The sequence below is a fragment of the Vigna angularis genome, chromosome 4 (assembly GCF_016808095.1).
Source record: "Vigna angularis cultivar LongXiaoDou No.4 chromosome 4, ASM1680809v1, whole genome shotgun sequence".
Lineage (NCBI taxonomy): Eukaryota > Viridiplantae > Streptophyta > Magnoliopsida > Fabales > Fabaceae > Vigna > Vigna angularis.
In genome coordinates this window covers 9,371,461-9,626,930 of record NC_068973.1, presented here as the reverse complement: position 1 = coordinate 9,626,930, position 255,470 = coordinate 9,371,461, and the positions used below count along the sequence as shown (strand labels likewise).

General features: G+C 31.7%; 15 protein-coding genes and 1 long non-coding RNA gene across 24 annotated transcripts; 6 read left to right on the top strand and 10 right to left on the bottom strand.

Moving 5' to 3' along the window:
• Nucleotides 1-28,031: 28,031 nt before the first annotated feature.
• On the top strand, nt 28,032-30,483 carry LOC108332203 (expansin-A10). The gene is made up of 3 exons (XM_017567390.2): nt 28,032-28,226; nt 28,323-28,635; nt 29,729-30,483. The coding sequence occupies exons 1-3, from the start codon at nt 28,097-28,099 to the stop codon at nt 30,036-30,038; spliced, it is 753 nt and encodes a 250-aa protein (XP_017422879.1). The 5' UTR covers nt 28,032-28,096; the 3' UTR covers nt 30,039-30,483.
• An 11,246-nt stretch (nt 30,484-41,729) lies between these two features.
• On the top strand, nt 41,730-42,877 carry LOC108330678 (chlorophyll a-b binding protein P4, chloroplastic). The gene is made up of 3 exons (XM_017565188.2): nt 41,730-41,988; nt 42,087-42,502; nt 42,593-42,877. Exons 1-3 carry the CDS (start codon nt 41,783-41,785, stop codon nt 42,727-42,729), a joined length of 759 nt encoding a protein of 252 aa, XP_017420677.1. The 5' UTR covers nt 41,730-41,782; the 3' UTR covers nt 42,730-42,877.
• An 11,686-nt stretch (nt 42,878-54,563) lies between these two features.
• On the bottom strand, nt 54,564-57,728 carry LOC108331899 (cyclic dof factor 3). Its single transcript, XM_017566902.2, has 2 exons — nt 57,326-57,728; nt 54,564-56,191 (listed from the first exon to the last, which is right to left on the bottom strand). Exons 1-2 carry the CDS (start codon nt 57,533-57,535, stop codon nt 54,953-54,955), a joined length of 1,449 nt encoding a protein of 482 aa, XP_017422391.2. The 5' UTR covers nt 57,536-57,728; the 3' UTR covers nt 54,564-54,952.
• A 21,140-nt stretch (nt 57,729-78,868) lies between these two features.
• On the bottom strand, nt 78,869-79,788 carry LOC128196358 (uncharacterized). The gene is made up of 3 exons (XM_052877015.1): nt 79,653-79,788; nt 79,491-79,558; nt 78,869-79,233 (listed from the first exon to the last, which is right to left on the bottom strand). Exons 1-3 carry the CDS (start codon nt 79,735-79,737, stop codon nt 79,108-79,110), a joined length of 279 nt encoding a protein of 92 aa, XP_052732975.1. The 5' UTR covers nt 79,738-79,788; the 3' UTR covers nt 78,869-79,107.
• An 11,056-nt stretch (nt 79,789-90,844) lies between these two features.
• LOC108331311 (GDSL esterase/lipase At1g74460) lies at nt 90,845-92,829 on the bottom strand. Its single transcript, XM_017565966.2, has 5 exons — nt 92,558-92,829; nt 92,208-92,338; nt 91,769-92,008; nt 91,327-91,576; nt 90,845-91,227 (listed from the first exon to the last, which is right to left on the bottom strand). The coding sequence occupies exons 1-5, from the start codon at nt 92,793-92,795 to the stop codon at nt 90,983-90,985; spliced, it is 1,104 nt and encodes a 367-aa protein (XP_017421455.1). The 5' UTR covers nt 92,796-92,829; the 3' UTR covers nt 90,845-90,982.
• Nucleotides 92,830-95,109: 2,280 nt separating this feature from the next.
• On the bottom strand, nt 95,110-96,276 carry LOC128196191 (protein RKD1-like). The gene is made up of 4 exons (XM_052876423.1): nt 96,182-96,276; nt 95,935-96,083; nt 95,496-95,836; nt 95,110-95,355 (listed from the first exon to the last, which is right to left on the bottom strand). Exons 1-4 carry the CDS (start codon nt 96,274-96,276, stop codon nt 95,110-95,112), a joined length of 831 nt encoding a protein of 276 aa, XP_052732383.1.
• Nucleotides 96,277-106,104: 9,828 nt separating this feature from the next.
• Nucleotides 106,105-108,069, bottom strand: LOC108330766 (protein EMBRYO DEFECTIVE 514). Its single transcript, XM_017565309.2, has 2 exons — nt 107,591-108,069; nt 106,105-106,700 (listed from the first exon to the last, which is right to left on the bottom strand). The coding sequence occupies exons 1-2, from the start codon at nt 107,984-107,986 to the stop codon at nt 106,341-106,343; spliced, it is 756 nt and encodes a 251-aa protein (XP_017420798.1). The 5' UTR covers nt 107,987-108,069; the 3' UTR covers nt 106,105-106,340.
• Nucleotides 108,070-124,492: 16,423 nt separating this feature from the next.
• LOC108343943 (uncharacterized) lies at nt 124,493-150,477 on the top strand. Of its 8 annotated transcripts, none has more exons than XM_052877012.1 (10): nt 124,493-124,589; nt 124,811-125,079; nt 125,552-125,623; nt 126,439-126,527; nt 126,894-127,050; nt 148,026-148,103; nt 148,184-148,263; nt 148,656-148,701; nt 149,245-149,484; nt 150,070-150,477. In XM_052877012.1, exons 2-9 carry the CDS (start codon nt 124,816-124,818, stop codon nt 149,248-149,250), a joined length of 792 nt encoding a protein of 263 aa, XP_052732972.1. In that variant the 5' UTR covers nt 124,493-124,589; nt 124,811-124,815; the 3' UTR covers nt 149,251-149,484; nt 150,070-150,477. The 8 variants fall into 8 exon arrangements, with proteins under 8 accessions (XP_052732972.1, XP_052732970.1, XP_052732966.1 ...); XM_052877010.1 differs by having other exon boundaries at nt 148,184-148,273; nt 149,245-149,472; nt 150,070-150,476; XM_052877006.1 differs by having other exon boundaries at nt 148,184-148,273; nt 150,070-150,476.
• On the bottom strand, nt 141,733-142,367 carry LOC128196357 (uncharacterized). Its single transcript, XM_052877014.1, has one exon. It carries the CDS (start codon nt 142,341-142,343, stop codon nt 141,792-141,794), a length of 552 nt encoding a protein of 183 aa, XP_052732974.1. The 5' UTR covers nt 142,344-142,367; the 3' UTR covers nt 141,733-141,791.
• A 3,113-nt stretch (nt 150,478-153,590) lies between the features above and the next one.
• LOC128196190 (CLAVATA3/ESR (CLE)-related protein 45) lies at nt 153,591-153,881 on the top strand. Its single transcript, XM_052876422.1, has one exon. The coding sequence runs from the start codon at nt 153,591-153,593 to the stop codon at nt 153,879-153,881; it is 291 nt and encodes a 96-aa protein (XP_052732382.1).
• Nucleotides 153,882-154,477: 596 nt separating this feature from the next.
• On the bottom strand, nt 154,478-158,714 carry LOC108346067 (probable arabinosyltransferase ARAD1). 2 transcript variants are annotated; one of them, XM_017585012.2, is made up of 3 exons: nt 158,502-158,714; nt 156,968-158,379; nt 154,478-155,210 (listed from the first exon to the last, which is right to left on the bottom strand). In XM_017585012.2, the coding sequence occupies exons 2-3, from the start codon at nt 157,934-157,936 to the stop codon at nt 154,689-154,691; spliced, it is 1,491 nt and encodes a 496-aa protein (XP_017440501.1). In that variant the 5' UTR covers nt 157,937-158,379; nt 158,502-158,714; the 3' UTR covers nt 154,478-154,688. The 2 variants fall into 2 exon arrangements, with proteins under 2 accessions (XP_017440501.1, XP_017440500.1); XM_017585011.2 differs by having other exon boundaries at nt 156,968-158,714.
• Nucleotides 158,715-162,022: 3,308 nt separating this feature from the next.
• Nucleotides 162,023-162,480, top strand: LOC128196356 (uncharacterized). The gene is made up of 3 exons (XR_008248580.1): nt 162,023-162,110; nt 162,210-162,331; nt 162,416-162,480. It is a non-coding gene; the product is annotated as an uncharacterized LOC128196356 (long non-coding RNA).
• Nucleotides 162,481-162,719: 239 nt separating this feature from the next.
• Nucleotides 162,720-163,368, top strand: LOC128196355 (cysteine-rich receptor-like protein kinase 10). Its single transcript, XM_052877005.1, has 2 exons — nt 162,720-162,864; nt 163,003-163,368. The coding sequence occupies exons 1-2, from the start codon at nt 162,721-162,723 to the stop codon at nt 163,348-163,350; spliced, it is 492 nt and encodes a 163-aa protein (XP_052732965.1). The 5' UTR covers nt 162,720; the 3' UTR covers nt 163,351-163,368.
• A 6,403-nt stretch (nt 163,369-169,771) lies between these two features.
• LOC108344967 (gibberellin-regulated protein 6) lies at nt 169,772-171,112 on the bottom strand. Its single transcript, XM_017583512.2, has 4 exons — nt 170,905-171,112; nt 170,715-170,750; nt 170,454-170,505; nt 169,772-170,299 (listed from the first exon to the last, which is right to left on the bottom strand). Exons 1-4 carry the CDS (start codon nt 170,971-170,973, stop codon nt 170,118-170,120), a joined length of 339 nt encoding a protein of 112 aa, XP_017439001.1. The 5' UTR covers nt 170,974-171,112; the 3' UTR covers nt 169,772-170,117.
• Nucleotides 171,113-195,624: 24,512 nt separating this feature from the next.
• Nucleotides 195,625-196,473, bottom strand: LOC108345349 (mini zinc finger protein 3-like). Its single transcript, XM_017583946.2, has one exon. It carries the CDS (start codon nt 196,128-196,130, stop codon nt 195,858-195,860), a length of 273 nt encoding a protein of 90 aa, XP_017439435.1. The 5' UTR covers nt 196,131-196,473; the 3' UTR covers nt 195,625-195,857.
• A 34,408-nt stretch (nt 196,474-230,881) lies between these two features.
• On the bottom strand, nt 230,882-232,651 carry LOC108344827 (myb-related protein 306). The gene is made up of 3 exons (XM_017583336.2): nt 232,258-232,651; nt 231,960-232,089; nt 230,882-231,772 (listed from the first exon to the last, which is right to left on the bottom strand). The coding sequence occupies exons 1-3, from the start codon at nt 232,388-232,390 to the stop codon at nt 231,091-231,093; spliced, it is 945 nt and encodes a 314-aa protein (XP_017438825.1). The 5' UTR covers nt 232,391-232,651; the 3' UTR covers nt 230,882-231,090.
• Nucleotides 232,652-255,470: the final 22,819 nt, after the last annotated feature.

Genomic DNA, 255,470 nt, shown 5'->3' with positions numbered 1-255,470 from the left:
AGGTGAAAGGTCAAAAATTTTGTTATACATAGAAGCCTCATTTGAGTACTAAGTTTTGAGAGATTGTTTTTCTGCCAATATCTTTGTGAGAAAAGTTTGTCATTTCAAAAGCCTGTTACTCAAAAGTCGATTACTTAAAAAGGTATGTCTTACAGAGGGTCAAATATGGGTTTTAGAGAAGATTCAAATAGTAGTAGTGATAGTTGTCATATTTCAATGTCATCGAATGCTTCATCATCTTGTACCATGGGTGTGGAGATGGAGGTGATTATTGAGAACATGAAAGACCTAGCTGAGGAGCATGCTGAGTCCCGACTACCTAGAAGGGAAGGGTATGAATGGGTAAATCCTTTAGTTAGAATCAAATTTTCAAAATTTAGGTGGTTTAAAATTTTGAATTCCTAGTTGAACATCATCCATGTGTTTGAGATAGGAGTTTCCGAGGACACAGTCTCGCTTAGGAGGATGAATGTCACTGATAATGCCCGTCATGGTCGAGAAATGTATGAAGAGGAATTCTTTTTGGTGTATATAGCTTTTTTTTTCTTCTTCTTTTTTGTAAAAGGTTAAGTAGTGAGACCGAAGACTTGTAATTTGAATTGAAATGAAGGAAGAAAACTTCTTGCCATCTTCTTGTCTATTTTATGTTTGCATAACTTTTAATTTTTCTATAAACTTTGAATAACGGATTTATATATGAATGAGTAGTATATTCTATGGTTACCGTATAATTGTCTTGTTGTAAGAGAAGTCTGAACTTTGTTTATTGTTGAGGTTCAACCAGGACTGTCTAAGTAGGCAGCATGGAACTGCGTGAAAGATTCAACCAAGACCACCTGGATAGGCGACAGGAAACTATATAGAAGGTTCAACCAAGACCGCTCGGGTAGGCGATAGAAAATTGCTTAGAAGGTTCAACTAGGATTGTCTAGGTAAGCGATAGGGAACTGCATAAGAGGTTCGACCAGGACTGCCTAGGTAGGCGGTAGGGAACTCCTTAAATTCTTGCAAAATATTCAAAGAAAAGTTTATTATTGAATGTAGAAACCCTTTTTTTTTATTGATGAAATGTGTTATTCAAACCTTCTCGGCCAAAACTCCTCCTCAGGAAAAATGACCAAATATAGAAAGAGTACACTCAAGGTTACAAGCAATCAGTTATCTACAAGTTCCTAACTGAAATAAAACTTTAAACATCTCATAACACGAGCTTCCTTCATCGTCGTGCCTTATGAAACACTTAAGGTGGTCAACCTATATTAATTCTTCAACCTTATCCATAAGCATAGTGCATTCATCTCTAGTTTGACCATTATTGATGGTACTTACAATATTTGTTCATGTCAGCATTCGACGAGTTTTGAGATTTTCTCGACGGGGATATGAAATCTAACTTCAATATTAGTTCATGTCTACATTTAGGTTTCTAATTTTCATGGCTACTTTATTAAACCTTTCAAAAAAGGTTTATAGAGACTGCCTTTTTTCTTGTCTAACATTGAGGAATGCAAGAGAGGTAAGGTGATGATGGAAGCTTGTGGTGAAGTGTGTTGTAAAGGACGACACCATCATATTGAAACTGTCAACGGACATGACGACATCATTAGTCGAGTACAAATTGACATGGATGGTGTAGATGACAACATGCTCATGTAGATCAGTTCTACCATTTAGGAAAGGGGTATCAATAATGTCGTTTGTGAATGGATGTTGGTGGGTTCCTCCTACTATTGAGGAGTGGTTTGTCTTGAAAATAGGATTGTACTCACTTTCCTCTACATTACCATGAACAATGCTAGTGTAAGGTGGAGTTTTCTACACTGAGACCATGATATCAAGGGTTTCTTTCTCCTTTCCCTTGTTAGTCGTTTCCTTCCTCAAGACATCCATATCTTTAGCACTTCTTTTCTTAAACTCAGTAAACTCCTTATCATCTCCGCTTGAGCTCCCAAGATAGTGGATATGTTAGTTGAGGAGGGTCCAACTTCTCTTTCTCCAACAATCCTAGTTATTGTGAACACCATAAATGATTTTCTTCACTGAATACAAGTCAGTCCCACAATGGGTGTCAATTGTTCTTACATAGCCGAGTAAGTACCTTGCAAAGACTCCCATGAACTCTCCAAATGCTTCTAACCTTTAAATTTTAGAGTACTCGTCCTTGTCTTAAGTACTCATTCTTCTTGTCATGGATAGAGTGTGTTTTTGCAGAAAACACTCTAATACTCAAATTAGTCTCTCTCGTCAAGAAGCAATAAATGTATAATTAATGAAGATGTAATTAATATACCTCGTAAAATATACTTTTTTATATTTATGATTTATGAGCTTTTTTACCTAGATGGGTCTAGACCTATTGATCCAAATACTTATTTATTTTTTAATCATTATAATTAATCATAAATTATAATATTAAGTGTCTTGTATAATATTGGATTCATTGAATAAAAATGAACCAATTATGTATCAACTTAGTAATTCAACATATACTCACCTATTACAAAGAGTACTCAAAATAAATTTTCTTATTCAATTTTTGGATGTCTCAGTTTTTTAATTCAATTAATACCCATCAAATTTATCTAAATCTACAAGTATTTCTCTCTTAATACAACATCAATTACAATTTCTTTGTCGTCATTTCATATTTCCTTGGATTGGTATAACTTTTCAATAATGTAAACTTAAAATTCTTTTATTATATAATTTTTTATGGCTTAATACCCTATTTTGTCCCTAATTTCGCTCGAAAATGTCAAATTAGTCCATCCTTTAAAAAGTGCGTCAATTACGTTCTTACTTAATAAAATTTATATCAATAAAATTCATTCCGTTAAATCCGTACAAACGGCGTTAATTATTAAAGTAGAAGAGAGAGAAAAATAATTAACGCCGTTTGTACGGATTTAACGGAAGGAATTTCATTGATATAAATTTTATTAAGTAAGGACGTAATTGACGCACTTTTTAAAGGATGGACTAATTTGACATTTTTGAGCGAAACTGGGGACAAAATAGGGTATTAAGCTATTTTTTATTTTGTGGTTCAACTATTTAACTTATTTAAGATTTTTTCAAGTTTATCTAAATAAATTATTTTTTTAATATTTGTAAAAAGCAATACATATTTTAAGGATCATAAATTTCAATTATATGTATTTATCTTAATTGCATTTATATAATTTATATTTAATATTTATATAGTTATAATTTTTATTTATTATATAAAAAATATTTAATTAATGTTTACAACATATATAATATGAATATAAATATGGCTATTATCCAATGAGAACAAATATAAAATATAAATTTTATATCCAAATAAAAATATTATATATAAATTTTTATTTAAAAAATAAAAGAAAAATATATTTACAGTTCAGGTAATGCATATATCTGATGAGTATTAATAATTTGTATATTATTAAATAATTTTTTTAAAAGAAATAATTTGTATATTATTATTCAAATAATTACATAATTACAAGTTTTCAGCATAAAAATAATAATATGAACATAATTTTTATTGGAAGAAAATAACAGTAATAATACTCACCTAGCTAGGTCCAAAATAAATAGACACGTTTAACTTCTTCCTTTGAGATATTGAAAACTTGGAATATCAATTTTGATAAAAAGCAACATTTGGGGTCCCATTTGTACCTCTAAAAGTGTCATCCAGTGTCAATGACACTTGATCAAGGGGGGATGACATGAACACTTTATAAAATATACACTAGCAGTGGGTATAAATATTATAATATTATATTTCCATTCAATACAAACAAAGAAAAATTATTATTATGTCTGTTAGATAAAAAGCAAAAGATAAAATATAAGACATAATAAAAATCAAATTTACAATTGAACAAATTAAAGTGTACCCCTCTCGAATTCTTTGCATAACATATAGAAGAATGCATTATTTATTTAATATGATTTTTTGTTAACTATATGTAATTTATTATATTGTGGGTTATTTAATTTATTAGATTATGTTTAAATTGGTAGAGAAAAGTTTGCTATCAACACTTTAAGGAGTTTAATTTGGTAAAGTTAAGTTTCAAATTTTGACTTTTATGAATATAAAACAAAAATTTCATTTTAGTTCTCTGTAGGAGTGCAATTTTAAAATAGTTTATCCACCTTAGTTACATAGTCCAACTATGCAAATGGTGCAGGCCACGTGCATTACACTGTGTATCTGATATACAATTAATTTCTGACTTTTTTGTCCTCTTGAAGGTTAGAGAGATATATATCTGTGTCCAGTGAAGATAATTTTTTCAATGATTCAAAAGAAGGAGAAAAAGAGAGCATATAACTTGCATATTTTTATTTTGATAATAAATATCAATATTTCTTGTATAAAAATTTAAAATGTTTAATATAAAAATAGTAGAAAAAACCGATGAAGAAAAACAGACCTAGATCTTGTCACAGTACATGGTTTCATGTAAAGTAAAAGCCAAGAAAAGCTGAGTCACTCCTGAGTCAGTCCTATCTTATTTTTCTGGCACATTCAATCCAATATATATTACAAATATATGCAGTGTACAACTTACCTTTGTCACAATAAAATCATGAAACCTAGGCTTTGTGGGGTCCACACCAATTTTATTTTTTTGTCCATTTATATTTTAACAAGATCAATTATTATCATCACATGATTTTTTACATGTTTTAGATATACTACTGGTATCTATCTTTCTAACTTTATTTTGAAAATATTAAAATAATATAGATTGTACATCAGGTCTATGTTTCTTTTTTCCGCTTCTGCACATGCATTGTGGTTATTTACTTTGGTACAGAAAACCGCAGAAATTAGGAGACCCAATAAATCTCTGCTAAAAAGGGAAAGTAAAAACAATATCACAAAAAGTTGATATAACAAGTGAAAGCAAAATGATAATTGGATGTCAAAAGTTGGCCAGTTTCAACTTTGATGGAAGTATGTAAAACCTAAAAAAAATATGTTAGTATTGATGGTGGTTTAAAAATAATAAAACTCTTATTTTAATATTAAATAGTTTATTTATAAATAATTTTGTTATAAATAATTTTTATTAATTTAAAATATATCATTTATTTAGAAAATATTTTTTTAGAGTTTTTATTTTTTTAAGAATTCTAATTTTTGAATCATCTTTTTTATGATTAGAAAGTATTTAAACAATCATGATAACGATATTTACGTTCCTATCCAATCAGTTTTTGTAATAGAGCAAGTTTCAGTTCTTTTTTCTCTTCGTTCTTTATTTGAGACCATGCATGGAGATTTCTATTGCATGTGTACTTTGATATTTCCTTTGAGTTCCTTGTTGATCAGAGGTCCTAAGGACTTTCCTTAATATCTTCTCGATGTTTCGTAATTGTATTTATAGTTCATTGAGTCGGAAGCAACGAGGTGCAGTTCTAGAACTTAATAGACAACTTTGTGAGGTAAGGGAAATTAGTTTAAATCGAGTTTACTTATTAAACAGATTGTGATTCATGAGTTAATGATGATGATGTGCTTAAAATGTATTATTAGATTGAATGGTGAATTCTAATATGTTAAGTTGTTGAAATTGTTATGAAATGATGTGAAAATATGTGAAAACTGGTGTGTAATTGTTATGCAGAGATTAAAAGTGATTTCTATGAGTTATAAAGGCACTTTGGTTGTATTATACGTTGTTTGAAACTATTGAATATTGTTGAATGGTACTAAGTATAGGAAAGAAGTAGGTTTTTGGTCTAAATTTAGAGGTTTAAGGGGTGATTTTCTAAATTTGTGGAGAACCATTTATATGGTCCTTAGTGACTTGTTTATGATGAAAGTTAATTGGTATGTGATGTAGGAATGAATGATAGTTATTATGGTGAAGTCAAAATGGTATTTCAAAGGTGTTTTGGAGGTTCCAATAGGTAAAGAGATAACGAAAATAAATATGGTAAACTGCATGTGTAGGTCTGTCTTTGGTGTGATTTACAACTGTTTTGGGTTGGGAGAATGGTATAAAACTGATACAAGAGTATTTGATGATTCATGGGTGAAGTTGACTTGATTTTTGACTAGATTTAATGGTTTTGATATGTGAAATTTTGAATTAGATGTTCTGGACTATTTATGATGATTGAAAGTCTATTATTAAGTCCATTAGGACTCATTCAAGCCATTAGTCGTAGAATTTAAGTGTTACAAGAGATAGAATTGAGTTTGGTACGATTTAAGGTAGTAAGTTGGTTTGAAGTGGTCAATTTGAGTTAGATGTACGTTTTTTGAGGTTTCTTAATGTCTATAGGGTCCTAGAGATTAATTAAAGTTGTGGGGAAAACGTTCAAAGTTATACTAATTGATTATGCAATATTTTATGTTTTAATCGATTATGACATTAACTTAATCAATTAAAACAAACACTTTAGCCTAATTGATTATGACACTAACTTAATTGATTAAAACAAACACTTTAATCTAATCGATTATGTTAGTGACATAATCGATTAAAATTATAGTGCATCACTAACAAACTTTACCTTCAATAGGCCATAACCATCAAAAGGCACTAATTCAAGTAACTCTAACTTCCTAAAGGGAGGATGTTTCTTGAAGGATATTATAGTTTGTTTATCAGCCATGCAATGAGAACATTTCTCCAACCCTTCACTCTTCAATGCTAAAAGAACATCCTTTTTAACTAAGCAAGCAATTAAGTCTATTTTCACATATATGACCAAGCCTTCAGTGCCACAAAGATGACTCTATATACACGACATTCACACTCTCTTTAGCAACCAAAACTTTTATCCAGTAAAGCTTAGAGTTTTTCTCCCCTTTGACCACAATCAAGTTACCTTTGGTGAGCTTCCACTTTCTAGAACCAAAGTGGTTATCATATCCCTCATCATCAAGTACTTACATAGAAATCAAGTTAAAGCGAACATCTAAAACATGTTTAACTCCTCTAAGCAACAGCTGCATCCCTATGTTGGTTACATCACCAAAACCAATAACCTTAGACACCCCATCATTACCCATCTTCAATACTACAAAATCACTAGATGTATAAAATGTGAAGAACTCCTTCTTGGATGTAACATGCAGTGTAACACCATTATCAATTATCCACATGCTCTCATCGGATACAAGATTAATAGTGTCATAATCACGAAGATAAACAAGGTTACCACATGTAGTAGTAGTAACATGATCACCATCATTATGATCTTTTTCTCTTTGCTAACCCTTTTTGTCTTTGCTATTTTTCTTCCACAAAAAAACAGTTCTTCTTTATATGTCCTGTTTTGTAACAATGATGATACTCTATATTCTTGAACCGAGATTTGGACTTGCTCCTGCTTACTTTTATCTCTACCACTGTTTATTCTTTCATTTGGCTTTTTTCCCTATTCTCTATAACAAGCACTTATGAGTGAGATGAAGTACCATGTGTCTTCCTTCTCATCTCCTCATTAAGTGCACTACTCTTTTCCATTTGCAAAGAAATATCACCATTATGGGTAACCCTTATCATGAAAACTCGAAATGTCTCCCACGAATCCGATAAAGAGTTTAATAGGAAAGTCCCAATAGATCATTGTCAAATTTTATACCCACTTATGCTAATTGATCATAACATCCTTGAAATTCACTCAAGTGATTTAAAATAGGAGTTTCTTCCTTGTACTTCAACTCCACAATTTTTTTCAACAAGTATAATTTATTAGTCCCTTACTTAGAAGCATACAAGGACTCAAGCTTATCCCACAGACTTCTCACATGTGTCTCATTAGCAACAAAATTATAAACATTATCACCAACAAACTGTCTAGTAAACCTACATACCTGTTGATGTTCAGAATCTCGGCTTATTGGAAGAAAAAACAGGAATATGAAATTGTTTCACAAATAGCAAGTCCTTCATATTGCCCTTCCATAGGTGATAATATTCTCCATTCAAAGAAATCATTTTAGTATGTGCCTTCATCATTCATCTAACAAGTCCTTCATGTTGTCCTTCTATAGGTGATAATTTTCTCCATAAAGAAATCATTTTAGTATATGCCTCCATCATTCACGCAAGCCAAACAGTCCCTTAACCAAAGAGCTCTGATACCACTTTTATGGGAAAATGGGCCAACAATAACAACTCAACAAAGAGCAACGGAAATTCAATCTCTCTTCTTGCAAGAACCTGCGAAGAGCACCAAAAATAAATAAAGCAAAAATATAATCCAAAGCACAAAGAGACACCAAAATTTTTAACATGGAAAACCCCTCAATGCAATGGTAAAAACCATGAGTCGTCTAGATAAAAAAAAATCCACTATGATTAATAATAGGATACAAAAGAGTCTCCTATAAAAAAACTAAATCGTGTTTTGAATCAGCCAAATTAACTAAGCATACATGCTTACAAATGAGAACAAAAAACATGAAAATTTTCCAAAGTAAAATTGTTGATGTGAAGCTATTTTCTCCCAAACTAGACCTTCAATTGACAATCTGAATGGTCAGAATGAAGAACCATACGTCTGGAACCCACTGTCCAAATATTAGCCGGATCCAACGATGAACGACTTCACAACGACGAAAATATCAGTGTAGACTTTGTGTTATGCAGAAAAAACTTTCTTTCTTCCTTTCTCTCTCACTTGACTTTTCTCTCTCTTCAAATGACTATTTTGCACTTTACTAATCTGACCCCTCTCCACTAAAAGAAAGTGAGACATAATGGTCTAATTTATTTGGGCCTATTTTTCACATAGAAAGGGAGCCCAATAACCCAACACTTATATGGTTGAGCTCAGTTCTCATTGGTGTTGTGTCTTCCTAGTGAACTCTCTCCCTTTATTAATTTAACAAGTGGTACTAGAGCTTATGGTTAGCTTGGTGACCATCCCAAACGAGTACAATATGGTTTATGTATCGAAAGTTTTCTTGGTCAGGGGAAAGTGTACCAATGTGGAGCCTTAAGGTTTTAGGTTGAGAGTGGTCCAATCTTTACCTTTGATTCAAGAAAAAGTAACTTCCTAAAGTAAGATGCAAGATATTGCTCCTATAGGTAGAGGAAGATGTTTAAAACATGTCACCAAATTAAATGTTTTTGTTTTATATATAGTATGTCACCTTTAAAGTTTTTTTCATTACCAATGCTACTTTAGAATAAACTACCTCATGTACCAAAGTGAGGAACCATGCCCTTAATAAAGGCAACACAAGTAATGATGACTTCCAAAAAATGTAATGGAGAGATATCTTTCAAAATAACATTCAAATTCGGTAGATGCATTTGTTAGTAACAAATGCCCTTAAAAATAGACTATAACTACATAAAATAAAAACAATTGAAGCTTAACAAAATAATAAGTAAATTTAATAATAATAAATAAAGGAAGACAAAAATCTTAGAGAAGTTAAGAGTCATAACATTGGTTGTTATGAGAGGATGAAACAACTCCACTTCCATACCGAACTCCTCTTAATACTTCAACTCCTCTTAATACTTCAACTCCTCTCATTCTGTTACTAATAAATTATGAAGTTAATTGAAACAAAATATTATTAATATACACAGAAACATAATTACAAACAAATTTTAAATATAAAATAAAGCAGACTGGTACGTGTGAAAACCTTGCCAAAAAACTCAAACTCTTCATTGACATTGATACTATCAAATTGAGTTATAGTGGTCCTCAACCAATTTTGAGCACAAATAAGTGCTTCATTATTGGTGGACTTAAAGAGCTTCTAAAAGCATCCCAAACTTACGCCTCGTACCACTACACCTCCTAACAACTCCTTCATTTCTCCCTACAATAGCTCCTAATAGCTTCCTTCCACCTTTCTTCCATCATCATTTCTTCTCTCCATCTTTTCTTCATTCCATTATAGCAAGCACCTGCATTGTCACAAAAGCCTTCATCTCCTTCTCTTTTAAGGTAATATGAGTTTGTTTAGGTTTCAATATTTTTTACGGTGTAGAGCATATCTTTCTCTATTGTAGTATGAATTTTTTAGGATTGAAACGAATTTAGAACTCGGTTAAGTGAGAAAAATGAATTTCGAAATCCAGTGATTAGTGTTCACCAGATTTGGAAAGTCAGTGGTGGTAGGGAAAATTAGATCAGTTCACTAGATTTCGAAAACCAGTTGAGTGAACATTCACCGAATTTCAAAATCTGGTTTGTGTGAAAGGCGTCCACCAAATATGGAAAGTCAATTTGGGGAAAACTGGTTCAATTCATTGGATTTCAAAATCTAGTTGTTTTAGTCTTCACCAAATTTTGAAATTCGATTTGTGTCAAATGTGTGCACTAGATTTTGAAATGCATGGTGTTAGCAAAAGTGAGAGTGTTCATCGAATTTCAATATTTGTTTGAAATCCAGTTTATGTGTGAAATGTTGGTGCACTGGATTTGGAAATGCGGTGGTGATTAGGTATACCAGTTTTCAAAATTCGATACGTGCAATCAATCACCAATGGATTTCCAAATCTGGTGAAACCAACCATTTCACAACAAGAGTCGAGTTTCGACATTCAATGAACACTGATCGCCAAATTTCTAAATACGAAGAAATATGTGATTACCTAACTTAAAAAGTAAGAGATGAGGCTTTCAGTGTACCAAATGAAGGTGTTGCTTCACGTTGCTATGGAAACATGATTCGCAAAATGAAGAGAGGATGTGGAGTGAAGAAATGATTTTGAACGAGGAAAGATGGAAGGAGCTAGGAGAACTAAAGGAAGTTGTCTTGAGGTGTAGGATATTTTGTGGCATAACAAAGTAAAAGGAGGTGAAATAGGGTTTCTACCCTAATCAATGGTCAAAGGTTAATTTAGTCATTTCAGAAAATTTAGAGGTGTTAGAAGAAAAGCATGAAGTGCTGGAATAAGCCATATCCACTTATTCCTTAGAATCACATATAAGGGGGTGGACCTCATTCACATTTCTAATAATACATAAGCAACCATTTAACTTGTGAGAACTTAAAAAATACTTAAGCAATGGTGATTTTTATAAAAAGAGCATATTAGAATATTTTAAGGGTGGGACCCCTTGTTTGACAATGCCATAAGTTAAAATGATATGTCTAAAGGAATTTTATTTATTTGTTAGGCCAAGTGGAATAAGAGCTTCTTCTGCCATCCACTAAGAGATTTTGTGCAAGATTTCAATTGTCCAAGTCAATCCATAAAATTAATACTGAGTATAGAAATAATTATTATTATAAAAATTGTAAAATATGCATGTTGAAATTATGGTTAACTTATCTTTTCTTTTTGTGTGTGTTGTGATGTATCACATACAATTGTATGTTATACATTATCAGAAGATAAGACAGGTGATATTCTTTCACAATAAAATAGCTTAAAATTGGTACAAATATCAGTGAGCTACATATGTACAGTATCTTTATGTTTTACATATTTTCTCTAAATTTACAATACATTCATGTTTGTTAAAATTAATATAATAACTTATGAATAATATTATAATACATATGTAATGTAATATGTAGTGGTATGTTTAATATAAATTTGAAATACTTTAAATTAGTATTAATGAGTTTATGGGATATCATATAACTTATAATTTTCATAAGATTAAATTAGATTAAAAATTTGATTAGATTTATGGCTATTCCTTCGTGCACCCCATAACTCCTTCATCCGCCACTGTCGTTTCCACTTTCACTGTTACCACCACTGCAGAGAAAGGAGAAGAAGGGGAGACTGTTGCAAAGGAAAAAGGGTATGCGAAAAAAAATCGTTCTAGAAAGCTCTTTTCAGAACATATTTTATGTGTTCTGAAAACCTTTTTCAGAAACATTTTTCATCCAAAAAATTCTTCCCAGAAGTCACTGCATGTCTTAGGAAAATTTTCAGAAATCTTATTCTGAAAAAACTTTTCAGAATGTATCACATGTGCTTCAAAAATCTAATTCCAGAAATTTAGTTTCGGAAATCTGATTCCAGAAACTTTCCTTTCTAGCAATTTTTCTCAGAAAAATTTATTCTCAAAAGCCTATTTCGAAACTCTGCAAAATATATATTCTGAAAATCACTTTTTCTGGAGAATAAAATGGTCATTTTGAAAATTTATAAATGTTCGCGAAGAAATTGTGGAGATACACGTAGGAAAACGTTAGAGTTATTAGGTCATATATTGGCCATTTCGTTTTGAACTTTCAATCACGCCTCCATAGAGTGTAAAAGATAAACTGTCTCTAGCCACCGTGCTTACATTGCCACTCCTAATGTTGTTTTCACCTACTTTTCCGCGTGTTCTATCATGCACTCATGGAAGAAGTTTTCTCAAATTCTACTTCAAAAAAAAGCTTTTAAATCTGGAGATCAAAAAGGAACATTTGAATTGCATAGCATAATTGAAAAATTATTTTTATTTTGAATTATGTAATTTGAAAGTTTCTTTCAGATTGTCCAATTCAAAAATTACTTTTGAATTACAAAAGTCGAAAGTTAATTTCGAATTCATATTTAACCCATATTTCTGAATCTATAGCTATTTCGAATTCTTAATTCTTAATTTAAAAATATAATATTAGCTTTGATTACAATCGGGTACACCTTTATAAGTTCTGATTGCACAATAAAAAAATTAAAAAAAAGCTTCAAACTAAAAAAAATGGGGAAGAAAATTATTGGCTTGCAAAAAAAAAAACCGGTGTTTCACCCTTCACATCCAACTCTTCGTCTACACCTCCAAAATTTTCTAAAATGTCCAAATTATCTTGTAATTAAGAAGTTTTTAATATTTAAAAGATAAAAAATAAAATGGTCAAAGATTATTTTTCTTAAGTTGTCAGTATGCCCAGATATTTTCCCCTCATACTTCTCTCTTGCATTTCAATACTCTTTGTATCTCATCTTTTTTTTCATTTGGATTTTTCTCTCTCCATTCTTCCAGTAGAAAGGTCATCTTATTAATAAAAATTTTTATATCAATTTTAAATACCAAAATCTTTTACTAAATAAAAGAAAAATTAATAATTTATTTTATACAAAAAATTTAACAAAAAAAGTATAATACAATAAATTAAACATTTATAATTAAATTATAAAATCATAAAATAATACTATAAATTATACATTTATAAATAATATAATCAACTTACAAATAATTTAAATAACTATAAATGTAATTTTTTATAATATAAAAATTAAACATTTAAAATGCATTGTTTATATTAACAAAATTTAATAATTATAAATATTAAGTTAACTGGTTTTATTTATATTATTTTATAAAATAATTCTATTGTTAAATAATATTAATAAGGAAGGATGCAACAAACATAAAGCAATTTAATAATGCATAATATTAATAAAGCAGCATGCATCAAGGAAAAAACATGAAAAAAAGAAGATTAATAAAGCATCATGCAGCAAACAGAAAACAAGTAGAAAAAATGTAAAAGAAAAAACAAATATACAATAATCGGATCTGGATATCCGATACCGCAATTATAATGTTGATGACCGATTACTTTTTCTGGTATTCATATCCATACATATTTTCATTTCTATAATATTTATATTAAATTTAAAAAATTTATAAAAACTAATTTTTAACCACTAAAAATAATCTAATTAAATTATAAATTCATAAAAATTGATACATAAATTTAAAAGTAATTATAAATTAATAAAATAATTAAATAAATAATTTACTAAAACAAAAATCGAATTTGCATATCCAATTGCTACTTTATCACATATCAACTGATAACCTCTCACTCGGATTTTTTATATCCGATACACATATTTCAAATTTTATTTTTTCAAAAATATTTTCATTAAATTTAATAAATTCATAAATATTATTTTTTAACAATTAAAAATTTTCTAATTAAATTATAAATTCATACAAATTGATACATAAATTTAAAAATAATTATAAATAAATAAAATAATTAAATAACTAATATAATTAAATTTTATATAACAAAGCATATTAAACATTCAAATACGTGAAGGTTTTTTCAATTCTATTAGTTGCTGATGTGCTTTTCATGCAAGTGAAATAAATTAAAACAAAAATAAATTAGTAACCTTCCACCAATGCAACCAGCACACCACCAGCAAATAGGCATCCCAACCAACAATGCAATCAAGCAACAACACTCCAACCAACACTCTCTCTCCACATGATAGGGTGAAATGAAGTGTAGTCAATGCTTAATATACAATTTCTGAACAAACATAAAATTAATAAATAATCATTTCATTAATTACAGATATTTTTTAGGAAATTGGAGGTGGAGAGTGAAAAGTTTGGAGGTATAGGGTGAAACACCCAAAAAGAATTGGTGTAAGGCCCGGCCTCAAGGCTGCAACTTCAAAGCCCATAAATTGTTAGGTTTTTCCTACAAAGCCTACACATACAAAATAGACTCACTTTTTGGCGAGTTTGTACGCGTCTTGCATGGTGGTTTAGTGGATTGGGCTTAGATAAAGAATAAAATAAATAATTTGAAAACATAGTTTTAAGATGAAAATTTTCATCCATTTTAAAAATCTTACAGTGATTTATCAAATCAAAAAGTGCTTATTCAAATGATAATCTTAAGCCACCGAAAAAATAATTTTCCAATCATGTTTACAGTATTATATAATTTTATATTACAGAATAATATTGTATTATCATTCAACTATCATTAAAGTAGTTAAATTTCGTCTCTATAAATATATTTTAAAATTTTATTTTCATTTATTTTAAATACCTTATTTATTAACATTATTTTATATACTAAAATGTAAAAAAAAAAATTAGGTCCATTAGTTTACCATGTAGATGAATAAGATGTGAGGGTGCGAGTTTTAAACTCATTTAATTTATATATAATTTTGTTTCATCCCTTTATTTATTTATATATATATATATATATATATATATATATATATGCCTCCACTTTTACTGTTTGAAGTATAAGTTATCATAGGTTTTAAATATTTTCTACTAATGCATAATTTGGATTAATCTCGCACAATAGGTTTCGGTTTAGAAAAAATCGAAACTTATCAAAATCTATTAACATTTTCATAGTTTTGGTAAACTTATATGTCTTGATTCAAAGGAAATCGAGATATAAAACTTATATCACCTCGGTTAAAGTGAGAAACGATGTCTAAACTTATGTAAAATTTCATTTGTCCCTTTGCAAAGTAGACTTTTCGCCTGACACTCTTTTGAAAAGGAGTTACTGTCTCGATTGATTAGAGAACCGAGGCAGAAAGTCTCTCTGCACCCTCTGAAATTCACTAACATGACAATGCAGTCAGGACATACGACATTGGTTCCAAACAGAACCGATGCAGTATATCCTATACGACATCGGTTCCAAGCAAAACCAAGACATATCTCCTGTCCAACACCTGACAGTTTTGATTTTTGAAAGTTCCAATTCCTTTTGTCAAGCCCTATGGCTTCGATTCTGGGGGAGCCGATGTTAAAACTATTTTATGCCTCGGTTTAACCGCAAAACTGAGACATATAGGTTGAAAATAATTTAAAAATTGTCATTCCATATTTTATTTTTTTCGGACAACTTTAGGCATCGATTTCATGAATAACCGAGGCAATAAGTTGTCTATTGCCTCGATTAAGTAAAGAACCAAGGTAGTACCTTTTTCGATAGTGTAAAAATTGTTAACCTATTGTTCATTCTTCTTCCTCACGCTGTCTTTCGTTCTTCTTCCTCGCGTTTCTTCTTCCTCGCGTTTCTTCTTCCTCACGCAACATTGTCCCTCGCGAAGAACCATTGTCTCAATGCCCTCATTGTTGTTGCAAAGGCCAACATTTCTGCTTCAATTTGTCTCGCGCGAACTGCGTTGCTCATTGCTGCCACCAATCGTTCGTCATCGCCACGGCCCCAGGTTTCTCTTTATTCATGATCATCAATGAAGAATATGGATGTTTATTTATCAACTTTCTTTAGTTCTTTAATTATAGCTTTGTATTAGTTATTTGCTCTCCAGTAACATATATGTAAAATGCTTACCTAGAAATCTTGAATTCGATTTTTAACAAAATAAGTTGGCATATTGTTCTTCAGATGAATTGCTTTTGTCATTTTATCATATTCAACCTTTAATGGATAAATGGAAAATTTCTAACTGATTTTTCTGGCTGCTCAGAAGTAGCAATATGCAACTTTGGAATTGTGTTATTGTTAAAGTGAAACACATTTCAAATTCCTCAAAATGACTTTTATCTAACAAAATAAACTTTAGCTAGTCCACCAAACTTACTTTTGCTTCGTTACTCATAACAAATTATTTATTCCTACTTTGAATTGGTATTCTACAATAATTTTTGTATATAATTGAAATAATTGTGTCTTATGCAGATATTCAATTCTACTACTTCAATTCTACAGAAGTCCCTTAAATACATAAGGAAAACACTTGCAAAATATGTAATTCAACTTTATAATAGTATATAGATATTAGGATATAGTAAGGTCTACATTAGCATATTTATGATCAGGTTAACTTTGTACATTGGATTGATTTATGCTTCTAAGTTGATTTATGATTACAATTCTTTGTATATTGAATTGATTTATGATTTATTATAATTTTCACTAAAAATATGCTTTTGGACTGTTTTGGACAATTTTGAAATATGCAGGTTTGTTTATGTAGTTGGGATGGTTGCAGAAATAAACCTATTTAAAAAAAACACGTAGAAGAGGCGTCGATTGTGACCATAACCGAGGCAGTATGCTCTTTGTGACATCAGTTCTGGCCACAATAGAAGCAGAAAGGCTGACAAAAAAAAAAAGGAAAAAACCCCACTACTATCTCAGTTCAACCCCAAACGAAGGCATAAGACCTCTATCTACCGCGTCGGCTCACCAGCAATCGAAGCCAAAAGTATGGCGAAAAAGCATAAAAAAAGGAACATCATCTACTGCCTCGATTACATTTGAACTGAGGCAAAACCATACACTTTTTTGAACCAAGATAAAAACCTACTACTTTTTACCTCACCTCTTTATACCTCGTTTGCGGAACCACTCCGGATAAACAAAAATAATCGTTTTTATTTTCTTTTACAGCACTAGTGTTCATTGATGTCAAAACAGAATTGTAAGATTGGTGCTCTTTCTCATTATAATTTCATCTGCAAATTAACATAAGTAATAAATATAAATGAAACAAAGTTAATAGAATTAAAAAAAATTTAAAAATTATAAAAAAAAAGCAAATAGTTAAGTTTAAAAATATTTTAAACATTTTTTACTTTCTTTCTTAATTCTTTTAGACTAATAAAGATTATAATAAATCACTTAAACAAAATCAAATAGAAAAAAACTGATAATAATTTGAATTTATACATAATTTTTTCATATTTTAGAGCTGAAATAATAAAAATATTATGATAATAAATTATTATATATAACAAATAAAATGTTTTTATGCAATAACAATATTATAAAAATAAATAATAAATAAAGATATTAAAATTAAATAAAACTAATTAAATGTGTGTTCTATAGATTTAATACACTGAATAAAACGTACAGGACAACAAGAAAAATACTTTAAAAATTTAAAAAAACTTACCAAATATCAAATTAGTCGAAAATACTAATTATTTTAGTGAATCAAATTAAACTATAGAACTAAGAATGAAATAAAGAAACAACCGTATGTGTGTGAGTAAAATATATATATATATATATATATATATATATATATATATATATATATATATTATTTTTTATTTTTTTCTTCCTGAATATCTCTACCAAGAAAAGTATGAAAATCCAATTAATAAATAATTAAATCTTTTGCAACGGTCAATAACGAGAAAAGTGTACACATTCACCAATGTTGCAACGGGAGTAAAGGTTTTATGAAAATTTTAACCTTGAATTTGGTTATTGATAGCAAAAACTAATCTGACCTTGTATTGTTGGTAGATTTAAAAAAATCCATTGGCAAGGAAAATCCTTTTTACTAACAATCCAATCCAAGTATGGTTAAATTGGTGAGCTTGAATTTCAAGTTTCATAATCTGTTGTCAAAGTGATTTGTCATCACCTCTTTAAATGACTTGTTCAACGTTCTATTGACAGTTACTAAGAATTTTCGATAGTATTAAGATAAAATATTATTAGTAACAAAATTTTGAATAAAAGGAAACATTGAAGAGAATGTTAAGAGGAAATATAGTCTTTCAAATAAAGTGGTGTTTGATGAGTTATGCTTCAAATATGGTTAGAAGATATTACTATGGTAGAATGATGATTTTAGATATGTAGTTCTCGTACATAAGGAAATTGGCATAGAATTAACTTTTAACACCATACAAAACTTACTTTTACATAAGAGTCTATCTTTACCTTATTATTAACATAGTGCTCATTATATATATATATATATATATATATATATATATATATATATATATATATATATATATATATATATATATATTACAAATTATCAAAAATATCCACAAGATAAAACTAAAAGTGCTAAAATATAATAAATAATATCTATAAGAATAATAAATTATCGAAAATATCCACATGATAAAACTAAAAGTGCTAAAATATAATAAATAATATCTATAGAAATAACATATCGTATGTAATTATATGCTTAATAATAACAAATTATTCTTATAATTTATGATTAATTAATATTCTCGTAATAGAAATATAATTTGCAACTACAATTCTTTCTTGACTAATGTAACATTCCAAAAATACAATTTAAAACTATATAATAGAATAATCACATCGAATAATATTACAGATCAGTCTTACAAAATAAAGAACGTACGCTTGTGGTCGAACGACCTTACAGAATGACAAAAAAGCTAAAATTGTACAAAATAAGCAAACTCCGACCAAACGGTTTACAAAAGGTCTATACCGGACGGTCATACAAAAGAAAAGGAAAAAGATGATCGAACGATCATCTTACAACTAAACTAATATACTGACCGAACGGTTCTACTATTCGGTCTTAACTTCTACCTCAACTAAATTTTCTTCTTTCAGCGCTTCTTCCAGCAGCTCGTCTCCTTCTGCTCACATCCGCATGGATGATCATTGCAACAAAAAGACAAATGATCGTACAAAACAGACAAGACAGGAAACATAGGGTAAACTTATGTAATTAAATTCAAGTATCAACATAGATTTCACACAATCCAAATAAACAAGATAGTTCATTCACTTATACATGCAAAGCCTAAGACTAGACTCTGACTGTCCGGACTGTATGAATTTTGTGTAGCTACGACGTTCGTGCACCCGGATGATGTAGTAACTGGGATACCCTCAACAGTTGCCACCCGAGGTTAGTCCTATCTGTCCAAATTAACCATAAGGACTAGGACCTCCTGCCATTCTCACTCATGACTTACCCTTCTCTACATGAGAACGAGTAATCACAGAATATCAGGATGAACCGCCAGCTTAGCATGCCCACATTCATACTTTACCAATTTTCAATATACATTCATGAGCTATTCCTCCCCGGAACGCTCGTTCATAATCCAATTCATTTCGTTTATATCATTTTTCATCATCTTTCATTAATAAGACCTCAATGAGATCAATTTGAATAAACGTCTCTAAAGATACCAAATTCCTAACGTTAACTTCGACTCTGAACGAGACCGAACGCTTAGAGTGAGACCAAAGGTCTCCAATTCCAAAAACATATCAGACCCGAGGGAGTGAACATCAGGTTATAGAAAAACTGATTACCATAATATTTCTCGAGGACGCATAGAACTAAATGTTATTTACTAGGTGAGCCAATTGAATGAACTGACTCACGAGAGTTAAACCGAACGCCAACAAGCCTAGGCCAAGTACTAAAACTCTAGGCTGGAACCAATTTAAACAGACACTGAGGGATATCAAATAAGGGTATTTAACTGGATCTGGTGAATAAACTGAACGTCAATAAATATGCTTAGTCTTTGAATGAGTTATACATCAAGAACAATCAGAATGCCAGTCAAAGATCGAGCACCGAAAAGGGCGAATCCCTATTAAGTTTGGACAAACGTTCTTATTATCAATATATATTACAAAAAGGAGAATGAGCGCCTGGTGTAAGACCGAACACTTACTCAGCACGAGCGCTTGGTGTAAGATCGAACACTTACTCAGCACGAACGCTTGGTGTAAGACCAAGCGCCACTAAACTTATAGAAGAAAAGCTTGATAAATATATTAAGATACCACTTAACTAGTATTCAAGAATGAACGATCTATGAAATCAAATGTAGGTATACTCAGATTTTCCATCAACACCAAGGAATGACTATTCTTGGTTGCACACTTATAGAAGGTATTACAAAACAAAGACGCTCGTCCTCAACTAGGATTCTTTCCAGATGAAAGGATCCAAGTCCAACCGAGTCTACTAGAAAATCGAACACTCAAAGTCCATTCAGTGACGAACATAAATTCTCATGTGGAATTACATACTTATCAGTCTTTACATCAATTCATCTATTTTCATACATTCACACATCCATAAAGTCAAACATATCAACAATCATACTTCATATTCATTCAGCAATTCAACAAACATGCATCCATTCAAGACGAACATAAAAACGAACATACAATCAAATTATATAAGCTTCCCTTACCTCTAACGTGACCGAACGCTTCCCGATAATGTATATGGTTCACCTCTATACGTCCTTCTACTCTCAACGTTCGACAATCCAAACTATACCAAGTGAAAATCCAACACTATCAGAATCACTCATTTGTGAAGGGTGATCAACACATGAAACCAGAACTTGGTTTGCATGTAAAAGAAAACGCACGACTAAGTGAAGAGAAGAACTTACCAGTCTAGAACCCAAAACCGGTTGGCTCAAACTGAAGCTCTTGACACTGGAGGAGTAAAAACGGTGCATGAATGGTGATCGGAGGAATAAAAGGTGAGAATTTCTTAGAGAGAAGTAAGAGCTTTTTAGAGAGAAGGAGGAGAGAATGGAAATTTTCAGAACTCTGGGGAAGAAGGGTGCATGAAGAGAGTGACGTGAAATTCTGAAACTTAGAATTTTCCTTTCAACGTCAAAACGAACGACCACTCAGCTACTCACACCTGCCTTCCATCATATGAGTTTCGGACCCTTCTTGACACATGTAATCCACTAACACGAACATTGAGTGGATTTTAAGGTTTCTGACAACTAATATAAATGTTTTTAAAATTATAAAATTAGTAAATATTATAGACTTTTTCAAGACATTAATAAGATATTTTTAAAGAAATTTACAAATAAAAACATCAGAATTTTTTTAACATGTAAACTTATTTATAAAAGGTCTTCTAAACAAATTCTCATCTTCGTAAGCTATAATTGAAACATAGAAACAAACTCAGTCTTTTTCTTCTTTCATATTTTTCTTTCTTAAAACTCAATTGAATAAGTTTATCAAAACAAATACATATTAACGAAAAAGAACTAAAATAAAACTGCTTCAACTATATATTTTATCTTAAATAGTTTTACATGCCTTTTATGTTAAAATAAATAACCATCGGTGAAAATCAAATTAAAGCAAGAAAGATTGAGTGAGCAACAAATTATACATATTTTATTTAAAAGTTTGTATAATTTAAAACTGATTTCCTATATATAATAAATATGAATATAATAGTTGTGCATGTGGTGCTACGTGCACAGCCACAGACCCACCACCTTTAATTCTAATTCTACCTTCCAGCTTCACTATCCAACACGTTCATCTATCATCTTTCTTACACATTTTTCTATCACTGTCACATCATTCAAGGTTTGCATTTTGTTTTTCTTCTTTTCTCTTTCACTCTCATTCTACCATTAGGCCAAAAGTAAATAAATATTATTGTATCTTTTGTCCTTTACATGTAAGCAGATTAATATGTCTTAGTATAATTAACTGTCAATGAATTTAATAACACAACAAACAAGAATGACCGTAAATAATACTGCAGAATTGGTGAGGTTATCAGAAGAGAATATCAAAAAGAAACAAAAGGAAGGTTTCGGAAGGAGAAGTACTTATAAAATACTATAACAGGAAAATACCACTCACATGGTGGAGATTGCTTTTGCTCTTTAAATTGTTTTGTTAAGGAGTGAGGTCATTCTGTTTATTAAAACAAAATTAAATATTTAATATTAATTATTTGTTTATAGTTTTGAGCAAGTATGACTTGTGTTGTAAGCTTCTTAATTATTTTAATTATAAATTATTTAAGAAACTTTTTCACATGCTACTGCAAGTTGAAATCCATGCTGTGAATTAAGCTTTCAATTGAAGCTTTGAATTGTAGTTGGGTCAAATAAATGACAGTGAAAAAAGTGAAAGCAATAAATGAGTCAGAGCTGTTCCTTTTTTGTTCTCTGAAGTGTACTTCCTTCACCGCTTCACCCACGTGCTGTGTTACCCCCATTTGGTTCTCATGCATTCTCATCTCTATTTTCTTTCTTTTCATTTTGAATACTAATTTCAAGTGTTTAAAACTAAAGTCATTTAATTTTTTAAATGAAAAATCAAATAACATTTTTATTCTATAATATGGGACAAATAAAATTAGTCATAAAATATTACTCTCTTTTTTATATTACAGTGTTGTTTGAGGTTTTCTTTAATTCAAACTAGGTGAAATATTTACTTTTTCTATTTTTAATGAAATTTTAAGTAATTTTCCTATTATACTTTTTTCAGATTTTTTTTTTTATTTCAATGTGCATTCATATTCATTATTTTTTCTCTGTGCAACTGTTTCTTTTTCGTATTTAAAGTAAGGGTATAATTGAGAAAAATAATGTTATCTAGAAATTAACAAAACAAAGAAATACTATTTTTTAAAAACTAATAATTGAAAAATAATATAAATAAAATTATTTTTTATAAAATAAAAATTTAAATAAGTTGCACATTATAATCTTAAATAAATTAATTTATTTAAAAACATTGGTTTCAAAAAAATACATATATAAAGTCAAATTCTAAAAAATGTTTGAATTGTTAATGTCTTCTTCATCAATAAATCAATTAATTTTAATAGAAATATCTAAACAAAAATTATTAACAGGTAAAGATATTTGGTATAGGCATTCATCAGTTAATAAATAAGTAATTAAAATACTAAAACTTGTTACCATTCATACATCTATTTTGTACCTATTTATGAATTTTATTAGTAAATATCTCTTCTTTTTTACCATAAATAGTGTATGAATTTATAGGTTGAATGGAAAATTTGAGTATGATTCTATGTAGAAATTGTATCTATGAATATTTACTGGTCTGAATATTCAGTTAGAAACATAATTTCCTGGTTTTAAGACCCTCTATCTCATGGAAAGTAAGGAACTACTAAGATCACCTCTCTTCCAGGGATCATAGATTTATTATGTTGACTAAGACATAATAACACCACTCTCGGATTGAGACAAATGAATTAAAAAATAATAATACTAAGAATTAACAAATTAAGGAAAATTGAGAAAGCACTGATATAAAAAAAAGTTATGTGTATTATTTTTTATCTTTAATATCCTAAAATATTGAACATCAACTTAATATCGGATGATAAAAAAAAAGGCATTAATTGATGTTGGAAAACAAAGTTTTTCGACGTCGTATAGCTTTAAGCGACACTCTTTTTGTTTAGCAAAAGTTTATTGGTGATATCGAATGTTAAATACATATGTTTAACATCAAAATTTATTTTCCGACGTTGTTTTAGTTAGGCCATGTTTTTCTTGTTTTGTGAAATTTTGTATCTAGAGTTGACATTAGAGGGTTTTCGATGTTTGAAGTTTACTGTATGACGTTTATTGACGCGTTAAAATGATCATTTTCAACGTTAATTACTAAGAAAAAAAAATGTACTTTTCGATATTTTATGTGTATTTTTTTTAATAAAAGATTTAGTTTTACAATTTTAACAAACCTGAAAAATAGAAATTTAGTTTTGACATTTCATTTACACAATTCATATGAACAAAGTTTGAACTAATTATGATTCAAACTATATATTAAAGCTATAAAAATTCAAACTTAAAACTAAAAGTATTAAAACACAAAGTATTGAAACTAAAATATTGTATGCCGTAACTCTATTTCTCTAAAAGATATATTATTCATTTTTGTTGTATTTTCATCATTGTGACCTCTATTTTTAGGGATGGATTGTTAGACCGTTGTAAAAACAAAACAACTTTACTAAATTTGCATTCTAATGTTCAAAGTTGAATGTGATTTGTAAGATGTGAAAGATATATTATTATCTCGCTCCAATCATCTCTAGTCCCTACTTCAATGATAATCTTGATCCAAGATATCATGTAGTATTTGCATGCCCCAAAATTTGACTGTTTGTTACACTAAACATGACAAATAAAATAGTCAAAGATCAAAATTAATAAGTTAAAGATCAATGAAGCTCAACCTTTGGATAGACTATTTGAATTTGTTGTGCTTTGGGCCTACCCACAACTCTAGTTAAATTTGAAACATTTGAAATATATGTTAATATATTAATATCATAATGAATTGATATGAAAGAATGTAATACTTACATTTGTAACAAGGATTTCAAGTTAGGTTTCTTCTTCCTTTGTAGGGAACAAAACCATACAACTTGGCATTGTCTTGGTATGATCACCATCATTTGTACAATGAGTAAGACATACCCATCAATGTATGGCGTGATGTACATCTCTCTTTTGGACTGAGTCATCCATGTTTGCATATATGATTGCTTGAATTTTATTGTGTTTTCAAATAGTTGAATGGTGTGAGGTTCAAAAATGTCCTGACTTTGGTTCACAATGATAGTGTCCATATATATAACAATAAAGTTAAAGTATATATATTAAAAAATTAACAATTTGAATATTTAAAAAAGGAAGACCATGAAAAATCTTACATGCATCATAGGTGTATGATTGAAATGTTTAATCTCATTTCTTCACCAACGATTTTAAGTGTATCATTTAAAATAATATACAATGACATATGACAAGTTTATGAAAAAAGTTTACTGGACTCTAACGAGTTTATATAAACTCTCGAGTTTGACAATGTTACCAAAAATTCAAAACTATAAATCTTACAGAGACATGATAGCACATGAAAAACAACAATGGACTATAAAGAACTTGAATGAGAAAAGATAAGATGTTAAGGTCATATAAATATCTCGGGGAAAATACATAAATAATATTTATATTCTATTAGGTATTATTTCTACTTACTTAAAGATAAAATCTATGTTGTTAAGATATTTAATGACTAAAATACTCTTAGTTTCTTTGTTTATGACTTAAGATTAGGAATTACATAATGTTAAAATATATATTATAACATAAATATTCACTTGGATATCAACATCATCCTATATAACCAATTTCAAAATCCAAAACTATATGAGAAATTAAAAATTATCATAAGAATCTCTCTTACCATTAAATGGGTAAAAAATAATACAAATAGATGTTGGCTAAAATAATATTAGACCCCACATCAAGATTCTAAAAGAATTATAAAAATAATAATATTAAGATTAAAAAATTAAGAAAAACTAGATAAATTAAAAAATATCAAGATAAATCTAATTAAAATTAATATAAGGTAATATATAAATAATGGAAATTAAACTCTAAAATAAAACTAATTGTATATGAATGACAACACGAGATGAGTGATGTTGGTCAATCATAGACCTACTAAAAAAATGTGGAAAACTGAGTATTTTAACTTATTGAGCCGCTTAAATTTGTCTCACATAACCTGGAACCTTTCCAGGACAATGACAAACTGATACACATTAATTTAAATTTTTAAAATCTAACTCCATCAGTATAACATATTTTGTATTTCTTTTAAGCAACTTGTTCATTTATGTTTCTTCTTCCATCTATCAAAATTAGTCGGCTCAGATTTAATTCATTCAAAAGTAACTCCTACATTAAGGTTTCAATCCCTTCAAAGTCATTTTTATTTTAATAGTTCTATACTTAAAATTATAAATTATAAAATTGTAAAAATAATTTATTTTAAAAAATAAGTTTATAAAAATATTATTTTTACTAATTTAATTAAATAAAAATAAAATTTACAAAATTCTTATGGGAACGCTAGCTAAAATGTTATAAAAACGGATCAAACAAATTAACTTGCATTCCGTAGTTACCCTTTAGAAGTTGTCAAACTCAAAAAGCCCACCATGTTACAACATTGATTGAGTTCTTAGAGGTTGTTGTGATTTTCTGCGTGTCATAAATAATTAGTGTGACTGAAATTCAAAGTTTTACACAAAATGTGAAACCAAAAAGGCTGAAACAATAAGTTGCCCTTGAACTTTGAACTTTGAATATAGTTATGGACGGAGCAAAGTCTGGTGAAAGGTATTAATTGTTGCTTTGAATGTCAATTTACAGCCCCAATAAAATTTACATTACACCTCCCAAGGGAAAACCATACTATACCTATCACTCTTTTTCACTATTAAAATTCAGGTTTTATAGTTGTTTATAAAATATTATCCAATATTCAGTTGTTACTTTTTTTTTATTGTGTTTGAGTTTATTTAGATGTATTTGTTTCTAAAGTGTAAGATATTTTAATTCGTTTATAGTATTATACGTTTTTTCTATTTTTTTTTCTTTCAACTAGATGAATTCACTCCTTTGTCGTGTTGATGACTCTGTCTATTTTATCTTCATGCCTAGTATCTTCTAATATTTAGTTAATTTCAAAATTAGGAAACTTACAACTATTATCTTCAAATAAATAAAAACTTGGATTTAAATCAAATCGGTTTTCCTTGTTTGTTTCATATTGTGTTCCTCTAATAAAAAAATTCATGACATATAAATTAAATTTTTTCCCATACTTTTTAGCAGTTCTGTTTTTAGAATCAACCCATTTTCCTCAAAATGTGAGATTGAAAAGTGAGAACATCATGTTTATTCTGAAAACTTATGATATTTCTTATAATAAAACAAAGATTAAAAGTAATGCAGGAAGAGAAGAAATAGTACCAAATTATTAGAAAATGATGTTAGTAACTCCTAATATAATATTAGGCATAAGTTTTGTTGGTTTACTAGGTTCTTCTGTAATAGCTAACTCTACTAAAATATCCATGTATGACAGTTATAGAAATTACTTAATGATAACGCAGATTACAGATTACATATATTTCATCAGCTTTCATGCATTAATAAATTCTAATTCAAGAACTCTTTCGGTTGCTGTGGCTAATAAAATAACTTTGCTTCGAATAGAAAAACAATTGTCAGCTTTCTGGATTCTGGTAACTTAACTTTAAACCGTTAATGAAGAATATTTTGTTCCATTATTCATTTCAGGTTTAAAGGACTACTTCACATTCACTCTAGAATATTTCAGAAAAAGTGATCATTGTTCTCTCACACAGGTAAAAAATTGACTAGACTAAGTTATCAAGTAAAACAGAACTACACCAACAAAGAAAAAAACCCTAGCTGATGCTGAATTCCATGTTGTGATCATATTATTTGAGATCGTTATATTACAAAAAGATATAGATTTTTTTATAGTGTTAGCTGAAACAACTCCTCAGATATCAGAAAAAGAACATAGTTATAACATGAATGTGATAAAAAAAAGTCATTTATATGTTCAATCATGTTCATCATACCATTTATTGAACTTTTCACCAGAAAATACACTACAAAAATTTAGTAAGAATGAACAACATCTAACCTGAAACTTAAAAAGCAACAAATTTCTTTCTTATATGCACCTTAATGTTGCGTCCCGTTGTAGAAAACACTAATAAAAGAGAACTTAAAATCCACGTGGCAAGAGGAACAGTGCCTTGTCCCTGCATAGAAAAAATGAAATAGGTGCTTATATTTGGCGGTTTTGGTCCACACACCTCACAAATGTGTCAGTTTGTTGGCATGACGTTGGTTAAAGCAAGAAAGAACCCTCTTTGCTCCCCAGCAACATCTATTTATATCTTACCCATGCTCCTTTCATTTTCCTCATCTTTCATACTCTCTCTCACTCAGATATTTTGGGAGGCTAGAAAAGATGGTGTTTTTGGGGCTTCTCTTGCTGGGATTCCTTTCTCTGGCTACACCTCTCTCTTCTGCTTTTGATTATGGTTGGATGAATGCTCATGCAACCTTTTATGGAGGAGGTGATGCCTCTGGCACTATGGGTGAGTTACACTTCCTATACTTATATTATGTCATCCACACACAATTCTATGATCATACAAGAAACAAAAATATTTACTTATTTTACTTTGGTGCAGGTGGAGCATGTGGGTATGGGAACCTGTATAGCCAGGGTTATGGAACAAACAGTGCTGCTTTGAGCACAGCTTTGTTCAACAATGGTTTAATTTGCGGGGCATGTTTCGAGATTAGGTGTGTTGATGATAAGAATTGGTGTCTTCCACGGTCAGTTGTGGTCACTGCAACCAATTTCTGTCCCCCAAACAATGCCCTCCCAAACACTGCAGGAGGATGGTGCAACCCTCCCCTTCACCATTTCGACCTTTCTCAACCTGTCTTCCAACAAATTGCTCAATACAGAGCTGGAATAGTACCTGTTGCTTACAGAAGGTACTCATCATTCATTATGTTTTATTCTCACTCTGTCATTTTCTAAAATTTTATAACAGTTAAAGAACTGGAGGATGTCTATGTCTATCTGTGTAACTAACAGGCTAATGATTAGGAACTTATGTAAAAGGAAAATATATTTTTACACTCTTATCTAACACTATTCTTTATTATTTTTCACTTTTTTTACTAAATATAAAAAATTACATTTTTATTGTCTATTCTAATTTTACATAAAGTGCCAAATATTATCAAATATCACATAATTTATTTTGATGCACAATAATACACAAACTTGCTGATTTTTTTTAATTTTTACAGTTTTGTAATATTCACTATTTAAAAAGTTATAAATAAAAGAAAAGAAAAAGTAGAGTAAATTTGTTCAGTTTCAAGTCTTAAAGTTTAATATGTTTCTTTTAATTTAAGATTCTAATAAATCACATTATTTTTTAATTTAAAAAAAATGAAAGTATAATTAAATTTGTTTTAAGTTTGCAGGGTATTTTGAAATTTCATTACAAAAAAAAATTGTCTGCCGAAAGCTTTTCTTAGGCCTAATAAAAACAAAAGTCATATAGGCACTGGACCATGTCTGAAGCATAGCATAGAATCTTTCCTTCTGTTCTGATGATACACAGTTACAAATAAAGTCAGCAGAAGTGCAGACTCTTCATATGTGAGCTTTTCATTTCATTATTCTAGTAGCTCTTGTTTCTTGTTAAGGGATTTTTGGATGCATAAGCATGTATTTTATAAATTGTAATATAGGTATGTGGAGAATAGAATTTATTGGTTTCTGTTATTAAGAGGCTCAGCATTAAATAAGTGTTTCTTATCCAACAAGATTTTTTAAAGTTGACAAGCTGATGGGGTGTTCAATGGTATACAGCCTTTCCCATCAAAAGAAAACAGTTTAGATAATTTTGAAGTTTGTCAGATTCTTTGGTTTTTAAGTTTTTGATAAATAAACTATGTATACCAGCCCCCATCATGTTCTAGTGATTTGTGACTAGGAATATATTCCATTTACCAAGTGTGACTGCATACTTTTCTGGCCAAAATATTGATTTTTTTTTACTTTTATTATTAGGGTCCCTTGCCAAAAGAGAGGGGGCATCAGATTCACCATCAACGGCCACTCATACTTCAACCTAGTCCTAATCACAAACGTGGGAGGTGCTGGTGATGTTCATGGAGTTTCCATCAAAGGTTCAAGAACAAATTGGCAACCTATGACCAGAAACTGGGGACAGAACTGGCAAAGCAACACTTACCTCAATGGACAAAGCCTCTCTTTTAAGGTTACCACCAGCGAGGGATGCACCGTGGTCTCTTACAATGTTGCACCGCCAAGTTGGTCCTTTGGCCAAACTTTCAACGGCGGCAACCAATTCGTTTAAACACATAACATAAAAATTTTCTTATTTAATACTACATTATGTCTTACAAAATTGTTTAGGTTTAATTCGGTTCGTGTTTAGTTTTTTCCAATACTGTATCTAAGTATATAACAGTAAAAGGAAGTAATATGGTATAGGAGTTGAGTTATAAAGGACTTGTTTTAGGATGGTCCTAGGAATTTAAATAAATTTGAATTGGGTATGTTCTGCCTAACATTTGGAAAAGCAGAGTTTAGGTGGTAGGGGTGAATGTTTTAAAGTTTACCACCCTAGTTTGGTGTTTGGTCTGTGTCGTGCACAAACTGAAAATGGAAAGCGTGGTGTTTTGCTAGCTTAGCAAAAGAGAATAGAATAGAAAAGAGCATTTTTGCTTATAGGAAGCAAAACATTATGTTGTTTATTGCATGTGTGACATGTAAGGAATATACAATTACGTTTCTCCTGAGTTCTAAGTGTTACTTTTAAGTGTCTAAATGTTGGACTTATGTGGATTCTGATTTATCATTGGCAGTGGTTATTATATTGCTTGTTCCTCCATTTCTTTATTTAAGGTTTGTGTAGCCTTCTTTTTCAATATAGTAACCCCAATATCCATTAACAAAAAGTCATCCATATAAAACAGAGAACCAACACAATAGCTACAATACAAATGAATAAAAATCAAACCCTTAAAATTTACCCCAAATAGCGAATAAGAAAGGATAGGTCTCTTTCTATTTCAATGATCATCAACCACCTTCATATCTTTGAAATTATTAACTAAATGTGATTTTTTTTCTTATTCCCGTTGTCAATTCTGTTAACTTTCACAGTTCTTTTTTATCAGCAAAAATAGCATTGTTAAATGTGAGAGCATCTAAATCAATAATTGGAGTCATCAATTTCTTTTTAGGAGAAAGATTGTTTCGCACCACCTTTATTAATACTAAAGTTATAATAATAAAATAATATACTAACACAATAATAATAAAGTATCACAGTTCTTTCTTTTAACTTATTCAATAAGAAAAAAGTTAAAAAATAATAATAATTTGTATACTGCATTTTTCTTAAGTATATAAAATTTTAAAATTAAATTATAATTATTAATTTTAATTAGGTAATTTTATTCTGTAAGGATAATGATCTTTTTAGATTATTTTATTATTGACATTAACTAACTAAATAAAGACTTAATTAAATAATTAAGTTTATTTTTAATATATATAATTTAAAATTTGAAAAATAAAAATGTTGTAAAATTAGAAAAATTAATGAGCTTCTTCTGATAGGATAAGTCTGAAAAAGACACTTTGCCTTCTTGATTATAATGTCATTATAATTAAAATCAAGATTTAAAGCATAAAATTATAACGAGTTAAATTAACATAATAATGTTAGTATAATAATATCAGTATAATCGTCAAACAAAATCATAAAATCGTATAAATGATCGATTTTTTTCCCGCTACTTGTTTATCTTCTTAAACAAATGTATTTCATTCATATAAAATTTAAGATTAATTAAAATTTAATATAATTAAAAATTTATTATTATGGGTAAAAATAAATACAACTAAAATTCACATTTTTTTTTCATTTAACCAAATTAAAATTTAATACAATTAAAAATTTGCCTTAATAGTATTGTTAGTTCCAAGGATCACCCAAGATTCACCTTGTTCAATGAATTTAAATTAAAAGAAAATCCAACTAAGGTTGATAAATGAGTTTTTAATTATAATAAAATTCAAATATAATTACAATTAAAGGGCAACTTTTCCCAGAACATTAAAACTGAATTTCAAGCAATTAAAATAAAACACTCTTTACCATCACACCCTTACAACTCTATTGGAAAGGGTTTTAAACAATTCAAAAAGTGATTAATTTAGTAAACTTTGGATGAAGTATTGACATAGGAATTGATTTTATTTTAGTAATTTGTCATTTTCTAGGGATAAGTAAAATTTAATATTAGTATTAAATTTCATAAATTTTATAAACCCATTTACGATCTTAATCATAATCATATATTTTAAATATATCTTGAATTAACTTCTTCAACCGAAGTGAAAATTGATCAAACCAACCCTTTTATTACTTATAAATGATAAAAAATAACTTTTTTGTTGATACGTTTTATTCATGTATTATATTTAAATATAAAATTTTATTTAAAAGGATAAACCAAAAATAAGACAAAAATTAGCTATATATTAATATATATTAATGATTTAATTTATGTCATATGCTCGAAAATAAATTAGTATAGATTAAAATTACTAATTTTATTAATATCTAGTTAAATGTTAACTAACTAGAAAGTTAATATTTTTTTAACACTTTAAAATTTAGGAACTTATTTTTCTATTAAAAGGATATTAAAAAGCAGGGTGCATGCTTTATGTTTCGGTTATTGGGGCTGAGACACCAAACTCCTTCACAAGTTATCTTCTTGCCATTCGATCTCGCTCCAAGCTCCGTTGTCACACTCTTCCGTCCGGAAGGAACAATGTCAAAGATCCTCTGATGCCAAAGTCAGTACAGGAACCGTTTAGCGATTCAATGGAATAGTAATGAATGTGCAGTAAATACAACCTATCTACCACTTATCTCTGACTTGTATTTATAGTTTTCGCCATGGACTTGGGATTAGTGAAAAGTTAATCACAATCCAATTCTAGCCTAATGTCCCTAATCACTATTTACCTTAATCCTAGTCTCAATGACCTAGTTCACCTATCGACCGATCTTGTGCAACCATCCGGTTAGGTGGGTGTCGGCGCTATTATCTGGACCGCCTAGTCTGTACGGTACATAGTTGTTACTCACCCGAGTGGAAGGATGAATGGTCGAGTAGAATAGCGCGCAGTGAGTGTTTATGCAAGTTGTCCAGCAATGCTATTAGAGAAGTAAAAAAGATTGAAGAAACGCCGACGGTTGGGTCGATATCGGTGCTGCTCTCTGGACCGTCCGGTCCGTATGGTACACAAGCCCCCCAAGCCCTAATGCACGCAGTGAGCGTTGGGTTTAATTACGGGTGTGTAGGCTCTAGTTGTTGTCCGACCGTCCTCGTCATTGGTTGGGTTGGAGGGCGTCCAACTTGACTACTGGGCCGATTCTGTTGGGCTTCTGCTCACCAATTTTTGAAAATGGATTTGGGCGAGAATACATGTGTCGCGCGCATAGAGACGGAAGTTGAAGTGGCCCCGTATCTGAACCGTTAATCATGATGATTTTTTACGGTGAAGATGCATCGACGGTTACAAAATTTTTTCCTATAAATTTGAGGGTGAGGACGTTGTCATTTTCACTTCTTCTTCTCCTTTCGTTTTCAGAGCATTCTTTTTTCTCCAAGTAATAAATGGCAGTCGTTCATGTTGAGTCTTCTTTGGAGTCGTCGGACAGAAGCGGCGAGAGGTCGATGGGCGGTGATGGCAAGCGTGGTTCTTCTCCGAGCTTAGTGTCATCCTCCTTCTTGGAAGAGTCCACCTAGTCACCGGGACCGAAGCCTAACTCCCCCACGGATGCGGATAAAAGGATTATCTTCGGGATACCCATCCACCTTCTCAAGGGTGGTATTCTAGTAGATGACGCGCCATTAAAGCCGGACGGTGACGGGATTGTAATTCCGGGGTACGATTGGGCACCTCACGATGCCAGCTTGTTTGCGTAGGAGTATGGTACAAAAAAGGCGTTAACATGGAGAATCGGCCGGCTCTACATCGTCAGAGACGTGGAGGATTCCCGACTAATACGGGCGGGAGTCAACCTAAGGAATGAGCGAGTTTATCACGAGAAGGGATCGAGTCTGGACGATTTCTTCTTTACGTATGCCAATTTTGTTGATCAACTCTGCATTCGGGTGCCTTTTACTGAATTTCAAATGGTCGTTCTTCGGGAAATGAACGTCGCCCAAGCACAGCTACATCCGAATGCTTGGGCAGTCGTCCAAGCGTTCTTGGAGATGTGTTTGGCGATTGGCATAACCCCGACGATTCCGGTTTTCTTCCATTATTTTTACTTTCGCCCGCCCCCAAAGGGTGGTTGGGTTTCTTTAACGTCTGTCAAAGATAACCCTATTTCGTCCTTTCTCTGATTCGTACAAGAATTTCAAGAATCAATTTTTTAAAGTCACAATTGACGAGGTTGGCCGCCACGAGTTTCATGATGTGGCAGGAAATCCCTTGTTCCCTTTTTATTGGACAAGGAACCCCAAGAAAATAAAAGCTTATTCGGTTGGTACGATGAACCCAGTCGATTTGGAAGTCGTTCGCATCATCGACGCTCTTCCCCGCCGCCTCTCTACCCGCAACTTAGTCAAATGCCTTCATCATGAGGATTGTGAACGAAAGGCATTCGGTATGGTATTTTATGTTCATTTTGTTTCTTTCAATATGTTGGTGTTAACGTAGCTAAATTTTCTTGTTTTTTCCAGATGCTGTGTATGTTCCTCCTCCCCGCAAATCCAACTTTATATCTTCAAGGAAGGGAGCCGGAGGTAGTTCTTCGAACGCTCCCGTCCTCCTACCATCAAACGTGCGTCTTCTACCAGCCGGATGCCGTCAATTCCTCCTACTGGCTCTAAGGCTACTCTAGTTGTTAAGGTCGTGGTTTCTCCGGGCGTCACTGCTACTGTTGGGAGCGAGCCCCCACACAGCCTTCCGGCCGTGTTTGTAGATCCCTCATCTGAGGCGGCCACCACCTCTACCCAACCCCTTGTGAGGAAGAGGAAGGATCACAAAGAGGGGGAACGATCCGCCTCCAAGAAGGGGCGTAAAGAAAAAGAAGGATCCTCCTCCCGGTCTGCTTCCAAGAAGGGTCGTAAGGGCAAAGAGGGGTCCTCCTCCCTGCCTCTGTCGAACGGAGTCTTCAGCCACGAGTTCAACCTCAGTGATTAGATGAATTTTCACAAGAGTTCGACACACCGGTCGTTGATCGAGAACTTGTCGGAGCCAAAGCTGACAAATGCTATGCTGGAGATGTCTACCCGGGTGACTTCTCTTGCTTGGTATCTCAAGGAGTTTGCTGACCGCAGGGGAGATGAGAACGTCCAGGCCGAGCTACTCGCCGAAGAAGGTTTATGAGGATCTTCGGGCGGCCATGGAGCAGATGTTGATTGCTCAGGAAGAGTCCAATAAGAAGAACGACGAGCCCCAGGCCGAGCTTTATAAAGCCAGGAAGGCCTTAGCCAAGGCCTCGAATCGGCTTCGCGACGCCCGAGCCAATTATGACCGGCTGGTGGATGAGTGCGGGTAACTAAAGGTGGTAGTTGCCTGCCTGAAGAAAATGGAGGGGGACTCCTTCAAAAGAATCGGGCACTGACGGACGACTTGGCTATGGCTAAAGAGAAGATATCCGAGCTGGAAACGGGTATCGTTTTCGAGCACGATGAGGGTTTCAACAAAGCTCTTCGTCAAGTGTCCATTTTGGCAAGGATCCGAGAGCCCTATTTCTTAGGTTTTGACATTGAAAAAGATGTCTTCGATGGGGTACTGGTTCTTCTTGATGCCCCGGCTGCCGAGGAGGCACCGTAGGAGATAGAGGACCCTCCACACGTCGGGGTTGGCGATCAGGAGGTGGAAGTTGAAGACGTTAATGATGCGTCTGATGACGCCGAGGAAATCGAAGCCGCCATGGGTGATGATGATGGCCGTGGGGCCGAGTAATTTTTCAAGTAGTTGGTTAGGGGGTTTTGCTTTTTGCTTTAAGTATTTTGATGTAATTGTTCATGTGGCCGGTCGGCCAACATCTTGACCTGTTTAGGTGTTGGTCATACCGTCCTATGGCTGAATTTTTGTATATCCCCTACACATTAATTCAATTTACTCTTCAATTTGCCTAAGTTGTTATTATGATTTCACCGCTCGTTCGTCTTTATAGTTTTACTATCTTTCATTTCTCTGGCATACGTGCTAGATGAATCGTTTTCGTGAGAGAAAATTGTACTTTTGCCATTCTATGGGAGTTGGCATGATCGGGCGGTAGTGGTTCTATGGGAAGAAGGCACAAGTCATCGTCTGGCCAAGTTGATAGTGGTTTTATTTGGAATTCACCGTTCATCAACTTGGACTTTCAGATGTTCCGAGCGGTAGTGGTTCTATTGGGAGAACTCGTCGTTCACCACCCGGGCCAAATTGATAGTGGTTCCTTTGGGAACTCGTTGTTCATCAACTTGGACTTTCAGATGTTCCGAGCGGTAGTGGTTCTATTGGGAGAACTCGCCATTCATCAACTCAGATTTCTATTTGATTAAGTGCTTTATCGGATCATGTCTTTATCATAGAAATTTTGGCCAAAAGAAAAGGGGAACGCCCTGTCATTGCATTCATCATCTCAAAAGAAAAGATACAATCAGAAATGAATATTAACTAAAATAAAACTTGAGGTGAGTGACATTCCAAGTGTTTGAAATGGGGCGTCCGTCTGGTACAATAGTGGCCCTGTTTCCCAAGGCTTCTAAAATTCGGAAAGGTCCTTCCCATTTGACTGCGAGCTTGCCATGAGCGGTCGTCCGTCGTGCTTCTCCAGTCTTTCTCCACACCAAATCACCATCTTGGAAGTTCCTCGGCCGAACCTTGGAGTTCTATCTTCTCTCCACCATTCGCTTGCACGCTTTAGCCCTTAACGTCGCTTGTTCCCGTCTCTCCTCCAGTGAGTCAAGCTCTAGCCTTAACTCTTCATCATTCAACTGAAGGTCCTCTATCTGGCGTCGTAGAGAGGGTTCTCCCAACTCGACTGGCAACATGGTGTTTGTACCGTATGTCAAGTTGAAGGGCGTTTCTCCGGTCGTTCGGTGCGGAGTACACCGGTAGCCCCATAACACTTATAGGAGCTCATACACCCATGCTCCCTTCTTCTCCCCTAGCCGCTTCTTCAGCTCAGCTATGATCGTCTTGTTCACGGCCTACACCTGACCGTTCGTCTAGGGATGTCATAGTGTGCAAGGTGTGCGGTGGGGCGTGCGTGCTATTGGCGTGAGCCTGGCAGCTGAAACACCTTTGAGCAAAGACCTTAGTATCTTCCTCCATGGTTGGCCAGTAGTATCTGACCCGCAGTACCCGAGCCTTCAGAGATCGACGATCGATATGGAATTCGCAAATTCCATTATGGAGCTCGTTCATAATATATTACGCTTCTTTCATCCCGAGGCGTTTAAGGAGGGGAGTTGAGAACCCCCTTCGATACAGGTCGTCTCCTACCATAAGATAGCGAACAATCTTCTTGGCGTTGGCTGGTTCCACTAGCTGCCCTACGTCCTACCGGGCCATTAATGCTCAAATCTTTGTCCGTTAATCCCCAACATCATCTCTTAATACCGTCAAGCATTCCACTGACGCTTGGAGCAGGACTTGGCGGATGATGGTCGTTAATTGCCCTTTCCCTCTTCCTGTACTTAGCTTAGACAGCATATCCGCCGGGCTTTGTCAACGCGGTTGCTTTGTGGGAATACCGGAGGAGGTGTTCTTCTTTCACCTGGAACTCTCCGTTCATATGCCCTATAACCAACTAAGAATCTGTCTGGCACACCACCTTCCAGGCCCCCATATCCCTTGCCAGTTCTAGGCCAACCACTAGGGCTTTGTACTCGGCCTGATTGTTGGGGGCTTTGAACTTGAAAATTAACGAATGCTCCAGTAGAAAGCCGTTGAGGCCCTCTAAAACCACACCTGCCCCGCTCATAGACCGTTATGACGCGTCGTTGGCGTACAAATTCCACTCATCATTGACCTCTAGGGGCAACTCTACTACAAAATCGGCCAAGTGTTGGCCCTTAATTGATCCTCTCGGCTCATAACGTAGGTCGAATTCGGATAGCTTGACCGCTCATCCCACCATTCGTCCTGCCAAGTCGGGCTTCCTCAATATTTTAGAAATGGGGAAATCCGATAGGACGACGACCTGATAACTCTAGAAGTACGGCCGAAGTCTTCCTAAAGCATTCAATAAGGCTAGGGCGACCTTTTCTACTTGTTGATATCGTGTTTCGACCTCCTGGAGGGTCCGACTTATGAAGTACATGAGCCTAGGCTCGGGTTTTTCCTACAACAGCACGACGCTAATTGCTGACTTAGAGACACCTACAAAGATCTGTAAATCTTTCCCTAGCGTCGTGCAGTTCATCACTGGTGGATTCATCAAGATGGCCTTGACATCTTGGAACGCTTGTTCGCATTCTACATCCCATACTAAGTTGGTCCCCTTATTCATCTTCCTCAGCACCGGTCGTACCCTCTCTGCCAGCTTAGGGATGAATCGAGATAGTGCCGTGAGCCGGCCGACCGACCAACCTCTGAACAACGCCAATTTATGGGACATGACCGAGGGATGGATCCCCGGCATATCAGCGGTCATCTAAGAAAATAGGTCTCGATTCTTCCAGAGAACGAAACGAATCTCCTTCTCCAATTCAGGCTCCAGCCCACGAGCCATAGCGGTGGTCTAGGAAGCATCTTTTCCTATCAAGACCAGTTGCGTCTCCCCGAGGGGCTCCAATCGATCTTCAATGTTTTTTCGTGGGTCAAGGTTTGCCAAAGCCACCTTAGATCCACTCGGCCTCCTCCTCACCGTGCGGGTATGAAGCTTCAGGCCTGCCGCATAACATTCCCTAGCCGTCTTTTGATCCGCTCGGACAGTGCAGATTGTCCCTTTGTTAGAGGGATACTTCATCGTGAGGTGGGGGGTTGACACGATTGCCCCGAAAGAATTAAAGCACGGCCGACCTAGGAGTACGTTGTAGGAAGTGTTGGCTTCCACCAACAAGTATCTAACCTTCTTCTCGTTGGTATCCCGACCGGTGCCTAGTCGAGTACGTAAATCAACATACCCCCTAGTGTCCACTCTTTCGCCCACGAATCCGAAAATCTGCTCGTTGTATGGGACGATGAGGTCGTTCGAAATATCCATATGCTGTAAGATTTTCCAGTAGAGGATGTTCACAGAGCTTCCCTGATCAATCAACACCTTACTTACACTATAGCGGGCAATCTTCGCTGTTATCACCATCAGATCATCTTGATCAGGGTCAAATGCATGAAAATTTTCGACTGAAAACGTAATGGACGACATCGTCCATCGGGGCTTAACCACCGCTGGACTGATCGGAGGGCCCGCACATGACGTTTGCGGGAGGATGAAGAAGATCCTCCTCTGGCGAAACCACCGGATATTGTGTTGATATGTGCCCGCAGGGGACAGTCGTGGCTTCTGCTACGACTTCTACTTCGCCGTCTCTCCGATTGTGGGTGATCGGTTCGGTCATTTCTAGACCTTTCTTGTCTCTCTGGCTTCCTTGGGTTGGTCCGTCGTGGACTCGGTCGATCCACAGGTACACGTGGTCGGTAGATCCGCACATCCTTCTTCAGTTGCCTCCCACGGATTAACTCTTCTATTTTATCCTTCAAGGTCACACACTCCTCCGTGGTGTGGCCCATGTTTTTATGGTACAAGCAGTGTTTATTATCGTCCGCCCCCGGCGGAGTGGGTCATCTCTTTGGCTCTAGAATCAACTCCGCACTTAAAGCTTCTTGGAAAATTTTCGCCCGAGGAGCGTTTAAAGGGGTGTACTATTGGAATCGCGGTCCCCAAGGTGGTTCTCTTTACTTAAACCCTCTAGACTTCCCAACCGGACCGCCCGATTTCCCACCGACGATTTTCTCTCCTTTGCTCTTCTGATTCTCCTTCTTGTACGATAGCTTCATCTCCTCCACCCTTATCTCATCAGCCGCCCTCTCTCGTAGTTCTTCCATAGTCTTGGGCGCCCGTCGGCAAACACTATCCTTAAATGGCCCGCGCTTGAGGGCGGGTAGGATGTATTGCAAGGCGAGTTCTGGGCTCAAGCCCTTTACCCGTCGGACGGTCTTCTGGTAGCGATCCATGAACGCTCTCAAAGTTTCTTCCTTTCCCTGTTTCAGGGTGACCAACTCGTTGTGTTCGTCTTGATCTTCCATTGCGGCCTTGTCGCGTTCCTTAGCCTGCTCTCCTTCCCCCTTCTCACCTGCCCCCTCTCGGACAATACGTGCCGAACATTCAACCCTGACGGCTATGAGTTCTGCCTCATGACGCTGCTGCATCTCCTCCATCTTCTGTTGTAGCATTCAGATCATCTCCACTTGGTCGTCCACACTCATGTTTCTCGTGGTCACCATTGGGTTTTGCAAGTAACTCGGCCCCACGATGGGCGCTAAAATGTTTCGGTTATTGGGGCTGAGTCACCAAACTCCTTCACAATTTGTCTTCTTGTCGTCCGGTCTCACTCCAAGCTCCGTTGTCACACTCTTCCGTCCGGGAGGGAACCTGTCAAAGATCCTCTGATGCCAAAGTCAGTACAGGAACCGTTTGGCGATTTAATGGAATAGTAATGAATGTGCAGTAAATGCAACCTATCTACCACTTACCTCTGACCTGTATTTATAGTTTTCGTCATGGGCTTAGGATTAGTGAAAAGTTAATCACGGCCCAATTCTAGCCCAATGGCCATAATCACTATTTACCTTAATCGTAGTCTTAATGACTCAGTTCACCTATCGGTCGATCTTGTGCAACTGTCCGGTTAAGTGGGTGTCGGCGCTATTGTCTAGACCGCCCAGTCTGTACGGTACATAGTTGTTACTCACCCGAGTGGAAGGATGAATGGTCGAGTAGAATAACACGCAGTGAATGTTTATGCAAGATGTCTGGCAATACTATCAAAGAAGTAAAAAAAATTAAAGAAACGTTGACAATTGGATTGATATCGACGCCACTCTCTAGACCGTGCTGTCCGTACACTTTCAAATGGGAAGTGTCTAAAAATAATCCATGATTGTAAGTTGTAACAAAAAAGCATATCAACTAGTTGTTTGAACAATAAAAAGTGAGGGATGATACCTCGTTACTCGGCAAATTTAATAATTAGTGTATAAAATGAGAAAAAATATAGACCTAATTAAGTTTTAAGTTATTTATAAACTTAAAATATATTTTTATAGAGTTCTTATTAATTTTTTTAATTTATTGAATATTAAAAAATTAGCCTTTTTAATTAAATTTTATTTTCTATTAATATATTTTTAATGTATTATCCAAGTTACTTATCCCAAACCTCCTGTACAACAAAATTTAGATATGTTGCATTTGGGTGAATGAACTTTGAATTCTTCAATGTTCATATAAATAATTCAACTTTTACTGTTCTTCCTCTTTAGTATATTGATTTGTTTTCTAGAACTTATGAAATATAATATAAATTCATAGAAACTAAACGTGAAACCTACCACACTTATAGTTTTTAATTATATATCTTTTGGTAATGAAACTTTTAATTACTTAAAAAGTTATTTTAAAACATGTATTAGGAATATGTTGGTAGGAATAGGATTCTTCCTTCACCGAAGTAAACCATTGACCTGGATATATCTTAGCTAGAATCCACCCTAATGGCAAGCCATAGAGCCAGGTGTCTATCAATGGTTGGGTTAAGGTGATATTTCAACCCTCTCATCCATCATGCCACGTGTCACTCGTCGACCCCACAGAATCTTCTCCTAGCCAACAACAGCGAAGAAATGGATTTGTGGATATATCACTTGATAAAGGGATAAGCCAGAAACGCTCCTGAACCGTGCGATCAAAAAAATCGCACAAATCAACGGAGGAACGCCAATAGAACATGTGAGCCACAGGAATGACTCCGAAAGGAAAGTAATACATATGAAATAAGACTAAGCCATGCACAAAACAAAACAACCATATTTTCCCATCTCTCTTCCACTGTCATCAACATGGCCACCGTCACCACCCAAGCCTCCGCCGCCATTTTCCGGCCATGTGCCTCAAAATCTAGGTTTCTAACCGGGTCTTCCGGTAAACTGAACCGGGAAGTGAGTATGAGGCCAATGGGGTGTCCTCCTTCTGCTTCTTTCAAGGTTGAAGCCAAGAAAGGAGAGTGGTTACCAGGCTTGGCCTCCCCAGCTTACCTTAATGGCAGGTAAGAACTGATGATGTATAGTTTTATGTATCTATTCTTCTTTTTTCCGATGAAAAGGGATTCATAATTATTAACTGGTGTTTTTGTGATACTGATAGTCTTCCCGGTGACAACGGGTTTGACCCTCTGGGGCTTGCTGAGGACCCAGAGAACTTGAGGTGGTATGTTCAAGCTGAGCTTGTGAATGGACGCTGGGCCATGTTGGGTGTTGCAGGAATGTTGCTTCCTGAGGTTTTCACCAAACTTGGAATCATCAATGCCCCTCAATGGTATGATGCAGGGAAAGCAGAGTACTTTGCTTCATCTTCCACCCTCTTTGTGATTGAGTTCATCCTGTTCCATTATGTGGAGATCAGAAGATGGCAAGACATCAAGAACCCTGGCAGTGTCAACCAAGATCCCATCTTCAAGCAATACAGCTTGCCCGCACACGAGTGTGGATACCCTGGTAGTGTGTTCAACCCCTTGAACTTTGCACCTACTTTGGAGGCCAAGGAGAAGGAACTTGCCAACGGTACATGCTCTGTTCTCTCTTAATCTATTTATCTGTTCATTCTTTTTGTAGAACTCTGTAGCTAACCTTGTTTGGTTGTAATCTGTGTAGGGAGATTGGCTATGTTGGCATTCTTGGGATTCATAGTTCAACACAACGTGACAGGGAAAGGACCGTTTGAGAACCTCTTGCAGCATCTCTCTGACCCATGGCACAACACCATCATCAACACAATTCGTGGCTACTAAGTTTGTATCCAATTACATGATGATAAAAGCCTGTGTCCCTCTCGTGTAATCCTGAATGGGTGAATTTTGAGACAGATTTGGGCATGATTGTAATGATCCTTCTATTTTCATGTACAGAGGAACTGAGATGGTTTTATATTGTGGTTTAGATCCAAGCCAGTTAATCAGTAATTAAGCATCATATTTTTTAAGAACAAAATCAAAATTCGAATACAGTATTTCCCAAGTATGTAAAATTGAATTCCGGATTTTACAGAATTTTAATTTATAACTTGGATCACTACATCGAATATATGAACTCTATAGCATGATATACAAGTCTGTTCACACTTCTGAAATATATTTGTGGCCAAATTCTAGCCCTACAAGTCTTGTAGAATAGATATAGTTTGTTAACACATCTGGTGGCTAAAACTAAATATCAATCCCAGCAAAATGAAAAATTCTAATTTGAACCGATGGGGATCTTCTAGCTATGGAGAAATTCTCCAAGCTCAAGGCCTAAGCCAAATCTGAAAAACAATCATGAGTCTGGTGAATATTCTCCCACCTATTTTCGAAAATTGATTTTTGTATCTCTCATTTTCTTTTCTTATACTCATCTCTTAACAAGTTTTTTTGTATTAATTCTTCTAAAACACCCTCTTCCTAGAAACTACTTCTAGATGCTACTTTGGTACTGGGTAAGTATCCCATAGACTAATTTCTAAAATTAACAATTCTTGGTGACCATATATTTTTACAAATAATTTTGGGAAATCAACTTTTGGTCTATCCATCTTAGCGATCAACACTTTTACTACGACTAACCTCAAATCTCATCTTAATTTCTTCTTTTTATAGAGGCAATTGATTAATTGTGATAAGCTATCATATTTTTCTCATTTCATATTTTCATATTCGTGTCTAATCTTATGTATAATTTAACCGAGAAGATGTAAAAACATCTTTAGAGATATATAATTTGTATATTACTTTCATAACTTAATGGTTTTAAGAGTATTCACTCAATTGGATTATCTAGTAAAATACTTTGATACAATTAATTCAAAAAATTATGTTGAGTTTTATATATAATTGGATCAAATCTAACCCAGTTCAAACTAATACACTCTTATACATGTTGATGATAAGTTTGGTATGAATAATTCATAAGTGTGAAAAATACTTGTTATTTATGTTTATTAAGATTCTCAAAATTGTAATTATTCATTAGTTAGGTTTTTTTCTCGTAAAAAAATGTAATAGTTATTAGGAAAGTTAGTATTAGCTAACTATACAAGAACTTGATACATTATTGAAGATTTGTCAACATTTTCTCGTTGAGTTAGTCATGACTTGCTTAGTTAAAAGGAAGGTCACTCACTCAACGAGCAGAATGACTCACTCAACAAGTGGGATCAGTTAATAAAGCATCAATTGAGTTTTGCTCAGCGAATGCATACATGCTCGCTGAGTGAATTATATATTTCTATAATGGTTATTAAGTCGAAAAAGAAAGAAAACAGGGAAAATAGAAAAGTACGAAAATCATTCCAAGAATTGGACAGAGGCTACTTCAAGACATTAAGACGTCATTCTTCACCAAATTTCGTCAAACGTGTATGTTTTATATTATTAGGAGTAGCTAATTTAATCTTTCATTGAAATTGAACGTAATGAACTCACTCTGATGTAATTTTTGTATGCAATATATCTATGTTGTTCATATGCTCTTTCTTAGTTTGACTATCATGATATGGAAGTATAATGTAATTTGAATGTTTATGAGTTTTGGAAAATAAACTTCAATATGGATATAAGATAGAGCAACCAAAAGGAGTCATACTAGGAATGGTGTCAATTCTTCTAATTATTCTTAAACATATGATTTTAATACAAATTATATGTTAAATGAATTAAGAAATTAACAATTTAATTTAATTTAATATATATATATATATATATATATATATTTAGAATTCAATTCTAAAGAATTAAACTGAGTATACCTTGAATATGTAAATAACATGATATGTAGCAAAATTTTATTATAATGTGATTCATGGAATCCCATTCTAATAAAAGTTCTTTTCAATTTTCTATCATAATTTTTTTAATTTTTGTTATTTCAAATCAATTTCTATGAATTTAATCTTTTAAGTTGACTTTGATAAATAATTAAGATTAGAGTTTTGTAATATAGAAAATTTAAGAGAAACAAAACTCTTAAAAATATTTATCCTCAATATAAAAAAACATATTTAAAAACTTTCACCTTATGAAAACATAATTCCTCTCCTGCAAAAACAAAAAGTTGTCTAAAAAATTGTCTACATTATAAAATGTACTGATAGGCCCTCCCAGCATAGACCGAGCGAACGTTTGGTATAATGCCGTCCGCCCAAAGCCGAACAACCGCCAAAGGTTGCATGTCCGTCCAGGAATCTGGACCGAACGAGCGGCCAACCATTCAAGAAGTGGACGCCCGCCCAAGGTTGGTGTGTCCGCCCAATAGTCCGGACGACTAATACTTGGGGTCGGACGGTCGTGAATGGGGGCCGGATGCTCATTTCTCGTGGTCACCACTGGGTAACTAAAGTCACACGGCCCCACGGTGGGCGCCAAATGTTTCGTCTGGATCCGGGCGGACCCTGTTAAAACACACTAACTTACTGTTGAAGACGGACAGGCGCACGATGAAGATGCACGGACCGAGCGGACGTCCTGCTGAATCCCACGAACCGAAGGAAGCGGCACTGGCGGGCGGCACAAAGATGGACAAGCGCTACTCCTCGCTCCAAACCGGGCGGACGTCCTCTAATCCAGACGCTCGCTCTCTGTTCCTTGCCGAGCGGACGTCCTCCTGCTCCAGACGCTCGCTCTCTGTTCCGAGTTGGGCGGGCGTCCTCCCTCTCCTAGCGCTGCTCTACACTCCCAGTTGGGGAGGGGCCGGGTACCTGCTAAAGGCACTCCGACGCTCAAGTCAGTAATATGACAGAGCGATTGTGATGCGTGTATGCATCGTTATTCAAGTTAGTCCAGAGTTCATACCTGAGACCTTTATTTATAGTGAATTGTAATGGGCTTTTACCTTTTGGGGGCCTGGGAACGGCCCAATAATGCCTTAATCTTTATTTAGGACTTTAACGTGTCATTAGCATTTAACCGTGTAATCAGCAAAGTGCGTCGGTTGGGAATGATGGTCGGTCAGGGATGTTACCCTAGGTGGGCGTCCAGCTCTTGGGTGGACGTCAAATCCTTGGGCGGACGTCAAATCCTTGGGCGGACGTCAAATCCTTGGGCGGACGTCCAATCCTGGGCGAACGTCCCATTTTGGGCGAACGTCCCATTTTGGGCGGACGTTCTACTTTGGGCGGACGTTCTACTTCGGGTGAACGTTCCACATTGGGCGGACGTTCTACTTTGGGCGGACGTTCTACTTCGGGCGAACGTTCCACATTGGGCGAACGTTCCACATTGGGCGGACGTTCTACTTTGGGCGGACGTTCTACTTTGGGCGGACGTTCTACTTCGGGCGAACGTTTCACATTGGGCGAACGTTCTACTTCGGGCGAACGTTCCGTACGGCGTCCTGCACTCCCTGGTACATAAAACAATTTTACCTACAAACGGAATAATTTTTAATGACCATTTTGTAGGTGAGTGATTAATTGCGGTAGTTCAAAAGTTAATGTTAAAAAAATGTATTAATATTGATGTAACTTATTTGGAGCTAAACTAGGAATAAAAGGTTGATATTTCATAAAAGTTGGAAACATCAATTATTTGAAGCTTTAAGACTGAGATGTGCGAAAGGAAAAAAGTTATTAAATTTATTTACTAAATTTTTAGGATAACTTCACTTCAGAAGGTATAAGTCTCACCTTTCCAGTTAAATTTTATTTTTATTTATTACTTTCAATTCATGTCAAACAAATCGATGTTCTTGATTTTCAATAAAATATTAATTGTTATGTTAAACATGCTTTTAATTCTAATAGATTATCGGATTTTTATTTAGTAGTTTCTAATTAATCATTTGAAATTTTCTGTTCCTAATAACTATTTATTTATTTTATTTTTCCCTAAAGGATACCAAACACTTCATTTCACTATTTAAAACACAATCTAAATCACTTTTTTTGGAAAAACACAAAAATGACATATTTTAGGGACAAAAGGATTAAACAATATTATAAAAGGGACAAAATAGAAATCCAATAATTTATCAAAAATTTAAATCTTAATTATTTTATTTCTAATTTACCCCTAATAAATTAGGTCGATATTTTTATTTGTAACCAGAGCTAACTACATGAATGTGAGACAATAGACTGGTTCATTTAATCGGAATCCGTGGAAGACAAAGATCTAATATTTACGGATCCTTTTAATTTTATTTAATTTTTGTCCAATATATGTAATCCATAAACTAAACGGACTTGTTCTTTTTGTTAAATTACTACGTATTTAAAATTTATAATAGTGAAGATATATTATAAGAGTTTCATTTGAAATTAGACAATGAACTTAAAAAACATATGGACTTCAAATTTTTTTAAAATTTAATTTATTGAGATTTTTGTTTTCACAGACTGACCCTTTTTAACCACAGGTTACTTGGGGGTGGACCCTTTTTAATGAATCAATGTTAATGGGCCTTGGGCCATGTTAGGGCTATGGCCATAGAGTAACGGGCCTTTTTTCTTGCACTTACCTTTTCTCTTCCTGCACCCACATAAATCCCATAATCACCAAATTATCTCATTAAAATTATAATAAAATTGTAAAAGTTACTCCTGCAACTATTCTTTTAAATATATTATGGATTAGATAATCTGAAAAGTATTTTCAAATTGAAAACGCATTTTGTAATATGTAATTCGTAATACATTCAAAAATTAAATTCTAAAACGTATAATCTGAAATACATTTTTAAATTAGGAAATACTTTTCAGATTATATATTTTAAAATACATTTAAAATAATTATATTTTAAAATATAATTTCTGGAAATTATTTCAGATCTAGAAATTCGTTCGGAATTACAAAATCGAAATGTATTTAAAAAGAATTATATTTTAAAATATATATTTCAATTATCTAAAAATATCTTATGAATTATATAATCGGAAGTGTATTTAAGAAAAAATGTATTCTGGAAATGTGTTCCGAAAGTATCTTGTTTTCCTCTCATATGGTTGGTGTGTTTTGATGAAAAAAGTCTTGGAAATTATATTTGATGGCGGTGTTGATGCAGGAGAACAGACCTCCATTGAGTTTGCATTTTTAGACATGTGGTATAAGTACTGTTAAAATTCCACATGTATTCATTCTTCTTCCTCTCTATATCCTTCATGTCCCACTGTAATCTCAGGCCTTGCCCAAAAATCCTTCATGTTTTATTTTTCTCTTCCTGTGAATATAAATTTTCCATTTTACTCTTTGTGTAAGAACAATTGTATTCAATAACAACCTAAATGAGTTAAATAATTGTGTATGTCAAAATTTGTTATTTCTCTCTTTGGCAAACACTTTTTATATCATACCTTTTTTTACACACCTTAGTTGTTTGAGTAAAAGTAACTATTATTTAAAGAATATTCTATTTAAGGAGTGACTGAATTCTAAATAATACTCTAAATTGTTTTGTCAAGAAAGATTGCATTTCAAATAATTCTCAGTTATTAATTTGAAGTGGTTGAATTTCAAATAATCTCTAAATTGTTTTAGCTAAGAGTGATTAAGATCCAAAATACTCTTCATCTAACTTGTAACTTTATTTTACATGGTGAAAATTGATTAATTGATCAAGAACAAGAAGCATTATGTAAACTTGAAGTGTAAATCCTTTTGTCCTTATTGCATTTAATAGCTTTATACTAACAACAAAAAAGAATTTTTATGAACTAATTATCAAAAACACTAGAAATTAATTTTGTTTAGAAACATTAGCCGTACATTTTACATCTTTGTAGGGACTTGTTACAAAATTGGCAAGGGAATCAAATTGTACAAGTAATAAAGTAAATAAGTTCACATAGATTTTCATTGTTCAAAAAACTATGTTTATTCACTAATTAAGGCTAAGAACTTTAAGACAATGAAAATTGTTGATGTGTATGAAATAAATCTAAAACTAAGAAAGTAATAAAATTTATGAAATTACAAAGACTTCACTATGGTTATATTTCATGCATCAAATCAATGTGAAAAACACTAAATAATATACTTTTAAATTTTACTCTAGCATTCACACCAGTATTTAACAAGTCTCAATGTCTTAAAGACAAGTCTAAACTTATTAATAAGAACCCTAATGTCTTAGACTTTTCTTGTTAAAGTTTTTGCATTAAGCATTAAATATGGATGTTAAGAATGAACAATGTTGAACTCTATGTCTAGATGGTCAATCAATTAGTTGTTCTATTTTAGTTTGAGTTTCAACATCGTGTCCAATAATCAAACGCCCATAAATATGCAAGCAATCAATTCATGTAGTTGAGATTGAGAATAGAACACAAGAGTAATGGAAAATAAATATATTGAATAATAGAAATCACTAAGATTGAAGATACATTAAGTTTAACCTCGTGAATAAAGGAGTTAGATACTCTTAGACATTTTGAATACCAGAAAAGAATAATGAGCAATGTCTCCAACTTCTAGAATGAGTCTTTGTCATACCTCTCTTAGAGTTAGTTCCCTGTACTCTAAGGATATGTCTTTCTAACTCTATCAAGCCTCCTATTTATAGGATCTTGGCAAGTTTGCTCGAATTGAACTAAACTTGAAATTTGTATTTGATTTTTATAATTGAAGTAATTAAATCGATTGATCATTGATTTTGTTGAGATATTTTTCAATTTTCGGTGATTTCTATTTATTTGATTTTTATAATTGAAGTAATTCAATCTGTTAATTACAGGTTTTGTTAAGATATTTTTCGATTTTAAGTAATTTTTATTTATCTACGTGATATTTTTACAAATAAGAAACAAATATTTCTATTTAACAATTTGTTAAATAAAAATCTTAATTATTTAAAAAGTAATGATAAAAATTCTAATAAAAAATGAAAATAAACAAAATAAAAACAAAGATAATGTTAATTATCAAAACTATCACCACATCTTTTACACCACCGTCAACCACTGTTTTGTAAAGTGAAACCTATTATGCAGGGACATGCCTCAGAAGTGCACAACCCATGTGCTTGCACTTGAATTTTATCTGGGAAAATGCGAGGTGGAAAAGTAGGAAAAAGTGCAAAAGAAATTGGAATAAAACCAAACAAATCCTACCTCAGAACCTGGCCATATTTTTTACATTGAAACCTGTAAATTAGTGACAAGTTTCAGGCATATCACTCAAAGTTGAAGGTGGATAACTTTCGCTTTCTTCTAATAAATTCCTTCTTTAGTAAATTTAAGTACCCTTTTTGAGTTAATTGAGGATTATCTCAGTTTAGAATTTAAGAACAAAGTTCTCTGGTATATTAGTAAAAGAACCAGTTTTAATTCTGTGTTTTTGTTTATTCTTATACTAAAAAAAAACTATACTGTATTGACATCCAACTATGTTAACTTTGATTTAGATCCCATGTCCTTGACGAACAATTTGAATGTAAAAATACAGCATTGTTGAAGCTGGATTGACAGTGATATGGCATTTGCACTTATTCTTCAGGTTTAAGATGACATCATTGCTCTTATTGAAAACAAGAATTTTGGTATCTCAAGTAATAAGACATTCTGTCTTTTCCATTACACTGTATAGGGATAAGTCACTAGTTTAGTTTTGCTACTAAAATTCTGTACTTACACGTGCTGAGCTGCAGAAAAAGCTCGAAATGAGAATTATAAATCTGATAGCGAAAGGAATAGAATGGAGTTACCTTTTCAATCTTGAAGGATATAATTCAAACAAATATTTAAATGGAACAAACACCAATTCGAAAGAAGAAAGAAACTAAAACTTTGAATTTCATATGGGCAAAACCTGCAGTATTGGCAGAAATTGTTAAGTGGGAATTTCTTATCATGGTCATTTAAAAAGGTATTTGACATGACTAAAGTTCTGTGAATCATGTTGAAAGTATACTTTATTTGAACATGTTCATACGCGTTAAATGCTGATTAGTACATTTGGTAGGCACTATCCAATAAAATATTCACCCCATTAGAGAGAACTTATTATAGTAACACAGGCATGACAGATTATTAATTAGATAACTAAGGTACAAACATGCCATACGAAATGCAGAACCTCGTATTTAAGATCCAAAGAGGCAGAAGAGTACACGGTTTTGGTGTAAATCTAATGTAGAAAAGGTTGGCAACAATATGCTCCAATGATCATTCGAAGTTATTTGCTGTATATTTTTTACAACTTGGTTTATCAATCAGTGGAACAAGCCATGTATATTTTTTTAATGCTTTTCAACCCCTTTTTCTGTTGCATCAATGTGCCATTCTGAATTAAATGAATCAGTGTGCCACATATTGAGGGAAATTAAAAGGACTACTTGGCATTCTTCTTTATTGACTTTTTGTCAAAAAGCAGTGCTTCAAGTTCTCCTCACTTTCTTCAATATGCTTTTTTCTGCTAACATTTTCTTCCCTTGCCTTTTTCCTTTTTGTGACACGATTCCGTTTTAGTGACATCTGAATTCATGGTCACTGGGGTAATATATCTCAGTGCAGGCCAAAATACATTTGACTTGACTAATTTCATAAATTTAAAAGTAAAAGTAAGCTTTGACTTTGTTACTAACTGATAAATAGTGATGAGATATGAATGGGAAAGAACCTTAATATTGTACTTGAGTATAACACAATTGGCCTAATAAGGGGAAACAGATGTTTTACATGAACACAAAAACGGTGGTGAATGGTTGACTTGAAGTGGTAATGATCAATCCTTTGGTAAAGAAGATGAGAAGGTGATAAAAAACCAATTAGCATGAACTAATATGTTGATACAGTGGGTGCCTAACACATTCAATGCAAAAAACTATTATGGTTCATCCACTATATGTTATATTCAAATCAATTTAATATACAGATTCAGGAAAAAGCTGTAGTGGGAAGCTGACTCCAAGTCCATTGAAGTTGACAATGGATTATAAAGAGGGATAAGAGCATGAAGCAATGATTCTGAAATTGCTTTTCTATTAAGTCACCTTTATAAGTGGCCATGCATCCTAGTCTAAGTGTTTCTGCTATATTCTTTTTATTATAATTATATTTCAGATGACCAAAAGAGAGGTGAAAATGGCTTAACAACTTCATTGGTCAAACCTTATAATAATAAAGAGTGTTATGCACTTTAGGCCAATAGAAGAAAACTGGTAGGGCCAATTGCATTGAACTATCAGCAAGTGTGTATGAAGCACTTTCTCCATATGCCTGATCAGCTTTGCCATAGTTTATCATACTTGAACAATGAATGACTAAAGGGCAAAGATAACGAAACCTTTCCATCTTCATTTTCCCTTCTTTCTGACACAAACTCACTTTCTGCTTCAAAACTAGTTAAATTCATTATTCATTACTGAATTTGGTAATTTAGTGCATATGTCAAATATCACTTCATGGTCCAACTTTAAACTGAAATTATTTAGATATCTGTTTTCATTTTTAACCTCTTAAACTGAAATACTTTTAACTTCACACGAATAGTAAATTTGGCAGTGCCTTTTGCTAGTTTTATAAAAAGTTTTTATGATTTTTTTATATTAAAAAGAGTGTAAAAGGAAAAAGAGAGTAAAAAATGGGATTTTCTACATTGAGAGAGAAAATTTGAAAATTTTGAACTAGATATCATTAACCTAAAAAAATTAAAATAATTTTATAACACAGTCAATTAAAAAATAACCTTGATTGTATTTTATGAAAAAAAAAGAGAATAAATTAATATTTTTTAAAAATTATTTAATTTTTTAAATTAAATATACTTAAATAATTAATCGCAAATGAAGCTCAAAAAACTTTCCCTTATACAAATTATAAAAGGTAAAAGTGTATTACAAAATTATTTAGTGTCTTTTGTTTAACATTATTTGATTACATGTATATTGAGAACTTTATTATTAGACATTTTCGTACTTGCATCTATTTTTTTTTTAATTATAATGTTGTGAATAAATACGAGCATTGAATCATCACAAGTGACACAAACCTTCAAATATGACATTCAATCAATCTTTGAAATTGAAACATGTGATTTGGTTAATTAAACAATTATGCATCCATGTATAAATTTTGAGGAGATATATGTATTGCATGTTGTGGATTGAAAGAATACATTTAAAGCAATTGTAAACAAAATTATCCATAATAATTGCTGAAGTAACTTTTTTTTTTCGCATGGGTGATGTTAATCATCTCATTGTCCCAAACGAGGGTGGTAGGAATGATAGATATGTTAGGGAAGTAAAAGAAAAATGAAGAAAATGTAAGTGTCATTTTCATTGGAGAGTGAGGAAAATTGGAAAGAAAAAATGGCTAATATAGTAAAGGTGTGATTGTGGCTGTGTGGAAGGAGGAAAAGGGGGTATAGATATAAGAAATTGATGGGAAAGTTTTGATTTGGCGATGGCTAAAAATTAATGATGATGCTTACTTGCAATGATCTGTCTGTGTAGTTTTGGTTGTAAATTGAAATCTGGCATAGATATATGGAGGAAAAGGAATGAAGAATTGCTTTCCTTGAGAAAAGGAAAAGGGCAAAAAGGAAAAGATAAGAAAAGCCAAAAGTAACAGAGGGAAGAAGATATAACCACTGTCTCATTTTTTTCGCATTTAAGGGTCCCATCCCAACTCATCTTATTCGGAAACTGTGGCTTCTATTACATTCAACCTCAAAATATCTTTGTGTTTTCTTCTCATAACACTTATTCATTAATAATATCCACCACAATTCTGTAATCACTATTTATAAAATTCTCCAGAAGAAAATATTATTCTATTTTTTCTGTTCAAAAATTGTGTAAATCCCAATTTCCGCATGGATCATTGGGGGAGAGAGAATGTTTTAGGCTTTTGTCATTATTCATCTTAAATAATTTGTGCCAAAATTTTAGTTTTAATACTTTTCTATCCTCTGTTTACGAGGACGAATGTGTAATCCATTATCACAGAATGGATAATAGTTTTTTTAATAATTAATTACACCTAACATATAATTGTCATTATCACAAAATATAAATTTGTATTACCAGAAAAATATGTGACGAAAATCAAATAGATATTTTCAATGGACAGACGCAAATAATAAATACAAATATTTATTACTTGTTTATTATTAAGGTATGTACGTTTAATAATTATTAGTAAATTTTAGATAAACAAAATTTCTTATTGTCGAAATCTTTCCTGTAACACAGTAACAGCAAGTGAAAGAAGTATCCTTCTTTTTTCAACTTTACAACATAATTGAGAGAAACTATAGTAGTGGTCCATATTTTGTGCTAGTTGTTAAGATCCTTGGTGTAGAAAAAGTAGAGCTAGCTGGCATATTTTAGATGCAAGTTTATCCTGACGACTCCAAAGGAGGGTTTAAGTGAAAAGATCTTCATTCTCATTCCGTTATATCTTCACACTTCATCACCATGCAACTCTGGGAAAAACCAATGCTGTCTTCACTAACTTTAATCTTTTTTTAGCTTTCTAACAACACACCTGCCATATCACTCTCATTACATTATCCACTAGCTTCGCATATTGCCCTCTTCTGTTTCTATAAATTTTATTTTTACCTCTTTTCAAAAAGCAGATGCTTCATAATAATAATACCTCTACTCACATATATAGCAAAGCATCCACAACTTTCCCACAAACAACCAAACATCAAAAACAGACGCAGTCTCATTTTCCATTTTCATATGAAAGATCAAAATACACTAGCTCTGAATTTTTATACATGGTAAAGACCTTTTTCCATCTCTAGCAAGTATTTTCACATATATATGTACATCAACTCAAACTCACCAAACTAAGTACATAAAAAGGGAAAAAAAATATATATATAGTGTTACTGACATGAAAGAGAGAAATTAGTTGCGACTTCCCAGCTCCACCAACTAAACCCTCCTAGTAGATTAGTTCCTCCTACCGATGCTGACCAAATCAGAGACTACCAACCTTCGCTTCATGTCCAAACTCCCATTGCTGAAAGATGGTCACCGTCTCCTACCAAGGTTGCTCTTCTTCTGTTTTTATTGTAACTGCTGACTGAATCAAGAGTTCCCGTGAAAGTTAAGGGATCTAGACAAGGCTGCAGGGTTGGCCCTCAACACAGGAGAGGTTTCAATGACACGGTCTTTCTCTTCTTTCTTTGATTGGAACCCCTTGAACATGCCACCCCCACTCACACACTCGTTCTTGATCCCTAAAGTTGCCCATATTGAACTCTTGGCTGCCTCACTGGGGTCATCGATTCTCAAAGTTTTGGGCACCAAAACAGACCCGTTTCTCTGCCTCGAGGGTTCCTCGTGGACGTGCTCTTGCTTCGCCAAGTCATCGTCCCTGGAGTGTTTCCCGAGAGTGGGAGAATTTGGACCAGAACCCGGAGACCTTGGAGCTGGGGCAGCATGGTGTGTGGGAAACCATGGAATGTTCCAAAATGCATGAGGGTAAAATGACATGGGAAACCCTGGAGGGCACATAGCAGGTGCTGAGGGAACCCCGGAGTTCCAAGGATAAGCCCAAGGAACGGTGGAGATGCACGGAACATGGTGATGATGATGATGTATGAAACTGTTGTTGTTAGGCACCAATGATTCTTGTGACGTGCTTTTCCCACTTTCTTCATTGGAAACGGTGATGGATGATGCACTCGAGCAGTCATCATCTTTGTTTCTCTGATCCTCCATGGAGTGAAACCCGTTTCTTGTTTTCTTCTCCGCGAGGTTCAGGACTGATGCCATGGAATCACAAATTGGAGGGTCTATACCAAAGCTGAGGACTCTCCCATTGGGCTTCAAAAGATGAGTCGCGTTTGGGGAATCGATTCTTGCAGCTTGAAGTGCTTCAGAGATTGTGATATGGCGATAGTGAGAGGCTGAGTTTTTGTTCTTTCTCCTCCCTGCACCCACCGGCACGTTTCGCATGGTGCCCCCGGCGGTCCAGTACCTTTGGCACGCTTTGCAGAAGTAACGTGGCTGGTTCACATTGTAGTTGTTGTAGTAACAGAATTTGGTGTCCATGCTATTGCAGCGAGGACATGGAAGAATTTTGTCTGGTTTTTTCAGCGTTTTATTGTTGTTGTCTGGTGAGTTGTTGGTTTCAGTAGCAGCAACTGTTGTGGTTGGATCGGTTTGATCGTTTTCTGACTTGTTGGATTTTGACTTTGCAGATTCTTCGTCTATGGAAGGTGTGTTTGGATTCTGAAGACCCTCTGCGGTGTTATTAGAGTCTGCAGCATTTAGAGGAAGATCAGCTTCTTTCGTTTTCTCACTAACTTCTTCTGCAGGATCCTAAAAATTTGCCAGTGTTTTTATTAATTAATGAAATGCATACTTTGGGATAACGAGTAACAACAAGCAAACACAAGCTGATTCACAGAGTTAGGAGGTCAAAATTTTGTTTTTGTCATGTTCGTACCGTTTTACTAAGATGTACTCACTCGCAAATGACATAAATAACTCCAACCACAAGATCAAGAAGGTAGGAGAAAAGTAAAAACATTCTGTTGCTCCATTTTTAAAACAAAAAATGTATCTGTGTTTGGTGTATAGAGTAGGTTTTCTTCACTGACGAAGAAAAGCATGTAATTCGAACAGGACCAATGAATTTACCCATTGAAAGTTGTTCTATTTCGCGATGTAAACATATATTTTCTAGAACACGACAGGTACGAAGATGATGAAAGCAACAATCCTTTTATAAATTCTGGAATTGAAGAAGCTACCTTGGTAGATTATTACGATTGAAAAACGTTATATCTCAGCTAAGAAAAGTCTAAAAGTGAAAATTGGTGCTTTTAACTCAGATGGTAGATTATTAGCAGAAATATTTGACTTGCAGTATGAGTGGACTAAAAGTTAACCGTGTTCACAAAAAAACTGCTCCACCAGTCAGTTTACTCAACAAGAAAAACAATTTGACCTAAAATTAAATGCCCAGGTTACTCGGGCATATTGAATCAGTTCTAAAATGAAAAAAAAAAAAACTCAGAAAATTACAGATTAAAAAAAAAACTCACTTCCCCTTCTAAATAAGGGAAGGATGCACAAAACCTGAAATTAGCTCGGTTTTGCAACTGAATACAAAAATTCTATGTATTTTACAATCGACTCTGCTTCGAGCACTCTGTTTCTGAAGTCCAGATCCCATACACAAAAACCGAAAAATAAGCAACCCCAGACAAAATATAATAATCCTAAATTTCAAAATCCAAAACAAAATTATGAACTAATATTTTAAAAAAATAAAAATAAAAATAAAAAACGCACACAAAACCGTTTTACATTCGAAAACCAATACAGAAAAACTTGATGCAGAAAAGAATTACTGGGGAAGAATTTGAAAAGAGGGAAACTTTGGCACCCGAACTGAAAAAGGAACCGACCCATGAATTGTTAGAACCTAGGTGCTGTTAATCACGTTACCTTGTCTTTGTTGTCATCATCTTCAGCCTCTGAGTCAGCAACGTCGTCATCTACTTCTTCTTCTCCTTCTTCTTCTGCGTCTCTGACAACATCCACCGGCGGCGGTGGCGAGGGGGTGTGAGCGGCGGCAATGGTCGGAGCGTCGGGTTCTCCGGAAAAGGCAATCTTCTGGCCGAAGAGCCTAATTGCAGGGTCCTTATTTTCGAGCATTTTCTGAGAATTGAAACGGCAACGACACAAAGGAAAACGCGCGAGGTGGTCTGCGTTAGGTTTACGTGTGTTATGATTGAAGCAGGGTGGTTGGTTACTTCTACTACTGCAGGTGTTGTGTCTGTTATAGTGTGTTCGGTTTTTTTGAGGTTTGGGTTTTGATGAAAGTTGGAAATGGAAGCAGGACGAGGTGGATTTTGATCCGTTTAAACGAGTGCAGGGTGCCACGTCACAGAGGGGTTTTGATTCATGGCCACAAGTTTTTGTGGCTTGGAATAGATTTTCTTTTCAAGTGTTTGATTCTCTGAGTTGCACTCTCTTTCTGTGCACCCCACTCGCCGCCACGTCAGCGTCTTCATCGAGGGTACCGCAGTTTTAGCCTTCGTGAAACATTTTTATTGGTTGCTTTGTTGATAATATTGTCCAACCAAAACTACGCTACATGGACTTCTTTCCCTCTCTCTGTCAAAAATTTAATAAATAAATTGAACATGATTGTATTATTGCTTTTAATAAATTATTATTTCAGTCCCATTTTATTCTTTTACTTTTAGCTTTTTTTAATTTTGAAATACATCTTTCCTTCAGAAAAATAATTTGAAAACAAAAAATGGTTTTAGTTAGCATTTGGAGAACAAAAACTACACATTTTAAAATTGAAGAGAAAAAAAGCGGACGATTAAATCAAAATTTAAATGTTTTAGAATAATAAAAGAATATATACTATTAACTTTTTTAAAAGAAAGGTGTATTTTTACTTTAGAGTGTATTGAAAAATGGTTTATTGTAGAATTTAATATTTTTTGTTCAACATTGGCAACGTTGGAGCTAAAATCTAAAATTTCATGCTAATTCCGTAGACTTGATCCCTAGTAGAGAGTTGGTGTAGAAGGCTTTTTATCTTTTCCGTATATAAATCGCTAATGATAATTAATAAAATATATTTAAAATGTTTTTCAATTGATTGATAAGGATAAAATTTTATATTGACAGTGTGAGTATGTAAAAAGTAAATTATTTATCTCAATAATGCATGTTAACATTTAATATATGTTTTTACCAAAACTGTTGAGATGAAAAGAATTCTTTTTACTTAAAAAGTGATAATAAAAAAGTCGTAACACTTTAGTTAAATTTTATTCATGAAAAATGCAAAGAGATACAAATTTTAGAAGTGTGAAAAGAAAGAAAGAAAAAGTGATTACATTCTATCTCTTTTTAATTCTCAATAATCTCTTTTGAGACTTTTTAGCTTCTTTCATAATATTTAATTAAGAGAAAAAAAAATTAGTGGCATATTATGGTATTGTATATGCTGATTCTATACCAGGAGTTAAATTAATAGGGTTGGCGGTTAGGAGAGAACCCAAAACCCCAAAAAAGTGTTAAAACCAATAAAAAAGCGAAATAAATTAATAGTTAATAGAGTTGGCTATTTGATGTTATTGGAAAGGCAATAAGATGTCGCTATTGAGAACAAATAAGATTATTCCGTGATATTGAAAGAAGCGTAATCATATTTTGCGTTCATTATTTTACTTGAAAATAAACAAAATTCCTGCAACAACTCACTTAGCAAAAGAATATATATATGTAGTTATGTGCACAACAAGTGTCAAATAAAAGGCTCAACTTTATATCCCTTTGTCTAACTCCAACTCTATTTGCCATGCCTAAAACACTTTAATTAATTTATTAATATAAGTAGCGTATACAATCACTTACTTATCACTTTTTAATCTAAAATATTATATATAATACAAGTATTCAAGCTCTTTAAATTATTAATATATGTTGCTGGAAAGAATTTTGTTGAGAATATTTATTTGATTTTTTTATTTAAATCATTTTTTTAAGAAATCTTTTATATCTATCATATTTTTAAAAGTTCTAAAATCTCAACCGTAGGATGATGTTCTTACAAGACCGATAGAATATAAAAAAATTTCACAAATTGTTATTTTATATTTAATGAAAGAAATAGTTATGATTTGTAGAAGTTATAACTTATTCAGAAGGATTAGATTTATGGAAAGCTATATAAGAAAATGATATAGTTGATTTATTATTTAAATCAAAATGAAAAAAAAAATTGAATTCATATTTATTTATTTATGTTTCACTGATAATTCTTATTAAGATCGTGATCCTAAAGTTATTAAAAGAAATTTAGAATTATTTAAAAAGAATGTCGAGGAAATGAGAAGCGTTAAATGTGGTATAGAAGTTTGAGTTGTAAAGGATAAAAAAATATTAGACAATTAAGTAATTACATTTTGTAACATCATGTGTTACAGTTAACAAATTGACAAAATGTTGGTTTATGGATAGTAGTTGTATAAACTACGTGTTTCAAAGGTAACAAATCAAATATTTGTTAGTAAGAATTGAGAATGAAAAATAACTTGCTGTGAAAGCTGAAACAATTGACATTAAAATTTCAAGTGTGAAATTAAATTTTTATGTCTTATATGTTTATGAAATTACTCAAAATTTGTTAAGTTTTACTTGTTAAAGGAAATTTATATGGTATCCTTTGAAAACAAAATTAAAGATACAAGCTAGAAAAATTCAAAGTTCATATAAAAGATATAAGTTTTATTTTAGATTTCATTAAAGAGGAGTTATTCACAAATGAAAATGATATATAAGAGAGATAAAAAAAAGAATATCTTGAAAAAGTTTAATGTCAGTGAAGAAATTAGATGACTTACATTCTAATTTTCATAAAAAATCCAACGTTACTACATGAAATCCACAATAAACAAAGAAAATGATAAAACATAGAAAAACAAAGTATTTAACTATTTGTAAAGGATATAATTTGTATAAGATGCTTAGACAGTGGTTTTTATGAAGTGCTTAAAAGAAAAATGTTTCAAAGAGCAAAGCAGTAAAACACATATTTTATACTAGTTCACTCGGTTTAAGCTACGTTCAGTTCTCTCTTAATAACTCTTAAAGAGCTCCACTAATCCTTGAAAAGATTATACGAGTTTTACCTCTTCAGATTTACAACGAGTATTCTTACCAGTCTTGGTTCACCTAATCAACACGACTAATCTAAGTTTAATCACTCCTGGTTTACAACTATTCTCACCACTTATGGTCTCAACCTTAAACAAGACATTTAGTCTTTTTAACTCAACTGAGTTAAACACTAAGTGTTTGAATTCTCTTCAGAATTTACAACACAAACAATGTTATGACCAAAGGTACAAATTGATAATTCTCAAAAGAGAGGGTGATTTGTTAAGATTTTTCTCTTCTAGAAAATATATGTATTCAAACTATATATGAGCATGGTAAACTTGTTTGTTCATGACTTCACTATTCCATTCTTCTTTTTCTTCTCAAGCTTTAATACTATGTAGCTTTTCTTGAAAATCATTAGACAAAATAGTTGACTTCAAAAGAGTAAGTAATCTTTAGATTGGAAGTCAAACTTTAATCTACTTTGTAAAGGTTCATAGATTTTTCATAACCTTTAGCAAAATCGAACTTGTATGATGTGACAAAGCAGAAGGGTTCAAGAAAAACATTCCTAGAATGTTCTTCATCTCTCATAACATCTTTTCTTGGATATAGTGATTTTGATCATATCTTTCTACTTTAGTAATCTGCACAAATATAAAAAAAAGGTATAAAGCATAGAAGCACTTTATCATACATGCATTAAATATTTTAAACGTTGATAAACGTTAAACCGTATTGTATGTTAAAAACATTTTATCATTTGTCATGTCATTAATAAATGCATCATTTGGTAAAGCATACAACATGTATAATCATCAGATGGTATAAAACGTTATATGCTTTTTTAAAGGTTATTTAAGTGTAGCGTTTAGCGATCATATGTTAGACAATGTATTTTTTTAGACCTTTTGCTTGAGTTAACATTGTATTGAATAAAACTTTCTTTCAACTTTAGTGTTATAAAATAAATAGACTTTCTTGTTCATAAACGCTAGCTTGTTACTCATATAGTTTATTAAAGAGAGAGACACTTTCTTTTCTTAGATGTTGTTCATAAAATTAGTTCATTAGATAATTTAATCTAGAAAACTTTATTCATATACTTGATTTTGTATAAAACAGATGTTAACAAATATTTCTTTCTTAGATGTTATTTCTTTAAAATGATTTTTCATACCATGCGATTTCGTTTAATGTTTTTTTGTTAATCTTTAAAGTTTGAGTTGCTTAAATAGTCTATTCTCCAAACAATCTTGTTTTAACAAAATATGACCCCGTGAAATTAAAAAAAAAACAATAATTGCAAGAAAAAAAATCAAGTAAAAACAAATTTAAAATTCAAATAAACATATATTAACTAAAAAGGAAATATTTATTTAATATCTTATTTGTTTAAATTAATTTTTTGGAAAAATTTTAATTTTAGAAATATCATTTGTATAAAGGAAAATATATTTATTTATTATTTAAATTTAAAAAATTAAGATTAAGATATTGTTAATATTAAATATCTTTTGTTATATATATATATATATATATATATATATATATATATATATATATATATATTACATGAATAAAATAATATGATAAGTTTATTTATATAACATATATCTTATATCTATATTTTTTTTCAAAAAGTTAAATTTCCAACAAGTTGGTATGCGAATATATAGTAACTATGTATTTTGTAATTGGTTGTTATATATTTGTTTTAATATTGTGAGACATTTAGTACAAAAACAAACGTACAAATATATTTTTGGCGTTTGAATTGCTTAAAAAGCATGTTTTTAAGAATAATTTAAGTCAACTTTTTTCACAAAAATATTCATATGAAAGATAAGAATCAACTTCCTCGTCACAGTGAAAAAAAATTATTAAAAAAAATTATAATAAATCAGTTAATATAGTAATAAACTAATTTTTTAGTAAGAAATATTACCTTTTGGTTTAAGAAATTATTTAACTATTTTAAATAATATTGTTTATCAGTTAAATAAATATTAATTATTTTTAAAAGTCGTAATTTTTGAGATTGGTTGTTTTGAGAAATCTTAACTTTGGAGAATATAAAAATATATACCCGTTCCAAACTGCCTTCAATAAAAGTATTGGATCAATCCCGACTCTTTTGGGATCGTGGTTTCCGACAAAACATGCATAGGCTTAAATTCTCGTTCACCTTTCAAATTTAGATATGAGACAATAAACATATAACAAGTTTTTACTGGTTTGTCTAAATAACACATATTACGTTCAATTCTCAATTAACTTATTAAATTTTACTATGCAAACTAATGTTATAAATTATAAATCAAGTATTATATGGAATATAGTTACTCTTGTCTAAAATCTAATTATTATTTGAACACTTAGTTGTTCATTTATGAAAACTTGAATATTTTGTGGAACTCAGCTACTCATGGTTAACTCATTGAAAATTATTTGGAACCATTGGTTAATATAAATTAATGTTTAAATAATTATTCATGACTAAGACATTAAGTATTTTTGAAGCATAACTATTTTTATTAACTAAACAAACTAAGTTTACATAAAGATTTGATCAAGTAAATTACACGTGTTTGCTGACTAGAGAGTGTTAGCATCTTATAACATATAAAGATATGATATCTCTTCTAGTTTATACAAAAATGTTTTCCACAAGCTCTAAGAACACAAAAATAATTTAATAACATTTCGACACTTACAAATCATGTTCGTCTTTATGTTTTTCTTTAAAGGATAACTTTATATAAAGTTTGATAAAAGAAGTTATTGAAAACCCCTCTCTAGGGGTTTTTAAACTTAGATAGCTTCATCTTCTAATATATAATGAGTGTGGATATAAAAATGCATTAAATACGCTTTATTCAACATAAAAAAGTAATATCTTCTTCAAGTAACATCTTCTTCAAGTAACATCCTAATAATTAACTATATTTACTAGTCCAAAAACAGCATATAATTGTCACCCGTTCGAAGTCTAACAACTGAATAACCAACGTCGTTAAAAATGATTGGTGATATTTTTGTAAATAAATGCAATTATTAGACGTTGTTTAAAATTGTAATTCAACATCAATTTGTTATATTGGGTAAATTTTGCGAAAATGTTTGGCGCGAAGGTGAAAATGTATTTACCTATGACATCGAATTCCCTAGAATCAGACGTCAAAAGGATATAAAACGTCGAATTGTCCAACGTTAGACGTTAAAAGGTAAGTGAATTCAATAAAAATTTAAGCGAGAGATTGAAAATTCATTCACTTTATCTTAGCGCGCGATACCCTCTTCTCTATTCAAACTTTTATGGAACGAAGTTTGACGACCATCACATGTAATCTTTCTTTCATTTGTTACAAATGCATGTTAATTAACTACTTTAATTAGGTATGATTTTTGTTTGTTTTGACCGATTATTTTCGTGTTCTTGTCCTTCATAGGCGCAATCTGCTTTCTCTCTCACGGGTGACAATACTTTATTTTGACGAACCCACTTTTGAAGGTTAGTTTTGTTTTCGTTTTGAAAAACTTATTTGTTGAACTTGTTTTTTTTAAAACTTGTTTGTTGTTTTTGTTTAGTTGAACCTGTTTGTTGTTGTTGTTATTGTTTGATTGAACTTATTTGTTGTTTGTTATTGTTTGTTGTTGATACTATATTACACGTTCATAGTTCGGGCTTTATAAAATATCAAAAACTGAAATTTGTTGTTTTTCATCGAATTGTTCCATGTTCGACGTCAATTTAACGTCTTTCGATATGACGTCGATTTCAAATTCGACGTAAAAGACTGAGAAACAATGACATTATATGGTGTTTTTGTATTAGGAGAGAGTTTTTACTCAAAAAAAATAAAAACAAATATTGTACAAGACAAATAACTCAAATAAAGATACAATATTGTGTCAATATGGTTTTTAAAAGAAAATAAATTTAACTTATATTTCAAGTGATATTAATGTAGACTTATACTTTGTTAATTATATAGATCGATAGAAGAAAATCAAGACATTTCTTTCAAACTAGTGATAAGCTTAAAATATATTTTGTTAAAGACGACATATACTTAAATATTATATAACTTGTCGTTTGTTAAAATTTGTACTTATGAGATGGAACCAAGACTAAGAATTGTGTTACCATATTTGAAACAAAGTAATCATGTCTCGCAAAACTTTTTTCCCATAATTTATGATCTTTAAAAAAAACATTTTTCATGTTGTGTATTTTGTTGTACTACTTAATCAAAATTTCAAAATCCTTAAACTTTATCCTAACATACTAATTATCAAATTTTACTAATAGATATTATATAAATTCTTACTTAAACATAATAATCACATATATAATATCCTTTTAAATAATATATATTTTTTAAATCATATTATTTTAATGCATAATATACATGTGTATAATTATGTAACTTCACTAGTAAAATTATAAAACCAATGAATTACGCAGAGGAAAGATATTATATTTTTTATTCTCCTTCCTTGAAGATATTTTGCTCTATTATTATTACACGCACATATATATACACCTTTGTAATAAAATTTATTCTTAATACATTGTTAGGGTAAACGATTTTATATTGTGAATTAATTATACTACTTTAGATATAACTTTTAAAACATTACTATGAACGTTAATATTGTTATGTACGGTATACATCGAGTTTTTTTTTTTTATTTTAAAATATTGGTGTCTTCTTTCACGCAAACCTGTTTGTTCTCTGAAGTTCTGATTCTCGATAACTGGGTTTGACAAAGCAAATGATTTGTATATTTAGAAAAAAAAGGAAAAAGAAAGTTAGAAAAGTTACACGTTAGAAGATTAGTGGAAAATTAAACAAATAAAAATAAAAAACTATTTATATTTCATTTAACTGAATAGAAAGAACCAAAAATAGAAAATGATTGATGTGCCTTTCTCTTCTTCCACATCAGCTCCACCATTTTCCAACTCAAACTTTTCCTGTTCGACCTTATGAAAGCCGCTGGGTTTGCAACACGTGTCCAACAAAAGGACACGTGGTGGTCATCCGTGCAAGTTTCTTCTGACCACTGGGTGGCTTTAACAAAGTACATTCCTTAAACGGGACACGTGTCCCTCTTAATGGGAGATTATAATATAAAGGAAAGTAATAATGGTACACGTAAGGAAAAGAAAAGGTAGTGTGCTAGAGGTCAACAAGTTTCGCATTTGTTTCTCTCTTATACTTATCTTCATACAAAATCGATTATTACTTATTTTTTTAATCTCTTATAGAAATGAGTTTTTTATTTTTTATTATTGTTTCGAGCTTATGTTTGAAAAGGAGGACATTCAAGTACTCAAAATTGATTTTGTAAGAAAAATCATATATTTCTACAAACAGAAGTCTTCGTAGGTATACTAAAAATCATATAAATTATGTTAAGGTGAGGGAGAATTTAAATTAATTAAAGAAAGATTAACACGTCTAATTCAGTAGTTTGAGTGATTAAAAGTGGGTTTGATAATGGTTGGGGCGGCCTCATGGGCGGTTGAGCCTCATTTAACATCCTATTTAATATTATGAATATGCTAAAACTTTGATGTGATGCTCACCAACAGCTTTTAGTTAATTAAAGATTAGTAAATTAACGAGAAAGCACAACGTTCAAACTATGCAACTTCGTGTGTGAGAATCAAACCTAGGACCAAGTATCATTCCTATTGTGGAGTTGCCTCATTCTTCCCTTTTTCGTTGTTTTCTGACCAGAAAACACCAAAAGCTTTTGTTTAAAATTAGTAATTAAGTACTATACCTAATTACCTTTCTCATCAAAGACCCAAAAGAAACGTATCCAGAAAAAAAAAACTCAAAAAAATACTTAGCAATGTGAGTTTGACCATTGCCTAGTAAATGTCGAATCTAATTCACATTTTGTATAAAAAATCTGTGATTGCAAGAGTAAGTGGTCAATTTACTTCGGAACTTTACAAGATTTTTATTTTAGTTTGGGTCTTATAGATTAGTGTATTAATAACGTTATTTAAAAGAATTTTTTATTAGTTAATATTTATTTAGCTCATCTAGAAACTAATATTTTTAAAGCACAACAAAACAAATTGTATTGAACATGCATAGTTATGGGTCATTAATACCCAAAACTTTGGGCCCACAAGGAAGTTGATTCCACCACCCCACATTCTTCAATGCACCATCACATTTTTTAAAATTTTCAAAACTATCCTTTATATTTTAAAAAATTCTACACCCTCACTTCTTTTCTTCAACGGATGTCGACATCCGTTGAAGTTTTCGAAAAATCCTTCAACGAATATCGACATCCCATTTTTCAAGTCTTCTACGGATGTCGACATCCGTTGTAATAAAATAAACCAGTTCAATTTCAATGTCGACATCCGTTGTAACAACTTCACGCCTTCCTTATATTCTCTTTTCATATAAAAATACCGTTGGTTATTAGCATGACTTCGAGCTCAGTAATGCAATAGTTTAAGATACAAGTTAACAAATAGAATATTTGGAGAAATTGCTAGTGTAGCATTAATAATATAATAATTTTATTTGTTGGTGTAGCATTAATAATAGAATACAAGTTGACAGTTATAAAATTTTATTTTTTTATTTCGTGTTGCATTAATAATATAATAATTGCTAGTGTAGCAGCAATTAAAGAACAACTGACAACTTAATGAAAAATAATTTAAGCAAAGGTAATATAATTATTTTTCAGTAATATTTTGCCACTTCAAATCAATGAGTTAGTATCAAATGGTTAGGGAATAAATATGCCCCAAATTAAAGTTTTATTGAATAGGTGAGAGATATGAAGTATTCTCTTATTCCGGCCCCCAAATCTTTCTTTTCTTTCTTCAGTATAAAAAATAACCACATCTTTGCCATAGTCATTCAACAGATACCATGTGGAATACCTGACTGAAATAGATATGGAACATGTCAGTTTTGGTGACAAAATTCTGTAAAGGGCATAAAACTTCAAAATTGAGAGCTGGATGGAATTATATATCATTTTTCCGAAGGCTGATTTGGTAACAAGGGGATTTTTATTCTTGTCGTTCAACTCACCATTGGTTAAACTAGTGGAGTACCTAAAATTGTCAGGAGTATGCATATTTTATCTTCATCGGATGTCAACATCTGTTTAAGGCTTGAAAAATTCTGCAACGAATGTCGACATCCGTTAAAAGATTTTTCAAGCCTTCAACGGATGTCGACATCCGTTGAATTTTTGAAAAATTCTTCAACAGATGTCGATATCTGTTGAAGAAAGGTATTTTTGGTATATGGTGGTACAGAGAGCAATGTGAGGTGGTGCATGGAGTAACCCTCCTAATTTGTTACTGGCTTGCTACATAACAAGCATTACTCGGTTGGCCATTTTTTTCTCCACCCACATAATTTTTATGTGCACCCCATTATGGTGGTTGAAAAGATAAAATTGTCCTCTGTTATTGTCATCTCACCGCGACATGTAATTGTTGTTGTTGTCACCATCTCCTTATCATTGTTGTTCCTTGTCTAGTTGTTACATTTGTTTAAGTCTTGTGTCGGGATGGGAAGAAAGTGTTCCAAATTTTACATTCAGAAAATTATTTTCTTATGTAAAAAAATGATTTTCAAAATTGTATAATCTAGAAGTCAATAAAGTTTTTGGACTACACAACGCAAAAATAAAAAAAAAAATGACTTTTAAATTAGGCAATCTAAACTTTTATAATGCAATAAATGACTTTTGGATCGTTCAAGACAAATTATATAATCAAAAAGTAAAAAAAAGGTTCTTAAATGCAGAATCTAGAAGCCTCTTTATACTATAAAATGTGCAATTCAAACTTTATTTTTTAAAGATAGAGTGAAGTTTTTCATATTTATAAGCATGTAGAAGGAAAATTGGGGTGCGAAAAGAAATTATCTAATATGCTATTGGAGCATCGGCTTATGCATATTAGTAAGCTAGCTTCTTCAACCATTTCTTTATGCACCTCATAAATTTTTAAAATTCTATGTTAGTTTTGTATTGTAGTGGCTTCTTGAGTATTTTACATAGTTCATGTTCATGATTGTGGTGTTACTTGAAATGTAGAATGAACATTGACTTCTTGGATGTGTGGTGAAGTAAAAATAGTAACAAAAGTGAAGGTTTAATTTTGTAGTTTTTCTTTGATTTACGATTTTGAATTTAACTTTTGGATTATGCAAACGGGAGACCTTCCAAATTCTTGCACAATTCAAAACATTATTTAAAACATTTCTGAGCCATGGACTGTTCAATTGAAAGTCAAAATTGACTTTTAGATTTCGTAATGAATATATTTTAGAAGTCAAATTTAGCTTATTGTGCAATCTAACATACATATGAAAATATGAAATGCATTATAGATTGGATAATTCAAAACTTAAATTTGTATTTTGGAATGTGAAATTTGAATGTCATAAATTGACTTTGGAGTGCATAATTTGAAAAAAAAAATATATTTAAGTTCTGGATTGTACAATTTCAAAGTTAAACTAATGCAATTTTTTAAAACTTTTTTTAGGTACATTCTTGTTTAGTGAGAAAAACATTACATAAGTCATATAATTATATTATAATGTATTTGTGTAGGTATTTGATATGCAAGATAACTTACTTCCATAAATGTATAGGGTAATATTTAGAATAAGTTTTTGTAATTGTCATTTTGATATGAGTCTAATACAATAAATGAACAATAAAGAAGAAAAAAACGTGTTGTTAGGATGTAAAAGGGATGATGAACATATAATATATAAAAAAGATTTACAATTTTTGTAATTGGTACAAAAAATTGTACTTGTCCATTTAAATTATGGGGTAAAGAAATTATAAATGAAGGAGGAAAAGGAAATTGAAAGTAATATGTGAGACTCAATCATAGATTAACTGATACATTAATAGGTCATTCTTATGTTGGTAGGTTTAAACCTAGCGAAAAGTCCATGGTCATTGAAATGACTAATAGTTTAGGTAAGCCAACAAACATTTTACTTACTTTGAAGGAGAACAATGAACACAATGTGACTAAAATCATGAAAATGTACAACATCAGGTATTCTTTTAGGAGATCAAAAAGAGGGTGCAAAACTAAAATATAGCAATTGGTGATGTTGCTAGAGCGTGACATGTATATTTAGTATAATAGGTTTAATTTCCTCACAATTTGTTACAATTATTTTGGACACATCTCGATTCATTAATGCATTTAGTATTGTGTTGTTGATGGATAACACATATAAAACCAATAAGAAGTTTCTCAATATATTTTTTTTTATAATAACATACTATCTCCCTTACATGTCACTTTAACTCTGAAAATTTCATTTCAAATTTAGATCCCAAAATAATTTTATTCTAGAAACAATATAATCACATGTAAAAAAATTAACATGTTATCAACATATGATACATTTACCTCTTTCAAAATTTTTATACACACACTTATCAATCTCATCAGAAAAACATTATGAACTTTTTTATGTCATTGTTTTGTTGTATGTTTTGGTTCATATAAATATTTTAAAAGTTTGCATACATTGTTCTCTTGACCAGGAGTTACGTACCTTTCAAATTGAGTCATATAAATTTTTTTCCCTAGTTCATCATTCAAGAAGGTTGTCTTAACATCTATTTGGTGAATAACTAATTTATATATTGATGTTAAAGCTAACACTCAAATGGAGAAAATCCTAGTGACAAAAATGTATCAAAGTAATATATGTTAGGTTTAATGTAGAGTCTTTCGGTAATCTTGTCTTATATTTTTACAAGGGTTCTATCAGCATGATACTTTTTCTAAAGATCCACTTTCAACCAATGAATTTTGCTTCTTTAGGAAAATCTAATAAGGTTTAGGTGTTATTTTTCTTAAATAAATCAATTTCAGTCTTAATGGTCATATCCCAATGTTTTACATCGAGAGCACTAGTAACATCTTAAAAACTTATTGGATCATTTTCAATTTGGAACATGTAAACACATTTCCAAAATAAGTTTCTTTTATTTGTCTTTTACTTCTACTCAAATCTTCACACAATGCATCACTAACAATATTTATATGTTGGTATGATGTATCCTTAACCTTTAAAAGAAAAACATGTTTAAAGAACTCAACATTGTTCGTCTTCATTGTAGTATTATGATACATTACATCACTTTTAAGAACAAGAAACCTACAAGAAACATTATCTTAAGCATAGCCTAAAAACATACAATCAAAAGTTTTTGGAACTTAGTTTCCTTTCTTAAGATCTGGTAACACTAATTTAGCTAGACACTCCCACAGGCCATATGGTTTTTTTATCATTTTTCTTATGATGTATTGCATTTTATAAAAAAAAAACATGTTATAAGAAGTACTTCTCCCCAAAGATTATTAAGAGCACTATAATTAATAAGTATATCATTCATCATTTTCTTAAGAGTCTTATTTTTCCTATAAGTTACTCTATTATATTCAAATGAATATGGTGGATTTACTTGATTAATAATACTTTATTTTACACAATAATCATTAAAAAAAACATATTCACCACATTTATATGGTTTGATCATTTTAATTTTAATTTTAAGTGATTCCCCACTTCAATTTTGTAAGTTAAAAATATATCAAACACTTCATTCTTATGTTTGATTAAGTATATTTTGTGGTGCTTAGAATAATAATGTATAAATTTCATAAAATATTTTTTATCACCTCTAGACAAAGTTTATTTTACATTAGCAAGATTAGTATGACGTTTTATTAAATAACATGTTTTCTTTCTTATTTTAGATTCTCCATATATATCACAATTTTTACTTTGATTTGCATGGATCTTAATTAATTCTACTCATTGCAATTTAATAACATATGAAGAATTTATTTCGTAATTTGGCATGCCACATATCATATAGAAACTCCAATGTTACTATCCACTTATTTGGCCTTCCCAGTTATGTTCTAGTGCTGGTTTTTGAATTTTAAAGAAGAACAGTCACAAATTTGGACCAGTTTGTGTTGGGATATGTTCCAGTGCTGGTTTTCACTTTAAATGAATACAAATATTAGAAATTAATTCAGGGAAAGGAGAACACATTCATAAGAAATATCATTGTTCTTTTATCATCATACTGTTTCTAAAAGAAGTACTATTATTAGTTTAATCAGAGATCCGTTGTCATTTTACCATTAAATAATGTGATATAAGAAGTTAAAAGATCGATTTCAATCGATTGAGTTGGTTCACCATTTGTAACTCCAGAAATTTTAATTCATAAATGGCTCTTTCACACTGCCAACTGTATTAGTATTTTTAGTTTACATTGATAAATTAATAAGAATCACTTTAATATAACAAACACAAAAGACCTAAGCTTTCACATTAAACCAATGTTAAAGTTTTCCTTCATAGTCCATTTGGTAATTTTTGAGATTAAAGTGCATCTTCCATAGAACTCCAAAAGATATGTTTTTATATTCAAATTAAAAAGGTCATTGAATCAAGAATGTAAAAAAAATAATAATTAACTCAATTAGATAACTATGGAAAAATTTATGCATCAAATCAGAAGTAAATGTCAAAGTTGTCCTTTACATTTTGTCTGGTGTTTGCAAAATCAAACTATATTTTCAATCGTTATTCAAAATTTACATTTTTACATTCAAATTAAAGATAATCAAATGAAGAACGTAATGAAAAAAGAATCAATGCAATTGGATACTTGTGGAAAATTTTATGCATAAAACAATCAATGGATAACGACTGATTGTTAAGCCTGTATAAAAACTCCAATGCTACTACCCACTTATTTGACCTGTGTTCCCAGTTATGTTCTAGTGCTAGTTTTTGAATTTTAAAGAAGAACAATCACAAATTTGGACCAATTTGTGTTGGGATATGTTGACTTTGTTCATGTTTATGGTATATTAGGAGCACATAACCTTGGTTTGAGCATGAAGCTTTGTTATATTAAGTTCTCTTAAAGCTATACATAAACTTCAATGTTGCTAGCCACTTATTTGGCTCGTAGTCCTAGTTATGTTCCAATGCTGGTTTTTGAATTTTTAATGAAGAAAAATCATGAATTTGGACCTGTTTGTGTTAGAGTACATTGACTTGTTTAACTTTGCGGTATATTGGGAGCACATAATCTTGGTTGGTGCATGAAGCTTGGTTGTATTATGTTTTGTTAAGGTTGTACGAAAACTCCAATACTGCTACCCACTTATCTCACCAGTGCAATAAAGGGAAAAAACAGCGGTTATTTTCGTCTATATGCATCGGTTCTACAACGGAGGTATATACAGACGAGGCAAAAAATCACTTTTTGCCTCGGTTCAGGACCGAGACAAAAAAGTGTATGTTTTAGTTTCGGTTCAAATGCAAGCGAGACAGTAAAGTGTGTTCCTTTTTTTACTATTTTTTTTTGTCAGACTTTTGGCCTCGGTTGTTGATGAACCGAGGCAGTAGAGAGGGATTATGCCTCGGTTTGAAGTTGAACCGAGGCAATAACTCTTCCCAACAAATCCACCATACAACCATAATGCTCAATCTGAGGCACAATTGAGTAATTACCAACCATCGATTGGAAATGCAGAAACCCATCTCTCACTAACCCCATATGCGTACAACTAGACAAAATCCCAACAAATGTAACACCATCAAGAGCAACATTCACTAATACAATAAAGAAAATGTAATTGTCAATTAAATTATACTAAATTCGATTCCATGGTGGAGTGAATTTGTACAGTTGAAATGAAAGCAACATATTATTATGAAAGTAAAACAGAGCTCGACAATTATCTGGACTTCAAGCTTTCTCTGTTGAGCTACGTCATTACTTCAACTTGAAATGATAAATGAAAAAAAGCCATTACCACTTTGATTGCAGTTTTCTTATCCAGTTAGGGAAAGAAAAGAAAACAAACCCAAGAATAAGGACTAACAGTATGCAAAAGTTAACACTTATACATTCTAAATAGAGTTTAAACACCAGAACGATGAACAACAAAGTTAACCAAATTATCAGAAGTGATTATGACATTTGTGGTAGTGAAAGAACTTAGCAAAACATACCTTCTCTTGAACAAGCTTATACTCTGATAGCTAATTGTAGGTGTGTTTCAACTTCTCATTATTTGCATTAATCTCAAGGAGGTCAGCTTCAAGTTCTTCAAGATTAACCTAAACATGGACAAAAAATTATTACCTGATACTGTATTCATGAGAAGAAGAACGAGTGACAAAAGTTTCATAGAATGTAAGACCTCCAAAATTTCCAGAGAAATAATCAAGTATCATCTTACTTTATTTCCACACATGTAATTGCAAAACCAATGACACAAACAGAATGTACAAAATAATAAATTTTGTTCTTCAACAAAGTTTGAAATGAAATTAATTTACAGTGATGCTTTCTCCTAATTTACAGTGAGCAAACAGAATGACACAAACAAAAATTAATTCACCAGAGTTTGAAATTAATTGCAAAACCAATGACACTCTTTGTTTCCACTAATAAAAGCAAAAGGAAGTTGAAAAGGTCAAACTTACAGTGATGCTTTCTCCTACGAAAAAGGCCAAGCCACTTGAGTCTAACATCAATATCATCCTTAATGTGCTTGGAGCTCTCAATTTCCTCAAGGGACATCTTAGCTAGATCCTCAATCCCACCTTCCATGAACATCTTCATGGGATCTCTCTCAAGCTTCAACTTTTCTTGAAGGCCGATGCCCCCTTGTACTCTTCCTTCAAAACCTAGTACCCATCTCTCTTCTCCACTTCAGGCTCCAACCTCGACACCTCCACCGCATCTAGAGCAGCTAAAGCCACCGTTGGTGTGGCATAGAGCAATGTCTTGGAGTGAGAGCTGGGGCAGCATGGAAGGGCCAGAAAATTGGGGATGGGCACAGAGCAATGTCTTGCAGAAAATTGGCCAAAAATCGCCAAACAAAACCCTCCGTCGCGGCAGAGACGGGGAGGCAAGCGAAGAGCATGCGCTCGAGGGCAATGGCGATGGAAGGGTTTTCGAGCAGGAATCACTTAAATTGGAGAGAGGACCAGACGCCAAGGAGAAAGGTGAAAGAGGCGATGGCAGCCACGACGACGGAGGAGTTGAAGGCATCGAAGAGGGAGGACGAGGCGGAGAGGAAGAAAGCGACCTGGGCGAAGATAAGGGAGAACCACACGGTAAAGAAGGCGACGGGCTTGAGGCTGAGGGCGTCGAGGATGGCGACGACCGGGGTGCCACCGAGGACGACGAGGAATAAGGCGGATGGAATTAGGGCGATGGCGATCCGGTAGTTGTGGGTGAATGATGAGGGGGGTTTGAGGGATCTGGAGGAGGCAGAGGAAGCGGAGGTGGAGGAGACGCCATTGCCGTGGACTTGACGCGACGGCCAAGGGTGGGAGTTGTTAGGGTTTAGGGAGGAGGAGAAGGGTGGGAGCGCTGTTGGATAAGGGTAATGTGAGGGTGAAATGCGCGAGGGGTAATGGAAAGATAGGTATATTGCCTCGGGTCCCAGTGGACCGAGACATTATCAAAGTGTTAGGCATCGGGTGGGGTTTGAACCAAGGTCATATTATTTATATGTCTCGATTCTTCTTAAACCGGATCAGAAAAGTTAATTTAAACTACGGAAATGCCACTGTCTTTTTATAGATTTTGGTTCTGCCTTAACTGAAGCCTATTGTGCGATTTCAAATTTAGTTTTTTTACTAGTGTCTTGCATGTGTTCTAGTTAAATTCGTTTTTCAATTTTTAATGAAGAATACAATTACGAATTTGGACCACTTTGTGTTGTGATATGTTGACTTTGTTCATGTCTATGGTAGATTATGTATCTTTTTATGTACAAGGAAATAGATTTGGAGTTATGTATGTTAATTTTGATATGCCATCTTGAATTTCACTGAAAAACCTCCAAACAAAGAGCAACGAATGAAAGAAAAGAAAACAGTACAAAGGAGACTAGGTTTTCCATCTTGAAATTGCAATAGAGGAAGCTATCTTTTCCACCCACAACTCGCGTTTGAGAAGAAGTCTAAGAAAGTCACCAAAAACAACCAACTCGTCTTTGAAGTACTGCATAACAGAGAATAAGAAGAAAACAAAGCAAAACAAAAGAAACAATGATGAAATCTGGTTCTCACAAGTGAGGGCAACAATCACCGGAAAGAACCAACAAAAATACAATTTACAACTGAGAATAAAGATTTGGAAGATTTGGAACCAAGCTCGTCACCTAGATTTTGCGAAAACGAAAAGTCAAAATTTTGAGACAAAAAAGCATCAAGCCATTACATTTGTACAAACTTCATTTTCTACGTCAATATAGTAAAAATTAAAAAATAGACCAATGATAAAATGACATGTGTCAAAATGTTATAAAAAATCTGTGTAAACCTATTATTTTCCTATTTTAAAATGATATGAGAATGTTGTTATATGAATCATTTGAGAGTGTATAATAATGTGAGAATCTTTTACCTTTTGTAGTACCCAATATTTCTACTCATATATTATGGACAAGAGTTCGGAATTCTCAACTCTTCAAAACGTGCCATGTTTCATGGAAATTAACTTATGTGCTAACATTAGTTTCAGATGACGCTTAGCACTAAAATCCCAGCACTCTTGTTTTGATAATTAATTAAATCAGTAAGCAACTGCAATGTGGATCTGTTTTATAATGAATTCCATATATGGCATTATTGAATGCAAAAATGTCATTAATATCTAAATAATCTCTGAAAGAGGTGTTGCTATTACATGCTCACAGGTGTACCATTGTGTTCATCACTCATAATTGTATACATGCATCATTGTTTTCTCATGCAAAATATATAATATATATATATATATATATATATATATATATATATATATTCAGAAACAACGAGCTTTGATACCATTTCCTTTACTAAGAGAATCCCACTAGCTTCATACTTCGACAATGAATATTATTTTATATAGCATGGAAAAAACAAAGACAAGCACTTTACATTTCACTTTCTCCACCGATCACAAAAGCACGTTTGTATTATACACCATGCGAGATATTTCTCAAGGCTTTTCAGAAGTGATATGATTACGAAAAATAAAAAAGTGTCTATTCATTCAACTCATATATCCTTCGAAATTGGTTATGTGATGCACCACCAAATGGTTTTCCATTGTTATATTTTCGTATCCCTTCTAGTTTCGTCGTGAAAATCAATTATAGTAGGAACTTTTAATATTAAATGAGGTGTACATTATTTGGCTTCAATCTAATTTTCACTCTGGGATCCACGTCAAAGTTTTTCTACAATCAGCACTTGACATAACTTAGCTTAAATTCCATTCTGGGTAATTTTATAAACGCAACCCTTATTTAAATAATTTATGTAAACCGACATTCATATACAAATAAAAATAATGAGGACAAAAAGAGACACACCCTTAATTATTAGCGCAATGACGTCTAGAAAGACAATCTTTCCCTAGTTCCTTTCGTGATCCGTATCATTTTATTTTTTTAATGATTCAAGAAAACTTTAGCTTCTTTTCAGTTGCATCCTTAATATTTTTGGCTATTTCTGTGAGATGAGAAACCATTAATTGGGTGGGATATTTGTTAATGGAGTAAAAGATTTACATTAATGTATAAGTTAAAGTTACTAAAACTGTTTCCAAACTTATTTGCTAATAGAAGGTTTTGGTTTAGATAGAGAAGTTTAATATCTGAACCCCCAATTGGTCTTATCGATGCGAGTATTAAATGAAGTCCTAATTCATTGAGATTACATGATACAAAAGCTATTAGAAATTTACTCTTACGAGCAGCAAGCAACAAATTATAAACTTTTGTAGATGAGTTGATGTTTTTGTATATTTCATTGTATAGAGTATTCTTATAATTTAACTGCTAAAATTATAAAATTATACATTAAAAGAAATTTATATATATACATATGTGTGTGGACGTATAAGAGGCTGTAGTAGTTGTAAAACATATTATAATAAATCTGATTCTTATAACCATAAGAGAGACACGATTATCAACTCTTTTCCAAGAAAAGATAAATAATTAGTGGTGACATGATGGCATAAAAATATCATTTTGTAATTGTATGTGTATTGATTAATTATATATATATATATATATATATATATATATATATATATATATATATATTTATAACCGTTTGTAGAATTTTAAGTTGGGTAAGAAAATGAAGAAGGATGGATCTTGATAAGAATTTTGGAAGGTTAAATGATATATACGTAAAATTTATATATTTTTGTTTGATCATTGTTAGGAATATAGTAAAAGTACATAATTTAATATTAAAATCTTCTTAAATGTTTATGTAAAAAAATATAATTTTGAAGTTGTATTTGATATGAATTTATTTTTATTTTTTTACATATTTAAGTCAAATTTTTCCAAAAATTATAAAAATAAACAAATTAAAAAAATAATTTCTGATAATGGACATAGTCATAGACTCATGATAACTTCAAAAACAATACTGTGAAGATTTCACACAATTTTGTAAATTTCTGAAAAAATGAAGTCGTCTCAAGAAAAAGTTGTGTGGAGTCATGCGAATTTTTTTTTAAGTCGTCAGGAGTTCACACAACTTAATCCATCATCAATAATTACTTTCTGATTTGTTCCATTTTCATAATTTCTTGGCAAATTTGACCTGTAAAAAATTTCCCTCATGCAGTAATTTCAAATTTGACGATGTTTTTCACTTGTTATTATTTTTTAATGTTAAGAAGGGACTCTTTTAATTAAATAATTAGTTATTAGTATTATTTTCTCTCTTTTCTTCTGCAGCAGCGTTCCGGTAACGATGGCGGCAGCAATGGAAAATCAATGGTGAAGGTTATTTAAGTATTTTTCTTCATATTAATAAACTCTTAATTTTTCTTATAACTTAACTTTTTCACTAAGTAAAATTAATAGGGGTTGTGGTTATTAAAATTAAGAAAAATAATAATTTGCAAAGAACTTAACCATGACAGAGTGGTAGAATATGTGCGTATGTTATTATTATCTTAATTTAATTTAGAATTAATAGTTAGAAGGTGAAAATAGAAAGAAATTAAATGAATGCAAATATTAGAAATTAATTCAGGGAAAGGAGAACGCATTCATAAGAAATACCATTGTTCTTTTATCATCGTACTGTTTCTAAAAGAAGTACTATTATTAGTTTAATCAGAGATCCGTTGTCATTTTACCATTAAATAATGTGATAGAAAGAAGTTAAAAATCGATTTCAATCGATTGAGTTGGTTCACCATTTGTAACTCCAGACATTTTTAATTCACAAATGGCTCTTTCACACCGACAACTGTATCAGTGTTTTTAGTTTAAATTGATAAATTAATAAGAATCACTTAACAAACACAAAAGACCTAAGCTTTCACATTAATCCTACTCTTTCACATCATACATACACATAAGTGCTTCTGAAATCGACTTATCATGTGTACTTAGACATAATAATCATAAACAGTATGTTACTTATAACCGCTTCGACATTATAAGATGATAACACGCGACATTTGTTCACGTACTATGGATATGGTGGCTTTGGAGTGTGACGACCATTAGCCCCAGATGGAGGGTAGTCATGGAGTTCAATGTCCATCCTCTCACCAATAGTTGCCTCTACCTGGTGCCACTTTGTACCACTAATAACCTGTGACATGGAACATATGAGCTTCTTTCTACACATCAATTAACATTCATGTGTCTTAAACAAGGTTTTAAACTGTGCCTGTACTTGTGATTACCAAAGTTGTAAAAGAATGTGACTCTGACATAATCATAGTTAGATGTAATGATTACAAACGAAAAATCTTAATATGACCAAATTCACAATTTTGAAAGACTTTCTGAAACAGTGATTTCAAGTATCAGGACATGAGGTTTGTATATATATATATATATATATACCTTGTGGTTGTGAATATTGCCCCCAGCAAGATCAAGAACCTTAGGATCTTGTGTAAGGCTTTCAGTTCCTGTTTATAAAGAAGAGTTAATTAAGAAGGTGAGAAGAAAGAAGAACATCTGTAGTAGAAGAATAAAATTGGGAAGATGATGATGTAGGTTTACTTGTAACAGGGACTGCTTGAAGGCATGCAAAATGAGAGAGTCCTAAAAGGACTAAAAACAGGAGGTGAAAGAGAGTGCCCTTCATTTTCTTCAAGAAAAAGCTCTTTGTTGTGTTACTTCAAGCACACAGGTCTCATTATTTATACATGTAGATTATGGATATTTTAGAACATTTGCTAATCAGTATCTGAAGATGGAGGGGGCAATGGTACTGCCAAATTTCAACGCGTTTCCACTTTGAAAAGGTTTCATGAGTTAATAGTCATGAAATTATACTTTTTTGTGGACATGATGAAATTGTTATATGTAAATATATTAAGTCAAAATGACAGCAAAAAGTTGAGGAGCACACAATGGAAAGTGGAATATGACAAAAAAATGTTGGGGGGCACGGTGGGGAAAACCAACCTGGTACACTAATCCAAGTCAAGGTTATGTGAACATGTTTATAGTCATGAACCTATATTCCATTCTGAATAGTGTGCAACAGTAAAAATAGGTATATATCCATGAAAATGAATAAAAGATTCAGCACATCGGATTTGCACTTACATTAAGTCCACTCCTATATAACAAAGGTATAAGGCCAACAACTATGGCACGAAATGTGGCAGGGATTTTCCCAAATTCAAGCGTGAGGGAGTCTCTCCATTAGATCAAGATGAAGTTAAAAGTGATTTCATCATGAATTTATTAATACTAAATCTATTTAGTATTTATACACTTTCAATTCTCATGAGAATAACTTGATTATTTATGGATAATCAAGATCAAAGTTATCTTGATGCAATAGGTATGGAAGAAAGTATAAAATCTTTTGTCGAAAAATATATTTGATCTTACAAGCTTACTCATAATATAAAGTTTGAAATTGGTTAGTATATAGTAGACTGTTAGAGTACGTTCATGCATTTTGTTGAAGTTCAACACAACCTTTAAACTCATGGTAGAGTGTCTTATTTTTTAACTATTATGGATGATTTATTGTTTTTATCTATTAATGTTTATGTTACTAGTTTGTTTAAGTCTTTTAGAGAGAACTTGCAAAAACAATAGTTTATCTGAGCAAGAGTTTGCAATGTGTTCTAACCACTCACATCTTCATGAGATTACTAAGTTGAACCTGATATAGAATGTAGACAAATAATAAATTGAGAGATGTCAAAATTTAATATATTAAGATTTTAAATTAAGATGATATCAAAATTTCTTATATGAATTAACTTATCGATACCGAAGAACTTCAATATGTATCAACTATCTTCCCTATGTTCTCTCGAAGAACCAACACGAAGCAACAAGACTATTTTTTTTTTTTTACTTTTTTATATCAAGTGCATTTTTTTAATAATAAGGTGTTTTTCTAGGTAACTGCATGATGTGTGGTGTATATATATATTTTTTCTGATCATGTCGTGTGGCCTAAGTTTGAGAACATTACATTATGAGGGTAAAGAGGGTTTAGGTTGGTGATAAAACAAAAAGGTTGTTGTACCTCTGACTGGTGCTAATTGCACATTAACCTGAGTTGGTGGAAGTCATATTCAATACTTGAAAAAGCTTGAATATTCAAGTTCGGCTCATGCATGTTATTCCGAGTGGGAACAATACTTTTCTCCATTATAGCATATAGGACAATTTAGCAACTCTAATCATCACCACCAAACATTAGAGATAGGATGAACGATGCTACTCCAAAACTTTAATTTCCGTAGTTACAAGAGAGAATTAACACTCGAGTACATGAAAATCATTTCCCAATTTATACTAAGATATAATTGTTTAAAACTGTTATCACGTATTAAACTTCAATTATGTTACACAAAAATATGGAAACATTGTCATTGTGGATTGAAATTTAATAATTGTCATTTGTCAAATGGTTGGTAACTGGCTAGATAAAGTTATAATAACAAGCAAGGAAGAAAAGGGTATGTACTAAACCCATAACCTTTGGAAATAAATATGATGAAGTTCTGAGAAATTCATGGGTACTTTATTGGAAGATAGTAAATTAAGAAAGTGGATTTTGCTTGTATCCACACTTGCTTTTAGAAAGACAAAAACAGCATCAAACCAACCTAGGTTAACACACTGCTTTTTGTCTGCCTACTTTTAGAATGAAAAATAATAGTCAACTTCCACGAAATTCCTACTGAAAAATGTGAAGAATCAGATCACCAACTTTAATTCAACAGTTGTTTAGAAGAAAAAATATATAACGAAATGAAATAATTCTTTTTAAGTTAAAATGATTTTATATAAAAATTAAAATTAATTTTATTTTCTAATACTTTTTATAAAAACCTCTCGTCAAAATTGATATTTACTCCTATTAAACTGATGAAACAAAAGATAAAATAAAGCCATCCCAGAACATTAGAGTTGTATTTGCGTGTTAAACTTAATCCCGTGGTTTTGATTGCTCACTTTATTTTATTTTCTCTTCTGTTCATAAAAAACTCGTGTTAAACATTATCTTTTGAAGCAGCTCCAAGTATAATTCTTGATAAAAAAAAATCTTAAAATAAAAACTAAAAGGTAATATTCTTAACCAATGTTGAGTCTAACAACTTCTCATTAAATGGATAATTTTCCAGATTTCTCTTATTTTAAGTGTTTTCCGAAATTATCTTTTAAAAAAGAAAGATCAATCTTGCTTGAATAAAGATGAATATAACTAACATGTGGATCTTGATTCGTTTTTTTTTTTTTATCAAAATAACGAAATATTATTTCTTTAACAGTACTATTTTTTTTTTTACAAATACTCAAATTTGTCGAACTTTCAAAATCTCAATCTAAAAACATTTTAAAGTATAAACATTTCACAAAGACTTGTTATAAGTAATATTCCTGTATATACACTCATCTTCATCTAAATATCAAAGTCCAATCATATTCGTAATTTATCAAATGTAAAAACAACTTAATATCAAATATGCTAACGATTAGTTAGAGAATACATGTATTACTCAAATTCACAAATACAACTTATATTTAAATGAATTTATTATAAATTTATATAGATTTTATCTTTCTTAGATAAAGAGACTGTGGTTACACTAAAGCTTGGTTTTTTTCCAACACAAATGAGTTTTAACCCTCTTCTATACGACATGTATAGGTATTAGATATAAAACGTATTGGATATCCAATAATATGTCTTATCTCAAAAAAGAAAATATAAGACATGAAAAGTTTATACTAATATAAAAAAGATTTTTGACGACAGTTAAAGAAGTATTTTTACTACGACTTTGAATTCATCATTGAATGGTTCGTTGTTAAAAGTTCGATCCAAACCACAAAGGTTATCATACCATCGTTATATTTTCAAATCATTATGAATTCTAAATATCATTGTTATAAAGTTAATTAAGAAGAGAAAAACCAAATTTATACCAAGATATATAATAATGGTTGTGATGTCAATCATCGTTAAAAAATAAATATGACGACAGATTGTACTAGGATTGTCATTATAAATGAGTTTTTTTTTTTTAAATATAAAATTTACAATTACATTATATCGCAATACTGTTAGAAATTTGCATAAACACAACAATTTTCAAACAGTTTAAATGATATAAACCTATAAAGGTTTTAATAATAACTATCTAATCTTCCACACCAAACATTATATAAAATAACTATAAACTAATTCTAACTTTCTACTACTCTAAATTTTTATACCTAACAAGAAAACACTTTGCACAAACTTTTTAAACATAAAATAATGCTTTTGAATCCATTGGAGATGTTCACTAACAAAATTATCTAAAAGTAAATTGAAATTAAAATTAGAATGAAATTATTTTATATGTTTAGTAATAGATGTATCATATTACCTTATTCTAACCACTTTGACTTTCATAATGTTGTCATGCATGACGTAATAGTTACAGTAATAATCATTAATTTGTTTATTACACTATGTCATAATAAAACTATTTAAATAAATTAAATGATAATATAAAAAGTAAATAAATGATATAATATTATAAATACTTTGAGAAAATTTTATGTGACTTGTTGAGTTATGATATTTGATTTATCATTTAATATGCTTTATCTATTAAAAGCACTAAATAATAATATTTAATATTAGAAAACATTACATTGTATCTTGAAAGTCAATGAAGTAATAAAATTTTCTTAAATTAGACTTATCTATCTATCATATTTTTTAAATGATTGGACTTTTTATATAAAAAACAAAATCATACAACAGCACAATATGGTATTGATATAACAAGTAATTGTCAATAACGATTACATTTAAAACCAGTTAAAACATCACTAGTGCAATCAGGATATATCGCCTCGGTCATTTTCACTTATACACACCGGTTCTACGACCGATGCATATTCAAACGAGGTAAAAAGAATGGATTTTTTGACTCGGTTCTGAACCGAATCAAAAGGTTTCAAATTCTGACTCGGTTCACAGACAACCGAGGCAGTAAATTTTTTAATTTTTTTATTCTCAACCGAGATCAGTGTTCTTACGTTTGTTTATTGTTTATATGGTTAAACTTCTTCCTCTTTTCTGCAATTTTTTTCATCCATGTCTTTGCACAAAATTACTTTGACAATAAACTCAGATGTCTAAGAATTTGACAATAAACTCAGATGTCTAAGAAGGAGAACAGGAAGCAGAGAGAGCAGACGGGAATCCAAACCAAAATCAGAGATCCAAACCAAAAACAAAAAATCAGAGATCCATTTCACCATCCACCTGCAAAGAAACAGAACCAAAAACCAAAAATCAAAAACCGCCATTGCAGCCGCCGTGGCGGGCTCCCGCCGCACCGTCGCGGGCTCTCGCCGCACCGTCGCGAGCTCCCTCGCCGTGCCGTCGAGATCTCTCTCGCCTCGCCGCGCCTTCGAGATCTCTCTCGCCTCGCCTCGCCGTCGAGATCTCTCTCGCCTCGTCGCGCAGTCGGAGCTCTCTCGCCTCGCCGCACCGTCGCGAGCCGTCTCGCCTGGCCGCACCGTCGCGAGATCTGTCCTCGTCGCACCGTCTCATCTCGTCACCGTCACCGCCTCGTCTCGTCAGATCTCGTCTCGTCTCGCCTCGCCTCGCCGCACTGTCGCTGCACCGTCGCCGCACCGTCCTGGGGATGCAGAGGGAGAAGTCATCTGGTGAGAGAATGATGGAGTTGAGGGAGAAGGGACTGGAGAATGGGAGGGGTTGCAAGAGAGGAGGGAGAGGAGGGAGGGGTTGCAGGAGAGGAGGGAGGGGATGAGGGAAAGTGAAACGTTAAATGAAAAATGGGAAATGAAACATTAAGGGTCTCTCGTCTCGCCTGGCACACTGAAAACCGAAAAGTTGCAACACGTTACGCCTCGGTTCTTTTATTAACCGAGGCCGTAACTGGAAAACGTGCAGTCCTTGTACCTCGGTCCTACATCAACCGAAGCAGTATCAGATCTTTATGCCTCGGTCCTTCATTAACCGGTGTCGTAAATTTTTTATGCCTCGGTTGTTTGTATACCCGAAGCATATAACTTCATTTTAATTTCCAAACTGCCACCGCGTCTTTAATGCTTTGGTTTTTATAAAACCGCGGCATATATCACGAGTTAAAAATGGATTTTTTTACTAGTGCATATTTAAAATGTAAAAAATATAACTTATGAAATAATAATAGACTTAGTTAATTATATATAAAACAATTTAAATTTATCTATATTAATGAGATATAACATTGTTAATGTACACTAGTATTTTTATAGAGTTTTATTGATTTAAAAGTATATATATAACTCAAATTTCAAACAGTAATTACATTATTTTTATTCTTTGTGTTACAGATAAATAGAGTAATATGTTTACGTTGTTGATTATATGATTTGAAATACTTTATCTAAATTTTGGAATTAGGTTCTGTAGACCGTCAATTCTAGATTGTGTTTATGTGCATCATGAAGAGTTTCATAACATTGTTATAATTCCTATAATAGATATTAACTAGTTTTCTCAAATAACACCATTTTTGTATTTTCTATTGTTTCGGTTAAATTGGTCTCAGGGTTGGTTGTCCTTCTTTATTCTGCTCTCTTTTAATTGTCTAATGCTCTCCGAAAACGTAATCTACTTCGATGGGTGGTTGACCTGGAAAAGATACTCCGACGCTCAAGTCAGATATCTTTCGTAAAGAGGTCTATATTTTATTATAATAGATTAAGATGTTTTTACCTGTACATTAACCCTACTTTTACCTGTACATTAACCCTATATAGGGGGCTTATGACAATCAAGCTCATTAATTAATTCATATTGGATATGGCAATAATGTCGTATATTCATATTTGATACGGCAATCAAACTATTAATATTTAATAATATACCTGCTAACTGCCCATAAAATACAATATATTTTCCACTGATATGGTCAACAAGTGTATTAATTAGTCATTAATGACATCCATCTTACTTGACTCACAATCATTGAATTATCAGTCGGTGTAGATGGTTATCTCCTAGGACGGTCGGCTACGCATGTATAGTACACCTATAATAACTATATTCCAAAATAACAACTTTGAACCTTTTTGGATGATTTGGCTACGTATAACAATAACATACTACTCTTTTCCTACAAAACCTATTTAGAGATACTTTATTTGTATAAATAATTTGGAATATTTTAAAAAAAAATTGTTGTTCAATATAAAATTTTAAAACTTTAGTAAATTAATTTTAATTATTTAAAAGATAAATAATTTCGAATTTTATTTATAAAAGGTAATGACTTGAAAATTTAAATATTTTATCGTTTTCTAAATTTATATTTACTCACTAGTGCAGAAATCACTTTAGACGTTCGTTATTTTGGACTTTTTATGTCTGACCCATACCCGACGTCTATATGGGTGACGTTGATGGGACGTTTGACTGTACAGGTCGGACGTCTAAAACCCTGGAACGAGTTTGGCCTTTGTAATTCATTGGACGTCTCTGTATACACTGACAGACGTCTATAGACGTCTGATGTGGCATTAACAGACATCTAGTGGGTATTTTTTTTTTAAATTGATTTATTTTTGCGATAAAACTACACCTGAAAAGCAGAAAATTGTCCCAGAATATTATAATATAATATATAAACTCGTTTGAAGTTAACAAAGTACTAAAAAACAATCCAAAACCTAAACTATCAAAAGTTAAAGTTAAACTAAATGTAAATATGTTCAACAACAATAAAAATCTTCCTATCTAAGTCTATCTTTGCAAAAGATAAGTTGTCCACTCTTGTCTCATCTTCTTAATTGCGTCCTTTGGTATAGCATATGTACTCTTGAAGTGCTGCAAAATGAAGAAAGATGCATTATGTACCTAAAACAACAAAGTTAAGTTGTTAGAAACTAAGAATCTAAATAAGTTAAGCATCATTACCTCATTCCAGTTATTTGTAATGACAACTCGAATGATGGTCTTAATCCAAGACATGACATAGTAGCCACATTCCCATGAATATAGCTGCTTGTTACACTAAAATGACAAACTAAATAGTCAAGCATTTAGATCATTCAATAACTAGTAAAGTAATTTAGAACTATAAATGACTTACAACCTTTGGATACAAGACGGATACTAGCTGACCTCGGTTTTTACTCATTACTCTATTTACATTGAAAACACAAGGTAATATTAATATAACTATATTTATGATAAAAATTGAAGATCAAAATGAATTTGAAACATAAAAAGAGAAACACTTAACCTTGAAGCATGTTTCTCAAGTCATTTTTCATCTTCCTGTGCAGTGAACAAAACCATACAATTTTACATTGTTTGGGAATGATGAGCATCAGCTGCTAGTGAGACCTATCATGATTCATAAATAGTTAGTAAACTAATTAAGAAAACTTTAATGAAATTTTACATAAAGCAACCCGTACCCATCAATGTATGGCACAAAGTATATGTCTCTGTTTGACTCAGTCATCCATGTTTCCAAATACTTTTATTTGCTCTCAATTGTGTTACCAGAAGGTTGGATGGTCTGAGATTCAACAAATTCGTACATGGAAGACTGACCTTGGTCCACAATGACTATGTCCATGTACCTAAAATAACAAAGTTAAGTTGTTAGAAACTAAGAATGTAAATAAGTTTAATATACTTCGAGTCCCATTGGACATAAACTTTTCTTGGCCTCCTAATGACGAATAAGTAGAGTATTATTTTCTGGAAGCATCTTCTTCAACAGCTCCAACAACTCTGTGAAACTTTTATCAGTCCATCTATTCCTTGCTTTTACACTAAACAACTTCAAAGTTGCAGACAGACGTGTAAAGTTGGGGTATCCTGGAAACAACGGTTGCTCTGAATCATGTTTAAGAGAATCATACAAATTAGTTCTTCCAAAATTATCTTCACCAACATCACGTATCATGTCCTCTAAATGATCACTCATCCATTCTTCCACATAATTTGTTCCTCGTGACGTGGTAGGCTGGTCCAGTACTTCTTAATGCCAAGTCCAAACAATATAAGTTCTTATTATGTCGAACATGAATAGATGGTCACGCATATTGCCTAACTCTTGGAGTGTTTGACTAAGACAACGAACACAAGGACACAAATATGTCCCGTTCATAGACTTAGCATTTTGTTCAACATATTGCAAGAACTCCGAAACACCCTTCTCATATTCTTCAATGATGTGACATTCATTCATCCAGCTTCGATCCATACTATGTTCGTAATATACTTAATCAGTTTCAATTTTTTAACTCTCACAAGGTTAGGCCCTATCCATTCAGAAAAATTATTTTTCATAATTTGCTAAGACACATGCAAAGAAGTCTATATCATAAATTTGATAAGATTTCGACAGCATTTCGCATTGGTCTCCGATATACACGAAATGAGAGTAGTCAAGGATGACCACAATCAAATATGCATCCAGAGAACAACACAAATACTGAACCGAAATTTTATCAATCTTATCCATAAACTCCAACGTACACATGTTATAGCAAATTATGAAAAATAATTTTCTCAAACTGTCCAATCGGACAATTCAAAATTTAATACAAACGATTAAAAGATTAATAGTTTGTGTTAAATTTCAAACGGGAACTAAGTTTCACTCAATTAAATACTAATAATCTAACATACCAATCATAACAACACAACAAAACTTTATCACATGCATATTCAAAAGCCAATAACATGCATACGCAAAAGCCAATAACATGCATACACAAAAGTCAATAACATGTATATATCCAATAGTCAACAACATGCAAATCCAAAAGCCAACAACATGCAAATTTGAAAGTTAATAACATGCATATTCAAAAGTTAATAACATGCATATCCAAATGCCAAAAACATGCATACCGAAAAGCCAATAACATGCATAGATAAAAACTTTTAAACAAGAATGCTAACCTTCTTAACCGATTACAAATGTAGTGGAGGAATTGGAGGAGTGGAAAACACAAAAAAACGTTGCCAAAAAACGCAAGAAATCGCCACCCAAGGAAATGAGCAAAACTGCACCAAAACACAGCGAAAGCTCATTTTAATCGGTTCAAATGGAAGATAATCTATCAAAGACTAATTTAATCGGAGTAAAAGTAAATTTAAACGGTCCAAAAGAGAAAAAACGAACCTAAAAATGCAAAGCCGCGAGAGAAAACGCGAGGAGGAAGATGATGAATAGTGCGCGTAACTGCCCCGAGTTCACGCAAAGTGTAATAAAACAACCTTAGACGTCGAGGCCCTCGCCCATCGGACGTCTATAGAGACATCAGACGTCCGACATAGGGGCTCGGACGTCTATGTGTATTTAAGAAATTAATTTTGGCGGAGGCTATCCACGTCAGATATATGGGGCCCGGACGTGTATAGAGACATCAGACATCCGACATAGGGGCCCGGACGTCTAAAGCAATAGAACATGGCACCTTTTCACCTACTTGTCAGGTCATTAGTCGTCTGACATAAGGGTCCGAACGTCTATAGCAATGGAACAGGACACCTTTTCACCTACCTGCTAAGTCATTAGGCGTCCGACATAGGGGCCAGAACGTCTACACTGCGAAATAAAATGACTTTTGGTATTCTTTGCCACCATGAGACGTCGGGGTCTTTCCAGTCGGACGTCTAAGAGCTGTAAAAAATTATTTTCTACCACATTTTGGCGTCCGACTGGGAGGAGCTGGCGTTTTCGTCAGTATAGACGTCGGAGACCACCCCCATCAGACGTCTACAACATTAACTTATTTACCGAAGTGCCACCGATCATTTTTTACGTTGGATATTCGAGAGTCGGACGTCTAATAGGTGACGTTATAAACCTTTTTCTGCACTAGTGACTTTTATATTATCTCTTTGATTCTATCATAGTAGAAATATTATTAATTCAAGTGAAATGGTAATAAACTCAATATCTTTCCTTGTCATTGCCAAAATTATATTTTGTTAATACAAGTTAATATTGTAATCCTATTTTAATTAGTTAGAAATCTTTTTATCAATATTAATAATGCTTTTAGTTAAAGTTAAATACTATTTATTCAATTAAAATCAACATATATTATTTTTAATTTATGTTAATCAAAATCGTCTTCAACCAATGTTTATTATAATTAGAGATCGAATTAACTCAATCTAACTCATTTATTAACGAGTTCGAAAAATTTAAATCTTGTCAAATCTATCATGGTTGATGAGTTAAACCGGTTGACTTACTTAATTACAAAAAAAAAATTAATTTAAAAAAAATTACAACTTTTTTCTAATTGAAATCTAAATAAAGTTCAATCTAGATACAATCGAAAATGACGTTAAACTTCAAATACAATCTAAAATCATAAAAATAATACAATTCAAATACATTTAGATGTAAAAAAATATTTAAGATTTTCGTTTTTTTAGTATAATTTAATATTTATAATTTATGGGTAAGTTTGTGAGTTTACTATGAATTTAATTCAAGTGAGACGAGTTTAATTCAAGTGAGTCATATTCTTAATCAACTATATTGTTTTTTATTCGTAACAAAATTTGTAGTTTTGTTTAAAAGTTTGAATCATGATGAATTGGATTGGCTAATGAGTTTTAATCCGAGTTCTAATTATAAAGGCGTCAACTTTAAGAGCAGTGAAGGACCAGCAGAATCTGCTACAAATTTAGAAGATTGGATGAAATTTTCACAAAGACTTTCTATAAGAGAAAAAAAATAGTAATCTAGAAAACTTATATAAAAGAACTCCTATAAATTAATTTACTTGCATTATTTTCTATCCTAAAGAAACTTGTTGAAGCCAACTTAAAAACAACAACAAAACATTCATATCCACGATTAATGGTTTGAAGACGGGGCAATAGCAGGTGATGGTGAAGGAGGATTTGTTTGGTCAGCACGCATAAACCCAAATTTCTTGATCAGCTCATTCGCAATTAGCTCATTGGCTCTGTCTGAGGGATGGTACTCATCCCAGAAAACGTACTTGCTTCTGTCTTTGCACAGTTTTGATGCAGGAATACACGTAAGAGCTGGTCGAATGTTCCCGAAGGAGCAACAGGGTGAGTCTGAGTTTTGGAATCCTACATTCAAAACGTCATTAAAAAGAAATGAACAATAATGTATCAAATTCCTTTCAACATTTATGTTTAATGATCTATGTCTCAGGTATTTGTACTTACCAAATTTGTTTGGGTTGCTAATAACATCATTAACAACATCATATGCATCTCCAAATCTGTAGCTTGAATTGGGAAGTTGCTTTTGCAACTCATCTATTAACTTGCTTCCAGCTTGGTTAAACCTGATAGCCAACTTGTTTGTTCTGTCTTGACAGTCTCCAGATGTGCTAAGCACTCTTTGAAGGGGAATGCAGCCCATTGGGCCCAGCCCAAACACCATTAACTGCCTGGCTCCAAGTCCATGAAGCAGCTGAATAATAAAATGTCAATTGAAAATTTTTTAGAAGCTAAAATCAAGCATAAAAAACAACACACGTAAGGTGTATGAAATACGAACTGAGACAGCATAATTCTGTAGTTTCCAACTACCTTCTACTAGCAGATCAGATAGAATATGTTAAATATGTTGTTAATATGTGTTAGAGTGGATTAATAAATAAACCTTCAATTGTTCTCTAAGAGTTCCCATCAAGTAGTTCACAAATGTTTCGTCATTGTATGTCCATGAATCACTGTAAACAGGCATCAAATAGTTGTTGATGAAGTCATTGCTGCCTAAAGCAACAACATAACGAGCTTCCTGGAAAAACTTTTCTGCCTCATCTTTTCCAACTCTGCTTCTGATCAGTTCCTGTGTCCCCTGAAACAGCTCAATTTGTTTGTACAGAGAGAACCTTTGAATCTGCAAGAGGAATGGTTTTTCATTCAAACTGTGTCATGGATTTGTTCCTCAGAAGTAGGTAAATTTAAGTGAATGATCTCAATTCTTATTGAATGTTCTAACACGTTTATGCATTGTGTAGTATAACTCATATTATCAGTGCCTTCTTATGCTCATATGCTCAAATAGTTATCATGAAAGTTTACACTAAGCAACTTACAAAATAACTGCCAGTTTCATTCAATATGCCGCCACCACCAGAAGCATAATTCACCCCATTTTCCAATATAACATCTTCAGTTAAAGAAGGATCAAGAAATGCTGGGGGCCTAGGAAGTCCCATGTTGTCACCTGAACATATGAATATCATTACAGAGTGAAACAACACAAAAACATGCTTTGTGTTTCTATATAACAGAACAAACCTTAATTTCACATATATTAACAAATTGTTCAACCTGGTATCAAAAACCTTTGACAAACCACATAAAGTTATATGTATGACTATTATAAAACATTAAGTGAAAGATACTTGTTATAGGATCTACATATAAGAAGTGAAAGATTTACCTATTATATCTGCAACCGTGCGACCATTGGAGAACCTACCATTAGGTAGTCCGTTGCCGAAATCAATACCATACCATGGTAAACTTGCCTGAGCAAGGCTTTTAGAAAGGTATTTGTTATTTCCAACATCTGAGAGGGAGTCTCCAAAAATGAACTGCACAACCTTGCATTGGCACCCTTCAAGTTTTATTCCAAAAATGATACCTATTATAACAAATAGAGAGAGATGGAACTTCATGTTTGAGTATCAAGTGATAATCTCTTCAGGTTAAGTCACACCTCCCTTGTAGCTTGAAGCACTTTAGTTGGTTTTATATCATTATAGTTATGAATTTTTGAAGTGTAGAATGTGAGATTGTGCTTAAGTTTGGTAGCAATGTTAACGGAGTGAAGTAGATCGTTTGATGGACCAACTATTACTGATTCAAACCTACTGCAACTACCCATTCTGAAGTCATGTTTTTAGTTATTTTGGGGTGATCAAACCATGATTTGGTGAATGTTTCAACTTGAAATCCATTGGTGTGGAACTCTCGCAGAATGCAGTTTAAGCGTGTTTGAGAATGATGAATTTCTGAGACGGGTGATTCTTATTGGTCGAATCTTCAAGGAACATATATGAAATTATTCTAGTGAATTGTTGTGGTAAGTACACCTAACTATGATTGCTTGCTCAAATTGTGTTTCACTTCAGTCATCATAAACAAATATTTCATTTTTTTATAAATTATTTCCACCCTCTTTTTTTCTTAGTATCTACTTTTCATCTTTTCTATCAGATTTTATATCATAATTGTAACACCGAATAAGCATCAATATAATTATAATCTACAACATAAGTTCAACTATAAAAGTAGATATCTAAAAAATAGGCTTACAAAAATATATTTATTTTAAAAAATAATACATTCAACAAATATTAATAGGAAAACATAATACTCTCCTAAAAATAAAAGTAAATAAAATTAGTAAAGTATGAGTATTATAAGATTTGAAACAGAAAAATTTATCTCCTAAAAATGATATAAAACATTAAAATTAATGTAATATAACTATTACATGATAAATCAACTAAAAAGAAGTTATCATTGTGGCTCTGCCTCCTTTTGTGCAGCTATTCAATTGATTTAAAATCCGATCTCCAAGTTAAATTTTGTATTTTCTCTCAAATTGGTTCAGTTGGACCAGTTTCTTTGGATAGGCAGAGGTAAAACAATGTCCATGGTGATTCCTTACCTAGGTCTTCCTACTTTTTTTCCTAAACTATTTTATTTTGTTATTCTTTCACTCAATGCTTGAATTCCTAAACTAGTTCTTTTGTCTCCATTTAGTATTGATTAATTGTTATAATTTTTGGGTAACTTACACAATAATTTATGTTTATGTTTCCTTATTCATAAGGGATTTAACTTTGACATTATAGATATGGATCTTAATCTTATTTTTATTTAATTTATTTTAATTTTATTATGATCGATAAATTATAAGATATACAGAAACGTGAAACATTAAAAACATATTATTACTCTATTTACATAGTAGTTTCTTAAGATTTTTTTAGTTAATCGAAATGTAGTTTATGAAGCTCTTTGGGTATCTAAAAGCTTAGAACATATCTGACTTCAACTCACTTTTCCCTAAATCTCTCTAGTTAGTATGTCCAAAGTTATTACGTATTAAAGAAAACGTTTTTAATTTTATTCATATATAGAAAATAATATGAATATAGTGACGTAAAAAATACCTTTAATAATAATGATGGTTTCATACACCATGTTCCAAAATATAATTTAATGATTTATTGGTTACCAATATCAAAGGGATTCATTCATAAGGGAAAACATATAGGCATGCAATCAACCTCACATCAATGCACTAGACATAAATAATAGAAAAGTTTAAATAAAAAAACTTAACTGAGATTGAGTATCTAATCAATAAAATGAAATCATTACATGGCAACGCAAGAGTCTCTGGGGATTTTAATTACAGTATGATCATTGAAACAACATTTAAAAGTTTTAAACTATGGTTACAATGGCTACAGTCACATCACAAATCAATCGTTAATGCTTTAAAATGGTCATAACAGCTGCGTCAAGGCAACTGAAGAATAGCTACAGTTCTTTAAAAACACTGCAATGTTTATTCCTCGTCTTCAAAATAAGATAGGATATATGTTATACGAAATAATAGGTTTAGAGTAAAAAATATTGAAAACATTATATTTCTTTTCTGTTTCAGTCACCTTACTTCCGGATCTCTTTTAATGGAGAAAAACTCTGAACATAGAAATTTGATCGTACTGGACGCACGTAATACTAAAATACTCAGCAATGAAAGCTGGCTGAAATAAAAACAGAAAGAAAAGAAAGGACAGAAAAATAAACAGCATGAATAGTCACAGCATACATATATATTCTTTATTTACTATCTTGAAACCTTCAACTTACCAGAGTAGAAGGAGGAACCAAAGTTATAGTTGTTTTATAGTTTATATATATATATATATATATATATATATATATATATATATGTGGCTGATGACAATTTTATTCACCCCTTTTGTCAATACTTGTGGCATAGGGCATCAAGGGAAGATTGGATTCCATGAAAGTCATGGTCATGAGTTTCCTCTTCTTGTAGTTAGCCTTGAAACAAGCTTGTCTAAGCCTTCTTGTTTTATCTTCAAGTTCCAAATCTGGTTTTTCCTCCACCATGCTCTTTTCTTTCTCCAACATATCAATGGCAGTCCTTATTTTTTCATCATTTTCAGGCCCCTCGGCCTGTACTTGCTCCTGCATCACCCACCCAATTCACTATAATAATAATAATAGTAGTAATGAACAAGTATAAATCATCTTTTGCAAAAAAATAGCCACTGGAAATGCAGTTTAAAACATTGAACTTATTGGCAATTCAAAGAGTGAGATCTTACTTGCATGTTCTTTATAAGGGTTTGCAGACTCATTAGCTTCCTATGTGGCCACCTTTGAATACCTAATTCTCTGCACCTTTTCTTCAAGTGTGTGAGACCAACGTTAAGCTCTTTAGCAGCCTGTGATATAGGCATGTAGAAGTACTGAGAAACGGTTTTCCTTGACAGAATTCTCGCACTGCTACTAATTCTCTCTTCTCTGTGTTGTTTTCCCTTCACTTCTTCCATCGTCTCATTCACACTTCCACCATCGTTGCTTGATGAAAACGCAGGTTTATGATCTGAAACGTCAACTTCGTTCCACGCAGAAAGCACGTTTTTAACATCACTGAAGTCATAGTCTGCACCAGCAACTCAGAAGATATAATAAATCAAAACAAGAACATGAACAATGGATGGTTGCATACACATTGAAAAAACTGATACTAATACTTACAACCTTGAAAACTTAGTGGGGTTGGTTCAAGCGGCAAAGTTTCGTATAAAATGTCATGGGGATAATAACACTTCATGAATGGGACAACATCAAAATAGCTATCTTGCAGAGGAAATTCATAGGGCCAATGAAACCCATCACTGGCATTACCTCTGCAGAAATTAAAGATGCTAACATGGTAACTTTTTCTTACATGGAAACTCAAAAGTGTAGAGAAATAAAGTAAGGGAAAGCAGACAAGTTTCTTAACCTGAAATAATCATAAGAAAATTGGCACGTTGGTGCGAATGAGTTTTCATCAATTTGATAATTAGAATTCCAAAACGTGAGTTGCTGATTCTCCATATGTCTTCGTTGACACCATAGTATACTGTGGAATGAGCAGAGAAATCGGCAATATATATTGGAATTTTAATGATAATGATGAATGAATGAAAGTAGTGTGGTAATTAATTTTATAGAAGAATGTGCGGCCGAATGATTTATTGTTTAACGTGTGCGATAGTACGAGTTACAAGATGAATTCAATTACCAAGATATACCTGGTTATTAATTCTGCATAATCTTAAATATATTATATATTGTAAATTTATCACCGTTCGTATAAACATGATTTTTCTATGGCCGTTTGATCCGACTTAATTAAATTTAATTAACTTAATTACATTAAAGTAGCATTCAATGTTATTAAAACAGTGAGTAAATTATCTTTAAATTCACTTTTTGTATTTTTTATAAAATTCTTAAAATAACTATCAAGAGATAAGGCAGTTATTTCGTTCATAAAATAAAGTAGTTCTTATAATAGTTAACTTATGATATTTCTTTAAATAATGATAGTAATAAGAGAATAAATTACAAATATATTCCTTTGAAAATTTATCATATTACAGCTATATCCTACTTTTTTTACTATTACAATTATCTCTCTTATTAGTTGTTATTAGGGAGTGCAAGTGTAATATTTTTAAAATTTAACAGGTGCAAATGTAATTAAAAAAAAAGGTAACAAAGTAAGGTTTTATAAAGAAAATATTTGGGTAAGTTTTAAAACAATAATAAGAGCCTTAGTATAGTTTAAGAAAAAATGTGGAAGGTATGTAATATTTGCGTGAAGTTGGAAGAGAGAGGGCATTATGGTGAAGATTTGAGAAGATAAGTATCGGATTGGTTTAGATAGATTGAAGTTTAAGTTTTTCTGATATTTGAATCTTCCAAAAACTCTATGCTAAAGATTATCAAATGTTTTCCAGTGAAAAATAAAAGTTTATTTTACATCGATAAATAAAATTGATTTTGGTGCAACCATTGTAGACAAAATCCTAGTGACAGATTTTAATAAGTGTGGATAAATATTAAATCATCAATGGTAGAACTAATCGATGTAAATTTTACACAGACAACCATATTACATTGGTTCATTGTGTTTTCTAATTGGCTTTCCACATTGTTTGTAAGCAATTGATATTATCCTTTTAAAACCCATGTCAATCCTCAAATGCACACCTTTCTTTTCTTTTCCTTGTTTCCAAAAACCTTCATTTTCGTGTTTTCACTCTATGAACTCTTCCATTTTCATTCAATTTGAAGCTTTTCTATGCCAATAACTCCTCCTCCATGTCTTATAATTATAACTTGGTATTATAAAAATATAATCAAATTGTTAAGTCTTAAACTTGAAAGATTACTAACTAATTAATAAATATCAATTTATAAATTATATTATGGATATTAGAATTAAGGTCCAAAAAATAAAGGAATTGCTTAGGATCTTCTAAGAGAAAGCTCTTTAAAAAAATAGTATTAATATATCTCTGTTAAATTAATTGTAAAATTATGTTTGAGAATAAAATTTAATTAAAATATTATGAGTGATTATTAAAATATTAATTAGCTAACAAATCTTGATCAATTGTGTGATTGATCTTCACAATATTTTTTTTTAATTATTTTATTAATAATTAATTTCAAAATAAATTGTGCAGATTCATGAAAAAATTGAAATTTGGAAATTAAATTTAAGCATTTACTGAAGAAGAGAAAGAGTTCAACCTATTATAAGTGTATGATGGAGTTTATTTTCTTAACAACTAGAACTAAGATTTATTGTTTTAACTTATTGTTTTGTATATACTTATCTTTAATAGTGTTTTATATATTATAATTTTTTGATTTCATATAAAAATACATAGATAAGTATATGGATTGGCAAAAAAATAAAATAATAGACAAATATGTTCAAGAACAAATAAATAGAGATAGAGAATAATGAAGAATGTTGAGAATGAAATTGTAAAATCTCTCTGAGAATCATTAAGAATTGATTACTTTTTTAATATTATAGATAAAGCAATTACTACGCTTGAAAGTAGATGTTTTGGGTGTGGAGTTTGTGGTCACAATCAAAACATTCTCCGTCACACTTTTCTCCAAAACTGCTAATGTCGTTTTAGCTAATGTTGCTTTCACAATCCAGATGACAAAGTTCACCAAAGTCCTTTGACAATGCTCCTTTGTCAGACTGTATAGGGTTATATGCCAAAACTACTCTATTGGGATATATACCAAAACTACTCTGATTATTGTATTATCACCGGGAAGTCCTAAATTTGTAATATACGCATATCATCTATCTTCTTACTTTAGACTCGGTTTCGAGATGAAACTATAATTAACATAGACTTAATCATGGTTTGGTAAACATATTTTATCTGCAAACTTTATTATTAATGACATTTAAGGTGTTTAAATGTTTTTTGTCGTAATCGTTTAATCATTTTAATGTTTTTTATCGTAACCGTTCAGTCATCTCTAAAATTTGGCCAAACCATTAGTTAATCGAGCTCTGGTGGATATTTCTCTATCTTGGACCATCCCGTTAATAATTGACCAGGCGGTCATACAATAAAGTAGATTTGACAATATAAAATATTTAAAGATATTTTATTTATTTAGTGTAAAAAAATTAAAGTCATAGACTATATATTTTTAAATGAAAAATGCTTAAACCTTAGAAAATCTTTGAAACATGATTGTTCGTTGGATTAAATTTATTTTCATAATTAAATATCTTAAAGGAAAATATAGAAATGAAAAATGATAATAAAAACTTATTTAAGATCATGTCTCAACAAAAGTTACACAAATTAACCTTATCATCTATTGAAAAATAAATATTAAATGAAATTAATTATGAAAATTTCGATAGATAATTTTACATTATAAAAAAATTGAAAAATAAAATTTAAATAAAATTCTAATACAATTTAACATAAATTATTTTATTAATAAATAAAAATATCTAATTCTTAAATTTGTTTTAACCATCCTAAATTTTGGAGGGCTTTCTGTCACCTAGTTAAATAATAAAAAATTAGGTTATATAGGATGTACATACTGTATAAAAATTATGTTAGAAACAAATAGGAGTAGAATACATACTTGATGAATGAAATCTCTTTCATTGTGATGATTGTTCAAAAACTTCCGAAACAAATGTGACAAATCATTGATGCTGTACATCTTTAGATGGCCACATTTATGAATTATCCGTAATCCTCCAAAATTAATGCCGATTAAGGTTGAGCAAAAATAACTTATCTATATTGCACTATAGTTAATTATATTATATTATACTAAAAAAATTGATTTATTTTTACTAAAAGTTCAGTATACTATTTATGGTTTAGTTTTTAAAAACTGAACTTATAACATTTTCGGTTCAGTTAATTGCGAGAACTGTATCTACTCTTTCTTCTTCTCTAGTTCATATTCAGTCTTGCCAAGAAAACGTTATTTAATAATAAAATATTAATAAAAGAAACTGTTCACATAAAAAATTAATAATGAATTTTTTAAGACAAAATTTTTTTATCACAAATTTTTATATTTTTTTTATCAAAAAACATATATTACTTTTTAAATAATATTATTTTAAGAAATAAAAGTAAAATATATTTTTTTTAAATTTAATTTTATTAAATGATTAAGTAATAGAAATCATAAAAGAAAAAAACACTATATAAAAAAAATAATACTTTAAATATATTATATTCTTTAACATATTATAAAATATGTAAAAATATGTTACAAAACTTTTAATGATATTAAAATGTGTGTAAGCGCACACACTAAAATAATTATTTATTTTAAAAATCAACTAACTTTAAAATAAATATCAATATTATTATTTTTAAATGATAGTATTTTACATACTAAAACTAAAATATATTTTTTAACGTTAAATTTTATTAAATGACTATATAATGAAATATCATAAAAAAATAGTAATATAAAAAAAATAATTAATATTATAGAAATATCAAATGACAAAAAAATTAACAAACGTTCTAGTATCATCTTTTATTATATTATAATAATTAATAAATATTAGTTTAATTTTTACATAATAAAATATAAATAATAAATAATTCATTAATAAAACAATTTTATGAGGCAACAAAATAAATATAAATAAAAAATTATTTTAAAATAAAATAAGTAGATAAAAAGATAAAATAAATTATATACACATATAAAACAAAAAAATATAAATAAAAAATTAAAAAAAATATATGTAAAAGTAAAATAATATTCATGACAAAATAAATATAAATAAATAAATAAATAAAAAATAAAATAAAATAATTTTCATACACATACAATAATAAAAGAAATATAAATAAAATATAAAATAATAATATCAAATAATTAAAATATTAATTTGTAAAACACTTATGAATAAAATAAAATAAATATTAAAATAAATTTTTAGTTTTTTTTTATATTATTGTAAATAATAGATTTCTAAAAAACTTCCATCTAGAATCAAATAAACCAATTCTTCAAAAATATTTAAAGAAAAAAATGTTAAATAAAAAATATTTATAAAATTATAATATTTTTTAAGTAAAATTTAAATATTTTTTATTTAATGGACCCATCGGTTAAAAACTTCAAGAACATGCATTGTTATATGGGTTAAATATGTTTTTCGTCCCTTAAGTATCACACGATTTTGGTTTTAGTCCCTACTCGAAACTTTTATGGTTTTTAGTCCTTTTAGTTTTGAAACTATTATAATTAGTCCTTAAAATTAAACGACGTTAAATTTTTGTATGAGGTGGCTAACAGTGAGCCAGGTGTGTGTCACGTTTGGGGTTTAGTTTCACACCCACCACTGTTCCCTCTCTGAGTCTCCATTTTCATCCAAGCCAACAACTGCATTGACAACTGCAGAAGCAGTGGTTTCACCAAGACCAAACCTAACAGTGGTCGTCACCAAAAGTGGAATCAGAGACCCTTTTTTATATCCATATTCTCCACCATCCAACAAAAACCCAGATTCAAAATCTGCTCTTTCCTTCAAACACACCCCCAACCCTACCTGTACAACTTTTGCAAACCCGACAATGAAAATTGAAATGAAGTATAAAAATAAATTTAAAAAAATAAAAAAAGGAAAGAAAATCCTAACATTAAGGGAGATGATTAAGCGTTGAATAGCGAAATTCCTAACCATCTTGAATAAGGGAGATTTTTTTTTTTCAATTGGGGAAAAGTAGTTTTAGTCGAAGATTCCCGGCTCCATGTCTGTGAACGCGGCAGAGGCCTCAATGGATAGGTTGACACCGTCGTGCTCCCCAAACTCGTGACGCGTGAGGGCCAATGCAGTGGTCGGACCCATGTCGCGTGTCGCGTTCTTCCTCTTGGCACGGCCGTCCGAAACTACATCGTTGGTGTCGCAACGCTTCCTATTGGCCACCACGTTTTCAGCCATGATAATCGGAAACGAACGGGGAAAGAGATAGAGATAAATTAGATTGGGGAAAAGATAGATAGCAGAGAGGACAGGACTTCCCCTCTATTTATTTCTTCCCTGATATTCCTCCTTCACCTTCCTTCGCATTTGCTGAACCTGGACCCCATATTTGTTTGGGAGCAGCAGTGCCAAAGATTTCAAGTCAGAACCAGAGGGGAGTATTCCTGTGAAATGGTCATTCTTGCCATTGAATATAATAAAGCTGGCAAGTGTGGATCCAACCAATTAAGCGCATCCTGCAAATATCAAAAAGTACAATAAATAAAAAAGAAAACCAACGTGGCAGATAGGGGAGAGGACAGCTTGGATAAAACGTGGTCTCGCCGTTTGCCACATCTACTAAAAGTTAACGCCGTCCAATTTTAAGGACTAATAGTAAGAGTTTCAAAACTATGAGGATTAAAAACCATCAAAGTTTCGAGTAGGAACTAAAACCAAAATCGTGTGATACTTAAAGGACGAAAAACATATTTAACCCTTGTTATATTCTCAATTTCAATTAAAAAGTTACTTTAATAATTTATTTAATATAATTACCGCGTTGTTTCAGGTATCAAACGGCTACCATTTAAAAAAATTAAATAATTAATCTTTTTGTAATAAACTTTTATAATTACAGTTGTATGTGTTTGTGGCGGTTCAAGAAAGTGGAAAAGTTTGAAGAAAAGTGTTTAATAAAAACTAGGACAGTGTTAAAATTAGTACAATTCAATTTAAAATTAATATAGTTAGTAGTTCAGTTTAGTTTATATTGTAGTTTAGTACAATTTACTATAGTTCAATTTAGTCCAGTTTAATAAAACAAAAAACAGTTCAGTTCAGTTTGTTTGAAATGTTTTATAGTTCAGTTTAGACAAATTAGTTTAGTTCAGTAAAGATTTTAGTAGTGCAGTGCAGTTCAGTTCTATTTGCTCATAATCATTGTGATTTTTCTTCTTCCACTACTAACACACTAAATAAGACTATAATTGGATCTATAGCCATCAATAAGATTATGGTTTCAAAAGTTATGATTTGCCACGGTAAGTCGTCACTATGTACTATATTAATCAAGTTTATGACTGTCTATTTTCTCAATTTTTGTATTTATTTCTTAAATATGAACAACATCAATATCTTATTCAATATAGTTTGTTTTATATCCAAAGTAACATTATTTCAATATAGTTTATTTAAAATTATTTGATGTATATGCTTAAATTTAGTTTTTTTTAATGTTGTTATTTACCTTTTTAATATGTTATTTAATATATTTTTATTTAAATATGATTTATTGTATGTTTAAATTTAGTTTGTTTAAAATTGTTCTCATTAAGTGAACCTTAGTTTCTCATTTGAAATTCAATACAAAACTTATGTACTACATCATTCTTTTTTTTTTTTAAGAATATATTTCTTAAATTAATATAAGAGGACACATACTAATAACTTTTATGTATTGAATATTGAATTGTCCAATTGAACACTTTAAGAAGATTAATTACTTTTTAATAGTTTATTATTACATATATATTTCAATATACATATATTAAATTTCATGATTTTTTGTTAACTACATTTTATATTGATCTTCATGTGCATGTCTAATTATGGTTGATAACTACTTTCATTTTGTGTAACACCAATGCAAATTGCTGGAAAAAAATTGTGAAATTTAAGAAATGTTGTTTAAAATTGGTATGTACCAATGAACTAAACAAAATTGAATCTTATTAATTGAGATAGGATCGCATCTTGAATACAAAAGTGAAATGATAATTCATTAAACTATTTTTACAATTTCATTACATATACATGTGGATCGAATTTGGATTAATTTATCACTCGGTGTTTAATATAATAAAGGAGTAGAAGAATTTATATAATTTGTGCAACATAACGAGAATAGAAGTGGCGATGAAGTCAAGTTTAGATGTTTTTGTGTCAACAGTTCGAATAAAGAAAGGTTGTATGCAACCGAAATTAGGAAATATCTTATGTGTGATGTTTTCCTTCAAAGTTAACTTGGGCATGACACAACAAATTAATAGACTTCTTAATTGTCCATCAAATTGATGATGTTGTCCATTCCACCATAAAAGAGCGATTAAAGGAAGACGAATTAGAATATATGATTCATAATGTTAGCTTGGAAGTTTTTACTCAAACTAATGTGTAGACCTCGTTGTATGTAATTCAACTAAGTTTAAACGGTTATTAATAATCTCAAGGTTGATGAATTTGAAAGTGACCAATGGATGAATCCATAAGAGTTTTGGTAAAATTCTTTGTCTAATGAGTATAAAATGATACATTCATGTTCTAATGATTACATATTACACAAAAAAAAATGTTGAGAACACGTCCAAAGTGTGGGTTATCATGGAACAAGTAAAAAGACAATAATAAAGATAGTAGTCAAGAGATAGAAAATGATGTCTGTTTATGAAAGTTGTTTGATAGCGTTTATTTGCAAATCAAAAAGACACTAAAATCCTTATATGACATGTAAATGAAAGAAGATGTGGTGAACTGTTTTGTCATTCAACTAATTCAATTCCATGAAAAAACATTGATCATGAATTCCTTCAGTTTGGTCAAAAATATAAAAATATTTAGTTTTATTTAACTATGAATAAAGGAATTCATTTGGTAATTTAAGTATGTTGTTGAACTATTATATTGTTTATTTACATTTATCTCCTGAATTATGGATAAATAAATAAATACATAATGTTGTCTATAATAAAATCTAGTACAAGACAATCCAAAAATAACATAAATGTACATCTGGACCTAATATTTTCAATTCTATTATTAAACTTGGCAATAAAAATAATACACTTATTTGATAAAAAGAACTTACCTACCAAACCATCCATCAATAAAAGCCATCCATCAATAAAAGATTGTGATAAATACCCTCTCTTTGATGTTAACTTTACTCATGGACAAAGCAACACTTATATAATAAAAGAATTAAACATTAAAAAAATTTCCCTTTATCAAGTGCACATATGTTCAAACATGAATCGTCGAATGCGTTCATTAATAATAAATTTGGCCAATAATGCACACATGTATTATTTATTGTACCAACAAACTTCATGTAATTTGTTAATGGTGTTTCAGTACTCAGATCAACAAGTAATAAAATATAAAATTAACTTAATTTAAGTAATGTCAAAACATATAAATTGAAAAAAAGTCTTCTTATTATAAAGTTATTATTATATATATTTTGGTAATCTTATCTCTTCAGATAAAATAATCTTATATGGTGACTTGATCATCATATCTTATTTATATGAATTCTAAGACAGGTAAACAAAATGTTCATTTTTATATCCCAAAACATAGCTTCCAAAAGAGAATAGAGTTTAAAATGGGATGTAACTAATGTCAATTTAGTCAACTTTATAATGACATAAGAGATTAAAAATTATTTTAATAACTTAAAAATCATAAATGTATATATTTTTTTTTATTATGTATAATATTTGTGTCGATTTAGTGGATGTTAAATATAAAAAAAATATCATAAAAATGTACTATTTCCCAAGTGGTTAATTGGTGACTCTAGAGTATATTGAATGTTATTTTATAAAGATATATTATTTCAAGAAATAGAAATGCAAGATTGTTGTGTGATGTTTTCATAATTTGTAGCCAAGATTGAATAATTGTAGGAATCATGCATGCCTGATTGTAGGTTACGTACATTTAAGGTTTGAGAAGTAGCATAATCTTTACATGATCAATTTCAATATCACCACTTTCAAGCCATAAATTTCCGTTTTGGTAATGAGCAGCCTTGCCTCTAGAAAATTGGAAATTATTTTTCTTTGCTATTCTTTGTTATATCTCTTTCCAGTCGCCATAGAAACATACTCCTTACATAATGAGTACATTTTTAAACAAATTGTAACTCATGCCTACTCAAAGCATGAAAATAAAGAGATAGAGAAGTTGTTAGTCCATTATATAATTGTAAAAAATGCATCTTTTATCTATAAGATTTAACTATTCAAACCATGACTTTCTATTTGTCTTTGAAACCTTCAAATTATAACCGGATTACTGTGCATATGTCTAAAGATATGACTTGGATGAATGGAGAAATGTTCTGAACATTGCAAATAAACTATTAGATATTGTTCTAAACTTTTGAACCCATCAGAAAAAAAAACACAGATCTTGTAAAAACTAATTTATTTAAGACTATTAAATAAAATAAGACTGAATATTTAAAATTAATAGAAATGTTGTCATCATTGAACATAATAATATAAACTCCTTAAAAATGATATGAACCAGATAATTTAAGTTCTTCTAAAACATCCTTATTGAAATGGTACCTGGTTCAACCCACGTTCAAGTCAAAATCCGTCTCCAATGACATTATAAAATATACTTTTCCTTGTCAGTCAAACCAAACTAGACATTCAGTTCTATTTTGGTTCTATACATAACCAAGATAAGTTCTCATATGGCTCAAAAAGCTTCATAACTAAGTGTAACATCAAAATCTGAATTACAAGAAACACGAAAATGCGCGGGCCAAGCATACAAAAAAAAAACATCATATTCAATGTCTCCACTTTCCTCCTCACCCATGACCACCTCTTCCACCACGTCCGCCTCTTCCACCACGCCCACCTCTTCCACCACGCCCACCTCTTCCACCTCGCCAACCTCTGCCACCCTTTCCTCCCCCACCACCATTACCACCAAATTCCTTATTCGCGTCAGATTTCAAATGCATCCCATCTGGTAAGGGAAGAATGTGATCCACACACTTCCTGAAGCTAAAATCATCAACAGAGTCATCTTCCCTGATGAGGAAAAAGCACCTACTTTGGTAGGTAGGATGCTTGCGAACTTGAAAAGCGCGAACCCCTCCACCCATCTTTTTGTCAGGCTCTGCATGGCCGTTCTTAAGCAACTCCAACAACATTGCATGTTCATACTGTCATACAACACAAATCAATACGTATTCACAGTAAGTAAATTCTGATTGCAGTTATTGCAACACCAAGACAAACAGGCTGCAGAAAAATGAGAAGATAGTAAGGTAGAACTGTGTCAAATCTCATTTAACCATTGAAGGAATTTTGCAATTAACAATAAGTTTTGTTACACGGTTCAATACTTCAACCGGAGCAACCGAATATGCAGCAAAAGAGTGTCATAAAATACTTTGGTGGCGCTGAAAAGTGATTAAAAACCACAAATTAAAACAACTAATCTTAATGCAGCTTTGAAAGCCTTTGCAATAAAACTACATTATTGATAGCAATGTGTACATAATTTGCACTTAAGAGGGCGTGCACATGTCCTGCACCCAACAAGAAGGCACCATCAAAGTTATAAACTTAAATGAAATCACAATCATAGAAAATAAAATGTCAATCAATACACGTGAGATAAGGGATTTATGAAATTATAACAAAAATCAAATATCAATCATCCCCAGATAAGGGATTCATGAAACCATAATCATAAAAAACCAAATATCAATATTTCCGGCGTAAGATAAGTGATTTATGAAATCATAATCAAAACAAAGTATCAATAATTCCCAAATGAGATGAGAGGTTTGTGGATTTATAATAAAAAAAAATCAAATGTCAACCATTCGCACTCACAATGAGATCAAGGGGTTATGAAATCACAATCATAGAAAATGAAACACCAACAATCGAGACGAGTTAGTAGAAACTAGGTAGGCTACGAAAGGGAAATCAGAAATTCAATTAGTTGCATTCTTTGCACTCAAGGGACACAAAAGCATCTAATAGACATAAAAAATTTCAAAAAAAAAAGGAGAAAAAAAAGGACATTGGTTATTAAAAATACCTTGTTAATATTGATATATTGAGGCCAGTGATGAAGTATGTTGAAGAAGTAATGGTACATCTCCGTGGAAGAACCGAAGCTCTTGTATCCCAACTTCACAGAAACACTTGCGGCATCCTCTTCTTTTCCTTCTGCTTCTGCTTCGGCCATTTTATCTTCCTCTGTTTCCTTTCCTTTTCCTTCCTGATCATTGCTATTCTCCAGTCGTTGCTCCTCTACAGACTTTTCCTCGTCCACCTTCTGCTTCTTCGAAACGTCGTCCGCCAGGGGCTCCTCATCCTCCCTGGCACGCTTCTGGTTAGTCTCGCCACCGTTTTCGCCGGCTTTCTCGACGTCCATGTCTACGGCGGAAACGGCGTTGGGATCGGCGACTTCGGGTGCTGCCCCTTCTGCCATGAGGGAGGTTTTTGAGTGAATTCTAAAACCCTAGAAGATAGTTAGCAGTGAGTCAGTTATGACTCCGTATTTATAAGGGATTGAATTTGGAGGTTAACAAGTGTGGAAAGGGTACATGACCCGGGAGTGCTAGTCGTGCTCCTTTCTAATCCTCTCACTTTAGACTAATTTTCAAAATTAATTTAAAAATTAGGTTTTTGTATTTTAGACTGAATTTGAATTTAAATTAAATAAATTATTATTTTAATCTCAAAAATCAAGAAGTATTATTATGATAATTAATCCACATTATTTTTAATACTTATATTCATTTTATTTTTTATTTAATACTTAAAATTTATAATATATAAAAATATTTTTTTCTATTAAAATCTGATACGTTAAAAATATACCAATTAAATTAAAAAAAAAAGTAAATTAGCAAACTCATATTATAATTTCAATAAACATTATATTTGGAAAGTAACAGAATTTGTACGATAGAGAAAGAAAAACTTAATTATAATGTGAAGCAATGTTGTGTAGTTTATCTTTCCAAATTTTTTTATTCATTGTGTATACTTAATACAATAATAATAATATTCAAAATTTATTGAAATTTCAAAACATAATGACTGGAAATATAAAATGTATAACTAATTATAAATTATGTTTATTTTAACAAGTGAGACATGTAAGGACTTGAAAATATATGACAGTTGGACCTTATGTTGAAGTAGTCAAGCCCATAACACTAAGAGCATTATAACTTTATGAAGGACTTTTCATATCTGAGTTCATTATCTCAGCTTTCCATTCTCTTTCTAAAAAGTGTGTTCCTCCATTTCTCTCAGTCTTCTCTCTACCTTTCCCTCACGTTTAGTGGTTGCATGTTGGATTAGGTGGTGCTCAAGTGACCGCGGCGTAGAGACCTTCGCAACCATCTGAATAGATTTTTCATTCTTCAGCGGGTAAGTAGCTCTTCACTGTTCTCCGCTGTTTGGGACCTAGGGCAAGTTGCATGTGCCTAGTGTACCCTCCTTTACGTTTTCCTCCGTTCATTCTAGCTCTAAGAGCTGTTCTTGATCACTGCATTGCGGGTTGTAGGGTGCTGCCTAGATTATTCGCGTGTGGGGTACTAGAGCTGCGGGTCTTTGAGCTGAGCAAAGAAGTTTCAAGGTAAGGGGAACTAGAATGTTTCTTTAATTGGTTGCATGAACTGTATGTTGAGTTTTGTACTGCTGTACTGTTGATATTGTGTTTTGATTTGGAAAGACGTAGTTGGGTTGAATGACTGTGAAATTGGATTGTGATGTATGTAAACTGTTTTGAGATGTATTTAAATTCTATAATGTCTATGTTGATGCGTTTGGGCTGAGAGACATGTTGTAACAGTGAATGGATGGAAAAATTGGTATTCTGTAAGAGTTTTGGGTCACTTGAGGGGAAGTGAGGTAGTGATTTTGGGAAGTAAGGGTTCTTGGCACATTTGGGTTGTTGGGACATCTTAGGCAAGTCATTTGTGACCTGTTAGGATCATAAAACTGGACTAGAACATATTAGAAGTGATAAAATCGAAATTGGATCCTTAAGTTGTGGAAATTGATGTTTCAAAAGATAAAACTTGATCTTAATCACTTTAGAATGGTAGTAGGAATGTTCAGAATCATTTAGATGAGTTTAATTAAGTATAAAACAAGAATTAAGAGTGTTAGAAGTTAGTAAAAATGGTTAGGAATGGTTGTGTTAGGTGTTGTTCATAATTTTGCAGAAATTCCAAAGAATTATGCAGTTTCGCGACTGATAATCGTTCCGCCATGTGATGTTGAGCGTTCGATCTTAGCGTTCGGTCTTAGTGCTCGGTCTTAAGTGGAGTTCAGCCTTAGTGCTCGGTCTTGTTGGCGTTCGGCCTTAGTGCTCGGTCTTGTTAGCGTTCGGTCTTAATGCTTGGTCTTAAGTGGAGTTCGGCCTTAGTGCTCGGTCTTGTTGGCGTTCGACCTTAGTGCTTGGTCTTGTTAGCGTTCGGTCTTAGTGCTCGGTCTTAAGTAGAGCTCGGCCTTAGTGCTCGGTCTTAAGTAGAGTTCGGCGTTAGCGCTCGGTCTTAGGTAGCGTTCAGTCTTGATAGTGCTCGGTCTCAGGTAGCGTTCAGTCTCTTAAGGAGAGTTCGGTCCCTTAGGTAGCGTTTGGTCTTAGTGGGTGGTCTTGGTAGCGTTCAGTCTTAGTGGATGGTCTCTTAAGTAGCGTTCGGTCTTAGTGAGTGGTCTTGGTAGCGTTCAGTCTTAGTGGATGGTCTCTTAAGTAGCGTACGATCTTAGTGGGTGGTCTTGGTAGCGTTCGGTCTTAGTGGATGGTCTCTTAAGTAGCGTTCAATCTTAGTGGGTGGTCTTGGTAGCGTTCAGTCTTAGTGGATGGTCTCTTAAGTAGCGTACGATCTTAGTGGGTGGTCTGGGTAGCGTTCGGTCTTAGTGGATGGTCTCTTAAGTAGCGTTCGGTCTTAGTGGGTGGTCTTGGTAGCGTTCAGTCTCTTAAGTAGCGTTCAGTCTCAAGTAGCGCTCGGTCTCTTAGGTAGCGTTCGGTCTCTCTTAGTGAGCGGTCCTGAATAGTGTTCGGTCACTTCTTCAGTCTTACCATGTATGGACCGTTCGGTCCTGTCCTTTGGGAAGTGAGATACCGTTCGGTCTCCACCATTCACAGGGTGTTGTTCGGTCTTGCCCTTTAGGTGTTGATGTTTTATGTTCGGCCTATATTCCTATTTATTCCAGTATGCTATTTTACTTAATTGTTCCAGTTGCTTTAAGGGTTTATGTGCATTAACATGTTGGTGTTAAAGTGGAAAGTATTAGTATTGGACGTAATTCCATGATCCTCAAGGGGGATACATGGTGGTGCCCTTTCAGTGTGTTTAGAATGATTTGCATGGTAGCTCAGTCTTAGGGGTTTTCCTGACGCTCCAATGGTCTTTCATTCTCAAGTAGAGAGGATTGATCCATGTGGTGAGGAGTAGCAGGAGGTCCTAGTCTTGGGTGCTTCCAGTATGGCCCAAGATGAGTGATAACGGACTAACCTCGTGAGTGTGGTAGAGTGAAACCCATTGGCAATGGCTTTGCAAAGTAGTAGAAGCCACCACGAGTGCATAACCCGCCATAGCTCGGCAATCATTCTATGTCCGGACGAGTCAAGTTTAAGTGCAACAAGTCATGTGTGTGTAATGTACTGTATTTGTCTTTACTTGCATGTTGCCTGTGACTACTATAAAACGATTTTTTATATCTAGCTCACCCTTGCTTGTGTGTTTGTGTTGCTTGGGTATGCTTTTCTTTTGCAATGATCATCCACTTGGATGTGAGCATAGGTGGATGAGATGCTCTGGAGCAGGCTTTGGAGGAAGACGATGTTGCTACTTAGTCTCCTTAGGATTCTCTTAGTATTTCTTGTATTTTGAATTACTATTTAGTTGTTGAGGATTTTCCCGGTGATTCCTATTCTTTTGAAATACTCTATTTGCGTTTAAGTTTTAAATTATGTCTCATTTTGGGATGACTGTAAGCTTAACTACTTTATTTACAGTCTACTCTAACGGTTTTCTTTTATTTAAATGTAGACATACTATGTTATATGCTTCTATATAATCTGGGATGTTACAAGACAATTATCACAGTTTTAAAATTATAATGAAGTGTCACTTAATTAACCATTCTTTAAAATCTATTCTATTTTATATAGATATATTAAGTAATTTGTAGTATATTGAGTTCTTTTAGTAATTGAATATTTTATTTTCATTCTTTCTAGTGGTAAAATAAAAATACAAATTGGGTAAATAAATGAAGAAACTATTTTGTAAACTGTTGTAAGTATATAAAAAATGAGAAAAATGATTTATTTAGTATAATAAGTATTATTATATTTTGTAGTGCAATAAGAAAAAAATTATAACGTTGAACTTTGTTAATTTTGTTTGAATTTTATTAATGATCATATAGTTTAGAACGTATATGATCTTTTATTAAAAACATTAAAATTAAAATTAACATAAAATTTACCTTGAAATATTTAAATTTAAAAAACAAAAAACAAATATTTGATATTTTCACCTAAAGATTTTAAATTTACGAAGCATAGAGTTATAGACTTTCTAAGAATTTTAAATTTAAAAAAAAATTATTATTCCCATTTGTAATAATTAAAACATTTATTCTATTTCGATCTACTACTCTGCATATAAACTAACACATGCAATTAGAGTTAAGAAATAGTCAAACACAATCAAATTTGTGAACTCAATCCTACCACTAAACCACAACACAAACAATTAATCAACGAATATGGTTGTTTACACCTCATTCAAAATATTTAAATGGAAGCAACAAATAGATATAGAGACAGGAGAGGTGAAAGTGAGATTGTCTTAGCTTACTTCTTTGTGTAAGAGGCACTTTCTAGGAAAGTCTACATAATTTTATCATGTGGAATGTTGAGGGGAAGTTTTGGAAAGTTGATGTTTGTGACGAGGAGAACCTTGTGAGAAAGGAAAACAATTTTCCCTTTAAAAGCTTTGACTTTTACAATGTAAAGTGAATACTAATACAATACAAGGCTTTGTCTTTTACTTCTTTTAGTCTTTCTTTTTTTCATTATTATCTTTGAGTTCCTAATTCTGATTTTGTTTTAAGCAATCAACTTTGTTTATTAAATGAAAAATACTTCAAAGGAAAAATGATCGTTTCTCTCACATTTTCACTTGAGCAACTAATTGTCTCTTAAGCAAAAATGTTAGTAAATTGAAAATAGTTAATCTCTACAACATGATTTTCAAAGTAAATAACATCAAATAACCAAATTCAACATCACTTAAACACACACGCGCATACACACACACGAAATGAATCTACATATTAGAATCAAATCATATTAAATTAGTTTCACATACGAAATGAAACTCTTGTTTTTAAATCCAAATTAACCATAAAAAATATCAAGCTCAACACCAATAATCAACTCACAATCCATTGATAATGACATATTTTACCACGAATTCAGTAATGAATTAAGAGAAAATGTCAACCCTTCCTTAATTTTTTACCTTGTAAATCCTAGTTTTCTTTTAGTTGTTAAGTGATTGCACCTTAGGCTCTAATGAGATATTTTGATCACTAATCCCTGCTTTTATGTGCTTAAAGTAGTTGGAAGAAGTCTATGCATCAAATGAAGGCACTGGAAACCAAGGAAAGCAAGAAAAACAACAAAAATGAAGAACCAGAATTCTGCTGAAGCTAGCTCGAGCCCCCCTGGTCTATGGGGGCATAAGCGCCAGTGCATCAGGACTGTCGTGCGCCTGAGCCCCCCTCCTTCTGGGGGCTAGAGCGCCAACTTTGCTGACATGGTAGATTTGCCCTATTTAACTCAGAGGCATGAAGAGCTTGACATCTTTGGCTGCCCAAACACAATTTCTCTCATTTGGAGCTCTTGGAGGCGAGCTAGGAGTTGTGGGAACAGTCCTTCTTCATCCTTGGGTCTTCATCCTTGGGTCTTCTTCCTTCTTCCACTTCCACCATTGTTGTAAGCTTAAGCTCTCCATTCATGGAGAGCTAGTTTCATTGTTGTTGGGGGATTGATGTAGACGCTGAACTCTTATGTAAATTACTGTGTTTTAAACGAATATATGCCTCTTTCATTGATTGTTAGTGTTTAATTCCTTCTCTTAATGCTTGTTGTGAAATTGCTACCCATGACATGATTTTAGGGTTTGTTTGATATTAGGAAATGTTGGGTAAATCTGGACTTGGAATAAACACCTAAAGGAAATAGTATCTAGGGATAGAACTAGGACCTTTGGTTGTCTTAAATCTTAATTCTTAATGTGAAAATAATTGTTAGGTTTTCCAAGGGATTGGAGCCTAATGAGGAAGTCTAGGCTCTCTCTACCAAGGGATTGGGTTTGAGTAAATTAGTAGATTGACATTAGCATATTAATGAAGAGGAAGTGAGTTACCATACATAAGAGTGAAGTAGGTGAAATCATACCCCCAACAATATCATTCCATATCATTTCTAGTCTTTTCATTTCCAAGTGTTTGAGTATCTAAGATCACTTTTATCATTTATGTTGAATGTTTACTTTAATTGCACAAAAACCCAAATTATGGAATCATTCTTTAGTCTAAGTTAGTTGAAAATTACACGATTGTTTGGTGACACGAGTCTCTTGGGAAACGATATCCGGTCTTACCGATTTATTACTTGAAACGATTTGATACACTTGCCAAAGTCTCAACAACCACCAATAATTTACAACTTTTAATCATCAATATCTAAATCTCACTAATCGATTTAGCTAATAATCACAAACAAATCCATTAACTATCAATTACCAAATTTTGATATTCTAACTTTAATCAATTTCTAGTTGAACATAGCACACATGTCCTACATAATATTGATGAAGGGTAAGGAGAACCAATAATAGAGAATGAGGCTAAAAGTAGACCTGCTTTATGCTTCCAAAACCCTAAAATTGACAAAATGATACTGAAGGAGAACAACACAATGGCAAGAGCAAAAATGCGAGAGAGGGGTTGCAATGCCACCACAACATAAGAGAGGAGCGAATGACACCACAACAACAGTGAACAATGACAAACGATGGTGAGCAAAGGCACAACAATGGTGAGCAACGACATCAGCGACAAGACCGAAAGTGTGAGAAGGAGGTTGCAATGCCACCACAACACGAGAGAGGAGCTAATGACACCACAATGGTGGTGAGAAAAAACCAACAACGGTGAACAAAGGCACAACAACGAAGGTGAGCGACGACAGAAAATGACGTAGAGGATATCTGGAAAACACTAGAAAGGGTTTTGAGTAGTGTTATAAGAAAACTTTTCACAAAGGAGGTAGTTTAACGAACTTGTCAAGGATTGAAAGATTTATATATAAGTTATTAAACACTTGACTTGAAGGTTTTGTTCAAACTATAAGTTCTCAAACAAATATTTTTCATTTCATTTAAACAAGTTTACTGCAACATTTTGATAAAACCAACTCTTAATGAAAATAACATTTGATAATAAGAGCTTTTATAATGGTTATGATAGTGCACAACTGCAAAGTTTGTAAACAGAGCTTTAACAAGATTAAAACAATAAACACACTTATTTTTATACTGGTTCACTCCACCGAGCTATGTCCAATTCTTCTCTAAGACCTCTTAGAGAGTTCCACTATAATCTTCAACAAGATTACAACTGAGTATTTTCACCAATCCCTGTAACACCTAGTCACTCTCAATAACCCTTGTTACTTTGACTAGAATTGAGTTTCACCCATTCTTGGTTGTGTAGTATTCTTCACCATTCTTGATATCCCTTAACACTCCTAGTATCTTTCCGATACATTGTCTAGTTGAGTCTCACCCATTTCTGATTTCTAGTACACAAACCCATCTAGCTACCGTTTAGCCCCACCGCGTTTAGTGTTAAGTGTTTGAATTCTCTTCAGAATTTATAATTGAATAAATTGATTACAAGTCCTTAGATAGTTACTCTAATAGAGAGGATGTTTATATAATACAATTCAATCTAATAGACTCTCACAATTTTCTGTCTTCTTACGATAATAAGCTTATGATTATGTGAAGCTTGAGAGTATTACTTTTTTCTTTTGAGCTTTTCTTTTCTTCACATATATATTCTTTCGTGTTGTGTGCTTATTTTCTTAGTCTTTTCTTATTCTTCAATATATTGGCTTCAAGAAAATGTCCGTTAGATAGTACTTTGCTTTGATCTTCGAATGTTCTTAGTCGTGTAGTAGGTAGCAGTCATTGGTTAAAGTCAACTTGTCAGAGCATACATGTTTTTTTAAGTTCTTTATCAAAAGTAGGTTATACAAACTTTCTAGCGCAACTTTTGATAGAGAGAACATTTCGTGAATGTTTTCTTTGTCTCTAACGTTCACTTCTGATTTATATAGGATGAAGTAGGTGGATACTTGACATAGGTAATCTGCACAGAGTAAAGTAGATATGCATGCAGACAAATATGTCTTTTTCCTTATCACTTTTGTTATTTTTAAACGTTGTGCATTTAATACATTTAATGCATATTCAGAACAACAAAGTGTTTTTCACATTTTCTACCTTTCAGACAGGATTTGATCATACCAAGTAATTGATGAAGATTTTCATCGTTGGATGAAAGAAATCGTTTGACTCATGGTATCGTCTAACCTATGTAGACATTTACTCTAAACGCTTCTTTAAGTTATCTTTATTTTGTTCAAAAGCGCGTTTAGCAATGTGTCTTTCAACACAAGTTTTTGGACCATCGTTTAAGACTTTTAGTATACCTTCCTTAAACATTTTTTGACACTTTTATCTGTGTTTGACACATGGTATCGTCTAGCCTATGTATGCTTTTACTCAAAACGCTTCTTTAAGTTATCTTTGTCTTACAATATTTACAATTATGTCACTGTGTCACTTATTATACTAGGTGGATTATAACGAATACAAAAAGTCATCGTAACAAGTGATTTTTGCATTAATGTCAGTTCATACCATTAAAGATAGCTAGGTTTTAAAGTTTTTCTAAAATTTTAGACTTGTTTGCATGTTCATATCATAATCTTCATCATTGCTTAACATTTAGACCCATGTTTTCCATATTACATAATGTTGTTAAAACTTGAACTAGTTTTTGTCAGATTTGGTTTCACTTGTGATTCTATTGTTTTTGAGGGATTAAGTTATTCTAAATACATCTCATGCATAAATATATTCTTTCAAATATATTTCAACCATTTGTATTGCATAATTATGACATTTTGTTCTTATAGGCATTTCATTAAACAATTTGTGCATTTTTATGGTTTTCTCTTAGGACTTCTTTCATCAAACAATTTTTGTTTTGAATAGTTTCAGTTAGTTTTTCTTGATTATGACTTTTAAAATTTTTCATATATATCATTCATTGCATCCTAACATTCATTTGTGATTTCCTATCATTCTAAAGTTGTTTCGTACTAGATTTGCATTTTGTCATTGAAGATACAATGCATTTGTCTCAACATTTCTATACACACTAGTTTTAGTATCATGCATCATATTCATTCCATTATTTAGGTTAGTATTAATTGTATCCATTTTTATTTATGTTTCTACATTGTAAATATTCCCCAAATTATGCAAAATTAACATGGCTAAACCCACACAAAGTAGCTACTAAGAACTGATTTATTTGGATTGATACTTGCGTCTTCCTTATATTATATTAGGGGAATTGTTGAGATTTTTGTTTGGATTCCTATGTGATCAAAGGCTGTAACAAATGTTAATGGGTTAGCCAAAAGTTACTATGTTCCAAAAGAATGTTTGGTCTGTTACTTGAGACAATAGTCTGCATAGTGAAATAATACTACACATGTTAGCCAAGAGTGGTTACATTCTAAAACAATAGTTGACAAGTTAATAAAAAGCGACTACATTATGAAAGAATACTTGGTTTGTAACTTGCAACAATAGTTTGCATAGTAAAACTCAAAAAAAGTATTTATGACACTAGCTTACAAAGCAAAACTCATTGAGTTGATTGAGTGTTAAACTTATTTTTGCATTATCAGACACGTCAATACAAAAATATTGGAGTAAATTTCTCCTTTCTTCATCTTGTTAATATTGCATGTTATTAAACTTGTATTAATTTAAGAAAAAGAGTTTTCCAAACTAAGTTTGTGAAGTTAGTTGATAAATTGTTTGTCAAGTTAAAATCTACTCAAGAGTTGCGCGGGTCTTCCTCCTGGGAGTTAGGCTAAGGTCGTGGAGGGGAGTTCTCGTTCTCTCGGCCAGTTAGCTTAAGGTTCAACAATGAAGTCTTTGAAAAATGTAGGTCTTCAAGCTTGAAATCATAGTGTTTACGTTGATTAACATTTGCATTTGATTTTGAAGGGTTGTTATTGGGTTGGACTTGACTTCGGGTGGAAACCATGTGAGAGTGTTGAACAACTTTTTTAGTAGCCTCAAAGCCAATAAAACCTAGTCCCCACTAATGTAGTATATTCTCAAAGCCAATAAAACCTAGTCCCACTAATGTAGTAAATGGGTAACTTAGGGAATCAATACAAGGACTTGATACTTATTAAATTTAAAATTGTAGAATTATAGCCTAATTTTATTTACTAAAAACTAGGTGGGGAAAAGAAAAATTAATGAAATCTAAAAGAAAGAAACTAATTATTACCGTAATGTATGATATCTATACTGAATGCAGAAAATATAACCTAAACTAATGAACACTGCTACTCATGCAATGCAATAACAAAACCTAAATCTATGAATCACTAAAATAAGCACAAGAAATCAAAATTGAAATCTGAGAATGAATGCAAACAAAACATAAATCCATGAAACATATGATCAATTAATGCACACTATCTATATACATGGTCTAAACAATAAAAGTTCAATGTAATGAATCTGAATCTTCATATAACAGAATCAATTAAGAGAAAACAGGGAAATTCACATCCAAACTAAACATACCTAAGATCTACTCAACAAAAATACCAGAAATCCAAATGACAAACTAAGAACAATAGGTAAAAGCAAAATTCAAGGGCAAATGTGCATTAGACTGGACAAAAGAATCTCAATTACTCTCAGAAAGACATTCTGAAAAGTTAAGCCCTCTTTGGAATCTTTTTAGTTCATATTTCAGAACTTAAAGTGGTAATTCTCATTCAATCCCCCAATTCTATGCACATCTAACTCAGAATTATAGCTTTAACCAAAGACAACAACTAATGAACAAATATAAGCAGAATCAACAACACTGCTGAAAAAGTAAATTCAAAAGCAAGAAATGTAAATTGAATTGAAAAGGCAACTAAAGAAATGTAAACCGGAACAAATCGAAACATAAACTTTGTATTGAAATCTGAAATCAAAAGTACAGAATACTAGAGTTCTCAGAAAGCCCCAATGCATGTCACCCAATGGGAAGCTCCAAGAACCCTAGTGAAGCAAACAACGTCTACTCTACGAAAGCTTTGAAAATCTAAACTAAAGCAAGAGAATGAAAACCCTAAGCTAGGTAGCGTCTGTCACCCACTACTTATATCTCTACTACGTTACAAAACCTCCCTTTTATAGGGAAAGTTCAAAAACAGAAAAAGAAAGAAAGGGGAAAGGGGAGGAATCACAAACTGACTTTGGAAGCTTCTCGATTGATCTTCAACTAACTCTGAACCGTTCTCCAACCGTCGAACTTGAACCGCTTCACACATCTTCGATCATCCTTCTGGGCCATCTGCCTCTTGGGCCGTGACGCCTCTGGTCTTCTTCCAAAGTGGCCCATGGAGCTCACTTCAAACAACACCTCTTCTTCTACACTTGAAGAACCCTAACTCTAATGTTGAGAAAATTTGGGGGAAAAAAGCCCTAATTGATTTGATCTTCTCTGCCCAAATGGATGTGCTCGAGCCTTACCCCCAAAGGCAGTTTCAACGCACCGTTTCAATAATTGGAATCCAACCCAGCGACCCATTCAACATTTGGAGAAGCTAATGATCATGTGCACTCAATTCCAGCAACGACCCAATTGTAATCAGCACCAGTCTAGCCTCTCAATCTAAATTTCAGAAGCCCAATGCAGCAACCCAATTTATTTCTAATCCAATAAGCTCCAATCCAAACAACCTAAAGAGACCAGGGGCACCACTACAAGAAGAGAGAAATTTTAAACAGTAAAAAGAAAAAGTAAAAACCTAAAATATTTATTTATTTTTCTAAATATTTTTATCTAAAGAGTAAAATACTCTATTTATTTAAAAACATATTTATTTAATTAAAAAGGGAAAATTAACACCTTTTTTATTTAAAACTTATTTTTACCCTAATTACTCTTATCTTAATTCTAGAAAATTAAAAGATAAAGTAACCAAAAAGAAGAATATTATCATAAAAAAATAAGAAAAAAATGGAGATTTATAAGAAAGTGAGGTCTGAGAAAATTTTTATCTAGACCTCCATGACGGGACATTAAATGTACTCCTTGAGGACTAGAATACAAAGGAAGATCTACGTACAAAAGACTCTTCGACACTCAAGTCATTAAAAGTGTTAGGATCTTTTAAGTAGAAAAAAATAAGTATATTAAGATTCATTTTATAAGACTTATAATGTGATATTAAATAACATCAATAAAATAAAATTTATCCTAAATAGATAATAATAATAATATATATAGTAGGTTAGCATAAATAATAATAATAATATAATGTGATATTAAATAATATCAATAAAATAAAATTTATCCTAAATAGATAATAATAATAATAATAATATATATATATATAGTAGGTTAGCATAAATAATAATAACAATATAATGATATAATCAAAAATTGATAAAATTTGTCATACTTAATATGTAAATATTTGTTTTAGTAGACGAATTTTAAAGATAATGAAGTTTAATAAACCTTGTTAGGTTTAGGTTATATCTTTTAGCATATCTATTGAGTGTAGGCACAAATATAAATATTTTATTTTTTAATAATAATAATAATTATTTATTTAAAAAAATGAAAAATTTAGGTTATGATTTATTTTGAAAAAACTGAATTCCTGAAAAAGGAATTTCGAAGGTTAAAATTTGCCTCTCCAAAACTTAATATTACACGTTACATGTACAATAAATATGTTTTAGTAAATAAAAACTGTCATTGAATTTATTTAGGATTAAGAAAAAAAAAAGGTTTTACAATAAAAATTTCAAAAAGACGATGGTCAGTGTAAATGTGGAAGATGCAAAGGTATCGTCATGCTCACTAAATTAATCTAACAATAAAAGAAATTTGAACACTACAATCTTATAAGATTTTTTTGTGGAAACATCCAAACATTCAGTGTAAATGTTTATAGTATAACATGACTTAGGATAAATTGTTGTCAGACTCTTTTAATTGAAACACGTGTCATTACTGTTTGCTGAATTTGAGGATACATTAAATTTAATTTATAGGAATCAAATAAGAATTCTTAAAAATTAAAAAACATAAACCTCCATCTTCAAACTAACACTAGTACAATAAAGGGAAACGACAACGGTTATTTTTGTCTTTCCGCAGCGGTTCTACAACCGAGGTATATACAGACGAGGTAAAAAGTGGTAGGCTTTTTGCCTCGGTTGAGAACTGAGTCAAAAAGATGTATGTTTTTGTCTCAGTTCAAATGCAACCGAGGCAGTAGAATGTGTTTTATTTTTTTTTCGCCAAAAATTTGGCCTCGGTTGTTGGTCAACCGAGGCAATAGGTGGTTTTTTTTTTTCAATGGGTCATATTCCTCCATTCCTCCAAGAAGACTCAATTCATCCAAGAAACAGCAAAGTAAAGACATGAACCGATTAACCAAAACAGAAGAACCAAGCAAGATCAAGAATTTAAAGGCACATCATAATCAAAGTAATATTGGGCAAAAATATTAAAGCAAATGGAACTACTAAAAATCCAGAAAGATCAATGGAACCCAGAAAACGCATAGGAAATAACAAGAATCTGGAAAGGATTTCATCTTAAGTACAGACAACATCCAAAGAGTCCCCGGCCTCAGGTACTTGTTCTCGGAGCTTCGTGACTGCCTCCTTGCCTTAACCCTCCGTGAGCAGCGAAGCTTGGATTTGTCTTGAAGTCTTTCCAAGGTTCCCCACGGTATGCTCGTGCCAATTTTATTTTCCTAGAAGAAAATTGTATAAATGGAGGATCTGAAGGTAACCTCAAAGGTGCTACCATCTGCAAGATTCTGGACAAGATAACTGCACAAAACCACATAACATAGGAAGGCATTTAGTTGAATGATGTTTCAAACTCAACAACAAAGAGGGTATGGAGAATAAAAACAGAGACCGTCTTGGAACTCCCCTCGCTGCTACTCACCTGCTGCAACGGGACCGTTTTAGTGTTCGAAGGCCCTTCCCCGAAATCCCTCACTCCAGCGGATCCCTTTTCCCCGACCACCTTTTTACCTTCCTTCTCCTTCACAAGAGCCTTTATCGACACTTCGTTCTCCATCTCATCTTCCAATTCGGGAATCCCCTCCCTCTCCCTCACCTCCTTCGAATCCAGACTGCTCGCTCTCGACTCAAATCGAGACGGATAAATCAGATACCTATTCTCGAAGCTACCGAAGACGCTGAGAAAATCCCAAGTGAAGACGCGAGGAGGAGACGACGACACTGGATGGGGACGCGACGGAGATGACGACGGTCCCGGGGGAGGGTAGTAAGGGTAATCCCCACCCGGAAACCCGTAGAAATCGTAACCGTAAGAAGGATCGGGCCATTGCCCAAATGTTGCGACGTGCTTCTCTGGTTCTTCATATACCAGTGGTCTTCTCCTTCGGTGACACCTTACTCATTCTCTCGTTTCCCACACTCAACCCAACCTTAAAAAAAAAAGAAAAAAAAATTGAAAAACAAAACTCAAGAAGAAGAACAAGAAGAGAGAAAGAGAAAGGTTGGTACATGGTGGTGAGGTGGAAGGTGAAAATAGAAGGCGGAACAGAGAGGGAAAGAAAGGATTGGGGCCGCTAGGGTTTTCGCCGCTAGGGAAAGAAAGGAATGGGGCAGCGGCAGAGGGAGGAGGCGGCAGAGGGAGCATAAACGCAGAAACATCGTTGGAGGCAGCGAGATACACAACCCTCACCGCGACAAAAATGAAGGCACCGAGGTCGTTGGAGGCAGCGGTGGGAGCAGCGATGGAGAGAGCACCGGCGTCATTGGAGGCAGCGAGATGCACCACCCTCAACGCGATTAAATGGAGGCACCGTCTGAAGTGGTTGGAGGCAACAAAGAAGGAAGCATCGTAGTTGTGGAGGCAGTGGAGGCAGCAACGCAGGGAAACACGCGAAGAAGGAAAAGGCATATGTTTTTACCCTAGACCAGGACTATTAACTCGGTTTCCAAAGTACCCGAGGCAATATCCAGCCTACTGCCTCGGTTGTACTGTCACCCGATGCCTAATCCCTTAAATAAAAATTATTAAAAAAGCATAGATCTCGGTTAGGGGGAAACCGATGTAGTACAGCAGCACATACTGCTTTGCGTAGAAAACCGAGGCAGTATGGGAATATCGCAGAGCTATATACTTCGGTTCACTTAGATAGCGAGGTAGTTACTGTTTTAGACACTGGTTAATGGAGAAGCGAGACATATACCTTGATTTTTATTACAAAACTGCCACCGCCTTTTTATACACTTCGATTTTTACGAAACCGAAGCGTGTATGACGCGTTAGAAACCCCTTTTTGTACTAGTGTAATAAACCTCTATTTACCATAGAAGACTAAATTTGATACATCATCTAAAGTTGACCATTTCATAAAAGTGTTATGTGTCATAAATAGTATATTATTTATTCATTTAAAAAGAAATTGCAACCAACATTCAAAATAGTAAACTAAACTTAAATTAAAAAGTTTAATAAAACTGATTAAAAAACTTACATAACAAAAAAAACTAGTAGATGTGAGAGAAAATGAAGTATCAGGAGTAACCGTCCATGCGCCTTATGCTATTACGCGCCTTGCTTCTCTCCATGACAGATCACCAATTCGGTCCCTTTCAATGTTACATCTCACAAGTTACGACACATACTATATTCTTTCGATGTAACTTTGGTACACATATCTTATCAAATCGAAATATGGTTTTTAATTGGTTTAATTATATATATTATTTTAAAAATTAGAATTAAAAAAATTATTTTAATTTAGTTTTTTAACTTAAAAATATATAATTTAATTTTTTAATTAAATTTTATTAAATTTATTATTTTTTAAATATATTAATATTAAAATTGAAATTGAAACAAAATTTTAAAACTGGATTAATTTTAATTTTAGTGAAAGATAAAGATAAAAACATATTTAATTATTTTTAATTTTTTAAACTTTATTTCTTTAACTGATAATTACTTTTAATTTAAATTCAATTTTTAGTTTTAAAATATAATTTTATACAATTTTGGTTACTAATTATTTGAAAACGATTTTAATTTGTAGTTTTAAAAATATATTAAATCATTATCAAATTATATTGGATAGAAAGTCTTTATAATTATCACTTTATATTTTATCTGTATCTATATGAAGAATTATTTTACCTTCTTTTATTTAATTTTACTCTTCAAGTAGTCATATTTTTAAATTGAATTATTTTTTAACCCTAAATAAACAAAATTCATCAACAATTAAATTGTAAAAAATATTTACATTTATTTTTGTAATTATAATATTTACATTTAATTGCATTCATCAACCATTAAAAGTGCAAAATTTTAGTGTTTTTTTCAATTCTAATTTTGAACCAAAATCTTAATACATTAATATTTGGAAAACCTAAATTAACACTATAAAGTAAGTTAGGCATGACGGAAAAACTCAGCTGAAAATAAATACTACTAAAATAGCACATTTAAAATGTTACAAGCTGAAAAAATAATATAATTCAGTTAAAAAAAGTAATTAATAAATAAATAATTTCTTCATAGTCACCTTGATTCACTCCCTCTCACTCATACACTCAGTGTAAGGCTATCTCCACTACACTTTTCTCACTTGTATCCATTTTCAGGTAATTTCTTTTTTTATTTTAAACCAAGAAAATTTTCAATTTTTCCATCTAATTGGATCTGAATTTCCAATTGACTGCATCATTGTTGTTTGGGTTTGTTCTGATTTAGTTCTAGTATTTTGTGTGTGAGTATAAAGTCAATTGATGATTCAAAGACCTTCCATTTCTGATAATCTAAAATAAAAAAGTGAGAAGTGTATGCGATGATTCTTTTGTTTCAGGATCAATGCGGGAGCACGTGGTTTTATCTGTTGTTGATCCTCTTCTTGCAGCATCTTCAACTTTGCAACCTGAGCACGGTGGCGATGACCGAGATTCACTCGTTGAGGGTGCTACTCATCTCAATGATGTTGGGGGATGTGATACTCTGGAAGAGCAAGAACAAGATCACGAAAAAGACCTTACCCTAATGGTGGAGTGTCGCATTTGCCAGGAAGATGACATTATTCAAAATTTGGACATACCCTGTGGATGCAATGGAACCTTGAAGGTATTTTATACTAACTTTCCCGAGTGTGCGAATGAGGATAGTAAGCACTGCAATTGAGACATCTTTGGATTGTGGCTTCCTGTATATTTTTAGTAAGCAATGAAGACAGTAGATTGTTGTTTTCTATGGGCGGATGGGTTATGCTATTTACCAGTAAACTCTTTGGGAAAAGTACAAGCATGGTGTTTGCATTAAATGACTTCCTCTTTCTTGAATCAATGCTTCGGATTTCAAAGGATTGGCTGTTTCCAGCAGTTATTGTGTGTGCAAGTAATTTGGACTGCATGTTGATGTGTATTCAAATGAGATAGTTTGAATTGCAATAGTTATATTCTTTTCTCATAGCTAACAACAGTTATTGATGTATAATCGTCAGTCATTTGACCATTGCTTTGCCTCCCGTTCCATCTCTTTATTGTAAACTCTGCGAAATTTGACAATTCCATCAATATTTCTTTTTTCTTTGTACAAGTTTGCTCATAGGGAATGTGTTCAGCTATGGTGCTACGAGAAGGGTGATACAATTTGTGAAATCTGCCATCAGGTGACTTGTTGAACTCTTAGTATTAGCATGGTATATTAGCACTAAGAAGCATATTTATTGTAATTCACATGTATCTTAGCTTTAGTTGTATTTTGGTCATTATTTTTTAAGGAGTTGTGGCTGTGTTTGAATTAGGGGCTTGCTGGTTACACCCAGCATATTGATAATTTTCTTGTGGATTATATAGCTGTTACTTTGCTAGTTATCTCTGCTTTGAGAGACTGTGGGAAACCCTCATAGACATGACATTAATGATTGGAGTATGTATTGGCAACTTTTAATCTGACCTGTTCATAATTGGTTTTGGGAATCAGTGCTTGTCTAACATTGAGGCATTTATAAAGTTATCAGTGTATATTCTTATTAGATGTTTAGTGTGCAGTTGCCAACATCATGTGTATACAACAAATTTAAGACTTAAGACCTAACTCAACCCAGGACTCGACTAAAAAGGTAAGGTCTATTTAGGTTATATGACTAAGGGATGTGCCTCCCACACCCAACACCATGAGGGTGCTGGAGGCTGCAATGAAGGCAGACCAAAGCGTTAAGGTGGGCTGGGGTGATCACAATTAAGACTAGTTTCTCACCAAATTAATTTTATGGAGAATCTCAATATAGGAAAACAAACATGCCCTGAAAGATTAGAGAGAAAAAAGCAAAGCCAGAAACAATACATGGCTGTTAGCAATAGGATAAAAGAGAGATGAATGAATTCTAAGTACCAAATTGATTAGATGGAACAACAACGAAATGATAGGGCCAGAAGATTGCATTTATTTACTTGCTCAGATTAAGTTCTAGTTTTTTCACAGAAAAGTTCTCTTGACATTCAGCCATTCAAACCTGACTATTCTGCGACAACAACTGTCTACCATCCTGGAGATACTTCAATTGATATCAGGTGATTCCACCTTTTTGACTTGATGTTATTCTTTTTGATATAAACAAGAATCTTTGTATTTATATATGTAGATACAGTGGCAATCTCGCCTTGCTTATTTGTTTTCCTTCTAGACTTCATTATATTGAGTGAGACTAAATGTAAGAGATCTCTGATGGAAAGAGTGGAGGAATTTGTTGGGGGCTAGGTGGGTTTAAGATTATTTATTAGCCTTCTCCCTTTTATGCTAGTCTATATCCATTTTTTTATGTAGTTTATATTCTTGCTATATTTTGAATACCTCTTGTTCAGGCTAAACTATCATTATCTGCTCTATGTCCTGCGTCTGGTTTTATATCTTAAAATATGCTTCTGCATATTGGGCAGTGATGACTGGGAAAGCTCTAGTATTCCTTTAGATTTGCACAATTCTCGACTTTTGGCTATTGCAGCTGTAGAGCACCAAGTTCCAGAGATTCGTGAAGGTTATGCCAATGCTGCTGGCACCAATGGAATTACATTGTGGCACTCGGTTGGTCTAATTGTAAGCGTTTTTAATTTGTTCATGAAGTTCAATAGTGTGTTTTTCAAATCTTTTATATTAGTCATGAGAATTGATATTATTAAATTTTTTCTTTCCTAACACTTTAAAAAATTGTAATTTAAGCCTAACTCAATTTCACTAAACCAATTTGATAAAGTGAGGTTTGCTTCCATTTATATGTTATAATTTGATCATATCTCAAGTTATACGCCAAGGATTGAACATCTCGGATATGAGACTAAGAGGAACTAGGTAACGGGTAACATGGTAGGCTCAACAATTTTGGCTAAGATAAATTCTGAATGACTCTAATACCATGTTAAAGTATAAGAAAGAGAGAAACATTGAACTGAAACCATATGTTTTTGAGACTACATGAGTACTTTATTTATATTGAGAAAAAGATATAAATACAATAAATCGGTAACATTTGATATCCCCTAATAACAAAGGTATGATACGTGACATGAGTAAAAAAAAATGTTTCTAATAATAGATATATAATCTGGATATTCTTGATTATATAGGTTCAACTCTTTATTTCTATAACTATAACACTCGCCCTCATTATGTGCCTAGCTTGTTACACATAATCGATCCTCGATCTTCTTAGAGATTTGGTGAATATGTCAGCTAATTGTTTATTAGAGTTGACAAATATAGTAGTATCTCCAAACTCTAGTTTTTCTCTTAATAAAATGACAATCCACTCAATATGTTTGGTTCTTTCATGAAAGATAAGATTAAAGGAAATGTGTAATATTTCCTGGTTGACACTAGTTGAATAGGTCATCTTAAATAGACTTTATTGAAAAGCTGCAATGTGCTTTGTGATGTAACAAGTTTCTAGATTTGATCTTTCTTATTCTTTTCTCATTCATTGTATGTGAACTTCTAGTGTCATTATAAATATGAGAACCCTAAGAAAGGGGAATCAAGCTCTTAAATTTATTCTCTATTCTTTTATATTTTTCTCAATTGTCACATACAAGATGCATTTGAGAACTTTCTTCAAATTTAAGCTCTTTGAGGAGTTGGTTTAGCCATATGAGCTTACAAGTGACTAATATCATTGTCCTATATTGTGCTTTTGTAGTTGACTGTCATCGCATCTTATTTTGTCCTTTTCTATGATATTAAATTACCTCCAACAAGAATACAATTCCCTGAAGTGGAGCGTCTATAGCTTGGTGCCCCTGCCTAGACAACATCAAATAACAATTCGAGTCTTGCCTTTATTTTTGTAAATGAGATCTTTTCCATGAGTCTTCTTAATATATTTTAGGATCTATACAACTAAATTTCAATGATCTTGACAAGGAGAGTTTAAAGTTGACCTATTACACTCATTGCAAAGACGATTGCGAGACGGGTCATAGTGAGGTAATTTAGCTCATCAACTAACCTTCTTTATCTCCTAGGATCAAAATACAGTTCTCTTTAGTCAGGTACAAGTTTGACATTTGGATCCATTGGTTTGTCTACAAGCTTAGCATTTATAATTATTGTGTCTTCTAGAATATCGAGAGAATATTTTCTTTAAGATATGACCAAATCATCCTTGGATTATGCCACTTTTATACCAAAGATATATTTTGTTCTTGTTGTACTATACCCTCGTTATCATTACTTGCGAGAACAATGTTATCCACGTACACAATTTGATAAATATATCCTTGGGGAGAATGATGATACAAAGAATGATAACATCAATTTGTTTCATTCCAAATTGTGGGATGACTATTCAAAAATGTTCAAACTATTGGGGTGATTGCTTGAGACCATACAACAAGTTGTGTAGGCAACATACCATATTAGATGATTTCTTGGTTTTTGATATTATTCATAGAGGAGCAATTACTTTTAAATAGAATATAAAGACATAATAACTAAAAATCCTAATTTATAATGGATATAATCTATTCCTGTAGTTCAAGAACAATGATCTTGTACAATAAATATAAAATATACTATCAACCTATTAATCCTCCTAATTATCCTCTAAAATATGGAATGCAATTAATTCCTAATTATGTAATTAAAAATGTACAAGGAAATATTAACTGCAACATAAATCATAGGATTTTGACACCCCCCTCAAGTTGGTGAGTGCACGTCATCCATTCCAACTTGTCAACAATAGATTGAAATGTAGCACCACGCCCTTTTGTCAATATATCTGCTAGTTGATATCCATAGGATATAGATGGCATACATAATGTCCCATTATCCAATTTCTCCGTTATGAAGTTTCTGTCTACTTCAACATGCTTAATTCTAACATGTTACATTGGATTATGTGCAATATTTATTGTGGAATTGTTATCACAATACAGTCTCATAGGCTTCTTCCAATCAATATTCAGGTCTTTTAAAATTATTTTTAATTATAGTATTTCACCAATCCCTAAGGCCATGGCTCTAAACTTTGCCTTTGCACTTGATCTTGCTACATCATTTTGTTTCTTGCTCCTCAAAGTGACACAATTTCCTCTAAGAAAAGTGCAATATTCAGAGGTAGATTTTCTGTCATCTATAGAACCTGCATAATCAATGTCTGGGTAGGTTTCTATGCTTATATCATTCCCCTTTGTAAATTGAATTCCTTTTCCAAGAGTTCCTTTCAAGTAGTGTGGAATGTGTTAAACAACTCTGAGACAAGGCTTCTTTGGATTATGCATGTACTGACTTACAACCCCTACAACATAGGCAATGTCAGGCCTAGTGTGAGACAAGTAGATTAATTTCCCAACCAATTTTTTATCAGATTGTCTATCCATAACTACGTCTTCAATTGATTCACGAAGTTTGTGATTTTGTTCACTAGGTGTATCTATTGGTTTGCTTCCTAATTTACTAGTTTGAGCCAATAAATTCAGAGCATACTTTTTTTTTTTGGGAGATGAAAATACCATGATGGGAATGATCCATTTCAGTGCCCAAGAAATATCTCAATTTGGCTAACTCCTTTATTTCAAATTCTGTTGTCAAACATTTTTTAAAAGCTCCTATTCATGCTTGATCATTTTCAATTACAAGTTACAACTATATCATCTATATAGACAATTAGTGCAGTAATGCCCAAGTTGAATGTTTAATAAATAACATATGATCACCTTGGTTTTGGTTGTACCCCATGGTCGGAGACGGTTTAATCCATAGAGTGAATTCCTTAGTTTACACACCTTTTCCTCCTCAACTTCAAACCTAGGTGGGACCTCCATGTAAATTTCTTCCTCAAGATTGCCATGCTAAAAAACATTTGTGACATCAAATTGATGAAAACTTCATCCGTAGTTAGTTGCAAGGGACAAAAATAACAATATTCATTTTTGCAATAGGTTAAAAAGTTTCAAGATAGTCAATGCCATATGTTTGAGTATACCCTGTAACTAATAACCTTGTCTTATATCTCTCTAATGTTCCACCTGCCTTGTATTTTACTCTAAATACCCATCTACATCCAACAAAATTTTTTCCCTTAGGTAGATCCATTGAGTCCAACGTTTTGTTCTTTTCAAGAGCAACTATTTCAGCCTTCGTAGCATTTTTCCCGCTCTTAATGTCAATGTTTTATCAATAATTTTTTGAATAGTGACACTATTTAAATGCTTGTGATTACTGGTTAGTTTGTCATAGGACACAAAGTGTGAGAATGGGTACCTTTGCTTTTGAGTACATTCTCTAATACCTTTCCTTACTGCAATTGGAAGTTCTTGAACTTCAATGGCTGGCATATTATGTTCTTCATTAATGTCAGGTATTTCAAGTACAGGTTTAGATTCATGGACTTGTGGTGATTCAATAATGTGCCCTCTCTTTCGTGAGTATACTTGCAATGGACGGGTAGTACTTGGAGTTTTCTCTCTAGTTATCTTTGGACTAGAAACAAAAGGAGAATGAATAGGAGAAAGAACAAGACTAGTCTTAAGATTGAAACTGTAAAATAATTCTAGAGGAATTAATTGATCCCTCTCACAATCTTCTATTTATAAGAATAAATTGATACACAAGTACATGATAAATAGGGTAACCCTAGACACAATATAATCATGATAAATAAGGTAATTCTAGACACAATATAATCATGATAAATAGGGTAACCCTTGACACACTATAATGATGATAAAATAGGATAAATATCCTAACACTCCCTCTCAAGCTGGAGCATACAAATTGTATGTACCAAGCTTGGAACAAATAAACTCAATCCGAGGACCCCTTAATGACTTGGTTTCTATGCTTATATCATTCACCGTTCGACTCGACTTCTTCCCGCCTTCCACCGTTCGATGTCCTTCTTCTGTATACTTTCTTCTTTCTCTTGTATACCTTCCAACCCCTAACATTATCTATTACTTTATATCTTATCATTTTTTTTGTCTTTTAGTACATTTTTATTCAAATTTTTAAAAAGAAAGAACATACAAATTTAATCAAAAGTCTGAGGTGACTTTTCAACTACGAAAAAGAAAGTAATGATTTTCTTCATATGAACCTTGTCCCAAGCGCTACGCCCAAAATTAATACTCCAATTTTTGTTATTTATAAGATCCTTTTAAAAAAAAACTGATGTCTTTTTCCACCGGTTTTTTTGTACTTTAAAGATGCTTGAATTATTTTAAAAAATTAAACTAATTGACATACTCTTACTAAAAAAAAGTAAATATTTAAAATAAAAGGCAATAGTTTTTTTTTCTTGAAACACTTAAAAATATAAAAAAAAGTGAAAGAGTTTTGAAAATAATTATCAACGTTGAAATTGACTTGTATGTTGTATTGACTTTGATTTTAACAGGCATGGCAATCAAAATAGCCTCTAATTTATGAGTATTTTGTAAGTTGCACAATTAATATTGCGTGATCTGTAGCTTCAGTTTTTGTGCGACTTGTCATGTAGCTTCATTTCTTCTTACCATCTCAGAATAATTACAATGATATATTTTTTTTATCTCTTTTCTGTCTCCCATGAACAGAAAATATGTATTGTAAAATGGTTATAATATATGAGTAAAATGATGGACACATTTTTATATTCATTTAACCCGTATCAAAAAATAAATTTTTATATTTTAAAAAAATTATAAATTAAAATAAATAATGTTAAATAAATATAAAAAATTATGTGTTAGAAGGAGTAGTTGTGAGGAAGGAGGAAGAGAAGGAAAAATTAAAAGAAGAGAAAGTTGAGGAAGAAGAAGATAAAAAGAAGGAAGAGGAAGAGAGTCACAAAGGAAAACAAGTTTTGAATTCTTTATCTTATCCAAAGACTTATTCAAGAAAGGAAAAGGAAAGTCAATTTTCTAGGTTCATGGCTCTCTTTAAAAAGTTAGAAATCACAATTCCCTCTTCAAAAGCACTCCAACAAATGCCTTCTTATGCCAAATTTATGAAGGATTTGTTGACCAAGAAGAGAAAGTACATTGAAGAAGAAACAATTGAGGTGCAAGGGAATTGCAGTGCAATCATCCAAAAACTTCTACCACCAAAATTTAAAGATCCTGGCAGTTTTACTATTCCATGCACAATTGGAAAACTCCCTCTTGAATTTAGGAGAGAGAATATATTATTTTCTATTATATGTCTCCTTACATGGATTGGATATATATACAAGAGCTCATTGAATGAGCAGCCTATTCTACGGAACAAATCCCTAAAATTGTGGGATTGTTATTCTAATAATAATAGCAAGATACAGGGAATATAACAAATTAAATACATGGAAATAATATTTAAAGTTTCCTAAAATATATTTTGACACTCCCCCTCAAGCTGGTGAATAAGTGTTTTCCATTCCCAGCTTGGATATAATTCTTTCAAAATTATTGCTGCTCAGTCCTTTGGTGAGTATGTCTGCAAGTTGACCTTGAGTGGACACATATGGGGTGCAAATCAAGCCACTGTCAAGCTTTTCTTTGATAAAATGTTTGTCCACCTCAATATGTTTGGTTCTATCATGTTGTACTGAGTTGTGTGCTATACTTATTGCAGATTTATTATCACAATATAACCTCATTGGTTCATCCCACTTTATCCTTAAGTCTTCTAATATAATCTTTAGCCATAAAAGTTCACATATTCCTTGGGCCGTTGCTCGAAATTATACTTCAGCACTAGATCTAGGTACCACACTTTGTTTTTTGCTCTTCCAAGTTACTAGGTTTCCACCAAGAAAGGTACAATATCCAGTAGTTGACCTCCTATCCACAGCTGAACCTGCATAATCAGCATCTTTATATGCCTCAAGACTGGCATTCTTAATTCTTTTGAACAAAATTCCTCTTCCCAGAGTCCCTTTTAAATACTGGACAATTCTAAGTGCAGCTTGTAAATGTGCTTCCTTTGGTTGGTGCATAAATTGGCTAACTAAGCTCACAGCAAAGGCAATATCTGGTCTAGTGTGAGATAGGTAAATGAGTCTCCTGTACCTTTCTTTATCCACAGAAACATCCTCCTCTGCACTTCCCAACTTTATATTTGGATCAACAGGTGTACTTGCTGGTTTGCAGGCTGTTTTACCTGTCTCCTGTAGCAAATCAACGATATACTTTTGTTGGGATATGAAGATTTCTTTCTTAGAATGGGCTACTTCAATCCCCAAAAAATATTTTAGCTTCCCTAAAGTCTTGATTTCGAATTCCTTGGCAAGGCATTGGCTCAACCTTTGTTGTTCCTTTTTATCATTCTCAGTAATAATTATATCATCCACATAGACCAATAGTATTGTCACTCCCCTTGAATCAGAATGTTTGATGAATAAAGTGTGGTCCCCTTGGCTCTGTTTGTATTTAAGACTTGTCATAACTTTGGTGAATCTCCCAAACCATGCTCTAGGTGACTGTTTCAACCCGTATAGCGCCTTTTTTAATTTGCAAACTGTGTTGGCCTCAATCTGTCCCGTATACCCGAGTGGTATTTCCATGTATATTTCTTCTTCAAGATCCCCATGTAGGAATGCATTTTTTACATCAAATTGCTGCAGTTCCCAATTGTAGTTTGCTACCAACGACAAAATTACTCTAACCGTGTTCATTTTGGCAACTGGTGCAAAAGTCTCTAAGTAATCCACTCCATATGTTTGGGTGAATCCCTTAGCTACCAACCTTGCCTTATACCTCTCAATAGTCCCATCAGCCTTGTACTTCACTGTATAAACCCACTTGCACCCAACAACCCTTTTTCCAGGTGGTAGGGAGACTAGCTGCCAAGTATTGTTTTTCTCCAATGCCTCCATTTCCAAGTCCATGGCTTGTTTCCATTTTTTGTCAATTAATGCCTCAGATACAGAAGAAGGTGTAGTTGTGGTGTTTAGGCGTGGGAGAAAGGTTTTATGGGTAGGTGAGAATTTTTCAAAGGATAGATAATTTGTCAAGGGTTAAGGTTGTTGTTTGGTGCATGTTCTGGTTCCTTTTCTAAGAGCAATTGGGAGGTCTAAATTATGATCTATCTGTTCAATTGGTTTTTTAGAAGGAAATTCATCACAAGCAGTAGAGATAGAATTTATAGGATCAAAAGGAATTACCTCAGGTAATGTTGTAGGGTTGGATTCTTGAACATGAGTAGATCTTGGAATGGCCTTATTTTGAATTATCATGAGGTTTAGTTGCTGGTCCTGCAGATTGAGGTATTTGATTCACCTCTACTTGTTCCTCTTCAGCTTCAACCTCACATATAGTGGTCATATCCTTTTGAGTTTTTGTTTCTGGTCCAAAAGACAGATTTGGTAATATCAAAGGTTCATCTTCCTCTCTTAAAGTCTCCCCCTGAAGATGAGATTGGTCAAAGTAGCTTACTCGTTCATTGAAAGTAACATCTCTTGACACAACGAATTTTTTGGATGGGGGATGGAAACATCTATACCCTTTTTGTGTGGCTTGTTGCAATAGGTGCACCAAACTCCTTCATTTTTCTTCTCTGTTCTTGGAAGAGGACCTACTTTTTTTTGTTCTGCAACCGCAATTGGGGTCTCTAGCATTAGACTCCTACTTTCTTCACTCCGAATAATTGCCATTACTTCATTGAGTCTAGGAACCTTCTCCTTGCCTAATATTTGGATTCTGACTTGATCATATTCTTGGTTTAGGCCTACCAAGAAATCATACACCCGATCTTGTTCAATGTATTCTCTTAGAATTGCTGAATCCTCAGAACACTTGGCCTTTATGACCCTGTAATGATCTAACTCCATCCATAAAGATTTGAGTTGATTAGCATATTCTGTGACAGTTTTAGTGTCCTGTTTGGTTGCCATTGTTTTTACTTTCACCTCATAAATCTGGGCAACATCCTTTGCCTTAGAGTAGGTTTGCTCTGTTGCAATCCATATAGCCTTTGCAGAAGTGAGGAACATGCATGTATCGCTAATTTCCGGAACCATTGAGTTCCATAGCCATGCCATGATCATGGAGTCTTCTTCATCCCATGATTTGAATCTGGCATCTTCCGCAGGGGCATCTTCAGTGAGATGGCTAACCTTTCTTTTCCCTTTTAGAATGGTCTTAATGAGTTGAGACCATTTAAGATGATTTTTTCCATTCAATCTATAAGTTGAATGAACATTCTGCAATTCTCCCGTACTTTGGAACTTGTCTACATTTTCCATTTCAGCCATTACAAAAATGTGCAATTAAGGCACAAAAAAACGAAGATTGATAATGTGAAGGAATGAAGGCTGGGATGGAACTCTAGGGTTGGGCAGCAATGAAGGCTGTGATGGAACTCTAGGGTTGGGCAGCAATGAAGGCTGTGATGGACCTCTAGGGTTGGGCAGCAATGAAGGCTGTGATGGAACTCTAGGGTTAGGCAGCAATGAAGGCTGCAATCAAAACACACGGTCAGAGGCTCCCAAGGATCAGGAGCTCTGATACCATCTTGAATTTAGGAGAGAGAATATATTATTTTCTATTATATGTCTCCTTACATGTATTGGATATATATACAAGAGTTCATTGAATGAGCAGCCAATTCTGCGGAACAAATCCCTAAAATTGTGGGAATGTTATTCTAATAATAATAGCAAGATACAGGGAATATAACAAATTAAATACATGGAAATAATAGTTAAAGTTTCCTAAAATATATTTTGACACTCCCCATTGGAAAAGCATTGATAGACTTAGGTGCAAGTATCAATTTGATGCCTTTGTCTATGTTAAAGAAAATAGGGGACATGGAAGTAAAACCAACAAGGATGACACTTCAACTAGCAGACAGGTCTGTCAAGTATCCATATGGAGTTATTGAAGATGTTTTAGTGAAAGTTGACAAATTCACTTTTCCAGTGGATTTTGTTATTCTAGATATGGAGGAGGATACTGAAGTCCCCCTTATACTTGGTAGACCCTTTATGAAGACTGCTAGGGTGATAATTTATGTTGATGATGGCCATCTTAAGGTGAGGTTGCATGATGAGACAATAACTTTCAATGTTATGGAAGCACTGCAACACCCGAGAGATAGAGGAAATTGTTTCAGAGTAGAATTTTTGGATGATGTTGTTGAGAAGGTAAAGAGTCATATGTATGTGAAATCTCCTTTAGAGCGTGTTTGGGTAGATGCATGTGAGGAATTGACTTTAGAAGAGGAATCTGAAGTAGAGGAGATTTCACAACATCTGGAAAGATTGAAAGAAGAAAAATCCACTGATGTGAAAGTGGAAAAATTAGAAAAGGCTAACTTAGATGATCAGGAAAAGATGGAATTGAAAATATTGTCTGATCATCTTAAGTATGTGTTTTTAGAGGAAGATTCCAAGAAGCGAGTTATCATTAGCAATTCTCTGTCAAAGAATGATGAAGCAAAATTGGTTGAAATCTTAAAAGAGAACAAAAAGGCAATAGGTTGGCATATTTATGATCTGAAAGGTGTAAGTCCAACTTATTGCATGCATAAGATTATGATGGAAGAGGACTTTAAACCCATAGCACAACCACAGAGAAGATTGAATCCAACTTTGAAAGAGGTGGTGAGAAAGGAAGTACTTAAATTGCTTGAAGCAGGAATGATATATCCTATCTCTGATAGTGCTTGGGTGAGTCCTGTGCATGTTATTCCTAAAAAAAGGGGTATGACTGTTGTTCAGAATGATAAGAATGAATTGATTCCTACAAGAACAGTCATAGGCTGGAGAATGTGTATTGATTATAGGAAATTAAATCAAGCCACCAGGAAAGACCATTTTCCTCTCCCTTTTATGGATCAAATGTTGGAAAGGTTGGCAGGACAAGCCTACTATTGTTTCCTGGATGGCTATTCCGGGTACAACCAAATAGTAGTGAATCCTGAAGACCAGGAAAAGACTGCTTTCACTTGTCCCTTTGGTGTGTTTGCATACCGAAGGATGCCATTTGGTCTATGTAATGCTCCTGCCACTTTCCAATGTTGCATGCTAGCCATTTTTGCTGACCTTGTAGAGAAATGCATAGAAGTTTTCATGGATGATTTCTCAGTCTCTGGCAAATCTTATGATTTATGCTTGAAGAACCTGGATGTAGTCTTGAAAAGATGCATTGCCACGAACCTTGTGTTGAATTGGGAGAAATGCCACTTTATGGTTCGTGAGGGAATTGTCTTAGGACATAAGATCTCATCCAGGGGGATAGGTGTATCTCAAATTTAGGATAGAATTCTTTCTTATTATTTCTTATGAGGTTGTTAACCTCTATTTGTATACATAAGTCAGCAGCATATTTTAGGAAATATGGGCTGCTAATTCTACTGGACAAATCCCTAACATTACGGGATCAATCAAACATAAATAGCCTATTAACGGCAGCACCCAGCAGTTACAGAAATACAGCACATTTAAATAAAAGACTTCCTAAAATATACTATGCCAATTAATACCACTCCAATCACGGTTTTGACACTCCCCCTCAAGCTGGTGAATAGGTATTTTCCATTCCCAGCTTGGAGACAATTCCTTCAAAGTTAATGCAATTCAGTCCCTTGGTGAGTATGTCTGCAAGTTGGTTCTGAGTAGATACATATGGTGTGCAAATCATGCCACTGTCTAGCTTTTCCTTTATAAAGTGTCTATCAACTTCAATATGTTTGGTTCTATCATGCTGCACCGGGTTATGGGCTATGCTAATTGCAGATTTATTGTCACAATATAGCCTCATAGGTTCATCCCACTTTATCTTCAAGTCTTCCAATATAATCTTCAGCCATAAAAGTTCACATATTCCGTGGGCCATTGCTCGAAATTCGGCTTCAGCACTTGATCTAGCCACTACACTCTGTTTTTTACTCTTCCAAGTCACCAAGTTTCCACCAAGGAAGGTGTAGTATCCTGTGGTTGATCTCCTATCTACCACTGACCCAGCATAGTCTGCATCCGTATATGCTTCAAGGCTTACACTCTTGTTCCGTTTGAACAAAATCCCTCTTCCAGCGGTCCCTTTCAAGTACTGGACAATTCTAAGAGCAGCTTGTAGATGTGCTTCCTTTGGTTGGTGCATAAACTGGCTGACTAGACTTACAGCAAACGCAATGTCTGGTCTAGTGTGCGATAAGTAAATAAGTCTGCCCACAAGTCTTTGATACATTTCCCTGTCCACAGCAATATCATCCTCCATACTTCCCAATTTTATATTTGGATCAACTGGAGTACTCGCTGGTCTACAACCTGTCTTCCCTGTTTCTCTAAGCAAGTCTGTAATATATTTTTGTTGAGATATGAAGATTCCTTTCTTAGAATGAGCCACTTCAATTCCCAAAAAATATTTAAGCCTTCCTAGTGTCTTGATTTCAAATTCCTTGGCAAGACATTCGCTTAACACTTACTGTTCCCTTTTGTCGTCCCCACTCACTATAATATCATCTACATACACTAATAGAATTGTTACTCCCCCTGAAGCTGAATGTTTGATAAATAATGTGTGATCCCCTTGGCTCTGTTTGTAGCCTAGACCTGTCATTACTTTGGTAAATCTTCCAAACCATGCTCTTGGAGATTGTTTCAGCCCATATAGAGCCTTTCTTAATTTGCAAACAGTTCCAGCAGCAACCTGTTCCTTGTAACCAGGGGGAAACTCCATGTATATTTCTTCTTCAAGGTCTCCATGTAAAAATGCATTCTTCACATCAAACTGTTGCATATCCCAATCATTATTTGCTGCTAGTGATAATAATACTCTGACCGTGTTCATCTTAGCAACCGGGGCAAATGTCTCCAAGTAATCAACTCCATAGGTTTGAGTGAAGCCTTTGGCCACCAACCTTGCCTTGTACCGTTCAATTGTCCCATCAGCCCTATACTTTATTGCATATACCCACTTACATCCCACTGGTTTTTTTCCAGGAGGTAGGGTGACAAGTTCCCAGGTCCTATTCTTGTTTAACGCCTCCATTTCCACATCCATGGCATTTTTCCATTTCCTGTCAGATAATGCTTCAGATACAGAGGAAGGTGTGTGTGTGGAGTTGAGGTTAGTGAGAAAGGTTTTATGGGTAGGTGAGAATTTTTCAAAGGATACGAAATTTGATAGTGGGTAAAGTGGCTGTTGGGTGCAAGTTCTAGTTCCCTTTCTAAGGGCAATGGGTAGATCAAGGGTTTGGTCCACCTGTGCTTCTAGATTATCAGACACAAACTCATTAGAATTATCAAAATTTATAGGATTATCAAAATTTATAGGATTTGAAGGTGTTACCTCATGTAGTGATGGTGGGTTGGATTCTTGGACATTGCTAGATTCCAGAATGGCCTTTTCTCTCCTTGAGTATACCTTTCCAAATTTGCCACCACCATCAGGTGCAGATCTCACAGGTTCAGCAACAATGCTGCCATTTGTCCCAGTTTCAGGCCCAAACGTCATGTTTGGGAACATGAGAGTCTCATCTTCCTCTCTAACATTCTCCCCCTGAAGATGAGGCTGTTTGAAATAACTCTCTTGTTCATTGAAGGTGACATCTCTGGACACATAGAATCGTTTTGAACCGAGTTGAAAACATTTGTACCCTTTTTGAGTGGTAGAGTATCCTAAGAAAACACATTTGACAGCTCTAGGATCCAATTTCCCCCTTTCATTACTATGAACATGTACAAAGGATACACACCCAAATATTCTAGGTTGGAGTTTATTTGTAGGGTCAAGGTGTGGGTAGAATGAGGATAGAACTTCCATGGGACTTTTTGAGTTTAAAACCCTAGTAGGTAGTCTATTGATTAGATAAGTGGCGGTAAGAAGGGCTTCCCCCCAAAATCTTTTAGGAACATGATTTTGAAAAAGTAAAGCTCTAGTTTGATCTAAAAGGTGACCATTTTTCCTTTCTGCAATCCCATTCTGTTGAGGTGTGTTCACACATGAGGACTCATGGATTATCCCTTCCTTTTGGCAAAAAGAGTTTAGTACAAGATTAAAGTAGTCCTTGGCATTATCAGACCTCATTCTTTTGATACTGACCCCAAATTGATTTTTAATCATAGAGACAAACTAGACAAACACAGAGCTAACTTCAGATTTTTGTTTCAATAAAAAAACCCAAGTCACCCGGGTACAATCATCAATGAATGTTAAAAACCATTTAGCACCGGAAATATTAGGAACATAAGCAGGACCCCATACATCAGTATGAACAAGAGAAAATGGGAAAGGACTCATCTTATTGCTCATGGGAAACGGTACACGTTTATGTTTTGCTAACTCACACACCTCACAATGAAGACTCTCCACACTTAAATTTTTAAACAAGGAAGGAAAGAGTACTTTCACAACTCGAAATGACGGATGTCCTAAACGACAATGATAAAGTTGAACCTTCTCTTTATTGGTCATGGTGGATTTAGAAATGAGACTCTTGGTAGGCAGATTAGGATCCTCCATGTAGTATAGGCCATTCCATTCTCTAGCATGTCCAATCGTCCTCCCCGAGTTCTTGTCCTGCAATATACAAGTGTTGCTATAAAAAACAACATTACATGCAAGATCTTTAGTGAGTTTTTGTATAGAAATTAGGTTGGTGGATAATTTAGGGACATGAAGGACATTTTTTAAGGTTATGGATGGGCTTATTTGGACTTCTCCTTGTCCGGCTACAGTTATGAGGGTTCCATCTGCTGTGGAAATTTTCTTGTTACTAGGACATGGGGAATATGTGGAGAAGTATTTAGGTAGTGGGGTCATATGGTCAGTGGCTCCAGAGTCTAATATCCAGTAATGTGTAAATGGTGTATATGAAACATTAAGTCCAAACTATAATGGAACCTTACCAGAATATGTCAAGGAGCACGTACCTGTAGGCTTCTCCAATTTACTGAGGATGGATCTTGCCCGTTCTATCTCTTCATGATTCAACTGGACAGATTCTGCACCTTGTCCATTAGCAATATATGCTTGCCCTCCTCCTTTTTTCTGTGGGCCTCCCTTCCATCCCCATTCTCTGCCTGAGGATTTCCCATCTTCTCCTTTCGGCCCCCATTCTTTGCTTGAGGTTCTCCCATCTTTCAGCCCCCATTCTCGGCTTGGGGGCTTTCCATGTAATTTCCAGCACTTTTCCTTGGTGTGGCGTGGTTTGTTACAATGGGTACACCAAATCTCCTCATGTCTCTTCTCCATACTAGGACCCCAGTTTTTCTTCTGGTTGGCAACCATACTTGTTCCTCCTTCAGCTATCATTGCAGAGCTTTCAGTGGTTGAGGTTTCCAGCATCAGCCCTCTTCTGCTTTCTTCACTCCGAATAATGGCTACCACTTCATTTAGCCCTGGGACTTTCTCCTTTCCCAAGATTTGAATTCGGACCTAGTCATATTCAGGATTTAAACCCACCAAAAAGTCATAGACCCTATCTTGTTCAATAAACTCTTTTAGAATTGCTGAGTCTTCTGAACACTTTGCTTTTATAACCCGATAGTGATCCAATTCCATCCATAGGGACTTAAGTTGATTGGCATATTCCGTTACAGATTTACCTCCCTGTTTGGCAGCCACGGTTTTCACCTTTACATCATAAATTTGAGCAGCATCCTTGGCCTTAGAGTAAGTTTGTTCTACTGCCTCCCAGATTTCCCTTGCTGATTTTAGAAACATGCAGGTATCACTGATTTCTGGAAACATTGAATTCCACAGCCACGCCATGATCATGGAGTCTTCTTCATCCCATGACTTGAATTTGGGATCCATCTCATTACCAGTCAGGTGACTGATCTTCCCTTTCCCTTTCAGTATGGTCCTAATAATTTGAGACCATTTGAGGTAGTTTTTTCCATCTAACCTATAAGCGGAATGGATATTTTGCAGTTCTCCAGCCGTCTGGATTCTGTCCCCAGTTTCCAGGTTCACCACTTCAGCCATGACTAGGTGCACTCACGATAAGCAATGAAGGCTTAACGGTGGCACAACAATAAAGGCTGGTGCAGTTTTAGGTTAAAGGTCAAGCAACAATAAAGGCTGCGATTTAGAATAAATAACACGGTCAGAGACTCCCAAGAATCGGGAGCTCTGATACCATCTCAAATTTAGGATAGAATTCTTTCTTATTATTTCTTATGAGGTTGTTAACCTCTATTTGTATACATAAGTCAGCAGCATATTTTAGGAAATATGGGCTGCTAATTCTACTGGACAAATCCCTAACATTACGGGATCAATCAAACATAAATAGCCTATTAACGGCAGCACCCAGCAGTTACAGAAATACAGCACATTTAAATAAAAGACTTCCTAAAATATACTATGCCAATTAATACCACTCCAATCACGGTTTTGACAGTGTAGATCAAGCTAAGGTTGATGTGATAGAAAAGCTACCCCCTCCAACAAATGTCAAAGGGGTAAGAAGTTTTCTTGAACATGTGGGATTCTACAGGAGATTTATAAAAGACTTCTCCAAGATTGCTAAACCCCTTTGTAATTTGTTAGTGAAAGACACTTAGTTTGAGTTTGATGAGGAGTGTCTGAAAGCTTTTGAATATTTAAAAGAGAAGTTAATCTCAGCCCCTGTTGTAGTTGCACCAAATTGGTCTCAAGATTTTGAGTTATGTGCGATGCTAGTGATTATGCCATTGGGGCTGTTTTGGGACAAAGACGTGGCAAGGTTTTTCATGTTATTCACTATGCCAATAAAGTTCTGAATGGTGCACAGATGAATTATGCCACAACTGAAAAAGAATTTTTGGCAATTGTGTATGCTCTTGAAAAGTTTAGACCTTATCTGATAGGGTCTAAAGTCATCATTTACACTGACCATTCAACCATAAAATACTTACTGGAAAAGTCTGATTCAAAGCCACGTCTTATAAGATGGGTCTTAATGTTACAAGAGTTTGATCTTGAAATTAAAGACAAAAAGGGAGCGAGAATGTCATTGTTGATCATTTGTCTCGCCTTCTTAACACTGAGGTGACTGATAAAGAAGGAGAAATTAAAGGAGAATTCATTGATGAACGTTTGATGCTCATACAACAGAGGCCATGGCTTGCAGATATGGCAAATTTTAAAGCTGCAGGAATTCTCCTTGATGACTTGACTTGGCAGCAAAAGTAGAAGTTTTTACATGATTCCAAAGAATATCTTTGGGATGATCCTTATCTCTTAAAATTGGGTGCTGACCACTTACTTAGGCGGTGTGTCACAGTAGAGGAAGCTGCTGGTATTCTATGGCATTGTCAGAATTCGACATATGGAGGACATTATAATGGAGAAAGGACAACCGCTAAAGTGCTTCAATCTGGTTTCTTTTGGCCAACCTTATTTAAAGATGCACATGCTCATGCAAAAGGTTGTTACAAATGCCAAAAAACTGGGAGCATTTCAAAAAGACATGAGATGCCATTGCAGGCTATTTTAGAGGTTGAAGTGTTTGATTGTTGGGGAATGGATTTTATGGGACCATTACCTTCTTCCTACAACAATGAATACATTTTAGTGGCAGTGGATTATGTCAGTAAGTGGGTGGAAGCTGCAGCATGCCAAAAGAATGATGCCAAGACAAATGTCAAATTTCTCAAAAGACAAATCTTCTCAAGATTTGGTGTGCCTAGGATCCTCATAAGTGATGGAGGATCACATTTCTGTAATGCTCAATTGGCTAAGGTTTTGTCACATTATGATGTGAGGCACAAGATTGCCTTTCCATATCATCTCAGACCAATGGCCAAGCTGAAGTTTCCAACCGGGAAATTAAAAGAATCCTTAAAAAGACTGTTTCATCTTCAAGAAAGGATTGGGCTGCAAAGTTAGATGATGCCCTTTGGGCATATAGGACTGCCTTAAAGACTCCTGTGAGGCTAACGGTCAAGATGTACCATGACAAAAAGCTGATCAAAAGAGAATTTCAACCTGGACAAGCTCAATTCCAGATTCAAACTGTTTCCTGGTAAGTTGAAATCTAAATGGTCTGGTCCTTTTGTGATAAAGGCAGTCAAGCCTTATGGTGCTGTAGAATTGATGGATCCAAATTCTAAGGATCAAAATAAAAGTTTGATTGTGAATGGTCAAAGATTTAAACATTACTTGGGTGGTGAGGTTGAACGCCTCACCACAATTATTCATTTATCTGAATCATGAATTTTTAAGGTCAAGCTAAGGACGTTAAAGAAGCGCTTGCTAGGAGGCACCCTAGCACATGTTTGAGATAAATGAATAATTGTGGTGAGGCGTTCAACCTCACCACCCAAGTAATGTTTAAATCTTTGACCATTCACAATCAAACTTTTATTTTGATCCTTAGAATTTGGATCCATCAATTCTACAGCACCATAAGGCTTGACTGCCTTTATCACAAAAAGACCAGACCATTTAGATTTCAACTTACCAGGAAATCGTTTGAATCTGGAATTGAGCTTGTCCAGGTTGAAATTCTCTTTTAATCAGCTTTTTGTCATGGTACATCTTGACCGTTTCTTTATATTTTCTAGAAGAATCATAAGCAGTCATCCTCATTTCCTCCAACTCTTGCAACTGAAGCTTTCTTTTACCTGCACAAAGAGAAGATTCAAAGTTAAGGAATTTTAATGCCCAATATGCCTTATGTTCCATCTTAACCGGGAGATGACATGACTTGCCATATTCTAACTGGAAGGGTGTTAGCCCCACATGAGTCTTTAAGGCAGTCCTATATGCCCAAAGGACATCATCTAACTTTGCAGCCCAATCCTTTCTTGAAGATGAAACAGTCTTTTTAAGGATTCTTTTAATTTCCCGGTTGGAAACTTCAGCTTGGCCATTGGTTTGAGATGATATGGAAAGGCAATCTTGTGCCTCACATCATAATGTGACAAGACCTTAGCCAATTGAGCATTACAAAAATGTGATCCTCCATCACTTATGAGGATCCTAGGCACACCAAATCTTGAGAAGATTTGTCTTTTGAGAAATTTGACAACTGTCTTGACATCATTCTTTTGGCATGCTGCAGCTTCCACCCACTTCCTGACATAATCCACTGCCACTAAAATGTATTCATTGTTGTAGGAAGAAGGTAATGGTCCCATAAAATCCATTCCCCAACAATCAAACACTTCAACCTCTAAAATAGCCTGCAGTGGCATCTCATGTCTTTTTGAAATGCTTCTAGTTCTTTGGCATTTGTGACAATCTTTTGCATGAGCATGTTCATCTTTAAATAAGGTTGGCCAAAAGAAACCAGATTGAAGCACTTTGGCGGCTGTCCTTTCTCCATTATAATGTCCTCCATATGGCGAATTGTGACAATGCCATAGATTTGGGCAACATCACCAACTAACTAATGTTGCACATTACAAACCGAGTATTATTTGGAACATGACAATTTTTGGCTAATAACCCAAGTATTATTTGAACACTCAACCACTTTTGGCTTAAAATCCTAGTATATTTTGGAAAACACAACCACTCTTTGCCAAACAACCCCAATATTTTTTGGAATACAACCACTCTTGACTAAACCACTTAGTATTGTTTGGAATCGTAGCCATTCTTGACAAATAACTAATGGCATTTTCTGTTGAGAGATGTGTGTGTGCATTGCTGGAAAACACTCATCCTCCAACCTTCCCTCAAAAGAAAAAGAGATTGGCTCTAACAAACACAAACACTATCCATAATAATAAACACAAATCCTTAGACTAGAGCATATTTGTCTTGCCAAAGTTATTCTCGCTTGTGTTATTTGGGAACTCCCTAACTAGCCAAAAGCATGCAAAAGAAAATCAAACCACTTGGGGCAATCCTTTTTCAGTAAATTCTTTCCATACTCGTTTCCTATCTTGAATGAAACTCATGCCTAAAACCTAGGGCAACTTTGACATTCATACTCAATTTTCTTCAAAATAAGAAAATTACTAGAAGTAGATTGTTACTGCAAAATCCATAAAGACATTACTGCAAAATCCAGAAATGCAAATAAGCAGTCAGACCAAGTATCATTAGAAGAAATTTTAAAAAGTGATGTAGTCAATAGAGATAAAAATTAGAGGTAGAGCTTGAGTTAGAACCTGAACACATAATAAAAAGTATTGTTTGCATATCAAACAACTCTGACTAAGACACTAAGTATGTTTTGGAACACAACTACTTTTCGCTAATAAACTAGGTTTGTATAAAGATGTGATCAAACATCTTATGATGTATACAATTATATGAACTCTTTTCTAGTTTGCTATATGAAAACAACAATGTTCTATGCAAAGCTTTTAAGAGAGCGGAAATATTTTGGTAGTGTTTTGGAACTTAGCATCATTCATTGCTCCGTCTTCTTCTTCAAAGGATAACTTTATATAGAGTTTGGAAGAATGAGCCGTTGCAAATCCCATTTTGGTTGTTGAGAGATTTTGAACTTAGATAGCTTCATCTTCTAGCATCTGACGAGCATGGATGGAGAGATGCATTAAATGCATTCCATGCAGCATTAAATGTCAATCTCCTTTTCAAGCAACATCATGATAGATGACAATACTTATCAACACAAGGTTAGAAAACTTTTTACTCAAAACAAAGTAAAAGAAAAGACTATACAACACAAATAGCTTGATTAGAGTTGACAAAATCTTGTGTCAAGTTGGTTGTTGAGACAAAATAGCTTTAACTCATATCCCAAGTGATCTTGATGTAAATTTGTGCTTTGCGAATCATTTGGGGAACATATTCAAGGATATTTTTGTTAGGTACAATGTAAGCTTAAAGACGTCTGTAAAAGTTTTCACTTATCAAATGAAGTCCTTGTATCTTGCAAGATCTACATTTTTTTATAATTCATTGTCTTCAAACGAAGCATCTTCATGTTTTATACTTTGGTGTGACAAACATTAAATCAAAACTATGAGGCTGAGGGGACTTTACTCTAACATCTTTGATAAAGTTTTAATGTTACTAGAGATGGATCAATAGGGAATATAGGAGTAACTGATGATTCAGTAGGAGAAGTGGAATACCTATCTATCTCCTCAATGCTAGCAATATGGTTAGAAAAGATAGGAGAATCTATTCTGTAGGTTGATATGGGGTTGGAAGACATTTACTTTTTCTGAAAAGCTAGAGGGAAATAAAAATTTAGTAGAGGGTGTCAAAATAGTGAAAGGGAATCTGGGAGAAAAGTTTGCTAAAAAAATTCTTCTGGAGAAAGTGGGTCTACAAGACGGTTTGGAAAAGGTTCTAGATATCATTTTTATAGAGTAAAATTTAAGTCTAAATCAAGCTCACAAAATTGGCTTGATAAGGTAGGTTTGTACTCACTTATATATTATAATTTGATCATATCTATGATTGATGAGAGATTTTCAACACTAACTTCATCCATGGGACCACTGCTCCTTTTCTTATCGTTGTCCTTCAAATATATTTATGTATGCGATGTGGTACCTACCCATGTATTTCTGTTGGATGTATGGTTGCAATATTGTATTTCTCGTGTTTACTTCTTTGGGTCTAGTGTCTGATGGGTGCTTTTTGTCATGTTAATTCTTATATGGAAATAGATCCCTATATTTGTATATATTAAATGGTTTTCCTAGTCCAATTCCTTAATATCTGTGCCTGGTTCTTTTGCAAAATTTGCAGTTAATGGCTCTTTTACTTCTGAAGTATGTTGCTCCCCTCTTCAATGCTGATGTGGAGAAAGTTTTAACGTATTTTTATGTAAGTTATAATCTAAATAATTAATCGTGCTGCATGCTATATAGCTGATTGGTTGATTTCATATACTTCTTGTTTTCCAGTTTTTCTTTCTTCGTACGGCTGCTGTTGTCCTTCCTTGGTATCTTATGGCCTGGATAATTCGCGTAATACAGCATCAAAGGCAAAGACAAGTTACTACCCTGTGCTTATTCTAATATTGAAATATGTGTTATTTTCCCTTCCTTTTTCCATTTTTCATATTTTGATTAATCATATGATGCCAATTGGTAGGCCATTTAAGATTATAATATTTAAGTGAGGGTATCAATTTGAATTGCAACGAGATATGGTGCACATGGCATGATTCTCTTATCACTGGTGAAAAACAATGTGAAATTGAGCTTCTTGCCTGTCTATAGTCTCTACCAGAGACCTGGAAAGCTGATAGTGATTGCAGACTAAGTTTTGATGATGGGAAATGTTTTTGGCTGGGTTCTCTTCTCTACGTCTTTACTTTGTGGTTTTTATTTTTCTTTTACGAACTAACAGAGTCATGTATTTATTTTGGATCAGCAAGCACCTGAAGAACTTGCATTTATGCTACAAGCAGACGAACAAGGTTAGCAGTTTGCAATATCACCAGGATCTATTTTTCACTGATTAATTCCCGTAAGTGCTGTGGAATGCCATTCCTAATACAAGGACCTTTGAAATTGTGGTTGGATCAGTAGTGCAACAGAATAAGATCTGACGGCCCTGTTTCTGGTTCTCCATTTGTATCTTTCTTGGGTTATAATACCCCACCTCCCTCCTTTTCTCACTCTTTCTTCTGTAAATAGGTATATTATACATAATCTCATCACCCCAAATACAGCTTATATAGCTGCTGATTGGGAAATTGGTGTTATCTGGAAATGTTCAACTATGAAAATATCTGTATACAAATTTGTACTTTATTGATGTCATTAATATATTATGAAAATAGAATAAATTGACCAAACATATTTCAAACTTTATTTTGGCCTTTTACTATTATTTTTTAGTATTAGCGAAGAAGTGTAGTTTATGTTAACCTGCCTAACTTAAAATAATCTGTCGTTCAAATTCAAGATTTGCATGCCATTTTTGTTGTTATCAACCAACTTCTATGATGAACTCTCAGGGGTAGCAGAGCTGAAAAGGGAAATTGATCATTGATTTCTATCTTCGAACAAATTATTTGAATGTGCGGCTGCAGCATTCTCCCAATAGCCGAGAATAACATGGCTGATGGAATTGTTTTAAATTACGGTTGCAGTTTCATGCAGTTCTTGAAATTTTGTGAAATTGCTGTTGATGGGGGCGATTAAAACCATAAACCATGTTTGCTGGTCAGCGTTGGCTCAACAAAGTATGTAGTATGGTAGGTAATGGTACTTTCGGAGTTCCAATTGCCAGTTTTGTTCAATTCAAGATTGAAATGTGTTAAAATACGCAAGTCAAGATAGGCTTTAGCTTAGTTTAGATTGGAAAAATTTTAATTTTTTTAAAACGAGTCAAATTGAATCTAACTTATTAAAACTGTAAGTTAAAGAAACTCCTAATTTACCAACAATAGTTATTTTCATTTTTTCCATAGCCCTTTTATTATAATTAGTTATCACTTTAATTATGTAAATTGCCAATTTAATCTTTTTAAAAACTAGAATATTATTCAACAATATTTTAATAATTTGGATGTTTATTTTATTTGTTTATCTAATTATATAGATTTTTAAAATTTTAATTATCATTTTTGTAATATTATTTAATGAAATAAATGAATATTTTAATTATCTGTCTGTTGTAAAATTTACTTTGTATTGTAATAAATATAAATATATAAAATAATTGGAGACGACAAAACATCATTATAGTTAATATTGAGATTTAATTTGTAAAATTATAACATTTTATGATTTTATACTGTATGTTAATATTCGTTGAAGGGTTCCATATTCGTTTTCAGGCTGCTTTCGCATCTAGGACGAGCTCCTCCTGCCATCACCACCACCGGACTACCTTATACCACCAACAAGCTCTTCTAGGAAGCTCTGACACCTCCAAACAAGCACACCACAGTAATCACACCACCACAAAGAAGCCCACCAGCACAGGGAAGGAGGAAGAAGAAATGTGATTTCTATGGTGGGATGTGGGGACTGCTTTAAATGAAGTGGTTGAATATTGGCTAAAAGTTTTCTTTTTTTTAACTACACCATTTAAATTTTTGGTAAGGGCAAATGGGAAATTGGAAGGTGCAGAGAAAAAACTGTAATGGTGTAAGGAGAAACTCTCCTTGAATAAACTTCCGGACACGACTAAGCCAATGCTGGAAATAACTTTTTCAGAAATACTTCCACGAGAAAAATATAAAATTAAAATTTTAATTTAATTTATCCACCTCAATATTTTAGAAAATTTAATTTAACAGTACATAAAAGTTGAGGGTCACATAAGTTTCTTTTGAAATATTAATAAAAACTGGCTCAATGTCCAGTTTTTCTATGTTCTGTTGTAGCCCTTTCATAAAGATTATGATAATTATGTGCAAGTAAGTACCAGTAATTTTTTAGAGATGATTTTTTATGGTTTTTGGATTTTCAGGACCAATCATTCTAACAATTGAAAACAATGAAAACCATTCTAATAGGAACTTGTTATACCATTACTCTGTTGTGTGGGTCTCTTGTTTTTCTTATTCTTGGTGAAACTGGTCCAAACTGGCGCGAGGAGGATAGAATAAAGTGCAGACAATTTTGATTATTTTTCAAATTACGATCAAGTTAATAAAACTCAGCTATATATAACGTAAAAATTGATTAAATCATGGTAGTTTAATATACAAGAATTTGTCATGTTGGGGGAAGGGTTGTAAATAGATTATAACATTGGTGTTTTAAGGTATGAATTCCTATGTGATAAGCTAGAATGATTTGGTTCAAAAACCAGCTATGGTTGAGAAAGTATATTAGCATTGATGAATCTTAAAAGCTGTATTCGCTAGAGAAGGTTTGTTTTTGAAAGCAACAGTTCACTTATTTCTTTTACTTTTCTCCTTCAGAAAACGGTCAGATATTTCTTTTACTTTAATACAGCTCTAAAGTGGTCAGAAAGAATATCTTACTCCTTACCTATTTGCCTATATTCTTCAATTCACTTCCCTAAATTTCTTTCCTCTTTCACCGTTATTACTTCATTAAACATATCAAGAGTGAAACCACATAAATTTATATAATAGAAAAAGAAAAAAACTGAGAGATGAGAGTATGGTTCTCATGGATAAGCCAGAAAATTAAGAAGGAACATAAATACTGGATTTAGAAGCTACAAAACATGTTCTTATAAAACACTGAATTCATAAAAAGACAGATAACATCAATTGTACATAAGCTCAATCCAATCAATCTAAAACTTTTTAATGTAATGAGTTTGTAGGTATATTTTTATATAATGCTTAATTTTTTCATATATACTCATAAAACTTAATCTTACACTTGAATTTATAATAATATAAACTTTTTTTAATTGTTTATGTGACATGTTTTTAAGTTCTTTAGATTTTATTAGATTTTGGAAGAAAATAAGGAGAATTGAATATTGGTTGAGTTGCAGAGATGTGATAATTTCATTGAATAACTTTTGGTACAATTGTACATTTGTGTACTTTTTTTGATTGAGTTGGGTATAGAAGTGTTTTGAATCTAGGCAATACATACAGATTAGAAGAAAAGCATAAAGGAAATCCATTGAGCACTAAAAACCAAGACTAGCATTTTCATTGCATGGAATGAAGAGCTTGGAATTCTAAAGACTCTTGGCTTAAAGAAAGTGCTTCAACATCAAAGCCTGTTATTGGTTGCTTCGTTTTTCATGGAGTCACTGCCATTCCCTACCTTCTTCCAAAACTCTCTACTTTTAATGCCTTTCTTCTGTCTGTTGCATTAACATTCTAAACATACTTTTACACATTTTTCTTAATAAATATTTTTATATGAAAATAATTAACAAAAGAAATGAAAGAAACCTCTTTATAAAATTATCTTAAGCCCAAAAGAATGAGTAATCTAATTTTATTTTATTTTCTTATATTTCTCCATTCTTATAAAATAATGTATCCAAAGATATATTTAAACGTGTTACTGGCATCTATCTTTAGTCTTGCCATGTAACCATTAATTTGGACCACCTCTTACTTAAGAAAAGTTGATGCTATGAATGCTAATTGCTCTTTGTTCTGGTTTTCTTATTAAAGAATCTTTTAATGAAGTTCATTTTGTAAAGTTAATTCTGATTAGAATTAAGTTTGAAGGGAAAAAAAATTATGATTGAGTGTTTTTTATTTTTATTCTGAGAGTGTGTTAGTAGTAAAAGTCATTTAGAATATTTGGTCAGCTACTTTGAATAATTTAAACTTAAAAGTAAACTCTTCGACACGAGATTAAATATGTGAAAATTGATGTATATCTATGTTAATTGATATTTTATCATGAATTTATATAAGTCGAGTTGATAATTGCACTGAAGAGAAAACTTGTTCAAATTCTAAAATCTCATGTAGTATTATAGGACTTACTAAAATCGAATTAAACTACTCTTTTGTGATTGCACATTGAAGATGCTCTTGCCAATTAAAGAAAAACGGTTTTTTTGGGTGGAGGTTTGTTTTGGATCAAAATCATTTTTCTATTCCATTAGATATTCAGTGAGGGTAGGTTAGAAATCTCAATTAAGTAAATATAAGATTAGTTTTCACCTGCAAATCTTATATATTAGAATCATTTGAAATTTATTTTAAGATTTATTGTTTATTAAACCTATCAATTCACTTGTTAATAATGTAATAGAAATTTCATATTTAGATATAAAATGAGAATTCTTAAAATATATATAAATGAATATATTACTTACATGATTTTTTAAGATTGATTTAAGCTTAAAATATATTTCTCTAAAAGTATAATTTAGTAGATTAGTTTTCTTGCATGTAACATCTCAGGAAAAAAGAATGAATGCGGCTAATTGAATAAGCAAGATGCAGAGGACTGATTCCTCTTATAGGCATAGATGTCTTGAGGATATGTTAGAAGAACATGTCAGCAAGGGAAGATGACGTGTCAGGCTAATAAAGTGTTTGAAGAGGGAGCTTCTTGGGTCTTTGTTTGGTGAAAAAGAGGAAAACAAATGATGGGGATCTAGGGAAACTGAATGGAAAGATACTTGGCTTCCCAAGGATATTGTTCCAATTAACTTTTATTCAAACCTGTCAGTGTCAATCATCTAAATCAGCCTTATATATTGCTTATATACAATTTCCTTATGATTGGGCTGAATCTTAAACTTCCCTACATGTTCTAGGCTTCTTGTGCTGCTATGAGATACCAGTAAGAAATAGGAGAGATAAACACTCAGTTTCAGACCCACCACCTTTTCTTCTTTGCTTCAACCTCAGAAGGCCTTTCTTCCTCCAAATTTTCCACAGCAAAAGAGATGAGTTTCTTGTCTTTAAGAGGGTTCTTTGTTTTAGTCTGTGTTGGGATTTTAGCTTCTCAACCAGGCATGGTTTCTGGCCTCAGAAGCAAAGATCTTGCTCTGAGATGGGATCAGAGGCAATCACCACTTGCTCAAATAGCTCGTGTCCTAAAGGCTGTTGCAATGGAGAACTTGCAATCACAATCACAGTTGGATTTGGCACCTGCACCTTCATTGACATTTGATCCTAATCAATCAAACAAAAGGACGGTTCGAAAAGGGTCTGATCCAATTCACAATCGATGTTAACAACTCAACATGCTGTGGTTTTGTCCCTTTTTTACTTTTCTGAGAATGACAAGTGAGTTCCCCAATGCCAAGATTGTTCTTTGCTTCGTTTAACAGTTTCTTAATGAGGTTGGTCGGCTTTCGATGCTCTTTTTCTTCCCCATTTTTTAGTTTTGTTGAGTCTATCTGTCAGGTGAAGAATTGCTGATGAAAACATTTTGTAAAGAAGTCAGGCATTGAAGAATAGCTAGATAGTTTCATGATATTGTTAGCTATCAAATACAGAATATAGTGGATTTCTCCCTCCCTCGCTCGCTCTCTCTCTCTCTCCCTCACACACAATTTCTCTGTCTATCTACTGCTACACTGATATAGGTTCTATAAAGTATGGAAAAATTGTGAATGCAATTAACTTTTTTAGTATGCCATCATTATATAAACATTTACTCAACTAACAAAAAATCACCTTATAAATGGCTCATAAAATAATTATTCCAACAAATTAACAATTCTCAGTCATGGCATTTTATGATTTAGATGATAAGAAAAGATACACAAACTTTTATATTCCAATTAAATTCATTTTAAGTACTCTTTCTAATATTCATGTGCCAAGATGACAAATAATGAGGGATGCTTGGACATTAAAATAAAAATAAAAATAAAAAATCGTTTTTTCCTTCAACAAGATGAGTAATTCAGCAAAAAGAAAGAAAAATAGTGAAAAAGAAACCAATGAAGAGAATGAGAGCTTGTCTCTTCCACTGGCATGTTGAACTTGAATGAGACCAAGGTCAACAGATTCTAACGACACAGAATCTGGGAATTTCAGTTTGTCTTAACACGAAGCTGAGATCTCTGGTATCTGTTCTTTCTGTGCAAATTGAACCTTATTGAAGATATCTTTCTTGCAATTTGCTGCCAAATCATATTCACTGCATCCCCAGGTTGTGATGGATACTGATACTCAAAGTGAGGTGTAATTTCCTTCAATCTTTCCCACATCTTGTTCCACTCGTCTCGTTTGATAGAACGAAGGAGATTCAGCAGGTAGCCTTTCTTCACAGCATCAGAAGCACGCACAAATACAGAAAAATCTGAGTAGTCCAAAACATCTTCAAAGGGTAGCTCAATTTCATCACTGATTATCACAGGCACACAGTGGCTTACTATTGCGTCAAAGAGTCTATTCGAGGATGGGGTATCACCAGCAATGTTGAGGCAGAATTTTGATAAGGCCATGCCGTGGCTTGCCTGATTGATCCCATTTCCTCCTATGCTCCCAAAACTGAAATGCACATCTTTCTCTTCTTTCAGGAGGTAGTACAGTTCCTGGCGAATGGCTCCTCCCTACAGTTTCAATATCATAAATTAACGTATTAAAATGAAGAAAGACCATCTTCCACATCGAGAATTAGTAAGTACAAAAAAATTGATGAGGGAAGTAGTATCGATGGAAAGCATTGTAACGATTCTCAAAATGCAGTCTTAGCAGGATGTGTTTAAGTTTTACTGTTTCAATGAATTGATCTTAAATTATGTGCCCAATATTTGTTCATAGATGTTGAAAGGAAAAACATTCAATAAAATTTAGAAATCAACCATCATGAGTCCTTTCCTATATTTGGAAGCATGAAAATGTAATATTTGTACCACCTCTGAAATGGAGGCTTGCATACAAGCTACAGTGAACCCACCTGTGCTGATTAAACTTGTAGAAGATTTATATTCAACTAATGCATTATAGTTGATGGGTTTTTTTTTGCTTTTTCCTCTGAGAGAGTTGGAGAGATTATATACACATGTGGAGAGATTATATACACATGACTTCGGTCCAACCCATATAAGAGATTCACATCACTTTTAATCCAAAACCTCTTAAAAACCTCAAGGTATTGTGGTTGTATTGTTGTTGTTATCACAATGGTTTAAACCTATCGGCTGTGATACCACTAATGGTATAGAGTACATGAATTAAAAAGAAAAAAAGTTTCTCCATACAACATATCTCTTATATCTCTCATATCTCATATTTTCCAAAACCCCTAAAAATTCCCAGCAATAGTCAGCTTAATGACACTGATATTTATATGTTGATTTACCTTCTGAAATTTAATAACAGCAGATTTATATTGATGTCTTGAGGTGCCAAAAAATCATGGAATTGAAGTTTTTTCTTAATTAATAATTTAATACGAAGGATGAGAAGGACATGGAGATTGTTGCTAAAGGTGAAGGTAGAATATTTGTTATGTCTCAGTTCTCTATGCTCATACTTCTGTTAAAAAGGTGGCAGGGTATACTCTAAGTACCCGGGATCAAATCTTACCATCAAAAGGCCCTAGAGGTGTAGTGTGTTCTGTAGCTGAGAGGGGTGACTTATATACAGTATACGTTCACTTAAGTCCACACTTATTTAAGTCCGCATCCCACCTAAATCTGTATTTGGAAAGGAAAAATTCTCGGATCAAGTTTCAAATAACTCATCAACTCTATAATGTCGAGCAATACTTCATACGGACCGTGGTTTGGATTGCTCCAACAAAACAATAATCTCCATGAGCTAATGATCATTCGTCTTTCATAATGAGGTGAATTGTTTTTTCAATAAAGATAGGGTTTATTATATGATCCCTAATATTTCATAATTATATGATCCTTAACATTCCATAATTACATGATCTTAATACTTCATAATTATATGACCCTAATATTCCATAAGTCTCCACCCCGGTTAAGTCCGCAACAAACTTCTCACATAAAAATGTGGACTTAAGTGAGTGTATACTGAACAGGGTGAAATCGGTAAAGGTTATCTATTATCTAATCCATAAACGAATGGTTCTTAATTCTTATATTCACCAAATTAACAAGTTAAGAAGCTAATGCACTTTGACATCTTGCCAATACACAATAAAATGGAACACACGCCTCTTGCAAACCTTAAATGAGTATAATCAATAGCCAATTTATTTCATAGATGAAATTACCAAAAAAAAAAAAAACAAAACTGGGAATTGAATTGTAAAACTAGTCAATGTGAGATGTTTTTTCACAATAAGGCACTTATGCATTAAACAGATAACATGAGTGCAGCAGAAACTCACGTCTTTCCTGTATATTGCTCCCTGGAAATACACCAGTGTGGTACGTTCTTCATATGAAGCTGATTTAGCTCTTGGTATGGTGCGTACTAGGTGCCTGTAGGGGGCTATTACATCTTTCTTGATATTTGCTAATTGAGGAGGATACCTTCCGAAATCTGCAAGCACAAGCATAGCAGAACCCAATTTTCTTCTTGCATCCAACAAGCTGTTAGGATGGTGGGCTATAATCAGATGATCCTTCCCTCCTGAACGTTTCCATTCTTTCTGGTCCATCAAGAACTGCACCAATTTGTGTTGCAACATTTTGTTAACACTAACTTTTTCCTCTCCATGAAGCTTGGAATGCCTGTTGTAACTCAGAGATGAGAAAAATGGCACAAAAACTACATCTGCTTGACTTGAATCCTGCACTCTGATTGCAGTGCAAGAATGACCAACTCTAGCTGTGTTTGATGACAGAAGATCAAGGGTGAGCCAGTACTCCATGCTGTGCTGCAAGTTCAGACCACCTGGATAGCGTGGAATACCTTCAGGGTTATCCACCTGAGGCCATGTTTGATTCAAACTTCCCTTCCAACCCAATAACCCAAAGTGAAATTCTGGGGGTAAGTCATACATGAATACTCTCAATAAAGGCCGAACTGGGTGAGATGCCACATTCATCTTCTGTCCTGCAGAACTTGTTTTCTTGCTTGAATCAGAAGCTTGACAGTCGGATTCTTTGGACTTTTGTGATTGAAAATTTAAATCCCCAGAAGGGTAAGGAGGGAGTACGTTCTTCTCTCTCTTCAAATTAGGCATGAAGTAAAGTGACGCATTATTGACAAGAATAAGTTCTAACACTGATCTAGGTATCAAAGAATGACTGCTAAACTGGAGTAGGAAAAGGGATGACAGGACCAAAAGGAACATAGAAATGATCATCACGTAAAATATAAACCTTGAGTGAAACATGATCTTCTCTGACATTGTTGAGGATCAAACAAGGTCCAATCAAGCAACCTTGCAGCGAATACAGGAAAAAAAGACTGAGCAGCTCAAAGGGTAAGCTATTTCCACAAAAACACAGCAAAAACCTTGATGGGGGTTATGGTTTTAGCAAGAAGCCCTTCTCAATTAGAACCCAAAGCTCAAATCCCTCAAACACAAATGACCATACCCACCCACTAATGGCTTCTCAACCTTCTGCAGCGTTGAAGAAGATCTCCAACAGTTCTCCTTACATGCAATGACTTGCACATACAAAGCAAGGTCAAACCCTCCACTTCTTACAGAACACACTGATGCGACACAGTACAATCCATCAACCAAAAATGCCAGTGAAATCCAACATTTGATGAGCCCAACCAAAACTAGCAACAAACAAATACCCCTAAACAAAAGTTCTCAGCTTCAGCATTCCACTAAACACCCTAAGGAGATGCAATCATTAGAAACCCAAGAAAATGCACTGAACGAACACAGCAAGAAAATTAAAGAGGAATTGGCATCTGGGCAGACAAGTTTTTTCTTTGGGTCGTGAAAAAATGGGTACCTGACGATAAATGTTGATGCAGCACTCACTTCATCACTGTGCCAAGTCTTCACATTCAGACAGGAGAAAAGGAATAAACTTTCTCAGCAAAGGTTTATGTTTTGTTAGCGGTGCACGCATAACGTGTGCGAATTACGAGTTTCATTACACTCATTTATTTTTCCATCAAAGTCTCAACCTTTCTTGCGGAATTCAAATACCCATTTACTGTATGTACATATAACCCTTTCCAGTTCTTAATTATTTTATTCTCTTTCTGGCTGTTCACGTTGAATAATTAAGGCAAACTCTGTCTGTTTCTTACCAATCAATAACATTTGAATTGATATACAATTTAATAAACATAGTTTTAACGGTCATTTATGAGTAGAGATAAGCATAAACATCTTTTACATTCTACATTATTTATAGTGATTAGGTTTTATGCCACCCATCAGGAAATTAATCAATTTGAAATGTGAAGGAGTACGGTGTTGCATTGCGTCAATTAATTTTTCTTTGGCGAATAGTCAAAATCATGCTTTGCTGAAGGATAGTGGAAAATAATCTTACGAGTGATGGTATGCAACAACTTGTAGAGTGAAAGTGACTTTTTCCTTTTTATTTTTTTTTCACGGTTTTGTTAATGTCCTATTTTACATGGAAAAAAAATGTTTTCTTGACAATTTTTTTTAATAATTTTTTTAAAATTATTTATGTGATAGTTTGTGATTGATTTGTTTTAAATACACTAACTAGTAAAGTAATGATGCATAATTTATTATTAAAAAGTTATTAAAAAGTTATTAAAAATAATTATTAACATATAATGATCTATTTGAAAATTACTAGGTATTATAAAGAATATGAATTGAGTTTTTCACCAAGAAAATATAAATAGAAACACTTTAAATATATGATTTAAGTAATAAGTTTAGGCTTTTATAGCATTTGGTTGATGTAGTAAAGAAAGACACATGTAAAGTAAGCGAATAAGAAGGGAAAGAACCTTATTCTTTAAACTTTGTACACCAACTTGTTTATATTGTTAGAACGAATGATAAAGTATAGTGTTCCTTTATGGTACACCATTTTGATATTTTGTCAATGTTTTAGTAGGTCAGAGTCAGAAAATGAAAAATATATTATGAAGTTAATACTATGAAATTAAGCAATAGCAAGAGCTCCTAATGAAGATTTAGATGATTAACTGATTAAATTCTAGTATTTAAGTATGCATAACAAAAGAAAGCATATTATTAGGGAACTGTTTTTGGTTGAAACACAGGATGATAAGGTGTCACTTGTCTGCCGACACAAAATGTTAAGAAACTTTTCTTTGTGAAAATTTGTTATCTAATTTTTTCTGGACCTGAACAATTGAAATGACAACCTAATCACAATGTCTAATTTACTTATTGTGCAGAAGAAGGTCATAATTACGAATGATAATAACGATGTGTTAGTCACTCTTTTTTTAAGGTTTCTTATAATATGCTCACTCTCTTTTTCCTTCCAAAATGGGTCAAGCACACTTCTGTTTGTTCCAGGAAAAACATTGGGCCTAGAAAGTGATAGGATGTTTCTTTCTGCACTCCCATTATTCTTAACTGCATTCCCATAATTTTTAAAATGACCATTTTACCTTTTTGAAAAGGTGACTTTGGAAATATTTGTTTGGGAACACACTTTGCAGATTTTTTTTCAAACATGTTCTAAGACATGATTTTTGAAAAAAGATTTTCAGAATATATAACACATGAATTAATGCATTTTTGAAATTTTAATATATTAATGGGTAATTCAAACTTTACCCTTTTAGTAAAGCTATTGGAGTTTAGATAGAAAATTTCATATACGACATTGAAATTAAAATTATTTTGAATTGTTGATAAAAGATTTAAATTTATTGAATTTTAATTTTTCTTATGACGTATCTCAGTTACCACTTAAAAATTTTAAATATAAAAAATTATTAATATTTTGAAAATATTAACATTTATGATTGTTTAGACGATTTTGGTTAATGTTATTTTTAGCTAATGTTTACTAAGATTGTTTTAATCGATATTCGAAATTTTTTTGGATTAACATTAACTAAAATTGTTTTTAATTGACATTAAACAACTACGGTTATTTAAAAACTTTAATCGTTAGATTTTTTTTTCTTTTTTATCTATATTAGCTAAATAATTCCCGAGTTGATATTGATAAAATGTGATTTCAAATAAAATTAAGTTTATCTAAAATTTACAATAATATAACTCAAGTAGCTCTTAAAGGAAACATGTTCAATTATATATAATATTTAGTATTGTTTTTCTATCAAATTAATTTGGAAATTTGGGTTTTTGAAAAATAAAATGCAAACTAAAATAAGAAAACGGAAAATTAAAATTGCAACAAAATTTTAACTGACGACAAAATTTAAAGTTGTTGGAAAATAAGCGTAGAGAAACTAAAAGTGTTGAAAATTATAAAGCAAGAACATAAGAAAAAAAAACAAGTAAAAAAAGTTATAAACAGACTAGCCACAACTTTAAGAATAAAAACAACTTTGCGGGTGTGGCTTTGATATGGAGTGTTGGAATTGCAACAGGACCAAGCACGGTGGGGGTCTGCGTGGCTGTGTCTGCGTTGAGTTTCACGTGGCACTCACGGTTCTGTTGGATTGCTTGTGGTTAGTGTTTCACAAAATTTATAGCGTGGCTGGTTCGAATGATAGACATGTCTTCTTTGGAATTTCATATTTTTTGAAATTGCTTACAACATCATGATTCAGACAAGTTATCATCTTTAAAACACACAAAAACATGCATTTGTTAATATTCTTAATAATATATGTGAAATTCCTTTATCATAATTACTTTATTCTTGCATCAATATAGATATATTCTCGGTACATGTTGAAAAAATTTATTTAGCTAGTTTAGAGAAGTACAAAAAGCAGTTGCATATATGTTTTTTTAAGGTTTAATCATTCACTTAAGTCCCTATTTTCGCGTAGAATTTCAATTTAGTCCCTTTGTTTCTGGAAATCTCAATTGGGTCCCAAATTTATGAAAATTGCAACAATTGGATCCTTTCCGTTAAACTGTCTCCAACGGCGTTAGTGTGTATCTTACGTGGCACGCTGTAGTCAGTTTCTTAGCTGACGTGGCTGACTGAAGCAGGGACAGTGAAGCACGTGGATAAAAAGAAAATGAATGTTTTAAACCAAAATGGGGATTCAGATTTTGAATTGATCGAATTAGGGATTGGGATTCTTCTGACTATTTCTAGGGTTCGTCCAAAGTTCTTTCCATTTCACAAATTAGAGTATCAATTTGGGTATTTAGGGTTTAATCGAAGGGCTGGTTGAAGATGCATCCCTGTTCGTCTTCGTCATGCAGCGGGTGGCGGAAGCAAGACAGTAATGTGGTCTGTGGTGGTGTTCGTCTTCGTCATGCAGCGGCCATTCCATACAGCGTTTGCGCGGTTGTCACACTCACCGCACCTGCGGTGAACTTCTTCTCTCCCATGAGTTTGTCGTCCCAATTGTCGTTGCGGTGCTACTTTTCATTGTTGGCGTCTGCTTCCTACGCAAGAGGGCAAGCTATAAATACAATAACTCTTTTGGCCAGGATTCAAGTAATCTCTCTTTCTCCGTCAAAGTGACTGTTTCGTGTAATCTGTCTCACTTGCCTTTCATTTGGTGGCTGATGATTACTATCTTTCTTTGTTGTGTAGTTGTGGAAGGTCTTAGCGATGGGGACTCCTTGCAATTTGACCTAGCTACGATTGAAGCTGCCACGAACAGATTCTCGGATGAAAACAAGATTGGCAAAGGTGGATTTGGTGTGGTTTATAAGGTATGAAACATGTTTTCTGAGTAACACATCATAATTCGTTTTATGATAAAGTAGTTAACTGGTTTATTCCAATGCTTGTTTTAGGGTCACAACGCTACAAAATTTTGTAGATTCTATGAAGCAATGTTTTATTAGATGACAATATGAACCCAAAGATTTCTGATTTTGGCATGGAAAAGATTTTCCAGGCAGACCAGACTCAAGTAAATACAGGAAGAATAGTTGGGACTTAGTAAGTCCAATGTCTTTATGTTATCTCCACTTACATACATAACTTATGTTATACAGATAGTTAGTTAAGTTCAACGGGAAAAGGTGTATTCTATCCAGAACTTTTGCTGTTTTTTTTTCCCTAAATAAGGGGATTATATTGTTGTTTCAATGGTTACATGTCTTCGGAATATGCAATGCATGGTCAGTTTTCCATGAAATTGGATGTGTTCAGCTTTGGTGTCTTGGTCTTGGAGATTGTGAGTGGCAAGAAGAATACTGGTTTTTATCAATCGAATCACGCTGATGACCTCTTAATCTTTGTGAGTATAAGCAATAGTAATTTCTTTCCTTCTACTCTGCTGATGCCATAGGTAGCTGCAATACCTATAGGTACAAAGTCTCAGTGGGCGAGGAAATGAGGCATTACTAGTTTAAATACTAACATTATACTACTACAGGCTTGGAAGAAATGGACAGAGCAAACACCAATGGAGTTTGTGGATCCAACTCTGAGAGGTTCTTGTTCGAGAAATGAAGTAAACAGATGCATCAGATACATTGGTTTATTATGCGTTCAGGAAAATCCATCAGACCGACCATCAATGGCCACAATTGCACTTATGCTTAACAGTTATTCAGTGACCATGTCAATGCCACGACAACCAGCATCTTTCCTGCGTGGAAGAAATCCTAACAGGTTTAACCGAGAGCTTGACTCTGATCAGTCTACCACCGATCAATCTACCTCATGTTCAATTCCATACTCTGTGAATGAAGTATTCGTCACTGAAGTATACCCTCGCTAAAGGATTCATTTTAAGTCTTTTTCCATCAATCTAGTGTAATCAATTTTAACAACTATTGTATCTAAATTAAAGCAGACATCTTTTATCTGATCCATTTAAGTGTCTCCTTGAGATATTTCCATTTTACACATCATACCTTTAAACAAATAAAAAAAAGTAATAAAGGCAAGTCCTTTATTTCGTAAATTGATACCATTATATATAATTCGTAATCTTACATTTTAATTCTTAAATTGATACCATTATATATAATTTTTTTAAAGAAAATAGAATCTTTAGAGATGACTAAGTCTTATGTATAATACATGTTCGACTTTGAAGTCAGCAAAAGTCCATGTGCATCTAATGATGACGCAAACGCGGCCGTGTAATATAAAAAGATAAGCTGCAGAATTTCTCATATAAATTATTCAATCAAACATGCTAGCCTCCAACTTCTTCTGTACAACCTCGTTAAGACTTCAATTACTATGTCTGTTATGTATGCTTTTTCTTGCATCTACATCAGCAGCCATTTACAGTGCCCGCTTCTGCACCGATCAAACCTTTTACTCATCCGACACCAAATTTCAATCCAACTTGAATACCCTCCTCTCTTCTCTTGTTTCAAACTCCTCCCTTCCCTCCAACAGCGGTTTCCACCGAGCCTCCGTCGACGATATCGACGGTCGTTTCCTCTGCCGCGGCGAGTGTAGGCTAATCTACTCCAACAGCACCTTCAACAATGATCACATAGTTCTTGGGATTACCCTCAACGACGAAGGAAGCACCGTTAACTCAAATCAGGACCACTTAAACCAATTACTGTCGAACTTGTTAAACAGTTTGGAGGGAAAAGCTTTGGAGAGTTCCATGGGAGAGAAGAAGTTCGCCGTAGGTGCGGTGAGTGTGACAACCGCGCAAACGCTGTATGGAATGGCTGCTGCATGACGAAGACGAACGCATCTTCAACCACAAATTCGATTAAACCCTAAATACCCAAATTGATACCCCAATCTGTGAAATGTAATGAAATTTCGACGAACCCTAGAAGTACTCAGAAGAATTTCAATCCCTAATTCGATCAAATAAAAATCTGAATCCCATGCTTGCCTCTGTTCTTAACTGTTCTTGCAGTTCTGAGAACACAGTTCATCCCACAATAGCACAACGGACCACCATTGCTGTTTTTAACTCCTCGACCACCACCACAGACCACATTACTGTCTTGCTTCCGCCACCCGCTGCATGACGAAGACGAACAGGGATGCATCTTCAACCAGCCCTTCGATTAAACCCTAAATACCCAAATTGATACCCCAATTTGTGAAATGGAAAGAACTTTGGACGAACCCTAGAAATAGTCAGAAGAATCCCAATCCCTAATTCGATCAATTCAAAATCTGAATCCCCATTTTGGTTTAAAACATTCATTTTCTTTTTATCCACGTGCTTCACTGCCCTGCTTTAGTCAGTCACGTCAGCTAAGAAACTGACTACAGCATGCCACGTAAGACACACACTAACACCGTTGGAGACAGTTTAACGGAAAGGATCCAATTGTTGCAATTTTCATAAATTTGTGACCCAATTGAGATTTCTAGAAACAAAGGGACTAAATTGAGATTCCACGCGAAAATAGGGACTTAATGAATGATTAAACCTTTTTTTAACAAGAACAAATTAATTATGTATTTCGATCTTTATAAAAAGTTTTATAAAAAGTTTGATGTGACATGTAAACATGAGTCAATGAAAAACAATTTTACTTTGCAAAAGATTTTATGAATTTATTTTTTCTTTGCTCAAGGAAATGAGAAAGGTCTTGGTTATTGGAGTTTGGAATTTGTCTCATGAAATCCTTTTTGTATTTGCTTGAACTAAAAAGATTTTGTTCTAACTTATGTGAAGTTCACCAAAACCCAATGTTGGGTGCATATACATGATCTTTCTTTTTAATATTGACAATCAAAGACGATTTTTTCAATTGTGTGTGGCAATGACACATCCTTATCTTTAAATGATTACACTAAAAATAAATTTTAAGGTGTCTTTGCACGTGTCTTAGTTGATGTTGACTTGTTGTTTGATTTGTCTAATCAAATTTTGGTGCAAAGGATAGGATTTGCATTTATTACTAATATGGAGCGTGAAAAATGGTCTCTTTTTTATTCATATTGTAAAATAATTGGTTATAATATATCTAATTGTTGATTATTACAACAAAATGCCAATGTAATATCTAATGAGAAACAAATAATTGGAGCAAAAATTCAACAACTTTATAGTCCTAAGGTAGTTGATGCCCAAAATGGGAATAAACACTCTCTAGGTTCAATTTTAAACCTTTTGAGGCTATTTAGAGCCTACGGTGGAGCATGTGGGGAGTCTATAGTTGAGCCTGTGGTGGAGCCTATGAAGGAATATATTATGGTGTACTCTCTTGTGGTATCGTTTGTTAATCAGTCACAACTTGAGTCAAATCCTGATAATGTTTGTGTCGTACATGGATATTCTATTGTTAAAAATCTAGATGTTTCTATTGGTAGTGGTGTGCTAATGGATTCTGATTCCTTGGCTAATATGTCTTCTTTGGAGGATGTAACTCTTATTGTCAATAATTTGCAGGGTTTACAATATCTTAATTCATCTTATAGTAATTCCAAGATATTTCCTAATTCTTTGACCTCTAAAGAAGCTCATTTTGTGGAAGAATTGAAATTAACTTCTAAATTGACTAACATGCTTGATGAGAAAGATGATTCTATTACCCATGATGATAAGCCAGTTCAAACTACAAAGAAACCTAGTAGGGGTTGACCAATGAAAGTTAATAATAAACCTATCAAAGCAAGGACTTCTAAAAAGATAGAATGAGTTTTAAAGGTTTTGTGGAATGTAAGAGAGTTAGTTAATAATAAATCTCGGCATATGCTCATAAATTTGACTAGGAGCTATTAGGGGTTAAATTGGTTTACTATTTTCTATTAAAGTATTTACTTAGTTTTTTTTTCATAATAGGTACTTTTGTCTATATGTGCAATGTAATTTTATCATGGGTTTGATTTAGTCCCCATGTTTTTCCTGTTTTTTTAAATAAATTTTTCATGTAATGACCATGATGCCTAGCATGAGCCTATTCAGAGCCTATGAATTTAGGTTTCTTGATCTTTTTTCTAACACTTATGCATTATTCTATCATGGTTTTGTTGTGTGTTTGTAAAAGAAATTGGAGTTAAGTTAAACTAAGATAGGTGAGTTGGTTTTTGAAACTTTATTGAAAACACTAACTTTTTATTAAACTCTTTTGAAAGAAAATATAATTAAAAACATAATGTAATCAATTAAGGTGCCACAATTGATAAAGATTGCACACAAAATACAAAACACAAAAAGAACAATACATAAAAATTGAAAAAGGATGTGGTTGCAAAAATTTTTATACTAGTTTAAATAAAAATAGATGCTACATCCAATCTTAGTTATTCAACTTTAGAACAACCAAAATCCGCTATCTTTATAGTTACAAACACATGTGAAACATATACAAGATAAGAAACAAGAAAATTAACTCCTAAACATACTCAAAAAAGGGTATGTTCTACCTTTGGATCACACCAAGAGGAATATAACAAACAACTCTTGAAAACCTTCAAGAAGTCAACATTTCAACCCTTGAAAACTCATGAGGAATCAATATGGGATCACACTAACAACTTAGTAATGAAAAGAAGTTACTAAGCAATACTTTTTCAAGAGTCTTATAATTTAGCTTATCTGTAAGACTCACAAACACATGCAATATAAGTTATAACAAACAATACATTTTCAACATTATCTTCTTCAAACATCATCATCAAAACCAACTTCTCTTATCTATTTTATGAAGTATGACTTGACTTTATTCTTCAATTCTAACAATAGTGTGAAATTTGTTGGAATCATTAACTCTAAAAGGCTGATTGAATAAAGCCTTAAACTTTTCTTGCAAACAATTATATTATTAGATCATATAACAAAACAAAAAAAATCATCACCATATAAAATATGTTTATCGTGAGATTAAGTTCTTCAAAGGTTCCACTAATAAATTCAATTATTACAAACATGTACACAAGTCACAACTAATCATCTTCTTTTAATTTCTCCTTAGATTAAGACATCAAAATAAGAAAAAAATAAAAAGCTCTCAAAGAGAGAAAACTCACTGGATTAACTTAAAAAGTGTTTAAAGAAATGAAACTCACTAGGTTAACTTAAAAAGCTCTCAAAGAAAGAAAACTCACTAGGTTAACTTCATGGAGTGAAGAACAAACAACACTAAGAAAATTATGAATACTAGAAAATGTATAGGCAATTACAATACTCTTCTTCTTTATTTTGAATCTTTTAAATAGGATCTTCAATATGATTGTTGTTTCAAATTTTTCTTTCTTTGATTATTCCTTTTAACAAATATGATTAACTAATTGAATCGTTTGATTAAAAGTTATGATAAAGAAAAACATAATACGCTTGAAGCTCTTTTTTTAATGTAAAATAAAGTAATTCAAGCATACAAAATAAATATAATTAATTCATGCATATATAATTTTTTTATTTCCCTTTTGATATTTTACATGAATGTTTTGAAACATCTTTTATTTCTATACTTTTATTTCTATAAAAACATTTTGATTTATGAACACATATGTAGCAACCTTATAACTTCTTTGATTTTATTTGGTCTTTTAAAATAATTTTGTCCTTATATATTGTATTACTTATAGTTGATTTTATATTTAATCATCTTATTTTGATTAAGTGTCTAAAATTTGTAAGTTTCTCTAAACAGTTATACATTGCAACTAAAGTATAAAACACACATTGAAAAATTCTCATAATATAAGTATGTACATTTTAAATCATAACATTTAATATTTGTTATAATGAAAACTTCTCACAAAAAGACATAGGATGATTAGACCATCTAAGTCTCAAGAGATTGTATTGGAATCCTTTCACATTAAGATATTTTCAATTATAGAAAGGTGATAATATCAATTTTACCTACACATGATATGTTACCCTTTCTCATACCTTCAAATAAAGAGTCCTTATGCAACTAACTTTATAATATATACAACATGAACAATTTATTAAGACCTAACAATCTAATACATAAACAATTTAGGAGTACTAAATAGTTCAATGTCAAAGTTATAAAAGATTCGATAGTTCAAGCTATTAATGAATATTAAATGTCATCACCTAAGTATTTACCTCAACCGTGTAATTAAGCTTTGGAATGAACTTTGAGTTAGTGATGGTCTAATTACGATTTAATTGGTAATAATTATAATTTGTCTTAAATTGATCTGTATTAGAGGTAATCTCTCTAAAGACTGACTATTTGACCCGTTAATATCACAGTCGTTCGATCTCAAGAGTAATGCGTGGTCATGTTTGTAACATGGCTGAAAGTTTGGACTGTCCGGTCCAAAAGATTAACCAGATAGTCATACGATACAATTTTCATTTATATCAAAGAGAAATTAAAAAAAAATAACACAACCTTTTTATAATGAGACCCAAACATGCACCTTCAAACTAAATTCACTGTAATATTATCACACTCCAAGAATTAAATCATCAAAAGTAAAACTAAATCACCAGTTTCATACCATGCAACTATCTTGAAAAAAAATCTAGACACCTTAGTTAAAGATACATAATATCTTTTACTATTTTGCAGTTCAATTCAATTTTAAAATAAAAGAAAAATTAAGACTAGAGAATGAGATAACGATGCTAATCTCTGTAATATATTTTGAATCATTTGATAATTTCAAATTAGGAGATACAATAGTACTCGTACGAACACATGTTTTATTCCAAGTTCACATGAAAAGGAAAAAAATCTTTTATTTCTTTCTCCAAAAGTGGGTATTTGAAAATGACATTTTGATTATCAAGTCAGGAGAGATTCAACATATAGGCTATAGAAAGGGTAAAATTGTGTACAAAAAATTAGTTTAATCTTGAGTGACATGTTTAAAATTGTGAGGAGAAAAGAGTAAAAGAATTCATCAAAGTGAAAGAACCGTCAATCGGAAAAGTATGTAAGATAAACTTCATTACTAAACCATTGAGAACAGTAAATTTTCGTATATGTTGAGTGAATTATTTTGGATTTTATTTCTTTAAACTATTGTCAATATAATATATCTTATCGATATTAGAAACGTCACGATGAATTTTATCCTTAGTTATAGAAAAACTGAGTCTCCAAAATACCCGACTTTTAGGAGGACATCTTCACAGTGCATCAAATATTATTTTATAACTATATCGTACAATAACATTTGTAACTATCACTACTTTATGCACCAGTGGCCCTGCTTCTGATGCAGATGCCAGATTCTACACGCAGGGGAATAGGAAATTGTAGAGAATCACAAGGTACAACAATTAAAATAAGCTTGGATCTTCAGATCCTTTCGCCTACATCCCATATCTGTCGTAAACATTACATGACTCACATCATAAAATAACTTCATTATATGTAATAGAACAATGACAAATTTAATTGATTAACCAGAAGAACAACACCCTCTTGTTCAGGATTCTTCATGAAATTAATGATTGGTTTAATTTCATGGTCGAGAACAAGATTGTTAACTTAGTAATAGTCTTAGTGAAGACCCAATTGTACTAGCTGCTACCCGAAACACATGTAGCAATGGCCATAGTTGGTGGTTCCACTTTGAGTAATATAAAATTGTGGGTCAAATCATGCCTGTGTAACTTCAAGGGCATTTGGGTCCTCCACGCTTGGTCTTCCAGTTGTTGTAGCAGGGGCACACAGACTTGTTCCCATAGTAGCCAGGGGGAACACATAGGCAAGTTTTGCAGCACTTTTGACAGAAGAACATGCATGGCTTGTGGTACTGTGTCTGGCTACATCTTCTTGAGCATTCAGAAGGGCATTCTGATCCAACAAACATCGCTCATTAGATCACACATAATTCAGATATACATGAAAGCAAATTGAGTTCAAAACCATCAGAAACTTTTGGTTCATGAACCATGATGAACAGATAGTACAGCTTAGTGTAAACATCATTGAGAGTATCATTACTCACGTGAGCTCTTTAGACTCCCAGGTCCATAATTCCTCCCGGGTCCATTTTTACTCTGAAAATCAATGGAAAGAAATAGTCAAAATATGATTTTTTTTTTCAATTCTGAAATTTGTCAACCAATTAAAACCAGTCATTGTATGTTGTAAAACTGCATTACTGTTGATCTGATCTCATTTTCACATGACACATCATGAATTACGTAAACACAAGTGAAAATCACACCATACAATAGTTTCCAGAGATTAGAAAAGAGATACTCACTCGGTCCAAGTGATAAGCTGCATCTTTTGCCATAACCTGAAACCACAGGAAAAATAAATTCAAACAAGGTTTAGACTTGGAGCATATATATATATATATATATATACACATATATATATTATCAAACAGCTTACATACATAACTGTGACATGTAAATGCAATAATGGGTTGTTTTAGAAGGGAGTATAACCTGAGTTGTGATCATGGAAATGGCAAGGAGAGCCAGAAGCAGAACGCAGAGAAGCTTAGTCATGGCCATTGCACTACAGAAAAGGGTCGAAGTGGTGTTTGTAGAGAAATAGAAAGGACAGAGTAAAGAGTGTGGGGAAGGGGTTTGAGGGGCCTTCGGTTTAAGAGGCCTAAATGGTTCGGTGCGTTTGGTTTGATTCAGATGCAGCGGTTTGTAAGAGATATAAATAGACGCGGTTTGGCTTTTAACTCTGAAAAGGATGCATATTGGATAATAGTGCATTATTTAATTATTACCGTATAGTATAATACTGTATGTATTGTATTTCTTATGTGTAGCAGTACCTGTTTTTGTATTCATGAGAACGTGAGCCCGTACCTTTCATTGTGCTACCATCTTATCCCAAACTTTTGCACCATTCAATAATCTGATTTTATTTACTGCTCAAGCTGCACCATACATTATTCATTTTTGAAAAATAAAACACATGAGTTTTTGTTAAAAATTTAAGTGTAAGTTTAATTCTCATTATGGATTAAAAAAAATAGAACATCAAGGTGAAGACTTATTAATTTATTTTTTAAAATTTTTAAATTAAAAGTAATATTAATTCCTTTTAATCATCACACACCTAAATGGTTTCATAAGAAAATATTTTTGTATTCGTATAAGTTATTAAAGAATAGCAAAATACCATTACTACTTGCCAAGTTAAAATAACATTGTATAGTATAATATTTTTGGTTTGAATTATTTGTCATCATTAACCTTTTAGCATGTAAGGTAACAAAATTCACTCTTTCAGTTCATTAAATAAATTAATGAAAAACATACATTTGTTACCTTTTTTCTACCATAAGTTAAAATGGCATATGTTTTAAAAATCGAAATGTCATTGAAATAATGAAAAGACGTGTTTAAATATGTTTGGTTAGATTGGTTGTGGAACCGATACTAACTAAAATAATACAAATGATTGAATACGTAAGAAATAACATTAAAGAAATATAATGTCAGAACGCAATATTATTAAAAAAAAATTAAAATAACTTACTTTATAAATTTTTAACATTGAGAAAAAAAATATATTAAAAAATTGATTGAACCGCTTTGAATAAGTTTTTTTCCAAAATTTGGCTTTGCATTACTTTTTAACCTGTTCAATTGAAAACTAACCTTCTGACTAATAAACCAAACATTAGACGACTTCATTTAGTTTGGTATATGACCAAAAAGTGATGCTACTGATGACAGAAATAATAGCTCTTCAAAATAATAAAGTTAGCATTAGATTTATTAAGAAGTGAACTTATATATAAAAGTAATTTATAAAAGAAAATCTGTTTTCATTTATATATTTTAAATTAACCCTTGAAAAAGTAAAAGAATCGAAATTTGGATAGACAGAATGATGTAAATGTTTGGATGATTTGAAAATGATTAAAAGTGGGATGGGAAACGAAGCACATCGAGGTTGCAACGAAAGGCATTTGTTGTTAGTTAGTAGTAAGATTGTTTTATTTGTAGTTTGGAGGAAAGAAAAAAGTGATGATTAGTGAGAGGATGAGGAGAGAGAAATCACATGGGTTGGGTAGTGGTTAAGTTAAGAGTGGGGTCGAGTGAGAGCTATATAATTGAAAGAGAAAGAAGGGAAAGCCATGTGCATGAGTGCATCTGCACATGACTCAAAGATAGGCCAAAACAAGGACAGCAGTGCGCACGATACGCTGTCACCCCGATGCTCTTTCATTCATTCGTTCTATTCACACTCTTTTTACTTCTCTTATATTTCTATAAATAAATAATCCATTTAATATAATCAATATTAATATCATTTTATTTTTAATATAATTAAAACTATTATCACTTTATTCTAACTACTTTAATTATATATGTGTTTTAACATCCACGTAATAATATATAACTATTAAAAAAATATCACATTTAATATTTAAAAAAGGTAAAGTTTTTTTAAAACAGAATATTATAATTACAACTATATGAACCTATAACTAAACTAAACTATTGCACCAGTTTCATCATTCAATAACTACCCTATCATCTGTTCACACCATTTATAGTGATTATTGCAAATGAAAAAAACACAGACAAAATAACATAGAAAAAAAGATAAACTAATGTTCAAAAAGAATATTTATAAAACAAGCATATAGATGTTATTACACATAACTCATTCATAACAAAAATCACATCGCAAATAAAGACTCAGACTAGACAAATGATCTAAATACATGTATTAATATCATATTCTATGAGTTATGCACTTATGCTGACCTCTACTACTTTAAAACACAAGGTTAATTCATTAACATCTTTTACTAAGGTAAAACTCCTACACGAGAACCTCCTGCTCCTCTCACCACATACCCCACCCTTCTCTACTTAAGATTGAATGATTATTAGAGCTATAAGAAAACTTCTAATACTAAATTCATATATCAATACATGCGCTAAAGAAATCACAACTAATCCTCCTTGGATTAGTACCAACCATCTTCAGATAAACATCATAAACTAACTATCATTTTTATCATTCATAAAATTATACATTAAACATGCTAGAAGAGAACATATGAAATAGAGTCAGACTATGTTAATTTTGTTTAGCAAGAATATCTACTTGCTCAACGAGTAGTGTCTGAAAGTCCACTCGCCCAACGACCAGATAGCTTCGCCTAATGAAATTATCATGGGAACTCATAAACTTAAATTCTCCCAAAAGTCATCCAACGAGACTTGTCTCGTCCAACTACTACCAAGTCAGTGAGCTCTCTGACTTTAGCTTCGTCCAACGAGTATATTCTCGGCTAGGGACCACCAAGTTCATAGTTTTCTAACTTTGATTTCTCCCAACAAGTATATTCTTGCTCAACAACAATCAAGTCAGTAGCTCTCTAACTTTGGCTTCGCCTGATGAGCATATTCTCGTATAACGAGTTTGGATAATTCTGGAGAACAAAATTCTATAGATTTATGCAATTCTAGCCCCTTCAAACAGTTAAACAACTATTACAAATGCGAAACATACCAAATTTCAAATTACACTACCTTTCCCAATTTAAACAACATCATTTGCAATACCAATCAGACAACATTCCCAATTTCATCTAAGCTAAATTAAAGTCCTAATTTCAATTCCACACATCATAATTAATCACACATCTCAATGATACAAGTAAATCATCGTACAAACGTACAATTAAAAATTATAAGGTATCAATCACATAAAGATTGTGCAATTGGCTTCCCTTACCTGAAAGATAGATACAATTGCTCTAAGGAATCCCAAATCCTTCAAGCTCATAGGATATCCTATACATACCAAGGAACAACACAAAAAACGATTAGGACACACCATTATAACAATTGATCAACAAAGACTCGTATAGAAGACTAAAACACTATATACAAACCAAGATGATTCATATGCACAGGAAAAACATAGGGACTAAGAAAATGGGTAGAAAACCAACTTACTCTATTGGAGAAACTAATCGAACAAAAATGGGGAGCTTGACACAAGCATCACTTTAGCCGTCTCTGATTTTCAAACAAATGAATGGAAGGTGAGAAAACCTAGAAAGAAGGAAGAAAGCTCTAGAAGAAAGATTTTTATAGAGAATGTGTGTTTTTAAATAATGAAACTCGTTTATAAAAAAACTCAATTTATACTTTAAACTTTTAATATTAAAATAATCAAGTTTCACCATTTTAAACACACTATCAATTCTAAACCACAATTTTCTAGACTCTTACATTCTCTCCAACAATTAAATTTTTAACCTAAAAAATTAGACTTACTAGAGAACAAATGTGGGTATGCCTCTCTCCTATCCTCCTCTATCTCTCATGTAGAGTCACCTATTCTGCCATCCTAAACGACTTTTACTTGATTGATGGTCTTTCCTCTAAGTTTCTTTGTTTGACGGTCCTCTATACTAACAAACTCTACACTTCCATTGAGAGATCTTTTCCAACTTGAGCATCCTCCGCTTCTAGCACATGAGAAGGATAAGACACATACTTCCTTAACTGAGAAACGTGAAATTGATGAAGATTGACCAACTAAGGAGGCATGACAATCTATAAGCCATTAGCCTAATTCGTCTTAAAATCTGATATGGGTCAATAAACTTAGGATTAATATTTTTCAAACAAATATCCCTTTCTACATTAGTTGTTGGAGTCACTCATGAAAAAACATGATTCCCAATTGCAAACTCCAATGATCTTCTCCTCTGATAAACATAAGACTTTTGCCTACTTTATGAGGCCTTCATCATCTAGTGTATCATCTTCACTTTATTTGTGGTTTTGTACTACAACTCAGGTCCCACCAACATTGCTTCACCATCCTGGTACCAACACAAATGAGTTCTGCATCTTTTTCCATATAAAGCCTCATAAGGTGTCATACATATACTCACCTATAGCTACTGTTGTAGGTAAACTCAACCAAAGGTAGCACTTCATCCCACTTAAATGATTTAACACATAGGTTCTTAATAGATCCTTCAAAGACTGAATTATTCTCTCTGATTGCTCATCTGTTTGAGGATGATAGGCATAAATCATCCTCAACCTGCTATCCATAGCCTCTTGTAGCGTTTTCTAGAATCTTGAAGTGAATCTCAGATCTCTATCTAACATAATGCTAAATGACACATTGTGTAACCTCACTATCTCCTTTATGTACAACTGTGTCATCTTAGCCATAGACATCCTCAAATTCACTGCTAAGAAATGGACACTCTTCTTTAACCGATGAACTATAATCCAGACAATATCATGAACTTTCATCAATCGTGGTAAATGAGTAACAAAATCCATAGAAATGTTATCACATTTCCACTTCGGTATGTTTAACCGCTACAACATCCTACTAGGTCTCTAATGTTTTACCTTTTCTTTTTGACAGTTTAAACAAGCTATCATAAACCAAGACACATCCCTCTTCATACCAAACCACCACTTAATATCTTAATATATTTTAGTCATGCCTAGATACATGTTAAAATGATTCTTGTGATTTTCCTCAAAGATTAGCCTCTTCAACTATGCATTGTCTGGTGCACAAACTCTGTCTTGAAACCTCAAAACCCCGTCTAATCCCATCATAAACTCCTTAGCCTGTTTTGAGCCAAACAACCCCACTGTTTTCTCTTGGCTAGGATCCAACAACTACTTCTCTTTTATCTATCATAGAAAATCACTAGATATAGTTAGATTAGTACATCTAATGAAATTTTTTTCTAACTCCACTTGTAGCTTCAGGTCTCTGAACTTCTCTGTTAACCCAAGTTCTCTAATCATCATGAGAAACATGTACTATCTTTCTACTTAAAGCATCTGCCACGACATTCATTTTTCTTGGGTGGTATAGTAGTTCGAAGTCATAATCCTTTAGGAACTCTATTCACCTTTTCTTCCTCATTCACCTTGTTCTAATCAAACAGATACTTCAAACTCTTGTGATCATTGAATATTTGGAACTGTACACAATAAAGATAGTGCCTTCAAATAATTTAAAGCAAACATCACCACTGTTAACTCTAAATCATGAGTAGGGTAGTTCTTCTTATGAATCTTTAACTTCCTTGAAGCATAAAATACTACCTTCCCTCTTGCATGAGCATACAACCTAATCCCTAATAAGAAACATCACAATAAACTTAAAAGTATTTACATGCGTAAGAAATTATTAACACTGGAGCACTCGTCAACCGACTCTTAAACTCTTGGAAAATTTCTTTACACTTGTCTGTTCAAGCAAACAATTGTTCTTTGTGAGTTAGTTGTGTCAAAGGTGCCACTATTTTAGAGAATTTTTCTATTAATCTCCTATAGTAGCTAGCTAAAACCCACAAAAACTTCTTATTTTCGTCATCGACTTAGGTCGCTCTCATTGCTATATTGCTTTAACTTTAGCTGGAATCACAAGCATCCTTTGAGCTGATATTGTTAAGATAAAATCATCTATGTGCCTAAACACTCTCATGTTTTGAAGTTTAACCAAATAACATTAAAAACAGGATAATAATATGAAAATAAGTTAGGATGAAAACACAAGACTTAGAATCGAAATCCACAACATAGAAAATCTTAAGAAAAAACTTAGGTCCTTAAGAAATAGAAAAACATATAGGTCAAAACACCTAGACGTTGTGATAAACGGTTATTATGCCTAAAGCATCTAAGAGAGTTAAAGTGAAACACTTAATGATTATCATACCCAAAGAGTATTCAATTTAGCTCTCGAATACAAAATAGTGTCAAGACGATGTCTTTAACAAAACATACTAAAAGATTAAAAGCATTAAACATCAAAAGAAAACAAGAAAAGCTAAACGCTATCTTTCTAAAAAGACAAAATCACAAGAAGTGTTTACTTTCCTAAATGATACCACGAGTTAAAATAATACTACGTCTAACGATGAAGTCCTTCCTGAACACTTGGTATCTTAAAGAGAAAAACTTAATTTTCAAATACTACCTTAGTGGTAGGAAATCAAAAGACACTTTGTTGTTCTGAGCAACAAGCATTAAATGACATTAAATGATCAACTTTCAAAAACAACAAAATTGATAAGAAAAGACATATCTATTCCATACACAATTTACTCTACTCTTTGAAGATAAGCTATTCTACACGCATCAATAAAGCTTCAGATCAAAATATCAGAAGTGGACGTTATAGACAAAAGAGATATTCACAGAATGTTCTTCACTTGAAGCCATACCTAAAAGAAAGTACTACCTACTTCAAGCAAAATACTGAAAAAGCATGTCTGTTCTGACAAGTTGACTTATCCAACTGTAGTTATACACGAAGAAAGAGAAGGCACAAGAATCAAATGGAGAAATCTAATACTAAATAAACCTAATGTATTTAGTTTAACTTTATAAGATTAACTCCAACTAAAAGCTTTAAATATTAAATTTATGAATTTTATTTTAATAAAGTATTCAACATTATTACTTAACAGTGAGATTTAGATTCAAAAGGGAAATTATATACATTATAAGTCTTATGACATTATCATTTTATCCTGTGAACATTTGAGCTTTCCACGTTACTAATTCATAATTAGTTTAAACATTAAAATTATAAAAGTAAAGATTAAAATATATAATAATTTTAAATACTGAAATGAAATTTATAATTTTAGATAATAAATAATTAATATTTATAATTTAATGAATGGTTGTAAGCAGTTTCTTATAAAATAACAAACTAGAGGTCCAGTGTCCTGCTTTCATGTACAAGATCAAATCATCATCTCATATAATATGTTGTAATTTTATAATACGATGATAATTTAATATGTTGTAACTTAATTTATGTGATAGTTTAATAGTTTAATATGTTGTAATTTTTTGTATTTAAAATGAGTATTTTTTTTTAAATAGAAAAGGTTCATGGGTTAGCCTTGGTCTATAGGACTTTTATAAATATTTTGGTCCTGTAAGTTTTTTTTTATGATAGACTTTTTGGTCATGTGAGTTCTTCTAGGTTCAATCAATGCTTATTAGAATCAAATCATATAAAGATGACCAATGGGTCTACCTATGAACATGTTATTTTTTATTTTCTAAACTCTTGTTTAATCTCTATTGTACGTCAATAAGAAAATGAACAACATATTTGTTTTCAACAATAAAATAAAATTAGATGGCAAAGTAAGAGAACAAAAGTCATGGCTAGATAGTATTCTTACAATTTCATGAGTTTTATTACATCTAAGGAATGAAATTGATTTACCTTAAGAAATAAATTGATTTAACGAGTTTTTATTTCCTCTAAGAAACTAATTTTACATCTTTAGATATCTTTTGAAGCATCACAAAGAAACGATTATGCGATTTCGAGGTTTAATATTGAAAAAAAAATTGTATAAATTTAAGAAACTAAAAAACATAATGTACCAGATGACCCTCGGACGGTACCTGACAAACAGTCAGGACGAAAGGTACCTCTCAAACATCCAGAACGGACGGTCGTGATAGGTAGGTCTCCGGACATGATTAAGGTAAAACACTGGTTAAAGGATTGAGCTCTAGATTGGGCCGTGATTAAGGCTTTGCTAATCCAAAGCCCATGACCAAAACTATAAATACAAGTCAAAGGTAAGAGGTAGACAGATTCATTAATTACGCATTTATTGCAGCGCTTAAACTACCGATCGAATCATTACTGACTTAAGCATCGGAGCACCTTTGAGAGGTATCCTCCCAAGCGAACAGGATAGACAGACGAACTTTGGACAATAGAGAAAAGAATCTCATAGAGACCAGACGGAGGCAATAGGTGACTCGACCCGTACAGGAACACATAATAACATTAAAGAAAACTAGTTTCATTATGTATGGCTGTACAAGAGAAAAGATTGTTTTCAATGTGTGACATGGAAATTGGATTTTGTCATATTGCTGACAAAAAAGAGAGGAAGAAAGAGTTCTGATATAGAAGTGCCAAATGCAATATTTGTCTTTCTCTCTACTTGCTATATATGTGCATGTGTGATGGAGATCTTAGAATCTCTAACACTTTGATTTCTATTACTTTAATCTCAATTATTTTATTTATGTGGTCCTTTTTTTTTACTAAAGTACAAGCCAGTCATAGTATGGGAAAACACATTGTTTTCATAGTATCTCTGTAACTAGCTACAGTGTACTCTTAAAATTCACTGATTCTAAAGTATCATGGGTATCATGCTGGTAAGTATACTAGTATTTTATAAATTTTATAAATTTTCTGGGAATTTTAATACTTTATTCAAGATGATGAAGTAGCCTTATCCTCCTTTTGTTTTTATAAAGATAGCATATAGAAAGCTTCAGTAAGTATATGTAATAAGTATATTTCATTTTAAATTTGCAAAGTTCTATATTTATAGGTTTATCTTTGTTATTTTATTATTATAAATTGTTATATTTTTTTAGTAAGCAAATTAAATGTAAATTATAATATGAGAAATGATAAAATATTATTATTATTTATTAATAATATAAATTTGTTGATCAAGAATTAAACATAGTTTACATGTTCTAACGAACCAATATAAAAATATAATGCACGATTCAATCCTTTCTTTTTATATTTTTACATGTTTGAAATGTTCCACAAAACACATTTAATGTATCTATACGTTTATATTTGACAAATGAAGAAGATGAAGTTGTTTGAGTTCAAAGTTCTCAATAATAAAAAGGAATATGCAAGGCTCTTTCTTTGAAACTATATATAAAGCTATTTTTTAAGAGGAAAACAAAAGACATGATCAAATTCAAAATGCTAAAATAGTGTCAAAATCTTTCTGTAACCTTAAAGCTTTGTGAAAGTATTTTGGTTTGTTCATATCTGAATTTAGAAGTGAGTGAGTATATTATATACCAGCACTCTTTAATAAACAAGCTCATGTGATATTTGTGATCACACTTATCTTTGGTCATTTTTCTTATGTGTTAATTACATATTATTATACTATATTATAAAAAAATGAGAGATTTACAAACCAATAAAGACTTCTTGACAAATCGTTTGTCAATGTAAAACCATCGTTTGACTACTTCATATCAAACAATGTATTGCAACAATTTCAAAAAAAAAAATTAAAACAAAATTCAACCCCTCCTTCTTATGGTTTAAACTATTTTTCACACACAAACACTTTTCTTTGTACTCTTTGTTAGATAAGTTTTTTCTTGAACAATCCTCAGCCTGTATGTTTTTGTGATGACGAACAATATTTATATTTATAGTAAACTAGATAATTATACTCAAACTTGTATTCATCTTAACATGTTAACTTTCTTTTAGTGAGTGAAACCATGTGATTTCATGTCACTATCTTTGTGTAAACAAAATGTTTCAGTCAAGTGGTTGTTTCCAAAGAATATTTGTAACTTAATAAGAAATGGTTGTATTCAATCAATATGTGTAGTTTAGGTAAAGGTGATTGTGTTCAAACAATACTTAGCTTAGCCGGAAGTGATTGTCCACAAAATACTTATAGTTTAGCTGTGAGTGATTAAGTCCAAATAATGCTTGTAACATCTAGTGATAGTTTGTGTTAATGAAATCTTGAAAAGGTTGATGAAGAATTAGTATAAGAATATCATGAGTAAATCTTTCTAATCCTTTATATTTTTATATTTCATGTTATTTATCTGCAACTACCCTAAGGAGTAGAGTTTTGAAAAAAAAATTGTATTTTGAAAAACCTTTTAAATGAACGAGTTTGTCCTTTTAAAGTTGTGTTAGTTAAATACATGTTTTTAGACAAATATTGGATGGTATGTTTGTCCATCTTAAACTTGGTTTGTTCAAGTTTGAGGATGTTGTTTAATGAAATGTTTTCAAAACTCTTAAATACACGATTTAATCTTCTCTTATTGTATATTGTCACAGATAAAAGTTAACCTTTAATGTATAAACAAGTTCATATAGTCTCAATATAGGGATGATGACTACCATGTTGTCTTTCTTGTTCTTCCCTAAATAGTAAATGTTGTTTATATATTGTATGATATTACTTCAACTTTATTTCTTCTTACTTTGAATCCTTTATACATAATTTACGTCACAACTACTCTAATAAGACATGACGAGCTTTCTCCTATAATTATGAACAAAAATGATGTTGTAGAGTCCATTTGTCTCAAAACATTCTTCATTTTTAATCTTAGGTGGCCTATGACTGAGAACATATACAATACTCTAAATGTCGTTTGATTCAATTTAATCATTTCTCAAATCCCACCCTTTGCATATGATAAGACAAGAAAATCCAATTGATTGTCATATACTTTCCCAAAATACCTTTTAAAAATAATGCATCGCTTTCTCTTCCACTTTTGTTTCATCAATAGCTTTGTTAGTAACTAAGACACTATGCATTAAATTTCTATCTATTAAAAAATGCAAACTAATGAATATATACATATATATATATATATATATATATATATATATATATATATATATATATATATATATATATATATATATATATATATATATATGGCCTATGGTACTACAAAATTTATCCTCATAAAGCTATTAGCTACCACTTTGTATACACAACCTATACCAGTAATGTAGGTTCTAAACTACTTAAGGAGTTTTCATATTTGATTTGAGTATGAGTGTTAAAATGATGAATTCCTTCTCTCGTAAGTTTCCCTATAGATTGAAATTCTTCTAAACAACCCATAAAAGCATCCTTCGTTGCATTCCAAAATTGTTTGATGAGTTTAAGTTGAATCCATCTTATCTTAGGCTTTTATTGCTATCACAATCCTAAACTACAGCTCTTACAATTTTTTTTTCAATTAATTTTTTTTAACAAAAACTGATTATTATCCTCCTCAATGCGCATTTGATAAATGTATATAGAAGATAAAAGAATTCTTTTTATTCTGTTTTATGCATATTTCCTAGATTTTTGGCTTGAAACTGTACATAGAAGATAAACGAACTCTTTTTATTCTGTTTTATGTATATATCCTAGATAATTTGCATAGGATTCCGCTTATAGAAATAGAAATCTCGAATCCATAAATTTAATCATATTTAAATTTATAAATTTCTTTTAATAAGGTTTGAAAAACTTACAAAATTAAACTATACCACAAAATTTGAAAATCTTTCTAGTATAAAGGGATATCATTGTCTGGTCTATTGACCGAATAGTTTACAACAGGAGCATATTAGAATTCGAATCAGTCAATTATTCAGACTTCAGAAATGATGGATTGATCATAAACATTTAAATACCTTAAGTACCATCAATAATCAAGTTTATAGGTAAAGTATGCTTACTAGGTAAGGAGGTAGGTAATTACATTAATTGCAAGTTTAAGATTTTACTTTACTATCGGGACGACCATATTATTGACTTGAGCATCAGAGTACATTTGATAAGTACATCTCCGTACGACTTGAAAAAGAAATGTTAAGAACTTCGAAAATTTTTATAACAAACTGAACACGACGTTAGAAAACTTGAAAAAAGTGTAAATTGGAGTGTTTTGAGTGTGACCCAAACTCTACACCCGAAAATATATATATATATATATATATATATATATATATATATATATATATATATATATATATATATATATATATATATATATATAAAGTTCTTTTTATTAGCAATAATAAATTTAATTAATAAAGACAATTAGATTATCTTAACCATTTACAATAAAGAAATCAAAAGAAAAAAAAAATCAAAAACCATCCACTAACTTCTCCGTTTTACATTTGTGATTAAAAAAAAAAAAGACAAAACATGGAGAAGTCTCTTTCCTGCATACCTATAAACCACTTGATCAATATCGTTCTTTGGACAAAATATAGAGATTGTTTTATACAAATACTTTAACTATTCTAACAGATTGGAATGTCTTATTTTTCTATTCAAGTGCATATTGAGGCATACATTGCTAGTTGTTTTATAATGAGTTCTTAATATCAGTTACATCATAAATTCTAAATTCATTTTTGTTGGATAATACAAAAATAAGCAAGCTTCAGCACTTTGTTCTATGCATAAAATCATATTTTTGTGCTCTATAAGATTTGGAAGTTGTGTCTTTTATATACATACTTCAGACAAATTTATGTTGTGAAACTTTAATAAGTAAAAATGATTCAACATAAGACCGAGACAAGTACTAACATTGTCTTCTAAAACACTTATGCTATAAATTCGAAATAATTATACAAATTTATATTATATAAATTTAATATTTATACAAAATATTACAGTCTTTGTTAGGATTAATCCAACCAAACTGAAAAAAAAAATCAAATTAAACCATTTCAATTAGTTTAATTTTTTTTCTTTAGCTAAACCATTTCAATGAAACTAAAGTTTTGTTAATGATGTTAACTTTTTATTATTAATTATTATCAACGAAGATATAACTATATTTTATTTTTATTATTACTTAATTTATGTACACCAACCATAATAAAAATACATAAAATATGTATTTAATGATTTATTTGAAAATTTCAAAATTAAATATGAATATTTCTTTTTTTTTCTTCTCGAAACAAACATTTACATAAAATTGGATGTAATTGATCCTAATCTAACCAACTCATCTTACAGTTTTGTTTGATTTGGATGTGCAATAAAATTTTGAAAATTTAGAACTAATTCAAATTAATAAAAATGAAATGATTTAGATCCATTTTCTTCCAAAATCTAATGCATAACTGATTCATGCAATAAAATTCCTACTCAATTTTTTATCCTCCAGTGATACGTATCCATGTTAAAAGATGTTAGTTAGATTTGAATGAATTTGATTTTACAATATACCAACTAAAAGTTGATCAATTATGCAAACCAAAAATATCCAAAAATTGATTTTGGATTGGATCTCAAAATCCATAGGAGGACCGAGGTGTGGAAAAAGGGTAAAATAGAAAAACAAAATTGGAGTTGGCAATGGAAATATGAAAAAACGGGGTGTGAGTAGTTTTTCTTCTTTCGATCTATGGACTTTGACTTTTTCCTTATGACATCCTTTAGCTATCTTGTTGGCAGCCTTAATCACCAACCCTCTTGATTCTTTTAAATACTTTCATTATTAATAATCTATTTATATTAGAAGCGAAAATTTTATTCTAAAAAAATTATCATATTTCTTATATTAATTATTGCATAATATATTGTATAGTATTGTACTGTTATTTTGTTGTTACACTACAACAATTACTTTATTCAATTAATATAATATCACGCACGCACACATATATAATATTATGTAATAATAATAATAGTAGTAATAATAACACTACAATAATATTTCAATATTTATATTCACGAAATAAAATATGAATAATTTCTTTTTGTCAATTTTCACTCATTTCCATCTCATTGTTATCCAGTTTTTCATGTGGATATATTTGTTTTCCCTCCCAAAAACACTCTCAAAGCTTACTTATTCTGTTACTTGGGCAGAATATTAATTTTGTAGGAATATATCATTTTACATTATTGAAGCTTCTAGATGTTTGGTCCCAGTTCGAACTCTATTCATTGTTGGTTGGGTTAAGAAAAATCCTTTTATAAATTGGGAATGCTTCGATAAATTCCCCAAAGAATAAAAAAATAACACTGACAAAAGATTCGGATAACCTCTTGCCATGTTAGTTTTTTTCCGAAAAACATTAAGAACTTCAGGGGCTTTATCATGATCAGCATCAATACTAAAGATTTTAAGAATTTGGGACTCCTCCAACGAATTAAACATAGTACCTATGGTTATAGTTCCAGATAAGGTGATGTGAACTTTAACTCACGTTAGAAGATGAGATATATCAAAGCAGCATTTCAAAATTTGTGACTACAAATGTGGGAAAGAGGTATCCTTGTTCTCAGAATGAGTCATAGTATTTACGCATTGGCAAAGATCTGATGAATTTTTGTGAGAAACAGATACATAGACAGAAAGAAACATAATGGTAGGTGCATAAAATGAAGATGAAAAAGTTGTGTGTATGTAAGGGGGGATGAAAGAGGTTTAATAGAGGACAGCGGTGGTTCCTCTTTCCGTTGTCGCAATGTAAACTTGACATATATATTGAAACTACTAAATCCAACCATCAAATGATACAACTCTTGCTGTACTTGTTGCCCTTGTGCACACACCCATGTGACCCAGCAAGAGGAGCTGCTCATGTGACAAAGTGCCCTAGAGAGAATGCCTACCTATGTCTGTGGTACTAAATTCACCAAATTAACTTCTTAACCAAGAGAGAGAAGAAGAAGAAGACACTGACATGCAATATCCAATAATAGAGATATAGGGAAACAAGTGTACATTGTACAATTTCTAGTACAAATCACACAATCCTAAAATTTATTGTTCAAGAAATTATTTTTATCAACAGTTAATAGAAAAATAACTATATACATAGTGATATTTTATTAAATTAAATTAATTTAATTTATAGTGTTTCTCTCTCTATATATAAAGGTAAATACTGACGGTAGTATTAATTAGTTTTTAGGATCTAAAATATAAATTTTAAGTATCATACTCTTTTTATTACTTTCTAAGGTTATTTTATAGTATTGCGGTTTTTATTTTACCTCTAAACCACTAATTTATCAGTTTAATGAAATATTTGATACTTATGAAATTATAAAGTTCCAAAATTTAATAATAACTAAATTTTATTTTTTAAATGATATTTGATCTTTCAAATGTAGAATATTTTAGATTTTCTCTTGATTTTTTGTTTTGATGATGATAAAGAGAAAAGATCAAGATCAGTCAATTAGAGTGATAAGAACGAGTTTTTTCATGTGCGTGAGTCTACAATGCACAAGACTAAACGAAGAAAATGATGAAGTGAGTTGAGAAGTGTGCGAGACTGAACGAGGGCAATGCAAAGGTGAGCTGAGTGAGTCGCGAAAGTGAATGAAGAAGGAACACAAAAGTGATTTCTCTTTAGAGCGAGTGAACTAAGGAAGAGGGAGGAAACGTGACCCTAGAATGTAAATGTATTTTTTATTTTAATTTTTACAAATTAATTATTTCAGAATTCGTTTGTAACATTGGTAGGTAAATTTTGTTTCACTTACCTACGGATTCTATATCATTACATACAAATAAAATCCTTCGAAAAAGTTCATGCTCTTAGACACTAAAATTACATACGGATTTTACATACAGGAAATTCGTACGAAAACTTTTTGTCATTACCTATGAAGAAAATCCGTATGTAACTAGATTTTTCGTATATGTATATAAAATTTGTATGTAACGACTAATTTATATATGGATTCAAATCTGTATGTAATTATCAGATAAATGACATTTTTCTTGTAGTGAAAGTTATGTCGCACCATGCCATTATATTGAGGTGGTCATGAAAATTTTGACTAAATTATAACAAATGAAAACCAATTATTAGATACATTTCCATAAAATATATAGAACATTTTTAGTCAAAGTTTGAAATTTAATTACATTGAACATGTCAAACCACGATCCCTTTTGCTCTTTGGATAACTTTTTCCATGATGGTTTTCCCTCCTCCAAGTTAGTGTAGATGATTAAAGCAATTGAACCAAGTACCAACTTGTATTAATCAAACCTATGTAAAGCTAAAGGAATTGAAACAAAATAAAAAAACTCAAATAACGCAAATGTATATGCTAAGAAATTAAATGATTCACTAACAAAAATTACTCTTCCATCCCCCTTGGGAGTATCGAGATTGTATTTTTGCTATTGTCTCCACTGATGTGACTAAATAAAGAAGACAAATCTTTATTAACCACTGGAAAATCGTGCATTTGATGAACTTGAATATGAATAGCTGGATGTCGAGATAAAGATGGAGGAGGAGATCGAGATGGAAGGAGGTGAAGGGCCATATGGTAGAGGTCAAGCTAAAGATGGGTGATGAGGTTGAGACACTAGTGGAAAAATCGCTTTTTATGATAGGTAAAAATGACCTATTATGATAGGTAACCTGACATCATAGTTTTGGTTATCATAATAGGTCTGCGCATTTTATGACGTACAAAAAACTCCATCATAATAGATCCAGTGTATTATGACGTACTTTCTGTCACCTTTCATAATAGGTCTAGTGTATTATGACAGATTTTCACTTATAAGTCATAATATAGCGAATTTATTATGATGCAGCTGGATTTACCTATCATAATATATAGCGTTTTATGATGTAGATTTTTTCATTTATTATAATATGTAGAATATATTATGATAAGTAATTGTTCACCTATCATAATATATACTTTTCAGAAATAAGCTTTTATTACATACATTGTTCACATATCATAAAAACTTGTTTTGTAAAAAACAATCATTATTACATTTGACATATCCATTCAATTTACAATTAATTTCCTGTATTATAATCAATATAACATGAAATGAACATATTCAATTAAACTAACATAATGAAATTCATTTCAAACATTAAATTGTGTAATAATATTTAATACATAATTTGTACATCAAACCATATATTAAATCCAAATATAACATTAACCTACACTATATTGTAGTCAAGTTTCTACAATTTACTAACACTTAAAATAAAATAAGCTCACTTAGTTCTAATGTCTTCAATGTCTGGAGCTTCCATTGGAGATGAATCATTAAAGATCTACAAATAAAATAATTAAGTTAGAACAATTTTGTGATGAATAGTTAGATAAGTATTTAATTAGTTTTTTAATACCTTATTCCATGAATCAGTAATGTTTGTACAAAATAATGGTGTGCATGTGCTTCATTACGTAATACCCACACTCATAGTTGCCCAATTGACGTCGACCCTGCAAATTAAACACAAATAATTAAACTCATTCAAACTAAGGACACAGAAGATCATATTATACTGTAACTATAGCCTTTGTACCATGTAGCTTTGATCAATTTTGGTAAACCAACAAGCCAATTCCTCATAAAAATAGCAAAATCATAAAATACAGAACAAAGGTCAACTTCTCTTACATTAGGTGTCACTATTTGCATCTTCTTCCTAGATACAGATGGAATATCCCACAACCTTGAATAAGCTTCCAAAGACCTACAAAAGATAGACATTCATTGTATCATTATAATCATATAGGAAGGAAACAAAATAAAAAGGAAAACTTACGCCTCTAAAATATTTTTGATGGACAATTTGTTAGCTTTCTTATGCAAGGAACATAAGAGAACTACAAGACAACGACCCGGAACAATTACTAGCAATTGCCAATGACCCCTACAAGTGACAATAATATTAATTAAAAATAACTTTTAAGTTAGTTACCAAGAATTCAAAATTTGTGTACTTACTTATGCAAGTAAGGTGCTAAATAGACCTCTTTATTAGCTTTTTCAAACATCTCTGTTAAGTATTTTTGCACCTCCTCTAATTTATTTCCTACACTTTGAATGATAACAGGGTCAAGAAATCCATAGATAGTAGTAAGGTCCATATTAACGTTTTGTGGCAATGAACTGAAACCAACAAAGAGGTGACACTTTAACGTTTATGCAAAGCTTTAAGGCTTCCTACAAAACAAGTAAGTGATGCTACTTCAACACTAAAAAGCAACTTAGGGATATGTGGTAAGTGAAAGGAAGAACACTAACAATTCTCCAAATTTATTTCACTATAAAAATGCAAAGTGAACCTAAAAAGTCATTAACTTAGGTACATACCTAATTTCCCTAAAACCAAATAAGTACCTTAGGTACAAAATTCTTATAATATAAAATGAAACAAACCTAATCTATATTATTGTCCACCTTTCTTATAATATATCCTCCCATTCACACTCTTATTCTAGTTTGAGAGATTTAGTTGTGCCTATATCCATGCAAGTTGAATATGAGTGGAAGTTGCATGTTAACTAAGTTAAACAACTACAAAATTTAAAATCACAATTGGAAACCACATTTTACAGCTTCACAACTTTGATGGAGACATGAAGATTTTCTTTATGTTAATGTTGTATGGTAATCAGAAATTATAGTGTATTGAAAGAAGTAGTAACGATCTCAATTTTAACAATAAAAGGTAAAATAAAAGAAAACTGAACATATGAAAATTAAGGTACATACAAAACACAAGTGAAAATGCTCTTTTTGAATTAAATTTACTCAAGAAGACATGTTGTTAAGTAAGGCCCACTTTCAGGTATTAGGATTCTAAAACAGAACTTTGATTACATAGAGTTTACAAGTTCAGTTCATCCAATTCAAAGAAAAAGTCAAGTCACTGGTTTTTATTTTCTAAAACTCGAGAAGAAACACTATCATATTTATTTATCTAATGAGAGATCCAATAAAGTATTAGTCAATATTTTGGCTAATACCAGTAAAAAAAATGTGGTTTAGATTCAATGTCCTACACAACTAAATGCTGGAGGGGCAGCTCAAAATTTCTGCGATGCAAGGATGATGAATCATGTGACTATAATGGAGTAGCAGATGACTAACTAACATGCTTCAGTCAGCGCTCCTTCGAAGATACAACTTATCAGCTAGGCACTTCTCAAATTCCTATAGTTTTGGTTATTATGTCTAAAAGAGGGCCTAAAGCATTAGGTGCAAGTTTTCTTGCAAATAAGAAGCAAAGCGAAGATGGCTGGTTATTATAAAGACTACAAGACAGATAATAAAAAGAAAAGTAGTAAGGAAGAAAAGCAACAAAAGAGAAGCTTATACAACAAAAATGATGGCTTTAGAACTTAGAATCAATACGTACACTACTAAACTATCATTTACTACAAAGAAGGTTATACATATTTATACATAGGGGGAGTGAAAGACATTAAACACCTTCGCTGTTGCGAAACCAAAATTATTCAGATTTATCACTAAAGCATATTTAAACAATTCATGTCCTTTCAACAAAGTGCATTTACTCTTCAAGTCATCTTCTTAATCTGTGACAGAACAAGCTTATAGAAGTGAGTAGTGAGAAAAGAGACGTACCTGAGAGAGACCACCTGGAAGAAACCCCACTCTTGTGAAGCCCTAGCAATGTGCGACTTGCACTATTCCCTCACAGTCTCGTCCCTGTCCTCTAAACGGCTGAGATCGATGACCGGAAGCTCACAATTCTCGGTAGCAACCAGAAGACGGCATGGAGGCGTGCCGATGGCGTGGATGCTCCAACTAGTGTGCGCGGCGTGGAGGCTTTGAGACGTTTAGGGCTTCGAGACGGCGTGGAACGCGGTGTATTCCGTGCTCTGGGATGAGACCAAAAAATGCTCAAAGCGACGAGAGGTTGAGATTGGAAGAAACAAAATGGTGAAGAGAATAAAAGCTCTACGGGTCGAGTTGGAAGAAAAGTTGTGCGAGTTGGAAGAAATGAAATGATGTGCGCTGGACTGCGAGATTGAAAGGGAATTTGCACCTATTATGATAGGTGTTTCAATATCTATCATAATATGTTTTCCCATAATTTCTATTTTGTCACCGCTTCCAACTTATTATGATAGTTGGCCTTTTACATATCATAATATATGTATCTTTTATTACGAAAATGCCACCGCTACACCTATTATGATAGATTTCTAAAAATACGCTATAATATATCTTAATTTTATTATAAAATTGCTACCGATCAATGTATTATGATAGGTGGATTTCACCTATCATAGTAACCCGTCATGTAATCCTATTTTTCCACTGGTGAGATATAAGTGGATGAGGTGGAGGGCCATATGTAGGTGGAAGTGGTGGAGGAGATGGAGGTTGAGATAAAGATGGGGAAGGAGGTTGATCTATAGGTGGAGGGTCATATGTAGGTAGAGGTGGTAGGAGGAGATGGTAGAGAAATAGATAGAGAAGGAGGTCGAGATATAGGTGGAGGAGATCAAGATTGAGTTATAGGTGAAAGAGGTAAAGGTCGAAATGAAGAATGTAATGGAGGTTTAGATATTTTGTTGGAGTAAGCTTCATGGATAGTTGATGGTATTATATATGGTATATGAATTTGTGTAGTTTTTTTCCTCTGAACTTTCTTTCTAGTTGATTGCATTGGTCTCTTGGAATTTGACATCTTTTTCTTTCTTAAAAAAACGGCAATACTAAATCACTAAAATAACACCATAATCTCAATAATAGGTAAAAACCACAAACAATTATAAGTGAGTATCATAACTATAATACTAAAACAATATCATCCATGTAAACATATCATAAAAAACTATTATAATACTAAACATATTTAAAAAAAAAAAACAATCTTTATCTTCCTCTTGCATAAAATTTTCCTCTTCCTCTTTCTCTTACGTGAAATAATTTGCGTGTGTTATATCCAAGTTAACCTCTTCACTATTAATCTCATCATCTTGTAGTTGATCAACTAGGTCATCCTTAATTGTTCCATGAACCTGAAATTCATGCATGTAATAAGAAACTTACAAAGTATGTTTATCATCAACTTCCCCAAGATAAGACAAGTAGTAAACTTGAGTTGCCATTTCTGAAAAAATAAAATGATCAAAATTTTCATATTTTTTCCTTTTTCTAACTTTTACAATCTTATATTGCTTCTGTGCTCTTATCTCGTGAATTGAAGGATTAAACCAATCACAATAGAATAAAACTAACCTTTTTTATTCACTTGGTCCTTCCAATTCTAAAATCTCTGTAAGAACACCATAATAATCACTTGAAGTATCACCATGTCCAATTCCGCTAACTCATACCCCATTATTATATATTGTTTTGTCTTTACCATATGTTGTTGTATGAAATTTGTATCCATTGACAAAATAAATTGGCCAAGACTTTAAACATAATTAAATCTTAAATCTTTTTTTTTAACCTAGATTTAATATAGTTTCCTTGATTTTACACCCGACGATGATGTAAAATATAAGTGATGTAAAATATCCATCTATATAAAAAAATAAACATCATAATAATGCCTGTTATAAATTCTTTGGTTACAATCATCTTATATTTTTTAACAAATAAGTTTCATAAAGTTTGACTCTTGTCCCAAATATATAACTGAAAATGTGATAAACTATCTAAAAACAACTGAAATTTTAAAACTAGTACGTCCCACACATTTTAGATGTTATTCATCTTATCCAAACTAGATTTTCCTGACTATTACATAAAAGGTAGATTATCCTCTTAGTAACACAAACCTACTTTTGTTCTCTCTCTAGGCTATATCTCTCTCTAAATACATATATGATGGAGATTAAGAGTATTAATATTAACTTTTTCAGCCGCCTAGAGCTATATATCTAGATATGTATTATTCGTACTATCATCACCTTTGGTTTTGGTTAGGTTAGGTAAAGGACAAGCGGTTGTTTTCTCATTTCTTTATAATCTCTCATCCTTTTCTGTTAGGCCTCTATCTTCAAACCTAAATATAAATCATTCAACAAACTTCCTTCCAAATACTCCAAACAACAGCCACTTCAGAGTAGACCCTATTAGATATCATCATTAATATATAATTCATGCATCACCATCTTCATCTTTTTCTACATTTTATATTCTTCTTTTCTTTATCTCTTCCAATATATAATCTGTGTGTAAAATTTACTATTGTATAAGAGTTTAAGTACAAAGTTATTAGATATTCATGCTCACCACCAAAAGAAGTTACATAAAACGACTTTCCTCCTTCTAAACGTACACACACTGGCAAGTTTCCTTCCAAATGTCGAGGTTGCTTTACATGGTATAACGACATAAACGAAATCAATGCAAAGTCCCATCACCATCATTTGTATTGCTTCATTTTGCATGAGATTGTTGTGGTAATAATAAAAGTTCATTCGGAAAGCTACCGATTTTTCAACGGACCAGTTAAATCAATTTTAAGTTTTTGTTCCCATATCATGTCATGAAGTTTGTTACCATATCATGTCATTAAGTTTTTGTTACCGGTTAAACTGATATAATCAGCGTTCATGTCTCAGATTATTATTCTAAAGCTACAAAAACAAGATCATGCATGAAGGAAATAATAAATAAATAAAGAAGAAGAAGCTACAACTGAACTCAATAATCAGTTTTGGTTGAGGTGAGAGGTTGAGTGAAGGGAATTTTGATCCTTTTCATGAGCTTGCATTGTAGAATATTAGCCAAATTATAAGAAGAGAGTGAGAATGAGGAAGACAAAGAAGGACATGCACTCTTATCTATTCCCGACAAAGCATAGACACATTTTAAGGCCAACCATCTATCTATACCTAATTAGGGGGCTCACATGCATGATTAAACCTTATTCTTTTGCACACTTGAGGATCCCCTATAACACCTTTAGTTGTTTTTCACCTTACAATGCTTCTGTGGCTAACTTAGTCATTGCTTCTGTCTGCCATATTTAAATTGCTATATATCCAAATAGGGCAATTGGGCATTTTTTATATACCAAAAACATTGATGGCCCTCTAAAAGTATCCTCCATGAATCCCTAACTCAAAAACAAACAATATTAGGTACCACACATTCAGTGCTTTCCATTGGCCTTCATTCAATTTTCTATTCACAAGTTTTGGCCATAGCTATTTCATCCACCTATAATAATGGCACGCACCTGGAAACTTGATGCAACAAATCAATGCCTTTTGCCTTTTCAGATAATTCCCATGCTTTATATATATTATATATATATCATTCAGTTTATCCAACACAATTTTTTAATAGGGTCCAGATAATTTTTTTTAAATAAGTCAAAAAGAAAAAAATGGTAATATATTAAGAATGTTTTCATATTGACATGACAATCTAGATTCTCATTATGCCAATTATTGACAAATTTCATTTTTTATTTTCGTAATAATAAAATTTCGTGCATATTAGTACTTGCCATAATTAGGAACAATAAAATAACAATTCCAGAACCCCATGGAAAAATTGATTGCTAATATTTACACTGATATCAAAGACAGCATGCCTTCATATTCTTTGTTCATCACAACAATAATAAAGAACTGAAGAGCCCATACATATCACAAGGCAAAAGATAGTAAGTGCAGTTGCCACTTCCAACTATTAAAGCTACTAGGATTGTTTTAATTTTATTTTATTTTTTTGCCTTTATTGGAACAATTCCCTTGTGGTCTGTGAGAAATTCCACTGACTGTCCAAAAGAGAGGTGGTCATCACCTCCACAACAACACTAATCACCTTTAATCAACTTTGATTAATTTACCAATTTATATCAAAAGAAATATTTGTAAGGCATATCCTTAACATGATTGAATACAAGTGGGCCTTAAGGAATTATATAATATGTCAAACATTAAATGATTGGGACAAAGATAATTTATTTTCATCACGTAAACACTAACCTGTTTTCTTGCCTTCAAGGCATGACAAGGAGAAATATACACACACTACAGCAGAATCTATAGTTTTACTCAAACTAATATGCCTTATAAGTGCACTATTATTGATGGAGAAGAAACAGGGGGAGTTGAGTTGAGAAGTCATCTAAACACCTTTTCTCTCCTTTTTCTGTGTCTCTCAGTGCTCAATAAACTTTTAGTTGTCGCACTCGAGAGTGGGAAAGGAAGCATAAAAAGAATATAGAACATTAATTAAAGATTTGTAAAAGATAATATGAACTGGTCAAGTACTAGGTAATTGAACAATCCAAACAACTACTTCAATGACCCAATAAATCATATTCTCCTTCTGCACACACAGACATCATATATAATGTGTCACTTAACCGTATTTCTACTGTTTAAACTATGCAGAAACTCTTTACTACTTCACTGGAAGTTGTACTGCTGAATCTATATGTGTGAAAAGATTGATCAAGTTTGACTGTATAATAGCATGGTTGTATTTATGTGTGTCATCAAACTGTGGCTAGCATGGTAAATATTCAATCAGGAGCAAAATTGAACAGCTCACTGACAACAGTACAATAGCGGAAAGATTCAATTTGCAAACCAAAACCCATATTGAATATATGAAAGCCATATGGTTACATAAGTTATGTTTCTGTGTAGTAATAATGTAAAATATCAGTGAAAGCAATATATTTCTTCCAAATCTCATTCTCTAAATCATCGATTGAACAATTGAGTAATCTCTCATCATGTAGTCTGAATTATGTGAGATTCAGGATCTAACGTATGACAAAGAATGAGAGAAGAGGATGAAGAGAAATAATGGGAGCTGGGTTGGGGAAAAAGATATAGAAAGCTTGGATATATAACATTCCAAAACACAAACCCTGAAGCTTAAATTTTGTTTTACAAGAAGAATTCTCTGTTGGTAATCAAATCATCCACGCTTACAAGAACACAAATTAAAGAAATATGGAAAGAAAGAAAGAAGAAAGAAAGAAGAAAGAAAGAGAGAAAGAAAAATTCAATCAGTTAAGTAATTTGATACACAAACCCTGCACTGTATTTTGTTCCCTTGCCTTAGCGAGCAGAATTAGGAGGAGAGTACTCACATACTACCTCAGTTTGCACTTCCCTTCTGTGAAAGTTCCTGTGGCAGCCACAAGCAGCGCATGTAAGAGCCCCACCACCTCCATCCCCTGTACTAGCCATGAACTCCCTGCAACCATCCACAGCATACCCTCCAATATTCGCTGCATGATTCTTCTGGCACTCTCCATATCTTACATTTCTGGTCACTGAAGACGAAGTGTTGGCCACATCTCTTTTCAGGACCACCTGTCTCTTCTTCATGCTCAATCCCAAAAACCCTAATAAGCTTGATCTCTATGTTTGACTTTCTGTCTAGGTTTGATTTGGGTTCCAATCAGTTTATGGTTTCACCCAGAATATGAAATCCAAGCAAATCGAAATGCCGGATGATGATTACACCAGAGATAGCTCTAGCTCTATTTATAAGTCAGTGCTTGCTGGTGACTAACCCTAACCCTAGTGTGTAAATTTGTGAGTGGCTTATTTGGGTAAAGCACTAGGAACAAAAGATGGAAATAAAGGTCATGATGGTTCTTGAGGTATTGAGCAGCCTTATTTTACCAACTTTTTGGTGCTCATGTATTTCAACTGAGGACTACAAAGACACGCACATGGGAACACTTGGTCCCTAAAGTATCAAGACAGGGACTTACATAATCCATTCTGAAATTACATGTATTATATTTTTACCTCTCACAACCACATAAAAAACATAAGAAAGGAAGATGAGATGACGAAAGAATATAATACACATGCTATTTTTTTATTCGAGAACAACATCACCAGCATGTACACAACTTTATCCAAGTTTTGTCTAAAGTATTATTGTTCTCTAGGCCAATAAAGTCACAACACGTCACCCAAGAGGAAATGGTGGGGTTCTTAGTTGGTTATGATGCTAGAGAAAGGTAGAAGTATGTTTACACAATGATCATCCGTTGCTTTTAGAAGTATAAGTGAAGAAAAGTCTCCATACCTCATTGTGGTGCCCTCTGATTGAGAACCGGACAAAACTTAATATAGGAAGTAAAGGAGGGAATACTTGTCCTTACATTAACCATACAACCCTAGAATTGTCTTCCAGAATTGATAGCTCACCTGTCTCAAAAGGACTGTTAAATCAATAAAGAAAAAAAATGAGAATATATAATTTTATTTTGTTACATATCTTTTTGAAAAAAAAAGACAACCTTGACTATGCCAATATATTTTACATGGGTAGTTAATCAAAAATCAATAAATAGACATGGTGACAGTGCAGTGAAGCTGCTTTTTTGGTCAAACTAATTGATTAAGCTGTTTAAGCAGAGTTACCAACCAAAGGGTAGATGCTAATTTTATATCTGCAGTGGGTCCGATTTGATACTTAAAAGGAAGGTTGCTGTGGCCCTGCTTGCAACTGTGACAACAACTCTTGTCTAATTACCTAAGATTCTAATAGGTATAAGACCATTCCCCACACTCATACATGAATGACCACCCTTTTCTTCTTTCCCTTGGATCAAATCAAGGACAATCATAACTTTACAAAATTTCAACATCATTGATATGCTCTTGAACTATCTGGCCATCATCAAAGCTAGCCAAAACAAAAGGGCACTGTGTATGTCTACACACACCAGATTCCTTTAGTTTTTCCTTGTTTTAAGTCATTGCGAGTAAAACTTGGGATTTCTCCTATTGGCTAGTTGAAAAGTACGTGTCGTTCCCTGCACAGATCCTGATATGAGTAGTTTACATTTACACCATGCTTTTGCGAACATATATAGAAGGAAGTGAAGAAGAACAAAATAGACAGACAAAGAGATTGCTGAAGTGAAAAGCGGCTGATTTACACAATGCATTTTTTTGAAACCTTGATATTATTGGATGGGGAATTTGGTGGGGGAAGAAGAATAGAAATGCCATAGACAAGTTTGATTTTGAAAGGTCTGGATTGTTCACTTAGGTCATGAGTAATACATACACAAGAAGGCATGAGGAGCCTCCACCAACGCCATATCAAAGTGAAGAACTAGAAAGGGACAAGCACACATTGGGGCAATAACATGTGCACATTAGAGAAAGTGACAAGGGACAAAGACACATGTGCTTGTCAATCACAAGCGTGCTCGTAGTTTACGTTATAACAATCAATTATAAATTCGTATTTGCCTAATCTCCACTTCCAAAAGCAACTTCCTCATCAATCTCACTGTAATGTGGGAATCTGATTTCTTATGTGATTAGGATATGGATATAACATTCAATAATTAGACATACATGCAAGATTAACATCATTAAATATTGGTCTTAATATAATTTTCGTTTCTCAAATCTGGCTTGAGTTTCATTTAAAATTATTTTCTTTTCTAATTTGAAAATTGTTTGTTTTTAATAATTTTATCCTAATATCATTACAATTTTCGCACATGTATAATATATATGAATAATAATCAAGTCGTTTATAGGTTTGTTTATTTTAATTTTTCATTTCATAACATGTACGTATATAAGACATTTAGATCGAAGGATATAATAATATTAATATTGTCATACGTTGAAGACCGAATTTATCTAAATTTGAGCATAATAATTTATAATAATTAAATGTTATAATAATAGTATAATAAATATTAACGGTTCGTCCAAGAACATCTGTCACTTTAACACAGTGCTGCATACATTCGTGGGTTAGAAAAGATTAATTTATGGACTAACTGTACAGGAGTACCCTACGAAAGAAAGGGAGTATATGAATAAATTCTTACATTAAAATGTTTGACCATAGATGTTACTTTAATCTAATGGTTCAATTTTCCCGAATGTAATGTGAAGAATGATAACGTTAAAGCTAAACAAAATGATTTCATTGGCAACGAGAATCATATCGTCCAATCACCTTTAGTGGTCAATGATGCTTGAAATTAAACATGAAATTGAGTTTTATCTTCTTAATTTGTGTGCTTATATGTTATTCGTTGAGTCAAAAAAATAATAATATAATTCTATATATAGTAGTCTCTTAAAATTAAAAAAAAAACAATTATAGCTCGATGATTTGTTTAATGTTCAGTAATGTCCTAAAAATTGTCAAATTATGTTCAATAATTAAAACCAGAGATTATTTATTTGGCTACATCCATGATTTGACCTACCAGATTTGAGGCACTAAAGTCATTAGATTAGTGGTATGTGAAAATAATTAGTTAATATTTCTTAGACTTACGTCTTTAACCAACAGTGTGAAGGTTAATATCCATGCTTCTAGACAAGACTATGAGACTGTGTTGTCCTTACTATTTGGTTTTTTCTTCTTTTATGTTGTTTTATCTTTGAAGTTTCTAATAGTAGCTATTTTGTTATGACTCTAATATGTAACCGTGGTTAGAAGCAATGCAATATGAGATGAAAGTTTTGCACAAATTATAACTTGGTAAAATTGTCTAGGAGTTTAGAAAAAAAAAAGGGGGATTTTTAGGTGAAATGATAAATGTCTATAACATAAATTTTACATTTATCATGCTTTAATTGATCTTGCAAACAAACCCTTTTTACTTTTTACTTTTGATTATAGGATGAGGAGTAGAAAAGTAAGAAAATAAAAAAATTATGTATTTGTGATGTTTTTGCATATATTTTTAAAGAATTTAAGGATGTGAAGCTTAAGCCCCCAAAAATGGTGTTGAGAGCTACAAAGATAGTAAAGAAATCCTCATGAGGAACAAGAGGAAAGATGGTTATAGCTTGAGCCCCGAAATGTGTCGTTGAGTGCTAAGAAAAATAATTTAGAAAGATCTAGAATGTAACTTTTGCAGTTAAGCCTGAAATAACTAGAAAACACTAGAAGAGAGGTTGAATGGTGTCGTGGAAAACTTTTTGCCAAAAGATAATTTAACAAATTTGTTAAAGATTAAATGTTTTACACAAGTTGTCAGACGCTTGATTTATAAAAGTTTTATTGCAAATTCAAAGATAAAATGTTTTTCAATTGTCTTTGCAAATCTACTGTAGTGTTTTAAGAAAAATATAGCTCTTAATAAAGATTGTGTTTGGTGGCAAGAACTTTTATAAATGATTGTGTTAGTAAGCAATTGTAGAGTTTATAAGTAAAATGTTTTGCAATGGCAAAATAGTAAACACACAGTTGTTTTATACTAGTTCACTAATTGAGCTACGTCCAATTCTCTTCTAAAACTTAGAGGGTTCCACTATAATCTTTAACAAGATTACAATTCAATATTCACACCACTCTTGGTATCACCTAGTCAATTCCAGTAACCCACGTTACTCTAACTAAAACTGAGTATCATCCACTCTTGATTGTGCAATATTCTTCATCACTTCTGGTATCCCTAGACAATCCCGATATCTTCTTGATACCCTATCTAGTTGAGTTTCACTCACTCTTGGTTTCCACTAGACGAATCTTGTATCAACTTAATACATTGTCTAGTTGTTGTTTAACTCCACCGAGTTAATCGTTAAGTGTTTGTATTCACTTCATAATATGCAATCAATCAGATTGCTTACAAGTCCTTAGATTATTACTCTCATAAAGAGGATGTGTTTACAATACAATTCAATCTAACAAACTCCTTAGAGTTTTCTCTCTTTTTACAAGTGTAAGCTTATGATTCTATGAAGCTTGAGAGTATTTTCTTTCTTTTGTATTTGTTTTTCTTTTCAAATGATTTTTTCGTATTTGTGCGCCTATTTTCTTGATCTTCTCATCAAGGATCTTCAACTTATAGGTTTCATGAGAAAATATTTGTTAGATAGTGCTTGTTCTTGATCTTCGGATTTTCTTAGCCTTTTCGTAGGTAGCAGCCGTAGGTTAAAGTCTACTTGTCAAAACAAACATGCTTTTTCAGTACTTTATCAGAAGTAGGTAGTACGAACTCTTCAATGTGACTTTTAATGGTGAGAACATTTTGTGAATGTCTTCTTTGTCTTTAACATCCACTTCTAACTTATATATGATAGAGTGGGTGGATACTTGACATAGGCAATTACAAAAAGTAGAGTAGATATGCATGCAGCAGATATGTTCTTTTTCTTATAACTTTTGTTGTCTTGAAACATTGTGCATTTAATGCTCTTTAATGCGTGTTCATAACAACTATAAGTTTTTCAAATTTTCTATCATTCGAACAAGATTTGAGCGTTTAAGTATTTCTGTAGAGATACCAAGTAGTTCTTAAAGGTTTCATCATTGGATAAAAATATCATTTGGTACAATGTATCATTTGACCTATACAAGGTGTTTACTAACAATGCTTTGTTTAATGATCTTAGTTTGGTTCAAAAGCGTATTTAGCAAGATGTCGTTCAACACATGTTTCTTGAGAAATGTTTATATCTTTTAGCGTGTTTACCAAAAACATCATTTGCTCATTATTTTACAAGATATAAAGCTCGTTTAGCATTCTTTAGCAAGGTATAGCAAGAGAGCCTTTACTAAAGCTCTTCTTTTAGACATTTAGATTTCATAAGGCTTTAAAACGATTATCTTTCAATATTATTTTTCACAAAGATAACATTTTGTCATGTGCTCATTTCATTTGATGTTGTTTGCTAAACTTCAAAACATATGAGAATGTTAGACGGTTTAGTCCTTTAGACGATCTTGTCTTAACAAAGCCCTAAGATGGTACTGAGCACTTAAGGCAGTTAAGAGAAAATCTTGCATAGAGGGAAAATCCCCAAAAAAAAGAACTACCAATATACTTGCTAAGTTCCCATGGAAATGATAACCCTCATTTAGTTTAACTACAACTTACTTGGTGCACTTGTCAATCGTTCACACAATTGAATACTTTTTCTTCTTAGAACTTCATCTATTCAGCACTTCGTAGTGTGAAGATGGAGTTTGATCACTAATTAATAACTCAGAAAACACTTTTGTGATTTACTCCAACCATCATCAACAAGAGACTAATTATACATCTCCAACTGCAAAGTTAGATTAGTTTTAAAGACTTTAAACAATCGAATGGTGTTGATTTCAATGAGATTTTCCCACCTATAGTGAAAATGTCATCCATTGGGATTATGTTAAGCTTAGCTACTACCCTTGATTTGGAGGTTGGGCAAATGGATGTGAAGATATTTTTTTCTTCATGGTAATTTGGAAGAAGAGATTTAAATGAAACAACTTGAAGGTTTTTTTTCTTGTTGAAGGTGAGGAAGATTATGTGTAGACTTAGAAATGGTCTATATGGTTTTGAGGCAGGCTCAAAGATTATGGTATAAGAAGTTTAATTCATTTATGTGTAATCAAGATTACAGTATGACTACTTTTGATGTTAAAATAGCTCTCTCATGATGACTTTATTATCTTGTTATTTTATGTTGATGACATATTTATTTGCAAAAAAATATTTCTAGACTTGACAAGTTAAAAAAGGCATTGGGTGATTCGTTTGTCATAAAGACATGGAAGCTGCTAAAAAGATTCCTAAAAAAATATATACATGATATAAGAGAAAAAGAAGATTTAGTTATCAAAGGAGATTACATTAAGAAGGTTTTACAGAAATTATAGACGAAAAATGGTTGAGACGCAAGTAGTTTTCTTATTACTCATTTTAAACTAAGTGTTAAACAAATTCCTTCAATTGAAATTAAGAAGAGATATGAGCAAAGTTTCTTATGAATTTGTAGTGGACAAATTGATGTATGCAATGCTATGTAAATATGGCATCTATAAGCATGCAAGTAGTTGTTATGGTTAAAGAAATTCTTGTAGGAGCTTGGTTTTATGCAGAACAACTATTCATTATCTATGGACAATCAAAGTTCTATTAATCTTGGTAATCAAACTTTTCATTCTATGTGCAAATATATTGATGTGAGGTATCACTAGATACAATGCTAAGTTGTTTGAGTTTGATAAAGTTCATACTAATGACAATGTTGTTGATATGATGAGTAAGACATTGTCAAGACATAAGCTTGAAGCTTATTGTGAGATCTCAAGATTGGTGGTCACCTTGACATAGTTGTGAGAGGAGAGATATGTTGGGTTCGACTCCCAACTATGTGTCTAAAAAGTCCAAACTAGTCAAATTCATTTTGTCTCACAAAACTTAAGTGAACATGGACATTTTAGATCAAGAAAGAGTATAAATTTCACAACTTTGGAAAGAGATAAAAGAGAAAGAAAATAGATTAACATATTCATTGAGTCATCTTAATCAAATTATGATTCTTAGTTTATTCATTATTGAATCGTGTTAAAAAATTTATAACAAAACTTCGTTTTGACTGTTAAGATGATCAATTAGATATTTATAAGAATTTTATTTAAAATATTTCTGCTACATAATTTAACATATTTTTAGTTGTGTTATTTTCCATTGAAATAGTTATTTTAAAACCATAAAATCACATAGTCACATTACACGATCTAAAAAATTTATAATTTTTAATAACCGATCGATAATAAATAATATATGTAATTAAGAATATATAGTGTTAATACTTTTCTTAATTCTCAAGCATAAATATGTAGACAGTGTGTGCTATGCTTGGCTGTAAACCATTGGGTGCTTAAGAGCAGTACAGATGGAAGTGTGAGGTTGTTTTCCTCTTTCAAAGATTTTGAGTAGGGGTCACTACTCTCCCTCAGTGTTCTCCATCACATCATATTCTACATCAAAGCTTCTTCAATGAATATTTTAAGAAGACCCATCTAGAAGATTTCTTAATTTTAAGATATGAATCATTTAAGAAAAATTATGAGATCATTTTCAATTTAAAATTTAGTAATTTTTAAAATTTGTTTTCCTTAATGTATACTTTGAATTCATATTTGAATTACTAACATACTAATTTAGTAAATATTGAAGATTATCTTGCTTTTATGGTGTGTGAACCAAGTACATGTTGATGTCATGCACAAACATGTAAACCTTAAACCAACTACATGTTTACGTAGTTGAACTAAGTGAGATATCTTGTGGCATAAAATGAGAAAAAAAGGTTTAAAAGTATGAGTGAATGATGAGATGATGAAATGAAAATAAGAACATACCTCGCTGTATCGGCTGGTAGTGGCAGTAGCATCTGAGGGGCTCCATCTGTCACACTTTTATTGTTACAAGCTTATTGTTATTGGATGTGATTTTTAACTAAACCATGTACCACACTATTTTTAGGATAATATGTCACAATGATTGGTAGGTACCAAACTTCCTTTTGCTCATTTTTTTCATATAAACATATTGCACTTAATAAAAATTTTTAAAATATAATTTTTTTAAATATAATTTATTCCATCACCTTGTAATAAGACTTCACTGCCTATAAAATTGTCTACAATAAAAATTATATTCACAAATCTCCAGTAACTCAGTCAGATACATTTTTGTTTAAAGATAAAACTTTGACATTTCGAGATTGTTGACAAATAAAATTACTCCTCCATAAATGAGTGTTTATTCACTTATCTCCTGCTTACAAATAAATTATTCACACTTATATAATAATATGAAATTAATTAAATTGTTATTCAACAAAATAAGATAACACGGGGGAGGTGCTTTGCACTTATATTTTGAACAATATTTATAATCCAAAAGTAGATGGTAACGAGATAGGCAAGCGAGACATGTTTTATTATCTCATATTAATCTTAAAAAAAAAAATCATCGTCGTCTCTATACTTATATTTAATGAGTATATTATTTTTAATTCATTTTCATTTTTTATCGGATAACATTTATATTTATATTTATTTCTGTATTGATTTTTTATTATTTAAATATTAATTACTTAACTTTTATAATAAAATAAAAATTACATCAAAGAAAATATGACATTATTAAATATTCAATACCAAACAAGTGTATTTTTTTTAATAACAAATATTTAAAAAAAATATAACTGTATATATTTTAAAAAAATTATGAGAACCAAAATATTTATTAATTTTGTAAATATTAATGGAAAAAAGTTGATAAAATTAAAAAATATTTTAAAAATTAAAAAAGAAAAACAAGTAATCAAGTTTAAAAATATTTTAAATATTTTCTTTATTTTCTTTCTCAAAATTCTAATGAAATTTGTTTTTATATGCTAATAAATGTTATAATACATACACTTCAATGAAATCACACGTGAACAAAGATTAAACTAATAATAATTAAAATTTAGCATAAATCTTTTATTTTTAGAATTTTAATTTTTGTTGGATGCGGATAAACAATATTCATTACTAGGACATTAAATTATTGTATTATCTCTATATAATTGAGTTAATAAAACTTATAATAATGAGTTAGAAAATAATAATTATATAAAAAATTATTAAAATAATATTTTACATGATAAAAATAGGCAACAAAATAAAAATATTAAAAAAGTAAAAATATTATTTTAGAAACAATTTGATATACCACAATGAAATTGTACTAAGAATGTTTAAGGACTTGATAAAAGGAAAAGTACATTGAAAATCTAAGAGAGAAAAAATTTAGATATCAAATTAATTGAATGGTTGGGAAATAATGACAAAATTTTTAGTAAAACAAAAGTTTTTCAAATGAAACAAAAATTAAGGATAAAAATAATAAAAAAGATAAATTTTGCATATTACCTATATGCATTTGAACACTTGAAATTGATAGTTACATATTTTTATGAAAAAAATAATAATAAATAAATAATATTAAAAAATAGAAATATTTATTGTAATTGTTTATACACTATTTATGACCACACAAAGATTATGATAAGAAGAAAAATACTTTAGAAATGTAAGTGGATTTCATGAATATAAATAAAGTCATGCAATAAGAAAACAAAGATTATAATATTAAAGTCTATATATATATGATATCAAATAAATTGTAGTGTTTTTATAATTTAAACAAAATAAGATAAATATGAGAATGAAATGAGTATTTCTATATCTATACTCGTATCTATTTAATATGAGATTCTCTTCTAAAACGAGATGGATTCAGAAAATATCTAAGGACCAATTTATTTGTAATCTTTTTGAAAAAAAAAAGTATAATTTTATGAGGATTTGCTTAAATGATTATAATTTACCCATCATATTAAATTAGACAGCAGCATGATAATAAATAGTATGTTAGTAGCATAATCATAAATAGCATGTTAGCATGCTTAACCGATGTATAAACTATTTACTATATCAATTTAAAGAATAACTAATATAGAGAACGAGATATTATGTTCAGTGAAATTCAAAATAACTTTCAACTTCCTTCTTTCACACATCGTTTCTTCCCAATTTACCTTTCTCTGTCATATTGTTTCTAGATAAGATTGGATTTTGGTTTGATGTTTCTTGAGTTGTTTTTCTGAAGCAGATCTACTTCATGCAGATTATTTTTGTCAATTGAACTATCCATATATAAAGTGTTTTTCAATCTAAATTAAAGTACGTTGATTTAGAAATTTACAATTAAGATAAAATTTATATACAAATTACTTATGTTGTAGATTAATTTCGCAATTATGTTCAATTTACATAATTCTTTTTTAATGTAAATTTTAATTAGAAATTCATGCATTGTTTTTCAAGATTTGTATTTTTTATTTATTTTTATATTAAGGTAGAGTCGCGTGAGGAATTTAAATTTCTGCAAGAAAAATGAAGATGATGAAAATGAATTGAAATGACCAAACTGAAAATTTAAATTGCAAGAAACTAAATTATCTAGAATAAAACAGATAAATTTAATCTACGAAAACAGTAATCCAAATTACAACAATCATTACTCTATTTGTCATTTTCCCTCTTCACAATATTCAATATTTTCAGAGCGTTTGAATTATAACCTTACCCTTTTTTACATTTGAATAATCTATTTTTATATTTTTCTCAAAATTAAATTATAATAAAATAAAATAACATAAATTGTAATAACCACCTCAAAAACCATGTATCTTTATAAGAGATATATATAGTCATTGGTTCCATGCTCAAATTTCCATGTATCTTTATAAGTTTCAGATCTTTAAATTTGTTTCACTCAGTTTTATTAAACATCCCACCAATTGTGTGGCTTTATTTATTATGTTTACATACTAATTCTTGTAGTTTTTCTTGGAGTATGTTTGCGCTAAACAAACGCATCACTTTTTTCAAGTTTAGTGTGTTGTTAGTTGTCAGTCTAAATTTTTATTATGTATAGCTCATTATTGTTAGTGTCTTTTACCTTAAAATTAATTAGAAACCAGGCGAAAAAGGTGTAATTAGATAATAAAATCTGAGTAAAGAGTATTTAATTCACTATTCATAAGTATTTATAGAGATATCTAATATTTTAATTGCGATTGGTAATGTGGATTGAAATTATTTGGTGGGTGACAAAAGTGGATAGCCGACCAAGCGCAGCCATATATGTTTCGATCAGAATCTGGCTAGTTATTCTAAATGAAATCACAAAATAGATATTAAAGATTGTGATATCCTTCTAGTTTTAGTGGTAGTTTGAGTGGGATACACATTATATTATTAAAAAAAAGGGTTAAATATGTTTTTAGTTCCTAAACTATTAGTCGTTTCTGGTTTTAGTCCATCTTTCAAAATAAAGTACAATTTGGTCCTCATTCTTTTCGAAACTTTGGTTTTAGTCTTCGAAAACTAACACCATTAAAAATGTGATGATGTGTCTAACGTCTCTGCCTAACTGATTACACGTGTCAGCAAAAAAGCAATTACACGTGGACACTGATTACACGTGTCAGCAAAAAAGTAATTACACGTGGACACTGATTACACGTGTCAGCAAAAAAGCAATTACACGTGGACAGAGACGTTAGACACATCAGCACATTTTTAACGGCGTTAGTTTTCGAGGACTAAAACCAAAGTTTCGAACAGAATGAGGACCAAATTGTACCTTATTTTGAAAGAGGGACTAAAACCAGAAACGGCCAATAATTTAGGGACTAAAAACATATTTAACCCTAAAAAAAATGTTCACTGTTCTAGCATAGATCTTCCCTCAATTTTCAGATAATCTAATAAGAACATGTTTTTACTCACATGGATAAGGTATATAAGTCATAATAAAAGTTTCATAATTAGTTTTTAAAGTAAAAAGTCTTATTTATAATGAAAAGGAAAGAAAAAATTACTTAGAAAATTCTTTATGCATATGAAAAAAATTTACTAAATCTAAATATAAGTTTAATAAAAATGAAATTGAAATAAACTTAGGTTAAGACACGTTAAAACCTTCTTATAAGTTTGTCAATATAGACCTAGATCAAGTCAAGCCTAAATCAAAACGAGTCTAATCGACTAGATAAAGTCAAATTAGGCTTAACCCAAGTTGGGTCGAGTCAGGTCAAGTACATGTTAGGACAAGTTAGGTTGGACTAAATATAGGTCAAGCTGAGGTGGTTCATGTTTGGTCAAGATGTGTTGGACCTATTTTAACTAAATCGGGTCATACCTAGATCAGGTTGAGTTAAGTAAGGACTAGGTTTGTTTGAGTCGATCCTAAGTCAATATGAACAAGGTTAGGTCGAGCCCAACTAAACTAGGCCGATTGTGTTCAACTTAGGTCAAGCTAGTTCTTGATCAAGCTAAGGTTGATAGGATCCATGTTTTAGTGAGTTAAATTAAACATAGGTCAAGGTTGAGTTGAGTCCATGTTGGATTGAATTGAGTTAAACATATGTCAGATCGAGTCGAGTTAAGCCTAAACAAATCAAACTTAACTCATATTGCCTTAATTCACATCGCCTTGTGTCGAGTCAAGTCAAACTCATCTCAAGCTAAGTTAACTTAGGTACACGTCAAGTTGTGTTAAGTTGAGTCTATTATCCAAGTTGAGTTAAATCCACATCGATCCAAGTTTTTTTGGACCTACACCAAATCAAGTACAGTCAAGCTCGTGTCGAGCCACTAAAGTTGTATCTAGGTTAGGCCTAGTAGAGTTAACCCACCTTAGGTTGAGTCCATTATGGTCAACATCATGCTAGTCTAGTTGGGCTGAGTTGAATCAAGCCCAGCTTAAGTCAAGTTAAGTCAGTCCACCTCAATTCGATTTGAGTTCGACCACAATGGGCCAAGTTTAGTTGAGTCATGGTAGGGATAAGTCGTGTTACTTACACTAGTCGAATCGAGTCATAACTACATTGTGTGGGGCTAATATCATGTTAAGTACATAGTCACGTGTCAAGTCGAGTTAAGTCGGGTCCACTTTAGGTTGAGTTGAGTTGGACCAAGTTTAAATCAGACCATGATAACTCTTGTTGAGACAAGGTCAAGTAATGTCAAACCCACATCAAACATGGTTAGGTTAGATCAACCTAATAAAGCAAGTTAGGTTAGATCAACCTAATAAAGCAAGTTAGGTTAGATCAACCTAATAAAGCAAGTTAGGTTAGGTCCTAACTTCTAATTAAGTTACAAATAGTACAAATTAATTAAGAACCACTTTGTAATAAATATAAAATATTTAAGGATTAACTTGTAATTTAGAATACTTTAAGGAATCATGCAATTCTGAAAAGAATTTAGGAGTTAGTTGAAGTCTTGAAGTGGACCAAACCCACTTTCACATTGATCCCCACTTTATGTGAATGTTTTGGTGGTTAACGCTTTTTTAGACCACTTATTTTGGTGGGCAATAAAAGGAGACGTATTTTAATAGTGGTTTGGGATTGGCCCATGGACCATGGGACAAGTTGTTAGCTTGAGCCCTAAAGTAATAAATTCAATTAAAGATACAAATATTTAAGAAACTATGAGATAAGGGAGATTAATACAACATGTTTTATACTAGTTCACTCTATATAAAAAGTTATATCAAGTTATTCTATCATACTAGTCAAGCTCCCAATATAATTTCATATTTTTACAAACACAACAATATTGTTAAGTAAACTACTTTATAAACCCTATATTAATAATAGTAAAAGTAAACTACTTTATAAACCCTATATTAATAATAGTAAAAGTAAACTAGTTTATAAACCCTATATTGGATCCTATAAGACGTGATCTAACACCTTTCTATTATTAAGCAAAGAGTTAAATATGCTTTTAGTCCCTAGACTATCATGCTATTTTTGGTTTCATCCCTCTTCGAAAGGTTTGTTCATTTCCGTCCTCTTAGTTAGGAAACTCGTATTTTTAGTCCTTAAAAAGCAACGGCGTTAGACTTTTTGTGAGGTGGCTAGCAGTGAGTCACGTGGGATGCAGCTTTCCTGATAAGTGTGTGTCATGTTTCTCTTTTTTTTCTCTTTTTTTCTCTTACTAGTGTCCACCGCCTCTAACACCGTCTTAAAGTCTCCATTGTCGTCCGCAACCACCACCATATCGGCCTTCACTACCATCTTAAAGTCTTTGGGCACCTTCACGATCTTTCTTTTTCTTGCTATCAGACTAAGCCATGACTAACCCAAAACTTCCCTACACCAGAATCTCAGATTCCGGCAACCACCTTGTGCAAGCCACCACCACGCCGGTCTCTAAAAAGCGAAACTGCTTGCTAATGCACCGCAACTATGCCGCCACCACCCACAACGTCAATGCCGCAAAGCCTTAACAAACCGCCAGCTGTCGTCATGTGTAACCATCATGGTCGCTGTAAAGCTGTCACGAATGCGCTAGAGCCACCATCTCCAACAAGCTTCGACCTCTAGAAACCTGCAGAAGAATAACTCAGATCGCGAACAACGCCGTTTCTCACGCTCAACCTCAAGTTGCCATCAACAACGGCGAGTTCAACTCAAAAACCTAAGCAGAGAAACTGAGAATCCCAATTCAGGTACCCTAATTGCGAATCCATCTTCTCGCGCAACCTCTATCTCATTCGCGACGCAAAAGCTCTCCCTTCACGCACAGAGCCAACACAAACCTGCAAGGAAACCAAAGAAGCAAAACAAAAACCAAATCATGAATTCCTTCCTAAACTAAGTGAAGCCGTCGTGAAGGAGAGGGAGAAACCTTGTTCTCCCGGCATAAGCAGAAGCAGCATTTCCCCAAAATTAGAAACCCTAATTTTTTGGGTGGGGAAGGGGCTGCCACATGGACCCTTGAAATGCTAATTAGAAAAGTGGCACACACTTATCAGGGAAGCTGGCATCCCACATGGTTCACCGTTAGTTACCTCACAGAAAATCTAAAACACTCTTACTTTTTAAAGACTAAAAATACGAGTTTTCTAACTAAGAAGACAAAAATGAACAAATCTTTCGAAAAGAGACGAAACCCAAAATAGCATAATACTTCAGAGATTAAAAGCTTATTTAACCCTTAAACAAACATGAAAACCCTATTTGAAAATAATACACAAACTAAAAAATGAATTAAGAAACAAGAACATCATCACCTAGAACAAAGTCAACAACAGAAAACATAAACCTAGATCGATGAGAAACTTTGTTTCCTCTTCAAATCAAATAATTGATTACCAAATTCTTAACATATTTTGGTGACTAGGACTATTACTTTCAATTTAATAACCAGAATTTAATATAACTTGATAATACCTTGTTCTTCTTACTAATCTTGCCCAAATTTGTGAGGTCTTGATAAACAATGCAAAGGGAAACAATAATAAAAATTGCGAGTTTGAATATATGAATTATTAGGTCTTTAAAATAAAATTTTATATTTATTTTTGTGCATGATATTTACAATTTAATTCATATCTTTATACCTATATATAAAGGGATTTGTTTTGTGTTCACATTTATTTTTCAATTTTATTCTTTAGATAAAAAAATTTAAATTAAAAAATTTTGGTGTTTAAGTGAATGTTGCTTTAAATTTTAACTGTTTTTTTATTTGATTTTTTTTTAAACTTAACAATTTTTTTAATTAAAACATCACCTACAAAATAAATAAAAAATATTTATAATAAAATTATAAAAGTTATTTATATTTACTTTTATAATTATAATAAAAATAATTTTATCATTTTTTATTATCATAGAGAAAAAGTTTAACATACGTAAAGCATATGTTTTCACTAGATAATATAAAATTTATAGTTAGTACCATCTAAATTCAACATTTATGTTCCTCTAATTTTTCTAAAAAGATAAAAAAACTTAAGGTAAAAATAAGATGATATATTATAAAAAATTAAAAATCAAATCAACACAAAAATGATTTTATTTAATATCAAATAAAATAATGAAGACATAATTCCATATTACTAAATAAATTATATATTTTTTAATAATTTAAAATAAAATATATATAAAAACGGAGACGAGACTAGACGAATAATAGTATTCGCCTGCTTTTTTTTATCTAATTTAAAAAAATTAAGTATTACTTGTATTTAATTAATTTAAATATTTCTTATGAACAGTGAGAAAGGAAAGATGTGAAATATGAGGCCTACAAAATTATATTTTTCAAGATCGCGTATCCAATCTTATGTAAATGTCCCTTTCTTCAGGTTAGAAAGTCTTTTCCTCAATGTTCCAGGAGCTGATGCGTCAAACCCATAATGAATTTGTATTATACATCATGCATTACATGTTTGATTCTTTTTTTTTTATATTTAATAAACATAAAGACCTGAAATTATAGATAATTTACCAATGTCAAGATCCATACTTTGTATAAATGTTAAATTAACAAAATAGTTTTTATAAGATTATAGTTATGTACAATTTTATACTATATATATAATTAATTTGGGGGACTAAGACTTTCAAGTCAACACAATTATTGGGGGAGAAATCTATACATTTCTCAATGAACATGAACAAAGATGTAAATACTCCATAAAGAACATTGAATACAAAAAATAATGTACTAACTTATAGATTAGAATTGAAATAACTTTCCTTTAAAAATTATGAAATTATTATTATTTACAACTGAGAAAATGCTAAAAAGAAATTGGCTTGGGATTACTGTTGGATAAAAAAGAGTAAATATTCTCAAAATTAAAATTAATAGATCTAACTTTTTACATTATTAATTTTATCCAAAATGAATGAAAATATTCTATTTAGATAAATGTGTATGCTTACGATATTATCATCATGTTAACTGTAATAAAAAATCATTATTATAAACTATTCTTCATTATAAAATTAATCATGAATAAAATACTAATTATACATAATATAATAATTATCCTGAGGGAAACTATTTTAGGAATAGTGTTAAAAAAAGTTTGTGCCTTCAAAATTGAGATAAGCATTAAAATCAATGAATTTATTAATTGATAAGAGAGAGTAAAAGTGGGCTCGGGTTTATTTAACTTTTTAAATGTGAGTCAAATCATAAATTTGAATTGGATTAAAGATAAATTGACCTGTAACCCAATTAATAACTACTCTTTTTTTTACTTTTAAGTAGGGATGGTAGCAGGGTGAGGTGGGGATAAATTTCATATTTCATATTTATTTTAAGGTAAAAATTCATTTTATTTTTATTCCCATATCTACATTTAACAAGTATAAAATTTTTGTTCCATGAATATAGTAAGTATATTCCATACTCACTTTTTTTTCAATATCAATTAATTGTTTCTTATAAAAATATTAAAAATCATATTAAAGAAAACATAATATTAATAAATATTCAATATTAAAAAATTATATTCTCATGCTTTTAGTGTAAAATATTTAGAAAAACATATAATAATATAAATTTCAAATCAATATAAAATAACAATTGGGAAAAAGTGAAAGAATTATATAAAATATTTCACAATTAACATAAATAAAATTTCACAACCAAAACATATGTAAACCTTAATGAAACAAAATTGATAAAGTCAAAAATGTATTTTTTTAAATTATAAAAAAATAAATAAATATTCAAGTTTAAAAATATTTCAAATGTCACTTTACTAACATCTTTTCTTATACATTGATGCATATCATATTGAACAAAATCACAAAGAGAAAAAATATAAGCTAATAATAATTTAAATTTAGACATAAATCTTTTTGTTTTAAGTGTATGGGGTTGAGTGTTCACTTCAAACCGTCTTCCTTACTCCAAAGCTTCCTTCCTAGCATTGTAGATATTCCAATGGAAAAGGTATATTTTTTAAAGATACTTGATGCTTAAGTTAGTTTGATATTTCATTGGTTTAACAATTAGTGTTGTAATAAATGTGTCACAAAAGTTCCAACAATCATACATTTGACCTATATTTATAAGTTTCTCCATGACTTTCGATTAGGGTCAGCCGAAAGTTGTTCCCTCTACCACCACGCAATGCTCTCTCCACCTTCTCATTCCCTTTTTGCCCTCAGTAATATTTAATTTCTGTTTTTATTTTTTACCCAACAACATTTTCATTGATGCTCCCCATTATTATATCAATGCACCTCCACAACAGTCTACTATTTCCGTTGAATGAAATTCCTTGCATCTTTTTCTCCTCTAATTTTTGTTTGTTGAAATTGCGATGGTGTAGCGTGGGATTATTGTGGTCTATTTGGTTGGAGATAGCATTGGTTTGTTGTGGTACAAGTAGTTTCTCGAGTGATCAGAGGAAGTAGCAAAGCTTTGGACTGGTGCAAGAAGAAGAAAAAGGTGTAATGGTAGGAGAGCTTCGTCTGGTGGTTGAAGGTGGTCTGCGTTCTTCACAGGTTCTTCTTCCTCTACACACATAGAAAACGCACAGCAACGGACAAAACATAGAAAACGCACAGGGAAGCGACCAAACATACAGCACACAACATATTCCAATACATTAAAATTAAAATGAAATATCTATGCATACTACCAAAGTAATGAAAACCAACCTTTCTTGTAGACCAAAGAAAAAATGTGCACAATAGACACACACACGAAGCATCACCACCACATCACCACCGCACCACGAACACACAACCAAGATAACAAAACGGAGAAGAAAGAACGAATGAAATGGAAACTACTATGGAGAAAAAGGGTTGGGAAGAAACAGATCTGGAGGAGAAAAGAGGTTGGGAAGAAACAGATCTAGAGGAGGAGAAAAGTTTGAAAGTGAGAGTTGGCAGGGTGGGATTGCGCAACTGTGAGTGAAAATGAGGTAGGCATTTAAGGTTTTGATAAAAAAAAGTAAAAAAGTAAAAAAAAAGTAAAAGGTTAAAGCAAAAAGGGTAGTTTTGTAATTAAAATTTTTTTGGAGATGTGTAGGAAACAGTTGGGGTGGTGGAGGGAGCAATTGTCGAGTCAGTCTATTCACGACCCAATTCTATTAAACCTGATTACTAACTTGTTTAGCTTAATCAAATGACTAATTGGATATGATTGACACTGATCGATTTCATCTCCGCTCCACCGATCATTTTGGTGTAATTTAGACTGTATGTACTAGTAGCTACATATAGAGTACACTTTCATTTGTTTTACTTTAATTTATGTTGGATGATGTAAACAAGATTTATGATAATAACATTAAATTATTATAATATAGTAAATGAAACATCTTCATGTAATTATGATGATAAAATTACACTTATGTAAAAATAATTATATATAAACTCATCAAAACAATATCTTATATAATAAATAAAACAACAAATAAAAATATTAAAAACAGTAAAAAAATAAAACGATTTGATACATAATTGAATAAAATTACATAAAAAAATGTATAATTCAAGGTATTATAAGATGGGAAATTCCTTGAAGATAGAAAAAGATTTTCAATATCAAATTAGACTTATCATTGAGAGATAACGAAAGTTGTTTTAGGAAAACAATTTTTTTTCAAATAAATCAAAAATGAATTTATATTACCTAGTAAATGAATGACTTATGCAATTAAACACTTGAGAGTCAAACTTGTTTTATGTAAAAAACATAGATCATAAATAAAAATATTAAGAAGGGAAAAAACAATCAAATGCGAGAATTAACTTTTATTTTAGGATTAAATATGTTTTTGTCTTTAAACTATCATGCGATTTTGGTTTTTGTTCCTTTTTGAAACTTTGATCCATTTTTATCCCTCTCCTTTTTGAAAATTGTAGATTTAGTCCTCAATGAACAATGACATTAGTTTTTTTCTTACGTTCTCAAGACACGTGTATAGTATACATTTGAAATTAAATTGAAATTAGGGTTTAACGAAAGAATGATTATTGAACTCTTTATTCTTGTCTTTGTTCATTGAACGCAACTTCCTTTCATTTCGTATTTAATTCGAGTAATTCGCCATGGATTCTCCTTACAATTGTTTTCAACTCTCTGTATTGGATTTGGGTTCCTTCGTGTTTGCAGTGAAGGTAGGATTTGCACCCAATTTTGCCTTAAGATTGGAGGATTTTCTCTTCTGATTGTTAATTTGGACACCTTACTTCCTCGCTTACCTGACTTTCTTGGATTTGTTGGACCCAAGGTTTTGGTGGAAAAGTTTTGCTTGCCTTTTCCTTTGTTGTTTACCTCTCCCTATAATTGAAATTTGCAATAAAGGAAGTGTCTTTCTAGTTTGGTGATTGAAGCTGTGATGGAGGAAAACAACAGTAGAGATGTAATTTATGGACTTCCCTATGTGTTCCTCATTCATTCTATTTTGAAATCTCACATAAGGAATGAACTTACATCTTCATTTTTTCGCTAAACCCTAATTTCAATTTAATTTCAAACATTTAATGTACATGTGTTTTGAGAATTTGGCACATCGCTACCACGTCCAAGAAAAAACTAGCAAACTAACATCGTTTGTTGTGGAGGACTAAATCTGAGAGTTTTGAAAAGAAGAGGGATGAAAATGGATCAAATTTTTGAAGAGAGACGAAAACCAAAATTGCATGATAATTTAGAGACCAAAAACTTATCTAACCCTTTATTTTATTCACTAAAATTGATAATACACCATTTGAACATAACCACACAAAAGGAAGAAAAAAATGTAGATAAGAAGAAAAGTATCTTTTAAAGATGTGTGAATTTTATAAATATATAAAACAAAAACAATTAAAGAGAGAAGGAAGAAAATAATATATATATATATATATATATATATATATATATATATATAAATAAGGTTATTTAACTAAATATGAGTGTTGTAGTCATTTAAATGGAAAATGGTGGAGGATAGGATATATATTGACACGAGTATTAGAATCGGCATAGGTGGGGTATGTTTATAGTCATCCTCGTCTCAATGTCCAATTTAAAAATTAGGTATTATACTCATATTCATATTTGTATCCAGTCAATATAGAGATTTTTCATCAAAACGGGGATTAACTAGACTCAAGTTAACCCAAATTTTCTTTGACTTAACTTACTCTTATATTGAAGAAATAAATTCATGTTCAACATTATTTCCTTGCTTAGGAGATATATCTTCCATTACAATTAATGTTTGAGTAGACTCGTTTTTATCTTCTTCTTTTTCTTGTTTTCCTTAACCTAATTTTAGAGAAAACATTGTCTAGTTCACCGTTAGGCCTTTAGTCATCGAACATTTTAACATACACGATTTCTTTGTCACTTTTATAATAAAATTTTTAAGATTTTTCTTGAAATTTAGATTGAAATGAAAGTAAGAAATGTTAAATTTTTTTCCTCTCCAAAATCAAAAGAGCTTGTTAATGACAGTTTGTAAATAATAAATTGTATTTACCTTACCCATAAGTATTTGAGAGTTTAAATTAAATTCAAATAGTTTTTACTAATTATTGTGATAATTTATTCTTCTTCTCTATTACACCAATTTTTTTACTGTTTGTGAGTTGAAAAAACTGTAAAAAATATCACTACCAAATTTACTGAAGCTTTTGTTTACTAACTCTAAACAAAATTTTCCATTTTAAATTTTCTTACAAGATGTATAGAAAATTTCAAAGATATTATCCTTAATTCATAAACAAAATTAATCATTTCACTTTAAACATTTTTACAAAATTTATATAAGATCTCGGAGGCGTTCATAAACAAATTTGATATATGCACTAAGACGATATATTTTGCATTATTAAGTTCAAATTATTGTTTCTTTAAAATAATTTTACATTAGTTTTTTTGTGTAAATAAATAAAACCATGTAAAATGATTATAATTTTAAATCAAATTAAGTTAATAAATGGAATCCAACAATTTGTGAGCTTGAATTAAATCTAATTTAAAAATTGAAGATAAATCAATTATTGTAAAATGTAGTCAAGATTAGGTAAACTTAACTCACTTTTAATCCTGAATTTTTCTATACTTTTGAAAATACAATAGTTTATAATGTTGCGTACAAGTTACTCATGAATGTGCATTTAGAGAAAACCTATAATTTCACATCAGAAACCGAATACTATCACACTCCTTTCGTTTATTCCCTTCCTTTTGAAGTTAGGCCCTTCATAGGCCCAGAATCTTTGATTTAAACGTGTTAGTGGGAGCTTCTCCCTATATTCAAACTTTCTCTTCTAACTCCAAATTTTCTGATATTCATTTCTTCTTCTTTGATTTTTGAAATCTAGTGAATATTCGTATTTCAAAATCTAATATTTATTTTATTATTATTATTTCTATTTTTTTTTAATTTTAAACGTGCTTTAATTGTTGTAATAAATTATTATATGTTAAAATATTAACACATATTAAATTATTAGATTAAACTAATTAAAATATTTAATAAATTTTTTTTTATCTTAATTCAAATGAGTATATAAAACAAAACTATACTAATTAAAATATTTATCAAATTTTAATTTAAAACAAAATTTAAACAAATATGTTAACAGAATTTTAAAATTTTAATAATAAAAATTTGAATCTATATTAAAAAAAATTAAATAAAATTTATTAAATATTTTAAATTTAATTAACCGGATTTTTATATTCATAATTAAAGGCCCACTATATTCTTGATCAATAGCCACAATTGACATATTTTTTAGAGTAACTGAACGACCTACCAAAGAGCCCTTTCCTCTTGCACGACATATTTCTTTGGTGTTCAAAATGTCAAAATTATCCTTCCATACAGTGTACTCTGTAAAATTCCTGATTGAATAATTTAAAATTTGAAAGTAAAAAATTAAAGTATTATATTTTGAATTACCTAATCCAAAATAATTTATTTTTAAAGTTATTTTCACGACTCAACATATATTTTAAGATTATTTAATTTAAACATGTATTTTAGATTAAATAACTTTTTTATTAATTTTTTTACCACTGGATTGGTTAATCTAGAATTAATTTTTTCACTTCCGAATTAGTTGATCTAGAATTAATTTTTTCACTTCCGAATTAGTTGATCTAGAATTAATTTTTTCACTTCCGAATTAGTTAATCCAAGTAATTTGTTTTATATATAAGTTTTGATCCCGAACATGTGCAATCCGAAAATGAAATGAAGTTTTGATCTTGAATTTCTAAATAGTAAATTATTTCTAGATTTGAAAAAGTTAATTTCGAATTTGTGAATTCGATATTTAAAGTAATTAATTCTGAATTTTCAACACGAAAATGAAAAATAAAAATATTTGAATTCTGTGACCAGAAAATATCTTTTAAATTCTACCATTAAAAATATTAAACAATATTTTAAATCTTACAACTTAAAATACAATATCCAAACTTTTAACTTCTATAGTGTCCAATAAAAAAACTTTCTGCAACTATCTTAAGGATATTTTTGACATTTCATACATTTTATAAAAGTGGAGAAAGAAACTAAGGATTGCAAGGGTCAACCCTAAGTTCCTTAACTAAAGAGGTGGGTATATGGGTATTTCTTCATGTACCTCCATACTTTCTTCTTACACCTCCATATACAAATGAAAAGACAAAATTGTTCTCATCTTCTTCCCTCCACTCCTTCCTCCTGCACCGCTGCTACTTTCTTTCATCTCCACTGGCGCTAATTTACGATCTTTCCCCAATTCTAATGACAACACCATCTTTGTCCACAATTTTGTGTTTTTTATTTTAGATTATACAATCTAAAAAATAAATTTTATATTTTAAATTATATAATTCAAATCATGTTTTTTATTTTATATTTGGAATTATTCAATCTAAAGTGTATCTAAATTATATAATTTGAAATATAAAATATATATTTCAGTTTATACAATCTGTAGATAAAATAAAAAAATAGATTCTAGATTATACAATTCAATGAAAAATAAAAAAGTATTTTTTGAATTATATAATCCGGAATGTAAGAGGTAAAATTGAAACTTTGTAAATATACGAAGGTGCAGGAAGAAATTCCTGAAGGTATTTTTGAACCGGCCCACTCAGTTCTTTTCAGTCATTCGAAAGGTGTGGTACACTCTTAACATGATTAGAAAAGTTTCCCTATTAATATTTCATAGGGAGAAAATAATTTAAATTTAAGTTTTTTATAAGCTTAAATTAATTTTCTGTCATCTAACGTCTCTACGCTTTTATTTTTGAATTTATTATCTAATTTTAACTTGTACAAAAATTAATTTCATTTTTCTAAAGCATTTATGTAAAAATAACGTGAAGGAAAAATGTAAATTTTTTATTTGATGAAATTGTGAAATATGGCTAAAATATTGCATTATAAACAGTATAAAATTAATAATGCACTAAATAATATTAAAAGAAACACAATAACCAACATTACATATATTAGCATTCTAAACCCTTCATTATGATAGTAAAATTTAAATTTTTCATTAGGACTTTCTACATTCATTTCTTTTTTCAATTGTTACTTGATTTGAAATTTCGATGTATTAATTAGAAGATTAATTTAATTAGGATCAGTAAGTTAATATATTATTTGACTTTTCAAGGTGTATAAGTAAAAAAATAATATTCTCCAAAGTTTCAATATAGTGAGAAATTTATCCTACTAATTAAATTATTGTTTTGTAAACAGTTTTTTTTTCCTGAATGGATTTATGTTGAAGAAACCTGTGAAGAAGTAAGACAATATAAGTGGCGATTTGCAATGCTTAAAATTAATAATCCAAAGATGGAATTTTTACACGGTTATTTGGAGAGAAATAAATGAGAATTTATATTACAAAAAATTATTTGGAACATGAAAACAAGAATGTTAAAAGGCTAAATGGAAACAATAAACAATAAATGAAGAAAATAAATAAAAAAATGCATATTATTATACACAAAAAATATTTAAAAGGAAAATTTTCTCAGGAAAAATAATGGCCACATGCTCCTGTTATGCAAAAGAAAATTAATAAACAGAGAAGCATGCCCCCACAAGCATGTATCAACCTTGTCAATGAAAAAGAATAAATCAATTTATTATCTTCATAAAAGGCCTAAATTTGATTAATAATGTAAATAGTTTTTATATAATAAATAGATTCATTATTATGAGATTAGACTTTAAAAGGACTTTTTTATTTATAAAAATTGGACATAGAGAACATTTATCAACCAATTTAGGCTTCTTTAAATAGAAAGATAAGATCACATTCATTATTTTTTAAGAGAAAAAACATAATAAAAAGAACTGGTGAATATTGATGTATAATTTTGGCTAAAATATTATATTTAAACTAAATATAGTTTTAATGTATAATTCCTATACAAAATTATTAGAACATTTGCATATGCAAACCTTTTTCTTCTCGCATTATTTTTATTTCACATGTGAAAAAAAATATGAAATAATTATTACATCCTACAAAATTATTAAGAATATTAATTTGTTAAGAAATGAGAAATGTGGGAGATTAAGTGTTAATAAAATTGGGAAATATCTGAATATGATTATTAAAAAAGGAAGATATGATGTAAATATTGAAAAGATGGTGAGAATTAATAAATACATAATTGATTGAAGCATGCATGGTGAGATTGAAAAGAAAGGGGTGGATGTATTACACTTTCGTGAACCACATTTGAGATATCGTTCATAGGGTCCAACAAAATCCTACTCTTTTTAATTCCTTGGGCCCAAATAACACCAACTACGTACTATCTACTATATTAGCCCTTTACAAACTCTGTTTATAGTTTCTCAGAAATCTTTATTCAGTTTTTACCACACAAAAAATTAGTAAAATTAATAATAATATTCAAAATAATATAAATGCAGATAAAACTACTTCTAGGAAAATACTAACATATTCTATTAAAAATAACTTGATTAATAATTTTGTTTTTATATTTAACTTTTAATTTGTTTTTCTCTATATTTTTCTATTCGAGTTTTTAATTTAAAAAAAGTTATCGGTGTTTAATAAAAATAAACGTTGTAAAAAAAGAAAAGTATATTTTGAAGCTATGAAGTGAAAGAGAAGAAATATAAAGTATAGGAAGAAAGCATTAGAAAAGGTGTTGGGTCCCCCAGGCCCTGAGAGATATGTGTGGCAGAAGATTTAGGTAATTTATTGCCCGGTATGTGATAGTAACACCCTTTTGCTTGCTTACATCCACGGGTTTCCGCCCAATCAATGAAGCATAGGTTGCAAATGAATCAGATTTTCAATTTTAGATATAGCCACGTTTCATCTTCTTTCTTTGCTTCCTTCCATAACTAATGCAAAAGGAATATTAATACAATATTCTTATCATCATTGCATGTGGTCCTTTACCATGATAACTAATATGCAAAAATCTTATAAGTGCTACGTAGTAGTTTATTTATCAACCTGCCTTTTTATATTTTTTAATAGATTAAAACACATTTTTTATACTTCTATGGTAGTATATTAGTATTTAGTGGATGTTATCTATTAAAATAATATATAGAGGAATTGTTAGTTGCTTACGGTGTTTTTATGTTAAATAACAATTCTATTGAAGAAAAAAAAAATAAATGGTTGAGAAAGAACATTGTGCAGTTTCAATAATATACTGCATACACGTTATTCATTCTTTCTTTTTCTCCATTCTTCAATAGAATTGGTATTCAAAGTCAGATTACTAAGAATCTGTAGTGCTTCAGAAATCACGATTTTAGTGTATGGTTGGTTAGAGTGCTTGAAGTAAAGAAGCAAAGAAGTTTGTCAAAATTTGATTTCTTGATCAAGACTAAGTGGTTGAGGTATGGCGGGAAGTAATATACCAATAGCAAATCTTCCAATCTTCACATAGAAAAACTGGAACAAATAGAGCACACAGATGTGTGTTGTTCAAGTTTCAAGATGTGAGTGATGTTATTGAAGGTGATGATCAGGAGCTTGGTTTTGGCAAAAAGTTGTAGTCAGGAGAAAAGACAAGACATTATTCATCATTCATCAATGTGTTGATGATGCTCATTTTGAGAAAATTCAGAATGCAATTACTATCACAGAATTATGGAATATCTTGGTTCGGAGTCATGCTTGGGAGAAAAAATCAAGAAGGTGAAGCTACAAACTCTTAGAAGGCAGTATGAGTTACTGCAAATGGAGGGCAATGGTAAAGTTGGTGAGTATTTTAACAAAATTCTCATATTCACAAATCAAATGAAAGGTTGTCGAGAGTGTATTACTGATCTTATGATTGTTGAGAAAATCATGTGATCATTACCATAGAGGTTTGACTATATAGTGGTTGCTATAAAAGAATCTAAAGATCTATCAAAGATGAAGATTTAAGAACTTCAAAGTTCTTTGGAAGCACATGAGATGAGATTAGTTGATAGAAATCCTATCAAGAATGATGAACAGGCCTTGAAAGTATATCATTCCAAGAATGATGAAAGAAATAAGCATAAGAAGTGAAAAAGGAAACAAACGAAAGGGAATTGGAATGCTGACAGAAGCAAAGTAAGCATGATGACAGGTCTGGATCAGTAGAAAGAAGTGGTATATACTTTCTATACCGGTTATAATTATAACCATATAGAAAGTTTTTTTTTATTACAAAAAATATCACCGTATTCATTTTCTATACCGACCATAACTAGATTCGATGTAGAAAGTTTTATTTTTTATTATAAAAATGTCATTGCGTTCACTTTCTATACTTATTATAACTACAATAGCTAAGGTTATCGTATTTACAATTATATCACAATGTCACCTTTTATATTTGGTGGATTATAACATGATGACTTGGGCCCAAGGATGGGTCATCATAACCTGTATAAATAGTAGTTATAAAAAGTATTTTTTTAAACTGGTCGAACCGAAGAAATAATATTAAAAAAGATAAAAACGTGAAAATTTTGAAGTTTTTTAGATGAAATTCACTCATTTTTGTAACATCCCAAAATATAGCTATAAATCATATTATAGTAGTCACATAATTAATAAGATAGAACAATTATAAACTAAGATATAAAGTGTAAACTTTACAGTCATCCAAAATAACCATAGAATTTAAAACTTTATATACAAGAGACTAACCAAAACTATATACAAAGCTACTCTAAAACTAACTACCCTGTAGTATCTCCTCCGTCCAATGTCTGCTCCAAAGACACCTCATCTCCCTCTACTCACACCCACAGGATGATCATTGCAAAGGAAAGAACACCAACACATACAAAACACAAACAATAAACAACAGGGTAAGCTAGTTTAAATAAAAGACAAACTTATATTTTAATACTACATCTCATACAATCATAATTAGTCATTCATAACACAAAACACTTTATGCATGACACAACACTGACTTTAACCGTTCGGACTTAGAATGATTGTCGAGCTATGGTGGGTTGTGCACTCGTGGTGGCTTCTACTGCTTTGCAAAGTCATTGCCAATGGGTTTCACACTACCACACTCACGAGGTTGGTATGTTCCGGACCTTGAAGCATACTGGAACCCTCCAAGACTAAGACCTCCTGCTACTCCTCACGACATGGATCAATCCTCTCTACGTGAGAATGAAAGACCATTGGAGTTTCAAGATAACCCACAAGATTGAGCTCCTGCATTCATTCTAAATACACTTGAACTCACCAAGAGGATTCACTTTGGAACTTAACTTTCACCACTTTAAAATCATACTTTCACTTTGAAACTCAACTCATGACATGATTAATCACATACCATAATACACATTCATACATACTTAACAAAAAATCTCAAAACTTCATTTAAATCAAACTAGAACAAAGAAATAAGGAGTAGACAAAAACTTGGACTAGTCGCTCAGCGCATACCCTCGCTGAGCGAATATAGAAGTTTCTCGCACAGCGACCCATCTCATTGTGCGAATAAACTCCAGTAGTACCAAACCTTGAACTCACGCTCAGCGACATCTCTGACTAAGCGAAACTTCCCAAACAGTGGACAAGACTCTCAAATCACTCGTTCAGCGCATTCATTCGCTAATCGAATAAAACTAACAGTGTTCCCAAACTTCAACCACTCACTCAGCGCACCCTCTCGCTGAGCGAAAATCCTCAAACAGAGTACCAACCTCTACAACCACTCGTTGAGCGACTCTACTCGCTCAGCAAGTCTGCATAATCTGCAGCACTAAATCTGCAGAATTACGCAACCTACACTAATTTTACCAATTCCAACTATTTTCCCTAACTTCTAACTCTCCTAGATTGTGTTATATACCTATTATACTTAACCCAGGTTGTCTAAACACTTCTAACCTAAATCTAACAAGGAAATTCACAACCTCACCCAAAAACTCACAAAAACTCAACTTATAGATCCAAATTGAATTCTACCATTTGTGGCACAATTCCAAGCAACTTAGGGACTCTAGCAAGTCCCAAATGACTTACCAAAACTTCCCAAACTGACTATTTGCACATAGAACTCCAAACTCAAGTTTTCACTACCTCACTTCCTTCAAATTGAGTTCTAACACAAGTAGAACTCTACCTCATTACCACCATACTCTACTAAATCAAATCTCTAACATCACCAAGTATTAAAATAACCCACACTAGTTCATAAACAGCCCAAAATTCACCAAATCAGTTATACAATGCTTTTTCCTATTTCACTACCTTAAGCTTCCATCTTACAGTAAACACCACTAACAGATTTCTTTTCCACTATAATAGTCCAATTGTGTACAATTCAATTCAACCATATCAACTACAACATCACAAACATACATATAAAAGATTCCACACATGACCACATCCATCAACATACAAAACATGCATTCCACCCAATTACAACTAACAAAAATCATGTTTTCCACTCCAACAGATTAATTATAATAACCATTAAACTCATACCACATTTTTCTATTTAAAAGTAGTTAACTAGCTTCCCTTACCTTAGAGAAACACGGCACGGCTCTAGAAAACCCCCAATCGATGCTTGCACCACAAGGAAACTCTAGAAAAACCTATAAATCACCGATTGGTGATAGGAAACCAACCTCAGAGCCTAAATTGAGTCAAGAATCAAGAAGAAGAAACCCACATCTCATGCAAGGCAGATTTCCGTGCATGATCACAGATTTAGGAAAATTAAGAAAAGGAAACGAAACTTACTAACTTAAAACAAGAAATTGATCGGTTGAAAAGAAAGCCTTCTACGCCAGGATTACCTAGACACCTTCTGATCGTTGAACAAATGATCCAAGTGTGAGAAAAGTTAGAGAGATGTGAGAGAAAGGGAAGAGAATAATGTTTTAGAGAGATAAAAATATTTTAGATAATGAACCGAGCTTTAGAAAGTTTTATTTATATTATAAGATTATTTTATAATAAAATATTCGGTCTCATTATTTTAATAGACCTATCTATTCTAATACTCTATTTTTTAGGTTCTTACAATTTTAAATAATAAAAATATTTTAATAAATTTTCAAAATTTAATTTCTTTGAAATTTTATATTGAAATTTTATCAAAAATTATTTCATATTATTTATAAAAAAATAAATTATTCACTAAAAAATATTTGGGTTGAAAGTTGAATTTGAGGGAAAAAAAGAAAGAATGAAAAAGAAAGAAAGTGAAAGTAGAAGAAAATAAAGAAAATAATTCTCAATGATCAAAATACCGTTATTATAATAAATATATTGTATTAAAATAATAAATTATAATTTTATTATTATTGTTGTTATTATTTTATAGTCTTTTTATAATTGTTACTATTATTTTTTAATTTTTCATTTTTTTAATAACAATAACAATAATAATGATAATAATTGTTATTATTATTAAAATAAATATTAATATTATTTTATATTTTTTATTATTATTAATTTTATTTTTCACATTGATCATTGTTACTATATTATTACTTTTTATTATTAATATTATTATCATTATTATTGGTATTATTTTATATCATATTATTAAAAAACATAATAAACTATGCAACATAATTAATTATACGTTATATAAGATATAAACGTCATCTTGAAGGTTAAATTATTAAAATAAGGATAAATATATAATATGCTTATTGCGAGCTCTTCTCTTTCCTTTTGAGGATGGAAAAAATAAACATTCTTTCTCTAAATCCATGATCGTCTTTCTTAACCATTTACTAAATACAAACATAGATTTTTATTGTTTTTGTTCCGTACAGCATTACATTTTTGTAAACAAACACTACTAGAGTTATTAATAGAATATTTTTATTATTTCTTATCATAGTTATTATTTATATTGTTAAGAATTTAGAACAACTTATTCACGTATGTTGAACTGAATTAGATTCTTTCACAGTGAAACGAATTAAATGAGTTTTACTGCATAATTATATGTTTGTGGTTCTATCTTTTTCTTTTAGACTTTTGACAATATCTTCTTCCATTTTTGCATGCCCCACGTCTCCATCTTATCATGCACGTGATGTTATTTATTTCATAGTTATATTTAATTAATTTCAATTAAAGGAGAATAATTAATTTCTTTGTTGGATGCCAGCAACCAGTTATAGAAAAAGGCCTGGATCATGAGGAGACATGGCCCCTTTATTTTGCAGTATAAATTCAATAGCATTAAATCAAAAGAGTAAAGCTATTATATGAGGACCAAGTTCATTCATATTTTACACAAATTTATTAAGTTTTTTTTTTAAATAATAATTAAAAGGTTTTTATATGTTGCCGACAATGCAAGTTTATCTTTTACGTCCCACTAACTGTTTCCAATCTCCTCTTCATTCAAGAGATAAATTGTTTCAAAATAAATATATAGCATAATTACTTCAAATATATACTTCATTTATAGACTGCTCAAATATAAAGACAAGATATTTTTAGAAAGAATGTGAAAAATTAAACCGAATTACCAAATTGTGATATTTTAAGAGTTTTTTTAAATTGCACACTATGCCTGTCTTATTATTTGTTTTGAAGTATTACATTAACAACCTTTATATATCATATTAACCTTAGTAGTTAAAAAACTTACATCATACATTCTTTATGAAAGAATGTGTAAACTTTAAATAATAAATATTGGAATCACACTGCTGTATTTATACAATATATATGAATAAGTAAAAATATTATCCTATCAATTGTAAGATTAAATTTCATTTCTTACCATGTTATTAGAATAATGAATTTGAATCTATCTTAATAAAATTTATTATTTGAATATTTATTATTTATTGAGTTTATTATATCGTTATCAAACTGTTATTAAATTACTTATTAATTTTTTTCACACTTCAAATATATATGTTTTAATATAAAAAAATGTGTTAAAAATTTTACATTAATTAATAATAAAATCAATTTATAATATATAAATATATATAAACCTTATTTTATAAATTAATTTTATAAAGTGAATTAGATTTAAAATCTATTTTTAATAAATAAATATATGTAAAAATTAAAAATATATCAAGAATACCAACCAAATTCACTCAAATAAAAACTTAAAAAGAATATTTCTAACTTTATGTTTTTCCTTAAATTATACCACACATGTCTAACCTCGGTATTTAATAGGTGAATTTTGTCTAAATTTTTCTTTTATTTTTCAATACTTTCTATTTTTAATGTTGTTAATTTTGGGGACACAGGTTACATAATCTGGAACCAATTTGTTTCTCAAGTAATATTATATTTCTAAATATGTTTAAAAATATCTAATCTATAAAAATTTACCATATGAATTTATAGGAAATAATGAATCCAAAGAGAATGAAATGATTATAAAAGAAGTATCTATTTCTTTCCTCACACACTTATACAATTATGTAAATTGACAAAAATTAACAGAAAAAGAAAAAAAACTTATAAATCTACAGTTTTACATAAATGTGAAAAAGGTGTTTTTGGACCTAATGACACGCATAAATCATGAATTTAAACGTTGCGTTGCAACACTGTTCGGTGTGGTACAAAGCATGTGTGTAAATGCATCTCCACACTTGTGTATAGAGACCTGTGATTTCCTTTCAACTTTGTAAAACAGTATATATATAATAATTATAGTTCGACAATTTTTTTCCATTAAATAAAAAAATAAAATAAACTTTTAAAATTAAAATCAGTTTAGGTAGAAATTAATTTGTAAACAATTTTATATAATTATATAAATTATTGAATTTAACTTATTATGTTTGGGTAATCTTAGTTTCTAAGAAAATTATTTTATTCATTTAAGAATATGTGGAAAAAAAATGTAGCCATATTCATAATACAATATTAGATCTCAGTTTGAATTAGATGAGTTGATACAGTTAGAGTTAGGCATAAACAATCGTGCCTCAAACTTTTAACACGAGATATACAATACATGTGTGAGTTTTTGTTTGTATGGCCATGTATGTGTGCATACGTGCCAGTTTCAAATTCTTATTAAACAAGTATTATATATATATATATATATATATATATATATATATATATATATATATATATATATATATATATATATATATATACTTCAACACTTTAGACTAGAGAATAATTTCTTTTATAGCATTATAAATAGTGCTGGTTCTAAAAAATCACCTACAACAGAGATTAAACATGAAATATTCTGCTAAAAGATTATGTTATTAATATTTGCTTGTAATATCATCATAATTTTCATATATTTAATTAAGAACACACCGAATTGGTCACTAAAGAAATATATTATATAGACAAAGGCATGTGGTTACTAGTGTATCAAATTCATAAAGCAAAAATAATTAAAATAATTTATTCAACCAAAATAGTACTTATAGACCACAAAATTTTCACATAGATGAAAAATAATGGAATAACTAATACTTTTAATTAAATTTAAGTAAGTGTAAAATGTATCGAGAAGTGATGACCAAGCATTTTAATTGAATGGGAAAAGACATGCAGCAGGTACCGTTACCACCTTAGTACAAAGAACCTAAAAGCCAATAGGAAAATGTATAGATTTGCAAAACAAAAAACCAAAGTATTCATTGTATTAAAATGTGAAAACGAATTTGATAGATCATTAATATTGCATTTTGTCATTTTGTGATCATATAATTTTAATTTCAACCAATCTGAATACATGTAAAACATTAAGCGCATGAATGACAAATACACTTATGAAAGGAAACCAAAAAGTCTCAGACCTATCAGTCAATGGAGTTAATATGAAAAAAAAAGTTATTTAAAAATGGACACCAATTAATTGTAAGACCAGAAGACCTTTTGCTGGTGTAAAACCAAAGTGCCAGCTTTGTGAGAAAGGAATTAATTTTCTTTTCATTTTACAAATAAGAAAAAGTTACAATTCATTTAGTAAAACTGGAAAAATTCTTAGGCCTCTTGATATCAGATAAAATTCATTATGAATAATGAATATTTGTAGATATTTAATATTTGTAAGTGAATATTACTTATAAACAAACATAGTACGTGTCATATTACTTCTACTAATAAATATTTATTATTTGTAAAAAGTTAAAATTTAATTTATATTTTATTAATTTATATTTAATTAATTTAAAATTGATTATACTTTATTAAATTAAATTTAATTAAAATTAAAATTTATTTTATTTTATATTTTTTGTAGTTTTATTTTAAAAAAATTTAAAATATTTTTTTAAAATATCTGTGAGATTAAAAAATACTGTGAGTATTTCTTTCTAAATGAATATCTCACAGTAATAAAACGGATAAGAAATGAGTTTGTTTTAGTAACAAGTACACAGTACCTGTGCGCAACCAATTCCCATAGGTAAAAGTCCTAATACATGATTAACTTTAATTGTAGAAAAATTAAAAAGGAATAGCAAAGAGATGATAAGTAACCCGTGCTAAAAGTAAAAAGAAAAAAAAAGGAAAAAAGAAAAAGCATGTATATTCAACTCTAGTTATTATTATGGTAGATAAGATAAGATAGGTAATGATGATAGTCATAGTTATGGATGTACTTGTAATGTACACTTTTGTTTCATTTGCAATAACTTAAAGTCTAATTCTCACACACACTCACACGCATTCTCTTTCTTTCTTTTCAAGACTTTTTTGTTCTTGATTTGGTTACATGGATCTAGGACTAGAACAACTAGAACAACCCATCTGCAGTTTCCTCCAGCGACATGTTCATGAGATCTTCGTTGCACTGAGGTGCGCCATCCTCGAAAAGCCAATTCTCCAGCAGCATCAGAGGCACTTGCGTCTCTACGTTTGGCTTGCTCTCCACCAAGTTCGTGTTCTCTTCTGCTGACACAGACTGTGAACGCTCGTACTTGAAGCTCCACAAGGAGTCAAACTGGTCCTGTGTGCATGTCACCGTGCTTTGTGTTCCCTCACTCGAACTAGACCCTGTGGTTACCATGTTGCTCATGGAGCAGTTTGTTTCGGTTTTGTTTGGGGATTTTTTCATCCAATTGTCCAGCAACCTGGCTATGTTTTCTGTGCTCGAGGCGTACAAGGATGATGTTTTGTTTGGTGATGTGGGGTGGGAAAAAGTGGAGGGTAGTTTAGTCTCAGGGAAGATTTGGGTTGGTTTGTCAAGGGACAAAGCCTCACATAAGGCTTGTTTGGCCATGTGGATATCTGTTTGAAGTCTTCTCTCCCACTGACCCTTTAGCTGTGAACAAGAGTTTCCCTTTTCGTAATTGTTACCTTCGTCATCACCCTCCTCGCTCTGCAACTTCTTCAGCTTCTTTTTCAAATGGGTATTCCAATAGTTCTTTATGTCATTGTCTGTCCTCTGTGGAAGATAGGAGGCTATTGCAGCCCATCTGCACCCATCACAAACACCTCACGTCATCATAAATTCATCTTTATCAAAATCCCATTATTATCAAACAGATCCCAAAACCTTTTTCTTTTATACAAAATTCCCAAAACTCAAGTCAACCTTTTCCATTCATGGCAGACAAAAATCCAACCTTTAAACTATCAAGCCTTTAACATAACAAGCAATACCTGTTACCCAAAAGGGCTTGGAGGTGGATTATCATTTTCTCTTCATGATCGGTGAAATTGCCTCGTTTGATTCCAGGTCGGAGATAGTTGGTCCATCTGAGTCGGCAGCTTTTGCTGCATCTCATCAACCCTGAAAAAAAAAATAAAAAATACCAAAGTTAATGGCATCATAACTTGAGCAATTTCATTTAATAAACAAGAAAAAGTAACCTAGTTGCAAAAGAATGAAAAAAAAAAACCGAAAAGAATTCTGAAGGAAGAAGAGGGAACAATAAAAGCATATGTTGAATTTTGTTACCTGTATTAGAGGGAACCAATCTCCAATTCCCGGGTCCATGTTCTTGAATGTAAGAGACCAAGATGATGTCTTCCTCAGGAGTCCATGGCCCTTTCTTAATCCCAATTTTGTCACAGCAAGGTGGTCTTCCCATCTGGTATAAAGGAAAAAGAAAAGTGTAGATAGTGATACTTTTTTTCTCTTGCTCCTTTTTCTTGTTTTGTTCTTGTATCCCTTGTGGATTCCTATAGAAGGGAGTGTTTGAAACGCAAAGACAAGGTTCTGCAACTGGGACTGGGTTGTCTATTTTCCATGAGTGGTATATATATAGGGAAAGAGAAGAACTTGTTGGGTTGATGGCTGACTGCAGAAAAAACTGAGGTGGTAAAATTAGGAAAAGGAGTCAAAACAAACATTTACTCAAGCATTGCAAAAGTCCACCCTTCTTCACTCTCTTTCTTTATTCACATTTCACACACAAATCAGTCGGCATTCATTATTATGGGAACAGTATAGAATCACTCACAGCCAAATCCATACTTCCCATTATGTAAAAACAAATCAAGTGTACAACTACTTAAATTAGTTCAGACTATATCTAAGTAAAATTATTTTATTTATTCCTTTTTATTATTTATTAATGAAAATAAAAAATCTATAATTAATTATTAATAAGCTACAATAAATTATGGATATTCTATAATAAATTAATTATGTATGTAAAAAATACTTCTAAATTATTATTTTAATAACATAATTTATTTGTTTTTTACCAAAAGACATCCCGCCAACTACATAATCTGTGCTCAAAATAGACTTTCGCGTAACAAGGAGTAGTCCTATATAATTTTAATTGATTATCAAATTCAAAATCAAAATAAGTTACCACTACCAATAAAATGTTGGTATTGGATTAGCTATCTTTACTTAGTGCATTTTGTAAGAATATATGATTACTGGTGAAAATTGAAAATTTTAAATTATAAAATTAGCTTCTAGATGAAATGTAAAATGTTGAAAAATGGAAAAAGAAGGTATTATATAAAAAATACCACTTTTTATTGATTCTCTTTTTTCTCTTTGTATTTATATCCTACTTTCGTTTCTTTGCATTTATTTTTATGACATTAAATGTATTTAGCTTTTAGTAGTGAATATTATATAATAATATATTAAAAAAAGTTAAAATTCTAAAATTACATCTTAGAAAACAAATATCTAAAGATATATGAAAAGAACATAATATCAAAATAAGAACGCTCTTTTATTAATTCTCTTACTTTCCTTTATATTTATTTTTGCGACATTAAATGCTTTTATACTACTAGCGAAAATTTGTAAGAGAGTATGACACTTTTTTCTTAAAATAAAACGTCAAATTTATTAGAAAATAATACTAATAATAAAATCACAGCTATTTTTATACAAGAGACAAATTTATTTTCAAAATTGATAAATTAAAAATAATATATACATATGTGTAGAAATGATTTACTATATATTATAATTTCATAAAAAAACATTTTAATTGTTGATTAATACCTTAAAATTTGAAAGACTAATTATTTTCCATTTATGTTTTTTATTATTTTTTCATAATTTGCTTACATAGTGTGAATGAAGGTGCGTCAAATTTTCATTTTTCTCCACAGAATAGTGTCTAATAATACGGGGTTTTGGTTATTGCAAGTTGTTTTCATGGTAATTAAAACTCAGACCTTGTGATATGTGCTTGATGATCGTGTGGTTCACAAGGTCTTCAAGAACAACCTTTTCAACCTCACCATGCTATCACCGGTCGGCATAATGAAGAAAGAAGAATGTTAGTAGTATTGTTTATTAATTTTTTTATTCTTCCAAAACTTCCTTTTATATTTATACCATTTTTTTTTTAATTTGGACTTGTCTTTTATTAATAATTTTTATACTTAATATTGGAAAAATACACTGAGGACATGTGGCCCGCTTTAAACTAGAAATACGACTTTCCGGTATCTTGTCGGTTACTAATTTAAGTTATGGACTGATTTTTTAATGATATAAAAATAGTGATTTTCTTCATATTTATCTTCTTATATTTTCACGTCTCCTTCATCAAATTTGATATTGGTCTGATGAAACTCAAATCTGATTGCATAAGCATTAACACTGTAAGTTTTGTCTTAGAGTTACATTTAATTCAGTCAAGATTCCAAAAATTTAGACAAAATCAAATTAACTCTGTATCAATAATAAATTTATATATATATATATATATATATATATATATATATATATATATGATTAAAAACGAATAAAAGAAATTAAAATTAAAATATACTGCCTTATACTTTTTCCTAAGTCCTAATATTTCCTTAAAAAAGTTTTTCTATCACGAGTTTAATTGAGTTGAATAAGATTGTGACAAATTTATTAAAAATATAAATTAAATTAATACTTTTTTTATTTTTATGCCAAAATTTTAATTTAATTTCTTTTAGTGATGTGGTTGAAATTTCTCAATTGAATACAAATTATAAAAAATAATATATTATAAGTTGCAATTTTCAATATTAGAAACAAAATATTTATTAAAAGTTGAGGAGTTATTTATCTTACTCTAATAAACTCAAATCTTTGAAGAAGAAAAAAATTGTAGGTTTTCTCTTGAATCCTTGATATAGCTTAAAAGGCTCTAGTTGTATAGAAATATTATTGATGATGACTATATTTTTAAATGGTACACATTCAGTAAAATCTTCATAAGGTGATATTAGTGACTTGTCATATTTTATTAGTCAATGGTACCTAATATAAATATTTTTTCTCATACGTGTGGACACAATACTAATTACAAATTATCCAAAAATTTTAACAATAATTAATACTTTCTTTCATATAAAATAATAATAATAATAAACAAAAGAACAATCACAAATCAACAATTGTTACTATCCATTCACCATATCTATTTAATCAAATGTAAACGTAGCACAATTTATTGATGTACTCTTTGCTCACATGTAAGAGTTTATGTTTCAGCACATTATAAGGACGGAAGTGACAAGGAGGTAAAGTCGAAAAATAATGTTTTTATTTAAAAGAATGAAAAATTAAATTCAAAACATTTCACCTGAAAGAAGAGGATGAAAAAAATTTAAGTAAGGTAGCGAGACAATCTGTTTAAGTCACCAACTTTTGATGGGTCAGGTCGGATTCAAATTTTTTTGACTCGCTAATAAATGAGTTAGGTTGGATTGATCCACTAAGTGGCCAACCTGTTATGGGTCAGACCGGGTGACTCCTTTTGACAGCACTATATTATATATTATATAAAATTTTGGAAATCATATTGACAAATAGATTGTATGGTTTTTTTTACTTGAATTGAGAAATAACATTTTGAATTGTATTGATAAAGAAATGTTTTGTGAAAGCAAAGAGAAAAATTGGCTCATGTCAATTGATTTTTAGTAATGTCAATCAACTAACGAAAAAGTTATTCAAGCAATATAAAAGTAATGACATTCAAAGCTAAGACAGAGCATTATCACTCAATTTTCCATTTAGTCACTCAATGATAAGGTTCCTTTCTCAAGTCATAATTCATAGCTTGAACAAGATGTCACATTAGTTCTCTATGCATTTGGAGTTTGGACGCTAAAAAAAATCTTTGGCTGCTTAAACAAATAAAAGGCTAAAATTATCAATCCTTCAAGGGTTTAAACACTTAAATACTAATGATAAAGCGAAGAGATTGAATCAATTATCTCTCCATATATATATATATATATATATATATATATATATATATATATATATATATATATATATATATATATATATATATATATATATATATATATATATATATATATATATATATATATATATATATATATATATATATATATATATATATATATATATATGAGATTGCTAATTTACGTATGCTCTTTTTTTAATTGGTACATTTTAGTAATGTGTACCGGGTTTTAGTAGACAAAAATACTCTCATATATTATGAATTCTAAGTTTTAAGGTCAAGGGTATTTGAATAATTTTCATTCTCAAAACTAAAAAAAAAAAACAAGAAACCCAGAAACCTTTACTCACATCCTTCATTCCTTTCAACCCTTTTTCTTTCATCTTTCTCACTCCAACCTTTTCTTTGTCATTCCTATTGTAGCTCCAACTGAAAAAATCATAAACACTCGTCTAACCTTAATCCACCTTCCTCACTTATCCAATTTGTTTCTCTTTCATCTCCATACTCTCTCACCGACACACATCAATCCGCGACACCGCAGTTTGTTGCCCTTTCTCTGTTTGTTCATTTGTTTCCACTTTAATAAAAAAATATTCAAAACTGCTTTGTTATTAAAGTGGAAAACAAATGAACGAACAAAGTAACAACAACAAATTGCAGTGTTGCGGGTTGCTTTTAATTAACTTATAACTCTTTTCGAATTCGAATCTAAGAAAAAGATGAAAACAACTAAGATAAAAAAGAAGAATTTGAAAAATGATGAAAGATTTCGTTCCAATTTAATTGAATATAGTACAAAAAAGATAGTACAAAAAGAATACATGGATTTAGAACTATATTTCATTTCAAATTGCAAGTATTTTAGTTTTTTTAAAGTATTTTTTATGATATTGTTACCCCAACCTATCCATGAATCTAAGAAATAGCGAGAATTATTGATTTCTCTCGATATCTCTCTCAATTCGAAAATTCAAGATTTGAATTTATGTCCTTTCATGGAATCCTCCTAATTGCATTGATTTATCCGAAAGATTTCACTTCAATTGGAATTGTGTGAGTAAGAGAGAGTATGGAGATGAGAGAGAAACAAATTAGATAAGTGAGAAAGATGGATTAGGGTTAGGCGAATGTTTTTATTTTTTCAGCTAGGGCTACAGTAGGGATGACAGAGAAATGTTGGAGTGAGAGAGATGAAGAGAAAGGGTGAGAAGAATGAGGGAGGTAAGGGTTTGGGGGTTTCTTGTTTTTTTTTTTTTTTGAAAATGAAAATTATTCAAATACCATTGACCTTAAAACTTAAAATCCATGATATAAAAGAGAAACAAATTGGATAAGTGAGGAAGGTGGATTAAGGTTAGGCGAGTGTTTCTGATTTTTTCAGTTGGGGCTACAGTAGGGATGACAGAGAAAAGATTAGGGATGACAGAGAAAAGATTAGAGTGAGAGAGATGAAAGAGAAAAGGTTAAAAGGAATGAGGGAGGTAAGGGTTTGGGGGTTTCTTGTTTTTTTTTTTTTTAGTTTTTAGAATGAAAATTATTCAAATACTCTTGACCTTAAAACTTAGAATCTATAATATATTACGGTATTTTTGTCTACTAAAACCCAGTAGACATTACTAAAATGTACCAACTAAAAGAAAAAAGAACATACCCAAGTTAGCAAACCCCTTTATATATATATATATATATATATATATATATATATATTAATAAAATGTTGTTATAACTTTCAAGTGTTACTATAACACTTATGCAATATCTCATATGTGGAGTATTGATTTAGAAAGTTGAGCAATGTTAATTCTTTTTCCTTTGGAAGAAAGTTTCTCAAGTGGGAATATTGGCTAAAGCAACCTTTCTTTGGTTTTATAATTTTATGTATAATGAATTTAAAAATTTTATTTGGTCAATAGTGGATCAAGATGTGATGCATAAATACATACATATACGTAAATTAATTTGGATAAGAAATTGTAAATATCCATAATGGTATTCTTTCTTATATATGTTTTATGCTTCTATGTATTAAAGCTTGATAGATTGAAGTTTGAACAAATCTTGTGTTTGATTCAGATTGTGTTCTTAAACAACTAAGTATAAAACATAATTTTATGCATATTAAATCATTTAAGATACAAAGGATCAATCTAGCCCATTAGATGCAACTTGTTGAACAAATGTAAGCATTGTTTAATATATGTTTCACCTCACAAATGCGATATGAACTAAGAATAAAATGCATAAGAAAGTTCTCATTCATATTCATTTCAAAATCTTTAATTATTCATATTTTTTCTCATGTATATCACTTGAATCATCAAACTTTATGTTGATCGTTATTCATTAATTTTTCAACATATTACTTGAACCATCAAACTTTATGTTATAAATGTATTCATTAATTTTTCAACAAAAGACTTATAAGTAGTTTGAGAGGAATCCCATAAATCATAAATCTTAAATCCTAAATCCCATAAACATTATAACACTTTCAGCTTTGGGTAGATGTTAATATTGTTTGTAAGAGTTGATTTTGTTAAATCTTTTTCAAGGTTTACAATGAGTTTTTTTGTTCATTGATGTCTGTGTTATTAATAACGTTATATTTCCCTTTCAATATATAGAGATCAAGATACATGTTTATAATAAATAATTGTAAAATATGTAATTATTTATTTTATTTATATATAACTTTATCATCTTATAAAAAAAATAGAATAAATAATACTCTTAATATTTCATTTTAAAATAAACTATTCAGTGTTTATTTATAAATAATAGTCAAATTATATGTACTTAGAATTTTAATTTTTAATTTTCATGAATTTTTATTTAAATTTTAATTGATAACTGTAAGATCCATGAAAAATATTTACCTTAATAGTAACAATTTTATTACTAGATTTCTTTGTGAATGAAAAATATAATAAGTTTATATAAAAAAATAAAATGTGGAAAGCTAAATAAGAAATTTTGGTAGCTTAATTGGTAGAAAATTGTCTTGATTTCAAGAACATGGGTTCAAACTCTTTTCTATCTTTTTTTTTAAAAAAAAAAAATTTTAAAAAATTTAAAATATTGATAGTGGATAAAGCACTCAGATTTTAAGGTATTATTGAGGGATCCAATATGTCAAGTGGTGATTAAAATATTAATAAAATAAATAATATTAAAATAATAAATAATATTAAAAAATTGGTGAATAGTAAAAATTTTGGACTATAAATAGCAAGGGGAGGCTATTTTGCACAAAGAGAGGAAGAATCAAGTGAGAAAGCTTGAGAAATAGGGAAGAAAGAGTTAGGAAGAAATTTTTAGTTGCAAGAAGAGTAGAAGTTCAGGAGGGTTTTCGGGGAAACAAATTCTGAGCAAGAGATTAAGTCTGGAATAGAGGTAGGGGAGCTAACCTTTCTAAGCTTTTATATTATGATTTAGTATTGTTTTATTACTATTCATGTCTTGAAATTCTGTGTGAATACTGTTAATGAAAAACATAGGTGCTTACTGTATATCTATCTATAGTGAATTTCTGTGCTAATATTATATGCTGTTGTTTTGAATCTATAAATAAGAAATTTGTTAAAACTAGTTGAGGAACACTTTGGCTAAGGAAAGACTTGGTACTTAAGTTGTCCATTGTGACGCACCTTTCTTTCCTGGAAGTCTACTCAACGAGTTTTTAACTTAAATCTTGTTGAACAGATTATGTACTGTTAAATTATTGTGCAATATATCTTGTTGGAATGAAAATTTCTGATGAATTCATGTTATTGTGGTAGATATGGAATTATGAATTATAATTGTGATGGTAGGATAGAGGAATCTTAAAAACCGGAGTTGGTACATCCCTAATCATAGAGCAGCCCTGGTCAAATCCAGTAAGTTGTGACTAGTCATATGTACTGGTGTTTATGGTGAGTTTGATTCGTCAAACATTTGATTCTTCTCCTGTGACCATTTAGGGTGATATTTTAGTATTGTTAATTTATTGTGATATATTCATTTTGTATGATTTTTGCGATGATTGGATTTTATTATATTCGATTTGAATTTATGCATATGAACATGATATGAGTATTATGGGAAGATTTTGTAAGGGTATATTGTGAGTTGAGGAATATGATTATGGTATGAGTCTCGTGGAGAGATTCAATAATGATATGGTATTTGTATATATGTTGATGTTGAGGGTCCTATAGTTGGAGGTTATCCTAATACTCTAATAATCATCCAGTCTCAAGTAGAGAAGGATGAATTATGTGGTGAGAGGGGCAGGAGGTCCTGGTCTATGTGCCGATTTTGGACATAGTGTTGAGGACTAACCTTGTGGATGGTATGGAGTATTTTGGAAGTGTATTTGTAAGAGGAAGTAGAAGGCATCACAAATGCATAACCTTCCGTGACCGCTCATCAACATATCATCGGAATGAGTGTCTATTGGGTATTGTGGAATGAGTGTCTATTGGGTATTGTGGAATGAGTGTTTATTGAGTATTGTGGAACGAGTGTCTATTAAGTATTGTGGGATGAGTGTCTATTAGTAATTGTGATATTGTGTGATGAGTATCTATGATGCGATTGTTATATGATGGTTATCTATGATGCGATTGTTGTATGATGGTATGAGGGTGTCTGTCATAATTATTATATGAGGTTTGTTGAGTGTATCAAAGTAATTGATGAATATTTATGATGCGATTGTTGTATGATGGTATGAGGGTGTCTGACATAATTATTATATGAGGTTTGTTGAGTGTATCAAAGTAATTAGGCATGTTTTATAAATGATTGGTTACATGTTAGCTCACCCTACTTGTTTATGTTTGTGTATGTGCGGTGATCGTATAATTCGTTATACGGGAGCAGATGAAGGAATGTCGTCTGATTCAGTGTCAATGAAGAAAGAGATAGAAGAATAAATTGTTTAAAACATATATATATATATATATATATATATATATATATATATATATATATATATATATATATATATATATCAACTATAAATTATCAAGTGTGAGATTAAGGGATGTTACCTTAAATGTAATGCTACAATATATCAATTATGAATTATCAAGTGTGATGCTATAATATATCAATTATGAATTATCAAGTGTGAGATTACGGGATGTCACATACACTATATAGGATATATGTGTTATCTTTTGAAAACAAAAGATAAATGTGTAGAGAGGGACATAAACGCCATTTTATTGGAAACATAAGAAATGTGAATATTAAAAGATATATAAGAAACATCCAAAGTTATTTTATTGAAGGTGAGGAGAATTCAACTTTTATCTATATTTAGAAAATGAATGATAACTTTTAAAAATGAATAAATGAAGGTAATTTTCCATATTGTAAAAAATCATATTTAGTTTATATTTCTTATATTATTAATTAATTTTGTTTTTAAAATAAAACTATTTAATTTCACATTCATCATTATGACTTTGGGTCTTCAACTTCGTAATCACAATCAATGTGGTTTGAAGAGGGAAACCATCTAACACTACTAAAGTCAAAATCAAAGAGGTTGATTTTAAAAATTGATGGACCTTGTTGTCAAAAAATAATTGATGGGCCTAGGGTTACAATTGAAATGATTAATCAGCATTAATTTTGTGAATTAAAATTTTATATCTGTAATTTTGGAGACTAAAATCAGTCATTATTATAACTTTAAAGATTGATTCATTGTTTTAAATTTTTTAAAGCATTGGAAATCGTATTTTGTTAAATTAATTGGCAGATTCTAACCAGATATTGAAATCACAAATCCTATTGATTAGTTATGTAATCAAGGTAGATTAGATCAGTAACTAGTTCAGAGGACAAAATGAGTAGTACTGTATTAACTTATAGAATATTCCTAGCTTTATTATTACTCTTTAAGTTATTGGCAATTGAAAATTATACGTCTCTAATAATAACATATAATATACAATAACTCTTAATCTTTAACTTTATATTTTATTTGACATTATAGGTGTATCTAATTTGATCAATTTAATTCATCAATATTTGAATTTAAAAATGAATTAAATTTGCCTGTTTTTAAAAATAAAATGAAACCAAGATTATATAATCTATAAATTAAAAGAATAAGAAACATATTAAGGACAAAATATATCTTGTTTACTGATCATAAGAACAAGCCCTTGAATTTATAAGGTATGAATTTGTAAAAGAAAAAAATTGAAAAGATAATTCTTTCTATATACTTGTGTGTCTTTTCAACTCCAAAGAACTTAGAACATATCATCAAATTGCGTCTACTGAGTTTTGGGAAGAAAAAAAAAGTAGCTTTATATCATTAATCACCACCTCTTTTGTCACATACCCAGAAAAAGAATTGAAAAAAGTAGAAACAAAGTTTGTATTGAATCGTGGAAAGAGGACCAATGGTGGCAAAGTGGTATTTTTGTTTCAGTTTGAAACCATCCGTGAAACTAGGTTCGTTCATTTCTGGACTTGGGACCATTGTCTGTCAAAAGTTGAGAATAAAAATACAAGATATAGCTAACCGCCATTCCAAACTTTTATCTTATTCTTTATACACTTTTCTATGTTTTCAACAATGGCAACCTCTGCCATGAATTTTACTGCATAAAAAATAGCATATATAACTTAAGTTTGTGGCCATAGAATAAATTACAAGCTGTACCTTCAATTAATTTCTCTTGCAAACCATTGCATTGCTTTCTGCATTTGTGAGTGTGCATGCATGTAATCATGTCATACCTTCATGCAAATTAAATTTCCATGTATATTTGTTCAAGTGTCAGATTTAGCAGCAGACAAAAATTATTAATTCTCTCACTGTTACTCAAGTTTCAATGCATCATCGAGTCATCTGGGCACAATAGTTAAGTTAGATACTTTGAACTGTATGCGACTTTCAACATTGATGCCATTGGCTATGGTGGTTCACTCCTTCTGCTGTGCACTGTCAAAGTTGTATAATATATTATGTGCACAAAACTATAAATTCTATACAGTGCAACATCATATTTTTATTTAAAATAATAAATTATATAAGAATGGATCAAAAGTATAATATTTTTATAAACTGACGAACTAAATATTTAAAAAAACATCAGAACAAATGAAAGTAATATTCTTAAGTCAATTTTAGTATGAATAATTTGATCTTAATTATATATACAGTTAAAACAGTTTTAATTGAGTGAGTCCTTCTGCTACTCCATTAAGTGACTAAATTACAATTAAAATTCTTGAAAAATATTTATTGATTTTAATTATTTATATTTTAAATATTTGAAGTTTTGAAAGAACAGGCTTAAAACATATTTATAGAAGCATATGAACACAACTTCTTCTTCTTCTTTGTACGGAAGTGCTTGGTAGACAAATGTTGAAGTATGTATAAGAAAACAAAAAGTAGGGAGTATAGTTAGTTATGTAGAAAGTGTGTATGCTTTCAATGTGGGACTATCTAGGTAGGGGCCATGTGATTGCTCAAGACTTTGCAAAATATAACATGCAGAATGATTGCTCAATATATTGGTTGCTTTGGTTCTTTCCTACATCAACGGTCATGATTCTAGTGTTAATGTTCACGTGTTACACTTGTCAAATACTTTCCTTTAATCTATAGTGCTCAAGTTACTCAATTTGTTTACTTTTTTACTCAGGAGAGATAAAAAAAAAATTGTAATCTGGTTGGTCAATTACACAGATTGACTCATGTAATATATTATAATTAAAGTATTGTAAATTGAATTATTTATTCATTGTAATAGAATTAAAACATTAACTTATTATACCAAATATTACTAATTACTATATATGTAATAAGTTGAAATTAAATTATCACTTTATATAATTGGACTAATAAGTAAATTAAAAAATAATCATTCAAACACAGTATTCTAATTTTTGAAAAACTACTCAAATTATCAAACTATGATTAAAAGTAATAAATAAATTATAATTATTAAATTAATGATAAAAATGATTGTTAATTAGTGTATTAAATGTCAACATACTTTCAACTTGAATTGAATCTTTTTAATTTGTTCATTAAATGAGCATAATTCGTTTTCACACATATTTAATAAAATTGGATTCTTTTTCAACTCAATCTAATTTGAATTTGAATACATTGAATAATTCCCTTTAGTTGTAACTTATTTTGACACCTTTCTTTGGTTGTGTATGTTGGCAGGTTGTTAAATTGTGATCCAACCAAAATTACACTCACAACTTAATTGTTTCAAACAGTCAACCCACATCATATGAGTTAATATGATAAATATTTCATATAGAAATATATCATCCTTTATTAGCGACTTGAAAGTGTTTGTGTATTAAAAGATGAGAATAACAACAAAATAAAAATAAGATATTTAAGTTATTTATTTGCAAGTAAACCTATGAATAATTTTCTTTCTTATAATTAACTTTAAACTATTAAATTAAGAATAATTTCTTCGAAAAAATTATTATACTTTATACTAAGTATACAAAAATATTAAGTTGGTACGTATTGGTTATACATTAAACTTGAGTGATAAAAATGAGTGAATTTAAATAGAAGTTTTCCTAGGGTTCCAGAAAGTTATAGAAATTATTACCGATAACCATTGCTGTCAGCTGTCCATTGAATTTAAAAGGTTGAAGTGGCAATAAAAATGACAATATACCTACCCAGCCCCTTAGAAAGAAACAGGAATATCTTGCTAAGAATATGACTTAAATGCCATGAAGCAACTCTGTTGCATTTTCAAAATTCAATAGCAAAATATGATTTAATTTGCGTGTGAGATTTAAGCGTATTAACAAATTATTCAAGATATTAATGATTTATATTATAACTATGCACCAATTAACTGTTATACTATGTTATTTACTAATAATTTTCTAGTTTAACACAATTATGCAGAAAGAGCTTTAGACGTTTGTTATTTTGGACTTTTAACGTCAGATTTCGATCCGACATCTTTATGGGTGACGTTAAAGGGAAGTCGGACTCTATAGAGTTCGACGTCTCACCAAAACCGACGTCTAAGGGCACTATAGACGTCGGACATGGCATTAACCGACGTCTACTACAGCTCGTGTCTTTGGGTAGTGTAGTAGCACCTTCTTCCTTTGCTAGTTTCGTCATAAGAAAAGCTTGCGTCTTTTGGATCTCTTATGGCATTTCAATCGAAAACCGAATATGGGTCCTTGCCTAGTTCCATTCCAACCGGCAATGAAAACGAATATGGTGACATGAGAACTAAGCAAGGACCCAGGTTCGGTTTTGGGTTGAAATGCTATAAGACATCCAAAAGACGCAAACTTTCCTTACGAGGAAACTAGTAAAGGGAAAAGGTGCTACTACGCTACCCAAAGACACGAGAAAAACTGCACCAAAACACAACGAAAACTCATTTTAATCGGTTCAAATAGAAGATAATCCATCAAAGACTAATTTAATCGGAGTAAAAGTAAGTTTAAACGGTTCAAAAGAGACAAAACGCACCTGAAAATGCAATTTCGCGGAGAGAAAAGGCGAGAAGGAAGACGATGAAGTGCGCGTAACCGCGGGTTCGATTTCTGATTTAACAGGAACCAAGAAGTCGGGCACAGGGGGCACCGACATCTATTCTCGACTAGATGTCACCTCACAAATATGACGTCCATTCGATTTAAAAATTAATATTCGCGGTGTATATAGACGTCGGATGGCGGGATCAGACGTCTATATGGCGAAAAAAATAACTTTTCACCTACCTGTCAGGCATATAGACGTCTGTGACAGGGGGGCCGACGTCGATAATCGTATATAGACGTCAGGATGGCGGGATCAGACGTCTATATGGCGAAAAAAAAAGAATTTTTCATCTACCTGTCAGACATATAAAAGTCGACGTCTATAATATTATAGATGTCGGAGACCCCCTAACCGACGTTTATATGCTCAACTTATTTACGAAAATGCCACCGGTCAATAATTTACGTTGGTTATTTTGAGGTCCGACGTTTACGGGATGGCGTTAAAGGCCAATTCTGTACTAGTGTATATTAAACTACTAATTTATATATATTTATATATATATATATATAAGTAATTTTGTAACTATTTAATTTTTATTTATTTATTAGTTTTTAAAATAACTTTTTTTATATCACTTACTCTTTCAAACCAATTAGTATTTTTTTTATCTGTTTCATCTTTTTTCGTACACTTTTCATTTTCTTTTTCTTTTCAACCGAAGGAAGAAATAGAATAAATAATGTCTCAATTTCGACCTAAATACATACACCAACCACATTAAAGATTTTGCTTTCCCTTATTGTTATCGAAATGAAAGCATAGCTTAAATCAAATTGAGCATAAGAGGCGCGCATATACACATAATTCGTCAGATAAGATTTCTTATACGATCGATCTCATTGCTTTGGTATTTGGATAAATAATTTGATTAAACGTTTATTAAATAAGAATTGATTATATAAGTATTATGTGGAGAGGGTATTGCTACGTGCTCTTTTAAAAAAAAATTGTGTCACGTGAATCCAATAAAAATGTTATATGTAATAATTTTAAAAGATGTGATACTAATTTAGGTGATAGTGAAACCATCTCTAAACAATTGCAACTACATAGTGTAGTCCACCATTTAACCCAACATCGACCACCTAGTCTCGTTGGTGGTAGCTTCATGAAATACTTAACAATCAATTTTTCTTTTATATTTCTAAAAACAATTACTATATAAAAGTTTCATGAGATAAAAAAATACCATAATGAAATTAATATTTCATATTAAGTGGGACAAGAGAGATATTTTTTTTTCTTCAAGAATAAAATAAAACAAGTGAAAAATAATGTTATGCTTGAGACAATTTTAAAAAGTGATAATTTATTTAGAGAATTTGAAATTTTTTGAAGTAAGATGACTTGGATGAGAAAATTAAAAGGAAATTGAAATTAAGAAATATTAATAAGGTATTTCAAATAACTAAAACAGAATTTGAAATTCACTCAAAAAGGAAAGAAATTAAAATTTCACAAAGTTGTGGAATTCCTATTTTCATGATGAAAAAGTTTACAAGTCTAAAAAGCTGACTCAGATCGACCTTCATCTTAGTACAAATCATCTTGACATTTAGTACGAGCTGACTCAACTTGATTATGAGATCAGACTAACTTGACTTGACTTTCGATGAAAGTCAAAGGTTGAGTCATCTTGCTTAGGCCAATGGTCGAGAATAATGGACCCTACCCAAGTCATCCAAGCTTATGGTTGGGTCATATTGGTCTATGTCGATTCGACATAAACTGAAGGTCGAGTCGATTTGGCATAAATCGAATATCAATTCAATTTGGCATAAATCGAAGGTCAAACTGAGTTGATTGAGTTGAGTTGTTCGAACAGAGTTGAGCCAAGTCAACATGAGGGAAGGCCGAACCAAACCGGTCAAGGCCAAAGGTGGAGCCGAGTCGACCTAGGCCGTAGGTGGAGCTAAGTCAGCCTGGGTCTAAGGCCTAGCCAAGTTGACCTGAGGGGAAGGCCCGAGCCAAGCTGGTCGAGGCAGAAAGTGGAGTCGAGTCGACCTACGATGGAAGTGAAGCCAAGTCAACCCGGGCCAAAGGTGAAGCTAAGTCAACCAGAATAAATGTCGAGCCAAGTCAGCCTAAATGAATGTTGAGCCAAGTCGATCGAGACGAAGGTCATGTCGAGCAAGTCACGATCGAAGGTCGAGTTGAGCCAACTAAGATCGAAGGTTAAGTCAAGCCAGCTTGGATCGAGCATATTCGTCCTAGACCGAAGTCGAGACGAGTCATCTTAAATCGAAAGTCGAGTTAACTCAACTCGTGTTCAAGGATGAAGTTGATTTTGACTTAAAATAGAAACTAAATTACTTTATCTAAACAAAAAAAAATTGAAATCTAGAATATTTCAATTACTCTATTCAAACAAACTATTTAAAAAATAATATAATTTCAATTACAAGTATTACAAGTATTTCAAATACTCTGTTTTTCAATTTCTTAGAATTATTAAAATCCTCGTCAAAACATATAAAATAAAAGTAAAAATAATGAATTTATGTTTATCTTTTATTAAATTAAATATTTATAAACAAAAATAAAAATATATTTAATTTAATTCCTATAAATTCCTATTATATATACACACATTTTAAAAGTTTGGGGATCACCACACCCCAGCTGCCATGATGCTCCGCCGCTACCAAAAAAGCAAAGATAAAAAGAGATTGAGGCATGAACAAATTGGGATAATGATACTTTGACAACATTTTAACATCATCTACGTGTCATTCTATTATTAGTCCATGTTGGTGTTTACTATTATTATTATTGATTGTGGAATAATTTTGGACTAATCATAGAATAACACATAGTTGATGTTAAAATGTTGTCAAAAAATGTTGTCAAAAAATGTTGTCAAAGTATGATTATCCAACAAATTGAACACATTAAATTTTGTCGTGACACGCACGCACGCACACCCAAATCAACGGCTCGATAATTTTAAATGTTATTTTTTAGATTGATTTTATTTTATTTCTTTGGGTTAACATGCTTCTAAAGAACATATTTTTTGAGACATGAATAAGAAAAGAGAGAGACAGATGTACCAAGTGGGAGATGTGATAACAAATATATAATGCCAAAGATAAAGGGAGAAACATTAAGAAATATAATTAGATAATATATATATATATATATATATATATATATATATATATATATATATAATGTATAGTGGCATTATATTTTTATTTTTATCTAATATGGGAGGTGTATTGAATTTACGGTTATATTGTTTAGCTTTTATGTATAATTAGTATAAATACTCTTCATTTATCAATTAAATACAAAATATTTGAAAAATATATGATTTTGAAATAGTTATTATAAATATTAAGTTTTACTATTAAAATGATAATTTGTGATTAAGTTTTAATGTATGAAACTGTTATATTCTTGAACAAAGAACAACCCTTTACTACAAATGATTCTCTTTATTTTTTTCGGTAGTGATGGAACCTAAACACCGAGCACTATAACGAAGAAAATCTTACAAAGGATTTTAACTGTATGTTAGTAGTTTTGTATGTGTATGAATTTTTGCGTTTAAGCATATAGTGTGTACGAAATTGCATTAAAAATTGGGATAGGGTGCGACATCTATCGGCATTAAATTGAAAAAATGAAAAGTCTTGTAAAGGTTATCCAATCACAGTGTATCCATGAAGCCAGGTAATCCTAACATAACAAGATGCTAAGAATCTTGCGTTAATTATTCCACAATCTAAACTCATTAAAACAGCAAAACAAAAGTCTGAGCATGATCCTGATCTACATATTTTGTTGTGTGGTTTGAATATGCATACTCTCTCAAGTGTTGAATTAAGATAGAAGATTGCGATAGGTTGGAATTTATGAGAAGGGTTGAAGAATTGGAGAAGTGATTAGAGTGACGAATGGTTTTGACTATTTTGCTTATGTTATTTATTAGACGGGTAAAGCAGAAGCAGACGCGTCCCAAAATCTGTAACATCGCCAAGACATGCGTAATGGCGGCAAAGGTCCAAACTTTATGCCAACATGCACATCCAAACAAATTACGCTGCAAACTATTAAATGCTTCTCCTCATTCTCAACGATATACAATAACACAAAAATCTCATAATTACATCCAAAAATATATACAAAACCTTCAACGTTTTCAATATTTAATCTTTATATAAAGTTATTAAACATCAATTTCTATATATACTCTCTATACGTTTTTCTTCTTTCTACATCTATTATATCACGTTTACCTTACACATAGACGACAAGTACACTTTTCTTAAGCACAATCACACTAATCCTTACTTTTATTCTTCAAAGAAAAAATGCCATAAACAGAAGATTCCGGCCGATGTTAACTAATTTTGATTGATTAAAATAATATAATTAAATAAACATAATTTTAATGTTTAATTTTCTTACAAAATTATTTTCCATGAACTTATAAGGGCTTTTTTCCCTAAGCCCTTGTCCGGCAAAGAGATACCTTTCTACCACTCTTTTGAAATGGTCTGTGAATCATCTGTAAAGATCGAATAAATAAAAACAAAACAAAATAGAAATCAGACTTTTTTATGTTTAGGTCTAAACTAATTTAATATAAAAAGTAAAAACTTTTTATCTCGGTTGTATTTGTTTTAATTCTATAATTGACATAAAAAAAATTTTAATCGATATAGAAAGTGTTTGTTGATACATACTATCAAATCATTTCACCTTTAATTAACGTGGAATCTCTAATATTTTAATAAGTCTCATCACCTTATAAAACAATATAAATATAATAATTAAAAATTACTTTAATTTATAATATATATATATATATATATATATATATATATATATATATTAATGAGGTGGTGTCAGAACCATTAAATTCATGCTGAATGGAATCCAGATGTTAGTGTGAGGGTTTAGAAAATTCAGAAAGCGGAAGACAGGTGTGTGTATCTGATTGGCCGATCGGTTTTTGACGGTAGTATATAAGCAAAATTTTCAAACATTGACCCACTTTTGCATGCACCTCTTCTCTCCAGAATTCTAAGTTTTTCCTCCTTCTCTCTATAATCCTTCTTCTTCTCTCTAAAAATCCTCACTTTCTTCTTCTGTTGATCATCATCTAGGCCGTGTTTGAATTCTTCCTTGGTGGAAAGAGTTTCTTTTCCCTCAATCTAGTTGCTCTGCGAAGTGGGTAAGTAATTTCTCTCGTTCGTTAAAGTTTCTGTAATTTCTGATACATGCAAGCACTGTTCAACTTGCATGTGTTCTTCATCTATCTCTCTCTGAACCTGTTTCTGTTTTGATCCTCTAGTTGGTCCCTTTTCACCGATAGGAATTGTAGTGGGTTGCTTTAGAAGTGATTGCTGGTTATTCAAAGTGGTGGAGGCTTAGGAAATTCCTAGTTTGTTCAAGGTAAGGGAAGCTAGTGGTTTAATTATATTTTCCTGTGTTTGGAATTGATGTGTGAACGCTTGCATGTATGAATGATGGTATATTTGATTGAATTGTATTCAAATTTTGTGTTTGGCCGAGACATGTGAACTGGATTGGAGTTCCTATTGTAGAACGTTCGGTTAGTCTGGGTGGGAGAAGAGAATGTGTGAAAAGGTGAGTAGTGAGCAGTGTGTAATAGGTTCAATGGAATACGTTTAAAATAACTTAGAAATCACGTTTGGAGGGTTAGAGATTAAGAAAAATATCTTGTTTTTGTTTAAGAAGTGTTATTCAAAGATTTGTTTTGTTGACCGTTCGGTTGTGTTACGTACTCAGTCATTAACTGGGTTCGGTCTATTAGAAGTATTATCTATTTATGATCGTTCTGTCTAATCGCAGTGTTCTAATATTAAACTAGTGTTTGGTATGGATAGAGTATCCAATAACCTCTAAGTACTCGGTCTAGTATAATATTCGGTATAAGTTTTAAGAGTTTCAGTGTAAGTTATGAGTGTGTGGTTTAAACTCTTTGGGTTGAGCTAAGTGCCTAGTAGTTGGTTTCTATGGTGGTCGGTCAGTAATAGTGTTCGGTCAGTTTCCTTATGTTTTGTCTATTATGAACCATTCGGTATTCTCGGTTGGGTAGTGTGAAGGTGTTCGGTCTCCAACGTTCACAGGTTTTCTCTTTATTATGTGTGAAAATTTAATTGATGAATGATTGTGTATGTTAAGAATTGAAGATTTATACTTTCAAATATTGTGGAAGAGAATTCCAAGGAGGAATGTCTTATGGATGGTTGTGGAATTGTAAAGTATGAATATGGATATGCTAAGCTGGCGTTCATCCTGATATTCTGTGATTACTCATTCTCAAGTAGAGAGGAGTAACTCATGGGTGAGAATGGCAGGAAGTCCTACCGCCTCAAGGTGCCGAGGTAGGTAATATGGGATTAACCTTGGGTAGTAGCTTGATTGATGTCAGTTGTTACACTACCACAAGTGTAAGGACGACTATAGCTACATATTCGTACAATCTGGATGGTCAAGTCATAGTGTTCGGTTTATATATATTTATATGAATTATGATGTTTTGGTTGTATGTGATGAATTGTATTCATTGTTGTATGATGTATCGTTCGGTTTCATATAGATTGAACTTGCATGAAATGCATATATGTGTTTATAATTAAATTACAATAGCTTACCCTATTTTCTTGTTCTTTCTTGTCTTGTCCGTTCGATTTTCTTTTCCCTTGCGATGATCATCCTGTGGATGTGAGCAGAAGGTGACGAGTGTTCGGTGGAGCAAGTGTTGGAAGGCGAAGATCTTGTCGCTTAAGTTATGACCACTCGGTCATCGGTTGTGTATAGCTTTGAATTGGACCGTTCGGTCAATAGGTTTAGTATTCCTTTTGCAAACCGACCGGTTTATACAGTATGTTGTATCACCGTTCGGTTTATTCCTATATTTTGTATCAAATTTATGATATTTTATAAAGTTTTTAGTTTTATGGTTATTTTGAATAATTGTAATTGTTAAATAGTTTACTAACTCTTAATGAACTGATCTATCATATTATTATATGTAATTAATCTATGATATAGTATTATGCTATATTTTGAGGATGTTACAGGTGGATTTTCCAGTTAAACGTATTAAAATATAACTTCTACATTCTTATGTTTTTTTTTAATTCAAAAATGAAGAAAGATATTTATTTAAACTTAACAACCAAAAATATTTTAAAATTTTCTTATGGATAAAACAATTGTTTATAAATATTAATTTTAATTCAAAAATAGAGTTTGAAATTTAAACTGGACTTGAAGTTTCGAAGAGTTGAAGATATATAAAATGGAAGTGGAAAATTAACCCAAAGATAAATGTTAACGGATATACTTTGATCGTATAAAACAATAGTAAAGAAGAGGTAACTGAGAAATTCGAATAGTTGAAATAAGAAACTGGTGAATATATATGTGAACATAACCTCTTTCGTTTATCCATGAAGCTATTTTCATCTCCATGTAACTTCCTGTACTTTTTTAGCTTATGCGCACATTTTTCAACTTTCATTTCAATCTCTTAACAATTTCTTTAATTTCTATGATTTCGTCGACTAATTACAACTCTACTCTTCTTTTTTAAGAAGTCTCGTAAATAAGGTTAATTTATACATAAAAATTAGTAAAAATTTAAACTTAATTTAATTTATAAGATTGAATTAAACTTAAAATTTATTTAACATAATATTAAATTTTATGTATTAGAATTTATCCTAATAAAATTTAATATTTAATATATATATATATATATATATATATTATTTCATCTATTATCAAATTATTATCAAATCCAAACTTCACTTTAAATTATCCTGAAATTATATTCACATCTTTAACATCTCTTTCGATTTCTTAACTTAATTTCTATCTTTCTTCTTAAATACAATTGTTATGTGTCAATAAACTTCTACGTCTAATGTCTTTTTTTCTATGAAAGCATCATTCTAAAAAACATTAATATGACATCTTAATTTTGACACCTCAAATCTCTCTAGAAAATATTTATACAGAAAAACAAAATCAAAATGCATGTACTTTATTTAAAAGATTGAAATCATCTATTTTTCTTCGTTATTCATTCATTTTTATGCCTACTATATATGCTAATTACTAGTTTAACCATACTAATTATTAAGACCTAAGACATATATAAATTGTTTTTGTCCAATAGCTATCCATCATGATCACTGTTTATTATTTCATTAATACGATTTTATATTATTATTATCTATACACAATTAACATGATTTTATATTATTATTATATTGTTACTATACTACTATTACTATTACAATATTACAATGATAATGATAGTAAACATGAGGAGAATAAAATTAAAAAAATTAATAAGATAATAATAAAATTAGTGATAATAAAGATGAAAATTATAAGTATAAATACAATAATAATAACATAAAATAAAATATTTATCTATGTAAACTTTACTTTTTAAATTAATTTTGAAATAATTTTTCATAAGATCTGATTAGACTTAACTTGTAATTAAATTCATAAAGAATCACATTTAAAGATAATCATTATGTGAAAAAGTGACACTGCTTTTTGTTGTCCACGTGTTGCATTACTGTTATTATTATAATAAACCATAATTTACGTGACGGTGAAATATACAATAAATTCTCCGACTTTATTATTATTTTCTTTTTTCGTTTTGATTTTTGATATGGCTGCAATGTGTTGAATTGGCACAGGGACACGTAACGTGCATTAATTTATTTGATATATTGCAATTAATAAGAAACTATAAATGGTTTGGTTTATTTTTGTTTTGGTTTTTGATATGGCAACAGAGGCAGAATCGTTGTACAAATAGCAGAGAGACACGTGGAGTTCATTAATGGTGTTTGAGTTTTTGTTTGATAGATCGTAATTAATTTATGGTATTTCTGGAATTTGAGTGTAGAGGTACGTGAGAAGTGTTGATTTGTGCATAGTGTAATCCCTGTTGGTCACGCTTTCACGAAGGGGGAAGAATAAAATGATTAGGTATTTTGGGTTGGAATGTGTGTGAAAGTTGAGATGGGATATCAGGAAAATACGTATTTATGAGAAACAGAGGCTACGTGGAACTGAATTTCAAGACACAGATAAAAGTTGATATTAAAGAGGAATGGGTAGTCCTCTTCACATTGTCACACTCTCTCCATCCTTACCTATATACGTCTTCTTCCACAATTTTATTTTTGCTTCATATACATGTTTTCATCTTTTCATGTAAAACTATTTCCATTTATTTTTTCTTCTGATGATGAATCCGTCTAAGTATATTTCTTGGGAACTAATTTGTTTATATTAGGAGTTGCTTATTGTTTCGGTTATAGGGCTGAGTCATTAAACACTTTCACAATTTGTCCTTTCTCGCCGTCCGGTTCTTTTCCTTATATTTTTGGTTCACTAATCCGTTCGGTGTGTATCTGTTAAAGATACTCCGATGCCAAAGTCAGTAATTGAATCGTCCGGTTATCCAATATAACAATAGCAGTAATTAATGCACAGTAAATGCATCCATCTACCTGTTACCTTTGACTTACCTTTATAGTTTTCTGGCGTGGGTCTAGGATTAGCGATGTTTTAATCTCGACCCAATTATGATCTGGTAAGCTTAATTCGTGATTTGTCTTAATTTCCTTAATCATCATTCGTGTGCGCTTATGAGATCGGTCGTCCATACCGATCATATATCTTCTATGACCGGACGGCCTCGTGAGCAATGGAGACCGTCCGGTCATACGGTACACTTATGTTATCCATAAAGAATTAATAATTAAAATAAATTATTTCAACTCAAAACATAATAAGCTTTATAATTATTTTAATTATCTATGAACTTTAATATAATATATAACATATAGATAAATATATTTGATAAGTTTTAATTTGACATAAAGTGGAATAATAACA

Bases quoted from the DNA above. Each gene is read 5' to 3' on its own strand.
- LOC108331899 (XM_017566902.2), bottom strand. From the start codon at position 57,535: ATGCTCGAAAATAAGGACCCTGCAATTAGGCTCTTCGGCCAGAAGATT. The intron at 56,192-57,325 runs GTAACGTGATTA...GCAAATTTTTAG, and splicing joins ATGATGACAACAAAGACAAG to GATCCTGCAGAAGAAGTTAG.
- LOC108343943 (XM_052877010.1), top strand. From the start codon at position 124,816: ATGCGGGAGCACGTGGTTTTATCTGTTGTTGATCCTCTTCTTGCAGCA. The intron at 148,104-148,183 runs GTAAGTTATAAT...CTTGTTTTCCAG, and splicing joins AAGTTTTAACGTATTTTTAT to TTTTTCTTTCTTCGTACGGC. The intron at 148,274-148,655 runs GTTACTACCCTG...ATTTTGGATCAG, and splicing joins AGCATCAAAGGCAAAGACAA to CAAGCACCTGAAGAACTTGC.
- LOC128196355 (XM_052877005.1), top strand. From the start codon at position 162,721: ATGTCTTCGGAATATGCAATGCATGGTCAGTTTTCCATGAAATTGGAT. The intron at 162,865-163,002 runs GTGAGTATAAGC...ATACTACTACAG, and splicing joins CTGATGACCTCTTAATCTTT to GCTTGGAAGAAATGGACAGA.
- LOC108344827 (XM_017583336.2), bottom strand. From the start codon at position 232,390: ATGGGAAGACCACCTTGCTGTGACAAAATTGGGATTAAGAAAGGGCCA. The intron at 232,090-232,257 runs GTAACAAAATTC...TTTTTTTTTCAG, and splicing joins ATTGGTTCCCTCTAATACAG to GGTTGATGAGATGCAGCAAA. The intron at 231,773-231,959 runs GTATTGCTTGTT...TGATGGGTGCAG, and splicing joins CAAGCCCTTTTGGGTAACAG to ATGGGCTGCAATAGCCTCCT.
- LOC108330678 (XM_017565188.2), top strand. From the start codon at position 41,783: ATGGCCACCGTCACCACCCAAGCCTCCGCCGCCATTTTCCGGCCATGT. The intron at 41,989-42,086 runs GTAAGAACTGAT...TGATACTGATAG, and splicing joins CCAGCTTACCTTAATGGCAG to TCTTCCCGGTGACAACGGGT. The intron at 42,503-42,592 runs GTACATGCTCTG...TAATCTGTGTAG, and splicing joins GGAGAAGGAACTTGCCAACG to GGAGATTGGCTATGTTGGCA.
- LOC108344967 (XM_017583512.2), bottom strand. From the start codon at position 170,973: ATGGCCATGACTAAGCTTCTCTGCGTTCTGCTTCTGGCTCTCCTTGCC. The intron at 170,506-170,714 runs GTGAGTATCTCT...ATTGATTTTCAG, and splicing joins CAGCTTATCACTTGGACCGA to AGTAAAAATGGACCCGGGAG. The intron at 170,300-170,453 runs GTGAGTAATGAT...TTGTTGGATCAG, and splicing joins TGGGAGTCTAAAGAGCTCAC to AATGCCCTTCTGAATGCTCA.
- LOC128196191 (XM_052876423.1), bottom strand. From the start codon at position 96,276: ATGGAGAATCAGCAACTCACGTTTTGGAATTCTAATTATCAAATTGAT. The intron at 96,084-96,181 runs GTTAAGAAACTT...TAATTTCTGCAG, and splicing joins TTTTCTTATGATTATTTCAG to AGGTAATGCCAGTGATGGGT. The intron at 95,356-95,495 runs GTAAGATCTCAC...TGGGTGATGCAG, and splicing joins CCCTTATAAAGAACATGCAA to GAGCAAGTACAGGCCGAGGG.
- LOC108332203 (XM_017567390.2), top strand. From the start codon at position 28,097: ATGGTGTTTTTGGGGCTTCTCTTGCTGGGATTCCTTTCTCTGGCTACA. The intron at 28,227-28,322 runs GTGAGTTACACT...ACTTTGGTGCAG, and splicing joins TGATGCCTCTGGCACTATGG to GTGGAGCATGTGGGTATGGG. The intron at 28,636-29,728 runs GTACTCATCATT...TTTTATTATTAG, and splicing joins GTACCTGTTGCTTACAGAAG to GGTCCCTTGCCAAAAGAGAG.
- LOC128196358 (XM_052877015.1), bottom strand. From the start codon at position 79,737: ATGAAGGGCACTCTCTTTCACCTCCTGTTTTTAGTCCTTTTAGGACTC. The intron at 79,559-79,652 runs GTAAACCTACAT...CTTTATAAACAG, and splicing joins TCAAGCAGTCCCTGTTACAA to GAACTGAAAGCCTTACACAA. The intron at 79,234-79,490 runs GTATATATATAT...TCCATGTCACAG, and splicing joins GCAATATTCACAACCACAAG to GTTATTAGTGGTACAAAGTG.
- LOC128196190 (XM_052876422.1), top strand. From the start codon at position 153,591: ATGAGTTTCTTGTCTTTAAGAGGGTTCTTTGTTTTAGTCTGTGTTGGG.
- LOC108330766 (XM_017565309.2), bottom strand. From the start codon at position 107,986: ATGGCAGAAGGGGCAGCACCCGAAGTCGCCGATCCCAACGCCGTTTCC. The intron at 106,701-107,590 runs GTATTTTTAATA...GTTGTATGACAG, and splicing joins AATATATCAATATTAACAAG to TATGAACATGCAATGTTGTT.
- LOC108331311 (XM_017565966.2), bottom strand. From the start codon at position 92,795: ATGAAGTTCCATCTCTCTCTATTTGTTATAATAGGTATCATTTTTGGA. The intron at 92,339-92,557 runs GTAAATCTTTCA...TCATATGTTCAG, and splicing joins CACGGTTGCAGATATAATAG to GTGACAACATGGGACTTCCT. The intron at 91,577-91,768 runs GTTTATTTATTA...TTTATTATTCAG, and splicing joins CTCTTAGAGAACAATTGAAG to CTGCTTCATGGACTTGGAGC.
- LOC128196357 (XM_052877014.1), bottom strand. From the start codon at position 142,343: ATGGCTGAAGTGGTGAACCTGGAAACTGGGGACAGAATCCAGACGGCT.
- LOC108346067 (XM_017585011.2), bottom strand. From the start codon at position 157,936: ATGTCAGAGAAGATCATGTTTCACTCAAGGTTTATATTTTACGTGATG. The intron at 155,211-156,967 runs GTGAGTTTCTGC...TTGAAACTGTAG, and splicing joins GAGCAATATACAGGAAAGAC to GGAGGAGCCATTCGCCAGGA.
- LOC108345349 (XM_017583946.2), bottom strand. From the start codon at position 196,130: ATGAAGAAGAGACAGGTGGTCCTGAAAAGAGATGTGGCCAACACTTCG.